General features: G+C 50.9%; 11 protein-coding genes across 25 annotated transcripts; 6 read left to right on the top strand and 5 right to left on the bottom strand.

The window, feature by feature from the left end:
- Nucleotides 1-51,742: 51,742 nt before the first annotated feature.
- On the bottom strand, nt 51,743-61,789 carry LOC104327279 (butyrophilin subfamily 3 member A2). The gene is made up of 9 exons (XM_075445864.1): nt 61,717-61,789; nt 59,724-60,080; nt 58,707-58,991; nt 57,628-57,726; nt 57,082-57,108; nt 53,580-53,606; nt 52,973-52,993; nt 52,771-52,797; nt 51,743-52,281 (listed from the first exon to the last, which is right to left on the bottom strand). The coding sequence occupies exons 1-9, from the start codon at nt 61,787-61,789 to the stop codon at nt 51,743-51,745; spliced, it is 1,455 nt and encodes a 484-aa protein (XP_075301979.1).
- A 7,189-nt stretch (nt 61,790-68,978) lies between these two features.
- Nucleotides 68,979-79,318, top strand: LOC104327278 (butyrophilin subfamily 2 member A1). Its single transcript, XM_075445863.1, has 11 exons — nt 68,979-69,051; nt 71,072-71,422; nt 72,361-72,645; nt 73,979-74,077; nt 74,479-74,505; nt 75,634-75,660; nt 76,628-76,654; nt 77,796-77,822; nt 78,065-78,085; nt 78,264-78,290; nt 78,780-79,318. Exons 1-11 carry the CDS (start codon nt 68,979-68,981, stop codon nt 79,316-79,318), a joined length of 1,503 nt encoding a protein of 500 aa, XP_075301978.1.
- Nucleotides 79,319-87,643: 8,325 nt separating this feature from the next.
- On the top strand, nt 87,644-99,612 carry LOC104327277 (uncharacterized). Its single transcript, XM_075445862.1, has 15 exons — nt 87,644-87,794; nt 89,212-89,553; nt 90,939-91,202; nt 91,652-91,912; nt 93,390-93,443; nt 93,558-93,631; nt 93,843-93,946; nt 94,300-94,367; nt 95,969-96,139; nt 96,441-96,458; nt 96,700-96,832; nt 97,075-97,148; nt 97,710-97,730; nt 98,726-98,752; nt 99,086-99,612. Exons 1-15 carry the CDS (start codon nt 87,644-87,646, stop codon nt 99,610-99,612), a joined length of 2,289 nt encoding a protein of 762 aa, XP_075301977.1.
- Nucleotides 99,613-130,838: 31,226 nt separating this feature from the next.
- On the top strand, nt 130,839-255,827 carry LOC104327274 (uncharacterized). Its single transcript, XM_075445861.1, is given in 22 exon segments — nt 130,839-130,887; nt 131,104-131,427; nt 133,652-133,975; nt 135,176-135,499; nt 136,760-137,098; nt 137,478-137,840; nt 138,195-138,557; nt 140,522-140,860; nt 141,635-141,943; nt 144,234-144,557; nt 242,410-242,724; nt 242,800-242,907; nt 243,745-244,059; nt 246,268-246,420; nt 246,673-249,426; nt 250,580-252,295; nt 252,546-252,762; nt 252,979-253,229; nt 253,607-253,636; nt 254,798-255,112; nt 255,195-255,520; nt 255,610-255,827. Coding segments are annotated over 22 exon segments (9,567 nt in total). The 3' UTR covers nt 255,619-255,827.
- LOC142365229 (scavenger receptor cysteine-rich domain-containing group B protein-like) lies at nt 146,522-153,236 on the bottom strand. The gene is made up of 7 exons (XM_075445885.1): nt 153,128-153,236; nt 151,505-151,531; nt 150,083-150,412; nt 149,349-149,678; nt 148,605-148,934; nt 147,748-148,077; nt 146,522-146,824 (listed from the first exon to the last, which is right to left on the bottom strand). The coding sequence occupies exons 1-7, from the start codon at nt 153,156-153,158 to the stop codon at nt 146,790-146,792; spliced, it is 1,413 nt and encodes a 470-aa protein (XP_075302000.1). The 5' UTR covers nt 153,159-153,236; the 3' UTR covers nt 146,522-146,789.
- On the bottom strand, nt 158,712-163,673 carry SULT2B1 (sulfotransferase family 2B member 1). 4 transcript variants are annotated; one of them, XR_012766403.1, is made up of 8 exons: nt 163,501-163,673; nt 163,010-163,190; nt 162,502-162,710; nt 161,992-162,118; nt 161,368-161,462; nt 161,100-161,280; nt 160,508-160,683; nt 158,712-160,277 (listed from the first exon to the last, which is right to left on the bottom strand). XR_012766403.1 is itself a non-coding variant. In XM_075445886.1 (7 exons), exons 2-7 carry the CDS (start codon nt 163,143-163,145, stop codon nt 160,568-160,570), a joined length of 864 nt encoding a protein of 287 aa, XP_075302001.1. In that variant the 5' UTR covers nt 163,146-163,190; nt 163,501-163,673; the 3' UTR covers nt 158,712-160,567. The 4 variants fall into 4 exon arrangements, 3 of the variants coding, with proteins under 3 accessions (XP_075302001.1, XP_075302003.1, XP_075302002.1); XM_075445886.1 differs by having other exon boundaries at nt 158,712-160,683; XM_075445888.1 differs by having other exon boundaries at nt 158,712-160,683; nt 163,010-163,150.
- LOC142365240 (uncharacterized) lies at nt 169,915-179,455 on the top strand. The gene is made up of 5 exons (XM_075445898.1): nt 169,915-170,041; nt 172,202-172,389; nt 173,603-173,813; nt 174,112-174,177; nt 176,687-179,455. Exons 1-5 carry the CDS (start codon nt 169,915-169,917, stop codon nt 178,357-178,359), a joined length of 2,265 nt encoding a protein of 754 aa, XP_075302013.1. The 3' UTR covers nt 178,360-179,455.
- Nucleotides 181,886-208,809, bottom strand: LOC104327273 (scavenger receptor cysteine-rich domain-containing protein DMBT1). Of its 6 annotated transcripts, XM_075445874.1 has the most exons (22): nt 208,629-208,809; nt 207,181-207,510; nt 205,285-205,632; nt 204,138-204,467; nt 203,147-203,476; nt 198,694-198,714; nt 196,147-196,455; nt 195,701-196,030; nt 194,700-195,029; nt 193,978-194,301; nt 193,120-193,449; nt 192,058-192,387; nt 190,585-190,923; nt 189,639-189,962; nt 188,440-188,769; nt 186,876-187,202; nt 186,347-186,676; nt 185,252-185,581; nt 183,978-184,307; nt 183,400-183,723; nt 182,543-182,659; nt 181,886-182,402 (listed from the first exon to the last, which is right to left on the bottom strand). In XM_075445874.1, the coding sequence occupies exons 1-22, from the start codon at nt 208,720-208,722 to the stop codon at nt 182,269-182,271; spliced, it is 6,291 nt and encodes a 2,096-aa protein (XP_075301989.1). In that variant the 5' UTR covers nt 208,723-208,809; the 3' UTR covers nt 181,886-182,268. The 6 variants fall into 6 exon arrangements, with proteins under 6 accessions (XP_075301989.1, XP_075301984.1, XP_075301986.1 ...); XM_075445869.1 differs by lacking the exons at nt 198,694-198,714; nt 203,147-203,476; nt 204,138-204,467; ... (1 more) ...; nt 207,181-207,510; nt 208,629-208,809 and adding an exon at nt 198,085-198,299 and having other exon boundaries at nt 186,876-187,199; nt 196,147-196,479; XM_075445871.1 differs by lacking the exons at nt 198,694-198,714; nt 203,147-203,476; nt 204,138-204,467; ... (1 more) ...; nt 207,181-207,510; nt 208,629-208,809 and adding an exon at nt 198,085-198,297 and having other exon boundaries at nt 196,147-196,479.
- LOC142365228 (scavenger receptor cysteine-rich domain-containing protein DMBT1-like) lies at nt 218,144-228,819 on the bottom strand. 4 transcript variants are annotated; one of them, XM_075445878.1, is made up of 9 exons: nt 228,716-228,819; nt 225,789-228,156; nt 224,089-224,409; nt 223,154-223,483; nt 222,417-222,731; nt 221,145-221,459; nt 220,423-220,737; nt 219,614-219,987; nt 218,144-218,528 (listed from the first exon to the last, which is right to left on the bottom strand). In XM_075445878.1, exons 2-9 carry the CDS (start codon nt 225,859-225,861, stop codon nt 218,397-218,399), a joined length of 2,175 nt encoding a protein of 724 aa, XP_075301993.1. In that variant the 5' UTR covers nt 225,862-228,156; nt 228,716-228,819; the 3' UTR covers nt 218,144-218,396. The 4 variants fall into 4 exon arrangements, with proteins under 4 accessions (XP_075301993.1, XP_075301994.1, XP_075301991.1 ...); XM_075445879.1 differs by having other exon boundaries at nt 219,673-219,987; XM_075445876.1 differs by lacking the exon at nt 218,144-218,528 and having other exon boundaries at nt 218,538-219,987.
- On the top strand, nt 228,908-234,199 carry LOC142365227 (uncharacterized). The gene is made up of 2 exons (XM_075445875.1): nt 228,908-228,986; nt 229,389-234,199. The coding sequence occupies exon 2, from the start codon at nt 229,399-229,401 to the stop codon at nt 233,920-233,922; it is 4,524 nt and encodes a 1,507-aa protein (XP_075301990.1). The 5' UTR covers nt 228,908-228,986; nt 229,389-229,398; the 3' UTR covers nt 233,923-234,199.
- A 1,320-nt stretch (nt 255,828-257,147) lies between the features above and the next one.
- On the top strand, nt 257,148-265,519 carry LOC104327271 (putative serine/threonine-protein kinase SBK3). Of its 4 annotated transcripts, none has more exons than XM_075445883.1 (4): nt 257,148-257,222; nt 262,023-262,199; nt 262,413-262,615; nt 263,567-265,519. In XM_075445883.1, exons 2-4 carry the CDS (start codon nt 262,028-262,030, stop codon nt 264,251-264,253), a joined length of 1,062 nt encoding a protein of 353 aa, XP_075301998.1. In that variant the 5' UTR covers nt 257,148-257,222; nt 262,023-262,027; the 3' UTR covers nt 264,254-265,519. The 4 variants fall into 4 exon arrangements, with proteins under 4 accessions (XP_075301998.1, XP_075301999.1, XP_075301996.1 ...); XM_075445884.1 differs by lacking the exon at nt 257,148-257,222 and adding an exon at nt 258,189-258,212; XM_075445881.1 differs by lacking the exon at nt 257,148-257,222 and adding an exon at nt 260,601-260,977.
- Nucleotides 265,520-278,626: the final 13,107 nt, after the last annotated feature.

The following is a 278,626-nucleotide window of genomic DNA, read 5'->3' as shown; positions in this document are numbered from 1 at the left end:
AGCTCTTTGCTCCCATAGTCATAATGGTTAATTTTTGAACCCGTCTGTTTTTCAATTGGTTCTGAGGCCAGGATAGGTGCAAAGATGAAGGTCACTGAAGTAAAGATAGGATGGGAAGGGGAGGGGTATTTTTTGGAGTGAAGCCGTGTTTTGCTGAGTAGAAATGGCTTTGGACAGCCATACAGGTTTCTGGGAAGGAAAGAAGGATGTTATTGCTTATTGAGCTGTTTCTTCTTGCAGCATGATATCACAGGGACATACAAGGAGTAGCAGCAACCTCCATTTTTTCTCTCCTCTCCTTCGTAACCACAATTAAGCCATGGTTCATTCAAAAAAATCCCAAAAATTAAAAAGGGTAAGCATTGCCATTCAAGGATTAGTTCGACCTGTTATGTAGCATCAGTGCCCAGCCTTTGGGGAAGTGGGATGTACCTTTCTGCCCAGGCTCAACCCTTAGCAGAAGGAAAGGCAGGTTCTGATGTATAAGTGGTCGCTAGTAAAACAGCAGCTTAATTTGGACATGTGGAATCTGGAGAAGATTTGCTAAACTTCCTGGTTCTCAGCTGATTTTCCCACCTCTCAACTATGCATCAATTCACTTACTGAAGACCAAGTTTACTCAAGAAAGAAAACTTCCACAAGGTAGAGAAAGAGGTGAAGATAATTTTTTTTAAGTCCTAGCTTCTGTTTCTGCCTTTTGCAATAGCACATGCCTCACGGAGTGAAATCTGCCTGGGGAGCAACCCTGGATTCGGGATACTGCTGATCATGTGACATGAACTTGCTTCCTCAAAGCACTGTTCTCTCTTTGTTACATTCTGGACATTCCTGCAATCCATACCTTTTTTGCACATTATAATATTTCTCTCTTTTTCATGGAAATGTCTCTCAGACACTATTTTAAAATCCTTCCGAAATCTTCAGTTGCCCAACTCAGACAGTTTTCAGCTTACTCAGATTTAACTTAATGTCACCTCATGGTGCTTGCTTTCTTGTGAAGGCTAAGGCGTGTGCTTCTTTGCTGTCCTTCCAAAGGAGAAGCGTGAAGCAGTAAAGAGTAGGAAAGGACGCTAGGGACTGTGACTGCAGAATGTCAGTCCTGCTGTAAACTGCACTTACTCATTGCTGTTTCTGTTGAATGATTAGCTATTCACCTGAAGGCAATGTTAGGTTTTCCAAGAATTAGAGTGAATGACGGAAGAACAAAAAGGATTAAAAACTGCAGCAAAGCTACAGAGCCTTGTTCGGCTTGCATTTGATTTATTTCTGCTTTACGTTCCACTAAATCAAGGAAAAGTCTCTCATACACTGGCAAAAATATTATTTATTTGAACAGGAAAGACAGGAAATAAATGCCAAAGATTTGCACCATAGACCTGGTGGAAAATTTAGCTAAAGATTTATAGCTTGCACACACATGAATGTAAAAACTTTCTACTCTTTCCAGACACCATGTGTCCTTAGATACTAGCCCCATCAGATACTTGCCAATCAAGGAGCAGAGATTTGATACCCACACACTTTTGTGTTGGCAAAGGAAGGATACACACCTGGGAGGCACTACTGGGAAGTAAAGTATTGGGCCCATACAGATCCTTGAAGCCATTTGATTTGAATTGGAAGCTGCAAAGGATTGGGATCTTCCTGGACATCTCAGCCAAGCAGCTGTCATTTTACAACGCCCATAAGAAGCCAGCTCTGTACACTGTTACTGTTGCTGATGGCAGCAGCCAGGAGGGGAAAGTCCTTCCCTTCTGCTCAACATGCCTTGCTGCTGCAAAGCCTGGCACTGAGCCTCTGAAAATAGGACAGTGTTTTGATGGAGATGACTCGTTCACTCGATGTTGTGAAGGTCTATAATATACAGCTAGGGATCACACTGCAGTGTTATCAGGCTGCTCCCTAGTTCATGTCTCTTGAATGAAGCTAAAGCACAGAGAGGACAGATCTATCATAGCGGCCAGCTCCGAAATTGTTTAAACTATGCATCAGCATGAAGCAGCTTTTGAAGGAAATTTCAGGTGCTCAAGAAAATCAAGCGATCTTTCATGGACTAAACACTTCTGATGGAAAGTGAGTTTCCAAAAAATTACTATCCTTTTCCTGATATTCTGTGATCTGGGGTTTTATTGGGGACGGAGAATGATAAAGCGGCTTGGCAGCCATCTGGTGGGTGGCCAAGGTCAACCCAGCACACATGTCCACACAGCTTTTGAATATCTCCAAGGACAGAGACTCCACAGCCTCTCTGCGCAACAAGTATCTCTGCTTCGTCACCTTCACAGCCACAAAGCTTTTCCTGATGTTCAGAAGGAACAACCTGTGTTTCAGCTGTGCCCATTGCCTTGTGTCCGGTCAATGGCACCATGGAGAAGAGCCTGGCTCTGTCCTCTTTGCACCCTCCCTTCGGGAACTGATACACATTCGTAAGATCCCCCTCAAGTCTTCTCTTCTCTAGGCTGCAGAGTCCCCCCTCTCTTAGCCTTTCTTCATGTGAGAGATGCTTCTATTCCTTCACCATCTGTGTGGCCCTTCCCTGTACTCTCCCCAGTATGTCCACGTCTCTTGCGTACTGGGGAGCCCAGGACAGCAGGTGTGGCCTCTTGAGTTCTGAGGAGAGGGGAAGGATCACCTCCTTTGACCTGAAGTCACCACTCCTCCCAATGCATCCAAAGGCACCTTTAGCCCTCTTTGTCGCGGAGGTGTATTGGTGGCTCCTGTTTGACCTGGTGTCCACCAGGACCCCAAGGTCTCCTTCTGCTGAGCTGCTTTGCAGCTGGGTGGCACCCAGTGTGTGTTGACGCCTGAGGCTGTTCCTCCTCAGGGCAGCGCTTTTGCACTACTCCTTGTTGAACTTCAAGAGGTTCCTGTCAGGCCATTTTTCCAGCCTGTTGTGGTCCCTCTGGATAGCAGCATGACGTTCTATGACCATGGTGTATAAGTCAGACCTCCCAGTTTGGAGTTCTCAGCAAAGTTGCTGAGGGTGCAGTCTGCCCCATCATTGAGATCATTAATGAAGATTTTGAACAGGACTGGATGCAGCATTGACCCCTGGGATACACTGCTGGATACTTGCCTCCAAGTAGAATTTGTGCCACTGATCAGCATCCCCTGGGACTGGCTGTTCAGGCACGTATCAGTCGTGGATACTGTCTGCTCACCCACCCTGCAGCAGGCCTTTTTTCCAGTAGTATTTTTTTACTTGTCTTCTCCTGAGTATCAATTAATTCAGTATCTAAAATTGGACTTCACATTGAATTTATTGCTTGAATAACATGGATTATTTCAGTCTAACTGTCGTGGAACTGAATCAATGCACAGATATTTGCATGGTGTGTTGGACTGAGCCCAGCCAGCAGCTAAGCCCCCACACAGTTGCTCCTTCATCCATTCTCCCAGCAGGATGAGAGAGAGAATCAGAAGGGAAAAAGTGAGAGAAAGCATGTGGATTGAGACAAAACCATCTTAATAAGGGAAGCATAGCTTTATGTGTGAGTATAAATTCATTCCCTACTTCCCATCAGCAGGCAGATGTCTGTCCAACTCCTGGCATCAGGGTCTCAGCATATGTTAATGGAGACTTGGGAAGACAAATGTCGTAACCCTGAAAGCTCCCCCTTCCTCCTTTGCCTGAGTTTTTGCGGATGAACACGACATCCTATGGGATGGAATATCCCTTTGGTCAATTCAGGTCAGGTGTCCAGGTTGTGTGCCCTCCCAACTTCTTGCCCTTGTCAGACTTATTTGCTGGGGGGACAAGCTGGAGGGGGCAAGGGTCGGGGGGAGGGAAGAAACCTCAGTGCTGTGCAACCAGTACTCAGCAATAGCCAAGGCGCTGGTGTGTTATCCATAAAATTTCAATCACAAATGCAAAACACAGCACCATAAGGGCTTCTGTGAAGAAAATTAGTGCCATCCCAGCTAGACCCAACAAATGTGGTCAAGACACATTGTTTGCTTTTGAAAGATACTGAGAGATTCCTCTGATATCCTTGTTGGTAAATCAATTGCATTTTTAGAATGCATAGAAAGATTTAACCTAATCACAATGGCGGTTTGTGAAATGTGTACAATAAATATTTCTGTGAAAGCTGGGAAGATAGCTGACATGCTGACAGAGAAGGTAGAACCGCTCTGCACACCAATGCCTTTGTGAGATTGTACTTCTTCGTTACAAGGTCACATCTCTTGAGTTCAGAAGAGCCTTGCCTCTAGATCTTAGGGTAGGGTTCAGCACACAAACTGAGGCAACTTGATTTTAGAGTAGAGGTCCATTGTTTCTCATCACTTTGAATCAGTTTGTGTGACACATCTGTCAGCCTCACACAGATGTTATCCCAGAGTGTATTGGGTAAGGGGATGGAAACTCTGGCCCATCAGAACCTGCACTCTGGTGAGGTTCACTGAGGTCAGTGGATGTGGCCACTGCTCCTCTTTCTCACCTGCACTAGACTTGCAGTAAAGCTGAGTCCTTCACCCACTTTAAACAAAAATTATAAAAGTAATAAAAAAGGAGAGAAATCCATCTCTTAAGAAAAAGAGGCCATATTTATTTCTACTTAAAATCCTGCTTACATGGCTTACGTACCAAAATAATTTCAGTTGGATTTGTACAATAGCAAACTCTGAAAGAAGAAAAAGACATAGTGCTTAGTCTAGTGCCTTTGCACTGCAGTTTCCCATCTGCTTATAGATTCATCGAATCATAGAATCAATTCAGCTGGAAAAGACATTTAAGATTATCGAATCCAAACATACATCATCCCGTCCAACCATAATGCCATTGTTAGCTAGCCAGAGAATACTTCAGGCTGAAAATTCCTTGAATCAAAAGTTAAAGTGTTTGTTACCACTTGCAAAAGCCTTGCCAATCAAATTAGCTTTCCTTGACACTATTTCCTATTTATGAAGTTTACCATAATTTTCAATCCAATGCTTCCTGAAGTCCATATTGCAGATGACTTTGGTTCCTTGCTTGCTCTCATAGCTGTGCGAGTCTTCTTCTCTTTGATCCTGACTGGAAAATTAACTTTCATAACAGTAGGCGTTTATTCCAAACATGGTTTTTCCATGTCACGGAACTAGTGGGATTTGGAATGGTTAGTAAGAGAGGTGATTTCTGGCCACTTTGTCATCACTACATGCCAGGAGCTGGAGGTGCACACAAGGGTTCTCCAGTATCATGGGAAGTGTTGTTTAAGGTCATCAGACAGCTTTCCATCTTTGAAGAGTGACCTACTTTTGCACAAGCGAATGTTTCCTGGGCTCTTCAGTGACTGCCATGGGAAATATTTTCAAGCTCATCTTGACAAATGTCCTGATTTTTGGCTGGGATAGAATGAATTTTCTTCCAAGTAGCTGCTGTGCTTTGGACATAGCACAAGGAGAACGTTGAGAACACTGATGTTTTTCAGGGAGCATAGCCAGGCAGCTAGCCCAAGGCTGCCAATGAAAATATTTCATGCTATAGACTTCATGCTCAGTTGTGAACGGATGTTGGGCGGGGGGCAGGAATCCTTCTTTCTAGTTTCCATGAGTTCAAATCATCTCTTGTCCAGGAGTTTGAAATTTTGGGGAATTTTGTGAAATTTGGGATTTCCGGGTACCGTGATGGCTGATTGTGGACTGAGGGTGACTTGGTCATCCAGTGTTGAGAAAACCGTGTTCTATATAGTTTATTTTGCATATTCATAATTATAATTATTATCAGTATTAGTATTTTGTTGTTGTCTTATTAAACTGTCTTTATCTCAATGCATGGGTTTTACCTTTTGTCCACTACTCCTCCCCATCCTGCTGAGCGGCTGTTAGATCTAGTTGACTGCTGCCAGATTAAACCACAGGTCACTACATGCAATCTTCTGTACCCAAAACCCACGACAGTTTCCAGTTAATGTGTTGAGGATCCATTCCACTCTTTGAGTGCTTAGAAGAACTGAGGGTCCTCTCAGTGACTAATGGGCCTGAAGTCTAGGACTTCCTCTTTTTCACTGGCTCGCAGAAGGATTAGCAAGCAATGGTGCAAAAGCTTCTTCTATGAAAGAATTCTTCAACTTTGATTTAGTGACACAAACCAGGCGTCTGACAAGAATGCAGTGTCATCTCAGGCTCTGTGTTTCAGTCAGACATTAAGCATGCATTCTCTATTCATCCATTCACTCATCATCCTGATCAAACATCAGCGCTATTCTTAGAGGCTCATCATCAGGGTTGGCAGTAGCAGGACCTGTGGAGAAGAAAGGAAAAAGCTTCTCTTTCTGGCTGCTGTCACCTCCCAAGGTGAAAGTGTACAGAGTTGTTTTCTTATGGACATTGTAAAATGACAGCTGCTTGGCTGAGATGTGCAGGAAGATCCCAATCCTTTGCAGCTTCCCACTCACACTCAAGCGGGTCCAAGGATCTGTGTAGGCCCAATACTCTCTCCCATCTGCAAATCCTATGACCCAGAAGCCATTCTTAGGGGACAGCGTCAATGTCCCTTTGCGAGTGACAGATTCCCGGGCAACACCCAAGGCCCAGCTTCTTCTCTTTCCGACATCCACTTCCCAGTAGTGTCTTCCAGATGTGAATCCTTCCTTTGCCAGCACAAAAATGTGGGAATCAAATCTCTTCTCGTTGCTGGGCACCTTTCTGATGTTGCCAGTATCTTTCACACTCTTCCCATCATCAGAGATTTCCAGTCTGGGGTGAGCCGTGTCAGCATCCAGGGTGAAATCAACTGCAATGATGAAGTAGTTAATGTAGTGGAAAGCATAAAGGCTGCTGCTGTGAAAGGTTCTATTACATGTGCCCCCACATTGGTTCCCTTGTCATCCCTTGTTCTCCACTCTGACACATCCTAGGCAGCCTCTTTGCTCAGGATACCTCTAGCTTCTGCTCTCTCACATCTCCCATATGCCTTTGTCTCTCAGCTAAGCCATGCTGAGGGAGTGGTTAGCATGCACCAAATACAAAGCAACTCAAAGACACTTCTTTGAAGTTGCCCTGTAACTTCAGGGAGGAATGAAAGGCGATTAACAGCCTTCATCGTGGCAACCATGTAGAGGTGACCAGAGGATAAGAACCCATGCCTTGGCATACAGTTCCACTTCGTGCAAAACCAGAATCACAGAATTTGCTTGCATGAGAGTACGGGGAGAAATTCCATTGACCAAGACCGTACCACACAAGCACACCAGATATGTGTACATGCAGCAGTAGAAATGCTCCAAAACCACCCTGAAATGAGCCTCTTCTTGCTAAAACCTACGCTTTCCTTCTAAGAATCAAAAATGCTACTTTAAACCTCTGAGACTCTGGCACTGACTTGTGAAGTTTCTTGGGCAGCAAATGAATAAGAGAAGGATTCAAAATGAGTTCTTGCTGTTAAGAAGCCATCAGAACCATTCCTTGGGACGAGAGAATGTATTTTCCAGAGCTGCATTCAGGCTGCAAGAGATGGGATACAGCATGGGTTCTTTTCTTACCTTTGTGTCGCTGTGTCTGCAGAAACTCTGTAGGCAAACAAATAAAGGGAATATTGAGTGGTTTTAACAAGGAGACCATGGGTCCAGAGAGTTTACACAAAGTCTATGATGCTGCCAGATGAGCATGCTTTTCTGCAGTAGCATGTCTTTTCTATATAGGTCAGAAACATGTCACAAGCCCATCTTGTCCTCCAAAGAGGAAAGGCCAGAGGGCACCTCACATGATTTGTCTTGCAGAATGTTTTTAAACACACTATGAATATAGAGAGGAAAAAGCACACAATCCCTGGTAAGAAAGTGAGCAGAGTGGTAGAAAGGCCAAAGACCTCATGCCTGCAGAGGTGTCTCGCAGCAGTTATGAAGGGGAAATGCCAGAGCCTTCCAGACACTTGACAATACCTCATTGCAATCCTGCTTCCTTATCCCATTCCCCCTATTTCTTGGAGTCCAGCTTTAATCCCATGTGAATCTTTTGCCTAATTCCTCCTGCTGCCCAAAGGCTTTCCTTAGCATTACATGATGTTTCCCAAGAAAAACTGAGTGAGGTGAGAGCACTTTGCTGAGCTGAGCAGGTTTTCAAAGGACATCTCAGCAGTTGTGTGTTTCCTATGGAGCATCAGAAAGCAGATGTCACTTACTGTTCTCTCTCTCCAGTTGGTCTGTAATGACAAAGTGAAGAGTAATCAAACACAGAAGCATGAATATTTAGAATCATAGAATCATAGAATTGTCAGAGTTGAAAGGGACCTTAAAGATCATCTCGTTCCAACCCCCCTGCCATGACCAAGGACATTTTCCACTAGACCAGTTTTCTCAAAGACCCTCCAACCTGGCCTTGAACACTTCCAGGGAGGGGGCATCCACAGCTTCTCTGGGCAACCTGTTCCAGTGTTTCACCACCATCATGGTGAAGAATTTTTCCCTAGTATCTAACCTAAATCTGCCGTCTTTTGGTTTACAGCCATTCCCCCTTGTCCTATCACTACACACCCTTATGAAAAGCCCCTCTCCATCCTTCCTGTAAGTCCCCTTCAGGTACTGGAAGGCTGCTCTAAGGTCTCCCCTCAGCCTTCTCTTCTCCAGGATGAACAGCCACAACTCCCTCAGCCTGTCCTCATAGGAGAGGTACTGCAGCCCTTGGATGATCTTCGTGGCCCTCCTCTGGACCCACTCCAACACATCCATGTCATTCTTATGTTGGGGGCTCCAGAGCTGGATGCAGTACTCCATGTGGGGTCTCATGAGAGCGGAGTAAAGGGGCAGAATCACCTCCCTGGATGTTCTGGCCATGCTTCTCTTGATGCAGCCCAGGGTATGGTTTGCTTTCTGGGCTGCAAGCGCACATTGCTGGCTCATGTTGAGCTTCTCATGCACCAGTACCCCCAAGTCCTTCTCCTCATAATTTCTACAAGAACCCTTTGAGAAGTAAGGATGCTCTTCCACTGTCTCTTGAAATAAGGACCATGGATCCCAAAGACTTCTCCTCACCAGCTACTACACATCAAGCCTTGTGGGTGCTGATACCTTGCATCAGAAGAAAAGCAATGGCCAAAGCCACCCAGAATTTAATGACCTCACAACAGGTGACGTCTGTCCACACTGAAAATCATAATCTTCTACCTACATGTATTTACTTCCTTCTCTCCTTCCCTCTCTCTCTGTTATTCCAATCCTTTTCCCTCCTTCCCACAGGAGCTTTTTTCAAGGGCAAGCTCTTTGTGCGGACTCCAGCCACACATGAAGGGCTCAGCTGGTGGTACAACCAGGGCGACCTGTTGCAGGATTTAGAAGAAAGCTTTGCTGCTGTGCAGGATGGTGGAGGACCTGCTGTGAAGCTACATATATGGGGAAAGCACTCCTCAGCATTGGTGGACCCTCAGTTTGAAGGACAGGACCCCTTAACACAGCCCATGACATCCCCCCTGTCTGTTCTTCCTGAAGTCACTGTGCCAGAGCAGCAGTGCCAGCTCAAGGAAGTATGGCACTGTGCAGAGAGGGAGGCAAGCAACAGGCTCTGTTGTATGCTGGTAGGAGGAAGGCTGGGGCCAGGGACACAGAATGCTCCCCATTCCCATGCCGTGCTCTAGGGACAAGCAGCATCCCATATGCCAGGCAGCGCTCACCTATCTTCCCTTGAATTTGTCCTGCAACAGAGAGAAGAAAGGCAGTTACAGAAATTGGAGGATGCATTGCATGAAGCCCCATGGAAGGGGTTTGCTAGAGTTGGGATCCTCCCAAGAAGTCCAGTGCATTCATGGACAAGCGCAAGTTTGTGCTAAGGCCAAGTCCTGCCCCTGGCAACCTTGAGGGTGCTGGTGCCTCGCCGCAGCACAAAGGCAGCTTGCCATGGCCATGCAGCCAGACTTCAAAGACATAAAAGGTAAATTCTGTCCACACTGAAAAATGAATTCTTCTACCCCACCAGAATTTCCTTCCTTCCTTACCTCCTTCCCTCAGACTCTTAGTCATTCCTTCCCTCTTCCCTCCTTCCCAAATAAGCTTTTCTCAGGGGCAAGCCATATACTAAGATTCCAGACACACCTGAAGGCCCGAGATGGTGTGCCTGAACATGGGGACCTGATTAAGAATCACAAGGACAGAGCATTCATGGCCAAAATGGAGAGACCTTTGTCCCACAGACACTGGTATGTCTCACTTTGCAGGAGTCCCTTCCTCCCAAACAAAAACATCCCAGACAGAAGACATAACTTACCCTTCTCCTTCTGTACCTGGGCTACAAAAAGAAGGGCAAAGACAGTTAGCAAAGAGAAATCGTTGGGCTCAGTCCTCACTTGGGCTCCTGATGTCAGTGTTTAACTGTCTCTGTCTTTCCTTTGCAAGAGATGATTGTTACTGGGGTGAAAGAGATCTAAAAGAATGGGGACCCGGTGGCATTGGGCCCAGCATGGAGCCTGGAGGCTCTGCAGATTTATTACCAACCATGGGCTCTCAGAAGCTGCAAGGCGTGATGCTGACTGAGCTTCTAGAAGCATGGCCAGTTGATGCATGGATAGAGGCTGGGCAGGCCGCAGTGGGCATCAAGTGATCGGCTGTGGGCTGCTGAGTTCAAAGGAGATAGGGAGAAGCTGAAGAGGTTTTAGCAGAGATCTCTCCAGCTGTGCAGGACTGTGGACTTCCTGCCATGTCTGGACTGCAAAGTGATGCCACAAACACCGTACATGCATCCAAGAAGAGATGAGATACACTGTCTTAAAGGAACCTGTAGCTGCAGGAAGGGCATTGCCCTAGAGGATGGTGAGAAGCATGGGTAGGTAGGGCTAGACACTTTCAGAAGGGAGACAATGGGAGCTGGGGAGTGTGACACTAGATATATGGGGGATGTGCCCCTGGGCAAGGCTGGGCTCCCACTTTGAAGAATGGGATCTCTTAACAAAGCTCATGACTTTCCCCTGTGCATTCCTGTTGAAGCCACCGTGCAAGAGCAGTGGTACCAGCTGTGGGAAGGAGGGCACTGTGCAGAGAGAGATTCGGTTGAACTCAGCATTTTACAAGCATGCATAGAAGGTCATTCTGACTTTGTTCTTTAGCTAGAATATGTACTGTAGGATTAAAGGAAGGCCAAGGTGTTGACAAGAGTGGCTGATACAGGAATGAGTCCTCAGGGAATATGCTTCCTTGAGAATGAAATATATCTTGGAAAAATATGTAAGGTAATTAAGAAGTTTTTGAGGAATTTGGAACTATCAGCAGAAGAATGGTAAAAAAAACCCTTAATCAATTAACCTCATTATAATACTAAAAAAGAAACCTCTTCAGCTGAAGTCCACAGAAAAAGCAGTGACCCGTACTCACTGAGCATGCGTAGTAAATTTTAGAAGGACTGCATCTTTAAACCCAAAAGGGAAGAGAACTAACCGGTCATAGTAAGGATGCTATGGCTAATAAGCAGCACCAACATTTTTAACGGTATAAATATGCAACATGATTGCAACCAGGTGTGCTAGCTTTGTGGAAATCCAGCTAGCACCTGAGTTTGCACAAAACCTGAAACAGACTTATATCTCAGCTCAGTGTACGTGTTCGGTGTATCCAGCAGGTAACAAACTCAGTTTTTGTTTGTGAGACAACAGTCAGAACCCAGGGACACAGAACTCTCCCCATTCCCACTCTGTACTCTAAACACAAGCAACCTCCCACATGCCAGGCAGCACTCACCTATCTTCTCTTGAAGTTGTCCTGCAAAGGAGAGAAGAAAGGCAGTCACAGAGAGCACAGGACGCATTGCAGGATGCCCCAGGGAATCGGCTGGCTAGAGCTGGGATCCTCGCAAGAACTCAAGTGCATTCATGGACTAGTGCAGAAGTGTGCTGAGACCAAGTCCTACCCCTGGCAATCTTGAGGGTGCTGGTGCTTCACAGCAGAAGGACGGCACCTTGCCAAGGGCACCCAGCTGGACTTAGAAGACCTCACAGAAAGTGACTACTCCCACACTGAAAACCACATTCCTCCACCCCACAAGAGTTTCCTTCCTTCATGCTCTCCTTCCCTCCCTCTCTTAGTCATTCCTTCCCTCTTCCCTCCTTCCTACATGAAGTTCTCTCAGGGCCAAGCCATTTACATAGATTCTAGGGACATGTGAAGGTTTCGCATGAGTTACGTGAACATGGCTAAGTGCTGCAGGGACCCCAAGGACACCATGCCCGTGGCTCACATGGATACACCCCTCTCTCTTAGAAACCAGCATGTACCTCTGCCAAGGAGCCTCTCCCTCTAGATCAGTAACACCTCAGACAGCAGACAACACTTACCCTTCTCTTCTTGTAAGTGGGCTACAAAACGAAGGGGAAATGCCATTAGCAAAGAGACAGCACTGCGCTCAGTCCCTATGTTGGATACAGTGATGAGCATTTCTCTAGGTCTGCCTTTAGACCACCCTTGTTGACGGTTGCTGAGGGGAAAGGGATCTGAAATAATTGCAAGCTGTTGGCATGGACAGAGAATGGAGTCTGGAGGCTCTACAGGAGAAGAGGCAACCCTGGGCTCTCAGCAGCTGCAAGGCAAGAGGCTGCCTGAGCTTCTGGAAGCATGGCCATGTAATACATGAAGGGAGGCATGGAAGGCCACAGGTGGCATTGAGTGATCAGCTGTGGGCTGCTGAGTTCAAAGGAGATAGGGAGAAGCTGGAGAGGTTTTAGCAGTGCACTCCCCAGCTGTGCAGGATGGTGGCCTTCCTGCCAGGCCTGGACTGCCAGGTGACATCACATGCACTGTACATGGTTCCAAGTGGAGATGAAGGGCCCCGTCGTCATGGAGCCTGTAGTTCCAGGAAAGATATTGCCCAAGAGAATGGTGAGACACATGGGTAAGTACGGCTGGACTCATTTAGCAGAGACACATTGCCATGCATTGGAGCTGGGACGGTGATGCTAGACATATGGGGAACTTTCCCTTTTGGCAATGGTGGACTCCCACTCTGAAGGACAGGACCCCGTAACAATGCTCATGACTTTCCCCTGTGCATTCCAGTTGAAGCCACCATGGCAGAGCCGTGGTGCCAGGTTTGGGAAGGAGGGCACTGTGCAGAGAGGGAGCAAGTAGCAGGCTCTGCTCCTTGATGGCAGGGAAGAGGGCTTCTGGTTGTTTGAACTCAGCATTGTACAGGCATGGATAGAAGGTGATTCTGACCTAATTCTTTAGCTAGAATATGTACTGTAGGGTTAACGGCAGGCCAGGGTGTTGACAAGAGTGGCTGATACAGGAATGCCTCATTAGGATATATTCTTCCTTGGGAAGGGACATAGCATGGAAAAATATGTAAGCTAAGATATTTTTGAGCAGTTTGAAACTGTCAGCAGATGAATGATAAAGGGCACCTTTAAATGAGCTATCCTCATTATAATACTAAAAATGACACCCACTGAGCTGTAGTCCCTAGCCCAAGCAGCGACCTGTACTCACTGAACAAGTGTAGTATATTTTAGGAGGGCAGGATCTTCAAACCAAGGTGAGAAGAGAACTAACCAATCATAGTAAGGATGGTATGGCTAATGGGCATCACTGACATTTTTAACTGTATAAATATGGAAGGTGGTTGCAACCAGGTGTGCTACCTCTGTGGCAATCCAGCTAGCAGCTGAAATCGTGCAAAACCTGAAACAGACCTATATGTCATCTCTGTGTACATATGTGGAGTTGCAGAGCAGATAACGAAGTCTGTTTGTGAGACGACAGGCTGAGGCCAGGGACACCGAGCTCTCCCCATTCCCCCTCTGCACTCTGGGGCCGAGCAACATCCCGCATGCCAGGCAGCACTCACCTATCTGCTCTTGAAGTTGTCCTGCAAGAGAGAGAAGAAAGGCAGTTTCAGAGAGTGCAGGATGCATTGCAGGATGCCCCAGGGAATCAGTTGTCTGGAGCTGGGATCCTCGCAAGAAGGCAAGTGCATTCATGGACTAGTGCAGAAGTGTGCTGAGACCAAGTCCTGCCCCTGGCATTCTTGAGGGTGCTGTTGCCTCACAGCAGAACAAGGGCACCTTGCCAAGGGCACCCAGCTGGACTTAGAAGACCTCACAGAAGGTGACTTCTGCCCACACTGAAAATCCTAGTCCTCAATCCTACTGGTATTTCCTTCATTCCTTCCTTCCTTCTTTCCTTTCCATCTCCCTTCATCATGCCTTCGGTCTTCCAATTTCTACTGAGTTGAAAAGTCCTGCCAGGCCTGGACTGTTAGGGGAGGTCACGTGAAACATCTGTGTAACCAAAAGAAAATGAAGGGAACTATATGCAAGGAACCTGTAGATCCAGGAAGTGCATTGCCCAAGAGGATGGGTGAGAAGCATGGACAGAAATACACAGGCTCTTTAGAAGGGACACTTTGCCATGAAGCGGAGCTGCAGAGATCTAGGCTAGACGTGCGGGGAATGTTCCCTATGGCAATGGTGGAATTTGACTTTGATGGATGGGACCCACTGGGAAAACCTTATGACTTTCTGCCTTCGTGTTCCTGTTGAAGACGACATGCAAGGGCAGTGGCGCCAGGTGAAGAAAAAAGGACAAATAGGCAGAAAGGGAAACAAGCAGCAGGCTCTGAAGCTTGCTGGGAAGGAGGAAGGGCTGGGGCCAGGGACACAGAGCTTTCCCCATTCCCACTGTGCACTCAAGGGACAAGCAGCTTCCCGTATACCAGGCAGCACTCACCTGTAGTCTCTTGAAGGTGTCCTGCAAAGGAAACGAGAAAGGCATTTGTAGGCCTTGAAGGATAAATTGCAAGATGCACCAGGGAAGGGGATTGACATGGTTGGCATCCTCCCGAGAAGTCGAGTGCATTCATGGACAAGTGCCAGTTTGTGCTAAGGCCAAGTCCTGCCCCTTGGCAACCTTGCGGGTGCTGGTGTCTCACCACAGCACAAAGGCAACTCGAATAGGCCATGCAGCCGGACTTAAAAGACATCAGACAACATGACTTCTGCCCACAATGAAAACCATATTCCTCCACCCCACAAGAGTTTCCTTCCTTCCTACTTTCCTTCTATCCCTCTCCCTGTCATTCTTTCCCTCTCCCCTCCTACCCATATGAGGTTCTCTCAGGACCAAGCCATTTACACAGATTCCAGACACACCTGAATGTTTCGGATGAGTTACCTGAACATGTCTAATTGCTGCAGGTACCCCAAGGACACCATACATTTGGCCCACATGGGGACACCCTTGTCCCTCAGAAACTAGCATGTCCCTCTGCCAAGGAGCATCTCCCTCTAGAACGGTAACACCTCGGACAGCAGAGAAGACTTACCCTTCTCGTCTTGAATGTGGGCTAGAAAAGGAAGGGGAAAGGCAGTTAGTAAAGAGAGATGGCCGGGCTCAGTCCCCACTTTGGATGCAGACATGGGTGTTTCTATAGGTCTGCCTTTCCGTTGCCCTAGGGGATGGTTACTGAGGTGAAAGGGATCAGAAATAATTGCAAGCCATTGGCATGGAGTGAGCCTGGAGCCTGGAAAATCTGCAGGAGCAGAGGCAACCCTGGGGTCTCAGCAGGTGCAAGGCAAGATGCTGCCTGAGGTTCTGGAAGCATGGCCAAGTGATGCATGATGTGAGCCTTGGAAGGCCACAGGTGGCATTGATTGATAAGCTGTGAGCACCTGAGTTCAGAAGACATAGGGAAGGGTTATGGAGGCCTCAGTAGAGATCTCCTTAGCTGTGCAGGATGGTGGAGGAGGTGCCATGACTGGCCTGCCAAGGGAGGCCAAGGAATCCTTCCATGTGGCCAAGAGGAGATTCAGGGGAAGCATCTGTAAGGAACCTGTAGCTCCAGGAAGGGCATTGCCGAAAAGGATGAGTAGAAGCATGGATAGGTGGGGATGATTATTTATGAGGGAGTCATGTCCATAAAATGGCGCTGGGGAGGGTGAGGTTAGGCATACGGGGAACGTTCTCCTTGGCAAGGGTGGACTGCCACTTTGATGGGTAGTGGTGACTGACAAAAGCCCATGACACTTGCTCTGGGCATTTCTGTTGATGTTGTTGTGCCAGATCAGTGGTACCATGTGATGAAAAGGGAGCAAGGGGCAGAGAAGAAGGCAAGCGGCAGGCTCTGTTTGCATCTGGAAGGGAAGACAGCTGGGTCCAGAGACACAGAGCGCTCCCCATTCCCACCATCACCTGTAGGGACAAGCAGACTCCCACACGGCGGGCAGCACTCACCTATCTTTCCTTCATATTGTCCTGCAAAGGTGAGGAGAAAGGCTGTTACAGTCAGTGGAGAATGTGTTGCATGAAGCCCCAGGGAAGGGTTTTGCTGCTAGTTGGGATCCTCCCAAGAAGTTGAGTTCATTCTTTGGAATAGTGCATGTGTGTTCTGAGGCCATGTCCTGCCCCTGGCAACCTTAAATATGCTGGTGCCTCTCAGCAGAACAAAGACACATGGCCAACGCCACCCAGCTGGACATGAAAGCCCTCACACAGGTTAAAATCTATGCCCACTGACAATGATATTCCTCCAGCCACTGCTATTTCTTTCCTTTCTTCCTTTAATCCTTCCTTCTGTCTCTTTGGCATTGCTTGTCCCTTTGCTCCTTCATACATGAGGTTTTTTCAGGGGCAAGGCATTTACAGCAGTTTCCAGCCACCCCAGAAGGTGCCATGTGGGCTGCCGCAACATGAGTACCTGCCGTATGGAACCCCAAGGACATTGCGCTTGTGGCCACAAGGACAGCCTCTTATCCTGCAGACAACAGCATGTTCTTCTGCGAAGAAGCCTCTCCCCTCAGAACATCAACACCCCAGACAGCAGAGACCACCTAATCATAACCTCTTTCACTTGGACTCCAAAAGGAAGGGGAAAGGCCATTCGGCAAGAGAGATGGCGGGTCTCAGACACAATGTGGGCTCCCAACGTGGGCATTTTGCTGAGTCTGCCTTTCTTTGCCAGAGTTCATGTTTCCTGGGGGAAGGGGACCTGCAAAAAATGAAACCCAATAGCCATGCCCATAATCAAGCCTGGAGGCTTTGCAGGAGAGCAGCTACCCATGGTCTCCCAGCAGCTGCAAGGCATGATGCTGACTGAGCTTCTAGAAGTATGGCCAAGTGATGCATGGAGAGAGGCTGGGAAGGCCACAGCTGGCAATGAGTGATCAGCTGTGGGCTGCTGAGTTCAAAGGAGATAGGGAGAAGCTGGAGAGGCTATATCAGAGAGCTTCCCAACTGTGCAGGACTGTGGCCTTCCTGTCAGGCCTGGACTGCTAGGTGATGCCACATGCACTGTACGTGATTCCAAGCAGAGACGTGGGGCCACGTCTTCAAGGAACCTGTAGTTCCAGGAAGGACATTGCCCAAGAGGATGGTGAGACACATGGGGAGGTACGGCTGGACTCATTTAGCAGAGACACATTGCCATGCATTGGAACTGGCAGGGTGATGATAGACGTATGGGGAACTTTCCTTTTTGGCAATGGTGGACTCTCACTCTGAAGGAAGGGAGCCCATAACAAAGCTCATGACTTTCCCCTGTGCATTCCTGTTGAAGCCACCATGGCAGAGCTGTGGTGCCAGGTTTGGAAAGGAGGGCACTGTGCAGAGAGGGAGCAAGTAGCAGGCTCTGCTCCTTGCTGGAAGGGAAGAGGGCTTCTTGTCAGTTGAACTCAGCATTGTACAGGCATGGATAGAAGGTGATTCTGACCTAATTCTTTAGCTAGAATATGTACTGTAGGGTTAACGGAAGGCCAGGGTGTTGACAAGAGTGGCTGATACAGGAATGCCTCATCAGGAAATACCCTTCCTTGTGAAGGGACATAGCGTGGAAAAATATGTAAGCTAACCAAGATATTTTTGAGCAGTTTGAAACTGTCAGCAGATGAATGGTAAAGGGCACCTTTAAATGAGCTATCCTCATTAGAAGACTAAAAATGATACCTGCTGAGCTCTAGTCCCCAGCCCAAGCAGCGACTCGTACTCACTGGACAAGTGTAGTATATTTTAGGAGGGCAGGATCTTCAAACCAAAGTGAGAAGAGAACTAACCAATCATAGTAAGGGCGGTATGGCTAATGGGCATCGCTGCCATTTTTAACTCTATAAATATGGAATGTGGTTGCAACCAGGTGTGCTACCTCTGTGGCAATCCAGCTAGCAGCTGAAATTGTGCAAAACCTGAAACAGACCTATATGTCATCTCTGTGTACATATATGGTGTTGCAGAGCAGATAAAGAAGTCTGTGAGACGACAGGCTGAGGCCAGGGACACCGAGCTCTCCCCATTCCCCCTCTGCACTCTGCGGACAAGCAGCATCCCTCTTGTCAGGCAGCACTCACCTATCTTCTCTTGAAGTTGTCCTGCAAGAGAGAGAAGAAAAGCAGTTTCAGAGAGCGCAGGATGCATTGCAGGATGCCCCAGGGAATTAGTTGGCTAGAGTTGGGATCCTCGCAAGAAGTTCAAGTGTGTTGATGGAATAATGCAGAAGTGTACTGACTCTCAGTCGTGCCTGTGGAAATCTTGAGGGTGCTGGTGCTTCACAGTAGAAGGACGGCAGCTTGCCAAGGCCACCCAGCTGGACTTAGAAGATCTCACAGAAGGTGTCTTCTACCCACACTGATAATCCTACGCCTCAACCCTTTCCTTCCTTCCTTCCTTCTCTCCTTCCCTCCCTCTCTTTGTCATGCCTTCCATCTTCCCTGTTTCCTACATAAAATTTTATCAGAGGCATGACATTCGTGGGGATTCCACCCACGCGTGAAAGCGTCAGCAGCGCATCCTGTACATGGGGACCTGCTGTCAAGAACCCAAGCATAATTTCTTCAGGACTTGCATGGACAAATCTTGTCTCACAGACAGAAACATGTCTATCTTAGAAGGCCTCTCTCCTTCAACAAGGGCAACATCCGAGACAGAAGAGACTACTTACCCATCATATCTCTCACTTGGGCTACAAAAGGAAGGGGAAAGAAAGTTAGCAAAGTGAAATCACTGGGCTCAGTCAGCACTGGGTTCCCAAGGTGGGCATTTGGCTGTCTCTGCCTTTCCTTTGCTTCACTGCATGACTACTGAGAGGAAAGGGAATTGCAGGAATGGTTGTCAAGCAAACCATGGCATCTCAGCAGCTGCAAGGCACCATGCTCCATGAGCTGCAAGGAGCATGGCTAACTGATGCATGGAGAGATGCTCAGGAGGCCACAGTTGGCAGGGAGTGCTCAGCTGTGGGCTAATGAGTTCACAAGAGGTAGGGAGAAGCATGAGAGGCTTAAGTGGAGAGCTGCCCAACTGTGTGGGAGGGTAGGAGTCCTGCCAGGCCTGGACTGTCAGTGGAGGCCACAGACTCCTTCCGTATAGCTAAAAGGAGATGAAGGGAACAATCTGCAAGGAGCCTGTAGCTGCAGGAAGGGCATTGTCCAAGAGGACAGTGAGAAGCATGGATAGGAAGAGGCAGGCTCTTTAGGAGGAACACTTTGCCATGAAACAGAGCTGGGGAGGGTGAGACCAGCCGTATGGGGAATGTTCCCTGTGACAATGGTGGACTGAATTTGATGGATGGGAGCCACTGGGAAAAGCCCATGACTTTCTGCCTGTGTGTTCCCATTGAAGATGTCGTGCAAGAGTATTGATGTTATGAGTGGGAAAGAGGGAAAAAGGGAAGAGAGGGAAACAAGCAGCAAGATCTGGTGCTTTCTGGCATGGAGGAAGGGCTGTTCCAGGGACACAAATCTTTCCCCGTTCCCATCCTGCACGCAAGGGACAAGCAGCCTCCCATATGCCAGGCAGCACTCACCTGTCGTCTCTTGAAGGTGTCCTGCAAGGGAGAGGAGAAAGGCAGTTACAGGCATTGCAGGATGCATTGCAAGTATCTTGGGGAAGGGGTTTGCCAAGGCTGGTGTCCTGCCCGAATTCAAGTGCATTCATGGACAAGTGCCAGTTTGTGCTAAGGCCAAGTCCTGCCCCTGGCAACCTTGCAGGTACTGGTGCCTCACAGCAGCACAAAGGCCATGCAGCCGGACTTAAAAGACCTCAGACAAGGTGACTTCTGCCCACAATGAAAACCATATCCCTCCACCCCACCAGAGTTTCCTTCCTTCCTGCTTTGCTTCCCTCCTTCTCTTAGACATTCCTTCCCTCTTCCCTCCTTCCCACATGAGGTTCTCTCAGGGCCAAGCCATTTACACAGATTTCAGACACACCTGAAGGTTTCGGATGAGTTACCTGAACATGGCTAAGTGCTGCAGGGTCCTTAAAGACACCGTGCTCATGGCCCACATGGGGACACCCTTGTGCCTCAGAAACCAACATGTCCCTTTGCCAGTGAGCCTCTCCCTCTACAATGGCAACACCTCAGACAGCAGAGAAGACTTACCCTTCTCGTCTTGGACGTGGGCTAGAAAAGGAAGTGGAAAGGCAGTAAGCAAAGAGAGATGACCGGGCTCAGTGCTCACTTTGGATGCAGACATCGGTGTTTCTCTAAGTCTGCATTTGCATTGCCCTAGGTGATGGTTACTGAGGGGAAAGGGATCAGAAATAATTGCAAGCTGTTGGCATGGGGTGAGCCTGAAGCCTGGAGGCTCTGCAGGAGCAGAGGCAACCCTGGGCTCTCAGCAGGTGCAAGGCAAGATGCTGCCTGAGGTTCTGGAAGCATGGCCAAGTGATGTATGGAGAGAGGCTTGGAAGGCCACAGGTGGCATTGAGTGATCATCTGTGGGCTGCTGAGTTCACGGGAGATAGGGAGGGACTGTGGAGGCCTCAGCAGAGATCTCCTTAGCTGTGCAGGATGGTGGAGGAGGTGGCACGACTGGCCTGGCAGAGGATGCCAAGGAATCCCTCCATGTGGCCAAGAGGAGAATCAGGGAAAACATCTGCAAGGAGGCCGTAGGTCCAGGAAGGACATTGCTGAAGTAGACAGTGAGAATCAAGAGTAGGTAGGGGATGACTGTTTAGCAGGGAGATATCTGCATGGAACACAAATGGGGAGGGTGTGGCTAGACATAGAGAGAACATTCCCCTGGCAATGGTGGACTGGCACTCTGATGGATAGGACCGATTGACAAAAGCCCACGAGTGTCACCCTGGACATTTCTGTGGAAGCCACTGTGCCAGAGCAGTGGTGCTCTGTGAGGGAAGAAGAGCAAGGGGTAGAGAGGGAGGCAAGTTGCAGGCTCTGTTTGCATCTCGCAGGAATGAGGTATGGGCATGGGATACAGGGCGGTCCGTGTTCAACCATCACCTACAGGGACAAGCAGTCTCCAACACTCCATGCAACACTCACCTGTCATCACTTGAAGGTGTCCTGTGAAGGAGAGCAGAAAGACTATGTACAACCTTTGGAAGATGCATTGCATGAAGCCAAGGGAATAGATTTTCTGGAGCTGGGATCCTCCCAAGAAATGGAGTGACACCATGGCCTAGTGCATGTGTGTGCTGAGGCCATGTCCTGTCTCAAGCAACCTTGAGGGTACTGCTGGTTCTGAACAGAATGAAGGCAATTTGCGAAGGCCACGCAGCTGGTCTTAAAAGACTGCACAAGAATCTGACTTCTGTCCATACTGATAATGCTATCCTTCAACCCTACCGATGTTTCCCACCTTGCTTCTCTCCTTCCCTCGTTCTCTTTGTCATGCCTTCCATTTTCCCAATTTCCTACATGAGCTTTTTTCAGAGACATGTTATTCCTGATGATTCCACCCACACACGAAAGCCTCAGCAGCGTATCCCAAATATGGGCACCTGCTATAGCGATCCCAGTGACACCGTGTTCATGGTTAGTATGGAGAAATCTTGTCTCACAGATACAAGCACGTCCCTCTTAGAAGGCTTCTCTCCTTCCAGAATGGCAACATCCCAGACAGCACAGACTACTCACCCATCATCTCTCTCACTTGGGCTACAAAAGCAAGAGGAGAGAAAGTTAGCAAAGAGAAATCGCTGGGCTCAGTCCCCACCTGTGGGCTCCCAAAGTGGGCATTTGGCTGTCTTAGTTTCATTTGCTTCACTTCATGACTATGGAGAGGAAGGGGATCTGCAGGAATGAGGTCCCGGTGGCATGGGCCAGGCATGGAGGCTGGAGGCTCTACTGGTTTATCAAGAACCATGGGCTCTCAGCAGCTGCAAGGCATGATGCTGCATGAGCTGCTAGAAGCATGGCCAGGTAATACATGGAAAGAGGCTTGGAAGGTGACAGCTGGCAGTGAGTGATCAGCTGTGGGCTCCTGAGATTCCAGGAAACCATCTGCAAGGAGCCTGTAGCTCCAGGAAGGGCATTGCCCAAGTAGAAGGTGAGAAGCATGAATAGATGGGAATGATTATTTATGAGGGAGACACGGCCGTGAAATGGAGCTGGGGAGTGTGGGGCTAGACATACGGAGAACATTCCCCTGGCAATGGTGGACTGGCACTCTGATGGATAGGACCGATTGACAAAAGCCCATGAATGTCACCCTGGACATTTCTGTGGATGCCGCTGTGCCAGAGCAGTGGTGCTCTGTGAGGGAAGGAGAGCAAGGGGCAGAGAGGGAGGCAAGTTGCAGGCTCTGTTTGCATCTCGCAGGAATGAGATATGGGCCCTGGGACACAGGGCGGTCTGCATTCCACTATCACCTACAGGAACATGCAGCCCCCAAGACGCCACGCAGCGCTCACCTGTCATCTCTTGATGTTGTCCTGCAAAAGGAAGCAGAAAGAGTGTTTAGAAACATTGGAGCACGCATTGCATAAAGCCAAGGGAATGGCTTTTCTGGAGCTGGGATCCTCCCAAGCAGTGTTGCCAGGTGCAGGAAAGAGGACAAATGGGCAGAGAGGGAGGCAAGCAGCAGGCTCTTCTCCTTGCTGGCAAGTGGGAGTGCTAGGGCCATCTACAAAGCGTGCCCCCCTTTCCCACTCTGCACTCAAGGGACAAGCAACCTCCCATATGCCAGGCAGCACTCACCTGTTGTCTCTTGAAGGTGTCCTGCAAGGGAGAGGAGAAAGGCAGTTACAGGCATTGAAGGATGCATTGCAGGAAGCCCCGGGAATGGGGTTTGCTGTAGTTGGATTCCTCCCGAGAAGCTGAGTTCATTCATGGACAAGCGCAAGTTTGTGCTAAGGCCAAGTCCTGCCCCTGGCAACCTTGTAGGTACTGGTGCCTCACAGCAGAACAAATGCAACTTGCCAAGGCCATGCAGCTGAACTTAAAAGACCTCAGACAAGGTGACTTCTGCTCACACTGAAAACCATCTTCCTCCACCCCACCAGAGTTTCCTTCCTTCCATCTCTCCTTCCCTCCCTCACTTTCTCATTTGTTCCCTCTTTCCTGCTTCCCACATGAGGTTCTCTCAGGGCCAAGCCATTTACACAGATTTCAGACACACCTGAAGGTTTTGGATGAGTTACCTGAACATGGCTAAGTGCTGCAGGGTCCTTAAAGACAACATGCATTTGGCCCACATGGGGACACCTTTGTCGCTCAAAAGCCAGCATGTCCCTCTGCCAAGGACCCTCTCCCTCTACAATGGCAACACTCATGAGAGCAGAGAAGACTTACCCTTCTCTTCTTGGACGTGGGCTATAAAAGGAAGGGGAAAGGCAGTTAGCAAAGAGAGATGGCCAGGCTCAGTCCTCACTTTGGGTGCAGACGTGGGTGTTTCTCTAGGTCTGCCTTTCCATTGCCCCTGGTGATGGTTACTGAGGGGAAAGGGATCAGAAATAATTGCAAGCCATTGGCATGGGGCAAGCCTGAAGCCTGGAGGCTCTGCAGGAGAAGAGGCTAGGGTCTCAGCAGGTGCAAGGCAAGATGCTGCCTGAGCTTCTGGAAGCATGGCCAAGTGATGTATGGAGAGAGGCTTGGAAGGCCACAGGTGGCATTGAGTGATCATCTGTGGGCTGCTGAGTTCACAGGAGATAGGGAGGGACTGTGGAGGCCTCAGCAGAGATCTCCTTAGCTGTGCAGGATGGTGGAGGAGGTGGCATGACTGGCCTGGCAGAGGATGCCAAGGAATCCCTCCATGTGGCCAAGAGGAGATTCAGGGGAAGCACCTGCAAGGAGGCCGTAGGTCCAGGAAGGACATTGCTGAAGTAGACAGTGAGAATCAAGAGTAGGTGGGGGATGACTGTTTAGCAGGGAGATATCTGCATGGAACACAAATGGGGAGGGTGTGGCTAGACATAGAGAGAACATTCCCCTGGCAATGGTGGACTGGCACTCTGGTGGATAGGACCGATTGACAAAAGCCCACGAGTGTCATCCTGGACATTTCTGTGGAAGCCACTGTGCCAGAGCAGTGGTGATCTGTGAAGGAAGGAGAGCAAGGAGCAGAGAGGGAGGCAAGTTGCAGGCTCTGTTTGCATCTCGCAGGAATGAGGTATGGGCCGTGGGATACAGGGTGGTCCATGTTCCACCGTCACTACAGCGACAAGCAGCCTCCAACACGCCATGCAACACTCACCTGTCATCACTTGAAGGTGTCCTGTGAAGGAGAGCAGAAAGACTATGTACAACCTTTGGAAGATGCATTGCATGAAGCCGAGGGAATGTATTTTCTGGAGCTGGGATCCTCCCAAGAAATGGAGTGACACCATGGCCTAGTGCATGTGTGTGCTGAGGCCATGTCCTGCCTCAAGCAATCTTGAGGGTGCTGCTGATTGTGGACAGAATGAAGGCAATTTGCGAAGGCCATGCAGCTGGTCTTAAAAGACTTCACATGAAGGTGACTTCACTCCACACTGATAATCCTACGCCTCAACCCTACTGGTGTTTGCAGCCTTCCTTCTCTCCTTCCCTCGTTCTCTTTGTCATGCCTTCCATTTTCCCAATTTCCTACATGAGCTTTTTTCAGAGACATGTTATTCCTGATGATTCCACCCACACACGAAAGCCTCAGCAGCGTATCCCAAATATGGGCACCTGCTATAGGGATCCCAGTGACACTGTGTTCATGGTTCGTATGGAGAAATCTTGTCTCACAGATACAAGCACGTCCCTCTTAGAAGGCTTCTCTCCTTCCAGAATGGCAACATCCCAGACAGCACAGACTACTCACCCATCATCTCTCTCACTTGGGCTACAAAAGCAAGAGGAGAGAAAGTTAGCAAAGAGAAATCACTGGGCTCAGTCCCCACCTGGGCTCCCAAAGTGGGCATTTGGCTGTCTTAATTTCATTTGCTTCACTTCATGACTATGGAGAGGAAGGGGATCTGCAGGAATGAGGTCCCGGTGGCATGGGCCAGGCATGGAGGCTGGAGGCTCTGCTGGTTTGTCAAGAACCATGGGCTCTCAGCAGCTGCAAGGCATGATGCTGCATGAGCTGCTAGAAGCATGGCCAGGTAATGCATGGAAAGAGGCTTGGAAGGTGACAGCTGGCAGTGAGTGATCAGCTGTGGGCTCCTGAGATTCCAGGAAACCATCTGCAAGGAGCCTGTAGCTCCAGGAAGGGCATTGCCCAAGTAGAAGGTGAGAAGCATGAATAGATGGGAATGATTATTTATGAGGGAGACACAGCCGTGAAATGGAGCTGGGGAGTGTGGGGCTAGACATACGGAGAACATTCCCCTTGACAATGGTGGACTGGCACTCTGATGGATAGGACCGATTGACAAAAGCCCATGAATGTCACCCTGGACATTTCTGTGGATGCCGCTGTGCCAGAGCAGTGGTGCTCTGTGAGGGAAGGAGAGCAAGGGGCAGAGAGGGAGGCAAGTTGCAGGCTCTGTTTGCATCTCGCAGGAATGAGATATGGGCCCTGGGACACAGGGCGGTCCGCATTCCACCATCACCTACAGGAACATGCAGCCCCCAAGACGCCACGCAGCGCTCACCTGTCATCTCTTGATGTTGTCCTGCAAAAGGAAGCAGAAAGAGTGTTTAGAAACACTGGAGCATGCATTGCATAAAGCCAAGGGAATGGCTTTTCTGGAGCTGAGATCCTCCCAAGAAATCAAGTGACACCATGGCCTAGTGCATGTGTGTGCTGAGGCCATGTCCTGTCTCAAGCAACCTTGAGGGTGCTGCTGGTTTGCAACAAAAAAAAGGCAACTTGCCAAGGCCATACATCTGGACTTACAAGACTTCACAAGAAGCTGACTTCTCTCCACACAGATAACCATGCTGCTCAACCCTATCAGTATTTCCTTGTTTACTTCCTTCTCCGCTTCCCTCCCTCTCGTTGTCATGCCTTCCATCTTCCCTGTCTCCCACATAAACTTTTCTCACAGACACTATATTTGTGGTGATTCCACCCACATGTGAAAGCCTCAGCAGCGTATCCCAAATATGGGCACCTGCTATATGGATCCCAGTGACACTGTGTTCATGGTTCACAAGGAGAGATCTTGTCTCACAGATACAAGCACGTCCCTCTTAGAAGGCAACTCTCCTTCCAGAATGGCAACATCCCAGACAGCAGAGACTACTCACCCATCATCTCTCTCACTTGGGCTACAAAAGAAAGGGGAAAGTCAGTTAGCAAAGAGAAATCGCTGGGCTCAGTCCCCGCCTGGACTCCAAGCCTGAGAGTTTGGCTGGTTCTGCCTTTCCTTTGCTTCACTTCATGGCTCCTGTTGGGAGCCATCTGCAGGAATGGGGACCCGGTGGAATGGGCCAAGCATGGAGCCTGGACTCTTTGCAGGAGTAGAGCCAACCATGGGCTCTCAGCAGCTACAAGGCACAGTGCTGCATGAGCTTCTAGAAACATGGCCAGCTGATGCATGGAGAGAGGCTGGGCAGGCCACAGCTGGCAGCGAGTGCTCAGCTGTGGGCTAATGAGTTCACAAGAGATAGGGAGGAGCATGAGAGTCTTAAGTGGAGAACTGCCCAGATGTGTGGGAGGGTAGGAGACTTGCCATGCCTGGACTGTTAGCAGAGGCCACAGACTTCTTCCGAGTAGGCAAAAGGAGATGATGGGAACGGTCTGCAAGGAGCCTGTAGGTGCAGGAAGGGCATTGCTCAAGAGGGTTGTGAGAAGCATGGATAGGAAGAGGCAGGCTCTTTAGGAGGGAGACACTGCTGTACGACGGAGATGGGGAGGGTGAGTTTAGACATATGGGGAATGTTTCCTATGGCAATGGTGAACGGTGAATTTGATGGAAGAGAGCCATTGGGAAAAGCCCATGACTTTCCAACTTTGTGCTCCCATTGAAGACGTTCCAGAGTAATGGTGCCACGTGCGTGAAAGAGGGCAAATGGGCACAGAGGGAGGCAAGAAGCAGGCTCTGTTCCTTGCTGGCAAGAAGGAGTGCTGGGGCCATGCAAACCGAGTGCTCCCCATTCCACCCTGAAGTGTACGGACAAGCAGCCTCTCATATGCCAGGCAGCACTCACCTGTCGTCTCTTGAAGGTGTCCTGCAAGGGAGAGGAGAAAGGCAGTTATAACCACTGGAGGATGCATTGCATGAAGCCATGGGAAGGGGTTTGCCATGACTGGCATCCTCCCGAGAAGTCGAGTGCATTCATGGACAAGTGCGTGTTTGTGCTAAGGCCAAGTCCTGCCCCTGGCAACCTTGAGGGTGCTGGTCCCTCATAGCAGCACAAAGGCAACTTGTCAAGGCCATGCAGCTGGACTTAAAAGACCTCAGACAAGGTGACTTCTGCCCACAATGAAGACCATCTTCCTTCACCCCACCAGAGTTTCCTTCCTTCCATCTCTCTTTCCAACCTTCTCATAGTCATTCCTTCCCTCTTCCCTCCTTCCCACATGAGGTTCTCTCAGGGCCAAGCCATTTACACAGATTGCAGGCATATGTGAAGGTGTCGGCTGGGTTGTCTGAACATGGCTAAGTGCTGCAGGGATCTGAAGGACAGCACACTCATAGCGCACATGGGGACACCCTTGTCCCTCAGAAATAAAGCATGTTCCTCTGCCAACGAGCCTCTCCCTCTACAATGGCAACACTCATGAGAGCAGAGAAGACTTACCCTTCTCTTCTTGGACGTGGGCTAGAAAAGGAAGGGGAAAGGCAGTTAGCAAAGAGAGATGACCGGGCTCAGTCCCACTTTGGATGCAGACATGGGTGTTTCTCTAGGTCTGCCTTTGCATTGCCCTAGGTGATGGTTACTGAGGGGAAAGGGATCAGAAATAATTGCAAGCTGTTGGCATGGGGCAAGCCTGGTGCCTGGAGGCTCTGCAGGAGCAGAGGCAACCCTGGGCCCTCAGCAGCTGCAAGGCATGATGCTGCCTGAGCTTCTGGAAGCATGGCCAAGAGATGCGTGAGGCTTGGAAGGCCACAGGTGGCATTGAGTGATCAGCTGTGGGCTCCTGAGTGCTAAGGAGATATGGAGAGGCTGTGGAGGCCTTAGTGCAGACCGGCCTTGCTGTGCAGGATGGTGGAGGAGGTGCTGTTACGGGCTGGTAGGGGAGGCCAAGGAATACTTCCATGTGGCCAAGAGGAGATTCAGGGGAAGAATCTGCAAGGAGCCTGTAGCTCCAGGAAAGTCATTGCCCAAGTTGACGGTAAGAAGTGAGGATCGGTGGGGGATGACTTTTTAGCAGGGAGACATCTGCATGGAACGCAGATGGGGAGAATGAGGCCAGACATATAGAGAGCATTGCCCTAGCAATGGTGGACTGCCACTTTGATGGGTAGGACCAGTTGACAAAAGCCCATGACTGTCACCCTGGGCATTTCTGTGGAAGCCTGTGTGCCATTGCAGTGGTGCTCTGTGAGGGAAGGAGAGCAAGGGACAGAGAAGGAGGCAAGCAGCAGGCTCTGTTTGTGTCTCGCGGAATGAGGTATGGGCCCAGGGACACAGGGCACTCCCCATTCCACCATCACCTATAGGGACAAGCAGCCTCCAACATGCCACACAACACTCACCTGTCATCCTTTGGAGTTGTCCTGTGAAAGAGAGCACAAAAACTGTGTACAACATTGGGAGGATGCATTGCATGAAGCCAAGGGAATGGTTTTGCTGGAGCTGGGATCCTCCCAAGAAATCAAGTGACACCATGGACTAGTGCATGTGTGTGCTGAGGCCATGTCCTGTCTCAAGCAACCTTGAAGGAGCTGCTGGTTTGCAACAGAAAAAAGGCAACTTGCCAAGGCCATGCAGCTGGTCTTAAAAGACTGCACAAGAAGGTGACTTCTCTCCACACTGATAATGAAATTGCTCTACCCTGTTAGTATTACCTTGCTTATGTCCTTCTCTTCTTCACTCCTTCCCTTTGTCAAGCCTTCCATCTTCCCTGTCTCCTACATGAACTTTTTTCAGAGACATGTTATTCCTGGTGATTCCACCCACACATGAAAGCCTCAGCAGCGTATCCCAAATATGGGCACCTGCTATAGGGATCCCAGTGACACTGTGTTCATGGTTCGTATGGAGAAATCTTGTCTCTCAGATACAAGCACACCCCTCTTAGAAGGCATCTCTCCTTCCAGAATACAACATCCCAGACAGCAGAGACTACTCACCCATCATCTCTCTCACTTGGGCTACAAAAGGAAGAGGAGAGAAAGTTAGCAAAGAGAAATCACTGGGCTCAGTCCCCACCTGAGCTCCAACATGGGCATTTGGCTGTCTCTGCCTTTCCTTTTGTTTCACTTTGTGGCTCCTGTGGTGAAAGGGATCTGCAGGAATGGGGGGGACCCGGTGGCATGGGCCAAGCACGGAGCCTGGAGGCTCTGCACATGTCAAGCCAACCATGAGTTCTCAGCAGCTGCAAGGCACGAAGCTGCATGAGCTTCTAGAAGCATGGCCAAGTGATGCATGGAGAGAGGCTGGGAAGGCCATAGCTGGCAGCGAGTGCTCAGCTGTGGTCTAATGAGTTCACAAGAGGTAGGGAGAAGCATGAGAGGCTTAAGTGGAGAGCTGCCCAACTGTGTGGGAGGGTAGGAGTCCTGCCAGGCATGGACTGTCAGCAGAGACCACAGACTCCTTCTGAGTAGGCAAAAGGACATAAAGGGAATGATCTGCAAAGAGCCTGTAGCTGCAGGAAGAGCATTGCCCAAGAGGGTTGTGAGAAGTATGGATAGGAAGAGGCAGGCTCTTTAGGAGGGAGACACTGCCGTGAGACGGAGCTGGGGAGGGTGAGGCCAGACATATGGGGAATGTTCCCTATGGCAATGTTGGGATCCATATTTCATGGATGGGAGTCATTGGGAAAAACCCATGACTTTCTGCCTGCTTGTCCCGGTTGAAGATGCTGTGCAACATTAGTGATATTATGAGCGGGAAAGAGGGCAAATGGGCAGAGAGGGAGGCAAGCAGCAGGCTCTGTTCCTTGCTGGCACGAAGGAAGGGCTGTGCCAGGGACACTGAGCTTTCCTGATTCCCACCCTGCACTCTAGGGACAAGAAGCCTCCCATATGCCAGGCAGCACTCACCTGTCACTTCTTGAAGGTGTCCTGCAAGGGAGTGGAGAAAGGGAGTTACAGGCATTGGAGGATGCATTGCACGAAGCCCCAGGGAAGGGGTTTGCCATGGTTGGCATCCACCCGCGAATTCGAGTGCATTCATGGACAAGTACCAGTTTGTGCTAAGGCCAAGTCCTGCCTCTGGCAACCTTGCAGGTACTGGTGCCTCATAGCAGCACAAAGGCAACTTGTCAAGGCCATGCAGCTGAACTTAAAAGACCTCAAACAAGGTGACTTCTGCCCACAATGAAAACCATCTTCCTCCACCCCACCAGAGTTTCCTTCCTTCCATCTCTCCTTCCCTCCCTTCTTAGTCATTCCTTCCCTCTTCCCTCCTTCCCACATGAGGTTCTCTCAGGGCCAAGCCATTTACACAGATTCCAGACACACCTGAAGGTTTCGGATGAGTTGCCTGAACATGGCTAAGTGCTGCAGGGATGCAAAGGACACCACGCTTGTGGCCCACATGGGACACCCTTGTCCCTCAGAAACCAGCATGTACCTCTGCCAACGAGCCTCTCCCTCTACAATGGCAACACCTCAGACAGCAGAGAAGACTTACCCTTCTCTTCTTGGACGTGGGCTAGAAAAGGAAGGGGAAAGGCAGTTAGCAAAGAGAGATGGCCGGGCTCAGTCCTCACTTTAGATGCAGACATGGGTGTTTCTCTAGGTCTGCCTTTGCATTGCCCTGGTGATGGTTACTGAGGGGAAAGGGATCTGAAATAATTGCAAGCCATTGGCATGGGGCGAGCCTGGAGGCTCTGCAGGAGAAGTGGCAAACCTGGGCTCTCAGCAGCTGCAAGGCAAGATGTTACCTGAGCTTCTGGAAGCATGGCCAAGTGATGCATAGAGAGAGGCTTGGAAGGCCACAGGTGGCATTGAGTGATCAGATGTGGGCTCCTGTGTTCACAAGAGATAGTGAGGGGTTATAGAGGCCTTAGCAGAGATCTCCTCAGCTGCTGAGGATGGTGGAGGAGTTGCCATGACTGGCCTGGCAGCTAAGACCATGGCCACTTTCCATGTGACCAAGAGGAGATTCAGGGGAAGCATCTGCAAGGAGCCTGTAGCTCCAGGAAAGGCATTGTCCAAAAGTTAGGGTAGAAGCATGAATAGGTGGAGACGATTATTTATGAGGGAGACATGTCCATGAAATGGCACTGGGGACGGTGAGGTTAGCCATATGGGGTACTTTCTCCTTGGCAAGGTTGGACGCCCACTTTGATGGGTAGGACCAATTGACAAAAGCCCATGATTGTCACCCTGGGCATTTCTGTTGATGTTGTTGTGCCAGATCAGTGGTACCATGTGAGGGAAAGAGAGCAAGAAGCAGAGAAGGAGGCAAGCGGCAGGGTCTATTTGCATCTGTAAGGGATGATGGCTGGGCCCAGGGACACAGAATGCTCCCCATTCCCACCATCACCTGTAGAGACAAGCAGACTCCCACACGGCGGGCAGCACTCACCTATCATTCCTTCATATTGTCCTGCAAAGGTGAGGAGAAAGGCTGTTACAGTCAGTGGAGAATGTGTTGCATGAAGCCCCAGGGAAGGGTTTTGCTGCTAGTTGGGATCCTCCCAAGAAGTTGAGTTCATTCTTTGGAATAGTGCATGTGTGTTCTGAGGCCATGAATATGCTGACAACCTTGAATATGCTGGTGCCTCTCAGCAGAACAAAGACACATGGCCAACACCACCCAGCTGGACATGAAAGCCCTCACACAGGTTAAAATCTATGCCCACTGACAATGATATTCCTCCAGCCACTGCCATTTCTTTCCTTTCTTCCTTTAATCCTTCCTTCTGTCTCTTTGGCATTGCTTGCCCCTTTGCTTCTTCATACATGAGGTTTTTTCAGGGGCAAGGCATTTACAGCAGTTTCCAGCCACCCCAGAAGGTGCCATGTGGGCTGCCGCAACATGAGTACCTGCCGTATGGAACCCCAAGGACATTGCGCTTGTGGCCACAAGGACAGCCTCTTATCCTGCAGACAACAGCATGTTCTTCTGCGAAGGAGCCTCTCCCCTCAGAACATCAACACCCCAGACAGCAGAGACCACTTAATCATAACCTCTTTCACTTGGACTACAAAAGGAAGGGGAAAGGCCATTCGGCAAGAGAGATGACAGGGCTCAGACAAAATGTGGGCTTCCAACGTGGGCATTTTGCTGAGTCTGCCTTTCTTTGCCAGAGTTCATGTTTCCTGGGGGAAGGGGACCTGCAAGAAATGAAACCCAACAGCCATGCCCATAATCAAGCCTGGAGGCTTTGCAGGAGAGCAGCTACCCATGGTCTCCCAGCAGCTGCAAGGCATGATGCTGACTGAGCTTCTAGGAGCATGGCCAAGTGATGCATGGAGAGAGGCTGGGAAGGCCACAGCTGGCAATGAGTGATCAGCTGTGGGCTGCTGAGTTCAAAGGAGACAGGGAGAAGCTGGAGAGGCTATAGCAGAGAGCTTCCCAACTGTGCAGGACCGTGGCCTTCCTGTCAGGCCTGGACTGCCAGGTGATGCCACATGCGCTGTACGTGATTCCAAGCAGAGACGTGGGGCCACGTCTTCAAGGAACCTGTAGTTCCAGGAAGGACATTGCCCAAGAGGATGGTGAGACACATGGGGAGGTACGGCTGGACTCATTTAGCAGAGACATATTGCCATGCATTGGAACTGGCAGGGTGATGCTAGACATATGGGGAACTTTCCCTTTTGGCAATGGTGGACTCCCACTCTGAAGGACAGGAGCCCATAACAAAGCTCATGACTTTCCCCTGTGCATTCCTGTTGAAGCCACCATGGCAGAGCCGTGGTGCCAGGTTTGGGAAGGAGGGCACTGTGCAGAGAGGGAGCAAGTAGCAGGCTCTGCTCCTTGCTGGCAGGGAGGAGGGCTTCTGGTCGGTTGAACTCAGCATTGTAGAGATATGCATAGAAGGTGATTCTGACCTAATTCTTTAGCTAGAATACGTACTGTAGGGTTAACGGCAGGCCAGGGTGTTGACAAGAGTGGCTGATACAGGAATGCCTCATCAGGAAATACCCTTCCTTGCGAAGAGACATAGCTTGTAAAAATACGTAAGCTAAGATGTTTTTGAGCAGTTTGGAACTGTCAGCAGATGAATGATAAAGGGCACTCTTAAATGAGCTATCCTCATTAGAATACTGAAAGTGACACCCACTGAGCTGTAGTCCCCAGCCCAAGCAGCGACTCGTACTCACTGGACAAGTGTAGTATATTTTAGGAGGGCGGGATCTTCAAACCAAAGTGAGAAGAGAACTAACCAATCATAGTAAGGATGGTATGGCTAATGGGCATCACTGACATTTTTAACTGTATAAATACGGAAGGTGGTTGCAACCAGGTGTGCTACCTCTGTGGCAATCCAGCTAGCAGCTGAAATTGTGCAAAACCTGAAACAGACCTATATGTCATCTCTGTGTACATATATGGTGTTGCAGAGCAGATAAAGAAGTCTGTTTGTGAGACGACAGGCTGAGGCCAGGGACACCGAGCTCTCCCCATTCCCCCTCTGCACTCTGGGGCCGAGCAACATCCCGCATGCCAGGCAGCACTCACCTATCTGCTCTTGAAGTTGTCCTGCAAGAGAGAGAAGAAAGGCAGTTTCAGAGAGCGCAGAACGCATTGCAGGATGCCCCAGGGAATTAGTTGGCTAGAGTTGGGATCCTCGCAAAAGGCAAGTGCATTCATGGACTAGTGCAGAAGTGTGCTGAGACCAAGTCGTGGCCCTTGCAATCTTCAGTGTGCTGTTGCCGCACAGCAGAACAAGGGCACCTTGCCAAGGACACCCAGCTGGACTTAGAAGACCTCACAGAAGTTGACTTCCACCCACACTGATAATCCTACGCCTCAACCCTATGGGTCTTTCCTTCCTTGATTCTTTCCTTCCTTCTCTCCTTCCCTCCCTCTCTTTGTCATGCCTTCCATATTCCCTGATTCCTATATGAGCTTTTTTCATAGGCATGACACTTGTGGGCATTCCACCACACGTGCAAGCCTCAGCATCGCAACCTGATCATTGGGACTGCTGTCGAAGAACACAGGAATAATTTCTTCAGGACTCACATGAAGAAAATTTGTCTCTCAGATATACACATGTCTCTCTTAGAAGGCCTCTTTCTTTCCAGAACAGTAGCATCCCAGACAACAGAGACTACTTACCGATCATCTCTCTCACTTGGGCTACAAAAGCAAGAGGAGAGAAAGTTAGCAAAGAGAAATCACTGGCCTCAGTCGCCATCTGTGCTCCCAATGTGGGCATACGGCTGTGTCTGCCTTTCCTTTTGTTTCACTTCATGGCTACTGTGGGGAAAGGGATCTGCAGGAATGAGGACCCAGTGACATGAGCCAGGCATGGAGCCTGGAGACTCTGCAGGTTTATGAAGAACCATAGGCTCTCAGCAGCTGCAAGGCACGATGCTGCATGAGCTTCTAGAAGCATGGCCAAGTGATGCATGGAGAGAGGCAGGGCTGGCCACAGTTGGCAGTGAGCCATCAGGTGTGTGTTGCCAAGTTCACAAGAGACAGGGAGAAGCATGAGAGGCTGCAGTGGAGAGCTCCCCAGCTGTGTGGAAGCGTAGGAGTCCTGCCATACCTGGACTGTCAGCATAAGCCTTAGACTCCTTCAGTATAACAAACAGCAGAAGAAGGGAACAATCTGCAAGGAGTCTATAGGTCCAGGAAATGCATTGCCCAAGAGGATGGTGAGAAGCATGGATAAGAAGAGGCAGGCTTTTTAGGAGGGACACTTTGCCATGAATTGGAGTTGGGGAGGGTGAGGCCAGACATATGGGGAATGTTCCCTATGGCAATGGTGGGCTCTGAATTTGATGGACGGGAGCCATTGGGAAAAGCCCATGACTTTCCACCTGGGTGTTCCCGCTGAAGACACCATTCCAGAGTATTGGTGCCACGTGCGATAAAGAGGGCAGAAGGGCAGAGAGGGAGGCAAGCAGCAGGTTCTGTTGCTTGCTGGCAAGGAGGAAGGGCTAGGGCCATGCACACAGAGTACTCCCCATTCCCACCCTGCACTCAAGGGACAAGCAGCCTCCCATATGCCAGGCAGCACTCACCTGTCGTCTCTTGAAGGTGCCCTGCAAGGGAGAGGAGAAAGGCAGTTACAGGCATTGGAGGATGCATTGCACGAAGCCCCAGGGAAGGGGTTTGCCATGGTTGGCATCCACTCGCGAATTCGAGTGCATTCATGGACAAGCGCAAGTTTGTGCTAAGGCAAAGTCCTGCCTCTGGCAACCTTGTAGGTACTGGTGCCTCATAGCAGAAAAAAGGCAACTTGCCAAGGCCATGCAGCTGAACTTAAAGGACCTCAGACAAGGTGACTTCTGCCCACAATGAATACCATCTTCCTCCACCCTACCCGAGTGTCCTTCCTTCCCGCTCTCCTTCCATCCCTGTCCTTGTCATTCGTTCCCTCTTCCCTCCTTCCCAAAAGAGGTTGTCTCAGGGCCAAGCCATTTACATAAATGCCAGACATGTGAAGGTTTCAGATGAGTTGCCTGAACATGGCTAAGTGCTGCAGGGATGCAAAGGACACCACGCTTATGGCCTACATGGGGACACCTTTGTCGCTCAAAAGCCAGCGTGTCCCTCTGCCAAGGAGCCTCTCCCTCTACAATGGCAACACTCACGAGAGCAGAGAAGACTTACCCTTCTCTTCTTGGACGTGGGCTATAAAAGGAAGGGGAAAGGCAGTTAGAAAAGAGAGATGGCCGGGCTCAGTCCTCACTTTGGATGCAGACATGGGTGTTTCTCTAGGTGTGCCTTTGCATTGCCCTAGGTGATGGTTACTGAGGGGAAAGGGATCTGAAATAATTGCAAGCCATTGGCATGGGGTGAGCCTGAAGCCTGGAGGCTCTGCAGGAGCAGAGGCAACCCTAGGCTCTCAGCAGTTGCAAGGCAAGATGCTGCCTGAGGTTCTGGAAGCATGGCCAAGTGATGTATGGAGAGAGGCTGGAGAGGCCACAGGTGGCATTGAGTGATCATCTGTGGGCTAATGAGTTCACAAGAGATAGGGAGGGACTGTGGATTCCTTAGCAGAGATCTCCATAGCTGTGCAGGATGGTGGTGGAGGTGCTATGATGGGCTGGTAGGGAAGGCCAAGGAATACTTCCATGTGGCCAAGAGGAGATTCAGGGGAAGCATCTGCAAGGAGCCTGTACCTCCAGGAAAGACATTGCCCAAGTGTATGTTAAGAAGCGAGGATAGGTGGGGGATGACTGTTTAGCAGGGAATCATCTGCATGGAACACAGATAGGGAGGATGAGGCTAGACATATAGAGAACATTCCCCCTGGCAATGGTGGACTGCCACTTTGATGGGTAGGACCAGTTGACAAAAGCCCATGACTGTCACCCTAGGCATTTCTGTGGATTCCACCATGCCAGAGCAGTGTTGTTATGTCAGGGCAGGAGAGCAAGGGGCATAGGGGAAGGCAAACAGCAGGCTCTGTTTGCATCTCTCAGGAATGAGGTATGGGCCCAGGAACACAGGGTGCTCCCCATTCCATCATCACCTATAGGGACAAGCAGCCCCCAACATGCCACGCAACACTCACCTGTCATCCGTTGGAGTTGTCCTGCGAAGGAGAGCAGAAAGACTCTGCACAAACTTGTGAGGATCAGTGCATGAAGCCAAGGGAATGGTTTTGCTGGAGCTGGATCCTCCCAAGAAATGGAGTGACACCATGGCCTAGTGCATGTGTGTGCTGAGGCCATGTCCTGTCTCAAGCAACCTTGACGGTGCTGCTGGTTCTGGACAGAATGAAGGCAACTTGCCAAGGCCATGCAGCTGGTCTTAAAAGACCTCACAAGAGGGTGACTTCCCTCCACACTGATAACCATACTGCTCAACCCTATCAGTATTTCCTTGTTTACTTCCTTCTCTACTTCCCTCCCTCTGTTTGTCGTGCCTTCCATCTTCCCTGTCTCCTACATGAACTTTTTTCAGAGACATGATAGTCCTGATGATTTCACTGACACGTGAACGCCTCAGCAGCATATCCCAAATATGGGCACCTGCTATAGGGATCCCAGTGACACTGTGTTCATGGTTGGTATGGAGAAATCTTGTCTCACAGATACAAGCATGTCCCTCTTAGAAGGCATCTCTCCTTCCAGAATGGCAACATCCCAGACAGCAGAGACTACTCACCCATCATCTCTCTCACTTGGGCTACAAAAGGAAGGGGAAAGTCAGTTAGCAAAGAGAAATCACTGGGCTCAGTCCCCACCTGGGCTCCAAATGTGGTCCTTTGGCTGTCTCTGCTTTTTGTTTGCCTTATCTCATGGCTCCTGTGGTGAAAGGGATCTTCAGGAATGGGGACCCCATGGCATGCGTCAAGCACGGAGCCTGGAGGCTCTGCAGGTTTATTACCAACCATGGGCTCTCAGCAGCTGCAAGGCACTATACATCCTTAGGTTCTAGAACTGATGCATTTGCCATGCAGCACTCACCTGCTATATGTTGAAATTGTCCTACAATAGGGAGTTGGAGGACTGTTACAGTCACTGCAGAATGTATTGCATGAAGCTATGGAAAGCATTATGCTAGAGTTGGCATCCTTCCGAGAAGTCGAGTATATTCATGGACAAGTGCGAGTTTGTACTAAGCCCAAATCCTGTCCCTTGCAACCTTGAGGGTGCTGGTGTCTCGCTGCTGCTCCAAAGGCAACTTGCCATGGCCATGGCCATGCAGCTGCACTTAAAAGACGTCAGACAAGAAGACTTCTGTCCACACTGAAATCCATATTCCTCCACCCCACCAGAGTTTCCTTCCTTCCATCTCTCCTTCCCTCCCTCTCTTTGTCATTCCTTCCCTTTTTCCTCCTTCCCACATGAGGTTCTCTCAGGGCCAAGTCTTTCACGCAACTTGCAGCCACACCTGAATGCCTCAGCTGGGTTGACTTAATATGGGCACCTTTTGCTGGACTGCAAGATCACTGCCCTTTTGGGCTGCATGGAGAGCCGCTCTGCAAGGGTAGAACGCCACTTTCGTGGATGGACCTACAAACTGTATCTCTTGTCCACTTATGTTACTGTCCTTGGCACAGGTGACCATCAGCAGTGCAGTCGTAGGTGCCATGGACACTCATCTGAGATAAGGAAATCTCAGAGAAGAGGTCAACAAGCAATACTTATGCCTTCACTTGAGGTACTCATAGCATCTCTGAATGAAGTGTTGGGAGTCTTTAGGAGATGCTTAAAATATCTCATTTGCATGAACCAATGCCCTCTGCTCCCACAAAAAATTATGGGAAATAAGCCACACTAAAGTTGGGGCAGGGTGATAGCTCCTTACAGATATTCCCCCCCAGATTTAAAGGCCTGTACAAAGGGAGGAGATGTGAGGAGAAATGAGCACTTACCTTCACCTAACAAGAGGTGCCCTGCAAAATAAAAGGTATTTAAAAAAATTGATTGTTGTGTCTTTAAATTGAAAAATAAGTAGATTTAGCTACCACATAGGAAGAACTCGGGCAACATCTGTGGCGCAGCAGAGTCTTCTCAATGCCAGCCTGCACGTAGATGGGCTCTGGGCACCCATACAGCTCCCTCCCACACACCTCCATCCATGTGGCCATTACTTCCTGATGCCTGTGTGCGCTATCTGGCATGACACACCTCATCCCTCACGGTTCTCCTGCCAAGAGGGCCAAATACAATGGCAGGATGGTGGACAAAGACACATGACAAACATGTAAGCTGGGAACTAAGATTTTTCAGCTGGAGTGATTCTGCTGCATGAGAAGCACCGTCCTTGAGGACGAACTGTGTGAGACAAGTAGTTTCCCACTGACTCTGGCCATGCAAAAATGTCAACAGTGTAGCTGGGAACAGCAGAGTGGCATCTTTCCCATCTAAAGCTCAGTGCCATCTAAGTTTAAATATTGCAAATAGCTTTTTCCCTTCTACCTGTAGCAGAAGTCTGACCTGCAAAAGCCGTCAGTTTTACATGTCAGCCTTTGCCTTTTATTTCTTTAACAAATGTTCTGAATACTTATTTAGTATAGATTACCTTCCTCATTAAGTCTGGAGTCATCTGGAAGAGAGAACAAAGCAGAACAGATCAGAAAGGATGACTCCCTTTTCTGAGGCTGTACTCACAAATGCCTAAGCATTATTAAACAGAGGAATGTTTAGTTGCTGCTCTGGGTTATGGGCTAGATGACTGAAAAGGATTATGCAAGTCAAAGCGTGGAAATCCTTTAAACACAGAAGAAAATTTTGCTATTCACAGCATAGGACTGGGACAGGGTGCTGGGGGGAATTTATGCCAAGCTTGTGTTTGCTCTGGTACAAAACCAAAAGTGGAGGTGTCTTGTAATGCAGCCAGTCAAAGAAAATACTGGTGATTTCCCAAATATTGGTGAGGCTACTTGTGAAAAAGCCGACATGTCAAAGCAAGAGGAAGCAATGTACAGAACAGTTTAATGGAGGACACTTTACACAGCAGAGTGGGCAGAGCCCATCGTCTGGCTCTTATCATGGGTTCTGCTTACTCATATAGAGGCTAAAGTATTGTGCTTTGCCTCCAGCTCGTGTACCAGAAGGGCACAAGACTCCTGACAGCCCTTTGCAATGTCTGCCGTGGATGGCTTTGACGCTTGAGGGCATGGGCCTACCTGACTCTGATTAATGACTGAATTCTTGTTTGATATGAAGGAACTAAGAAAGAAAGAGGATTCCACTAATATCTTACCTTTCTTTTTCTGCTTACAGTGACTCCAGAGTAATGCAAAGATCAAGATGTTGCTTAAGACTGCCAGAACTGTTAGTGAAATGGATGGTGGAGACCAACCTGTGTTATTTTAAAAGAACTCTATTTAGTATTTTATTAGTATTTCATGGAACTAGAATTAGTGGACCATCCAGTCTCTTTCGTGGCTTGACAGAACTTCTTTTTTGGAATGTGCTAATGAAGTGCTGTCTTTATACAAAAGGACCCCACACATCAGGAGACTACAGGCATATATAGCATTCTGATTCTGAAAATGACACAGATGAAAGGAAGAACAATCATAGGAGCTTTGTTTTAGCTTCTAAGATGAATGTGGAAAACAGAGCAGTGGAAAGCATATTCCACGTGAAGTTTTCTAAAGAAGAGAAAGGACGTAGAAGTGAAGGAGATGAAGGACTTGTGGTCAGCCTCTTCAGTGGGGAATCAGAGGTCCTTTGAGAGTGCCCAAAGTAGACTTGGATTGGTAAGCTTCTCTGCCCAGTGATCTAGGGTAGCGTTTAAATGTATGTATTTAAATGTATATTTATACATATTGACAGAAACCACCAACCCTGGCTTCCAACAGAGAAGCATCCCTCATCCTACTAGACCCTTCCTTTGGCTCTGTGCCATGTCCACAACTCTTCTTAATGGAGGGTTTCACCACAGGGCAGGGGAGAAGTAACCAGATGATAAGGTGACAGAAGGCACCTCATCAGAGGTAGGAGACTGGGAAAACTGTGCCAGTTACTCTTCAGAGCAGGTGTTGTCTCTTACCTTGTTTGACCATGTTGTTCAACTCTCCTGCCACCCCTTTAACAGAAGTATTTTTTGTTAGACCATTTTACTTCTCTACTTGCAGGTAGGAATAAAGATCTCTCTAAGCACCTGAAAGTTGAGCTGTATGCCTGGATCAGAGCCAGGATTGCTCCTTTCACCGATGACGCTCACGTCCCAATGGAAAGTTGAGGAGTAGGAAAGATGACAGCTAGCAAGAGGATGTGGTTGCAAACCCAGCAGCTGCCTTTCCCACCCCTTCGCATCCCACCACTTCACCTAGGGAAGTACATGAGGAAGGAAGCAGGCAGACCCTTGCTCGTTTGAGCAAGAAGGGAAGTGGCAGATCCCAAGTCTTCCTTCGCTTCCATATGGTGTGGATGGCATTTATCCTGCCTCCCCAAGAACGTCTGTCTGCAAAAATGCTTTCCTCTCCTTCCTCAGCAGGCCCATTCACAGAGAGGAACGTCAAGGTAGCCTGCGCTTCTCTCCATGCAGCCGTGGCTGCCTCCAGGCCACATTGCTCACCTATTCCAACAGGGCTTTGTGGGTTCCCACTAGGTTTGTTGTGCAAATGGCCAAGCACTCATTGGGTGGCTCGGTTGGTTTGCTCTGCTGTGGCTTTGGGTGACATAAAGGCATCATGTCTCTCTAGCCTGGAAAATGTCAGGGAGCCTGTTGAAAGAGGATTTCTTACCTGCTGAAGAAAGGAACATGCAAAATATGGAAAGGAGGAGGGAACAAAATATTCCTGTTCTTCTTTTCCGGAGCCTGATCATCATCATTTCTGATGTGCTGCAATGGAAGAGATAGTGGAAGGTGAAGCCAAATACCACATCTTTCCTCTCTCCTTTAAACATTGTCATCCCAGGTCATGTTAAAGGAAAGCCGTGCCCCAGCTGATCACCTGTGCAGCACAGAAGGCTTCTCATATCTGCTGTGAAACTTAGGCCTTGACACAGAATATACTCTGAGGAATCGAATTGCTCATAATACAACTCTTCTTAGCTGCTGCCCCTGAATATTCAGAATAAGACTGTTCCTGACATCTCAAACGGCATTATTCTGAGTCACATTGGGGAAATTAATCTTGGTACTAATGACGATGCAGACTGTGTGAACTGGTCCTGCGCTACTTGAGAGTGTCACCTGCCAAAGGATGATACGGAGTTGCTGGTAGATGTAGCTTTCACACCGAACACTACAGGTTCATCAGCCAGCAAATGTTAAGGTAGCATTTGGATACCTGCTACTGGAAGAGACAACTTTGGCATGACTTCCTACTGGTTCACCTGCACTGCTCGCAACAGCACTTCTGATTTTTACAAAAAGGTCACTGCTAAGGCAGCATTTGGTTTGAGATTTCTGCAGGCTTCTATATTCTGCCCACCCTTCTCAGTCATTTCTGCTCTTCATAGACTTGCTTTTTCACCAGCATGATGAGGCCCTGACGTTGCACTTTTTTTGCTGCAGAAGAAGGCAGTCAAAAAAAAAAAAGTCCATGTAAGGAAAGGTGCATGTATTTGCGATTTTCAGTCAGTGCAAACTGTCAGAATAAACCAGGCAGAATAAACATGCTTTTGGCAAGAGCAAATGAAAAAACTGGGCTGGAACAGAGATTCTTCTTCCCCAGCAGGTTCACAGACAGTACCAAAATTATTGTCCTTCCCAGTGCTTCCTAACAATTAGTACAGAGGCAACTAAAAGGCTAAGTGCTTGGTGTTGGCCACCATCCTTTCAAGCCTTTATGGCTGCATCCATGAGAGGGAGCTGGAGTGCCGTTTCAGAGCAACACAGAAGGTCCAAGGGGGCAGCCTCCTGTCTCCACCCTCCTCTTCCTTGCCTAGCCACAGCAGGTGAAGGAGACAGCAGGTACCCATTTCAGAAAGCTGAGTCCAGATTACAATTAACCCAGCCCTGAACACTTTCATCTCCAGCAGATCAGCTTCCTAAAGTAGCTTAGAGCCTGAATGCATGATCGGCAATTGTTGCTGGCAATCGCTACCTCCTGATGGGACTTGGACTGGTCCATCCGAGTGGCAGGGAGTGTTGCAAAGAAAGCTGGTATAAAGGGATGGTGTGATGTGGCCAGCATTTAATGAGTGGCCAAAAGGAACTAAAAATGCTCTTCTGAAGAATGATATTTTTTCTAGTATTTTATTCTCTTAGAACTTGGGTGTAGCAAGCCTAATTTCGTGAAAACATGTCACAAAAGGTTTATTTGACGTGAACATCACAGAATCTCAGAACAAAGTGGAAGGAAATATGAATGCTTTCCCTGGTATCTGGGAATGTTCAATGAAAAAGGGATGCCAGGCAGTTTCTGAAGCTCATTGGTTTTTCTCTGGCTTCCTATAACTTTTTTCTTAGTACGTTTTGTATTGTACTGTCTCTAGAACTGGTAGATAACATGGGCCCACAATTTATCTCATATTCCAACAGACAGATCAAGCTTCTTTTGGCTGCTTTCTCAACCTGGACACTTCACCTGCTAGCCCATAGCCACAGTAAACACGTGGTTCACAAGTGACTTTGTGCAGGTACACTAACCAAAACTACAGGAAAACTTCACGGCTGCATAGAGTTGTATACACCAACGAGTAAGAGGGCAAAAACATAACAAGGAAAGTTCTCCTACCTTATAAAATAGTATAGCTTCCTCTATATCTTGCTGAGGGTGCAACGTTTCACTTCTCTGCTGCAGTAAAAGAGAAAGAAAGTATGGAGCAGTTGCAGACTTTGCTGAAATCACTGAGCTGTAAACAGCAAGGAAGGGAAGGAGTATCATGGGCGAAACTCACCGAGGCTGCTGTTCCTCCACCTCAGGAAGGCAAGAGAGTCATGGAAGGATGGAAAGAGGAGAAAGGGCTGGCAGTCACAGGGTGAGGGAGCACTGCAGACAGGAGACACGTCCCTGGAGCACAGGTGAAAGCAAGCTCTTTGCTCCCATAGTCATAATGGTTAATTTTTGAACCCGTCAGTTTTTCAATTGGTCCTGAGGCCAGGTAGGTGCAAAGATGAGGGTCACTGAAGTGAAGATAGGCAGGGAAGGAGAGGGTGTTTTTTGCTGACTGAAGCCATGTTTAGTTGAGTAGAATTGGTTTTGGACAGCGATGCAGGTTTCTGAGAAGGAAAGAGGAGTAGTATTGCTCATTGTGCTGAACTCTTTCTCACAGGGAAATAGAAGGAGTAGGAGCAACCTCCATTTTTTCTCTCCTCTACTTCATAACCGTCATTAAGTCATCGGTCATTCAAAAAAAAATCATAAAGGGTAAGCATTGCCATTTGAGGATTAGTTCAACATGTTATATGGCATCAGTGCCCAGCCTTTGGGGAAGTGGGAAGTACCTTTCTGCTGAGGCTCAACCATTACCAACAAAAGGCAGGTTCTGATGTAAAGGTGTCACTATGGTTCCAACCTCTCAGCTATGCATCAGTTCACTTACTGAAGACGAAGGTTACTAAAGGAAGAAAACTTTCACATGGTAAAGAAAGAGGAGGAGATAATTTTTTTAAATCCTAACCACCACTTTTGCCTTGTGCGATCGCACATACCTCACTGAGTCAAATCTCTCTGGGAAGCAATCCTGGATTCAGGATGCTGCTGATCATGTGACATGAACTTTGTTCCTCAAAGGACTGTCCTCTCTCTGTTACATTCTGTACATTCCTGCAATCCAGATGTTTTTTGCACATTACAATATTTCTCTCTTTTTCATGGAAATGTCTCTCACACATTGTTTTAAAATCCCTCCCAAATCTTCAGTCACTTCATGGGACTAAGCCTTTACGTTGCTCATGTCAAGGAGCAGCAAACATAGACTGATCTGTAAGGGTACGTCGGCCAAGAGCCGAGGGTGATGGCAAAGCAGGCATGTGGCTGTGTGGACACCAGCAAAGACCTCAGTTGCAGTGGAGGAGGTCCAGTGATGGGAACCAGTCAGCCGAGAGTTATGACCAGGCAGATCTTTAGGGATGAAGTAGGTGGAATATCAAGCACCACAGTCAGAGTATGGATCAGCGGAGTAGGTGACCAGGCATGTGCAGGGCTGTAATATAGCTCAGGCAGGGACTGAGGACAAGAGCCTGAGCTTGAGTAGTGCTCCTGAGAGAAGTGGGGGGAGGGTCTGCTAAGGTTTCTCAAACAGCTGTCTCAAGCAACTTCAAGTCAGTTCAGTCCATGGACTCTGCGTTCAAGGGACTGTAGATCATAAAATAATACAATCATAGAAGCATTAATATTGGAAAAGACCCCTAAGATCATCAAGTCCAACTGTCAACATAGCATTACCATGCCTACTAAACCATGTCCCGAGTCGCCATGTCTACATGTTTTCTGAACACCTCTAGGCATGGTGACTCCACCACTTCCCTGGGTAGCCTGTTCCAATGTTTGACCACTCTTTCAGTCAAGAAACTTTTCCTAATTTCCAAACTAAACCTCCTCTGCCACAACTTCCGGCTTTTTCGACTTGTCCTGTGGCTATTTACTTGGGAGAAGAGACCAACACCCACCTCACTGCAACCTCCTTTCAGGCAGTTGTAGAGAGTCATGAGGTCCCCTCTCAGCCTCCTCTGATCCAGACTAAACTGTCCCAGTTCCCTCAGCTGCTCCACATAAGACTTGTTCTCTAGACCCTTCACCGACCTTGTTGCTCTTCTCTGGACACGCTCCAGCACCTCAATGTGCTTCCTGTAGTGAGGGGCCCAAAACTGAACACCGTGTTCAAGGTGCGGCCTCACCAGTGCCCAGTACAGGGGGACCACCACTTCCCTACTCCTGGTAGCCACACTATTCCTGACACAAGCCAGGATGCTGTTGGCCTTCTTGGCCACCTAGGCACAGTGCTGGCTCATGTTCAGCCAGCTGTCAACCAGCACCCCCATGTCCTTTTCTGCTGGGCAGCTTTCTAGCCACTCCTCCCCAAGCCTGTAGCGTTGCATGGGGTTGTTGTGACCCAAGTGCAGGACCCGACGCTTGAACCCTTATTGAACCTTTGTTGAACCTCATACAATTAGCCTTGGCCCATCGATCCAGCCTGTCCAGATCCCTCTGCAGAGCTTTCCTACCTTCAAGCAGATCGATGCTCCTGCCTAATTGGGTGTCAGCTGCAAACTTACTGAGGGAGCACTCAATCCGCTCATCCAGATCGTTGATAAAGATGTTAAACAAGACTGGCCCCAAAACTGAGCCCTGGGGAACACTTGTGACCGGCTGCCTGCCAGATTTAACTCAATTCACCATAACCCTCTGGGCTCAGCCACCAAGCCAGTGCTTTACCCAGCAAAGAGTACACCTGTCTAAGCCATGAGCCACCAGCTTCTCAAGGAGAATGCTGTGGGAGACAGTATCAAAGGCTTTACTATAGTCCAGGTAAATAACATCCACAGCCTTTGCCTCATCCACTAGGTGGATCACCTGGTCATAGCAGGAGATCCGGTTGGTCAAGCAGGAGCTGCCCTTCATGAACCCATCCTGACTGGGCCTGAATCTCTGGTTTTCCTGCACATGTCTGATGAGCACACTCAAGATGAACCACTCCATAATTATGGCGACCACCAAGGTCAGGCTGACAGACCTGTAGTTCCTGGGATCCTCCTTCCAGACCTTCTTGTAGATGGGCATCACGTGGATATCTTCTGCAGGTGGATGTCTGCTCCAATGTGGACCTCCATGGATTTCAGAAGGGACAGCCTGCCTCACCATTGTCTTCTTCACAGGCTGCAGAGGAATCTCTGCTCCGGCACCTGGAGCATCTCCTCCCCCTCAGTCTTCCCTAACCTTGGTACCTGCAAAGCTGTTTCTCTCACACGGTCTCATTCCTCTCTCTCAGCTGACGTTCCACAGCAAGTTTTTCTCTGGGATGTGTTATCCCAGAGGCACTACCACTGTTGATGATTGGCTTAACCTTGGCCAGCAGTGGGTCCGTCTTAGAGCTGGCTGGCACTGGCTCTATCAGACATGAGGGAAGCTTCTCACAGCTTCTCACAGAAGCCACCCCCTTGTTAGCCCACCTGCTACCAAAACCTTGCCACGCAAACCCACAACATGGTCCTTCTTGTAGAAGGGCATCATATTGGCAAGACTCTAGTCGTCTGGGATGTCCCCTGTTAACCAGGACTACTGATAGATGATGGAGAGTGGCTTGGCAAGCTCCTCTGCTAGCTCCCTCAGTACTCTTGGGTGGATCCCATCAGGTCCCATAGACTTGTGAGTGTCCAGGTGGTGTAGCTGGTTGTTAACTGCTTCCTCCTGAATTATGGTGGGTTTATTCTGCTCTCCGTCCCTGTCTTCCAGCTCAGGGGGATGAATACCCTGGGAATACCTGGTATGACTACTAAAGACTGAGGCAAAGAAGGCATTGAGTATCTTAGCCTTTTTCTCATCCCCAATGAAAATGTTCCCCGGTCCGCATCCAATAAGGGAGGGAGATTCTCCTTGGCTTTCTTTTTGTTGTTAATACATTTGTGGAAACATTTTTTGTTATTGCTTACAGCAGTGGCCAGCCTGAGTTCTAGCTGGGCTTTTGTCTTTCTCATCTTCTCTCTGCGTGATCTAACAAGATCCCTGTACTCTTCCTGAGTTGCCTGCCCTTTTTTTCCTAAGTCCCAGCAAAAGCTCCCTGTTCAGCCAGGCTGGTCGTCTACCCCTCCGGTTCATCTTACACCACATGGGGACAGCCTGCTCCTGTGTCTTGAAGATTTTATGCTTGAAGAATGGTCAGTCTTCCTAGACTCCTTTGCTCTTCAGGACTGTCACCCAAAGGACTGTCTCAATCAGCTTCCTGAACAGGCCAAAGTCTGGCCTCCGGAAGTCTGTGGTAGAGGTTTTGCTGAACCCCCTCTTTACTTCACCAAGAGTCGGCAACTCTATCATTTCATGGTTGCTAAGCCCAACACAGCCTCTGACCACCACATCTCCCACCAGTCCTTCTCTGTTTGTAAATAGCAGGTCAAGTGAGGCACCTCCCCTGGTAGGCTCACTTACCAGCTCTGTCACAGAATCACAGAATAGTAGGGGTTGGAAGGGACCTCTGTGGGTCATCTAGTCCAACCCTCCTGCCGAAGCAGGGTCACCTACAGCAGGCTGCACAGGACCTTGTCCAGGCAGGTCTTGAATATCTCCAGGGAAGGAGAGTCTACAGCCTCCCTGGGCAGCCTGTGCCAGTGCTCCGTCACCCTCAGAGGGAAGAAGTTTTTCCTCATGTTCAGACGGAACTTCCTGTGCCTCAGTTTGTGCCCATTGTCCCTTGTCCTGTCACTGGGCACCACTGAAAAGAGCTTGGCCTCATCCTCCTGACCCCCACCCTTCAGATATTTGTAGGCATTTCTAAGGTCCCCTCGCAGCCTTCTCTTCTTCAGGCTGAACAAGCCCAGCTCCCTCAGCCTCTCCTCGTAGGGGAGATGTTCCAGTCCCCTCATCATCTTTGTAGCCCTCCGCTGGACTCTCTCCAGTAGCTCTTCATCTTTCTTGAACTGGGGAGCCCAGAACTGGACAGAATACTCCAGATGAGGCCTCACCAGGGCAGTGTAGAGGGGAAAAAGAACCTCCCTCGCCCTGCTGGCCACACTCTTCTTGATGCACCCCAGGATTCCATTGGCTTTCTTGGCAGCCAGGGCACACTGCTGGCTCATGGTTAACCTGTCGTCCACCAGGACACCCAGGTCCCTCTCCAAAGAGCTGCTCTCCAGCAGGTCCACCCCAAGCCTGTACTGATGCATGAGGTTGCTCCTCCCCAGGTGCAGGACCCTGCATTTGCCTTTGTTGAACCTCATCAGGTTCCTCTCTGCCCAGCTTTTCAGCCTGTCCAGGTCACGCTGAATGGCAGCACAGCCTTCTGGTGTGTCTACCACACCTCCCAGTTTGGTGTCATCAGCAAACTTGCTGAGGGTACATTCTAACTCTTCATCCAGGTCATTGATGAAGAAGTTAAACAAGACTGGGCCCAGTACTGACCCCTGGGGGACACCACTTGTCACCAGCCTCCAACTAGACTCAGCGCCGCTGATGACAACCCTCTGAGTTCTGCCATTCAGCCAGTTCTCTATCCACTTCACCGACCACTCATCCAGCCCACACTTCCTCAGCTTCCCTAGGAGGATATCATGGGAGACTGTGTCTAAAGCGTTGCTGAAGTCAAGGTAGACAACATCCACGGCTCTCCCTTCATCTACCCAGCCAGTCATGTCATCGTAGAAAGCTATTAGATTGGTCAGGCATGATTTCCCCTTGGTGAATCCATGCTGACTACTCCTGACAACCTTCTTCCACTTGCTTGATAATGGTCTCCAGGATAAGCTGCTCCATCACCTTTCCCGGGATGGAGGTGAGGCTGACCGGCCTGTAGTTCCCTGGGCCCTCCTTCTTGCCTGTCAGAAAGTTATCTTCCACACACTCCAGGAACCTCCTGGGGGAGGCTTCTGAACATGGGCATCACGGTTTCTGGGCATGCTAGCACCCATTCCATGCCTGACAGGATCAGCATCTACTCTGTCCTTTCCGGGAGGAACATCCATCACAACTCAAGGAGGAGACCCCAAGCTGCCCCTCAAACTGGTCACATTGCACCTCTGCTCATTGTTTTTTTTGTGAGCCTGAGCTAAAGGTTGCACCAGTTCCAGAGACCTAAACTGACATTTATGATTTTCAGAAAGTTGACTGAGAACAACAGCAGAGGACAGGAAGAGGCACAGCTCAAGCCCGCTTACAAATAAATCCCCTATGTGTTATGATTAATAAGCAGGAGTATCGTGAACCGACATTGCGCTGCTGAGATAACGCACAGACACAACTGCAGGGTGCTTCCTCTGCCTCCTGTTCTGGGTTATCAGTTGGCTTCCAGCTGAGAGTTCATTCCCAGCCACAAATACGGTCCTTGTTGGCCAAGTTCACTAACTGCCCAAAAGCTATGAGGGTATTTTTGAAAGTGCTGGCCCACAGTTAGTCACTGGTCCTTGCCATTCTTTTCAGTGCAACTGGAGCATCTATGGGAAGCAAACCAAACACTTTTCATATTCAGTACTTTTGCAAGAGGACTGTGATACATTCCCTGTGCCATTCTTGCAAAGGCAGCTGCTTTTCATAACTCTTGACGGACCAGCTTGACCTTAAATGTGCTATAGAAACTTCGCATGGACTTGGCCAAGTGCAGAAAGCTGTTTCCATTTTTTTAATGGCTGTGGTTATACTGGGTGTAGGTTTTGGTAGTGGGTGGTGGGGGCTGCAAGGGTGACCTCCATGGGAAGAGGTCCAGGGCTGACCCGTGCTGGACACGGTTCCAGCCAGCTCCACTATGGACCCACCGCACACCAAAGCTGAACCAGTCAGAGGAGTTTGTGACATCTCAGCAAAAACATATTTGTGAAAGGGCAGAAAATGCCAGAAAGAGGAGGGAACAGAATGAGAAACAAGAGAAAGTTGGAGGAGGAGGTGCTCCATGAGCAAGGACCCCGCTGAAGGGATTGCAGCCAGTGCATAAGCCTACACTGGAACAGGTACATCTCTGAAGGGAATGCAGCCCATGGAGGGCCCACACTGGAGCACGGGAAAAGAGTGAGAAGGAAGGAGTGGCAAAGAGAAACCACCATCTCCTGATCCCAACCCCCTGCACTGTTTATTGTCTCACTGGAGTTACTGAGTGTAGCTGTTGGTGACAGAAACGTGGGGGGAGAGGTGTCTGGAGTGGAGTTGAGCCTGAGTGTGAACCTGAGCCTGGGAAAGGGTGAAGGGTGATTGAAAGCTTTGTCTTTTTTTTGTTTTCCGATACCCGAACCAGTAATTGAATATTTCTCCCAATTACCAGTAAATTAAGTTAAATTCCCAAAGTCTAATCTCTTTTGTCCATGAGAGCAATTGGTAGGTGATTTCTTGGTCTTTATCTTCACCGATGAGTCTCCCTCCAGATCCTTCTCTTTTCCCCCCCGTCCTGATGGAGGAAGGGGGAGCGAGAATCTGTGTTGGTGCTTGGCTGGTAGCCAGGATCAACTAACCACAGCGATGCAGAGAAATGAGGTGTGCTCAGTACCTAGCCAAATTTAGGCACATTCTTGGAAAACACAACCTCTCTTTTAACTCTTTTTCCTACAATAAATTTTCCAATAAGCTTAAAGTTTAAAAGAAAAAATTTCAAAACAACACTCTTTTCCTTCAAAATACATTTATTTCATTTCTTGATACAAGAATGTTAGATCTGGCTTGCCTAACTTTAGGAATGGCATTCAACCTAACATAAATAGAGAACATTGAGTACAAGTCACATTGCCTAGAGAAGAAAGAGAGACAGGCTATATAACATCACCTGAATTACAATTCTATCTTCATGCAGCTGAAACTGTTGCTGTACTGATAAGATTTTAATGACCTGTAATGGGAACTCAGACTCTTGCCTAGGGTTTTCTGAAACTGATCCCGATGTTCTTTCAACTAGCTGATTCTTTTTTCCTTTCTTGATTTTTTTTCATGTTTCAGCCTCAGGTTTCAGTCTGGAGCCTCTCTCTTAGGAGGAAAGGCTGAGGGTGCTCGACTGGTTTAGCCCGAAGCAAAGAAGACTGAGAGGGGATCTCATAAATGCTTAAAAATATCCTATGGGTGGCTGTCAAGAGGACGGGGCCAGACTCTTTTCAGTGGTGCCCAGTGACAGGACAAGGGGCAATGGGTACAAACTGAAGCAGAGGAAGTTCTATCTGAACACGAGGAAGAACTTCTTTACTTTGAAGGTGACAGAGCATTGGAACAGGCTGCCCAGAGAGGTTGTGGAGTCTCCTTCTCTGGACATATTCACAACACACCTGGACGCAGTCCTCTGCAACCTGCTTTAGGTGACCCTGCTTTAGCAGGGGGATTGGAGTAGATGATCTCCAGAGGTGCCATGCAACCGCTACCACTCTGTGTGTCTGTGTGATTCTTCTTATTTAATTTCACATTACTGATGTCTGAGATTTAACTTCTCCCTTCTTCTTTCTACCAAAACTTCTTTTCCTAATTAGTTAGATCTCACACTTCTATTTAATGAAGCTTTAAAGGGACAGGGATTAAGACTGGGTGGATAGCAGGTGTGTGCTCCCCTTCCTTTTTGGATAGAAATGGGTAAAACTTTTCTGCAGGGTCCTTTCCAAGCCTTAGAGGCATGCTCACCATGATGCCCATCTGCTTTGCTTCATAAAAGCTCACTTGCCCTTCCTCCAAGTCCACATGCACACCAATCACTGAATCACTCATCTGCCGCTTCGCAATCTGGTGGTCTCCTTCGCTAGAGAAAATGTCTCCCTGGGATCTGTGCAGAGCCCAGTAGTGCTCCCCAGGAAGGAACCCTTCCTCCTTCGGTCTCCCTGTCTTCCTCAGCACCCCCAGCACCCAGTCCTGCTGCTGGCCCACCTCCACCTCCCAGTAGTGTTTCCCAGCTGAGAACCCTTCCTTCCCCACCAGGACAGGAACCGTGGAGGCAGCATTCAGGACAGCAGGTTCAGACATGTTGCTCCCCACATCTGGAGCCCCTGGCACCTGGAGCTCCAGGACTTGGCAGTCAGCATTCACAGTAATGGGAACTGGAGGGGAAAATGAGAATCATCCAATCAGCAGAGTGGCTCAAGGACCTCTCTCCACACAGGGCTATGGGATGAAGTGTTCCAGGGTCTGAACAGTCCTGGTGCAATTCCACAAGGAATTTCAAAATTCCCCAGAACAGGGCATGCAATCACTGATGAACTGAGAGGCCCCTGGGAGCTCTCACAGCCATGTCCTCTCTGGGGGTGCAAGTCCACACACTTTACCACAAATCTCTCTTTTCCATACCACCATCTGTCCTCTCCAGAATTGTGTCCCCATCCCACCCCAGACTTGGAACACCTTTCAGCAACTTCTTTTCTTGGTCTTCCCAACAGCCACATCCCAGTCTCATTTCCCGCTAACCAAGCCAGGCGTATTCCTGTGACTCCAGTTTAGTCGGTATATCTCTAAAATCATGGTGTTGTCATTTCAGGGTAGCTTGGACAGGTGGCCACTGCATTTTCACACGCTTCCTCCTGCCAACTTACCTGCATGGCTTCTGGCTTCCCAGAAATCTACAGAAAGGAAAGAGAGAGTAGCGTTTTATGATTCTATCGGGCTCTTAGATGCTAGTCAACATACAACATTTCTGTCTACCTATGTGCAATTACTGTCATTACTGTGATTCTGTTGACTTTACTTCATACACCAATACTTCTATCAATAAAATAAGACTTTGAAACCACTTACCCTGTTCAGCTTTGAGTCGCTCTGAAAGGGAAGGATGTTCTTGTTATTAACACTTACTTTGTGAGGGGTTTTTCAAAGTCAGACAATCCCAAACAACAGGAGATCAAGCAATATCATGGGTCAGTATGAGGGGTTTTTTTTAATCGATTTGATTTAAATTTTTGAGTCTCTGTTGCAAGGTGAGGGCACAAACTCGGGCTCTACAGAAGTTCTGGATTTGTTTACACTTAATAAGCATTTTAGAGGACATGAAATCAGCCAGCTGGGCTGTGTGGAGGAAATTAATTTATTGGCTGTCACTTTAATGGTTCAGTTGGACATGATTTGTAAGGAAAAAACCAAACCATGATGCAGCATAGGTGTCTGTAGCTTTGATATAGCTTTTAGGTAAGAAAAGTTTCCAACAAGGAGGAATATTCATAGTCCAGAGAGGTATTATAGCAAGCCGTGTGACAAATCTCTTGAAGGAGAAAATTGAACCTCACTCTGAGGAGATATTATCATTGGCTTCAGCCTCATGGATGACAGAGCCAGGCTTTTCTGAACACTTGCTTTATTTTTTATGATGTTTCTAAAAATCTGAGATTTAGACAAGATGCTTTCTCACCAAGGTGATCTCTGCTTTCAGAAGTTGCTGTAAAAGAAGAACTTTACTCAGTGAAATCAAAACTCGAGGAGATAACAATTAAGAGGTGAGAGCTGAATAAAACAGTTCTATCACTGTGCAAATACTGAAATTATATTTTCCTTTAAAATTTGCCATGTGAAAACTTAAATTCTTAAAAGCATACGTTATGGATAAAAGTCAGGTGTAAATTAATGCAACCATACTGTACTGTTTCTATGCTCTAGAGTTAAGGCACTTATCTTTTTCTTTTTCTTACCCTTTTCCCTTAGTTGTACACCTCTAGTGCTGTCTGAAATGCTGTGCCCTGGGCAGGAAACCTCATGGCATCTCAGCAGAATCCACATATAAACAGCTGAATTTCAACCCAAAATGAACATAGTCAAAACAATTTGATATGCAGGCTCAGGTGATAAAATGCAGATATCTATTTTTGAGTTCTCTAGGTGCAATTAGTAATATTGGTGATCAATATCGATGGCTCTGATAGTATGGTCCTTTTTGCACAGAAGTCATCTAATGTTATTTGTCTACTGTATACTCATAGGCACAGGCTGTCTCATGTTATGCGAGATGCCCTAAGATGCATGGCATTCAGAAGGCCTACTCATTCAAAAGGAGTTGACCTGCAGAAGGGTCTTTGCTGTACGTGACCTTTCCAGGTGGGTACGTCCGTTGAGGGATGAAGCAGGAAGAGAGGGGGAAGCATGACATGGCATTTTCCTTAATACTTACTTTGTATGGAGCTAAACATCCAAGGCAATATTTCTCAAGATACAGAGTCTGAGCCGTACATATTTGGCTTTGTGATGCTAGTTACAGCTTTTGAATAATTTGACCAGAAAGTGAAAAAGAGCAGGAGTGGCAGGTCAGAGCTTCGAGAAATCTCAGCACAGTCAGCAAGACTCCAGGCAGAGAGATTATGTAGAAGCAGATAAGCATTGTAAGCCTCTTAGAAACAGAGACACACTAAATAACATATTTTAGCAGTGACTAAGAATGAAACAGAAGTAACAATCACTTGAATAAAGGCAAGCTGCTATGCTATTTTATGAAGTAGCTTATTTTCATTCTCTCTTATATTCCTACCTGTAAGATTTGATTAACATTGTCTTAATTGTAGAATTGTATTTACCTCCTTTGTTTGTTTTCTTCTGTGATTCTAAGTTGATCAAGAAACAAAACAAAAAAATGAAAGAAAAAACGCACATTACTGGCTGGCCAGTTGGTTCAATTCAGAAGTTAAAAATTATGAGATGAGCTTTTAAATTATTTATTTGTCCTCAATTACTAAAGCTCCAACAAGTTATTGGAAGTGGATCATTTTTCAAATTCATAATCAAACACAAAAACAGGTCGTGAAAATGTTTGTTGAAGGGAACAGACACATCCAGAAGTACTTCATATAAAAATCTATATCTCATTTACTCTTTTGGGGATGTAAATAGCATACACCCTAGAAGTAATAAAAGAAACAGGAAAACTGTGTCCTTACCTAGTTGTGCCTTCAAACGTCCTTTATCTGAAAGAAATGATACAAGATTATTAATGTATAAATTTCAATATCAAATTTTAAAAGTTTAATTACAATATTTTCTTGAACAGTTTTGTTTTCTTCTTCGTCAACAATATATTAACATAGGACCACCCATGATCAACTTAATCTATTTGGTGAGGTAAAGGAGGTTGATTGCACAGAGAATTGTGAAGTCAAATAAACGAACAGGTGAATTAGCATACGAATTTGGAGGACCTCCGAAGTGGCTAGAGAGATTTGATGAACTTCATCTGACCTCTTTCAGGTATCTACATGACAAATGTCTCTTCTCTCATTTAGTTGCTTTGTAGGTCCCTTATATTCATTGTAGGAAGTCCCTCCCCCATCTCCCAGGTCTTCTTCCCAATAATAGCTTTCTCAGACTGTTTGAATCTGATCTCACTCTGAATGTTCCTGTTTCTTTTAGCAGATGACAAAGACAAGACTCTCAGGAAGACCGTGAGACTTCTTCTGTTTTAGAAGCTTAAATAAAATGAAGCTCACTGCTAAGTTAGCAGGACAAAATGAGATAACTGAGATCCTCTAGACTATGTCTGGCCCTAACTTCTTTACTGTTATCATTATTTGGCAAGAAATATATGCTGACAACACACAGAATTTGCAGAAATTGCAGCAGGAATTGTTACTTGTTTCTTCAGGCTAGACTGTCTGGATGAGAAGATCAGAGTCAAAGCCATTGGGTGTAATTTAGCAGTAAACAGTTCAAGGCTTGTTACTTAATGTTACTGTTTCCTATAATCTTGGGAATTATTATCAGGTTGAAACAGAGGAGGCAAAAGATCAGAATACATGGATAACTGTAATCCAGCCATGCAATAAATGGAGCATGGATCTGGCATAGAACAATGGCATTTTCAGAGCAATTACAGCATCAGTAAGTTATACCTTGAGAAATCAGTGCAATCATGCTACATCATGGTGTATCAGTCTGGTCACCATCTTGCAAGCATCAGAGGATTACCCTGAGTGATTTACTCTACTTCAGGAGGAGTCACTACTTTTTAACTACAAACAACAATACGACCAATTGTCATTGGATCCTTTATGCTGAGAATGGCTGCTACTTTTGAGAATCATCTTCAAGAAATAAAATACCCTAGAAGAGCATCTTTTATTTGATGTTTTCAAGATATCTTCACAGTTTTCAAGGAACATTTACCTGATACCATGTTCTGCCTCATTCTTACTGGAAAAAAAGAGCGCAATATTAATTATTCTGTATCTCAAAACAATAAAAAATCAGTTATACCAGTCAAAGGATTTGGAATGCTAGTTGAAAGCTGAATCCCTCAGTTTTGTAGAAAAATTAAGTCATTTTAACAGAGAGTTATTTCAGTACCAAAAGACCTTAGAAATACCCGAAGAAAAATGAGGTACTGGGTTACTGGAAGAGCAACACTGTCACGCGTTTACTGAAGAAGCTCCTCTATAACCTCACATCTGGAGAAATGCTGGAGAACTTCCACATGCAAGTAGGCAGATAGATTAAAAAAAAAAATTGTGTTGGATTCATCAGCTGATATTGACATTTCAGCATGTGTGTATATATATATATTTATTCTTGTCTTGAGGAACAATTGAGCGAGCTCTGGAGCAACAGAAGCCATTGACTGTATTGTTGTGTTGGAGTCTATACAGCAGGAGAGTACTCCAAGTTTGTCTTTGCTGACAACGAGATTAGCCTATGAGTGAAAGAAGCAAAACTCCCTGGCTAAGCAGCAGTGGCAGTACTCAGAGCTGAGCTGTGTCCAAATACCCCCACTTCACCTTGGTGCTCTGCAAAACTGAAATACTTAAACACTGGTCATGCCTGCACTACTATCACACCTATAAAACTGCTTCTGAGGGTGTTGCTGGCTCAGAAACAGAAACTTCTCTCCTAAAATATGTTTGTGTGCGTTTACATTTATCTTCTTCACTACTCACCTGCTTTACGGGATTGTGTAAAACTGCCTGGAAAAACAAAAAGAAACTTTTTGAATCTTGTTATTTTTTAAACAAGATGTCTATTGAGAATATTGAAATATAATTTCAAACTTTCTTGTTTCAAAAAGAGAAATTTTTAAAAAATCCACTCTTCTAAAAGATAAAATAATATTCTATGCCTGTAAATATCTGTGGTCATAAAAATTGGCATCCCATAGTAATGACATCCCTTCAGAATATTCTCTGTGTGTTCACACACATGCACCCCCACACCCATATTCTACTTTTGACTATACATTGGTTATTTTTTTTCTCTCCCCCTGTCATTACCATATGTTTCTTTCTGAATGGACATGGTTTAGTAGGTTTAGTAGGCATGATGGTATGGTGTTACGGTTGGACTTGATGATCTTAGAGGTCTTTTCCAACCTTAATGATTCTATGATTCTATGAATCTGATGTTAAAATGTTATTTCTGTTTTCATTTACTGTTTTGCATTGTAGATGAAAACTTCCATATCAACTATTGTAGGTGCAAATACTTACTGTTTAGTTTATAACCTACAGCAGCAATAACAGCTATGTTAAGACATAAAATTACAAGGCAGGCCGTCATCCAAGGTGAAGTGGAAGGAAAGAAGACATCTGTAAAATACAAATTATGTTACTTTCACTGAATGCTTGTGAAACAGTTATGACAGGCCTCAGTGCCCAAAGCACATGAGTCTAGTGCCATTTTATTTGTGATATTAGCTATGTGTCTAGTGCCATTTATTTGCTATTTATTTGTTTTTACGTGTAATATATCCTTTGCAGCCTCCTCCTGTCACTCCTAAAGATTGCAGGTCTTCCCTAAATCCCAAAACTTCCATGTGCTGCACTGCCAGCTCAGGCCATCAGAGATAGTACTAGATGCCTATGTGCAGGCAATCGAACTGTACTTCTACTTTGCATACACCCATACTCATTCAAACTCGGACTGCCACGGGTAGAGGCATGTTTGGAGAATCTACCTCTTTATGAGGGAGATGTGCTGAGCAGTCCATCTCTGACACCGGTATCAGCGCTGTTGAACCACAAGATGAAGTTCTCAGCAAAGGAGAACTGTCTTTAGCGGCATTTCAGATGGAAAAAATAGGATCCCCCTCTTTCTCATTCGAAATAAAATTGCCTGCTTTCCAGACTAGGAATCCATCTAGAGGGAGGCGCACGCTGAACCTCACAGTAATCATGGTGGTGCCAGGGAGAGAGAAGGGGATGGGAGCAGACATTCAGCATTTCCTATTGGCCTACTCCATTTGTCTCAGGTCATTATACTGGGAACCCTGGCAGAGTTGTAGGGCCTTTTTTCTCCTCATTGGCACTTCTAAATCCTTCCCTCTTCAAACTGGCACTGTGCTCTCAGGTAACGAGAACTCTTGCATTACTATTTATAGCTAAGACGTATCTTGAATGTAACAAGTAATCTAACACATAAAGATGGACTTGTTAGCATGTTATCCATCTAAAAACCAGTCATTTGTGCATGGGCTGGGTGTCCAGGATCACTCCAGGGTCAATGGATAGACAATGGACAGCAACCTACCAACTGGTCCTGACAGCGATTGATTCTGGAGGTCACTCACCTGAAATCAGGACTCGGGATTCACACATGGCGTTGAGTAGGTTATTGACTACTCTGCAGGAGACCTCCTTGTCAGATCCTGGCTCGAGAGTCATAGAACTTACAACATCAAAAACACCCGAAGAAGTCTTCATGGCCTGGGTGGTCACTTTTTCCTTCCGTGTCTGTCCTGTGCTGTTCAGCCAAACTATTTGGGGCTCTGGAAACCATCCCTGTGATTTGCAGGTGAGGCTGATGCCCTGACCCACATGACCATCCAGGAAAACTGAAGACTCATCACTTTTAGCTAGAGAACAGCAAACAAACAAGCTCCAACAAACAGGAAACAAGATATTCTCTCACCAAACAGTATGTTTGGAAGGTCTTTCCCCGATTTAGCTATAAACACAGTATGTAAACTTATCAGATTTGAAATTTTACTTCTCATTAGAATCCTGGTAAATAGCTCTTCCCATGTTACAAGAAAATCAGACATTTTTGTACATAATTTCCCTTTTAAAGTCCTGATAGAGACACCTCTTTGGACAGATTTTTGTTATCTCCATGAACAACTGGAATTAAAATTAAGTAGCATAGCACTGACTGGAAATTTGCTGGTAAAACAAAGTTGGACGGCATCACAAATAGATGAAAATCGGAATACTGAACAGAAAATAAGATGATGTGTAGGGCAAGAGTGCAAGTAATGGGTTGCACTACCAAATGCAGTTTCAGTCAGGCTTCAGTCACTTCACCTCTGAATAAACAGGCTTGTTTTACCATAGGATTCATCTCTTTCCTATTTTTAAATGTTTTAAAGCTAAGGTGTTGCCTATGCTTCCTCTGTAAGACTTGGTAAAAAGACATCTATGACTATTCAGAATCTGCTGGCAGTAGAGGAAGCCTAACATATAGCAGAGGCTGGTCTTTCACACGCCTAAAAGCAAGTAAGATGAATCCAGCCCGTTGGTACTAGACCTTTCTGATGTTATACAACTGGACTAAGGAAGAAGTAGCAAATGTCTGCCATTCCACTCACCTGCCACATGCAGGTCAACCACCACCTCGTCATACCAATTCTCATAAAAGACACTGCAGGTGTATTTCCCTTTGTCCGAGAGCACGACATTTTTCAGGTGAAGAGACAAGTTTCCCTTCTTAAATTCAGACTGAAAAAAATTTGTCCTCCCCTGGTATGCGTAATCCTCACGAACTGGATTGTATGTGTTTTTTCCGTCATAAGTGGTAACGTCAATTTTTGGGGAGTCACCAGTAAATATCCACTGAACGGAAAGTCTCTCAGGGATTATATTAACTTTCAGCTGACAGGGCAAGATGACTCCTTTTCCAATGACTCCAATGACAGGGTTGTCAGGAGAAATAATTTTATACTGGCCTGCAAGAAGATATAGACGTACATATTATCTGTCACAGAATCATAAAGTCATTGAATCATAGAATCATAGAATTGTAGAATAATTTTCATTGGAAGGGACCTTTAAAGGTCATCTACAGCAACCCCCCTGCAATGAACAGGGACATCTTCAACTACATCAAGTTGCTCAGAGCCCTGTCCAACCTGATCTTGAATGTTACCAGGGATGAGACATCTACCACCTCTCTGGGCAACCTATTCCACTGTTTTACCACCCTCAGCATAAGCAATTTCTTCCTCACATCTAGTCTAAATCTACCCTCTTTTAGTTCAAAGCCATTACCCCCTGTTCTATTGGCACAGGCCCTGCTAAAAGTCCCTCTCCAGCTTTCTTGTAGGCCCCCATTAAGTACTGAAAGGTTGCAAGAAGGTGTTCCTGCAGCCTTCTCTTCTGCTGGCTTAACAACCCCAAGTCTTTTTGCCTTTCTTCATAGGAAAGGTGTTCCATCCCTCTGATCATTTTTGTGGCCCTTGTCTGGCCTCGCTCCAGCAAGCCCATGTCTTTCCCGCAGTAAGGACTCCAGAGGTGGACACAGTACTGTCACATACGTTTTCAGTGGCACTTCCCATAGGAAATTGGATTACATACAGGTATGTGAATGCAAGAAAAAGGAGCTATTCTGCTCTGGCAAAAATCAATAAATCAGAAAATCCTCTGGACCAGTATGGTATCTCAAGAGCAAGTTCCATAATCCCCCACTGTGAAGGCTAGCTTACCAGGCAGAGACTGCTGGGATAAGAGGACTGGAGAGGAAGATCGCCTGTGACAGTAATCAGATTATATCTCTGTAGGTCCATATGAGCATATACAATCACATTTCTGTAACTGAAGGCCCCTGCTATGCTCTGCCATGCTTCACCACCACCACCACTTATCAGAGGTAGAAATGGCATGTCTATCATGCAGAAAAACTAGTTCATTTTGTAAAGCTGGAACTCACAAAGGTAGGCTTTGCCTACCTAATTTCAAATGTCCATAATCTTTTCACTAGAATGGCTGTGTTTGGTGATGAAACACTCCATAGTAAGCACATTTCATTTCAAATGCAGGCTACTTGTTGCAGAATGGTTGTTGGTGAAAAAGGACAAGCTCAGTGTTGAGATTTAACAGCAAAAACACTAGTGGCCCTTTACAGAGCTTACTTTCCCATTCAGTTCACTACTCTAAAGTGGGAGATACAGCCAAGCTCAAAAATTTCTCCAAAAAGAGAAAGGAAGCTCTCTGAAAAACAGTTGGGGGCAGGGGGTGGGGAAGGCTGTGAATCTGTTTACAATCCTATGTTGAAAGTTTAGTGGAGTCTTTAGTATAGCCTAGGCCTTGTACCAGCTGCACGATTGAAGTGTATTAAGATTTCATATAATGCTGCTGTTTGCTTCTGGCTTCAGCAAATGAATGGAGGGAATGTTGAGTGTCTTATAGATATAAAACCAGATATTGTTACAAATATTTTGCAGATAAAAAATGCATTTCCATCCCCCCACCCCTACAAATCTATTTTGAATTTAGTTAATTATTTATTTTTAGATCTAGCCATGAACTCCGGAAATTAAATAGCTTTTCAAATAACATTGTGATTCGAACAGAACTTAGATTTACCTGTGACCAAATGAATTACCAGTAGGAAAATAATGATGTGAAGAGTTGTTGCCTGTTGATATCTGGAACCCATCGCCCTGCAGTTTTGCAAGACATTAATAAATAGAACTTCCAGGACAAATCTTACCAGATTCCTGAAATCTTTTCAAGCACAGAACAGAAAATCAGAAGAGTGAATCAAACTAGAGCCATATGTTTCTCTATACATCACTGCATGTGGAGTGACACAAGGACAAATTGTCAGAGGTGTTTAGGTACTTTTGAGTGATATTCGGAAAATGACAGAATAAGCTGCTTTTAATGGAATTCAACCAATTAAGTTGTGATTCTAAGACTTACTCTTGGCCACCAGAGAAAAGAGAGTTATTTTTGAGTGTTCGGGAAACTTCTAGCCAGGACAGCAGCATTTTTTCAGATGACTTGGGGCTAAATCTAAACCAAATAGGATGCATCTACCTGCAGGCAGGTGAGACCATGAGGCAGACAGAAGTCCTGCTAGACAACATGTACTGTGCACTGAAACTCCATATGTTGTTTCTCTTACTCATACTTGCTAGGTTAAAACTTCTGTTGTCATTGTTAATTGGAAGAATACTCTAGGATTTTTAGAAAGGATCTTCAAAAATGCCAGAAGAGAAAAAATAAATTTCTGCATCATTCCTGTTTTAAATAAAAAATTTACACACTTCTAAGACTAGCAGAAGCGTGTGCAATTTGAAACCATGGATTCAACTTGGGAAATTCCTGACCTTGGCTTGCAAACTATTGTTCCAGGCCTACATAGTCAGTAAAAGCAGCAATGGGTGGAATTCACCTGCTGTATATGAGTTAAGTATGTATGTTTGGATCCTTGGAGGGTAATACATAGGTAGAGATGAAGCAACCTATAAATTGCTGTAAAGAAAGTCAGAGGATACACTGGCATGCAGATTCTAGGGGCATAAATTTAGGTGCACAGAATCTCACCCGATGTTTCAGTAGCTATTTTACTATAAAATGTACTTTCCTCCACTTAGTTTTTCATGTAAACTCTGAAAAAAATTAGACCAACCTAGACTACTTGTATCACCAAAGTCAACATGGGAAGGGATCGATTTCCTTAGAGCCCAAAAGCATTTCTCTTTCTATGCAAGGTGTTCACTTCGTTGTGAAGGCTAAGCCATGTGCACGTTTCCTTTCCTAACAAAGGAGAAACGTGAAGCAGTAAAGAGTTGAAAAGGAAGCTAGGGACTGTGACTGCAGAATGCCAGGGCTGTTATTGTAATCTACACTCATTCATTGCTATTTCTCTTGAATGATTAACTATTCACCAGAAGGCATTATTAGGTTTTCCAAGATGTAGAGGGAATGATGGAAGAATAAAAAGGATTAAAAACTGCAGCAAAGCTACAGAACCGTGTCCAGCTTGTGTTAGATTTATTTCTGCTTTACATTCCTCAAAATCAAGCAAAAGTCTCTCAGACATGGGACAAATGTTTTTTTTAAAAACAGGAAAGACAGAAAATAAATGGCAAAAATTTGCACCATAGACCGGGTCCAAAATTTAGCTAAAGATTTATTGCTTGCACACACATGAAGGTAAAAAACATCGTACTTCTCTTTCCAGACACCATGCGTCCTTGGATACTGGCACCATCTGATACGTGCCAATCAAGGAGCAGAGGTTTGATTCCCATACACTTTTGTGTTGGCAAAGGAAGAATACACACCTGGGAGACAATACTGGGAAATAAAGTATTGGGCTCACACAGATCCTTGGACCCATTTAGTTTGAGTGGGAAGCTGGAAAAGATTGGGATCTTTCTGGACATCTCAGCCAAGCAGCTGCCATTTTACAATGTGCGTAAGAAACCAGCTCTGTACAATTTTACCATTTACCATTACACTCTCCAAAACAAGCTAAAGGCTCTCAGACACAAGCCATTTATTATTTTTTAAAAAGGAAAGACAAAATAAATGCCACAGATTTGTACCATTTACCAGCTGGAAAATTTAGCTATCTTTCATTGCTTGCACACACATGAATGTAAAAATCCGTATATGTTATATGGATCATCTGCAGAATACATTTATACCTGAGTATAAATCATCATCATTATCATTAATCAAGATTATCTGTGTCATGGTATATATAATAAGTCTCATTGGTATATACCTACCAGACAAATAAATAACAAGTCTATACTTCTGAACACAAAAAGAGCAAATAAATTTTCTTTCATAAGTGGAAATCTATTTCAGAATCAGCACGTTGCCATCCTCAGACCAACCCCATCCACCGCAACAGTTTCAGCAAACTATCTCTTTTGAGCAACGTAGCAAATAACAATTAGCATTGTGGTGGCAAATCTCTTTAAGGTTGCTAGGAGGTAGAATCTGATTCAAAAATCAAAATCATAGATCAGATTTAGGTATTATATACTCATAAGTAAGAGGAGTCTTTTATTCATTACATTAAGGCAATAAATAAAAAGAAACTCAAATGATCTTTAACAAGTTCTTTAAAACGGCACCCACAAACATAACACATTCCCACTGACCCAGGCAAGAAGGAAGCCTTTTCAGTACCAAACTGGAATCATTTCCTGGGGGCTGTAAATAGCAAACCACCAGCTCAAATATTCACGCAAACCCCTCCAAAAACCTAATCATGTGCAACTCTGTTTCAGTCAGACTTTAATTCCTTACCTGAATAACAAGATCTGAAGTATCCATTTTAACTTCAGCATGGTTTATGGAGGTGAGGAACCTTTGGCTTGTATTACCTGAGCAGAAGTACTTTCTCTTTCCATATCTATAGAGAACACAGACTTCACTAATTTCCTCACTAAAGCTTACAAGTATTAAAACCTGAACTTTAACCACAAATGATTTTTCTTGCCCTTGGGTGCAATACTCCAGCCAATACGTGCAGATAGCAACAACCTATAGTAGGAGATATCCAAAGGCTTGATTTGCCTACACACCTCGTTCTAAAGTACAGTGAGAGGATTATGTTTCAAATCCTTTTGTACCTGTGCAGTGCAACTCATTTTCTAGCATGGCTTTCCAACAATTCTATAAAACTGAGAAAATGGCATGAATGGGAGGTAGAGAAACCAAAATGATGTGTTGCATGAGCCCATTACCCACTAGGATGATTTGAAATTATACAAGACAGAGATCAGCTGGGAAAACAGAGCAATTTAGAAACTGCACAGTTTAGAACTTTAAAATGCAAGACCTTATGATTCAATTACATCAGCCTTATTTCTATACTAGAGAGAGAGAGGAAGTTAAGATCTGTAGTGAGCAGAAAAACAACTCGATTGGCAAGACTCAGACCCTTCACAGAGAAAAAGACTAATGAACATCTATCTGGGGTTCAATTTCCCTTCACTTAAAGGTGGGATGGATTCTGCGTACAAAGATGTTGCAGGCATGAGGCCACACCTAGACTGAAAACTCTGGGGGTTTTTGTGGCCCCCAGGCAGGATCCATCCTGTTGTAGAGCTGCCTGTCCCTCCTTTGACTGGAGAGGGACAATAAATCCAGCTGAAACCTGAAACCTTGTCTTCAAACAGCCAAGGTCACAGCAGCTTAATTGGAATCCAGGGCTGTGATTGCTTTAATAAAATACAGTGGTTTATCATATCATGAGATGAATCATAACTAAAACTCCATTGTCTTTCACAATCTCAGGAAAACAAGTGTTTGTTTCACTTGAAGATTATCTCTGAAAATGAAGGCACCTCTCTCCAGACACAGCATTGAGGACCGTCCTGATAAATAAATGGAAAGCTAAATCCTGACACATGGAGGAGGGCTCCTTTTATCAAACTTTTGACCAAAAATTGGAGGTTTATGATCATTTGCATTTGTTCCCTCGCACACTACATCCTCAAAAATGTGTCAAAAATATTTTCAAAGTTACGTGTACTCTCTATGCAATACAGAGATAGGAACTTGGAAGTATTACTTTCACTGGGTGTACTGTAAAAAAAGCTGTAAATGGTAGCTTTTTTTCCTAAAGAGTAATGCCTCTGCTGTGGAAAACTTAGTACTGTCCTTCTGCCTCATTAAGGGAATAAATTGGTTATTTCCCTATTACGCCTTCCATATCCAGTTGCAGTTCTCTTACAAAACCAGCCAGCTCTTAATTTCAGAATCACAGCTAGATTAGATGATACCAAAATAGCACTTTGTTATATAGCTTCTGATGAGTGACATTAAAATCTTCTTGGGAAGTTACATGATAATTAGGCAGGAAAGACCTGCTGTCAATACTTCTTCCTGCTAAGTCCAAACATGACTTGCTTTGGTGACACCTCCCTTTGTTTGCAAATTTTTACACTTGTTTTCTAATAATTTGCAATGAAAATAGAGAGTGCAGTAGAAGTATTAGGGTTAGAAATAAACAAGCTAATTTTCTCAAGAATCTATAATGACATTATAATGAAGTATTTACATTATTGCAGCTTCAATTTGTTCTCTGCTATTCAGCTAAACAAATTCTAGCAGAGATCCCAGACATTCCCATTTTGTGTCTTTATGAAGCATGTCTTTTTTTTTTCCCTGATAAACAAAAAAGTGGCTAAAAGCTTTCTGTACAACAGGTTGCCTTTCATATATCATGTTTCTCACAATGCAAGTCATGTATACTAGAAGAATTTGTCAGACCTAAAATATTCCTACCTTATTTTCTTCAAAGCTGTACCAAATTCAGCAGAATCAAGGAGCTGTGCCTAAAAGGTGTATGGACTTTGATCTGGGCCATTAAAAACATCCCAGGCAGAATATTGCATTCCTGGGCATTGATGGCATCATCCAAATGCAGATGAAACGGGGAGTCCAGTTATGAAATTCAACCCTTACTGCTATGGTGTTTCTATGCAAACAACAAGATTCACATGAGAGAGCATCACATTTCACATTTTTGATGTCATCGTAGGCTCCGTCATTCAGCAGGTTCATTTTCGAGCAGTCTTCTCCATGCTTCCAGCAGCTTTGTCTCTGGAAATATTATTTTGCAAAACTGTTTGATGCTCATTCCAAAGTCTCTTTTGCTACGTGATTGTAGGATTTAACACAAATGCACCAGTATCCAATGTCCTAGTGTAAAGAGAAGACAAAATCTGTTTTTCTTTTGTTATCTTGGAGGGTGTCTGAGAGTAGGTCCAACTGACTGTTGAGAAAAAGCCAGCCTTGAGTGATGGGGAGACTCTTTCTCTTTGTATCAAATGTGGCGGCGTGGGGTGCTAGGAGGTTATTTTATTTCACTTTATTTTATTTTGTTTTATTTTTCCAGACAGCACTTCAGCTAGCTCATGAACTCCAGCTATGCAGTTATTGCAGGGAAATAGATTATGACTGTAGCCCTATTACATAGATTAATTCCCTTGGAATAGCACAAATACTTGCCTTTCCCTAGAAGAATATGCAAATCTTTTTGCAGAACTTACAGAAAATTCATAGCTCTGAGAAACTCCACTGTTCAATCAAATTTGGACAAAATTGATCAAACGAGCCTCAAAAATTTGAAATATGAAAGAGATGGGTACAGTTTGCCTTGTAGCCTTTGTTTCCACAGTCATGCTTTTGTTTCAAGAAGTAAAAAAAAATCCACCAAAACACCTACTCAGTAGGTATTGAATTTCAATGACAAGAAGAAAGAAAACCAGGACAAAAGACACTACCCCCAGAAAAAAAACCAACCCCCCCATACAAAAAATAACCTCAAACCAAAGCATATTATCATACTGCCTCACATAAAACCTCCGGGACATCCCTTTTTCAAGAATCTTCGGTACAATCTGGATATATAAAGAGAGACAGTAGTCTCCTGAGGGCACTGAATGCTTGTTCAAAGGATGTCCAGGAGGCAGAAGAACTGACGGATACAAGTAAGATGAAAGTTGACTGAAATTGTTCGCTGATCATCAACAGGACGTAATAAGAACAATATGGAAAAAAATCCCAACACTACCTAGATCCAGATGCAAACAGAAACACTTCAACTTGCGGTAGAAAAGAAGCTCCCTGCTAAGTTGTTCATGACACACTTTTAAGTCGTACTGCAGTGCCTTCTGGCTAAATGGTGGTTGAATATAGAATAGTTTTGCACAGGAGGATGAGAAGGAACTTCCCTACCTTGTTCCACCTAGGAGTATAGAGAGACAAACTGGGAGACAAGAAGATATGTCGGTCTTGCAATATGAATCTTGGCAGCTGCCTTTCCCCCCGATCATACTGCCCAGTCCTCTCTAGCCCTATTGGATGTGGAAAATGCAGTCATAACCTTCATAGGTGATAAAGATAGGAGGACAAAGGTTCGCCACAACCATATCCTGTAGAGAAGTCTTAAGGTTCTTGCAATTCAGGTAAGAAAATGTACTTTTGCTAAATCCATGAAGAAAACCCATTGCATTTACTTGAATTAGCTGGTGTGGATTTAATCAGATGCACTGACAGGAATGAACCTGCTTGCTGTAGATGCATTATTGCCATTTTCAGATGGGAATACCTCTCTCTGACAGCACTCGATTTCATCAGTGACTGGAGATGTGAGAAAAAACACAGAAAGCTGGAAGAAATCAGGAGCTGTTATATCTATAATTAAGATGTGTTGTGCCCTTTCAGCTCACTAACTGGTTTGAGTTACCTATCTTTACTCTGAGTATGCTGTGAGTATGGGTTAGGTCAGCAGTGAGTTGAAAGCAAAGACCTTGGGAGGAAGTTGAAGAAAGTCACATTTGTTAAAACACAAGTTTCTCTTTAAAATGCTGATGTAACTCAATGGGTAGATCAATGTGGTAACATTGCTCCCGGGAATTTAGCCATCAGGTGGTTTGGGGTTTCTTAGTATAAGAAAGGAAAAGAAAAAAAAGAGCAGTCTGATGACATAAAAAGACAAGACGAAATGCTTTAAACTCCTCACTGAGAGGAAAAAATTCCCAGTGAATGTAATAAAGCGTTTGTGGAAGACAAAGGTAAATATGGACAGCTGAGTAGAGGAGGCAAAAGGTATATTTCCTGTGCACCATTTGTGTAGTTAAATTTGGCAGGGAGATGAGGAAAGAAAAGATGTCCTGCAATCTGCTTCGTCTTTGGCAGCATCAAAATCATTATGTGTAAGTTCATGCATATTTTTCTCTATTATTTTATCTCTGCAATTATGTGTCGTGTTTTGCATTGAACAAGTGAAGAGACTGAAGGAGTCACACAGATTTTTCCTCTGGAAGCTTTGTTTTGGTCCTGTGGATGAGTAGGAAGCCTGGATATTGATGGGTTCCCCCTTTTGGTGGCTGACAGCTGTTCACATACTGACTTTTCAATGCAGATCATGCCTGATTACAGGTAAAGACAGTTCCATTTTGAATATATTTTAATGAAACAGCTTATTGATGCCTAGGTTCACAAAAATGTGAAAGTTAAAAACAATGAGTACATATCTTTCTCCTTTTTGACTTGGATGACATAAAACATAAAATGAACACCAAAGGCAGCCATGGGGCAGTTGGATATGTGTTAAGCTACCTGAAACGTCTGCTTAGGCTGGATGATAGCGCTGCAGGAGACTTGTAACCCTCTAGACTGGTGACTGGAGGCCATTCAGGAACCTCCAGGGTAGCTCAGCACTAGATACCTAGGTGTAGCCACCTGAATTGTGCCCAAGGTTTTGGATTTGGCTCACAGATTTAGCTGCCTACGTTTAGCTTCCTACAAGTAGGTGTCTGCATGCAAGCTCAGCATCTAGGATACAATTCAGTGGCTCATCCATTGGCATCTACCACTATTTTAGATAGTGTAAGATCATCTTGTTTCTTCTTGATATTCCAAAAGAGAATAGACCTATCAGGTAGCCTGTGTCACGTTTGCCAATCCTGTGTCACATTTGCCAATCCTGTGTCTAGAGTACCTCGGAGCATCATAGCTGGGTGTTCAAGGAACTCTGTCCCATCCAATGAACAGACACTGCCTACTGTAGAATGAATAGAACAGACTATTGGCTAGATCCCCCTTAACTGCAGTAGGGATGTGCTAAAGTCAATGGTTGAACTGGAAGTGGCAGGTCAGTGGCAGGTCTCTCCCCGTTTAATTAGAGATGAAAGTTTTGCTTTTAGTTCTTGTTGCGGTCCTAAATCACCCATTAGTGACAGTCCTCACGATGATTAGGAAGCCTGGTCATCGAAACCCGGATGTCTCTTTTCAGGTTCCCAGTTCTGAACCTTAATCCTACTTCCCGAGTTATTCAAGTGCTTAACCACAGATGCCTAGCGCCATTGTAAATGCTTTAGTGTATCTGAGATTTCCTGTTAAATGGAGCTAGCAGATGTGAGAGAAGATTAGCATTGACTGGAGCACTTTGGGCTTGAGCAGATGCATTCCCATATGAAGTGACATTATATTTAATATTAAATATTTCGTTGATGTTTCATGGTAGATTTTTAACTTGCCATAGAATAAAGCCATGTTACTGTGATATGAGTTCCTTGCAAATCCATGTTAGTTACTATTTATTTTGTTATTTCCAAGACCTTTTATTCCATTCAGCTATTTTCCTGAAGACGAAAATGAGAATGACTTCTATAAAACATCCTGGTTTTCCCTGTTTCTCCCTTTCAAATACATATGTTGTGGGCGAGATTCATCTCATGTATCTTTAGAAATATGAAAGCTGCACATCTAAGATTCGTATAGTGACCCTAGAGTTCACCATTTGAAGAAAAAGTCTGGAACAGAGAGCCATTGCCCCTTTAACAAAGGCTGACCTCAGAAGCTGCCTATTTCTCCCCATTCATTGCAAAGGAAAGCTAGGACATCTAGCTCAAAGGTAGATGACCGAATCATTGTACATGTGATTCAGGTGCCAACATGCAAATGTCTAGTCCTTCTAGGCACTGCTGCATTCTGGTCTGTTCTCCAGCTTCTCCTTCGCATGAGTGCAGACCTGTTGGAGGTAGTATGCTACATATGCCAGCACCACAGCGATATCTTCAATACCCTACGACATTTCAAATGGTACTAGGTACTGGCATTTGGACATTTGAATCCCATCTTTACTTTTTTGCTAGATAGATCCTACATCATGTATTTGACCTTTTGCAGACTTCTCAGTGCTCACCCATTTTCCGTGATCTCTCAATAGCGATCATTTAATTGCATAAGTCTGTGTTCAAAGTACTAAGAATAAATGACATGAGCCTCACATAATGTGAACATTACCCATCTAAGTAATCTGCCATGTTACGTTATTAGTTTTCTTCTGGATTCCTCTGCTGTTAACAGTGACATTGGTTCTACTGGTTGCCTGATGCAGTGCCACAAAAATGTGATGTGGACAAACAGAAACAACTACCATTTTACCTTCACACAGGTCAATTTATTAGCGCTCCTCCTAATAGTTCCATCACTGGAGTCATTGGAGAAGGGGTACTTCTGCCCTGCCACGTGGTAGCAGATGAAATTCCTGAGGAATTCTCTGTCCAGTGGATATTTCATGAACAGTCTCAAAAAACAATTGTGAGCAGATATGATGGAAAGAATAAAAAGGAGAAACAAGATGAGAGATATCAAGGCAGAACAGAATTCTTCTACAGTGAATTTAGAGCTGGCAATATGTCTCTGCGCTTGAAGAATGTCAGGAGCTCTGACAAAGGGTCATACACTTGTGTGGTCTCTTTCAAAGACACCTACCATGATGTGTTGATTGAACTGCAAGTGGCAGGTCAGTGGCAATTCTCTCTCTTTTTACTCAAAGATGTAGCTGAACAGAAACATGTATCTGTCACTGACTGAGGGAATTATAATATAAAAGTAATGTGATTAGACACGTAAAATATCTTCATGGGGGTATGTGTTTGATTTGAATTATTTTTCTCTAAATTAATGGCTATATCGATTATTTGAGGTAAGTTTTAGTTCTAGTTTGAGGTACCTGTATTTAGGTACCTGAACACATGCAGCTGTATCATAGAATTGTAGAATAATTTTCAGTGGAAGGGACCTTTAAAGGTCATCTACACCAACCCCCCTGCAATGAACAGGGACATCTTCAACTACACCAGGTTGCTCAGAGCCCTGTCCAACCTGACCTTGAATGTTACCAGGGATGGGACATCTACCACCTCTCTCGGCAACCTATTCCAGTGTTTTACCACCCTCATCATAAGCAATTTCTTCCTCACATCTAGTCTAAATCTACCCTCTTTTAGTTCAAAGCCATTACCCCTTGTTCTATTGGCACAGGCCCTGCTAATAGTCCCTCTCCAGCTTTCTTGTAGGCCACCTTTAAGTATTGAAAGGCTGCAAGAAAGTGTCCCTGCAGCCTTCTCTTCTGCTGGCTTAACAACCCCAACTCTCTTTGCCTTTCTTCATAGGAGAGGTGTTCCACCCCTCTGATCATTTTTGTGGCCCTTGTCTGGCCTCGCTCCAGCAAGCCCATGTCTTTCCGATGCTGAGGACAGTATTTCATAGACTCCGAATTGATGACCATTAAAAAACTTTCAGGGCCCAAGTCTCTGTCACAATTTAAAGTCAGAAAATTCTTTCTATGTACTTCCATACAAATATACGTATAAAAAAGAAGTGTTGAATTCAAATAAACCAGAAAATTTCCTGTTCTCTGTACTGGATGAAATGGATAATACATATACTTTTTCTTAGCTAAAGGTGGTGTGCCTTCCATTTTCCTGAGGAGTCACGTGAAGCAAGGCATTGGCCTCACCTGCCATGCAGCTGGATGGTTTCCTAAACCTGAGGTGATTTGGCTAGATGGCCAAGGACAGGTCCGGAAGGAACTACCAACTACAGAGATGACAATGATGCCTGCAGGCCTGTACAGTGTCATAACTTCCATAAGCCTAAACCCAGGATCTGACATGGAAGTCTCCTGCAGGATAGTCAACAATGCTCTAAATACAATCAGCGAGTCTAGAGTCCTGATCTCAGGTGGGTGATCTCTGTAGTCACCTCCTTGTAAGATCAAAAAGACAGACTGCCTAAATGGCATGGGTCCCCTTTTGATGTCATGTGCTGGCCTGAAGATGTACTCCTAGAATCAGTGTTGGAAAAAAGTTCATGAGAGCTGCAGTCTTCTTCCATCTTTATTTCTAGTTGACTGCACAGCCTTTGACAGTACCTAGTGAATCAGTTTCTCTTTTTAAAAAGGGGTCAGGTAGTATCAAGACTTTCTGTGTTCCCTGCTCCAAATTTAAGGCAGTCAACTTGTTTGAGCTGAATTAAAATGGATTAAGAATACAACTGTATGCACATACAAAAATGACATAATTCCTTAGCGAAGGCCGAGCACTCTAGAAGTTTTCATCATCCAGAAATAGGTTACGAGGACTTTTAATAAGATGTGCATTGGTGGGTTTCACAGAGCGTAGCTGAAAACAATGGTTGTGGTCACAAGAGTTAAACTGAAGATTTCAACATCTCAAAAATGCTTTTAGTCTATGTTTTTATTTTCCCTCTTTTTAATATGTAAAATATTGTGTAATCATGTAATCATGGTGTGGATAATGTCATGCCTCCCCGTACACAGTAGAAATTTACTCATTTCTCTTTGCTGGGTATATAGACAAGTATTACGTAGTCTGCACCAAGCTTTACAAGGCTGGACCCCAAAAAGAACTTCAGCAGCACAAAGCCAGTTTCTAGGTCTGGAACGCGAACTAGAGTAAGAGCAGTGTAAAGCTCTTGACGAAGTGTGTGAGGGAAGTCCCTTTCAGGGTGGCATCAAGAAATCCCAGAAAATTGCATGCGGAGGTTCCTGGAAGGAGAAAATAGGAAACAGTGAACACGAGGAATGTCTTAAATCTTATTTTCCTTATGGGCTTATGGACCATTCTCAGCAGGGTGAATCAGACATTCATTGAATCAAAATAAGCAAGAGGGAATGTGTCTCTTTTCCCAGTGGTGATGGTTTCTTCCTTCATTCCATCATCTGCTTTAAGGTTAGTTTAGTATGAAAAGCAACAGATCCGTGAAAAAAACTGAGCCACTCTTGCTGCTTTTTTCATGTCTCATGAAATGTGGAAACCTGTCTACTTATCTCAGACATCTCTTTCATAATTCTGAATCTGATACCCAGAGAAAGGGTCTCCCTGGATTAGTCCTGCTGGGGAGGGCTAGATCTCTTCCACAGCAACATCACCAGGAAATTTCAAGTAAAATACAAACTCACCACCTCCTCAAACATAATGACTGCATCCTAAGTTATAAATGTTTTTATGTTTTAATCAATGGTAGAATATAACTCCTTTTGGTATTTTTACAGATGTTTTCTTTCCCTCCATTTCAAACTGGCTGATTATCTTCCTGGTAATTTTATGTCTTAGCATGGTCCTAATTTCCACTGTATTTTCCAAGCTGAGAAGTAAGTACTTCTTTGTATGTTATCTCAGTCAACATATAGAAATATCACAACAGTTCATACTGAAATCCATGGCTGTAACAAAAGCTCACAAGCAGAATCACCAGTGATTGTTTAATGAGAAAGTTCAGGAAATGGAACAAAAAAAGGGATGGGAAAATACATGGCCTAAACAAGGAGGAATGCAGATTGTATGACCTTACCTCAGATGGCTCTAGGTCGGACAAGAGGAGCTCTGTGAGCTGGACTACTTGTGTAGTTCCCTTTCTATAATCATTGGGGAGATAACTCCAGAGTGCTGCCAATGACACTAGAGTCTAAATGGCAAATCAGAGAGCTGATTTCTGTCAGTATTACTCTACAAAAACACGCAAAAAAAGGTTTTTTTTTCTTTTTTTAACCAGGTAATTACAAGAAAACAGTTAGCTCAGGTAAGTAATGAGGAAGCTGAACATGAAGATTACGAAAATTTGTAAGCTGGAATGTCTGTTTATATAAAATTACAGAACTAATTAGCAGTTGTAATTGCATCCAAATGTTTTGTATTTTTTAATTTTATTTTTGCATCACACAATATAATAAGTTCCTGTATGAGTGTTCTTCATTTGTGCTTTACAGACAGAGTCTGTTTCTTTCTTTCATTAAGGTCTAGTCATTATCATACGCTGACATCCTCTACCATGTCATACATGTTCAAGCTTTGTTTGTAATTGTTTAAGAGTTAACTAATTGATCAGAAGCATTCCTCAGATTCTTTAGAAGAGGAGGAACTAAATGAATTAACCAAACCATCAAGAGCAATTCAAGGATCCAACCCAAGGCCATCGCAAGACTCTGAAAGCAACTTCTTTGAATACATCTGTTTGGTACTCACCACCTGTGTCTGTACTTGAAAATAAAACGGACCAGTTGGCATAGAATCATAGAATAGTTTGGGTTGGAAAGGACCTTTAAAGATCTTCTAGGCTGGCCCCACTGCCATGGGGTAGGGAAGCATGGCATAGCTTATGTGGATTGTGTTGAACTTTCCTGCTCACAGAGTATCCACAGTCAAACCATCAATTTATAATGACCCTTGGCCCATGTTGTCACCTAGATGATACCTGCTTATTGTTTGGGAGAGTACTAATTGATCCATGCCATAACTATAGCAGGGACAAATGAATTGCATGAAGTATTTTATTCCCTGAGGCACAACAGTTCTGTTCCCTGACCAGGTTGGGCAACTGAGGATACACATGTCCATGGAACAGCAAGGATTTATTGCTAGTCTCTGAACCCCAGTTAGGCTATGGCTGGGACGAGACTCGCCTAGGAAGGACTGGGTGACTCAGAAGGCTACCTCATTTTTAGTGAACCCCATTAGAAATGAGACACGTCCTAGTATAAAAAAATAAGAATTCTTTGGACTAACAGGAAGCTTTGGGAAGTTTATTAGGTTAAATTAAATCAAAGTTTTAACCCCACTTATTCCTGTTCATACATAAATCACACTGTTGTATGACAAGGGAATTTTACAAAAATAATTAACACTATGATCAATTTTCTCTGTTTTTCAGTAAAAGTGAAGATTGACATGGAAGAAGGTAAAACTCCTTTGCATTTGAAATGATGCTCAGATGTTCAGAGATCTCAAAGACATAAATTCAGGGAAACAATTTTCAAATGTTGATTTTCAATATAGTAATTGCAGGAGTGGCAGCCCTTTTCAATATTAAGGAAAGAATGACAACCACACATCATAACCCACAAGAAGTCTATTCTCTAGTGAAGACTGCAGATGTTTACAAGGAAGTAATGAGGACCAGCAGTGACCTTTTTGAAAACTCAAACTAAATCCCTGCTGTTGGATGGAAATCTCTTAGCAAGTTTGTAGCACTCCTCTTCCTGGTGACCATGCTTCTGCCTCTTCCAAGATTACTCAGAAATATCTTTAGTTAGCTGAGTGGCCCTGTAAACCCTGTGAACTTTATTTATGGATCACCCCTGGGAGCTTGGATGCCTATGGCTCAATCTACTTGTGCACATACAGGTGCCTTGAATCATTTGTCATGTCCTTGGTCATCACACTTACCTCCTAGCTGCTACCCTGGAAGGCAGCAGATACCTCATTAATCTTTGATTGTATCTGACAGATATTATGTGAACTAACAGAGCTTATAGGAGATGAGAGATCTTCTAGAGGAACACCTACACGCCGCTTGGGGTACCTCAGAGCATCTCAAATGCATTGGGCATCTATGCATCTTAAATGTGGTCAGTTAAGACATGATCTAAACAGGCTTTGAGAGAAGACCTCCAGCAATAATACAAATAAGTCTTGTTCCCTCTCTGCTTAACAAGTTTTTATCTAAATACAATGAAGCTGAAATAGTGTGATACATTCATGGGTTAAATTGTTGAACTGGATTTACATGTACTTCAAGCACTCACCAGTGTAATCCAAGGATGCACTTGCTAGATGGTTATACAGTTCATACCTTGGTATTGGTGAGTGGATTAAGCCACTCTGTCAAAGAGTTTACACTGATATCTGTGTGCTGTTTTTTCTAGAAAAAAAAGAACTGAAGTCAATGTTAGGTAAGATGCTTTTGTTGTTCATTGTGTTTAATTGTCTTTGTGCTAAAGTTATGCCCACATGGGGTTTTTTCTGGGTTGCTTTTCTTTGTTTGTTTGGTTGGTTGGTTGGTCTGGTCTGGTTGCTGGATTTGATCGCACTGTTTGGTTTGGTTAAGCACTTAAAATGAAACGCAAGGTTCAGCTGAAGAGAACCATTTTCATGTGAAAAACTCCAGGCACAGTCTGAGATATTCACTTTACTTTTTTTTTTTTCCCCCCAGAAAAGGAAGTATTGAAGTATTGTAGAATTTTTGTGTGTGTGCTTAGCTGTAAAAAAACCTAACAGAATGTGTGTTGGAATTACGTATTTCCCATAGAAGTGACACAAGTTTAAGGTTTTGTGAAATGCAGTGCCAAAGTCCACTAAGTGACTTTTAACTTCCACTTTATATCTGACAAGTACTCCGTTAATGTTATTTCTTTTACCCTATGTGCTGAATTTTCAGAAGGGGAGAAAACCAAAAATCGAGCAGGTATATCTGATTTTCTTAAAATACTCCTTGAAAATGGATGCTGTCTGGCCTCAGAGAAAATAAACTACTTTGTTTAATTAGCTCACTTCTATTTAAAATGACTTCTCAGAAATGTTAATAGAGGTGACTACGTAGCAAAGACGCCAATGTTATTTACTTCTCTACCTACATGTGCAGAATGCATTATGCCTTGGACCTTGATTATGGTCCACCTACACCTCTTAGGCCTCTACATTAGGTTTCTTCTGTCCCTTGTGGTTTAATACAATCATGTAGGTTGGAGAAGACCCTAACAATCATTGAGTCCAAGCGTTAACCTAAGTCTACCAAGTCCACCACTAAACCACATCCCTAAGCACCACATTTCGCCTGGACACAACCACAAATTTCACAAAACCCAAACTCTCAGCTCAGCTTTCTCATTCTGTCCTTTCCCTCCTTTCACATTACTAAGAAAAACCTGTAACAGTTTTTATCTTGCAAATTTGATGACAGAAATCTCCCACATCAGTGTACACACTGTTCCCGTAAGGAACAACCGGGGATGCCATTCTAATGTCTTTCTCAGAAATGCGTTATTATTTTTGCTTTGAGTTTTTATGTCACTCCTTTCTGCAATTCCTTTTCAGCAAAATCCAAACTCAAAAAACGCATTGGTAAGAAAACGCATTTTATGTAAATGTGACACTCTTGTCAAGTTTACAAACGATAAGACAAGTCTTCAGGTGAGTATGTCTTTGTTATCCCTGGATTTGAAGCCAAGTAATATGGTGAAATATCAACCTAGGGAGAGGAATACTCTCCTATTCCATGCTTTGGGGTTCTCCTATTTTGAAAAACTGGAACAAAAAAAAAAAAGCAACCAAGTGTTAGTGACTGGACTGTCTTTCCCTTTCAGGTCGACTGAAAACAGAGCTGGGTAAGTGGTTTAAAAATGCTAGTAATTAGAAGTATTGGTGGGTTAAGAGGAGGAATGCCATCACTGATGCAAAATCACAATAATGACAAAAATCGCACATTAGTAGTATTCTCAGACTGAGAAGTATCTAACTTCCCAGTAGATTGATAAAAAGCTACTCTCTCTTTCCTTTCTGTAGATTTCTGGGAAGCCAGAAGCCATGCAGGTAAGTTGGCAGGAGGAAGCGTGTGAAAATGCAGTGGCCACCTGTCCAAGCTACCCTGAAATGACAACACCATGATTTTAGAGATATACCGACTAAACTGGAGTCACAGGAATATGCCTGGCTTGGTTAGCGGGAAATGAGACTGGGATGTGGCTGTTGGGAAGACCAAGAAAAGAAGTTGCTGAAAGGTGTTCCAAGTCTGGGGTGGGATGGGGACACAGTTCTGGAGAGGACAGATGGTGGTATGGAAAAGAGAGATTTCTGGTAAAGTGTGTGGACTTGCACCCCCAGAGAGGACATGGCTGTGAGAGCTCCCAGGGGCCTCTCAGTTCATCAGTGATTGCATGCCCTGTTCTGGGGAATGTTGAAATTCCTTGTGGAATTGCACCAGGACTGTTCAGACCCTGGAACACTTCATCCCATAGCCCTGTGTGGAGAGAGGTCCTTGAGCCACTCTGCTGATTGGATGATTCTCATTTTCCCCTCCAGTTCCCATTACTGTGAATGCTGACTGCCAAGTCCTGGAGCTCCAGGTGCCAGGGGCTCCAGATGTGGGGAGCAACACGTCTGAACCTGCTGTCTCGAATGCTGCCTCCACGGTTCCTGTCCTGGTGGGGAAGGAAGGGTTCTCAGCTGGGAAACACTACTGGGAGGTGGAGGTGGGCCAGCAGCAGGACTGGGTGCTGGGGGTGCTGAGGAAGACAGGGAGACCGAAGGAGGAAGGGTTCCTTCCTGGAGAGCACTACTGGGCTCTGCACAGATCCCAGGGAGACATTTTCTCTAGCGAAGGAGACCACCGGATTGCGAAGCAGCAGATGAGTGATTCAGTGATTGGTGTGCATGTGGACTTGGAGGAAGGGCAAGTGAGCTTTTATGAAGCAAAGCAGATGGGCATCATGGTGAGCATGCCTCTAAGGCTTGGAAAGGACCCTGCGGAAATGTTTTACCCATTTCTATCCAAAAAGGAAGGGGAGCACACACCTGCTATCCACCCAGTCTTAATCCCTGTCCCTTTGGAGACACTGTAAAAGGAAATTCTGAATGAAATGGGTTTTAGAATCAAAGATCTTTGCCAAGAGGTCAGGCTTAAGAGGAGGAGAGACTAGAATGGCTTGGTACATCTGTAAATATAAAATAAAGATATTAGGACTGAGGAACAAAACACGAAAAGTTGAAAAAAATGGAGGAGTAATGAGAGAAAATTGGAGTGTCTCAAAACAAAAAAAAAAAAGCACTTTGAAGCAAAAGAATTTCTTAATATTATTTGTTCTCAAAGAAGAGAACAGAGAAACTCTCTAATGATTGCTTTTGGTTTGAGAATATTCTCAAAGCTCTGTGTGAATTCCAAGACATGCATAAACCATCACAAATAAATGCACTCATGTAAGTCAGTCCAGGACAAAGATAAAATTTCCTTAACTGTTTTTTCTGAATGATCTAAGAAGAATGGGTATGAAGAAAGTCAATGCTTGGAGTAAGAAAAGGATCGTTGGAAGTGTTTCACTATTTAGTTAATCTATTCATATCATCATGGTTATTAGGGATTTTAGTCTTCTGCCCTTGTAGAGGCTCAGATGTATTCGCTGTTATCTCTTTAACTGAAACATGGTTGGGTGACAAGGATTTTTTTTTCCCATTTCAATGTGGTATTTACTCCTCATCTATGCAGCTTTGAGCTTTTGTGGGAACTGGATAGACATAACAACACCCTGGTCCAGTAGCTGCTACCCCAAGGAAAGATTGTTACCGGTACAGTTAAAAAAGGAGTTATGGCTCCCCCCTCTACGATATTAGATTTCTGTGTTTCACTTTGCATTTAAACAGCATTTGTCAAGTGTTCTATTCTCCAGGAGCCTGAAAGTGTAATATAACTTTCTGAGTGGACTTTAAACCAAAGCATTTTATTGGATAGCCATCCACCTTGAATTTGAACCTGATCATTTTTACTACCAGTAAGTCCTGGCAGAAGTAACACTCAAAGCTGGATCTAAAAGAAACACATAGAGTTTTACTTCGAGTTTCATGTGTTTCCCACATAAACTCCAGCTAGTTTAGAGACTTGATGAATCAAAAGCAGCTAAGCTAATTGTCTGTGGAAAAAATCTGCCATGGAGAATAACAGAAAAACATGTGACTAAATGCCTGAATGTCTCCTTATACATGGGAATGTTACACAAAGCCTTTATAATAAATTGTACATAAACTGATCTTAATACCTTCGGCACTTTCTTTTCATTTTATTTTGTGTTTTCACACCTGTCTTGATAAATTTTGGCAAGCTGAGAGGAGAATATAACTTTTTTTCAGACTCTGAACTATGCATCGGTACAGGCTCGGGGTGGACCTGCTGGAGAGCAGCTCTGCGGAGAGGGACCTGGGTGTCCTGCTGGACGACAGGTTAACCATGAGCCAGCAGTGTGCCCTGGCTGCCAAGAAGGCCAGTGGCATCCTGGGGTGCATCAAGAGGAGTGTGGCCAGCAGGTCGAGGGAGGTTCTCCTTCCCCTCTACATTGCCCTGGTGAGGCCTCATCTGGAGTACTGTGTCCAGTTCTGGGCTCCCCACTTCAAGAAAGATGAGGAGCTACTGGAGAGAGTCCAGCGGAGGGCTACGAGGATAGTGAGGGGACTGGAGCATCTCTCCTACGAGGAAAGGCTGAGGGAGATGGGCTTGTTCAGCCTGGAGAAGAGAAGGCTGAGAGGGGACCTAATATATACTTACAAATATCTGAAGGGTGGGTGTCAGGAGGATGAGGCCAAGCTCTTTTCAGTAGTGCCCAGTGACAGGACAAGTGGCAATGGGCACAATCTGAAGCATAGGAAGTTCCGTCTGAACATGAGGAAGAACTTCTTCCCTCTGAGGGTGACGGAGCACTGGCACAGGCTGCCCAGGGAGGTTGTGGAGTCTCCTTCTCTGGAGATATTCAAGACCCACCTGGACAAGGTCCTCTACAGTCTACTGTAGGTGACCCTGCTTCAGCAGGGGGGTTGGAGTAGATGACCCACAGAGGTCCCTTCCAACCCCTACTATTCTGTCTGTGATCCTGTGATTCTATTTGTTGTGAAAAATATTCAGAGCTGCTTGTGTCAAGATGGTCAAATTCCGGTTAGAAATTGTATTGGGTTTACATGGCAACACTTTGGTAGCTGGGGGCATGGAGACTGCAGAGGTGGGCTCTGTGAGAAGACGATTCTGGCTCCAGAGCAGAGACTTGCCTGTAGCCCATGAAAATTTTGGAAGCATCCTTGATGGAGCAGGTATTTCCCTGCAGTGTGTGAAGACATCATGCTGTAGCAGGTATTCATGCTGCAGTCCATGGAGAACCCAGCCCTGGAGCATGTGGATATTCCCCAAAGGAGCTGTGGTACATGGAGAGCCCACGGTGGAGCAGGTCGATACTGAAGGACTTCCGCTTGTGGGGACCCCACCCTGGAGTAGGTACTCATGGCAGAAACTGCAGCCCATGGAGGACCCATGCTAGAGCAGATTGATCCTGAAGGACCGTAGCCCATGGAGAGTACCCATGCTGGAACAGGGGACAAGTGTGAGGAGGAAGAAGCAGCAGAGCAGAAAGGTTATGAACTTTTCAGAAGACCAAAAGGAGTCGTTGTACACATGAAACGATACTGTACAGAATGTGGACTGATACAGAGTTGCTTCAGTTTAAGTGCCCTCAACTTAAGCTTTATTCAGTGTAAATGTCTGTCCAGTAGAAATCTCCAGCTGAGATGGCTACCTTAAGGTTATCACTTTTGCACAATGCATCCTGATTTTCCAGTGTGTGCATCCTGTGGAGTGGGACAGCAAGGAGCCTGTCCAATGGGATGCAGGCATCCAATGGATGTGTTCCCTCCTGGTGTATCAGGCATAAGGTTGGGCCAAGAACAGAAAGATGATGAACAGGTTTAAACAGTGAGAGGTGCTTAGAGAATGTAGAGTGGTTTTAATACATCGCATACCATGTCATTATCAGTGTGATGGCAGGACGTAGACAAACTTTTGCATGATTGGGAAGACCAGACATATGATTACGACAAAAGGGCAGCCTGTAGTGCATAGCGAAACCCTTATACCCCACAAACTCCTTGATGTGGGTCGATGGCATGGAGCAGGCTCGTGGAAGACAGTAATGGGATGCCTCCCACAATGCATGGGTCTTTACACATTTGCTAGTCAAAGAAGTCTCAAAAATCCATGGAAGAACCTGCCTCCTGGTCTCTTTCATCTCTTCAGAGTCTTTCTCCAGATGGACAAGTCTGATACCACCATGAGAAAAACAGACCTAACTTGGGGAAAATTAATTTAATTTACTGCTAGTTAGAATCACAGAAGGATTTAGGTTGCAAGGGACCTTAATGATCATCTAGTTCCTATCTCCCTGCAGGGACACCTTCCACTAGACCAGGTGGCTCAAAGTCACATTCAACCCAAGCCTTGAACACTTCCAGGGCTGGGACATCCACAACTTCTCTGGACAACTTGTTCAAGTGCCTCACCACCCTCCTAGTGTAGTTTGTTGAACCCAGCTTTATTCAAGTATGCATAAAAGGTGAGTCTGACCAAATTATTTACCTAGAATATGTACTCTAGGGTTAACAGAAGGCCAAGATTTTGACAAGGGCGGCTGATACAGGAAAGTCTAATTGGGAACGAAGTATATATTGGAAAAATATGTAAGTTAATTAAGATCTTTTGGAACAATTTGGAACTAACAGCAGAAGGATGATAAAGAGTTCCCTTAAATGAACTAACCTCATTACAATACTAAAAGTCACACCCCTTGAGTTGGAGACTCCAGCCCGAGCAGACACCCTTACTCTCTGAGCATACGTAGTAAATTTTAGGAGGACTGGATCTTTAAACTCAAGTGAGAAGAGAACTAACCAATCATAGTAAGGAGGGTATGGCTAATAGGCGGAACTAACATTTTAAACTGTAGAAATATGCTATGTGATTGCAACCAGGTGTGCTAGCTCTGTGGAGTTACCAGCTACCACCCATCTCCGTGCAGACATGAAATAAACTATTATCTCAGCTCTGTGTGCATGCTGGATGTTGCACACCAGGTAACAAACTCAGTTTGTGAGAAAACACTAGTAAACAATTTCTTCCTTTTATCTTCTCTAAATCCACCCTCTTTCAGTTTAAATTCATTATTCCTTGTGCTATCCCTACATGCCCTTGTAAAATGTCCTTCTCCAGCTTTCTTGCAGGCCCTTTCAGGTACAGAAAGGCTGAAAGAAGGTCTCCAGTCGCAACTCTCTCAGCCTTCCCTCACAGGAGAGATGTTCCAGCCCTCGGATCATTTTTGTGGTCCTCGTCTGGACCTGCTCCAACAGGGTGCATGTCTTTCCTGTGCTGAGGGCTCCAGAGCTGGACGTAGGACTCCAGGTGGGGTCTAACCAGAGCAGAGCAGAGGGGCAGAGTCACCTCCCTCAACCTGCTGGACATGCTACTTGTGATGCAGCCCAGGAAATGGGTTTGGATAGTCAGAAACGGAGACAAAAATCTAAAACACCTTCCCCCCATGCTCCTGTTTCCCAGGCTTGACTTCGTTATTCCTCTACCTTCTCCTGCCCCAAGTGGTGCAGTGGCATGGAAAACTGGGGTGTCGTGGTCAGCCCATGAGAGTTCCTCCCTGCCAGACCTTCCTCCTCACACTTCTCCCCCGCTCCAGCATGGGCTTTCTGTGGGCCGCAGTCCTTCAGGATAAATCTGCTCCCCCATGACCTCTCCATGCACTGCAGTTTCTTTCCAGGAATGCTCACCTGCTACGATATACAGACCTCCAGGGGCTGCAGTGTGAGTACCTTCTCCACCATGGTCCTCTCCCCAGGCTACAGGTGAATTTCTGCTCTGGCACCTGGAGCACTTCCACCCCCTCCTCCTTCTCTGACCTTGGTGTCGGCAGGGTTGTTTTACACATTTTTTCCTTACTGTTGTGCTGTATTTTGCCCCATCATAAACATGTCTTCTCAGAGGTACCACCAGCTTCACTAATTGGCTCAGCTTTGGCCTGGGGTAGGTTAATTTTGCAGCCAGCTTGGATCAGCTGTGTCCACAATAGGAGCAGGACCTTACTTTTTGCCAAAGATGCCACCCTTGCAACCCTCCTGCTATCAAAACCTAGCAACAGACACCCAATATACCCAGAAAATAAGTTTCTTTTATTTACCTCTCATCTTATACCAGACTTCTTGTTTTTATTTTTCACCAACAGGTGAAAGGCATTTCTTATCATTATCCCATTAGTGCAGAATTGCTCCTCCTACTTCAGTGGTAACTTGAGTCATCATGTTTCTTCCTGTATTTTTTAAAATCTCTAACCAAGACACTCCTTCCAACAGGTAAGAGCACAAGACTTTTTTAAAACTAGAAAGGACACACAATGAAAGTAGCAAAATGATATATTCTAGATGTCTTTTCGGGCAGGTGCATTCTACTTTAAAATTCACAAGTGATACCTGAGGATTATCGAATGAGAAAGAATAAAGTGAAGCGTATCTTAGCATTGTATCTTAGCATTAGTAAGGAAGAAGTATTTTATTAATTAAACTTATGAGTATTTTTGTTAGTTAATCAGGTACTGTTCTGAGATTTGTACTGTAGTTTTAGTTACTTTACGTCATTGAACTAATGATTTGTTGATACGTAACGTTCCTCCAATGTTGTTGGTTGAAAATGTAACATCCTCTGCTTTGGCATGGCAAATATCTATTAATCTGATCTTTGTAATATAGGTACAGATATTTAGCATAGCAGGGAATCAAGGCTTGTGGAAGAACACAAACACATAAAAGTGATAGCTAGATACAAGTTTTGATATTTTCATTCATTCAAAATGTTTAATTGTTGAGACAGAAATGTTAATACTCTGTCCTTTAAATAGACTATTTTGAAAAGATGCTGTAAATGCCAGCTAGTGGAATGTGAGCAAGTGTGCATTTACATACGTAGCTCAGCTTTTGTGCCAAGCAGCTCAGCGTGACTCTGGGATTCAGCAAAGCAAAGGGAGGGGGCTTCCTTGGGGATGCCTTATTGTCCCCTAACCTGCCTTTCAGGTGATTAATATGACGCGGGGCGCTTTCCTGCACTGTGCTTGCATTGCCTCCCTCTTATACCCTATGCATTTAAAATAAATGCTAGACCCTTTCAAGTCATCTTTCACTCCCCAGGTGCTTCCTTACAGCACTAACTTTTCCTGGGTTTTATTGCCCTACCCAACAACTCTTTCTCTGCCCTTTAGCAGTTCACCAAGGTTTACTACTAAGAGAGGACAAGAGTACAAGTTTGTTGGGAGTTAAGCTAGATTGCAGGTGCAAGATAACACAGCCGTAGAGATAGGGAATGGGGTGTGCTGATTGATTTAGTCAGTCCAAGTAAGTTTGAAGCCACATGTTCTTGTGCCCAAGAATAAGGGCTGTCAAGGCACAAGAACGGGCAGATTTCCCTCAGAGAAGGCAGCCAGGAGCTGTCAGTGACCCCACCAACACAATGCAATCCTTCAGAATATGAACACAGCAGGCAGGACCACGTGCTGTCTTTGTGTTTCTGCCTTTATCAAGATTCATTCCCTTCTGTTTCACTCCTCTCGTGAATTCTTTCTCATTTTTATAGTGCATCATCCAGTTCCCAGGGGAATAGAAGGAATTTGGCTTGACCCTCATGACATGTTTGTGCTCAGAAAGAAAGCTTGTACTAGTCCTGTTCTTTGTTCTTCCAACATGTGTTTTAATTGGAAAGTGGCTTACAGGTAAGAAACTCGCTACTGTATCCAGCTAGCCAATTGTCCTAAGATATCATGCCTGCACTTCAGTTCAAAGTCCCTAAAGAAACAAAGGCATTGTAGATCCTATGTGGTGTCTGACACCTCCAAGTCCCAGTCTGGGATAACTTCGGCCATTCTGATGATGTGAGACACCCCAGTCCTGCTCTGGGGCATCAGCTATTTCAGGGAAGCAGAGTAGGTGCAGCAATTATCTTACTACACACGTGAGGGAGCCATGTTCAGTCTGTCCTGTGTCACAGACCCAGGCACTGTGGAGAGCAAGAGCCTGTGCAGATTGCTTTGCAGGTTGTAAATCTGCTGCAAGTGCAGATCATTTCACTGATCCTTTCACATCCTTGCATATCCTGTGTGGTAACTTGCTCTTAGCTCAGTGAGCTTTGGTTTGCAGTCCATGCACCAGCATGCCTATTGTCTTTCTGAGTAAATCGCTGCCCACAATACCTGTAAGTAACACAACTGACTTTTGTAGAACCAGGAAATTTGATAACCATAAAGCATGTCTGGAAACGTTGCTAGCAATGACTCTAGACCCTGTCCTCACTCTTGTAAAGGACTATGAGACTCTAGCCTAGAGCTCAGCTTTCTGTTTTGGATTCAGCTAACACATGTAGCTTTCTTCCCTCTATGGAAAGATGACACTCGTGGGGAAAACCAGTGCATTTGATGAGGGACTTCAACCACCCCAACATCTGCTGGAAAAGTAGCATGGGGAGCTGTAGGCAATCCAGGAGATTCCTAGAATGCATTGAGAATAACTTTTTAAGCCAGTTAATTGACACCCCTACCCGAGGGGTGCAATACTGGACCTGATGCTCACCAATGCAAGTGAGCTCATTGGTGGCGTCAAGGCTGGAGGCAACCTGGGCTGCAATGGTCATGCATTGGTGGAGTTCACAGTCCTGAGGGATACGGGAAAGGTGAGGAGTATAGTCAGGACCCTAAATTTTAGGAAAGCGAAATTCCAGCTCTTCAAGGAGTTAGTCAGTAGGACTCCCTGGGAAATGGTCCTCTGGGACAGGAGGGCAGAACAGAGCTGGCAGATCTTTAAGGACACTTTCCAGAGAGCACAGAGCTCTCGGTCCCCAGGTATAAGAAGTCAGGAAAGGAAGGGAAGAGACCAGCAAGGCTGGGTTGATACCTGCTGGTCAAACTATAGGGCAAGAGGGAACTAGATAGGCAGTGGAAGCAGGGACAGGTATCTTCGGAAGAGTATAGGGATGCTGCCCGGTTGTGTAGGGGTGAAGGCAGGAGGGCCAAGGCGCAACTGGAGCTGAACTTGGGAAGGGACGCAAAGAATAACAAGAAGGGCTTCTACAGATATGTCAACCAGAAAAGGAAGGTTGAAGAAAGCGTACTCCCTCTGATAAACCAGAATGGCAAGCTCGTATCAATAGACGAGGAGAAGGCTGAGGTACTCAACAATGCCTCAGTCTTCACTGGCAACCTCTCTCCTTGCCCCCCCCAGCTGATGGACTGCAAGATAGGGACCAAAGGGCCAAAGCCCCTCCCACTGTAAGGGAAGATCAGCTTTGGGACTACCTGAGGAACCTGAATGTACATAAGTCTATGGGACCTGAGGAGACGCATCCCAGAGTCCAGAGGGAATTGGCTGATCTCATTGCCAAGCCGCTCTCCATGATATTTGAAAGGTCATGGCAGTCAGACAAAGCCCCTAGTGACTGGAGGAAGGGAAAAATTGTGCTCATTTCTAAAAAGAGTGGGGAGGAGGACCTTGGGAACTACCAACTTTTCAGCCTCACCTCTATGCCTGGGAAGATCATGGAACACATCCTCCTAGAAGCTATGCTAAGGCACATGGAGGACAGGGACGTGATTTGAGACAGCCAGCATGGCTTCACCAAGGGCAAGTCCTGCCTGGCCAACTTAGTGACTTTCTATGATGATGTGACTAGATCAGTGGAAAAGGGAAGAGCTATGGATGTGATCTATCTGGACTTCTGTAAAGCCTGCGACACAGTCTCTCACAACATTCTTCTCTCTAATTTGGAGAAATATGAATTTGATGTGTGGCCTGTTCAGTGGCTAAGGAATTGGTTGGAAGGTCACAGGCAGAGAGTAGTCTTCAACAGCTCAATGTCCAAATGGACGCTGGTGACAAGTGGTGTCCCTCAGGGGTCCGTACTGGGACCAGTGCTGTTTAACATTTTCATCAATGACTTACACAGCGAGATCGAGTGCACCCTCAGCAAGTTTGCAAACGACACCAAGCTGAGTGGTGCAGTTGACACAACAGAAGGACGGGATGCCATCCAAAGGGACCTGGACAAGCTTGAGAAGTGGGCCCGTGTGAACTTCATGAGGTTCAACAAGGCCAAGTGCAACCTCCTGCATGTGGGTCAGGGAAACTTCCACTATCAGTACAGGCTGGAGGATGAAGGGATTGAGAGCAGCCCTGCTGAGAAGGGCTTGGGCGTACTGACAGATGAAAAGCTAGACATAAGCCACCAATGTGCGCTCCCAGCCCAGAAGGCCAAACGTATCCTGGGCTGCACCAAGTGAAGCGTGGCCAGCAAGTCGAGGGAGGTGATTCTGCCACTTTGCTCCACTCTGGTGAGACCCCACTTGGAGTACTGCGTCCAGCTCTGGAGCCCCCAGCACAAGAAGGACATGGAGCTGTTCAAGCGGGTCCAGAGGAGGCCACAAAGATGGTCCAAGGGCTGGAGCACCTCTCCTCTGAGGAAAGGTTGTGAAAGTTGGGGTTGTTCAGTCTGGAGAAGAGAAGGCTGCGGGGAGACCTTATGGCAGCCTTTCAGTATCTGAAGGGGGCCTGTAGGAAAGATGGGGAAAATCTTTTCAGCAGAGCTTGTTGCGACAGGACAAGGAGCAATGGCTTTAAACTAAGGGAGGGTAGATTTAGACTAGATATAAGGAAGAAATTGCTTATGATGAGGGTGGTGAAACACTGGAACAGATTGCCCAGAGAGGTAGTGGAGGCCCCATCCCTGGAACCATTCAAGGCCAGGTTGCATGGGGCTCTGAGCAACCTAGTCTAGTTGAAGATGTCCCTGCTCACTGCACGGGGGTTGGGCTAGATGACCGCTAAAGGTCCCTTTCAACTCAAAGCATTCTATGATTTTATGATTCTATAATTTGCTTCCACCTCTTCCTTGCAGGTGAAGTGCCTATTACCATCACCATCGAACCATCTGTTGTCCTTGTTGAAGAACAAGTGACTCTGTCCTGCCAGCTGACAGACAGCGTCCCCTCTGACACAAGTGTGCTTTGGTACAAAATGGAAAAGGGGAGGGATGCCCCACTGTGCTCTTCCTCCAGCCTTGGTGGGATGGTGGAGCAGTGCCAGGTTGAAGAGCAGTGTAGGATTGCGGGATACTGGCAGAAAAGAGCGCTTCTTCTGGTTATCCGGCAAGTGCAAGTAGCCGACGAGGGCACATATGTTTGTGCAGTGAATGGCAGTGCTGTCACACAGGAGGCTATGACTCATCTTAACATTACAGGTAAGCAGGGAGATATTCTCAGTGAAATGCAACCTGCTATGACCACGCTGTGTTTAGATCCCATTGTGGTTCTGTGGCTCTACCTATTACTTGCTGCATAGCTGAGACCTTGTCATGGTTTAACCCCAGTAGGCAGCTCAGCATCACACAGCTGCTTGTTCAGCACAGCAGCGTCACTCCCTGCACCGGTGGGATGGAGGAGAGCATCAGAAGGGCAGAAATATGTAACTCATGAGTTAAGATAATGAGAGTTTAACAGGTAAAGCAAAAGCTGTGCACACAATCAAAGGAAAATGAGGAATTCATTCACTACTTCCCATCAGTGGGCAGGTGTTTAGCCATCTCCAGGAATGCAGGACTCCATCACGCTTAACGGTTGCTTAGAGAAACTGGGGAATAAGCAAAGATGTGGGAAGTAGGTGGAAAGACTTGCTTCAGTCCTGAATATTCAAAAGCTGGGCTCTGAGGGGGATAGGGCACGTGGGAAAATAGTGCTATGGGGAACTGCATGAAGATGCTGAATATCCCTGTATAAATCCCTATATAGATGCTGAATATATTAAGATGCTGAATAACCCTATATAAACAATCAATAATTGTTTTCTCTTCTGGTATTATGAATGCTCAGCCTCTCTGGTTAGGGCTGGTTTAGTTTGCAAAATGAAAAAACAATTACTCAGAGCTATTAGGGAGGGTATTCACTGATGTGCAGTACACATAAATGGTAAGGTAAAGGCCTCTTTTCCCTCCTCGTTAGAAATCTCCCATCTCAGAAGACCTGGCCAAAATGCCAGCCTTAAAGCACTTCACTGAAGCACCTTACCAGATCTGACCTGTTGGACAAGTCACACTCTGGAGCTTAGTCTGAGGGCATAGAAACACCTAGTATCCAGAAATCTGGCATCAGTTTATTCGGCAGATCAATGGCATGTTTGAAGGCCCTTTTCATTTGTTTTTTTTTTGAATCTACCATATGCTAGGCTGACTTGATGCCTCCTGTTTTGGTGTTGGACAAGACAGGGAACAATTTCTTGCTCTTCTTCCTCTCCACCCCCTTCCTTTTTTATGGACCTGTGTCACATCCCCCTCAGTCCTGTGGAGAGTGCTCATCTATTTTGCAAAATGTTAGATGCTCTTCCTGACCTTTGATCATCCAAGCTCACTGAAGTTCACTGCTTCTCTGTGGTAAGATGCCCTAGAGCTCACCATGGTTGGAGTCCGGGTAAAATGGCTCCTTTGATCTGACCAGGGATGGTTTTTTTTAGGAGCTACAAATTTTTAGAGCAACATAATGAGGCTTTATGAGTTTTGCCGGTTTATTTTGTTGTTGTTGTTTTGCAGTAACTCTAACTCGATTTCAGACTCATTGATTTACTCTGTTACAGCTATTGGATATAAGCCAACTTTAGACAGGAATCTGCAAGAGGAGAATATGTGTCGCTACACGTGTAAGTCAAAAAAATGGTACCCAAAGCCTGAAGTCATTTGGATGAACTATGGAGGGGACACAGTATATGTGGAGGCCAAGACCAATGTAACCTGGAGTGAGAGAGACCATTTCACAGTGCAAAGCATCATCACAGTGCCTTGTGAGAACGTAGATGTGGTGTGTGTAGTCAAACTCATCAAATCCGAGATAAGCCGATCAGGTAGGTCACATTTTTACACCTGCATCTTCTTTCCTGAGGGAATCAGACCCCTCTGTTATTTCTAGAAGAGCTGAAATTGGACAGGTCTCGGCACCTTCCCTGAAGCCCCAGGCATCCTGCAGAATCATACCCTTCAGGAGAAATCTTTGCTGTTGGGCAAAGGATGTTTGGGTTGGCCTTGTGTCATCTTCGGGGAAACAACATGAAACCATGACCCAGGAAAGTGCTGAGAGCGATCTCGCTGTTCTGCCTCTTTGGGCCAAGTTCAGTCATAGCTTAAGGGGCTCATACCTTTCCCTTATTTTTAACAGTTTGAACCTGAGTACTGTTATCTCTTTAGCATCACTTCTGTTTTTAACCTTCTCACCTGAAGTGAGATCTCTTTCATGGTGTACTTGGTATTTCTCTGTTGTGCCAGATGCGGTGGTGTTCACTTGTCTCTGTTACAGGTTCCATGAATGAAATTCTTGCACCACACTCAAGCACTTGTACATACAAAGGCAAAATAAGAGGCACCTACGAAAAGCCCAAAGTGATGTGGGTTAATCACGAAGGAGAAGATCTATCTTCACTGGCCCAGACGAGCATTCTACAGGAGATGGACAATGTATTTGCAATAGAAAGCTCCATTGAGCTACCCTGTGGAGAGCCGCCACCTTTTTTTGTGACCACTGATAGGGAACACAGTCCACAAATTGCTCAACAGTCAGGTATGCAGCAACTAAGACTTACATCATGTGTTCTGGCTTTCTCCAAGCAAGCAAAGCGACTGTCCTTTCACTCAGATACTGCATCGTCCACTACTAATGAGAAGGCTGGGCCTAATGCTGTGAATTATTTCACACAGTTTCCCACAGCACTCAATAGTTGAATCCCTTTGGGAGTGTCACAAAAATTCGTGACTGGCCCATGCTGACCAAGGAGAGAAGCTAGAATGCACAATATAGAATTGCAAGACTAATTTTCTTATTCATGTGCATGAGGTGTCCCAGTCAAATTGGGAAACCTGAATGTGGTTTTACAGATGGTTTGTACACCTTTCAAGTGTTCAGTTACAACATGATTTGACTAATTGCTACTTAACACACACATACACACACACACTAGTGTTTGAAAAGCAGTGATAAATCCCCGGTGTCATCATCCACCTGCTTCTTTATCAATCTAGATGGCCCTGGAGTCAGTCTCACTACAGTTATCTATGACACCAGATACTGGGGGGGTTTCACAGAGGTGTTAGAGGGACCGGGATGCTTGTGTTATCTCAGTAGTCCAGGGGTATCCTTTATCCTTCATGGACAGGTTTAAGATTTTGAGAAAAAAATGTCCTCATCTCCAGGTGCAGCTGTCCTCCTCCTTCCAGTGAGCTTGGTTCCTATTCCTATGAATACAATTTCATGCTGTAAAGACTAATGGGTACAATAGTTAGGGAATGAGATGTTGCCTAAGAGGAGTCTACTGCTCAATACTTTGAGGAAGTCAATGAGTCTGCAGTCATGGCATCCCACTATCAGAACTGTGTCTGAAATGGGAAGAACATCTTCTGACTCCAGGGAGGCCAAGAAGACAGTGGACTCCAGAGCTAAGTGCACATTAGCCTGTTTCTCAGCATGAACCTCTATTTTTTGATGCTGGCAGAGAAGTTTTTCTGGCCGATCTTTGGACTGTCAGCTGCTGAGATTTGTACTATTAAGGAAAGACTTTGGCATTAGGCTGTTAGAGGGTTATTCTGCCTGAAAGGTGGTGTTTAGCAGAAAGGCTCAGGCTAAACTTTCCTCTGAAATTTCTTCTTATTCAAAGCTTTGAAGGTCAGCATGTCTTAAGCTAAAGTATTTTTATGGCATCACTTAGAACAAAATTGCTCGCTTCAGAGTCCAATTGCAAGACTAAAAATAATTAACCACTTCTCAAAGAAAAAAAAATCATACTTCCCAGTTTAACTCAAATCTGGTTTTCAGTGCATGTACGTGGAAAATACCTGGACACAAGGCAGTGAATTTAAAATGCAGCTATCAGTGTCTCATTTCAGCTTTCATGTTTCCAGATGAATGATTTTACTGAAAGTGGTTCTCTGGTAACCGTGTCCAAATATTGCAGATTGTGTGATGCCATGGCCACTCTGTGTATGTGCGGGCTAGACAAGAAAATTCATGTCATTTTTTTAATCTCTTTTTCTCCATTTTTCAGAAAACAGGAACTTGTCCTGGATTATCTGCCTCCTTGTTGTCATTATTTTACCAGGTAAGCTATTTCCTTGTCCCAAAGATCTCATTATCCAGTTCATATTGACAGTGAAGAATCAACCACACAGCCAGTTGTGGGGTGGCTTTTGACTTTTTTTTTTTTTTTGTGAAGTGTCTCCCAATAGCAACTATGGACTTACTATTTATGGTGCCTTTGCTTTTCAGCACCCTTTCAGAGGAAGATTGGTAAGTGTGGATGTTTGGGGTTTAGTGTCCTTGCGTGCCCATGGTGCTAACTCATTAGTGGAGACTTGACAGTGCCAGGATAGTCCTATTTCTGAGCCTTTGGCTGTGCTCCTGGCCCAACATGCACTCATTAGGGCAGGCTGGATGTTCTCGCGATGGAGGAACACTGTTGCTGACTGGGCTTTGTTGTGAAGGCTCTGTATACTTGCAGCTGAATCAAGGGCAGAAGTGGTGGCCCAAGAGAGAGAATCCTCAGCACCTGACATGCCAAAGGATGCTAGTGGAGGCAGCAGCCATGCAAGGCGTCTGTGCCAGGCAGGTGCATTGACATGAGGTGTAGGGAGCAGGTGGGAAGATAGTGGGTCTTAACAACTGTGGATGCTGGATGCTGCTGTTCCCAGAACATAGTAAGTCCCCGTCTCCACTGCTGGTAGCAGGTCCTGCCTGGGCAGCCCTGATTGCTCCTGCTGCTTTCTCCCTACCCTTCATTTGTAGAGGAGCTCCAGTCACAACACAGAGCAGCAAGGGACGCTGAGAAGGGTGACTGCATGAAGTGTGCTGCCACCATAGCTATGTGCCTGGGGGAGCTCTGGCTGGGGGTGGGTTTGGAGGAGAATGAATCTACTTTGCTGAAGAATGCCTGGGCATAACCGCTGTCTTCCTTGGAGTCAAGACACTAAACAATGTGTCCTCCCTTCATCCTCTATTCTTGCAGAGAACAAGAAGAAAGAAATCGGTGAGTATCACTGACTCCCTGGGGGCTGTGTGTGTGAGTGGATCCTAGGATGCAGTGCCAGGGTGGGTCAGTGGAGGGAAAGTCACCTCTGACACCACGAGATAGCCAGGAGGGTTTGCAGTCTGAGCTTGACTGGTGTCAAGAATGCTGAGAGACAGCTGGGTTGAAGGTAACCTCTCCCTGCTTTCCCTCTGCTTTCTTCCACCAAATGTCCCCAGGGAAAGGACCTGTAGGTGCAGCCACGGCCCTTGCAACTAGTGAGATTTGGGGTTGCTGTGGCAGGTGGCTGGTGGTGTCCAGGCTGGTGGAGGCTTTGGTGCAGATAGGAGTATGAGGGAAGTAGATAATTGATGGAAAGCTGCAGTGTGGCTGATGGGGTGGAGAGCCTAGGTCTCTGACTAGCCCTGGGTCCTGGTAGGGATGTGGGTGTTTGTGGTTGGTGGAAAAAAATCCCAGTCAGAGACACATGATGGGTAGCTCCAAGGAGCATGAGCCATCCACTGTGCCAGAGGAGTTTTTCATCCCTCCCTGTGATGGACGATCCCTGAGTGGACTGGCTTGCAAGGACCTTGTGGGTCTTGCTCTGACTTGACGTCTTCTTCTTGTACGGCCATGGTGACCTGGCAGAGGAACTTCGTGCAAAGAATGGTGAGTCTTTCTACTTGCCCTAATGCCTTCCCCAATGAGACAGAGCCCTTGGGGTGGGTGAGGAGGGACGCTCCAGCAGTGCCAATAGCTTCCTGAGTGCCACACTGAGAGGGCCTGCCAGCACCCCAAGGCTCAAAATGGCAGAGGTGCTCCCTGGCTTGAGCTTTACCAAAACAGTGCCCCATGGCCAGTAGTGGGCTGGTTTCTGACTCTTCCTTTCTGCGGGGTTTCCCGATAGCTGGTGTGGAGGTACTATTTATGGTGCCTTTGCCTTTCAGCACACTTTTGGAGGCAGAACGCTAAGTGTGGACATCTGAGGTTTAGTGTCCTTGCCTGCCCATGGTGCAAGCTGACTAGTGAAGAGTTCAGTGTGCCAGAGTGGCCTTATTCCCACGGTCCTTGGCTGTTTTCCTGGCCCAATGTGCACTCATTAGGGCTGGTGGGATGTTCTCGAGATGGGGGGACACTATTGCTGACTGGGCTTTGTGGTGAAGGCTCCGTGTTCTTTGCTGTTCAGTGAAGGAAGAAGTGATGGCCTAAGAGAGAGAATCCATCCCCAGTGAAAGGGATCACTGTTTCCTGGGAAGTAGGGAACTGCCAGACTAAATTCCCTGTATGAGCCAGAAAGAAGGGACAGGGAGCTTGTGGTGGAGGAACTCCAGCTTCTTGCTTGCTGGGTGCTGATTGAGGGGTGGTGTCGCGTCCCTCAGTACCTGACATGCCAAGCGAGGACATGTGGCTGTGATGCTGGTGGAGGCAGCAGCCATGCAGGGCATCTGTGCCAGGCAGGTGCATTGACTTGAGGTGCAGGGAGCAGATGGGAAGGTCTCAGGCAGCGTAGCTGCTGGATGCTCTGTGCCCAGAGCTGAGAGAGCCCTCGTCTCTGCTGTTGGCAGTGGCTCCTGCCTGGGCAGCCCTGATTGCTCTCCTTTCTCCCTAACCTTCATTTGTAGAGGAGCTCCAGTCGCAATACAGGGCAGCACGTGATGCAGAGAAGGGTGAGTGCAAGCAGCGCATTGCCACCGTGGCTCAGTTCCCAGGGGAGCCGTGGCTTGGGGTGGGTGTTCGCAGAGGTCAAATCTGCCTTGCTGAGGTCTTCACATGTTGTTCCAAGAATGGCCACGGTGGGAGTTATGCAGCATGGGCAGCCAGGCAGGAAGCACAGGCTAAGCCTGGCTCCAAAGAGTGCCTGGAGGCCAGCATGCATGCTCTCTGAAAGAGGGATGTGCTGTGCCCCTGTCCTCCCTGGTTCCTGGTTGAGGACTCATGGGGCAAGACTTCCTTGCAGATCCCAATGGCAGTGGTGCTATGAGACATGAGTCTCTGCTCCTGTCACTCCCATGGTCCCCGGAGGTTGATTTTCCCTGATTCCTTGGAGTCGGGGTGCTAAGCAAGGTGTTCATTCTTCCCCTTCTTTTCTTACAGAAAACCAGAAGGAAATTGGTGAGTATCACTAACGCCCTGGGGGAGACCAAGGTGGGGTAGCAACGGGTGCCAAGAAGGGTGACTGCATGCAGTGCACTGCCACCATGGCTCTGTGTTTGAGTGAGCCCTGGCTGGGGACGGGTGTTGGCAGACGCCTTCCTCCTGCTTGACGAATAAGACCTAGGCTTTTCCCCATCTTCCTTGGACTCACAATGAGGATCTAAGCAATTTGTCCTCCCTTCCTCCCCTCTTCTTGCAGAGAACCTGAAGAAGGAGATTGGTGAGTGTTGTTGTCTCCCTGGAGGTCGTGTGAGCCAGCTAGTTGTGAGGTTTGGGGGTCTTCATAGTGTCTTGCTTGTGGCGTTCTGGCTGGTGGAGGCCTTGGCAGGAGAGTGAGAGTAGGATCTGTTGAGAGAAGGACATAACAGGGCTGATGTGACTGGAGAGCCTGGGCCACCAACTACACCTGGAGCCTGGTGGGAAAGTGGGTGGTGACTGGCTACTGAAGAAATCCCTGCTAGAGTCAGAAGCTTGTGAGATGCAGCTCCAAGGAGTCTGAGCCACCTACCATACCAGGTTTTTTGTCACTTCCTTCGGCAAAACGTCCTACAGTGGACCTCTTTGTAAGTTGCAGTTCTTGTCATGACTTAGTGTCTTCTTCTCTTGCTGCCCACGGTGACTTGGCAGAGAAACTGCATGCAAAGAATGGTGAGTCTTTCTGGTTTCCTACATGATTTTGTGTTTATTGCCAGTGAAAGTTGTATATATTTGCTCTCCGAGTTTCTTGGAAATACGTCACCTGAATCTCCAGGAAGCTGTTTCCATTTATGAAGCCAAACCTAATCCATGGGAATAACCCACAGTAGCTTAAATGGGCTGATTTGTAGATGCTGTATCCTTCCATTGTCCTTTAGTTACCTCCAGCTTTAATGACCTGGCTATACTTCTGTGTCTGTTGCCCTCTGATGTGCAAAAGATTACCTCATATCACTTGTACCTATTAGCCTTTCTAGTTGGAAAAGGCCCTCCTTGTACGCATAGGAAGAACAAGAGCCCACTTAGGAATGACTGTGAATCTCATGTGGAGCTGACTGCATGGAAACCTACAGTGACTCCAGAAATAGTGGTTTAAAATATGGCATTTCAGGATATGGCTGAACTTTGGCATAAATAGAATTATCTCTGTCCAGAGTCATCCTGTAGTGTTACCAAGTATTGATGTCTAATCCATAGTAACATTTTCTTTCTGTATGTTTATCTTGTTTGCAGTGGATCAGAGGAAAGAAATTGGTAAGTCATTATTGTCCCTTAAGTCCCACCAAGTGAAAGGGAAAGTCTGAGGAGAGGAAGGGATGGTTCTTGTTTTACAGAACATTGAATTTAGAGCTCATAACTTGAACTCCTGGGGCTTCAAAGCCTTCCCTGCACACAGTTCCAGGTGCACATCGCACACTTGTCTGTTCACATGCTCTGACATTCATCTAAAACTTGATGTTTTTAACATGCAAATGCCTGCCTTTGAGCTATTTCTTTAAGCTGACATCTCAGGACTTCATGATCTTACCCTGTCAGGTCATCTTTTCATCTCTTACACTTGAAAGCACAAGCTCAGCTGATTCTGACCTGGCAAATATTTACTTGTCTGGTTTGACTTCTCAGCAGCTTGTTTTTCTATAATAGACTCTGCCTGCCACCTCTTCTTCACTATCCTTCCCTGCCTAGCTGCTATTGCGCAAAGCTGTCACGGTTGCACGGACCCAGAAACTGATCAGCAAGCACACTCCTCCCCCCAGAGGATTAGGGAAAATGCACCCAAACTGTTCCTTTGTATCCACCCCTACGTGAGATATTCATGAAATTTGGCTGAAATTTATTTCCATGAATGTCACTAAGGGGACTCTCTTTCTGCATCTCCGGAAATGTTGGGATGCTGACCACGAATCTCACATGGTTTGAAATGTGGAGTGTGGCTGGTGGGGCATTCATGTAAAATGCTGGCAAGGCGGCAAATTGGGACCTGAGAGAGAAAGTAGTTCCCAAGTAGGAAACTCATCCCAGCTTCAGATCCTTCTTCAGACCCTGCAGGTAATCACAGGGCTTGAGAGAGCACAAGGAAATTTGAGCATCTGTTGACCCGCATAGTTTAATCCTAGATTCAGTCTGAGATTCCCCAGCTTTGAATTGGGACAGCTTTTCAGCCAATGTTTGGAGTTTGGTTTTTCTTACCTTTTCTTTTCTCCCTCCCCGCTCCTCATCCCACCTCCCCACCCCTTATGTGCTTTCAGAATTCAGAAAGGCTCGTGGCAATGCAGGTAAAATAATGTATTTACTTATGTCTGTACTAAATGGCTTGAAATCTGTGAATACCACAGAAGCAATGATGAACATGGACTGGATTGTCAGTCCACGAATGCCTTTTATTCCAGTGATACGGATACATTTCACTTGGCAGTGAAATATTTGGAAGTTAAAGTGCAATTCATATGTCTGAGTGCAGTCCTTCTTTATTCATGGCTTAGAGGTCTTTCTAGACTAGTTGTAGGGAGATTTTCAGAAAGAAATGCAGTACAGTATATTTTCCTTCTCTTCTTGTATATTTGCTTTAGAGGAGTGTTAATAAAGCCCCAAATATCTGTTTGTTGTAGATGACATCAAGGTTGATGGCGACACAGCCCATCCAAATTTGTCTGTTGCTGTGGACAAGAAGAGTTTTATGCATAGATCACAGGCCCAGAAAGTGACTCAAAATGAAGGGAGTTTTGATTCATCTGTCTGTGTGCTGGGCTCAGAAGGTTTCTCCTCTGGGAAGCATTACTGGGAGGTGGACGTTGAAAAAAGCAATGACTGGGACCTGGGAGTAGCCAGAAAATCTGCCCCGAGGAAAGGAGTAATGTCTCTGTCACCTAAAGAAGGATTCTGGGCCCTGGGCTTATGTTTCAAAGGTTACTGGGCAAGAACGGATCCATGGACACGGTTAGTAGTGCAGAAAAATCCCAAGAAAGTTGGAGTCTACCTTGATTGTGAAGAGAAAAGCTTGACTTTCTTCAATGTGACTGACATGTCTGTGCTATTCACTTTCAAAGACTGTGCATTCTCAGAAGAATTGTATCCCTTCTTTAAAAACTCACACAAAGAATCATCCATGAGAATCTGTTCAGTTAAAGAGGAATAATTTTTTTTAAATATCGTAATTTTGCTGATGTGAAAGATCATATCATTTTCTTAGACAAATTTAATGCTTAATTGCAATCTTTGTGTTATACTTGCTTGATCACATTCTGTATTGTGCACAGTTTCATATCTTGGCTTAAAATATTTTCCTTTCTCCCAGCCTTTTCTGTATGCATTTTGTCCATTCCTCGCAGATTGTGTGCAAAGTGAGCTGCTCCGTGACGCAACCTGGTAAATGATAGGTTTATCTTAGGAACAAAGATGTAGCAAGGAAGGATGGCATCTTCTCCAACAGCTTGGATGACAACTTTGTTAGGGGAATGGACTGTAAACTGACCTGAGAAAAACAGTTATGCACATAGTATGATTTATTGCTGACTTAATGTGGGAACTGGTTTCAAAAGAGAAGCATTTTTTTAACAGAGCTTCTTCCACTGTTTCTTCAGTGAACTCCTTAGAAAAAGGGCCAGAGCATGTACTTTGTGATATACCCAGGACAGTGGCACATGAACTGTTCACCAGATAGATGCATGCACTTAGGTGAGATTACCTCCAAATTCAGACATGTGAGCTTGGGTGTCTGTATGTAGGGGGCTACTTGCGCACTAGCAGCTGGAACAGATGTCCTAAACTTAGGCATTTGGTATCACTGGAGGCACACTAGTAGAACCACAACATTGACATGGAGCTGCAGGAGATGACACAGCACAAATGGGAGACCTTCCATAGAACTACATGGAGACCAGACTGGGTACCTTATGCCATTTTAAGTGGCAAGAGATATCTCCCTTTGGATAATGGAGTAAGACCCTAAACATCTACATTAGCGCAATGTAAATAGATCTTTATTCATGAATCACAGAATACCAGGTTGGAAGGGACATCAAGGATGATCGGGTCCAACCTTTCCTGGCAAAAGCACAGTCTAGACAAGATAGCTCAGTTCCCTGTCCAGCTGAAATAACTTCTCCAATGACATATTACTCCTATGGGGAGTGTCTGAATATACTGGGTTTGTCCAGTTTGGAGAAACGGTGACTGAGCCGTGACCTCATTGCTCTCTACAGCTTCCTGAGGAGGACAAGTGCAGAGGGAGGTACTGATCTCTTGTCCATGGTATCCGGTGGCAGGACACATGAGGGTGGTTCAAATCTGCCTCAAGGGAGATTCAGACTCGACATTGGGCAACATTTCTTTACTGAGAGGTGGCAAACACTGGAAAGGGATTCCTAGAGAGGTGGTTGATGCCCTAAGCCTGTCAGTGTTTAAGAGGCTTTTGGACAATGCCCTTCACAGTAAGCTTTATCTTTCGGTCAACCCTGAAGTGGTCAGGCAGTTGGACTACATGATTGTTGTAGGTTCCTGCGAAATGGAACTACTCAAGTCTAGTCTAGTGTAGCCTAGTCTACATCTTTTCTATTCTATTCCATTCTATTCCACTCTACTCTTTTCTTTTGTGTGGCAAGGTTGGGGGAGTGGGGGGTCTACAAGGACGGCTTTTGTGAGAAGATGATAGAAGGTTCCCCTGTGTCCAACACAGCCAGTTCCAGCAGGCTCCAAGATGGACCTGCTGCTGACCAAGGCAGAGCCAGTCAGTGATGGTGGTAGTGCCTCCGTGATAACATATTTAAGAAGGGGAAAAAACTGCTGTGCAACAGCACCTGGGAGAAAGAGTGACAATGTGTGACAGAAGCTACTCTGCAGACACCAAAGTCAGTGAAGAAGAATGGGGAGGAGGTGCTCCAGGCAGATCTCCACCTGCAGCCAGGGCAGGTGGATGCCCGAAGACATCTCTGACCCCCTGGAAAGGCCACACTGGAGCAGGCTTCTGGCAGGATCTGTGACCTTGTGAAGAGAAGACCACTCTGAAGCACGTTTGCTGGCAGGACCTGTGATTCCACAGGGGACCCACACTTGAGCAGTCTGTTCCTAAAGGACTGCACCGTGTGGAAAGGGCACATGCTGGAGCAGTTCATGAAGAACTGTAGCCCATGGGAAGGAGAAAGACTGGCAGTGGAGAGGCCCTTGGAGGACTGTCTCCCGTGTATAGCAGGGAAAGAGTGTGAGGAGTCCTCCCCCTGAGGAGGAAGGAGCAGCAGAAAAAAAGTATGATGAACTGACTGCAACCCCCATTCTCTATCCCTCTGTGCTTCTTGGGTTGAGGAGGTAGAGAAACCAGTAGTCTGGGAAAAAGGGAAGGGTGGGGGGAAGGTGATTTAAGATTTGGTTTTATTTCCCATTATCCTACTATGATTTTATTAGTAATAAATTAAATTAATTCCCCAAGTCGAGTCTGTTTTGCCCATGACGGTAATTAGTGAGTAATCTCTTCCAGTCCTCATCTCAGCCCACGAGCCTTTTGTCAAATTTTTCTCCCTTCTCTGTCCACCTGAGGTGGTGGAGTGATGCTTTGGTGGGCACCAGGCATCCATCCAGGGTCAACCCACCGCACCCATTCTATGTTATGCTGCGCTATGCTATGACATTCTAATTCTATTCCATTCCATTCTATTCCATTCTGTACTGGCCTGGATTTGGATAAAACAGAACCAATTCTCTTTTAGTGAATCTTCCTTAACAGCTAAGTTCATCTAAGTAACTGCATTTTTCTGAATTTGGCTGCATATTTTGCGGACACTGTCAGCTCCAAAGCTGGTAACACCTAATGTTTATAGTTTTACTGAGCTAATGGTAGGAATGGAACGCAGAAAAAGGCCTCTGTTTATAACTATTACTATAGCAGCCAAGGTTACTGATAGTCCTCTTAGGTCCTGCGAGTGAGGAGTCATAAAGGGTCGCACTTTCAGTGAGGGGCAAACCGAAGAGGTGATCTGATACAGTCTGCCGAGTTTCAGCACCCGTGAAAGGACGGGAACGACTCTTACACGCGTTGATACGATGCACAGTCAGATTCTTTATTATCCTGCTTGTGTGGTTATATACATTTTCCATATCTGTATACGCGATTATGCTTATTCGGCTAGGCTACAGACATAAATCACACGCTGTTTACACGCCTCACATTCCCTTATAATTGGTAACTATGCACTAAAGCCAATAGCAACAGACTGCCTCCACGTCCTTGAACACATCTCGTTTTTGCTAACCCACACCATGTGCACTATCAGAACTTTCTCAATGGTTATTCTTAGCTGTCTTTTCCAGCAGCCTGTTCAGTTACGCTGTTTTGCTTAAGCGGCCTAGTCGTGCTAATTCTCAAGCTACATCGACCCCAACAACTGACGAACTAGGTATTCCGCACCATACACGTCATACTCAGTCTAAAGTTGGGGCATCACAAGGGTCTTGCTCTCTTCATCCATGGCCGGCTTCTGAAGACGACTCTGCTCGTTGTTCTGCCTGTGATCCTGATCCAAATTCTGATCCATGCATTCCTGAGTCCAGTTCCTGTCTACTGCTGAGGCCACTTTGGGACTTCCTGGTGCCCCCCGGCAGCTGCTGGCGGGATGACAGCACCTCTGCCACCCAGCTCCTGGAATCTCAACATCACAGAATCACAGAATGGTTGGGATTGGAAGGGACCTCTGTGGGTCATCTAATCCAACCCCCCCTGCCGAAGCAGGGTCACCTACAGCAGGCTGCACAGGACCTTGTCCAGGTGGGTCTTGAATATCTCCAGAGAAGGAGACTCTACAGCCTCTCTGGGCAACCTGTTCCAGTGCTCCATCACCCTCAGGGTGAAGAAGTTCTTCCTCATGTTCAGACGGAACTTCCTCCGCTTCAGTTTGTGCCCATTGCCCCTTGTCCTGTCACTGGGCACCACTGAAAAGAGTCTGGCCCCATCCTCCTGACACCCACTCTCTTAATGAACACACATTTTTCTTGCCCAGTGGCAGTTACCTATGAAATACAGAACACCTTGGGTCTTCTCAATTAACAGAGGGAGTATCACCACTGCAAATGAGCCATTACGGATTATGCCATGACTTGGAAGGATCTAGTGTTTGCTCTCAATGCATAGAGTACAAGAGGGAGGCAATATAAGCCTAGTACTGAAAAGCGCTACACTCCTCAAATGCAGGTTAGAAGATAACATGTTCAGGTTGATCCCCTCCCTTTGCTGTAATGTATCTCTCCCATTTCATGGTTGGTCATTTTTCGAGGAATTGGTCACTGTGAGTAACTGACACATCTCATGCCACTGAACCAGTGCCCTGTGTGCTGATTTTGGCTGGGGTAGAGTTAGTTTTCTTCATAGTAGCTAGTATGAGGCTGTGTTTTGGATTTGTGCTGAAAACTGGGTGGATAATACAAGGATGTTTTAGTTGTTGCTGAGCAGTGCTTACAGTACTTACAGAGCACAAAGGCCTTTTCTGCTTCTCACACCACCACACCAGTGAGTAGGCCAAGGGTGCACAAGAAGTTTGGAGGGTATAAAGCTGGGACAGATGACTCCAGCTGACCAAAGAGATATTCCATGCCATATGACATCATTCTCAGCATATAAAGCCAGAGGAAGAAGAAGGAAGAGGAGGGACATTCAGAGTGTTGGCTTTTGTCCTCCCAAGAAACTGTTAGGCATGATGGAGCCCTGCTTTGCTGGAGATGGCTGAACACCTGCCTGCTGATGGGAAGTAGTGAATGAATTCCTTATTTTGCTTCGCTTGTGTGTGGAGCTTTTGCTTTACATATTAAACTGTCTTTCTCTCAACCCACAAGTTTTCTCACATTTACCCTTCTGATTCTCCCCCCATCCCAGCCGGGGAGAGTGAGCAAGTTGCTGTCTGGTGCTTAGCTGCCATCTGGGGTTAAACCACACCACCCTGATTGTCCTTTTAGTTATTTAAGAAATTTTTATCCATGAGAGTTTTAAACTCAGCCAAAGTGGTGGGATTCAGCTAACTTCGTTATTAATGGTGGCTTCAGCTCACCATGAATTACAGGTGATACTCAACTTTCAAATTAAGTCACTTAAATCTAGGTGCCCGTATTGGGTTTATGTGGCAAGGTTTTGATAGTGGAATGGTTTACAGGGGTAGCTTCTGTGAGAAGATGCCAGAAACTGCTCCCATGTCCAACAGAGGAAGCTCCAGCCAGCTCCTAAATGGACTCATCACTGGCTAAAGCTGAGCCCATCAGTGACATTGGTAGCACGTCTGTGATAACATATTTAAGAAAGTTTAAAAGAAGTGCTGTGCAACAGCAGCTGGGAGAGAGAGTGAGAAAATGTGAAAAACAACCCTGCAGACACCAAGGTCAGTGAAGAAGGAGTAGGAGGAGATGCTCCTCGTGCTGAAGAAAAAATTCCCCTGCATCCTGTAGAGAAGTTCATGGTGAAGCAGGCTGTCCCTCTGCAGCCCATGGACGTCCACCATGGAGCAAGAGGTCTGCCGTGGAGCAAGATGTCTGCCATGGAGTAGAGGTCCACCCTGCAGCCCATGGAGGAACCTATGCCAGAGCCGGTGGATGCGCTTGAAGGAGGCTGTGACCCTGTGGAGAGCCCATGCTGGTGCAGGTTCTTGGCAGGACCTGTCACCTCCTGTAGGAAAGCCCACCCTGGAGGAGGTCTTCTGGCAGGACCTGCGGCCCCACAGAGGACCCATGCTGGAGCAGTCTGTTCCTGAAGGACTGCACCCCATGGAATGGAAACAAGCTGGAGCAGTTCATGAAGCACTGCAGCACGTGGGAAGGAGCTATGCTGGAGGAGTTCGTGGAAGACTGTCTCCCATGGGAGGGACCACATACTGGAGCAGGGGAAGAATGTGAGGAGGAAGAAGTGGCAGAGACAACACATTATGAACTGACCGCAACACCCATTCCCCATCCCCTGTGCTGCTCAGGGGAAGGAGGTAGAGAAGTCAGGAGTGAAGTTGAGCCTGAGAAGAAGGATGGGGTGGGGGGAAGGTGTGTTCTAAGATCTGGTTTTATTTCTTATCATCCTACTCTGATTTGACTGGCAACAAAGGAAATTAATTTCCCCAAGTTGAGTCTGTTTTGCCTGCGACAGTAATTGCTGAGTGATCTCCCTGTCCTTATCTCAGCCGACAAGCTTCTTGTCATATTTTCTTCCCCTGTCCAGCTGAGGAGGGAGAGTGATAGGCGGTGTTGGTGGGCACCTGGTGACCAGGTCAACCTGCCACAATGCCGACATGTGAGCATGAGCTTTACTCTCCAGTTACAGACAGTAGAGAACAGAATGTCATTCACTTGCCTTAAGACAGACATCTCATCTTCAGCTGTTGCTTCAGGAGGGTCGCAGTATCCCATAAACCCCATGCTTTGGTAGCCCTGTGGGAGCTCAAATTGCATTAAGGCATTTGGGCAGCTGAATCTAACTCTTGACTCCCACTTCTTAAGTCAAACTAGCTTAACCAGCTGCTTACTTATAAGCAATTGTTCCCAAGTTTGATCACATCCAGTATGTGATCTGCGTATTTCACCCTTCTCACTTAATATCTCTTCTAAGCAGACGTCCAAAAAGACTGTATGCATATCATAGTTCACAATTTGATTGTTATTAGCAGTTTACTAACTTTGTATAAAATTAGAAATTTGCATTCATACTCTTCCTGGTAAACTGTTCTGATGGGTTTATTAGTTAAAAATGAATACACAAAAAATGCAACAAATACTAAAATAAATCCATGTTTCTTTCGTCCAGGTAGAATGAAATAAAATTACAATATCTGGCAGGTCTCGGTTTTTACAAAACTAGTTCTTAGTACAAGACGAATCCCTAGGAAGTGTTTCAGAGATTATTTCTTTCTTGACTATAGTTTCAAAAGCTGATATTACTTTTTTTCCTTCCTCTCTGCTTGCACATCCTCTGAAATTCACAACATTACTAATTTATTAATCTCCTTCTGGCCCTGTGGAAGGATGTCACAGAGAGGGTACTGTGTTTTACATGTTTACAGGGCGTACTCCCAACCACTTGCCATCAGAGCCTGGACTGAAGAACGGGTACAGAATCCCAGAAAACTCAAAAGAGAGAGACTCAAGAAGGCACTTTTCTTCAACATCAAAGAACGAAAGTGCCTGAAGTTCCTGATCCAGGAAAACACCTACCACACTGCAGGGTTTGCAAGTTCTTACAGTCACCTCACCAGTTAAGCTGTATTCTCCCTGAGAAAATTGCAGACTGAGTAAATACCCCTTCGGGAAAGTATTCATTGAGTTGCTCCTCAGTGCATTTCGAATTTCCTCACACACCACACCTAGTGCCCACTCGGGTTTGTCCCCCACCTCCACTTCCCAGTAATGTTTCTTTTCTGAAAACCCTTCATTCGCTACCACCATTGCTTTGGGCGGGATCTCTTTCTGGGTGGATGACATGACTCTGTTTTTCTCCTTAATGGTGAGGCTGGGATGTTTGCACTTCTCATCCAGAGTGATATTAACTTGAGAAAGAAATAAAAGGAAAAAAATGCAAAGCACCAAGTTATATCTGATTTTCAGGAAAACAAACAGTAATCTCAAAGGAACTGAATAAAGGAGAAACAAAAAAAATGAAATGAAATGAAATGAAATGAAATGAAATGAAATAAAATAAAATAAAATAAAATAAAATAAAATAAAATAAAATAAAATAAAATAAAATACCCCAGGAATATACAGTGTGCTTTTATCAGACAAAAACTCAATAGCAGAAAGAATATTCAGCAGGGTATGCCTGTTCTCTGGCTTCACTGTGCCTTTATTAATTTACCTTTACCTTGACTGAGGGGATTCAGGTTCTTTGCTCAGACCCATCTGGCAGCTTGATTTTTTTGAGTAAAAACACAAAGCTGAATCTCTCAAAGCTACAGAACATGTAAAAAGTCCTAGTTGATACAGAAACGACTCACCCCAACTTGTGATACTGAGAACTGTGCAGATGGGAGATGCCTAAGAAAACCTAGATACCTGTTTCAACCAATAGGCTTCAAAATTTTCCCAAATTCTTACGGTCTGTGAGTTTTTCATAACACAAGGGATAGGCTCTGGTTGTGCATGAAAGAACATGAGGTTCATGGCAGGCAAGTCTTGGCTTACCTGCATTGCTACGAGCTCGCCTGAAATCTGCAAGCAAATAAATGAATGACGGATTAAAATTACTGAAGAATATTAATATACCTAATTTTAGTACATTATGGGGTTAGATTTGAAAAAACTATTTTTCAGCTTTCAACTCACCCAGTTCCTTCTGGACTTCTTCTGCAAAGGACAGAAAATTTCATTATCCACATGCGTGGCAAGGCTCTTCTGTAGGGTATCTGTGCTAATAAGAGTATTTATTTCCAATACTACCTTACTTAAGAATGACCTGGCCTAGGATTTAGGAAAGGATGCTAGCTTAATTTTGGAGGGCTAGAGGTTATCTAAACCCAAGCTGATCACCTGGGCACTGTGCAGAGTCAGGAGAAAGAGAAGTGGTACATCAGAAAGTCTTTCTTCTTTGCTGTTTCAACTGCCTGTCTGAAACTACTCTTGGATGCCTCCGTCTCTCTATGCAGGAGCCAAAAATGTTGCGTTAGCCTCAATGCCCAAAATTTAGATAACTAGTTAGGTGATCTGAATCATCTGCGGGTATATACAGGACCTGTGGCCATGCTTCCAAACCCTGTCAGATGACAAGAGCTTCACATAGTCAACAGTTAAAATGCATATAAAGCTACATCTTTTTTTCCTTGCTTTCAAAAATACAATTTTGTTAGTAGGAAGGAAAATCTGTTTTCTACTCAGCTACAGCAAAAATAAAACCCTTAAAGGATGGAAATTTTGATCCCTTGTTATGGAAACAGACATTCTAGAGTCCAAGATTGTGACAGATAAACACCTTAGGGACAAGTAAGTCTCAGTGTGGAAGAGAATGCAATGCTGTGACAGCCCTCAAATGGAGGCACAGTTCAGTTCCAAAATGGTATTGCTAATCACAGATAACTTAAATTACTTTTAAGTACCAAAGTTAACTTGATGTCCTTACCAATTTTCCTGAGTAAATCCTGATTTTCTACAAAGAATCAAAATTAAATTAAAAGTTAGGATGACTAAAGCAGATAAATTATCATACACTCAGGATGCATTTTGGAATACTGATATATAGATTATCTATATATATAGGATTAAACTGTTTATTGATCTCTAAATATCTGATCATATATATTAATATATATATGTAGGATTCATCTGTTTACTTTTGTAGGATAACAGACATGAAGTATATGACTTTTCTCTGGTATCAAATAATGTGTTGCACAAATACTCCTTAACACCAGATATGACCAAACAAATACAAGAAGATCTCAGAAACCATCAGGGAGTGATTCAGAACAAATAGCTCCCAAGGATATTTACAGTTCACAGAGAACCATGAGAGGGCAAGCTTGAGATTATATTTGTCTCGTACACAAATAAAACCTAATATTATCTTCTTATGGTTCTTAGTTTCACTGAGGACACCACTTGTCATAGGTGCTTTTTGAGAACCCTTTTATTCTCAGTGGACAACAGGAATTACATTGGGTTTTTTCCCTTTACATTCTTTTTAATGTTGTGATCACATGCTTCAGTCATTACTTTGTTCTGACATGCAATAAATATAATGTACCATTTATATATTATCTAGTAGTGGAAAAATAACTTTTATATATATAGAGAGACAGATAAATATCTATAGACAGTCTCTAACTATAGATACATCAGTAAAAAGAGGGAAACTGTGTGTACACATACACAAAACAACTTTTCGATTATCTTTGGTTGGAATAGAGAAGTTAATCTTGCAAATGTGAAGTTCTGAGAGCGTTTTCCAACTCTAGTACTGAAAATTGCATAAAACACCACTATTTTGTTAGAATGGTTACCTGCAAAGCATCTTGCAGAGTATGGTTAAAAGAATAGCATGTGGTACTAAACACAGAGCAGAAAAAAAATGTTATTTTACCCTTATGGTAGCTGCTCTGCTCCTCAGCTGAAAAACAAAGCAACAAACTGAGAAACAGAAGAGAATGAGAAGAGAATATTTCAAGACAAAAAATTCACAAAATGTAACTAAGAATTTCAGTGTTAAAGAATGTACTCATTTAGGGAACTGTAGCTTGGCATTAAGTTCAGAATATAATTTCAAAATAGGCAAGGGATAAATTGTTCTTTGGAGATACCTATCCTGTAGAAGAAGTCTAGATGATTGGCTTAGACTAGAAATATAAAATCCACTGGCTGAAAACAGGTGACATGGAAGATAATAATACCAGATATCATTAATTTAATGGAAAACCCCAACTTTAGAATAGAAGGACATTTTCATTATGGCTTCTCTTTCATGATGTTATAACTTTTTAAATATAGAGGATTCTTCTAACCAAAGTATCCTCAAAACCAGCATAACAAAGAAGTCAAAATATGCTCTTACCCAGTTCTTCGTTGAGTTGATCTATCTCTGAAAGAGATTATGTTTAAATATTAAACCCCATTTCCTGTCTTTAAAAAAAAAAAACAAACACAAATACATGGCATTTTCTATCTGTTCCCCTGTGTTTTGCATTGAAATAGCTAAGATAAAATGAAATGATCTGAGCTTCACAAAAACAACCAGATGTTCACCTGCTGTAAGGCAGGGTTACTATCTTCATTATGCTGGTACCTTCCCTTAAGGTGGGACCAAAAAGACTGGGCAAGAAATTCACCCTGGTAAAATGAAGTACTTCAGATGAATGAACTAACAGGGAAAAAACAAATGAATGCTTCAATGAGGGTGTGATTGAATGGCATTAGCTTGTTATTGAATGGTATTAGCACGTCCATCTGCAGATGACTCTTAGTACTTCTGTTGAAACAACTGAACCGTGTCCATATAATCGTAAACATGGCTTTATGAAAGCTGTCATTGATGTTTCTCCATGGTACTGTGAGGACTACTAAAAAGTTTCAAAAAAGTTTACTGGAATTACTTCATCCCTGGCATACTTTGCATACCCGGCTCACTTGCTCTTCACAGTAAAAGCAATCTTCTTATTCTACTTTTGTGCAATGCAGTCCTAACCAGTCTTTATCAAAAGATCGGAAAACTACTTCTTTTATTTTTCAGATTCTAGAGCTTAATTCTTTCTTTCCTTGCAGACTGAAATTCAGCACAAACCACTATCCCAAATTAAGAACACATTAACCTACCCAAACCAACCAACAGAACAATTTGGAAGCTCAAATACTGAGCAAAAAATACCAGCCATAGATCAACGTTCTCCATGGAATTAGTTGTCATCTTTGCAGTAGGAATTAATTATCATTAAATGGTCAGTATAAAAGGTATTGCAATGATTTTTTGAATTTTATTTTGCAAAATCAAAACAGTCACTAATATTTCCTGAGCTCAGCTTTTATCTGATTCTAAAGGATTAGAGAGATTTATAGGAAGAAATCACTGAGAAAAAGCTGTTACGCTTACCTTTTTGAATATCCATTTGTGCATTTTCTGTGAACACGGAAATAATTTTATATCCCAAAAATAATTCTTCAAGCACTTAACATTCAGCTTTAAAGACTATACAGAAGTGATTAAGTCACAACAATGTATAGTCGTATGTATATATTTGTATGTATATATACATACTCATACTTGTTTGCATGCAAATTTCTGGTTTTAGATCCTGGGCAGCAGTTCACTCCCTCAGTTATGGCGAAGGGGTATTTTCTTTCCTTTAGCGTTACCATCAGTATAAAATAGCCCCTAGATACATTCTGCTTTTCTTCCGCAAGTCAGAATTCCCACCCCCCAAAAAATAAAATCTCATCCTGAGGATTACAATGCTCAGAAATGATGTAAATATTCAGAAAAACAATCAGATTTTCATTTTTGATAATGAAAATAACTTCCTAGCATGTAGTATTCTTCAAGCAGAGTATGTTGGATTGTCCAGAAGTTTACAATGGCCAGGAAGCCTAATTTTTTAAAACCTTTACTGTAGTTACTAGAGTGTACTCCATGTACAATTCAGAGGAGTAAGCTGGGTTCCTGCTCTGAACTACATCCTAATTTTCTTCATTGCTGGCGAGAGAAGAAAGATGCAAGCTATCTAAAAGAAGCTACATATCTTTTTTTCTTTTTCCTAAGACTTAAAATGAAATAAAAAAATTCAGAAAAAAAAAAACCCCACAAAACATTTTTAAGTGCCTCCAGTTTTCACTTGAAATGAAATTCTGTATGGAAAATTTTGCATCTACTAAAAGGTGGATTGGGTCTTGGCAGGGAAAAACTGTTCTGTGGACACATCTTCTGGCCAGAACACACTGTCACTTCTGTGCCCTGCTCAGTCACATCCATGTGGCAGTTTTAAACACACTCTAACATCGTATTTGGAGTGTCCAAAGAGTCATTCTATCAAGTTTTTGCGTAATGGCACTAGAAAATGCTCTACTGCTTTAAGGAGCCTGGACATGACAGCTTGGAGAACTATCAAAAAGTAATTTCTCTGGAAATCTTAAATTTTCAGATAGATAGTGGGTCAGGGGAAAGAAAACCTGTCAAAGTTTTTGCACAGAAGGTGACTCATACCAAAAGCTTTCTATCACTTCTTTCAACATTTGGAGGCAGAAAATCAGAGGTTAAATGGGCAGCAAATCTGAGGTTAAATGCAAGAATTTCCTCACTTCATATCAGGAACAGGAATCAGCAGTGGGCCATTCTTTCTGTGCTGGCTACGCATAAGGTGACTTGCTTCCCAATTCACCCTAGCTGGAGCCTACAGGTAGAGAGGGTCAACCAAAGTCCTGACCTTTTGAAGTGTCTGTCATAAAACACCTTTAAGAATACAACTAATTAGCCCCATGGTTTATACCATTGACCAACATTTATACTGTTGCACATATCTTTCAAGATGTTCATGATGAAGTATTGTATTAATACGACTTCTAAATATGGTATTAATATCACTTACTTTCACGAGTAGTTGTCTTATTGTTCTCTGAGAGAGAGAGAGAAGAGAGGCAGGGAGAAGGAAAATGTTATTTTACTTTCTTCTTGCTTCGAGGTTTTCAAATAAACTTTTCATATTTCACGGTGGTCATATTCGGTAAGGAATATACTTAATTTCAAAATATCTTGGTTTGCATACACTTGTATCTTCCATTAAAATAACGAGAACTCATCCAGAATGTAATGAATAAAACTAGCCATGCTGAACGCAGAAGAAAATGCAGACTTGGCAACAGATTTGTGCCATAGAACTGTCTTAGTTAGAAAATAGCTTATAAAGCAATAAAATGACTTGCAAATAAATTAAGCTGGTTGATACATTTGGGTACACTAACTTTTCAGTTATTCACAAGAACGGCTTTATTTCAATAACGAGATTAAGTTGCACCAATAATTTCACTATAGTAATACATAAATTCATACTGGCAAATGTGATTGTCCAGGTTTAAATGTTAAACTCGTTAAGAGATGCTTAAAAATGAATATGCAAGGAAAGCAAAAATACAGCAAAAAGCGATGGTTGAAGAATCATAAGGGTGATTGTTTATTATTCTGTGCCCTCCTCCCCACATAATTCTGGACAGGATGATGTTGTCTTTCAACTGGATTGTATGAAGCATTCATCACTTTAGCATTAAGGGTGGAACTTACTTCTGAGTTTATAAATTGCAGCGATAACAAGGAATATGCTCAAGAGCAGGATCACAACGAAAGCCGCCAGCCAAGGAGAGGTGGCAGGAAAGAAGGCATCTGCAAATTATTTCAGTTGATCAGTGATAACTTTCCTTGAAGAAACAACTTTATATTTTGATTATGAGCCTAAAGTGAAAGAAAACAAATTTCGAGCTAAATTTCATTCTTGGACACCTGTAGGAGCAGTTCACTAGGACTTTTACATTCCTAGACTATTTCATAAAGCACCATCAGAGATCTGATTAAATCACTGTGTGAGGAGAGGAGAGGAGAGGAGAGGAGGGGAGGGGAGGGGAGGGGAGGGGAGGGGAGGGGAGGGGAGGGGAGGGCAGAGCAGGGCAGGGAAGGGAAGGGAAGGGAAAGGAAGGGAAGGGAAGGGAAGGGAAGGGAAGGGAAGGGAAGGGAAGGGAAGAGAAGGGAAGGGAAGGGAAGGGAAGGGAAGGGAAGGGAAGGGAAGGGAAGGGAAGGGAAGGGAAGGGAAGGGAAGGGAAGGGAAGGGAAGGGAAGGGAAGGGAAGGGAAGGGAAGGGAAGGGAAGGGAAGGGAAGGGAAGGGAAGGGAAGGGAAGGGAAGGGAAGGGAAGGGAAGGGAAGGGAAGGGAAGGGAAGGGAAGGGAAGGGAAGGGAAGGGAATATTAGGCATTATAGTAATAGAAATAGAAGTGGAAGAAAATGAGAGAGAGAGATAGAAAGAGAGAGATACATGGAACAGCATCCTCCATCCTTGCAAGTGAGAACTGGCAGCACCTGATAACAAGATTTTATTCCCCTCAGATGGCATCAAATCCATGGAAGGGTGTTTTTAATATTGATATTTTGACAACGTTTGGGAGTTGCCCATGGAAAGTAGTGGTGGTTCAGTGCAAAGAACAAGAAATATCAGAGAAGATTTCTGTGAAAATTGATTATTCTGCTCCACTAGAAATTTAGGGTCCTGGGGCAATCTGCTCTGTATGCATCAGCTCACGGTTTTTCCTCCCAGGCCACAAGGACACAAGCTCATACTCACCTGCAATGACAACTGAAGATTCTGTTGATGTTTTCAGCAGTTTATCAATTACTTTGCAGGACACAGAGTTTCCAGACCCTGGTTTAAGAATGATGGAGCTGCTGGCATTAGCAGTGATAGTGCCAGTGGTCAGAGGAGTCCCAGTGACATTGTTTCCTCTACCATCTGTCCACAACACCTGAACTTCAGAAAGCAACCTCTTCGAGAAACATTTGAGTTGAATACCATTACCCTCATAACCATCCAAGACAAGCTGCGGGTCATGGCCACCACCTACAGAAGTGAGATAAATGGATGAGCTGTGCTCAGCAATCACAGTGGTTTTAAAGGTTAAGGGAGAAGAAGTCTGTGAGAAGTTTTGCATTTATGATGCCCTGCAAAGGTTTTCCCCACTGAAACTGCAGCCCTTATCCTATGGCATATCTCACAGCTCTGATCAGGAGCAGCAGCTGGCAGTCTGAGCAGGAGAAAAAGCACATAGATGCATTTAAAACACAAGGCCATCCATTTCAAATTACAAGCATCCTGTGCTGTCATGCATCTTGCAAGTCAAAACTACCTATCACCTCCCTTCGTAGTGTTGACTACATTAGGTTGTCTAGGTATGTTCATCGCTCCAAATTTTAGCCACATAAAAGATAAGTGTCTCGTTGAGGTAATCAACTTGTAGAGAAACCATGGAGAAACTGCATTCCCTACAGGGTGATTCATTCCCTGGGAAGACAGGAATCTGAGATAAAAGAGTTACGTTATGCTCTGGGAGCTCCCACCTGCTCCTATCGACTGTACGCGTACCTTAGACAAATAGCTCTCAGATACTCAATTTCAATGCCTACTGCTGAGCGCACTGAATCCCAGAACATACATCTGTGTTCACTTGAAATTCAAAGAAATCACCTAAATCTGGACCTCCTTCAGTGGAGAAGAAATTCCTAGGGGGCACCAGTGCAAGTCGATTCATAGTCTCTGAAATGGACTTAGTACAGAGCGAAATTAATCCATCACAGAGCAAAATTACCTGCAGTGGGATGGTGTGTAGATACCAATACCAAGATGAAGACGACTGATGTCAGCTGGACCAAAAACCTCATACCTATGCGGAAGACAAAAGTCTATGTTTGAATGCAAAATACATGACATGGGGATCTGCACAGTTGAGTTACATCATACCCAGGTTCACTCTAACATCTTGTTGCCTGCTTATGTGCACTACCCACATGCTTAGCTGCATCCCATATGAACCCGGGGAGTGATTCAGCAATGAGAGAAGTCTTACGGTTGTTCTTACAGTCTGTATGGAGACACTCCAACACCGATAATTGTCACTGGTTATGAAGTGAGCAATTCATGACCTAGGCAGACATGTGTCTCATTAGTAGTAGGAGCAGCAGGACTTGTGATGGCTCCTTGGAGTTAAAAGGCAAAGACAACATGGATACAAAAGCCAAGAGCATAAATTCTACCTTAAAAAAAATTTTGAAAATAAGGACACATTCATATTTTCTAAATTAAATATTTCACTTTGGAAGTATTACAAATATTTTTTCCCCAAATATTTTTAATGAAAGTAGAAATAAAAGTTTCTAAATTGATCAGGATTTTAAAGAGGAAATTTCCAAGATTTGTACAACCAAACCCACTTTTTTTCTCTCTATATATACATATAGATATAAAAACCATACATAAATATATCTATTACACTATAATATATAGTATAAATAATATATGTTATATATAATATATGTATTTTATATATATAGTATATAACTCAAATAGAAATAAAAAGGAAGCTCTTCATTTGACTTCGACCCAGCAAAACATAGTAAGCTCTGCTTTGAAGAGCACCACATGTCCAGGTAGGTCATGGATTTGCTTCTCTCCTCCCTACCACACACTTTTTTGCAATACAGAATGGAACCTCTCATTAGTTATGGTCCATCCAAACTTGCCTAAGAATTTTCAGAGTTTTCACTGATCATAACTAAGACAACTAATAATTTCTCAGCACACACTTTTACAGGAGAAGAAAATATATCATGATCCGGATGTGGCTGTTTTTCTTCACTGCTAGTAAAGGGAGCTCAGGAAACTAAATTATGTTAGAAGCCTAACACAGCTAGCTAATGATACCTAGTACGCACCCTACTTCTTTTATCGTGTTGAGGCACAATGTAGTCCATTTCTAGCCATTAAGAAAGTGAGATTTTGACACATTTTTAATTTGCTTTTGTAATTTCCTCTTTTTTGAGCCTTCGCACACCACCTTCAGGTCTTCCTCTGCTGGCAAGACGACCAGAGAAATTATTTCACTTTGGTTTTGTATCATAGCTGACCCTGATAGAGCTCCAGGAACTGAGGTACTTGGGATTTAAGGAAATAAGAAAGGAAAAATTAGAGTAGAATAGAATAGAATAGAATAGAATAGAATAGAATAGAATAGAATAGAATAGAATAGAATAGAATAGAATAGGCATGACATATTGCAAAACACATGGAAAAAAAAGCCATGAAAACAAACAGCAAGGCTTGAAGTGCCTGCCAGGTACTCTTTTGAGACAAAAATGCCAACACTGTGCGGAGACTGCAACAAACACACTGAACAGGAGGAAACATGCTGTACGCTGAGCACAGCAGCTACAAGCAGGCACAAAGAGAAGAGTGAACAACAAAAATGAAAGTAATTCATTACCTCATCAGGAAAAAATAAAAAAAGGAGAAGTTGAGTAAGGGATCTGTGCCCATTACATGCTATCAATGCTCATCTGGAGCTTTCCAACGGGTCTGTACATCCCCATCTCACTCTCAGGGTGTGAATTTCTCCCCAATAAACCTGACCTTACTTGGCTCCAAAGACAAATCTAACAGTAAGCATGGCTTTAGGATAGATAGATATGAAGGTATATTTTGGGGCTTTCTCTCACACCCAAGCAGCAGTTCCCCATGCAAAAATACACACAAAGCAGAGCTCAGCAGAGATAATCCCCAGATCTTTCGGGACAGCACGCAAACTGCCTGGCAACCAACACAACACAACACAACACAACACAACACAACACAACACAACACAACACAACACAACACAACACAAAGCCTGCAGGAAACAGAGGGCTAAGAAAACATCCAGAGCTTCTCCCTAGAGAAGCAGCCAGATAAACCATTGCTTCATCAGAGAGAAACACAAACCTGCTTTTCTGTAACACCACCCTGGATTTCCAGAAACACGGCTGCTCCTTAAAGGAACCTGCATGTGGGCGCTTGCATCTGTTGGAGATACTCAGAAGGCTGCTGGTACCTTTGGACCATCAGCCACCGCAATCCTGACCATAAAACTAACTCTTACATTTCCAAAGGTTACGTATTAACCTTTGCAAGATAGTGCAGTGAGAGTGAAAGAAAATAAAAATGGGTGGGGTTGGAGAGTTTTACTATTTGTGGTCAAATACCCTACGATAGGTAAAAAGAAGTGTAAAGAGCCCTTAGAAAACTTCAGACAGCAGAAGCTTTCTATAATGATGTGGAAAATGGACCCCCCCAAAAATAGTAGGGCTGGTCAATAAATTAATCTAAAAACAGAACAATCACTGGAAAAATGAATTACTGTTATTGATTGGGTTGTAAAAAAACCCATTGTTTTACCATCATAGTAATTACCTGATGTTGGCCTTAGCCCTGCTCCAAAGTGCTTGTGCAGGACAGGTTTAGAAGACCTGGAGGCAAAGCAGGGGGGTGCACTGTCTCCAATCCTGAACTACTTTTAACAGAAGGAAGAAGCAGGATGAGGAAGGAGGAGACAGGGGACAGGGGGATAGTAGGCTGTGCTAGGTGACAATGAGAGTTTGACATTGGATGTGCTGGAGGAGGTGTCTTTGAGGAGAAAAACGCCTTCCTATTTGCAGTCTGGCATCTATGTCCTCACTTGCTTTGATATTAGAAGATAAAATACACGCCCTCCCCAAACTGACAGCATTCTCTGTCTATGTATAAATCAATGTATTTTGCATAAATGCACAAATATTTTGCATAAAACCTCCCCCCTCTGGAAGTCTTGCATTCTTCTGAGGCTATTTTTATGAACCAAAAAAAAAACCCAAACCCAAACCCTTCAATGAAAACTTGTGCAGAGGGGGAGTTTCAGCGAGTGAAAAGGCATGGGGAAGCGAAGTCAAGAAGAATAAACTCATACTCTTGTGTCTGACAAAATACCCCATGCAAAGACAGCGTCATCCCACCAGAGGGAGCTGTGACCTCGGCAGAGCTGCCTGGGGTTTGGTGTGAGCCAAAAGGGAAGCTCTGTTTCTTCCAATACTTCTGCTTTTTGCGGATTTGGAAACCAGGAAGGTCCTCCCTTTCCTTCTACAAGTCACGAGAAGCTTTTGGATTATCTGTGAGAAATGGCTTTTTTTCCCTAGAGAAGTGCAGGTCCCTTTATGAATTGTTCACTTTCATCCCCCAGTTGCTACAACTGCACATCCCTGATGACCAAGACAGTAAATATTATTCTCTATAAAGTATGAATTGTGCACAGTGTCTATTGCTCTGTGACCAAATGTGCTTTTGGAATTACGTTACCAGCCCCAAAAAAGCCCTTAGTACCAAAAATTATGACACCATTAAGTGTCTCACCACTAATTTCTTTTTTTTTTTTTTTTTTTTTTAATGCTACAAAACACATACACATGTAAATATGTTGACAGGGGAAGTTGGAAAAATGAGCTGTACCTGGACATCTGTCAAAATACCTGGTGATGGTATATGGTGAAGTGACGGTCCAGAACTTGAACATCCCCAGGTCTCTGATCCAACAGGATTTGGAGCTTGTGTTTGCAGTTTTTTGCACCGTGGTACTTCTAGGCTGTGGTGGGCTATCTGCAAGCAGGATTTTTGCAGGATGAGCGTGGATGAGCATCGCAGGAGCTTCTTGCTCTTCAGCTGGAAGAAACTCTTTGGATTCTTTTCAGGGCAAAACCTCTGTGTGAAGGACTCTGTTGATTTTGCATAGAAGACAGCCTAATCACATATTCCCATTCCCATAGAAAATGGTCTGTCAAGACACAGGTAACTCCTAGAAAGTCTCTGCAGCCTCAGAAAAGCTCACCTCATCCACAACCAGGCTAGATACACATACGTGCACCAAAGACCTTGCCTTTGGGTGATTCATCAGCCAAGATTTGGAGCACTCTGCCCTCCATCTCCCCTATCCTGCAACTTAGCCTCTTGTGTGCCTACTGTGACCCTCTCCCATGTTTTTGGATGTCAGTCCAGTTGTGCCACCCAGAGAGGAGAGGTATCAGAAGCTGACACAGAAGAAGAGGCAGAGACCTACTAATGGAGTCTGGGAATTAATGAGCTGGTGGATAACAAAAACACAGTGTTGATGTGATGGATGGTCTGGACACACCCCACCCAAACATTATCCCTCACTGTTTGTCCAAGGCCTTTCTTCAGTGCTGGCAAAAGGTTTCACCCCACCCCAGTACCAACCTACCTTCCTGCTATCATCCTCATCACAAACTGAGAATGGGCTGTTTTTGCTGAGACACGTTTCTACAGGTTTGGCAAGAATTTAACGGATGTCTCCTCTCCCATCCCTTTTCCAGCTTGCAGATCTCGCAGGTGAGTCCTTGCTGTCACCATCTACACATAGACGTCATCCATGAGGCAAAACATGGCATAATAGCTACAATACAGAGCATCCCATTGCTGGTCTAGTGAAGGACAATGGAGATGGAAGTCACACCATGCTGGTCACGATGGATGTCCAGGTGCTCAGAGGTAAAAAAAAAATAATTAAGCAGGTTGTGTGGGTACAATTATGTCCTTGAACAGCTCCTTACTGTCAATTTTCTACTTCATGATGATTAATCTTTGGCCTCTATTTGCTATCATCTGAATACACCCCCAGGAAAAGGCTGACTATAAATGCACACCAGTTATTCCTTTGAGAATTAAACCACTCTGAGCAGAAAAGGAGGGACGTTTTGCTGTCACTGCTGGAGGCCTGAGCAACAGGAACCCCAGAGCCTCACTCAAAGCAAGATGCACATGGAAAGGATGTGGCACTGTTCTGCTTCAGGAATGGGGAACCCATCTTGTTTGTGCAGAGCTGTTCTGTAAGTGACAAAGATTTGTTTTCCTTTACTCGTTAGTTGGAAGCTTTCCAAGAGCTGTACTGAATAATGGCAGGCCTGTCTCCACAGAGAAAGCCTGAGGCACCTCACCAGTCTGATGCTGGGAGAATGGGAATGAATCCACATGATATTCACCCTGACAAAGAAAATATTTACCTCTCTGAGAAGCTGAAATGACCCTCTCCACTGCAGTTCTACTCTCAGGAACTTACAGCAGCTGGAAGATACCTCAAGCATATCAAGAATAGGAAAGGCCATATCATCCAAAAGAATGATGAGCTCTTGGGTAAATGTGTGAGTATTTCTTTAAAGGGAACATAGGTGAGGTAGAGACATTTAAAGCAAATTCAGTAGCAGAACTAGTGGGAAAATTAAACAAAAGAATACACTAAAAGGTGTTAATGCTTCAGGAATTGGAGTTAACAGCTGAAGAAATTAAAAATTATGTATTTGACATGAGAACTAAAATCATTAATGGAAATTAGTAACTTACACTAGAGACCTTTCTAAAAAAGACGAGCAATTTGTTCAATACGTAACTTCCTCAAGCAGAATAAACGATTAAATATTAACACAATATTTGCCTGCATAGTAATCTATTGCATTATTTTGTATGTAAGAAGATGACTGCACCTGAACTTAGAAGAAAGATGTCAGTCATCAAAACCTGGCCACAAATACCACTAAAGAAATGTTTACAACTGAAAAAGCAAATGAACTTTACAGCCCTAAAAAAAAAAAGTCATAACTATTGATACCAAACTTAAGTCATAAGACTTGGGCCATTGTTAGCTCTTGGCAGACTTGTACAGTTGCCTTATCTGAGTCAGCAATTAGACAGCCTCATGAAAATCTAGTCATACAATCATAGAATCATAGAATGGTTTGGGTTGGAAGGGACCTTAAAGATGATCTGGTTCCAACCCCCCTGCCATCAGCAGGGACAACTTCCACCAGACCAGGGTGCTCAGAGCTCCATCCAATCTGGCCTTGAACACTGCCAGGGAGGGGGCAGCCACAGCTTCTCTGGGCAACCTGTGCCAGTGTTTCACCACCCTCATAGGGAAGAATTTCTTCCTAATATCTAATCTAAATCTGCCCTCTTTTAGTTTAGAGGCATTCCCCATTGTCCTGTCACTCCACACCCTTGTGAAAAGTCCCTCTCCATCCTTCCTATAGGCCCCTTCAGGCACTGGCAGCTGCTCTAAGGTCACCCCAGAGCCTTCTCTTCTCCAGGCTGAACAGTCGCAACTCCCTCAGCCTGTCCTCGGAGGAGAGGTGCTCCAGCCCTCGGATCATCTTTGTGGCCCTCCTCTGGACCCACTCCAACACATCCATGTCTTTCTTATGTTGGGGGCTCCAGAGGTGGATGCAGTACTCCATGTGGGGTCTCACAAGAGCGGAGTAAAGAGGCAGAATCCCCTCCCTTGCCCTGCTGCCCATGCTTCTCCTGATGCAGCCCAGGATATGGTTGGCTTTCTGGGCTGCCAGCACACATTGTCGGCTCATGTTGAGCTTCTCATCTACCAGCACCCCCAAGTCCTCCTCCTCAGGGCTGCTCTCGAGTCACTCTCTGCCCAGCCTGTACTTGTGTTTGGGATTGCCCTGACCCACGTGCAGGACCTTGCACTTGACCTTGTTGAACTTCATGCAGTTCATGCAGGCCCACGTCTCCAGCCTGTCAAGGTCACTCTGGATGGCATCCCTGCCCTCCAGCGTGTCAACCACACCACACAGCTTGGTGTCGTTGGCAAACTTGCTGAGGCTGCACTCAGTCCCACCATCCATGTCGCTGACAAAGATGTTAAACAGCACCGGCCCCAGTACTGGCCCCTGAGGCACCCCACTCGTCACTGGTCTCCGCCTGGACATCGAGTCACTGACTGCAACTCTTTGAGTGCGTCCGTCGAGCCAGTTCCTTATCCAGCCAGTGGTCCATCTGTCAAATCCATCAGCAAACAGAACATACCCCCAACAGTCACAACTTTTGATAATCAGTTCCTGCGCCCTTCATCACACTTACAAAATGCTGTCTATAGAGAATATCCTTTCTTGCTTTGCTTGAGGGATATAGTGTTTGCAATGACTGATGTCAAACAAAAATGTGCATGCATTAGGACATGATGTTTTAATATGAAGGATCAAGCATTTTGCACTCATCAAAACTGTTGCTGTGTGCAAAGCCAAGTTTTGTAAACATACTAATGTCTATTTAAAGCTACTTTCGAAATTACACTATAGGACTCAACTCTTTCATGAATTATTTAATGACTCAAACTGCCAAAGTTGCAGAACAAGTAAAAGTCTTGACTATAACACAGCATGCCCAATTTAAAGTAGCTAAAGCCTTCAATGAAATAAATTTAGAGCCATTTGTTCCTAACGAAAAGGACTTTTGGGGAGGTTTGGGGTGTTTGGTTTTTTATAAACAGTCCCAGAAGCTGCCATGATTTTTTCACTCAGTGCTCCAGTTTGACACAGGTCAAACATCACTATTGTTAACGGTTGTACCATACACCTTTCCTCTACACGCGACAGAAAAATATTTCAGCTTGAGACTTTTGATACACAGTTTTGTGTGACTGTCTCTCTTGCATAAGAGCATCGCTGAGCTGCCAGACAGCTCACAAATGAAAGCCAAGCAAGAGAAGAAAAGGCAAAAGCAGACAGATGCAGAATTGTTGAGACAAGAATTATTTGACTTAGCAAGACCCCACTTCAGGATTTCATGGCATTACTATCTCTTTAGCTCAATGACTCACTTTCAAACATATTCTCTGAGGGTGCTAAAATCAATCATAAGTATTTCTGGATGATTTGGCCCTGTATTACACTACGCACAATCATCAGGCCTGAGAAACAAAGATCATTTCTTTTTCTTTAAAATACAGGCAGGTACGAATGCAATATTCGCACGATTTTTGTGAACTATTATTGCATCTAATTGCCTTCTTTCTTATGGGCAAACAAGGACAACATACCTTATATAGAGAGCCAAGAATTTACTGTTAGCTTAAATCCTGTTTTAACAGTCCAAAGATTATTGGCAACAATTACTGACCTAGTCAATAATTGGCAAAAAATATAGACCAGCAAATACCGGTTTAATTGCAATTGTATTAACACTTATAGCCCTAATTATATGATTATTACAGAAAAAAAAAAAGTTACAAGTGGTCTACATAAACTTCACAACATGTGCACATATTCAGCACCAATAAAGTACACAGTAGCTCCTCAGCCTCAATGAAAATACAGTGTTACATATTTCTCAAAAGGTGTTTGATTGGGATTTTAGGGCTTTTTTAATGCGTTACCTATTTGCTTATAGCTTAGCTGCACAAATACCACTAGACAAACATTAAGTGAGCATTATACAATCACTGTCACAGCTAAAACAAGCTAAAATCAGCTCATATCAAGGCAAGTCCTGTGCCCTGCATTGGTGAATTAATAAAAAAGCTACAGTGCAAAGGGCTATCTACTGCATCGACTACGTTGCAGTGTGCAAATATCAGAGCTGGGTGAACCATACAGACACAGCAAGTGTTTCCAGTCTCCCTGCTTCAGATGCTGAGCTTCTTGCAGAGCCCTCATACTTGGGTGAGCCAGCGAGAGCGGGCAGGCTGAGCCCTGCCTGCCACAGCGTCCCTCTGGCAAATGTCCCTGCCAGCCTGTGACTATAAAGCAATGCATTAAATCAGCTAAAGCCACAAAGAGGCTGAATTTATACAAACAAGAAGTATTTCAGCAAAAGGTCAGGGTGGCCTCAGCAAGAGAAAAGCAGCCTAAGCCAAGCCTGGGCAGTCACCTCAAAAAAAAAAAAATTACCCTGCAGGTTTGGGATTCCCAAGGAGACAAGAGGGACAGCCAAAATGGGAAGGGGTGGGCAAGGGTTTCTGAATGCTCCGGTCACCTTGAACTGTGCCACAGGCAGCCATGCATGGAGGGACAGTCTAGGAGCTTGTCTAGCAAGAGGGGTTTAGAGGAGAGGCAGAAGAGATCTCATGTAACCTTGACAGCACTCCCAGGTGGGTGCAAGGGAGCTCAGACCACCAGAACAAGCAGAAGAGATCACGAACCTCTAGGAACAGCAGCTGTCAGAGAAGCTCCTTACAGATTCCACCAAAAAAAAAAGCAGATAGGATAACTCAGACAATAAAAATCAATGGTGTTGTATCCCTCTAAGCTCAAGTGCCTAGGTGTCTTTATTTTTTATAAAAAAAAGAAAGAGATGCTCTCTCCTTTGATGGTGAAGAATACTATAAAAAAAAGATATGATTAAAAAAGCCTCCTGCAGTCACAAAGCTACAAAAAAACTCCTTACTCCTCCCTGCAAAACACAAATACCCACTGGTATGACTGCTAGTGCTACTGGAATATCCCCTCCACTTTCCAAAGCCATTTATTTGCACCCTTCCTCCTTGGGATAGCTTTTTCTCCTGGGTTGTGCCTCTCCTCTCTGTCCCATCCCTCGTCCCTTTCTCCCCTGAGGCAGGCTCTAGGGTCTCCCAGGGTAGGACCCAACTCCCTGCTCTCCAACACATGCCTCTTCTGCAGGCAGAGGAGAGTAGCACAAGCCTGAGAGCATGCAGATGAAACACGTCCTGCCTGTCACATCCGCTGGCCAAGGCATCTTGACTGGGAGCTTCAACCATGTTCTCTTGGGGCTGCCCATCAAAGAGGAGAGCAGCAGGGAAAACAGGGAGGACCACTTGAAGGCAGTGGTGTTTCGAGTGTGCTGCTGGTGCCAGCACAAATGGTGAGACAGATAATACTAAAATGTGAGCAAAAGCAGGGCCGTCTGGCTGCCAGACCCTGGGGACCTGGAAGCCCAGTCCGTCCCTTTGCACGGGATCGGTTGAACAGCAGGGTGGCAAAATATCCCCTCCACCTTCCAAGCCAAGAATGCGAACTCTTCAAATGTGTAGGACGAGTCCAAGATGCACATGTATGATCCGCTCTAGGGCCAGGGGTGCTGTACAAGAGCTTAGGAAAGGGTGTGCAGACAAGGCAGCGTTGTCATTGCACCTCTTTTGATTCAGCCTGACTGAGCTTAAACCAGCTGATGGGTTTCAATGAAGCAAGGCTGATTGTGCAAAACAGCTGTGGTGGGATTCAGAAGCACAGCTTAGTCCTTGTGCTGCAAGAGGTGTAGTGCAGGATGGGATCTCCCTGGGGACCACAGCCAAAAGCATCCCAGATAATCAGACTTCTACAAGCTTTGGGTGATTGTTCCCACAGAGAGGCTTTGGGGAATCAAAGCAGGCAAAGGATCTTCTTGGACTTTGGTTTGTGTACCCCTGAGCCGGCAAGGAAGCCCAGCTCCTTGTAGTGGTGCAGCTGCCAATACTGCTTGTAATTAATGACAGCCTTACTTCCTGATAGAGGCAGCCAGAGACATCAGGGGATGGCTCCAGGCTTGGCAAGACTCTGTCCGGAGAAGGAACGTTGGCAGCAATGCCTTCCCTCCTTGTCAGTGGGGTTGACACTTCCATGTTGAAGTCTTCAGCAATGTCACAGCCAGAAGATGACTTCACTTAAAGAAAGTCTACAAGCCCTGTGAGCTGTGAAGGCTGGGCCACCTTTATTGTGCGTACACTCATCGTCAGCATGTTCTGCCTCACAATTACCAGGTCAGGAGCTAATACATAAAGAAAGAGATACAAAACTCAGAGGTAAGACCACCAAAATCAGAACCATTTTTTTCCCACTTTTATTGTCAGGATGCTGAGTGCATTAATAGGCCGTAATTGCTCTGAGCCTGGAGCCTACATCTACGCTACACCCACACCCTGTGGCCAGGGTCTCCTTTTAAGCTCAGGGTTGGAAATCCAATCCTTAACTGAGCTCTGATGTGGCTGTGCCTGTTCCCAGCCTTGTTCTGACTTGTTGCTTGGGTTTACTGCATTGACCTTGGTGCTGGCTCAATATCTTTTCTCCACCTGATGATCATTGCACTATTGGCAGGTCTCAATGCTCTCATTATCATTCCCTGCTCTCCTGGTGCTGTGAGACTGTTCCCTGTGGGTGAGGTCATTGGTTTGCCTGTGAGGTGGCTGCCCTTAGCTCCTGTCATTTCTTCCTTTAGAGAACAGCTCTGTTCTTATATACCGTATTCAGATACCTTCACTCACGTGTTGTGCTCCAAATGTCTGTGTGCCCTGTTCAAAGACTTGCATTCAAGCCACATGTGGTTCATCCTGCGCCTAGCACAATATTCCTTTCGTTCCCATCCTATCAATGCTGCAGATTTACATCAATGCTGCATCATGGCTTTGCATGAATAAATTATGTTACGAGCTCCCGAGAAGACTTCAGGAAAGAGCAATGCAGAAGATTCCCCTCCTTCGAATACAGGGAGCCAAGGCAGGATGCTTTCCAAAGCAGAGGAAGTTGTAGGAGCTGAGGAATGCAGAGCTGCTTCACTGCTTGGCCAAAGGCCTATTATTTCCAGTAAGTGGGGACAAAGAAGATATATAGGGCTCTGTTGAAGGTCAATAGAAATAGCATTGAAGGGTAAACAAGGAATTACAAAGCCAGTTGAAGTTGAAACAAATAATAAATGGTAGACTCAGAACACAAGCTGAAGGAACAATGGCTACTTGAGAAAGACATGTCTTGATTGAAAACATGAAATACTAAGGCAGAGTAGGGAGACTAACTGGCACCTCTGACAATGATCTGGGCATGAGGACTCAGTGGCTCGCTTCAGAGACATTGAAGGTTTCGCTGATATTTTGTCCACAGCAGATAAGCTTTATTCATAGTTACTCTGATATTTCATGGGATCACTCCTCTTGGCTTACAGTCTCTGTCCCTCTTACAGCCTGCTCTGTTCCAAGCCTTCCTTTCTAGTTGCCAGCTCATCTATTCAATTTTCTTCATGTCGTGTGATTGAGTAAGATCCACTTCTTGACACTTCCGGTGTAAATATGACTCAAAATGTGCTTCCTCTCCATCTAGGAGTCTTCCACAATCCCACAATGTAGAGAGGGGAAAAAAGGGAAATACCAAATAAACTGAACTACCTGAATATATGCTATAATCCAAAGAGTTTCTGCATTCAGTCTTAGTCTGTGCCATGGTTTGGCTCAAAGCTAAGACCTACCAAGACAGCCAGGGACCTAGAGCACATGATCATTAAGGAGAAGCCGAAAGAGTTGGGTTTGTTTCTTCTGAAGAAGAGAAAGCAAGGATGATTAAAAAGCAGCTTAGGATCACTTCAAGGTCAGCAGTAAATATGACAGAGACAAAAGTTTATTGACAGGGGCAGGACAGATAACAAGGCAATCAGACAGGCCCTGCACCTTGTATTGTTCCTTGTGCCTCCGAATGTTCATCCTGGACATCTTGTAGAGTCAAGGCCAATCATACCATCATAGATGCCCAAATATTCAGCCACGCACAGTCTGCGTCCATTAAAATAACCAGGCCACAGCATCTTCAACAGGCTGAATCTGAAGCAGTGACTGTGAGCTCGGCTCTGTAAGTCTCAGGAAGTCAGCTTTCCACAGGAGTGCACGAGTGAAAAACACTTCTCTAAGTGAAGACTTATTCCTGAAAATAAATGAACTGCAGACTAACTTGAAGTTTTTTCTGAAAACAAACATTATTTTAATCACCAGTATTAAATACCAGACATGTAGGTACACAAGTGTTATTTATTCAAGCCGATCTTAAGCAGAATCCTTGCAAGCCAAATCTCTCCAGAGATCATGTTAATCTTCTGCTCCCTGCTTCAACCTCTTACTTGCACATGCTTTGTCCGTGTCCTGGGACAATGTCTTGCACTGGACTCTCTGATCCTGAAGTTCTCATTATCGCAAGTAGTTTACAGTGACTTCATTAATGCGGTCCCATCCAGTTCCCAAGAGTACCTTCCCCACCACCACTATACTGAGACTGTGTTTCACTGTGCCCCAGTTCAGGCAGGAGTTAATCCACAGATTCGCTGAGGTAGGAAGCGACCTCTTCCTCCTCATCTAGTCCAGCCCCCTGCTCAAACAGGGTCAGCTAGAGCAGGTTGTCACAGACAATATCAAGTTAGGTTTTTGATATCTCCAAGGATGTGGACTCTACAGCTTCTGTGGGCAGCCCGTTCATGTGTCTGACCATCCTCACATTAAAAAAAGTGTTGTCCTGTTTTCCGTATTCTCCCCGTTCCTAGGCAGCATTTCAGAGTCAGAGGAACAAGCAGACACAAAGGTCTTTCTTGTCTTCTCCAAGAAGTCTTCCTAGGGTGCTGCCTGTTCACAAGCTAGCCAAGCCAGGAGAATGGCAGTTTCAGAAGTGCGAGAAACCGTTTGCTTTTTGCCAAAACAACAACAGAGGAGAAAAGATTCAGTGCTTTCTAGCAGGGGTGATTTTCCCTTAATATGTTGATGAACAGAAGAGCATGGGAGGAGGGAGGCAGCATAGGAAGATTCAAGGAACAGGAAGGAGGGGGTCAGCACTGGCAGGTGAAAGAGGAGAGGCCAGTTAAGGGGAGGAGTCAGGGCAAGGAATATTTGTCCTCTACCTCCAGTCTTGGTCCTTGCTGTCTTCTCTCCTCCTTGCCCAGCCAGTCACTGACTCTTTGCCTCTCCTACAAGGACAATCTTCCTGTTCTACCCTGCCAACCAGGCCCTGAGGAGCTGGACTGTATAAGGTCTCTGCTGCTATCATGGGACCACCAGGAAATCTTCTCCCATCCAGAGATGTCTGCAGTGGAAGCCTGGCTGCCTTCACTGCAACCAGGATGGAAACTATGCTCTTCCTCTTGGCATGTCTTTGTGGTAAGTTTTCTTCTTTACTGCTGGAGACCCAGGTTCTAGATACGGCCTAATAAATGGGGCTTACTATGGATTGACCCCTCTTGTATCCCCCATCTTGGCAAGGAAATGAGTTTCACAGCTGGAATAAAGGACTGAAGATCCAGAAAGCTTGGGTTTTAACTCCTGGCACTGGAAAAGTGCTTGACATTTCTGAGACAAGAGAAGACTGTAGTAGAGATAATCATTTGGCTTCTGAAGGACATCGAGAGATTTTGAGGCATTAATAATGCAAACATATAGAGACAAACCCTGGGAACAAACAAATGCAAGCATAAAGACAGAGCTTCCTTTGACTGATCTGTGCAATCTAGAGTGTAGTCCCGGATTTTTGCCTCCACCCTAGAGACACAGTTTGTGTTGAAGCCAGGACCTAAGAGTGAATAATCATAGCAGACCTCTGTTGCCTCCCTATCAGAGTCAGTGCTTTATGCAGCTGCATTTACGTCCTGCAAATCAGCATAACCCAATAATTTCAACCAAAAAGCAGTAATAAAATTAGATAATTATTATCCTGAGACAGTGATGTTGGCTTTTAACAAAACCTGGTACAAGTTGAGGCTGTTTCAGGGGCTAGGATGAAGTAAAGGCAGTGACAGATCTGCAAATGATCAAGCAGGATGATCTGGGAGTATAAAGTTTGCTGGAAAAATATCCATGCTTTCCACCAGCATAGAAGAGTGGACCTGGTGAGTCTTAGCTGGCAAGCCTTGCTCTAAAGCCTCTGATATAATTGTATGAAGACCATGCAGAGCAGCATCCAGGACCAAAGATGTAGTCACAGTTTAAGCATCTGACAGGGCCTTTCTGAATAAGGAGGGATCTTCGTCATCTTCTGCCAGGTTTAGATCCCAATAGTAGCCTGTATTTTCCTTATACCCATAAAGAGAAAGAGGTCCTTCTCTAGCTCAAGTCTTCCTCCCTTACGGATGGAGGTTGATTGGAAATATCTCTTTTCTGCATTGTATGGGAGTCCAGTTGTTTAGTATGGACAACACTGCAGCTGTCAGCAGCTGGGAGGTGAATCCTACCCTGAGCACTGTAGGCAGTTGCCTTAATCTAAGTGTCTACAGCAATTTGAGTTGCCCTAGTTTCTCAATCCTGGACTTCAACTACTGCTCTGGAGGACTGCAAATGGCACCAGAAACCTCCCTTTAGGTGAACAAACTGTGCTCCACATGGCACCAGGCGAACAAACTATGGATTACAAAGTTTTGACCAGCATTTTCAGAAAGGAAGTGGATATCCTAATTTCTACCCAGGGAAGTGACCTGAAAGCTTCCTTTGATAACTTGCACAAAACAGGGAGAGTGGCAGATTTCAGGAGGAACATTCGCAGTCTTGTGCATGGAGCAGGGAGCTGCACAATGAGGGTGGGAAGGGATGATCTGAAACCCATGGTGCTATAGCAGTTCAAGTTGTGTGGAGACACTTACTCTGGGATGTCCATCTTCCTAAGGACCGTAATCTGAGGTTTACCTCTCATCTTCCTGAGTGTGTGCAGGGTACAGTCTAGGGTTTCTGTGATGTGGAGCTGTCACATACCACGTCAGACAGTGTGTTGGGACTGTTCCATGGCTGGAAATGACTGATTTTCACCCAAGCTTTTGAATATCTGGCATGTGTCTGGGAGGAACATATTTGTGGGACTCCCATGATCAGAACTGTCCTAGATGGCTAAGATTTTGCAGCTGTATATAGAGATGCAGAGATGTGTTAGAGGTCCTAACACCATCTGTGCAAGAAATGTACACAACTAATTAGCCAGCAAGCTTTTCTTATAATGTTCCTTCTAGAAAAAAAGTGGTATTTCAGCAATCCTTTTCCAGACAGATCCAAAATGACATTATTCCTGCAAGAGCAAGATGTTACACTCTCCACTATCACCCAAAACTTGCCTCATGCCCATTTTCCACCTTGGCTTGTTTTGGGATTCAGGTGTTGCCAACTCAGCTCCCATCAGACTTGTGAGTGGCCCCAGCCGCTGCGCGGGGCGGCTCGAGGTGCTTTGGAAACAGCAGTGGGGAACCGTGTGCGATGATAGCTGGGACCTGTCCGATGCCATGGTCGCATGCAGGCAGTTGGACTGTGGGGAAGCACTGTCAGCCCCTGGCTCGGCTCACTTTGGTCAAGGAACTGGTCATATCTGGCTGGACGACATGAACTGCACCGGTACAGAAGCTGACCTTTCTGCCTGCAGGACCAGACCCTGGGGAGAGCATAACTGCAATCATGAAGAAGATGCAGGCGTTGTGTGCTCAGGTAACTCACATTTACATCTCTCCCCATGTGACTCCAAGGGGGCTGTGCTGCGTAGAGGGACGTTTTAAGCCTGTTTGCAAAATTGTATTTCTCCATCGGTTCTACCCTTAGGGCTCAGGATGGGGATGACTGCTTCAGGCATTGACCTGTACTATTGCAAGGACAACATTATCCAGCTCACAGAATCACAGAAAGGTTGGGATTGGAAGGGACCTCTGTGGGTCATTTAGTCCAACCCCCCCGCCGAAGCAGGGTCACCTACAGCAGGCTGCACAGGACCGCGTCCAGGCGGGTCTTGAATATCTCCAGAGAAGGAGACTCCACAACCTCCCTGGGCAGCCTGCGCCAGGGCTCTGTCACCCTCAGAGTGAAGAAGTTCTTCCTCATGTTCAGATGAAACTTCCTCTGCTTCAGTTTGTGCCTGTTGCCCCTTGTCCTGTCGCTGGGCACCACTGAAAAGAGTTTGGCCCCATCCTCCTGACATCCGCCCTTAAGATATTTATCAGCATTTCTAAGGTCCCCTCGCAGCCTTCTCTTCTCCAGGCTAATCAAGCCCAGCTCCCTCAACCCTTCCTCGTAGGAGAGATGCTCCAGTCCCCTCATCATCCTCGTAGCCCTCTTCTGGACTCTCTCCAGTAGCTCCTCATCTTTCTTGAAGTGGGGAGCCCAGAACTGGACACAGCACTCCAGATGGGGCCTCCCTAGGGCAGTGTAGAGGGGAAGGAGAACCTCCCTCACCCTGCTGGCCGCACTCTTCTTAATGCATCCCAGGTTACCATTGGCCTTCTTGGCAACAAGGGCACACTGCTGGCTCATGGTCAACTTCTTGTCCACCAGCATTCCCAGTCCATCTCTGCAGAGCTGCTCTCCATCAGGTCAGCCCCCAGCCTGTACCGGTGCCTGGGGTTGTTCCTCTCCAGATGCAGGACCCTGCACTTGCCCTTGTTGAACTTCATCAGGTTCCTCATTTCTACCAGTTAAACAATGTGGGGTGGTGGTATTTGTGCTTGTTCTGTTACTGAGGCAGAACAGAGATCATGGTTTATTTTCCCTGATTCACATTACTCTTGCCTCTTATGCCATCACCATGAAGTTAATGGGCAAGGCGACTGAAGGATCCCCATCTGGATGCACATACTCTCCATGCACATATTTCATGGCTGAAATATGCAGGGAAGTTGAGCGTCTATGTGGCCTCTTTCCATTCATATTTTGTCACAATACTCTCTCCTGGAAGATGTGTTTTCTCCAGATTTGACATGGGATGATGAATTCAATTGTAGGTCACTTGTCTGTGAGTCAGTCCTAACATGGATGTCACAGCACAATACTAATGAACGCTAAGCTCCAGGAACTGGGTGGGGAAGGCTTGAAGGTGTGCCCTACCTCTCTATATCATGGTTAACAGGGGAGTAAATCTTCATGAAGTGGGCCACGAATCCCAGCAGGTAGAAAGGGGATTGGGATGTTGACAGGCTGCCCACTGCCCTCTTTCAAGTCAGCCCCGAACAACAAACCAAATTTCCAATTTCACATCTCCCTAGCTGGATCTGGAATGGGATGCAGCTCCCTGTTAAGACCCAGAGATATATATGTCTAAATGCAGGTGTCACCACTTGGGCTGGGTCTTCCTGTTGCAAGCACTGGAGAGCTAGAGTGGAGTCAGGTCCCTACACAGAGCTGCTAAGTGCAATTAGAGATGCTCTGGGGCATTTGACCCAACCTGGCAGATGAGACACAGGCCCTAAGGGAGACCCTACAGAACAGGAGTCTGGGGGAATACCTATGGCATTGCATGTGCTGCTGAGTGCTTATTTGGGAAATTGAATCAAATACCAATATTTGGCCAGATGAGCAGCTCCACAGACGTCATTGACTAACAAGAATTTCAGCACCCACCTCACATGAACACAGCAACAGATGTATAAGACATGTGGGTGTCTTCATCTGTAGCCATTTCCCACTCCTGGGGTAACATCACAGGGGGAATTGCATAGTCTTGTTTCAGAAGTGATTCCCAATCCATGTTATTTATCTCTCTGATTCTGAGCTCTGAAACCCCAGAGGAAGATACAGAACTTGATACTCATCAGCCTTCACCTTGACAAGTGCCGGACAGTGCTAGTGGAGACCTGTCCTTGCTTTTGACCTCTAGGTATTCTTTCCATGTGCAATCTCTGATACTGTTTTTGTTGTTGTTGTTGTTTTTCTTTTCTTAATACAGAAATTAAAAAAACAGTTAAGCTGCGATTAGTGAATGGTTCAAATCGATGCGCAGGGAGAGTGCAGGTGCTTTATGGCCAGCAATGGGGAACCGTCTGTGATGACAACTGGGATATAATTGATGCTGAAGTTGTATGCCAGCAGCTGGGTTGTGGGACTGCTTTATCTGCTCCTTCCTCAGCTTACTTTGGGGAAGGTCCTGACCCCATTTGGCTCGATGATGTCATCTGCAAAGGAACTGAAGCTGCCCTCTCTGAATGCAGTGAAAAACCTTGGGGAAGCCATAACTGTGTGCACAGAGAGGATGCCGGTGTTGTGTGCTCAGGTAAATCCCCCTCTGCACGACATGAGTGGGGTTTGTGGGATGTGGAGACATGCTGGAAGTGCTGTTCCCTTTGGAGCAGCACTGACACCAACACCCAAGAGAACTATGAGATAGAAAGTGATTCATACTGTTAAGCCCTAAAGTTGTCTTGCCTCTTCTCCTTTATTAAAATGCACCACCACATGAGCCACTGACAGAAGACAGTAGTGCTGCAGGAATTATTTGTAGGGCTCCCCATGCACATGGCCAGTGGATGCCTTGGTAGAGCATCCTCTCTCAGTGCAGAGAGAAGTGGCTTTGGCAGCCCCGCCACCCCACCCTCATGCCAGTAGACATAGCTCCTTCTGAAGTTGCCCAAAAATCTTTCCACTGAATAAGGTTCTGCCCATGGCCCGCATTGTCCCTCCCAGTGTATTCGTATCGGGAGCCTCCTATGTAACTAGAGCCCCAGGGTTACACCTCCGAGTCTTCTTTCGTGATTCCCAAAGCCACCCACTCCTTCCTAGTTCATCAGCTGTCAGGTCAAGCAAGAGACAGCATATGCCACAGCTGGTTTACCATCAGGCATTTGCTGGTGGTCCAGTTGTGAACATTCTGATTGCTTGGACAGCACTGGGAGAAGAAGAGCTGGTTTCTGCCTGCCTTTCTTGTAATGAGGTGCTAATTAGTGTCTTTCCTCTGTAACCACATACAGAGTTTTGCAAAGTTTGTAGGGTCTTAACACATTGAGAAATCCACATTTTGTTCATTGACTTGTGGGTAAAAGTGGCATTAACATGGCACTGAAGAGACAGACAGTATGAGGGTGATTCTGGCACCTCTAGGTATCTAGCACCTTCTGGTGCGTATTAAGGTACCTGGGACATCTATAAGGGGCTGGCAGCAAGACACACAGCATACCTGAAACCCCTTGCAATGGCAGAGAGGGGCTAGAGTGTCTTAAAAGCACTGGACATCCACACTTAAGCAAGACTGGGGTTTGCCCTCTGACATCGCAAGTACATTTTGGTTTGTAAGATCCATTGCCGAGCAGCTAACACTGTGGTGGTGGAGGAAGTGCTTGTGTTGCCTCTTTAAGCAATGTTTACCCATGCAAAACTGTGCGAGCTGCTATGTTCATTGCCAGGTAGAGGACAGATACACCAGATTCTGCACCAGATACTTTCCTGATATAGTTTTTTCTTTTTTTTTTTCCTGTAGGCTTTGCAGAACCTGCTCCACTTCGATTAGTGGATGGATTGACCCACTGCTCTGGGAGAGTCGAGGTGTTTTATGGCCAGCGCTGGGGAACTGTGTGTGATGATGACTGGGACTTGGTCGAGGCAGAAGTGGTGTGCAGGCAGCTGGGCTGTGGGAAGGCCTTGTCAGCTACACATGGGGCTTACTTTGGAGAAGGATCTGGCCCTGTTTGGCTTGATGACGTCAACTGCACAGGCTCGGAAGCTGCTCTCTCCCAATGCAAAGCCAATCCTTGGGGAAGGCATAACTGTGTGCATGGAGAAGACGCTAGTGTGGTTTGTACAGGTATCCATCACTCACGGCATGTCGCAGGGGAAGCTGTTTGTGGGCAATCCTTTCAGACAGATTCTGAGGCCCAGGTCCTTCAGCACAAATAAGTCTTCCAAAGAACATGACACAGAGTGCTTCAAAAGTGCTTTGGAAAAAGATGTGTCTAAACCTGTAGACAATTCTGGCCTCTCTTTCCTCGTTTAGATTTTTTTATGGATTGCTTCTGGAGGGTAGTTTGCTACAGCAGACTGAGGAAACATTCATTTTGGGGTATTTTCCAGGCCTTGGGGAGACCACAACTGTAACCACGGAGAGGATGCTAGTGTGGAGTGCTCAGGTACCACTAATGCACGTCAGCTCAGCTACTCTTCAACACAATAATTTTGCACTTCTTACACTGCAACAGAGAAGAGCATGTGGAGTAGAAGGGATCTTGCTGATTAAGTCAGCTACTGCCCAGGCCTTCCATGGCTGACAGCACTGGGTCTCAAATGCTGCCCTTCTTCTTTCTCCTTCACACAGATTCACAAAAATTCATCTGTCAGAGATACCTGTCGCTCTTCCAGTATACCGCTCTGCCCAGCCAGTCCTGAGCAGTTCCCATCAGTAGCTGTGTAGTCTGAGGATGAGGCATATGTCTCAGATATCCAAAAAATGTAGATGTTAAGTCTAACAGTGTGGTTTGACTTCACTTCTGTGAAGAGAATGGGCACCTCCAGGGAGATTTGTCTGGCCTATCTCATCGTTCCCAGCATCAGATACCTGATGTTCACCAACACCTGAGCTAGAAAACTTTAGCATCTGGTACCAGCAGTCCTCAATCAACTATTTCTTCTTTACCAAAATTCTGATCCCAGATGCTAAAATTCTTTAAGACAGCCTAGACCATAAGGCAACCCGGTGCTCCTGGAGCAGTGTTAGTCCACAGGTCCCTGCCCCTTCCCAGCTCAACTGGCCAGCCCGTTGCTATTCCCCCTAGTCTGGGCCACCACAGTAATCGGCTGCAGGCATAAACGTCATCTTCTGATGAGATAAGGGTTCAAACAGAGCTGGCTGATTTTAGTAGGGACTAGTCAGCAAGAAAGGCCAGTTGGAGACCACTGCTCTAAGGGACTGAAATTGCTGCAAGGGTCTGTCAAGATGATATGAAAAAACAAGCAATGTTTGCCTATGCCAGATGGATGCAATCCGGGAATGAGTAGCCCAGTTCTATACCCTGTCAGCAGAGACCAAAATGCTACAGAGAACTGAGGTCTTCACTATTTCTCAACACAGGATTTGCTGAGCTGCTTCCTGTCCGACTGGTGAACGGTTCGAGCAACTGCTCTGGGAGAGTCGAGGTGTTTCATGGCCAGCAGTGGGGAACCGTCTGTGATGACAGCTGGGATTTAACAGATGCTCAAGTGGTGTGCAGGCAGCTGGGATGTGGGGCAGCAGTCTCAGCCCCCAGCTCTGCTCGGTTTGGACAAGGAACTGGCCAAATTTGGCTGGATGATGTGAACTGTGCAGGAGCTGAAACTGCCCTCTCTGATTGCCGGGCCAGGCCTTGGGGAGACCACAACTGTAACCACGGAGAGGATGCTAGTGTGGAGTGCTCAGGTACCACTAATGCACGTCACGAAATGTGGGGTACGAGGGACGGCCTGTATTTGTAGGAATTTGTAGAGGGTCATGACTGGGGACTCAGAACTCTCAAAGGCATTGTTCCCCCCAGTGGTCTGTTCCCTCCTCCCCATTTCAGTGTTCTTCTGTTAGGGAAGTAACCTGGGGGCTCAGCTATGGTCATTCTGCAGGTGAGTAATTTATTGCAAAAGCTCCAACCAAAGATGTGGGATCAAGCTGTGAGGCCATAGGCGTCTAGTGCCACTTTACACACCATGAAGCCAAGCCCTGTTGGCTTCCAGCCTCCTACAAGGAGGGGCTTTTGCCCTCTCCACAGAACTCTGAGGCATGCAAAGCTCCTCAAATACTTTGCATTTGTGTTTTTGTCCAGGGGTTGTGGAACCAGCTCCTGTTCGGCTTGTGAACGGTCCAAATTGTTGCGCTGGGAGAGTCGAGGTGTTTCATGAGCAGCAGTGGGGAACCGTGTGTAATCACGACTGGGATACAGATGAAGCCAGCGTTGTGTGCAGGCAGCTGGGCTGTGGGGCAGCACTGTCAGCCCCTGGTTCAGCTCATTTTGGGCAAGGGCGTGACCGCATCTGGCTGGATGATGTGAACTGCACAGGGAACGAAGCAGCCTTCTCTGAGTGTAGGGCCCAGTCTTGGGGGTCCCATAACTGCAAGCATGGAGAAGATGCTGGTGTGGTGTGCTCAGGTAACCCCTCTCTGTGTCCCAGTCTGTATGACGGGAGAGGTCTTCTGTTACCAAGAGGAGTATTTATGTACGACTTCATCAGCAAGCTTTATCTTGAACTGTCCTGAAACTGGGTTGTGAGCTCTCTGTCATGGTACTGGAGATCTGTTCCAAATTCCTCCCTCTTTTTTTTGGCATGTGTGTAGCTGTTCCTGTAAACAGAAGCTGTGTGCTTTCCTTGACTTGGATTTCTAATTTATATACTGCAGAATATGGTACACAGTCTGTTGTTCCCTTAGCTCTGAATACAAGAACTGGAGAAGATATCCCTACATCAGGGAACTGGATAAATGTATTCTGGATGTCATTATTCTCATATGCATTTTGTCTTATTTATAAACAAGCAAATGGCAGCTTAATGTATATCTCCCTTGCCCTTGTATTTTTCTTCAGATATACCAAGAATGGCTCCACTGAGGCTAATGAACGGACCAAATCCTTGCAGTGGGAGAGTTGAAGTTTTTTATGGCCAGGAGTGGGGAACAGTATGTGATGACAGCTGGGATATAAGTGATGCTGAAGTTGTTTGCCGACAGCTAGGCTGTGGGAGAGCACTATCCATTCCGATCTCTGCTCATTTTGGGGAAGGATCTGGCCCTATCTGGCTGGACGACGTGAACTGCACAGGGACTGAAACTTCCCTCTCCCAGTGTGAGACCACTCTATGGGGAGTCCATAACTGTAGGCACAGAGAAGATGCTGGTGTCGTGTGCGTAGGTAAGTCTCATCTGTGTCACCATCTGCTTGACTCATGGGGTATAATAGAATCATAGAATATCTCAAGTTGGAAGGAACCCATAAGGAAGGATGCTTGAAAGGCCACAGGGTACACTCTTCCTCTCTTATGATTCTAAAACCATAGTACTGCACAGAGAAAGTGTTTTAAACAGGGATGTGGGTAAATCCATCTGTGTACCCCTCTCCTTCCCACTCAAAATCTAATTCTAACACTGTGGTGCTGCAGTCCAGCCTGCTGCTTGTTGTGCAGAAGAATCTAAATTTGGGACTCTTTCCCACAGGAGCTACCAGTAAACCTGGTGGCATTGCAGGACTGGTGTGAATCACAGTGATACAGAAGGTATAGAGTCACCTGAACTCTTTCACTGCCGTCAGTGACAACCGCGATGACCATACCACACTTGAAAAATCAAGATAAACTCTCCATTTTTCTCTCTCTTTCCGCTTCCAGCCAAGAATACTAAAAAAACTTGCAGAAACCCACTTAATTTACCTCTCCTCCTCCCTCACTTGGCAGAATGACCTTCATAAAATCTTTTCTCACCCATGTTTTTACAGTGTCTTCTCTGAAATCTCCATAGCTGAGACAAATTTCCTCAAAGTGGTGCAGCACTGCACTTTGCCACCAGAAGGAAACTCTGAGATGACTAGCATTACCTGGAACTTATTCTACAGCCTCTCGTCTCTTTCCAGTGCACGTTATTACCATTTATTCTTTGCATCTACTTCTTTTTAAGACGGTTCTGTCCCTTTTTTCCTTTTCTGTTTCCTCAGTCTCTTCCCATTTCCCTCTTGAGACAAATTTTTAAGCTTTTTCTCATTCCTGTCACTCTTCTCTTGTTTCTCCTTAACTGTTGGGCGTACTTCTTTCATTTTGCTATGCTAGCTGAGTATTTGCCAGTGCTGAGTAGCTCCAAAGGCTTGGTTTGCACAACATACTCAGCACTCCCATTTCTACGCGTCTGCGTCTTTCTCAGAACAGCATGACGTTGTAGAATGTCAGTCTCAGTCCTTTATATCCCTTAAACCCCTTTGTGAAGAATTGTCACTTAATTCTTTCTGCTTCGTCCTTTCTGGGATCTTTTTACCTCCCAGAAGTGGTGAACTTTTGCCTTGCCATTGCAGGAGACTAACTGCTTTCCTCTGGTTACTTGCCCACATCTTGAAAACACCCTGTGGATTCACTGACTAAACACAGATGCCTGTCTCTGAATTAAACATTCTGCTGCCCTTTTGCAGCAAGTGAGGACTGAGCCAGTGCAGTCAATGGCAGGATTTGGCCCATGCTGATGCAGATGCCAAAAGCAGATTAAGGAAGTTGCAACCCAACAGTGCTGATTTCCTGCCATTGACTGTAAAGGGTATCAAGAGTCCTCACCAGAATTGTAAAAGTGGGACTCAGCTGCCTAAACACGGGTGTCTAGTGTCACCTGAGATGTCCCACTAGATCCTACCCAGTCTTTAAGTGCAAATCCAGACGGGCACCTATCTCCCTTGAGTCCTGCATCAGGTCTGCTAACTCCATTGTGTTGTCTGGGATTCCCTGGGCATCGCAGAAGGCACCAGGTACGAATGCTCAGGAAAGCCAGTCAGCCCCTGGAAGTTTATGCTTAAGGGCTCCAAGTCTAGCTGAGATGAATCATACCTCGGTTTTCTCCTGAAGTGTTCTTTCTTGCTGAAGTCCTTTCCCTTGGTCAGTAAAGTTACCTGCATTTGCTATCTGGACACAGGTATCTTTCTAGTCAAAGAAAGAGAGGGAACAGCACCTTTCCTTCACTTTTGGGATAAGAGGAGGGAGAACCACTGCTTTGGACTTTCTTTCTCCATGCTGCTTGTCCTTGTTGGTCGTACTAAGCCAAAAGGTACATGCTGCATTCGCTGATGTGGCTAGCAGGAACATGTTTGCCAAAATAAAACATAACCGCTCTTACCTTTTGGTTCAGGTGTTCCAGAACCAGCCCCAATCCGACTGGTGAGCGGTTTGAATTTCTGCTCTGGGAGAGTCGAGGTGTTTCACGGCCAGCAGTGGGGAACCGTCTGTGATGACAGCTGGGATTTAACAGATGCTCAAGTGGTGTGCAGGCAGCTGGGATGCAGGGCAGCAGTCTCAGCCCCCGGCTCTGCTCGGTTTGGACAAGGAACTGGCCAAATTTGGCTGGATGATGTGAACTGCACAGGGGCTGAAACTGCCCTCTCTGATTGCCGGGCATGGTCTTGGGGAGACCACAGCTGTAACCATGAAGAAGATGCTGGTGTGGTCTGCTCAGGTACTGTTATGCCATGTAATGTGGGGTGCAGTGGGGGCTATGTTTCAGCAGGAGTTCTCTGTGGTCCTGAGAGACACGTTTTACTGTGATGTTGCTCTTAGATGAGAAACAGAAGGAATTAATCCAGTGTTATTTCAGATTTCTTAGCTGATCCAAGACACCTGCATGGTACTGGGGAATATGACAGAGGACCTGGTGATCCTCTAGAGTTGTTGCTGGAAACGAGGCAGAATAAATTTGCTCCCAAAACAGGCATGTGTATTTAGATATATAAAATCCCATCTGCAGTATGGGCCAAGCAGAAAGAAGGCAAGCCCAGGTGCTGAAGGGTGATGTGCAGGAGGGTTGTGTTGAGTAAGGAGATAAAGGGCACTCTCCACTCTAAATCACAGTGGCACACCATTATTACAGAGAGACCTGTGCCACAGTGACTGGGGAATATTCCTGAGCAGGTCCTGTGGGGAGGAAAACCAAGGTGGTCAGGCTGCCCTGGCCATCCTTGACCTCTGAAGAAAATGGGAGTGCTCTGTAGCCAGTGATGGCACTGGCAGTATCTGCAGTTTACCCTGGGGCTCTGAGCCAAGAGTTCAGCTGCTTGAAGCCCTTTCCAGTAGCAAGCTGCTGCAGGTACAAATTGGCTCTGAGACAGTGCCATCTCATCCAGGTAGTAAAGCTCACATGCTCTGGTGAAACACATCCATATCCAGAAATTTGTTTGGCGCGAGACCCCTCTGAAGAGCACCTCAAACACTTTGCATCTGTGTTTTGGCCCAGGGGTTGTGGAACCAGCTCCTGTTCGGCTTGTGAACGGTCCAAATCGTTGCGCTGGGAGAGTCGAGGTGTTTCATGAGCAGCAGTGGGGAACCGTGTGTGATCACGACTGGGATACAGCTGAAGCCAGCGTTGTGTGCAGGCAGCTGGGCTGTGGGGCAGCACTGTCAGCCCCTGGTTCAGCTCATTTTGGGCAAGGGCGTGACCGCATCTGGCTGGATGATGTGAACTGCACAGGGAACGAAGCAGCCCTCTCTGAGTGTAGGGTCCAGTCTTGGGGGTCCCATAACTGCAAGCATGGAGAAGATGCTGGTGTGGTGTGCTCAGGTAACCCCTCTCTGTGTCTCAGTCTCAATGGTGTTGGGAAACATGGAGGAAAGTTTTTCACCCTTGATGGAAGGTCTCCTCTGAGCTCATGCTGCTCATAGTGTGTGCTATTAATCATAAACACATTCTTGTCTAATTTATGCAATGCTCATGGCCCTGGTCATGGTCACCAGTCACCACTGGAAGCTGATCCAGAATTATGGAGTTACCATCAGCAAGACTCCAGCCGACAGCTGTATCAAGGTTTGTATCTCATATCTCAGCTCCCGAAGGCTCCAAGACATTCCCAGGCTGGACAGATCCCAGAAATGTCCTGTTCCTGCTGAGCTATGGGCTTGCGGTGTCATATAGACAGAGCCACCTCCAAGACCACACTTTTACATGAAGATCACACGTAAACCTAAGCAGCATTGCAAGTCTTGGTCTCTGGCTGATTGGGAAGTCTGTTTCACTTTATCATGAGAAGGAATAAAACGTCCCAATTCAGGATTCATAGAGAGCTTTAGAAACCTGAAACCACTGAATGTGTCTTTACAGCACTTGTATCTCAGTGCTTTTTCAGTTTTCTCTCCAGTGTCTCTTGCATCTGCCGTCCTGAAGAAACCTCTTCCTTTGTTAAAGCAATTGGGAGGCTCGTAGGATAATTCAGGTTGAAGCAACCACAGGAAGTCTCTACACCAGTCCCCTGCTCAAAGTGAGCTCAGCTATGAGGTCAGACCAGCAGGTCTTTATCCAGGCTCAAAAACCTAGTCTAATAGTCTTTCTGGCCAATCCTAAACAATCCCAATATTTTCTTTAAAAACAGACATCCTGTTTTCTCAGCTTTCAGCCATTCTTTTCTACATTTCTGGAGTGTCAGTGTGAGAAACTAGCAGAGCTTTCCTGGAGTTCCTCATTCCTTCCATGAAGAGCTTTGAGAAACTTCAGGAAAACTCAGTGCTCTCTCAAGAGGAGTCATCTCCCTTACCATGAACATCGCAAAGTACACGCCTGCAGCTGAGCTGGTTGAAATGCTGTCACACCCTGCTGGGTTCTCAGCCATGGACAGGACAAACCCTTTGTTAAAAACCTTATTTTAGCCTCCCCTTTTGAGTAATTTTATTTGGCACACTTCTTCAGTTCAGGAAAGGGTTGGTTGATGCTTTTTAAGACCTTTTGTTGTCCAATTCAGCTGGCTTTACCAGGCATGAGAGTTTCCAAGGAAGACTAAGTGTCTATTAATACACATCACCATAATCTGCTTTCTCCTAGAAAATTATCCAGAACACATTTTGTGGATATTGCAGTAACTGAAGTAAAATGTGTAAGGCCAAAACAAAGCTTCAGGCATATGGACATTGGCCAGTCTGTTCACGGACAGGCATTCTGAAGCTTCACCTATGTGGCTCAGCTTATTTGGGCATGCATCATGTTCCTGTGCACAGGCACCTATTGCTACGCAAGACACCTTACAGTATGCAGACATCTCGATAGGGCTAATTGATATGACCCTGGAGCTATGAGACCCACATCCTTCCAACGTGACAGCTGGAGGATGGCAAGGATGCCCCAACGCATCTCAAATGGGAAAATACACTCATTGGAGGCTCCTGAATTGCTCCCTTTGCACAGGTTTTGTCTGTCAGTAACATTAGTTATTTATTTCAGAGCTCAGCCCAGCAAATTGCTATTTATACAGAGCAGGCTCAGGGTCCCATGTCACCATGGCATTGGCAGCGACTCAAACAAACCATCTGAAAGGGATGCATTAGCATATCTTAGAATCATAGAATCATAGAATGGTTTGGGTTGGAAGGGACCTTAAAGATCATCTGGTTCCAACCCCCCTGCCATCAGCAGGGACACCTTCCACCAGACCAGGGTGCTCAGAGTTCCATCCAACCTGGCCTTGAACACTGCCAGGGAGGGGGCAGCCACAGCTTCTCTGGGCAACCTGTGCCAGTGTTTCACCACCCTCATGGTTAAGAATTTCTTCCTAATATTTAATCTAAATCTGCCCTCTTTCAGTTTACAGCCATTGCCCTTTGCCCTATCACTACACAGTCTTACTGGCTGGGAGACCGAAATACCACTCCCAGTCTTAACTGGGACATTTCTGCCCATCTGTGGGCAGTTCAGAGCCAAACAGACTTTGGGGTAACCCTGAATGGATACAGAAAACATACTCTTTAGCCATCCGTTTTTCACCCATGGGACACCCTGCTTGGCGCTCGTCCCCTGCAATGTGTCAGCAGGGTTCAGGTGCAGTGTATTTGTGCACATTTATCCTTCTCCGTTGCTTTTTGTGCAGGTACTCCAGAAGTGCCTCCTCTCCGCCTGGTCAATGGCCCCACTCGTTGTGCTGGGAGAGTTGAGGTGCTTCATAGCCAGCAGTGGGGGACGATCTGTGATGACAGCTGGGACTTGAGTGATGCTGCAGTGGTGTGCCAGCAGCTGGGCTGTGGGACAGCCATGTCTGCCCCTGGTTCAGCTTATTTTGGGCAAGGTTTTGGCCGTATCTGGTTGGATGATGTGAATTGCTCTGGTACAGAAGCAGCCGTCTCCGAGTGTGTGACGAGGTCTTGGGGAGTCCATGACTGCAATCACGGAGAAGATGCGGGCATTATATGCTCAGGTAACCTTCATCCATCTCCTGTGCTAACAGGCATTAGTCAATACTAAGCTTCTAGGCTGGATGTTGCGGTTGGTGGCTCTTTGTCTTTTGCCAGTCTAATGTTCTTGTCTTAGACAAGTACCACTGGGTGATGTTGGAAGTGTGGAGTTGGAGCTTAGTGTTTTGAGGGATGATTGCCATCTCTCCATGTGGCAGCACATATTTCTCCATGTGGCAGCACATATTTCCTACTTGCATTTTTTTAATATCACTAAATATTATATGCACACTAGCAACTTTCAGTGGCTTGTCAGGCTAAAGCAAGCTGCTTTTACAGATCTGGATTGCATACATTTCCTTCCAGGTGGGATCTAAACCTCACAGATGTTCCAGAGTAGAGAGGAGAGATGATATTACCAGCCAGCATGAGTACGACATTGATCTAACCCAAACAAAAGTGATTTCTGAAGGCCAAAGAGCATGCAGTACAGAAGCAAACAGCTGAGACTCAGATCTATCACACTCAAATGGCAGCACCCAACTGATGTTCCCAAATCAGGGGCATCGTTTCCCTGGGGTTCTATTCAGTTAATCAAGAGAGAGAGGGGCACTTGCATCGGGCAAGACAGCCCAGTTACCCTCTGAATCACCTCAGCTGGCTCTCACTCCCCTGGCTGTAGAAGGACCTTTGGGTGATATTGGGTCTAATTTGGGTGCCTCTGTGGATGCCTGCACATGGTCTCACTGGCCACCATTCCTGCCACAAGACAAGCTTCCAGACATCTTCTCTCCAGGGTGGAGACAATATTTGGAGAACACTGTTGGGCACTTGAAGTCAACACGAATCCTTGCAACGTCTCACATTAGCACACGTTCCCTGCCCAGTCAGTCATACAGTTCCCTTGCCAGTTCATCCTCTCCTCCTGATATTGCCTCTAATCCATAAAAACTGTCTTATGCTGATGGTAGAGTTATATTATATAAGCATTTGGCTCTCACTGTATGGGCTTGACAGGCTTGAGTAGCCAGTATGCTCCCCTGAGAAGTGTTCAGTTGCTGCAGTGAAGTCCACACATAGCTTGCCCTCTCATAAGTAAGACAAACTGAGCCTCATTGCCCTCTGAGAAGTTCCCTCAGCCTTAAAACATTTCTACACCTCGTATCACTTTTTGTTAAAAAAAAGTAATGTAGACGTGTACCTAAACTTCCTGTTCCCGTGAGTGTGTGATGCTCTGTGTCGTGGTCAGATCACCTCTGGCTTCACCTCATTTCTGCCCTCTCCAGATCCACACTGAACTAGCACACCTCCCAAAAGCATGATGGTATCAGCTGCTTTAGGTCTGCTTTGGAATGGGGTGAACTAGTCTGAGGGGAGGTGGGGGAGAAGACCCAGTTATCTGTCCTTCCCATAAAACTAGACTGAGTTGGCCAACTAACTTGGAGACACCCAGTGCCAATATTGAACTAAAGACCCTTGCTCTCCGCTTCATTGGGATTAAAGTATTTGTGTGGTGCTGACAGGCACGAAGCACATTGCTTTTTGGAAAGCAACAAATCACTGAAAAAATTCTGTGTTGGAGGCTAAGTCTTGATTGGACATCCTTGAAATGGGAAATTATCCACCTGTAAAGTGCAGCTTTAGTCTGTGGAAAGAGTGATGGAGGAAAAGGGGTGAATTGTTCCCTGTGGGGGCAGCTCCCCTTGGTCCCTTCTAAGGCAGGACAGACAAACCTTCAGAGTTAAGCTGGTGTTGTGCGATGTTCACATCCCAAGTATCTTATGGCTGCCCTTGTTACTGACCTGAATGTCAGTGAGGCAAATGTTTCTCTGCAGACCTGGGAAATGGTATGCTGTCCTACCATTGGTATAAATATTCATCGTATTCAATCATCACATAAATATTCACCATGTTGGACAAACAGCTCATTGCCAGGTATGCGTTCAGACAGTAGAAGTCCACCAGCAATTTATGAGACAGCTAGATGTTCAGTTTTAGGGGAACTTTATTGATACTTTGTGATGTTTGCCTTTCAGTGGGAATAATATGTTGAGCTGGGTTTTCCACCAGTGCAGTTATAACCAAGTTTGTAGATCCTTCAAAGGATGAGAGAGAATGATTTTGCCAAACTCTGGATCCCGTTATGGCACACTGATGGTTCTGAAACACCTCTGCCCTTCACTACCTCAGCTGAATCTTGCTGGCCCATCTTCCTGTGGCAAGATGAGCACAGTCCAGTGGGGCCAGTCTGGCACTTATGATGCTTCTGACTCCTCCAGGTTCTTGTTAACTGCAGAGAAAAGGAACAAGGTAAAGAAAAATCTACTCCCAGGAACTCTGTCACACCAGAATTCCCTTCTAGAAGTGACAAGGACTCAAAGAAGGTCTGTGGCTTGGGTTATACCCTTATATTTGGGGCAGTTACGAACTCAGCATCTGAGCTTTGGACAGGGCCTTGTGGGAGCCAGGACAGGACTGCATGAAGAGCAGACTCTAGCCCTGATGCACAATGCACTGCTTGATCCAGAGGACTGCAGCACATGGTCCTGACAGCATGACTCTGTGCAGCACCCAGCTGAAATCCAAGCCCCTACAGCCCTGCTCCTTCATAATGACACCAGCCAAAGACCCCCAGGGATTCCTCCCTTGACCCACGCAGGGCCTGTGCAAGCTTGTCTCCCAAGAAACAGGGCAGGAAAAGTCAGGAACTCAGCTCCCAAGAGCTTCAGAGAGTCGAACTCAGACATTTATTGAGTACTGATGATGTACCAATACAGAGGCATCTCTTCCCACACACCGTTCCAACTGTCCTCCCCTCACTTCCCATGGATGTTCGTTGTTACCTCCTGCCCTAAAAACTGCCCTACCTTCCCTCTTTGTGCCCATTAGGAGCCTTGCCCTATACAAAAGTTCCTTGCCAGCATCTCCTCAGCAGGATCCATCCCATAGTCAGACTGACACTGGCGTGTTTGCCTCTGCTCTGCTGTTGCCCCTCTCCCACCAGCTGGTCCCACCACACCCATCCCAACCAGATGCTCTACAGCTCCCTGCTGTATCCATTTCCCTGCCTCCACCAGCATTATCCTGAGCTTGGGAGAGCCTTCCCGCCCTGTGATTCCCATTTTGTACCCTGAAGCCCAGCCTGCTGGCTCTGCTAGAAGTGTTTGACGCTGTCCCCACATCACTTCAGATGCCACAGTGATGGGTAGTTACCTGCACAAACAACACTAGCATCCTCTCCGTGATAGCAGTTGTGTTCACCCCATGGCCTAGCCTGACAGTCAGAGATGCTCTCTTCTGTCCCATCGCATTCAACATCGTCCAGCCAGATGATGTCTGGTCCTCGACCATAGCGAGCATCTCCCGGCGCCGACAGCGGTGACCCACAGCCCACCTGCTTGCACACCACCTTGGCGTCCTTCATGTCCCATTGGTCATCACACACACTGCCCCATCGGCTCTCATGGAGCACCTCGACTCTCCCAGCACACTTGTTCGGGCCATCCACGAGCCGGATCGGCCCATCATCAGGAATGTCCACATCTGCACCAATGCCCGGAAAAAAAATGTTAAGGGAGCATCCCATAGATCCCACCACCTGTGGAAAGCTTGACTGCTCAGCAGAGGCTCAGGTGTCTCTGAGTACACAAAAGATCTGGCAAGGGCTGAGCTTCTCTGGTGTGGGAAGGAAGACAGAAAACCCAGGGAGAGGGGCTGCGGGAATAGGGCAGGGGGAAGAATTTCTTGTCTTCTTGGATGGTTGCAGGTTTGATTGTGTGTCTGCTTCAAGGAGTCTGCTGATGCTAATCACCCTGAAGCCCAAAGGTGGGAGAAGACCAGAGCAGTCTCAGGTAGAAGAGAATTTAATGCTGCCCCTGTGTCAGCTGCATCCACAGGTCCTCCCTGGGTCATTGGGCAAGCACCGCACCCAGTGATGCGATGAATTAATCAGCTGCTTCCCTCTCCTCTTCCCACCAGCAGACCTGATTCAGGCAGGGGGCATGAGTGTGGTGGGATCTGCCCATCCTACCAGCCAGTATGCGCAGGATGAGGGATGGAGGAAGGGTTACCTGAGCACTCCACGCTGGCATCTTCCACATGGTTGCAGATGTTGTCTCCCCATGGCTTTGCCTCGCATTCAGTGAGGGACGCTTCTGTCCCTGTGCAGTTCACGTCGCTCAGCCAGATCTGGCCCTTCCCTTCCCCATATTTTGACTCTGGAAGGGCTGACACTGCCGTTCCACAGCCCAGCTGCCTGCACACAACCTTTGCCTCCCGTAAATCCCACTGGTCATCACAGACGGTCCCCCAGACATCCTTGTGAAGCACCTCAACTCTCCCAGAGCAGCGGTTGGGGCCACCAACCAGGCGGACCGAAGTAGAGACGGTGATCCCTGAGTCTGCAGGAATATCCAGAGAGGGCATGCTCAGGCTGTGCATTGGTGTGTGTCCTCCCACTTCCCCAAGCATCCCCACCCTGCCCTGCACACAGTAGCCTCTTCTCCATAGCTTTCTCCACACATAACATGCAACTGTCCAAGCAAAAAGCACAATGGCAGTCTTCACCTCAGGTCTGAGTTGAAGAAAAATGGCCACAGAGCACCCCAGTGAGCAGGGAGGAGTGAACTTCCTAGACTGAAGCCCTCTTCAGTGGTGTAAGAACCCCAGGCCACCAGCAGGACTATTAGGTTAGCATCAACTCAGAAGGAGAGTGCGCCGTATGAAACCCTTGCTCCTGTCAAAGTTTGGGCCCACATTGACTGTGAGGAGACCCTAACGCATGGCTGGCAAAAGTGGGAGAACAGAAGGTTTACCTGCACAAATTGCACTGGCATCTTCCTTGTGGTAACAATTGTGGTCTCCCCATGGCCTCGCCGGGCACTCAGAGAGCGCAGCTTCCGTCCCTGTGCAGTTCACATCATCCAGCCAGATGGTGTCTGACCCTTGTCCAAACGTGGCTTTAGTGGGGGCCAGTACCGCATCCCCACAGCCCAGTTGCTTGCAGACAACTTGAGCGTCGTTCAGATCCCAGCTGTCATGGCACACGCTGCCCCACTGTTCTTCATGAAGCACCTCAACCCTCCCAGCACATCGATTCGGGCCTCCCACCAGCCGGATTGGCCCTGGCTCAGGTATTTCTGTTCCTGCCAAAAACAAACAAGGGATAAATTTTGACACAAGCCCCATGTCACCTGGAGAAAGCAGAATCTCCCATAATGCACCATACTGCCTCTGCTCATCACAAACGCCTGTCAAAGGCTCCCTTCCTAACTTCTGGCTTGAGACAAAAAGTTGAATGGAAAATACTATTAGCATGGAGGTCGTCAGGGGAGGGAGGGTGTCCTGTGTCCTCTCCCAGCTCTGCAGGTTGCTCGAGGTCCAGAAGTTGTGATGCAACTTCTCTGAGTCAAGTGGGGTGGGAAGCTGGAGCTGAACAAAGTCATTCTGCATCCCTGACCTCCTAACTGGATGAGTCAGAAATTGCACCCTGGCTTATTTGAGGCAGAAGGCCAAAAGTGACATGAAGTAGAAAACACCTGGGGTTTACCTGAGCACTCCACGCTGGCATCTTCCACATGGTTGCAGATGTTGTCTCCCCATGGCTTTGCCCTGCATTCAGCCAGGGACGCTTCTGTCCCTGTGCAGTTCACGTCGCTCAGCCAGATCTGGCCCTTCCCTTCCCCGTATTTAGAATTCCAAGGGGCCGATACAGCCGTCCCACAGCCCAGCTGCCTGCACACAACCCTTGCCTCCCGTAAATCCCACAGGTCATCACAGACGGTCCCCCAGACGTCCTTGTGAAGCACCTCGACTCTCCCGGAGCAGCGGTTGGGGCCATCCACCAGGCGGATCTCCAGTTTCGCTGTGTCTACATCTTCTGGAGAGAGCAAAGATCCCAGGGTGAATGCAGGGAATGAGAAAGAGTGCTCTTCCTCCCCAGTGAGGCTGTCTTTATTGTCAAACCAGGAGGAAGAAAAGCCCAGGGTATTCCAACATCTCAAATCTTTGGTGTTTGAAAACTGGGTTTTGAGCTGGGAATGGCCAATAGCCACAGGTGTTTGTGGGACCATAAGTCTGTTATGAGATACAAATCACAGGGTTCGTTTTCAGATGTAAAGGGGTAAGTGTAGCTCCCCCAAAACCCACTCCAGCATTCAGGTTCTGGGAGAGCTTCCCCAGTGTCTTCCAGCAAATGCTGCTACAAGGACTGGGAGCAGGTAGGAGAGAATTGAGACATTTCTACCCTTTCCCCAAAGGAATGGTTGAGTTTCCTCAGCTATCAGCAGTGATTGCTGAGTGCTGTTGTGGACATACAGGCAGTCAGCACTCAGGAGTGGAAAGGACCTACTCAGTCCTGTTCCTGCTGTTGAAACCACCAGGACACACAATCCCTCTCAAAACCTGGCTCGAGTTGCCAAACCTCCAATCACAATGCTTTTGCCACCCTAATACCAAGAACCAAATCTCTCTGTATAGCGTTATCCCTTTGCATGGACCTGGGGTTCTGTAGTGGGAGAAATTCAGGGACTCAAATGTGCCAGGGTCTGAAAGCCTGAAGCACCTCCACATTGGCTCATGGAGCCAAGGGGACACCAGGCATTCCTCCTTCTCATGGAGATCAGACCTTAGCATCAAGGACATCCTGACTTCTGGTTTAACTTTGCTAAAATGAGCAGCTGTTTTGTCAATGCTTTGGATCACTACTTCTCCTTTCACCCAGCGATCTCCAGCAGACAGCAACTGCACCTTGCAGAGCACACAGGAGGTAGAGTCAGGCCGGAGTTGGAATCAGGACAATGTGGTTTACAGAAAGAAGATCACTGGTCACAGAAATAGGTTTCAGACCAAGGTCTCTTGGCCCCGAGCAGCATATTCAAATGTCCAGATCAGACATGGCCACATTCTGCATGACATTTTACGATAGCTGTGTGTGGAGACTCATGCTCCACTCTCTACTACAAATACTGACCTGCCAGAAGGACTCCGGCAAAGGAAGCTGAAACAGAAGAAATACAGGATGTTAGTCTCATGAGCTCTGCAAAGTACAGAGATTCAGGACAGCAAAATACCATGCAAGAGACTCTGTGATCTCTGCTAGAGCCCATCATTGCTCTCCATCTCCCAAACCCAGCTGACAATGGGCTTTGCCCAGTGCATGTCCATGAGACTTTCTTGATAAAGAGATCAGATAAGGAGAGAAAACTTTTTTAAAAAAATAGTCTACTGGAAAAAAAGTATTGGTTTGGGCAGATAATGTGGAAACGCCGTAACAGAGCACTCAGGATTCCTCTTGACCACATTGAATCACCTGAAAGTCAGTGTCCAGACAGATTAGATTAGACTAGATTAGATTATCTAGGCTCCTAGGTGCCAGTCCTGCAGACATTAATGCAATGAAATGCAACGGGAACAGCTATGGGTCTGCTAATGGGGTTGTGCATGGAAGTGTCATCAAGGTGAAATGCATCCGGAAACTTGTGCAAAGAGGTTATTCCCATTTAGAAGATTTCCCTGAGGATTAACTAGAGGTTGAGGCAAACCCTGGGAGGGAAAGCCTGAGGAAAACCTTGCCAGCACCTGTTTTTTCCTGGAAACTCAGCAGAAGAGGACTTTGTGCTCACTGTAGAAGGTCAACAGCAAAGAAGAGCTCAACACAAACAACAACTTCTGCTCCTACATGCAGCGGCCTGGCAAGATCCCAAGCATTGACCAATAGCTTCAGGCAAGGGCAGAACTGCTGACGCTAGGGCAAGCATTAGTTATTGCCCATGTCAGCCTTTTCCATCTGTCCCTTTTTTTTAGCTATTTTTAAGGTTTATGGGCTGAGATGCCTCATGGTTATCCCCTTCTCTCTAAATTCAAGTTGCCTTCAGACAACATATCATCTTGGGAGCCTGAAGTGCCTACCCACCCACGTACTGTAGCCACCGCGCACGGTCAGTGCCTCTGCCTGTTGTCACCAGCTCTGGTCTCATCCCTGATGCACGGGAACAAAGGAAGATATAAGGAAGAAATTTTTTACAATGAGGATGGTGAAACACTGGTACAGGTTGCCCAGAGAGGTTGCAGATGCCCCATCCCTGGAAATATTCAAGGTCAGGTTGGACGGGGCTCTGAGCAACCTGATCTAGTGGAAGATATCCCTGATTATTGCAGGGGAGGGTTGGACCAGATGACCTTCAAAGGTGCCTTCCAACCCAAACCATTCTATAAGTCTATGAACACACACAAGTTATGAACCCACAGCAGAGAAACAGAGGCAGGGAACCCCACTTTGTGTGCTACTGTCTTTGCTCATGTGGGCTGGGATTCAGTTCCCAAACAAGACATTTCTCAAGGTGTCTAGGTATTGGTGTCAAAGTGGGGCAGCATCCAGCTGTCCACCTGTGGCTGTCTCGTGACACCTCAGGGGATCTGAATGTCCACACTCAGATATAGATCAAATACCACCAACCGCATTTCAGTTTCTCACAACGTCCCATTTGTTTTGTGCTGTGGGCTGTAGAAGAAGCAATAGTGGAAGAGGAGAACCACAGGCAAAGAAGAGATACAAAGCCAAAAGCAAAGAGAAAAAAAATCCCATCTCACTTACCCCAAAGACTTGCCAGGAGGACAAGCCTCATGTTGGTAGCAAAGATACTGCGTGCTCGTTGTCTTCGCGGGAGACCAGGGCAGGGAGAAGGCACGACATGCACCCAAGGGACTGGCTATTTGAGAAGTCCCCGTTGTCATGGCTCCTCCCCTCCACCCCAAAAACCTCCCTCTGTGCGCCATGGCAGGTGCTCAGCAAGTACGAAAAACCAAGCCGCTGCCGGGAAGCAACTCTTGTGCCATGAGCATCACGTAAGTTGCAGGATTGTGAAACTGGGCTGTTTCGGGAATCTGCTAAGCAAACAAGTCGTCTCAGGACAGCTGGTTCTGGACCATCAGTGGCAGAGATGAGGCGAGACAGGGTTTTGCAAGTTGCCTTCCAGGAATGGCTTCAGGCAGCTGCAGGAATAGGGCATCGGTGCCCAGGCTTAGCTGGGAAATAGGCATGATCACATGCCGCTAACGCAGCACAAGCAGATGTAAGAAACCTCTTCCCACTGCTGAAAGCAGCATCTTCCAGAAGTGGAAGTTTTTTCCAGTTTTTCTGCCATGTTTGTTCCGAGAGACAGGACCTCTTCCTGAAATTTGGTTGCAATGCTTTTGTGTGTTCACCATCCAGCTATTTCTTTGGTTGGTCTGAGACCTCTTCCCAGTCTTGACAAATCCAGATGTGCAGGTTACAAGATGTTCTGTACCTGGATGGGACAGTCAGGCTCCCAGGTCCTCTACGACGCTGAATCACCAGATAGTCACATGACTGAGCAGAGATTTGATGCTGCTGCTGTCATGGGTGGGAGCTACCTCGTGCCAACTTCTCTATCTGGAAAATTCATTTAGATACCTTGTACGCTCAGTAGACATCACCAAGCACTCCAGGAGGCAGTTACGGTCAGGTGTCAGGCTCAGACACCCATACTGGAGATGTCTAAGGATGAAGATGCCCCAGGGTTGGCTGAGGAGGTGGATATCCTGAAGGAAAGGTGATGTGATGTTAGGAGAATTGCACTGCACCCTCCACCATTTAGCAAAATCTTCGACCCTCGCTTTGCATTTGCATTGGGCAAGGTTGGCCCACAGGACCATTGCTCAGCATTGTCTCTAGAAAGCTCAGGGGCGGGTGCAAAATAGCTCGGCTGAACACACAGCAAATACGCTTTACCACCGAAGACACACAGGAATATCTTTGATCCCAGAGAGTGCGTGCTGGACAGACAAGAGTCTGTGCAGGTCTGAGGTACTCCTCTGCTTAGACTGCACAACCCAGAGACTACTTGCAACACCTCTTTCGTCTTCGCGATGTCAAAAAAAGAGTGTTTGGAGATGGACAAGGACAAGGAGAGAACATCCCTGGCATAAATGGAGGGTAGGAGTGGGTGACAGCTCACAGGGAAGGTGAATGAGAGTAGGGGTAGGAAGTTTTCTCTTTGCAACAGCTGGTCCTGCAGATGAAAGGTGAAGGTCATGGGCCAGAAAAGCAGGCCTGAATCAATACAAATCTCAGGCTACCGAGGACCATGGCCTTCTCAAAGACATGTGTCAGTCCAAGTTTAAGTCAGGTCTATATTAAATTCAGTATCAAAGCTGTGTGTGGTGGAGGAGAGCATTGCATCCAATTCAGAGCACATGAATCATAGAATAGTTTGGGGTGGAAGGGACCTTTAAAGGTCATGCAGTTCAACTCCCCTGCAATGAGCAAGGACATCTTTAACTAGATCAGGTTGCTCAGAGCCCCATCCAACCTGACCTTGAATATTTCCAGGGATGGGGCATCTACATCCTCTCTGGACAACATGTTCCAGTGTTTCACCACCCTTATAGTAAAAAACTTCTTCCTTATATCTAGTCTGAATCTACCCTCTTTTAGTTTAAAACCATTACTTCTTGTCCTATTGGTACAGGTCCTACTAAAAAGTTTGTCCCTGTCTTTTTTATAAGCCCAATTAAAGTGCTGAAAGGCCACAACAAGGTCTCCCCTTTAGCCTTCTCTTCTCCAGGCTGAACCAACCCACCTTTCTCAGTCTTTCTTCATAGAAGAGCATACAGATGAGTTCTGTATCTTAGCATTTGAAGGCTGTTCTCATCTATTTGCTTAGTTTTCAGTTTTACTCATTGAGGACATTTTGAATCTCTCCATCTCTGTCCTCTTTTCTGTGGTTAGATAGCTGTTACTGCCTCCTTTCTGGCCAGCCTCCAGCAGCCCAACAGTTGGCCAACACCCTTCTTGAAAGCTGATGCACACATCCAGCCGCCGATGTGCAGCAGAGACCTCAGCACTCCTCGGAAAAGACGACGGTCACACAGACACCTCGTACCTGCGAGGACTCCCTGTTCCAGAAGTCTCAGGTGAGGTTTGCTTTTTTCGCAATACCCATAGGTTGTTGAGCTTTGATAATGATCCTTTGATTCTTCCCACTTGTGGGGCGTCTGGCCAGTAATTCCTGGCTTTTATTTGTACAGTCGATTACTTGCTTGATAATTAATCCCAACAAACCTGTGTTCGTTCATAACACTTTACATGCTATCTTCTAGGTGGCTACAAATCACAGAATCACAGAATCACAGAATCACAGAATGGTAGGGGTTGGAAGGGACCTCTGTGGGTCATCTAGGCCAACCCTCCTGCTGAAGCAGGGTCACCTACAGTAGGCTGTAGAGGACCTTGTCCAGGCGGGTCTTGAATATCTCCAGAGAAGGAGACTCCACAACCTCCCTGGGCAGCCTGTGCCAGTGCTCCGTCACCCTCAGAGGGAAGAAATTCTTCCTCACGTTCAGACGGAACAGTGTTGGCTTTGTGCTCACTGTTATTCCAGGAAGTGAATTTAGACTGAATCTTCTAAAATTCACTGGAGATTTTTCCTTCCCCTCTCCCTTCCTCCCTCCCTCCCTCTTTCTCTCTTCCTTCCTCTTTTCCTTCCTTCCCTCTTCCTCTCTTTCTTGATCTGTTCCATTTTCATTCATTTATATGTTCATTTCTCTTAAGATCCAAGTGGATCAAAGGGTAATTTTGACTACGTAGGAAGGCTTCGCACAACTGACTGCGTGAGGGTCCTTGCATGGAGTGGCATCCCTTGTACTATATGACATCCTCTGTGGTTTTCTAGAAATGTTGTGGAGTTTCCCAGCATCTTTTACTTGGAGTACCCAAAAATTCAAAAATAAATTCCTCTCTTCTCCCTCCTGACCTGTCGAAAACACAGTCCAGCGAAGCTCTGATAGCTCTCCTCAGGACACTGTGAAGCTAACCCAAATTTCCTGATTTTTCTTCAGCCATACACAGGTCACGTGCATGCACATCAGGGAAGGCAGTGACTCTGGCTGCTTCAGCGTCATCACTGTCAGTCAGTTAACAACATGGAGCAGCAATGACCTGCTGTTTATTTAACCAGGCCCCCCATCTCTTCCAAGAAAGCAGTGCCCTTGCTGTCTTTCAGTAACATCATCACTTTCTCAGGCAGGCTGGGATCAAACTTCAATATCATCTGCATTCTTAGGGTGAAAACTCAACCATTTGTCCTTTTGTCATCAGACTTGCTGCACTGAAGGCAGTTCTGCAGACCACTCCATGCAGCCAAGGCATGAACCATCTCACATTCACACCCCTGACAGTTAGCACCACACAGAGGTGATTGGCAACAGCCAGCATGGTTACACTAAGGGCAAATTGTGCCTGACAAATTTGGTGGCCTTCTATGATGGGGTTACAGCATTGGTGGATGAGGGAAGAGCAACTGACATCATCTACCTGGAATTGTGCAAAGCATTTGACGCTGTCCTGCACGACATCCTTGTCTTTAAATTGCTGAGGGATGGATTTGACGGATGGGCCACTTGGTGGATAAGGAATTGGCTAGATGGTCGCACTCAAAGAGTTGCGGTCACCAGCTCAATGTCCATGTCAAAACCAGTGATGAGTGGCGTTCCTCAGGTACCAGTATTGGGACCAGTGCTATTTAACATCCTTGTCAGTGACATGGACAGTGGGATTGAATGCATCTCAGCAAGTTTGCTGATGACACCAAGCTGAGTGGTGCGGTCGACATGCTGGAGGGAAGGGATGCCATTCAGAGGGACCTGGACAAGCTTCAGAGGTGGGCCTGTGAGAACCTCATGAAGTTCAACAAGGCCAAGTGCAAGGTCCTGCACATGGGTTGGGGCAATCTCAAGCACAAATGCAGGCTGGGCGGAGGATGGATTGAGAGCAGCCCTGAGGAGAAGGACTTGGGGGGTGCTGGTTGACCAGAAGCTCAACGTGACCCTGCAATGTGCTCTCACAGCCCAGAAAGCCAACCATATCCTGGGCTGCATCCCCAGTAGCCTGGCCAGTAGGGAGAGGGAGGGGATTCTATCTCTCTGCTCCACTCTGGTGAGACCCCACCTGGGAGTCCTGCGTCCAGCTCTGGAGCCCCCAGCACAGAAAAGAAATCGACTTGTTGGAGCGGGTCCAGAGGAGGCCACAGCAATGATCAGAGGGCTGGAACACCTTTCCCATGAGGAAAGGCTGAGAGAGTTGGGGTTGTTCATCCTGGAGAAGAGGAGGCTCTGGGGAGACCTTATAGCAGCCTTCCAGTACCTGAAGGGGCCTACAAGAAAGCTGGAGACGGACTTTTTACGAGGGCATGTAGGGACAGAACAAGGGGTGATGGCTTTAAACTGAAAAAGGGTAGATTTAGACTGAAAGAGGGTAGATTTAGATTAGATATACGGAAGAAATTCTTTACTGTGAGGGTGGTGAGGCCCTGGGACAGGCTTCCCAGAGAAGCAGTGGATGCCCCCTCCCCGGAAATGTTTAAGGCCAGGTTGGATGGGGCTTTGAGCAACGTGGTCTATTGGAAGGTTTCCCTGCCAGTGGCGGGAGGGTTGGAACCAGATGATCTTTAAGGTCCCTTCCAACCCAAACCATTCTATGATTCTATGAAAGCCTAGTGGCAAGATAAAGTTTATAATTGCAGCTGGCTGATTCGAGGTGAGAAGGTGTAAGCATGTAAAAATGGGAAGGATGCTCTCCACAGATCTGAAGAGACGCATCTGAAGAGAACTGAAGCATGCTCTGTCTGCATTCTGCCCCAGGAGGCCATCAAAACATGTACCCTGAGCACAGCAAATATTTTCTATGGTGTAACAAGGGCTCTACATTTAAAAGCGAGATAGGAGGAGAAAGGCTGATCACGAACTGAACTCTTTTTTGCTAGAACAGCTGTACTTGCTGTATTTTCTTTGGACTCTTCTGCTGAAAAGGAGTTTGAGTAACTCTGGACCTACAAGGCACATTGTTTCCCACAGCCAGCAAAGTCCTTTAGTGGTCTCATCTTTGATGGAAAGCCTTTGCACACACGATAGCACATCCCACCTGGCCTCTATCCGATACCCTGATGTCTCTACAGGCAAGATGGGTGGGATACGTTCATTGAGTGAAGCTGGAGTCACCACGTAGTATCTAAGACATCTTCACCAGGTTATAAATATGGCACAAGAACAGAGAAAGACTAGAAATTTTCTGTAGTGGATGACTGCCTACCTTTAGACAAATGAGCCCTTTCTTGGGTGTCTGCAGTGTCGGCACCTGTATCTGATTAGTAGACATTAAGTGTTTCTTTCATAATTACTGTTGATTTAATCAATACACATAGTTGAAAGCAGTATTTTGGCCTCTGCAAGACACTGAATATGGCCCAGCCCTTTTCAAAAAGTCCTGTGCAAGGGTCCCTGGGGACCTGAGAGCTCTCCATGTCCATTCCCACATCCCACTCTCCTCTAACCTTGGCTTTTTCCCCTCCCCATACTTCGGAGTTTGGAGGAGGTTGTCACACCAAGTCTCCATGGTATTTGCTCTTCCAAAGCCTTGCTGAAGCAATGACCCAAACCTCAAATTTTAACAGGATCAGGGAGGGGGGAGAGAAATGTCATGCTAGGTGTAGAATGAGTCAAATACAGCTTGAAGGTAAACATCTGGAGCATAACACATACGTGGGGTCATTTGAGTGTACTTTATATAAGAGGAAACAATTCTGACTGTGGTTTTGGGGGGCACTTTTCAACACACCCTTTCTCATTATTTCTCAGCTCCCGACCTGGTGCTCATTGGGCAGAACGTGTTGGCCATGAGTGAGTGTGCAATAAAGGTAGCCTGGTCTTCATTGCCAACAGGGCTAGAAGGGTTTCTTTAAGTCAGGTCATCTTCTGTCCGGGAAGACCTCAACGTGGACATGCCAGCCATGGCACTGCTCACTGTCCCTGGAGCAATTTTCCTTCTCTGGACAGTGTCTTGCCAAGCCTGGAGCCATCCCCTGATGTCTCTGGCTGCCTCTATCAGGAAGTAAGGCTGTCATTAATTACAAGCAGAGCTTTGTCAGCTGAAGGATTCTATGATTTAATGAAGGAGCTGGTCTTCTCTGTGAGCTCCGTGCAACACAAACCACAGAGTGATCTTTTGGCCAAAGTCCAAGAAGATCCTTCGTCCCAAAGCCTCTCTGTGGGAACAAGCACCCAAAGCTTGTAGAAGTCTGATTATCTGGGATGTTTTTGGCTGTGGTCCCCAGGGAGATCCCATCCTGCACTACACCTCTTGCAGCACAAGGACTAAGCTGTGCTTCTGAATCCCACCACAGCTGTTTTGCACAATCAGCCTTGCTTCATTGAAACCCATCAGCTGGTTTAAGCTCAGTCAGGCTGAATCAAAAGAGGTGCAATGGCAACGCTGCCTTGTCTGCACACCCTTTCCTGAACCCTTGTACAGCACCCCTGGCCCTAGAGCGGATCATACATGTCCATCTTGGACTCGTCCTACACATTTGAAGAGTTCGCATTCTTGGCTTGGAAGGTGGAGGGGATATTTTGCCAGCCTGCTGCTCAACCGATCCCGTGCAAAGGGACGGACTGGGCTTCCAGGTCCCCAGGGTCTGGCAGCCAGACGGCCCTGCTTTTGCTCACATTTTAGTATTATCTATCTCACCATTTGTGCTGGCACCAGCAGCACACTCGAAACACCACTGCCTTCAAGTGGTCCTCCCTGTTTTCCCTGCTGCTCTCCTCTTTGATGGGTAGCCCCAAGAGAACATGGTTGAAGCTCCCAGTCAAGATGCCTTGGCCAGCGGATGTGACAGGCAGGACGTGTTTCATCTGCGTGCTCTCAGGCTTGTGCTACTCTCCTCTGCCTGCAGAAGAGGCATGTGTTGGAGGGCAGGGAGCTGGGTCCTACCCTGGGAGACCCTAGAGCCTGCCTCAGGGGAGAAAGGGACGAGGGATGGGACAGAGAGGAGAGGCACAACCCAGGAGAAAAAGCTATCCCAAGGAGAAAGGGTGACAATCAATGGCTTGCATGCTGAGGTTCAGTATCATTTTCAGCCCTGGGTACAACCTCCTCTGTCCAAGAGCAGCCAGTTACCCCAGTTGTCGGTGGCTGGTTTGAACGCAGTGCTCAGCTGGCTTCAGACAGGGACAAATCCTAATGCCTGTCCCAAGGAAAGGTCACGTTCAGGCCCTTCATCCTGTCCTGGTAGATCCTGTCGAAGTTCTCGCTCTGTGCCACTGTGAAGTGGTTCTCCCAGTCCCCGCAGATGCCTGAGGAAGGGAAGAAGTGTTTTGGGCTCAGAGCCCACCCCAGCACGCAGTCCCCCTCTCTGCTCTGTAGGCACGAGTGGCTCAGCTCTTGGGTCCAGCTACCACCCAGAGAGGGTTGTCCAAAATGAGAGACCATCCCCACCCCTAGAAACATTCAAGGTCAGGTTGGACAGGGCTCTGAGCAACCTGATTTAGTTGAAGATGTCCTGGCTCATTGCAGGGGGGTTGGACTAAGTGACCTTTAAAGGTCCCTTCCAAGCCAAACTATTTTATGATTCTTTCAACCCTGTTCTTCAGACCCAATTGCACTGTGATATGGTTCTCCAAGACACCCTCACTCTGGCTGTCCTCATGGGGGAGGACACCTCACAGGGGGTTCTCCTTGAGGTGGTGTGATGGGGCTCCTCTCTGCTCACCCTTCCTCAGGAACTGGCCCTTCGTCTGGTCCATAATGTCTGCAGGGAGCAGGATGGAGCTGCACATCGGGTTCTTCCGCATGGCCGTGAAGGAGGCATTTTGCACCACTGAGGAGATGGCCTTGTCATCCAAATCCTGTCCCAGGAACCGGTAGAGACGTCTCACGCTGCCATGCAAGTCCTGGAGGGACAGACAGAGCCTGTTACCACCAAGTGGCTTGCGACACAGCAGCACGTTTGGAGCTGGAGGGTCTGCCTAGGTGTCTACCTGCTTCAGCTCTTCATAGGTGATGAAGAAGAAATTCTCCATGTCCTTTAACTCCATCCAGCCTCGGACATGTGCGAACCAGGAGCCATGGGGCACTGATGTGAGGCAAAAGGAAGTAGGGCAGGGCAGGGCATGTGCAAGGCTGAGGATGCTTTGCACAGTGTTGGGAGCAGGGCAGCCACGATGCAGGACCGAGCAAAGGTGTCCAGGGAGCAGGTGGGACTGGGAGGTTCAACTGCAACTGCAGCTGAGCAATGGGTTCTTCTCCAGTCACCTCCACGGTGGGAAGAGGCTGAGGCTAGAGGTGTGCAAGGCTCATGGGTAAGATTCCGCCAGGGCTTTATAAGGTTTTTTGGCCAAGACTTCCTGAAGACATTTGAATACTGCATGAGAAGGCAGAGGATCTACTTTCCATCTGCTTCAAAGCACAACAGGGCTTTGTGGACCTGTGTGTCTCTCCAGAAGGGCTTTGCTTTCCTCCTGAGCCATTCACCTTTCTCCTGTGGGAAGTGTGGCTTCTCAGCCATCATCAGTGGACAGTAGAAAAAGACCTTTGAGTCATGGTTGATGGAAGACACCATCCACTCACCCCCGTGCCTTGAGTTAGCCCCAAACCATACTCACGATCTCCATTCAGAAAGTCCCTCAGGAACTGCTCAAAAGACGTGGGATCCTCATAGCTGCTGCACATCTTGCAGAAGTAGTAGTAGGAGACGACAACATCTCGAGGATCCCGCAGGGTGTAAATAACCTGGGGTAGAGTGTGTATAGGAGTGATATGCTCCCGGTAAGGGAAGGGGAGTTGCAGGCACTGGCACCGAGGTAGATCTGAAAAAGGTTTGCCACACAAGGACCAACTCTGGGCTAGACTCCGTCACACAGACCTTGGGTGGGGGTCTCCATGACCACTCAAGTTGCCTAGAGCCATTGGAGACTCTCCAAAATATCCAAGAGGGGAAGGATGTGAGATGGGGCTCGTGATATTTCCATATGGAGGGCATGGAGGACACTTGCCACTCTCCTAGCCCAACACTAAGGTCCTCTCCCAACATCTCTCACTCCAAGGTTCCCCAGGCAATAGCCTTCCCAGCCCCCCTGTTCCCGCTTGAAGCTCTGCCTGGGTGCCTGTCCCACCTTGGCACTGGAATGGGAGAAGGACTTGGGGAAGATGTGCCTGGGGAGGTGGCAGGTCAGCAGGCAAGGTGGAGGGTAGCTGAGGGCTGACTCCAGACCCAGACGTGTTGAGAACCAGGGCATGCGGTCAGAATTGAGGACAGTTCGGTTCCAGCTGGGGCAGCCGTGGTTGCGAATGAGGCTCAGGATCTCGGTCATCCACACGGTGCCTGCCAGGGAAAGCAGAGATGCAGGGCAGGGGACCTTGCCTGGGGGGTCAGGATGGGAGGACTTCACTGTGCCACAGCTCCATGGTCAGCAGCATCCTCAGCACTGAGTCTGTAACCAGTCAAGCGATGGTGCTGCCCTGCCCATGCACAACCACTGCGGTAACCCCCCCAAAAAATTCCTGTTGCCCACCACAAGGGAAGATTCACCCTCTGAACAACATCTGGAGATGTTTCCAAAGCCCTTGCCCCTCTCCTGCCCTTCTCCACCCTTGGCCAGCCCTGCTGTCCACCCCTCATACCAGACTTGGGGTAGGTGACGTTGAAGATGTCATCATCCCGCACCAGGAACTCATTGTGGGCGAAACTCAAGCTGTGCTCAGAGTTGTAGGCAGGGGGGAACTTCATGCCTTCGTACGTCACATACTGGACCGGCATCGTGCCTGCGTGGGGACGCGGATGAGGCACTGCAGCTCTGCGCCGCTACGATGGGGAGGGAGAGAGACCGGCTGACTCCAAGGCAAGAAATGTCTCCCCCCCGTAGCGGGTCCCAAACAGGAACACGGCCATCCCACATTCCCAACACGAGGGGATGTTTGGGATATGGGATGTGTTTTATGGGATAACCCACCCGGATACTCTCCGGTCCTTCCTCATGGGGACCCTACCTCAACAGCAGGTTGTGCAGGTGGGGGCCTGCTGGCTCACAGGCGATTTAAGGAGCTCTTAGGGCTAAATTGCTGCTGCTGGACCAACCTCCCCCCTCCCTGCCCTTGCTGCGCCACGTGTTTACCTGCCCTCACACCTCGGAGGGGTGTCAAGCAGCCATCGTTGCAGGATCTCTGGCCAACTAGGTGGACAGGAGGAAGACAGGAACCCTATCTGGTACCCAAACCCCAGCTTTGCTCTGCTCCAGGAGCTACTGGTCCTCAGTGTTGCCAGGAACTGGAGGGAGAATAAAAAGGGGAGGGAAAAATTTTCTGCCCTTGGGCCACCATTCTGGAGCAATGATTAACAAGCTCCAAAGTCCAGTGGACATCCCTTTCCTGAGGCGGGGTGGGTGGGCTGGGGCATGGGTGGCACACCAGCGTAGGTCCTTTTGGGAGCACGGTGAGGGGGAAAGCTGGTGTCCTGTGTCCTGAACCCCAAGAACCCCACGCCCCAACCCTCCCCCTCTTCCTCCAAATACACCATTTCCCTGTACTGAAGAGCCTTTCCCAGTAAATCCCAGTAAGATTAACAAATGCATTAAAAAATGGATTATTAAAATGGCTCATTAAAAAGAAAAAAAAAAGCCCTTCCAGGAAAGGCAGAGATGCTGCTACAGCAACAAGCAGTGGGCTAGATCTTCTTTTTCATTAAAAACCTTCCTGATTGTACTATAGGGAGAGGAAGAGGAGAAATTCTTCCTCCATTGGGGCCCTATATGGTCTGCTGTGGATCCAAGGACAGGGTTTTTTAACGCCGCTTATAAGAAGCAACCATGGGAGAGTTGGGCTTTTTTTTAAAGACAACCAACCAAAGCTTTGTTTTCCAAGCAAACAGGAGAGAAAATGGGATTAAGAAATGTTTAAACACTTCAAAGCAGAACGCTGACCCTCCTCTCCGGGTAGGAGGTTAACAGTGGAAGTGGGGAATTAAATTAACCCATCGTTTTCCCTGCTTCGGGTTAAGAAAGAAGTGATGCAAAACTAAAAACGATGGGGAAACCTCGAAGTATTACCGAGTATTTTTTTTTTCTTTACAATCTGAGCAGGTATCTACATTTGCCAGAATGGAAAATCTACCTGATGTTTTATAATAATTAGTTAATAACTCACTGTAGGCTTGCCTACCTCCAAAAAGTAAGTATACTAGCCTAAATAATTATTAAAAATTAGATCACAAACATATTTGTAAACTCCTTGGTGTGGATGAGTTGCTAAGAGAAAAAATTGCATAATCTGTATTTTAGAAATACATATATCACTGTATTTAAAAGGAATGGTGGATACACTGGCAGGCTGTGCTGCCATCCAATGAGACCTGGACAGCCTGGAGAGTTGGACAGAGAGGAACCTGATGAGGTTCAACAAGGGCAAGGGCAGAGTCCTGCACCTGGGGAGGAACAACCCCAGGCACCAGTACAGGCTGGGACGGACCTGCTGGAGAGCAGCTCTGTGGAGAGGGACCTGGGTGTCCTGGTGGATGACAAGCTGACCATGAGCCAGCAGTGTGCCCTGGCTGCCAAGAAGGCCAATGAGATCCTGGGGTGCATCAAGAGGAGTGTGGCCAACAGGTCCAGGGAGGTTCTCTTCCCCCTCTACAGTGCCCCAGGGAGGCCCCATCTGCAGTGCTGTGTCCAGTTCTGGGCTCCCCAGTTCAAGAAAGATGAGGAGCTACTGGAGAGAGTCCAGAGGAGGGTTACGAGGATGAGGAGGGGACTGGAGCATCTCTGCTACGAGGAGAGGCTGAGGGAGCTGGGCTTGTTCAGCCTGGAGAAGAGAAGGCTGAGAGGGGACCTTAGAAATGCCTACAAATATCTGCAGGGTGGGGGTCAGGAGGACGGGGCCAGACTCTGTCCAGTGGTGCCCAGCGACAGGACAAGGGGCAACGGGCACAAACTGGAGCAGAGGAAGCTCCAGCTGAACACGAGGAAGAACTTCTTCCCTCTGAGGGTGACGGAGCCCTGGCCCAGGCTGCCCAGGGAGGCTGTGGAGTCTCCTTCTCTGGAGATATTCAAGACCCACCTGGACGCGGTGCTGTGCCCCCTGCTCTGGGTGACCCTGCTTGGGCAGGTGGTTGGGCTGGGTGACCCCCAGAGGTCCCTGCCAACCCCTACCATTGATTCTGTGATTCTGTGTTTGGTTAGTTCAGATCTAGAGAAAAACCAGAATGAATATATTACATTGTTGATTTTTTTAAGTTTTCTTACTAAGAAAAACCATCCCTGCTACTGGGGGGGGGAAAAAAAAGCAAAGAAAGGATTTTAAACCGCAGCCGGGGCATGTAAGTTAAACTTTAAGGAAAAGTCTGTAATTAGAAAGGTCGTCAAGTATTAAAATCATTAAGATGCAGCCATTCCAAATCAAACTCCTCACGTCAGAATTAGCAGCAGTTAATATTGAAGAGCTCAGAACAGACGAATGCACGCGAGCCTTTACAGACCTCGTGTGAGGTATGAACAGAATAAATTCTTCAGCCCTAAGGTTTTAGAAAGAAACCCCAAACTTGCCCAAACCGGAACACACAGCGATTTAGAAAGAATTCAAATTCGTTCATTAATTAAAGCTCTCACTTTAAAGTTAATTAGAGTAGTAAACAGAGGAGTGAAGTCTCATTAAAGAGAACCCATTTGTGCCGAAGCGGGGCAGAAATCAAACACATCCCCCTTCCCAGGAGCCCGCGCGATTCCTGCAGGTCCCACGGGACGTTGTCCCCATTCGGGTGGAAAAATTTGAATAAAAAAATAAACGAAGCGGCAAGAATCCTCGTGGCGGCTGTCGGCCGGGTGGGAAGCCCTGGTTAGGAACGCTGGGTAGGCAACGGGTGGCTCGTCGGAGGTGGAGATGGCAAAAGGTGGCTTGTTTCAGGGTGACTCGAGCTGTGGGTCTTCTCTGGAGGCATCCGGTGGTGCTCATCGATGGTGGGGAGCAGCGAGAGGTCCAGCCATGTCCCCGCATTGAACATGCATGTCCCCACGTGCACAAACGTGTCCCTGGGTACATGGACATGCTCCAGGCACATCCCTGTATTGCACACATGTGTCCCCATGCCCACACACGTGCTCCAGGCACATCCCTGTATTGCACACGCGTGTCCCCATGCCCACACACGTGCTCCAGGCACATCCCTGTATTGCACACGCGTGTCCCCATGCCCACACACGTGATCCAGGCACATCCCTGTATTGCACACGCGTGTCCCCATGCCCACACACGTGCTCCAGGCACATCCCTGTAGTGCACACGCGTGTCCCCATGCCCACACATGTGCTCCAGGCACATCCCTGTATTGCACACGCGTGTCCCCATGCCCACACACGTGATCCAGGCACATCCCTCTATTGCACACGCGTGTCCCCATGCCCACACATGTGCTCCAGGCACATCCCTGTATTGCACACACGTGTCCCCATGTGCACAAACGTGTCCCTGGGTACATGGACATGCTCCAGGCACATCCCTGTAGTGCACACGCGTGTCCCCATGCCCACACACGTGCTCCAGGCACATCCCTGTAGTGCACACGTGTGTCCCCATGCCCACACACGTGCTCCAGGCACATCCCTGTAGTGCACACGCGTGTCCCCATGCCCACACACGTGCTCCAGGCACATCCCTGTATTGCACACGCGTGTCCCCATGCCCACACACATGCTCCAGGCACATCCTTGTATTGCACACGCGTGTCCCCATGCCCACACACGTGTCGCTATGCACACACAGGTGCGCCAGGCACGTGCCCGCATTGCACACGTGTGTCCCCACATGCACACCCATGCCCTGTGCCCACACACGCCCTCCAGGCACATCACTGAATAGCACACACATGTTCCCATGTGCACACGTGTGTCCCCATGCCCACCCATGAGCTCCAGACACGTCCCCGCATTGCACACGTTTCCCCATGTACACACACATGTCCCTATGCACACACACGTGCTCCAAGCACATCCCTGCATTGCACACATCTGCCCACACATGCAAGCACACGCATGTCCCCATGTGCACACACATGTCCCTATGCACACACGTGTCCCTATGCACACACACATGCTCCAGGCATGTCTCTGCAGTGCACACGTGTGCCCCCACACCCACTCATGTGCTCCAGGCAGGTGCCTGCATTGCACACACATGTCCCCACATGAACACACGTGTCCCTATGCCCACACACGTGCTCCAGGCACATCCCTGTATTGCACACGCGTGTCCCCATGCCCACACACCTGCTCCAGGCACATCCCTGTATTGCACACGCGTGTCCCCATGCCCACACACGTGCTCCAGGCACATCCCTGTATTGGACACACATGCCCCCATGTGCACACGTGTGTCCCCATGCCCACCTATGAGCTCCAGGCACATCCCTGCATTGAACGCACACGCATGTCCCCACGTGGACACGTGTGTCCCTATGCGCACAGACGTGCTCCAGGCATGTCCCCACACTGCACACGCATGTCCCCATGCGCACACACTTGTCCCTATGCACACACACATGATCCAGGCGCATCCCTGCATTGGACACACATGTCCCCACGTGCACACGTGTCTCCCTGTGCACACAAATGTGCTCCAGGCATGTCCCCACATTGCACACGCATGTCCCCACGTGCACACGCGTGTCCCCATGCACACAGACGTGCTCCAGGCATGTCCCCACACTGCACACGCATGTCCCCATGTGCACACACTTGTCCCTATGCACACACACATGATCCAGGTGCATCCCTGCATTGGACACGCATGTCCCCACGTGCACACGTGTGTCCCCATGCACACAGACGTGCTCCAGGCATGTCCCCACATTGCACACGCATGTCCCCACGTGCACACGCGTGTCCCCATGCACACAGACGTGCTCCAGGCATGTCCCCACACTGCACACGCATGTCCCCATGTGCACACACTTGTCCCTATGCACACACACATGATCCAGGTGCATCCCTGCATTGGACACGCATGTCCCCACGTGCACACGTGTGTCCCCATGCACACAGACGTGCTCCAGGCATGTCCCCACATTGCACACGCATGTCCCCATGCGCACACACTTGTCCCTATGCACACACACATGATCCAGGCGCATCCCCGCATTGGACACACATGTCCCCACGTGCACACGTGTGTCCCTGTGCACACAAATGTGCTCCAGGCATGTCCCCACACTGCACACACATGTCCCCATGCGCACACACTTGTCCCTATGCACACACACATGATCCAGGTGCATCCCTGCATTGGACACGCATGTCCCCACATGCACACGTGTGTCCCTGTGCACACAAATGTGCTCCAGGCATGTCCCCACATTGCACACGCATGTCCCCACGTGCACACGTGTGTCCCCATGCACACAGACGTGCTCCAGGCATGTCCCCACATTGCACACGCATGTCCCCATGTGCACACACTTGTCCCTATGCACACACACATGATCCAGGCGCATCCCTGCATTGGACACGCATGTCCCCATGTGCACACGTGTGTCCCCATGCACACAGACGTGCTCCAGGCATGTCCCCACACTGCACACGCATGTCCCCACGTGCACACGTGTGTCCCTGTGCACACAAATGTGCTCCAGGCATGTCCCCACATTGCACACGCATGTCCCCACGTGCACACGTGTGTCCCCATGCACACAGACGTGCTCCAGACATGTCCCCACACTGCACACGCATGTCCCCACGTGCACACGTGTGTCCCCATGCACACAGACGTGATCCAGGCATGTCCCCACACTGTACACGCATGTCCCCACGTGCACACGTGTGTCCCCGTGCACACAGACGTGCTCCAGACATGTCCCCACACTGCACACGCATGTCCCCACGTGCACACGTGTGTCCCCATGCACACAGACGTGATCCAGGCATGTCCCCACACTGCACACGCATGTCCCCATGTGCACACACTTGTCCCTATGCACACACACATGATCCAGGCGCATCCCTGCATTGGACACGCATGTTGCCACGCGCACACGTGTGTCCCCATGCACACAGACATGCTCCAGGCATGTCCCCACATTGCACACGCATGTCCCCATGCACACACACTTGTCCCTATGCACACACACATGATCCAGGTGCATCCCTGCATTGGACACGCATGTCGCCACGCGCACACGCGTGTCCCCATGCCCACCTATGAGCTCCAGGCACATCCCCGCATTGCACATGCGTGTGCCCATGCAGACACATGTATCCCTGTGCACGCACACATGATCCAGGCACGCCACCGCATTGCACACGCGTGTCCCCACGCGCGCACGCGTGTCCCCACGTGCACACATACACACTCCAGGTGTGTCCCTGCCCTGCACACGCATGCCCCGTGCACACACGCGTGCTCCAGTCACGTCCCTGCAGCGCACACAGGTGTGTCCCCCCTCCCCGCACACACGTGTCCCCCCCACGCCCACGCGCGTCCGCGCACCCGCCCCACGCTGCAGCCCCGCGCATGCGCGCACCGCGCCGCGCCTCACCGCTGCTCCGCGCATGCGCGCTCCGCCCTCCCGCCTTCCCTCCTCCGCCCCGCCCCCGGAAGTGGCGTCGCCGCGCAACGCGCGCGAGCGCGGCCGGAAGCGGCGCCGGGGGAGGCGTTGGGCTGCGGCACCGGGCCGGGGTGAGCGGTGGGGCCCGGTGGGCCTGAGGGGCCCGAGCCGGCGGGACCGGAGGGAAGGAGAAGGGCTGGGGGGGGTCGGTGATAGCGGGGAGGGTCTGCTTGGTACTGGGAGGGAGCTGGGGCGTACTGGGAGGGGCTGGTTGCAATGGGGGAGAGGGATTGGATGAGGTGAGGGGGTCTGGGTGCTACTGGGAGGGACTGGGGCGTATTGGGAGGGTCTGGTTGTAAGGGGGACGGGGAAGGGCAGTGAGATGAGAGGGTCTGGTTGATACTGGGAGGGATTGGGGCGTACTGGGAGGAGCTGGTTGTAATGGGGGAGAGGGATGGGGTGAGATGAGGGGGTCTGGTTGATACTGGGAGGGACTGGGGCGTACTGGGGGGGGAGTCGGGTTGTAAGGGGCATGGGGAAGGGCAGTGCGATGACAGGGTCTGGTTGATACTGGGAGGGAACCAGGGCGTGCTGGGAGGGGCTGGTTGTTACTGGGGAGAGGGAGTGGATGACATGAGGGGGTCTGGTTGATACTGGGAGGGACTGGGGTGTACTGGGGGAGTCTGTAGTGGGGAGGAGGGAAGGGGTGAACTGGGAGACTCGGGTTGATACTGGGGAGGACTGGGGAATACTGGGGGTCTGTTTGTAACGGCGACGGGGAGGGCAGTGAGATGAGAGCATCTGGTTGATACTGGGGGGTACTGGGATATACTGGGGGGTCTGTTTGTAACGGCGATGGGGAGGGCAGTGAGATGAGAGGGTCTGGTTGATACTGGGATGGAACCGGGGTGTGCTGGGAGGGGCTGGATGTAATGGGGGAGAGGGAGGGAGTGAGATGAGGGGGTCTGGTTGATACTGGGAGGGACTGGGGCGTACTGGGGCGGTCTGGTTGTAATGGGGGTGGGGAAAGGCAATGAGATGAGAGGGTCTGGTTGATACTGGGACAGAACTGGGGCGTGCTGGGAGGGGCTGGTTGTTATTGGGGAGAGGGACTGGATGAGATGAGGGGGTCTGGTTGACACTGGGAAGGACTGGGGCTTACTGGGGGCATCTGGTTGTAATGGGGGAGAGGGATGGGATGAGATGAGAGGGTCTGGTTGATACTGGGAGGGACTAGGGCGTACTGGGAGGGGGGCATCTGGTTGTAATGAGGATGGGGAAGGGCAATGAAATGAGAGGGTCTGGTTGATACTGGGACGGAACCGGGGCATGCTGGGAGGGGCTGGTTGTTAGTGGGGAGAGGGAGTGGATGAGATGAGGGGGTCTGGTTGATACTGGGAGGGACTGGGGCATACTGGGGGAGTCTGTAGTGGGGAGGAGGGAAGGGATGAACTGGGAGACTCGGTTGATACTGGGGAGTACTGGGGGTCTGTTTGTAACGGCGACGGGGAGGGCAGTGAGATGAGAGCGTCTGGTTGATACTGGGGGGGACTGGGATATACTGGAGGGTCTGGTTGTAATGGAGTTGAAGGAGGAAATGAGATGGGAGGGCCTGTGATGATACTATGGGGGACTGGGGTGTACTGGGAGGGTGTGGTTGTAATGGCAGGGGGGAGTGCATTGAGTTGAGAAGGTCTGGTTGATACTGGGGAGGACTGGGGCGTGCTGGAGATGTCTGGCTGAACTTAGGGAAGGAGAGGTCAGGGAAATTAGGGGTTCTGGTTGATACTGGGAGGGATTAGGGCATACTGGGAGGGTCTGGTTGGAATGGGGAAGGGGAGGGCAGTGAGATGAGGGGGTCTGGTTGATACTGGGGGGGGACTGGGCTGTGTTGGGAGCATCTGGATATAACGGTGAGGCGGGAGGGCAGTGAGATGAGATGGTCTGGTTATACTGGGGGGGAAGGATCTGGCTGTAATGGGGAATGGGGATGAGATGAAAGGGTCTGGTACATCCTGGAGGGGACTGGGGCATACTGGGGGAGTCTGGATATAGTGGGTTTTGAGAGGGGGCTGTGATGGGAAGGTCTGGGTGATACCAGAGGAGACTGGGACGTGCTGGGAGGCCTTGTGGTGTTCTTGGCAGGGGGATATCAAGACATGCAGGGAGGATCCTTGTTGATACTGGGGGGTAAACTGGGCCATGCTGGGAGTATCTGGGGCTGCTGGGTGGGCTGGGGGTGCTGCTGACGCTACGAGGGGGGTGAAAAAAATCCTGTATTTTTGGCCCAGTTGCTCCTACGCGGCTGCGGTTGGAGCCTTTTCCGCTGCTGCGAATTCCTCCGCCGCTGCTTGCTGCGTCTCAGCTCCCACGCCGGCCCCGGCCCTCCGCTGAGACGAGGAGCAGTCAGCATGGATTCGCCGAGGGGAAATCATGCCTGACCAATCTGATAGCTTTCTACGATGGCGTGACTGGCTGGGTAGATGAGGGGAGAGCCGTGGGTGTTGTCTACGTCGACTTCAGCAAGGCTTTGGACACGGTCTCCCATCACATCCTCCTAGGGGAGCTCAGGAAGGGTGGGCTGGGCGAGTGGTCGGTGAGGTGGACTGAGAACTGGCTGAATGGCAGAGCTCAGAGGGTGACATCAGCGGCGCTGAGTCTGGTTGGAGACCGGTAACCAGTGGTGTGCCCCAGGGGTCAGTACTGGGCCCAGTCTTGTTTAACTTCTTCATCAGTGACCTGGATGAAGAGCTAGAATGTACCCTCAGCAAGTTTGCTGATGACACCAAACTGGGAGGTGTGGTGGGCACACCGGCAGGCTGTGCTGCCATTCAGCGAGACCTGGACAAGCTGGAGAGCTGGGCAGAGAGGAACCTGATGAGGTTCAACAGGGCAAGGGCAGGGTCCTGCACCTGGGGAGGAACAACCCCATGCACCAGTACAGGCTTGGGGCGGCCCTGCTGGAGAGCAGCTCTATGGAGAGAGACCTGGGTGTCCTGGTGGACGACAGGGTGACCATGAGCCAGCAGCGTGCCCTGGCTGCCAAGAAGGCCAATGGGATCCTGGGGTGCACCAAGAGGAGTGTGGCCAGCAGGACGAGGGAGGTTCTCCTCCCCCTCTCCACTGCCCTAGTGAGGCCCCATCTGCAGTGCTGTGTCCAGTTCTGGGCTCCCCAGTTCAAGAAAGATGAGGAGCTACTGGAGAGAGTCCAGAGGAGGGCTACGAGGATGGTGAGGGGACTGGAGCATCTCTGCTGGGAGGAGAGGCTGAGGGAGCTGGGCTTGTTCAGCCTGGAGAAGAGAAGGCTGAGAGGGGACCTTATAAATGCTTACAAATATCTGCAGGGTGGGTGCCAGGAGGACGGGGCCAGACTCTGTTCAGTGGTGCCCAGCGACAGGACAAGGGGCAACGGGCACAAACTGAAGCAGAGGAAGCTCCAGCTGAACCCGAGGAAGAACTTCTTCCCTCTGAGGGTGACGGAGCCCTGGCCCAGGCTGCCCAGGGAGGCTGTGGAGTCTCCTTCTCTGGAGATATTCAAGACCCGCCTGGACGTACAGCCTGCTCTGGGTGACCCTGCTTCGGTGGGAGGGTTGGACTAGATGACCCACCGAGGTCCTTTCCAACCCCTACCATTCTGTCATTCTGTGATTCTTTTTTCCTTCCCGACGTTATTTTTTTTCGCTTTTATTTAGAGCCTGCAGGCCGTAATTCCTTCGCAGCGACGCTCCATACCCCCAGCTCTTGCTCCGCGGGTGGGACCGGTCGCTCCGATCAGTCCCGTGACTCTCCGAAATGGCAACTCGCTGTCGCCCCGTCCTCGCCAAAGCCATTTTCACCGGGGTTCGGCTCAGCCGCGGCCGTGCCCACCCGGGGAATACCTCTCCAGCTGCGTTTTAGGAGGACGTAAGCTTTGTTGGGATCCTTTGTGGTCGCCTGTCTTGTGTTGAACCTCCCAAATCTCTGCTTTGGCCTGTAGAAGCTCCAGTTTTTTGCCCAAATACGTTGCCTTGCCATCCTTTTGCTTTCCTTGCTTCGCCCCTTTTTGTTCCTCTGGCTCTCGGGGTCTGCGGGCGCTGCCTGTCCACTTTGATCCTTTCCCCAAGAGCAGGCCCTTGCGAAACCCCTCAGTTTAAACCAGCCCCTGGTGGTGGATCCCTCCTGGCCCTCAGTAAGTCCAGCGTCTTGTTCACTCCCCTCCCAGTTAACATCCTCACACCATGGCAAGCCTCCATGGACTCCCACGTGGCCGTACCCAGTGCTGCAGCAGGTAGGAAAACCCTAAAACCCTTTGATGACTTCCCTGTGGCCGTCGCGTGGTGCCAGAAAACACCAGATTTATCTTCCTGCCTGCCTTCACGGTGACGAGTCAGCGGGGATGTGCCGGATGTCCGGACGGCGGCAAAGGCAGCCCTAACATTTGGCTTTTTCGGAGGCGGGGAAGGATGTTTCCAACTGAAGGCTGGGCACGGGGCTCCTCACCACCTTCTCACGCAGGTCTCCTCCTCTGCGTCCCCCGTGAGCGGTGTCCCACTCTGTGCCGTCCCTTTCCGCCCATGCAGGCGATTCCCTCTTGACACGTGGATGTGGCAGCGGGTTCGTTCTCCCCTCTGCTTGCAGGGGGCTTTCTGATCGCCCCCCGCCCCGGCCCAGCGTCACCCTGATGTCTCAATGCAGCCTCCGGGTGAGAAATGGTGAAATCCATCCCAGAAAGGCGAGCGTGCCCTGGGAGAGGGTCATCCTGAGCCCTCTTCTTCGCGTCGCTCATGCAGTAAAGACTCAGGGCCGGGCCATTTAAACACCAACGGGAGCGTCTCGTGAGTCCCTGCCTCAGCAGGTGGCGAAAGTGTTCGTCTCAGTTTGGCTAAATAAGGATTTCTGATGGGTTTTTTTTGTTGTTGTTGGCTTTTTCTACTTCTAGCTCTCTCATTTATTCAATTTGCTGTCCCCTTCGCCTTTTTTGTAATATATTCGACTGTCGCCTTCATCTCCTCCCTTTTCAACGTGGGATTCCTCGGCTTTGCTTTTCCCGGGTGTCCCATCCCGGTGCTCCGAAAGGCCTTTGGGTGGATGGTGCTGGCGCCTGGAAACCCTCTCGCTTTGGCTGTGAATTCCCTTCTCCGTGCCTTGAGACCCAGCTGGGGCTGGGAGACTCGGATGAGGAGCAGTGCTTCTTGGAGCACATTTTACTTGTTAAGCTTTAATGGGATCAAAGTTATTAATAGCATTAAGCTCGTTCAATCATCGCTCACCCCCTCGCTTTCCCTTGCAGTTGCCTGGTTGAAGCTCCATCCCCAGCTGCGGCGGGCTCCTGCTGATATCGGGGTGCTGGGGGGGTTCAGAAAATCCCTTGGAACGACCTCGTTGTGTTGCTGACTATCTGTAATCTCAGGAAGTCCCATCTGTGCATCGCGGCCGCTGATTTATACCAAATTACAACCCCTGTCACGAATGCCAACGCGGGCTGGTGGCCTCGGGTGGGCTCGGTGGGGTCTTTGTGCCCAGAGTTTTATCGGTTCTTGCAGGTCCAGCTGCACGTTTCCAGCAGTTAGTGGTCCTTGGGAGGCTGTGGCACGCTGCCTTGCTGTTCCTCCCTTCTGCTTTTTGTTCTCTGGCAGCCGTTTCCCTGCTCATACCCGTGGGAGCCGCTTCACAGGCACCTTTAGGGCAGTTTTATGTCTGGCTTTGGGGTGGCTTCCTTGTCAGGTCGATGGCAGCACGCTCCTCTGTGCAACATGGGGCTTGGAGGCTCCTGAAGCCTCTGCTGTTCCTGACCTCCCTCCCACCCCGCTGCCTCTCACCGGGATGTCTCCGGACGTGGAAGGTGAGACTGAACCACCCGAATTTAGCCGCTGGCGACGAAGAACTCCTTAGTTCAGCTGGTCGCTCTCGCCTGTGCATCAGGCCCTTGCGGGGTGTGATTTCTCGTGGGGTTTCAGGATTGTGCTGTAGCCTTCTTCCCCTCTCTTGGCTATACTGATCCACGCACGATGTCCCGAATCGGGACAGCAGGTCCAGCCCAGGGGATCTCCGAGGTGGATATCCGAGCCCGGTGTCTCTTGCTGAGCTGTGCAACCGCTGGACGGGTTCTGGAGTTATCAGCGGGCTTGGATGGAGCTTGGGAAAATGCCAGCCTAGGAGAGGAGCGTTTTGCTGAGAGGCTGATCTGAAAAACCACCCTGATACGCTCCAGAGCAGAGAGTTGAATCCCCAGGAGCTGGGAACTGAATCCCTTTGTGCGTCCCGCCTGTGCCCGAAGGAGGGCTGACAGCGCACGCACCCGGGGACACCAAGCACCCTCCAAGGAGCTTTTCACACCCCTGCCTGGAAGCTGCCACGGTACGGCCCACGATGGCTGGGGACACAACTGAGCCCCGTCCTTCGGTTATTGCTCTGACCAGGTAAGTATGAGCAGGCCCTGGGAGGAAGCAAATCGCTCCCCGTTGTGCGTAGTGGCTGGTTTTGGGTGCTAGCAACAGGTCACGGGTGAAAAGTCTGGAAAAGTGCTGCTGTGGGCTGTTTCTCTGGCACTAAGACTGCCTGCCACCTCGATCGCCCGAAGAGGAAAGGGATTGGCGCTGCTGGGGTTTACAAACTCTCTGTAGTGGCTGTGTCTCCTCCTTTTCTTCCTCTCTGGAGTCTCCCTCCCCTCCTATATATCTGTATCTCTCTCCGACTTCGCTCTGCGCTGCTGACACCCGTGTCTTTGTGCCTCCTCCCTCCCCGTCTTGCTCTCGCCTGTTGCTCTTCTCACACCATCTCCTTTCTCATTTTTGCAGGGGCTGCCATGGAAGGCCAGCCGGGCCCTCCGGCCTGTGAGCTCCCCTTTTCCCAGAGCCTCTCCCCCCTTTCTGAAGGAGATGGGCCTGAAGGTGAAGAAGAACCGGAGGAGGACGCAGCTGGGGCGCAGCCGGGAGAAGAGGCGGGGGAAGGCTCCCTGGCGCAGCTGGGGCGAGCTTCTCCGTGCCGCCCGGGATGGTGCTGCATTGGGCAGGGCTCTCTCACCCCTCGGGGTGCAAGCAGGCCTGGTCAGAAGACTGGTGAGGATGAGGAGGCTTTCCCATGCCAGCAGGCACCAGAGGAGCTGCGGCTGTGCCGACGGAAGCACCGGTTGTGTCTGAAGCCTGAGACAAGCCGGGCTCCCACATCTCCGGGACTGGGGGAGAGCGCTGAAGAGCCGGGACCTTCCCGAGGGAAGAGGCTGCGGTTGATCTGGGGCCGGACGGGTGACTTCAGACCGAGGGCGATGGAGAACGGGCTGGAGGAGGTGCCGCGGAGCAGCGAGGAAGAGGAGGAGAGACGGTCTCGGTCCTGCTCACCTGAGCTGCCCTTTTCCGATGATGCCCGTCCCAAGCCGGACTTTGTGCAGCTGATCGACGAGCGCGGCATCTACTCCACTGCCAAGCTGGTGCTGGGGAGCACGGTGGGCGAGCTGGAGGAGGCGGCGGTGGGGCTGCCGGCCCACCCAAAGCGGGGAGCGAGCGGCATCGGCGAGCTGGAGATCCGAGAGGTGATCGTAGACGAGAAGCCCTTCCAGTGCGGTGTCTGCGAGAAGGCCTTCAAGCGGGCCTGGGAGCTCTTCAGCCATGAGGTGGTACACAACGAGGAGCGTCCCTTTCGCTGCGACCTCTGCCAGGCCTCCTTCAAGCGCCACTCGGACTTCAAAAGCCACCGGCTGGTCCACACGGAGGAACGACCCTTCCGCTGCGAGCTCTGTGGCAAGCGCTTCAAGCGTTCCTCCAACCTCCAAGAGCACCGGCGCATCCACAGCGGCGAGCGTCCCTTCCGCTGCCCTCGCTGCGCCAAGAGCTTCAAGACCCCCTACGAGCTGCAGCGCCACGCGCTCACCCACTGCGCCGAGAAACCCTTCAAGTGTGCCGACTGCGGGAAGGACTTCCCCACCTCCAACGCCCTCCTCCTCCACCAGCGCCAGCACTGCGACGACAAACCCCACGTCTGCGGGGTCTGCGGGAAGAAGTTCACCTACGGCCACAGCCTGAAGGTCCACGAGCGGGTGCACACGGGTGACCGCCCCTTCGTCTGCCCGCTCTGCGGCAAGGGGTTCAAGCAGTCCAACGCCCTCTCCTCCCACGAGCGGGTGCACACCGGGGAGCGTCCCTTCGTCTGCAAAACCTGCGGGAAAGCCTTCAAGCAGTCGTCCTACCTGGTGATCCACGAGCGGGCACACACGGGGGAACGCCCTTACAAGTGCGAGGTGTGCGGGAAGGCCTTCGCCCGGCCCTCCTTGCTCCTCCAGCACCACCGCGTCCACAGCCAGGAGCGGCCCTACAAGTGCAGCTTCTGCCACAAGTTCTTCAAGGACCTGGCCTACCTGGCCGTGCACGAGAAGGTGCACACGGGCGAGACCCCCTACAAGTGCAGTGTCTGCGACAAGGGCTTCGCCCACCCCTCCAACCTGCTGCAACACCAGCGCGTGCACCGCGACGGCTGAGCCCCGGCGCGGTGGCCGTGGCTCCGGTGTTGCCAAGCTGCGGTGGCCGTAAGCGCGCTGCCAACACGCCACCACCGACAACAGACTGGTGGACCTCGTACGGCGTGGACCCCCGAAAAGCTGCGGCGTTTCTCCAGAGTCCCAGCCCTTTTGCCGAACGTGGACCTGCGCCGTGCCTCCCTCCGTGGGGGGTGATGCCAGCAGGACCCTCCCCGAGCCCGTGGGCCGAGGTGGCTGCAAGCTCCTGGCTGGTGGCCCACAGCTGGTGAACAGGCAGGAGCCCTCTTCTTTGCCCTCGTGTGGGGAGGAGGGCTGAGCCCCTCCTAAGTCATCCCAAGATCCCCCTCCCCAGTCATCCCAGTGAGCGTGGCTCAGTCTGGGCGGGGGGCTCCCAGGGGCGTGCTGGTGCCTGCACGAGGGGACAGACCTCCCTGGGAGGTCTTCTGGGAGGGAAGATACGACAACGGTACGGGCGGTGGAAAGGATCATGAGGAAGAGCGAGGAGCAGGCACTTCCCTTTCCCCCTGAAGCCTTTTTGAGGTTCAGGTGTCCCGTCCATATCTCATGCTGCTGCTAATGACTTGGTTAATTGCCCCCTATTTTTTCCGCCGCAGGGCGCTGGTGGGACTGGTAGGGAGCAGAAGAAGGAAGGGTGGGGGACACACACGCTGCTGCTGTCCACTTTGGGAGCCTCAGCAAGTGACACTCGGAGCTGTAAGTTCTTCTCCAGCTGCTCCTGGGACTTTCAAGGCAGGAATCTGGATGGGGTACGGGCAAGGAAGACACAACCAGTCCTCTGCATCGTCCTCCTCTCTCGTTTCCTGGAGCTACCCCCGGAGCCTGGATGTGTCCCATCTTGGCTGGTGGCTGCTGGGCAGAGGGTGACACGGGGACCTTTGCTCACAAGGGTGAGACAGGAGCCCTGTCCTTAGCCATGCTGGTGCCCTTGTGCCGTCCCTCGGACTCCTAGAGATCCCAGGTTCCCCCCAGTCCCCCCCTTTTCATATGATCCCTGTAGCACTGGGAACGGGGAGGGGGTGGGACGTGCAGGCTCTTCAGCGTTCTGCACTCTAATTACAGGATGGTTATTTAACGACGGCTCTGCCTCATCGCCTCCTCCAGCTTGCTTCTGTGTCTGCCTGGGGGTTTTTGGTGTTGGTACAGTCCTTGGTGATCTCACCTCCTTCCCACCCGGCACCTTCTCCTGGGGTCCTTTAGATGTGGGTGGGAGGTCACCTGGCACATGTTGCCAGCAGCTGCAGTCAGGAGAGACTGGCCATATCCCACGTGCGGAGTGGATCTCACTCGGCACAGCCAAGCCTGTGCCCTGCAAGATGGGCCAGCAAGCTGTAGTTGGGATTTGGGCTGGTGGTTTCCCCTGTGAGGAGTGTTGTGGGCCTCCTGGTTGTGCTGGCCTCCTCCCCTGCTTCACAACTTCCCAGCTTCCTCCCATTTCAGCCCTTGAGACAGCACTGGGGCAGCTCTGGCTTCTTCCAAACTCTGTTTCTGGCTGTGGGTCGTGAGGTTGTGATTTGATTTTGGGTTGAGCCTGTTCCTGAACCTCCTCTGTAGCTCAGCTGGTGGTGGACACATCTCAGCAGGTTCCCATGCTGGGATCTGCTGTGTCCATGTGTCTCCTGAGAAGTGGGGTTGCACCTGAAGCCTTGGGAATAGACTGCCTGTATGGTGGTGGTCCTTCACCCTTCAAGGCTTGGTGAGATGCTGGAGGTGTTGTATTGACCATGAAGCACCTACATGATGTGTGTTGTAATGGTGGAGACGCCTTCACCCCAACCCAAGAGCAGAAGTAGCACTCGTTAGGCCGTATCCCCCCACAGCTCACCCTCCTTTAACTCATGGTCCTGAGCAGAGGGGGAGATTCTCATAAAAGAGGAAAAATGTGGGGACATGGGATGTGAAAGACACTTGATGGCACTGGTGGCAGGAGGTAGCTGCTGACGTAGTGTCATTTATATCACTCCAGGTCTCTTCCATGTCACATTTTTGCCTCTGTGGGTGTCTCGCACACCTGAAGGCACCTCCAGTGATACATGTTGCCTGTGTAGGAGCAGCCCAGTCAAGTGCTCCAAAATGGTTGATGAAGATCTGGGGTTGTATTCAACTGCTGAGGCCATCAGAGATGATCTGGGGTACCCAGCTGGCCTTCAGCTCCTCTTGCAGGAGAGCTTGTATCTCTTACAGGCACTATGTCCTATACGCCATCCCCACTATGAGTATTTGGAGTGATTGAGGGCATCTCAGGTGGCACCAGGTAGGTGGTAGCTACACTCTGTGCTCTTGTGGTTGGACAGGGCCCCTGTGGGATCTCCAGCCTTTGGCATCCTGGAGGCCAAAGGCTGGTTTACCTTCCTGATCTGCCTCATTTCAGATGAGGGGAGAGGACCATCTCTGGTGGTTCAAGCCCCTGGGTGGCTGCTCCCAGAGATGCCCGTCATGGAATTAAGGCTTTTCTCACGTGCTGGGATCATGCATTGCATGATCAGCAAGCAATGGTGGTCAGCAAGCGATGGATAAGGTCACCAAGTGATTATCTTATGGCCAACACCAGCCTGGTAGTTGGCAAGGAAAGGGATGGCCTCACTGCTGGAGGAAATTATTTCAGGTTTTGTGCCGCTCGGATGTCCTGCAGACCCCCTGCGCCTCTCAGCTGTGGCTTGGGGGGATGATTTCGTGGTGGAGCTGCCCAGCTTTTCCAATCCATCTTGAGATGTTTCCTCCAGCACCTGGTGAGCTCCTGGAGCTTCCCAGGCAGGATCTAGGGGACAGATTCACCTGGGGTGAGGAACACTGGGGTTCATGTGGAGGGCTTTCAGTTTATTTCTGAATATGGTGGACCCCAAGCAACCTTGACTCTGATTTTGCTCCTAATTTTGGAACCTTTCTCTCCAGCCCCTCTTAAGTGTCACAGGAAAAATGAGAAACGTGGAGAAACCTTTGGTTCTGCACCTTTCCCAGGTTTGTGATGTCTTTTGTCTCAGGGGAAGGTGGAGAGAAGTATCCATATTTCCTTCTGGCAAGCAAGGCATCATTGCCTTGGCAGATGTTGTCTACTGCTGTTGGGACCTCTGCTTGTTGGGTCTCCTGGCCTCCCTCCCATCACCCCAGGTGCTTTGGGAGCACAGCCCTCAGTTTGTGAGCCTGACAGACCCCGAGCCAAGGCTGAGAGGGGGATCCCTCTGCACTGGGGTGCTTTTAGGCATGGGGAGCCAGCGGAGAACCATGAGCTACCAGGCAAGAGCCCATCTTGTGCCCCTATGAACCTTGGCAGGGAGGTTCCTCACGGTTGGCTCCCCAAGGGATGGTCGCAGGTTGGGGGCGTGGGGCAAGGGAGGTGGGGCTCTGTGGCTGCCCCAAAACGTATCCGGGGAGGACGGTTGAATATTTGGGGTTGTGGAGAAAAGCACTTTGCAGCTCTGGTGCCTGGGATGGTCAAGAAATGGAGGGTCTTGCTGGTCAAGAAATGGAGGGTCTTGCCTCCATCCAAGGTCTGGGGGAAGCCATGGCAGAGGAGACAAAAGCAGTTCGTGTTGTCCCAACTAGTACTTACACCCATCACGCCTGGAGGGTTGGGGATCCCCTTTTAATTAATTTGCACCCCTCCTTCTGCTTCTCTGCTCTCACTGGCCACGAGGTTCATCGGTTCCTCCTGAGCTGCAGGGGCTGCCCGGACGGTGCCAAGATGGGTTAAATAAATGTCACCAGACTGGGAGACCCCTCTTGACTGACCATTTTGGGGCTTCTGATCTAAGTCATTGGTACCAGCTGGTTTTGAAATGTGCTGCCCGTCAGCTGCTGCTTTGCAGTCTTCAGGAAGAGTGGATTAGGGAGACGGTGGGGCAGGGGGAGCCCGGTGCGATCCCCGGGGAACGAGGTTGGGGTGGGCTGGCATCATGGGGCAGCGTCTTCCTTCATGAGCTGCGTCATCTCGGTGTCGTTGTCCTCGGGGGCTTCTGCCTTGGTGGGGAGGTAGATGGCCCCCACGGGCTGGGAGGATGTTGCTGAAGCGCTCTGGTCCCGGCGGGCTGTGAGATGGAGAGGACACCGGGCTGTCACCGGGCTGAGCTGATCCCCGTCTCCGCATCCCTCTGGGTTTTGGGGGTTGCCAGAGCGGGGACCATGAGTTGGAGGGGGGGAGGGGTACGTGTAGGGATGGGATTGTCACCTCCAGCCTGGGCTGCTGCAATGCATCTCCTCTTGAGGCTGAGCCACAGCAGGACCCCGCTCAGCAGCATCGCCAGGGCCAGCAGCACTATCAGCGCTGAGCAGGATGGTGAAGCGCCTGGGGTTGGGGGGAGAACAGACTCGGGATCCCATTTCCAGCCAAAACCAGTAACAATGTGCAAGACAACCTAACACCGAACGCGACCTGACCTCCCCCAGCAGCTCAGCTGGTGGTGGAGATGGGCTTTCCTTAATTTGGCTTCGTGTGAAGACCCATTTCCCTGGGTGGATGCTGGGATGGGGGGGAGGGGATCAGAGCAACCTTCCACATTCCTGCTGCTCTTACAACCTCCGTCAGCTCTCTGGTCTGTTGTTCCACTTCAGATTTGGGGTGCTACATCTCACATATAGGCTTATTTCTGACCCTCCTCCATCCTTCAAAAGTCGTCTCAGCTTTGCAGCCTATCTGAGAAATGGGGACTGGTCTTGGAGGGAGCCCGGAAGGCTTAAGGGGGGAGGGGGATAAGGAAATTTGGGCTCCAAGAAATCACAGAATGTTCGGGGTTAGAAGGGACCTCTATGGGTCATCTAGTCCAACCCCCCTGCCGAAGCAGGATCAGCTACAGCAGGCTGCACAGGACCTTGTCCAGGCAGGTCTTGAGTATCTCCAGAGAAGGAGACTGAGTGGGGAAAGCCTCTCTGATGCTCCCAAGGGTGATGAGAAATGAGGAGCATCCCCCAGGAAAGGCCCTCAAGAGCTTGCTGAGATGAGCGTGCAACACCTTTTCCCCTTTCTTCTTGCCTTGGGACATTTTCCCCCCACCTGGTGCGGACACCATGGAGGATTCCGGTGCTCACCCTTGGGTTTTGTGCACACCACGCTGGCTGCCGAGCCCTGCCTGCACGGCCCCGGACCCATCTCTCTCTGCTGGCACTCCAGGAGCAACGACTCGGCCCCCCGGCAGCTCAGCCCCTCCAGCAAGGCACGGCCGTTCCCATGGCTGAGGTGGGCTCCAACGGACAGGGCTGGCCCGCAGCCCAGCTGCCTGCAGACCACCTCGGCTTCCAGCAAGCTCCAGCCGCTGCTGCAAACCCCGTACCAGGTAGCGTTGTAGAGCACCTCAACCATCCCTGCGCAGGGACTGGAGCCGTCCTGCACCCGTAGCTGCAAGGGGTTTGTGCCTGTGAGGGAGAGCAAAGGGGGTGAGACGGCCCCTCCGACCCCGCGAGCAGACGGAGAGGGGCATGGAAGGCGCCCACGTGTGCAAGGATGGGCGTGCATGCCATGTGCCACCTGCACCTCCTGCACCCTTGCCCCCTCCCCAGCTCCCTTGCAAGGTCATTCCCATCACTGATGTCCCACCAGCGGTGCCCACCTCCCAGTCCTGGATAAAACCCTTTTTTTGGGACATTGGAGCGTTCCCCCCAGGGACCACCTGAGCACACGACTCCCGCGTCTTCCTCATGGTTGCAGTTATGGACTTCCCAGCCACTAAGGCTGCACTGGGAGATGGTGGTCTCCATGCCAGTGCACTCCACGTCATCCAGCCATGTGGGATCCAAGCCTTGCCCGAAGTGAGAATGTCCAGGGGCCGCCACGGCTGTCCCACAGCCCAGCTGCCGGCAGACCACCTTGGCATCCCTCAAATCCCAGCCATCATCACAGATGGTCCCCCACCGCTGCTGGTGAAGCACCTCCACTCTCCCGGCGCAGCGGTTCGGGCCGTCAACCAAACGGACCTGCGTCTCCTCTGTGACATTGGCATCTGCCAGGAGAAACCAGGTTAGGAAAGATGAACAGGGCACCCATCACCACCTCGCCAAAAAATAATCCCCAAACCAGAAGCAAGAGGGCAAATACAGTGTCCTTACAGTGTCCCTCCCCAGTAAGGGATGCAACCCCCCCGAAACCTTTCAGGGGAGCCTGGCCATAGGGATCGGCTTCAGTTGCACCTTCATACCCTAAAATGGTGGTGTCTTCTCCATGCAAGTGTGTGGACCAGATGATAGAGACCAGGCTGGGAATTTGGGGTCGCGTGGTCCCCTCAAGACTTGGCTCACTTAGGTTGGAAGGGACCTTAAAGATCATCTGGTTCCAACCCCCCTGCTACAAGCAGGGACATCTTCCACCAGACCAGGTTGCTCAGAGCTCCATCCAGCTGGCCTGGAACACTTCCAGGGAGGGGGCAGCCACAGCTTCTCTGGGCAACCTGGGCCAGTGTTCCACCACCCTCATGGGGAAGAATTTCTTCCTAATATCTAATCTAAATCTGCCCTCTTTTAGTTTAGAGGCATTCCCCCTTGTCCTGTCACTCCACACCCTTGTGAAAAGTCCCTCTCCATTCTTCCTGTAGGCCCCTTCAGGTACTGGCAGCTGCTCTAAGGTCACCCCAGAGCCTTCTCTGTTCCAGGCTGAACAGCCCCAACTCCCTCAGCCTGTCCTCGTAGGAGAGGTGCTCCAGCCCTCTGATCCTCTTCATGGCAACTTAGTGCCACGAGGCGGGGGATGAACGTTTCAATGAGATGTTGGTTATGAATGGGGTGGGAACCTGTTGCTGGGTTGGGGACAAGCCTGGCCAAAAGGAGGCTACGCCCCTTCGCCAGCACCCCCCTCCCCAAAACCCATGCCTTTCCAGGGCTAGCATCAACCCAGAGGCAGACAGATGTGTCCACCCCCACCAGATGTCCTGTGTCACAGGATGGCATGTACCTGAGCACACCACGCCAGCGTCTTCTCCATGGTTGCAGTTACTCTGTCCCCAGGGACGGGCTCGGCACTGGGCAATGTTGTCCTCACTCCCGATGCAGCTCAAGTCATCCAGCCAGATGTGCCCCATCCCCTGCCCGAAGCGAGCCCGGTTGTGGGCTGCCATGGCCCTGCCGCAGCCCAGCTGCCTGCACACCACAGCAGCGTCGTTCAGGTCCCAGCCGTCGTCGCAGACCGTTCCCCACTGCCCGTTGTGGAGCACCTCCACCCTCCCACTGCAGCGATTCGGTCCTTCTGCCAGGCGGACCTCTGCCACCTCTGCCCTGGCCAGGTCTGCGGGCAGAGAAGCAGACGATGCAGCGTTGAGGACAAGAGGACAAGAGGGGGGGCTTTCTGGTGGCAATGGCTGGAGTGCAAACCTAGGGGAGATGCCCAGCCACGGTAGGACGGGAGGACAGATCCTGGCCTGAGCCCTGCCTGCGGAGACGTGCAGGCAGGCATGGCCCTTGGGGCTCCGTAAGCACCACCAGGCACCTACATTTGGCCTTCTGACTCAGTCCCTAATGGGGAAGGGGAGAAATTGGAGGGCTCGTCCCTGGAAATGGAGGCCCCATCCCTGGAAATGGAGGTCCCATCCCTGGAAACATTCAAAGCCAGGATGAATGGGGCTCTGAGCAACCTGGTCTAGTTAAAGATGTCCCTGTTCACTGCAAGGGGGTTGGGCTAGGTGACCTCTAAAGGTCCCTTCCAACTCAAAGCATTCCATGATTCTATGAAATAAATCCCCTTTCTCGGAGCCTTGCTGGGACCCAGCAGAGTCTTGGTGCAGCCCACATCCCAAAGGATGTCAACATCCTTTTTCTCCCCTTCCTTGCTCAGCTGTGTCAAGGGCAGTTGGATCGGGGTAGCTCCACGGGCTGTTGGGCTGTGGGACGAGGGCCAGGACCATCTGCCAAGGGGACAAGCCTGCGTGCCTTTGAAATCTCCTTCCTGCAGCCAGTGCTCCTCGGGCCGGGTTGGAGAGGAGAAGGCTTTTTTTGCAGGGGGGAGAGGCAGCTCCAATCTGTGCTTTTAGGACCCTGCAGGAATGAGCATCACCTGAGCAGACCACGCCGGCATCCTCTTCGTGGGTGCAGCTGTTGATTCCCCAGGGCCTGGCTCGACAGTCCACGAGGGTGTTCTCCACGCCAAGGCAGGCAACCTTGTCCAGCCAGATGGGATCCAGCCCTCGCCCGAACGAAGCCTGTGCTGGGGCCGCGATGGCCGCCCCGCAGCCCAGCTGCCGGCAGACCACCACTGCATCGTTCAGGTCCCAGCCGTCATCGCAGACTGTTCCCCATTGTTGGTTGTGAAAGACCTCCACCCTCCCGGCACAGCGATGTGGGCCATCCACGAGCCGGACAATCGATGTGTTGTTTGCGCCGGCGTCTGGAAGCAGTGTTGAAACGTCACAGTGAGTTGGGGACACACACGGTGCCAGTGGCAATGCCCAGGACTGGGGTGAAAGGACCCCCAGCCCTGGAAGGGCTTGACCATCCTGCTGCAGCATCACCCCGGAGGCAGCGAGATGCAGGATGGACCCACTTTGCCACCCCGGGACACCCCGTGTTGCAGGACTGGGACATACCTGAGCACACCACGCCGGCGTCTTCTCCATGGTTGCAGTTACTCTGTCCCCAGGGACGGGCTCGGCACTGGGAAAGGGCGTCCTCACTCCCGATGCAGCCCACATCATCCAGCCAGATGTGCCCCGTCCCCTGCCCGAAGCGAGCCCGGCTGTGGGCTGCCATGGCCGTGCCGCAGCCCAGCTGCCTGCACACCACAGCAGCGTCGTTCACGTCCCAGCCATCGTCGCAGACCGTTCCCCAGTGCCCAGTGTGGAACACCTCCACCCTCCCGGCACAACGGTGTGGCCCATCCACCAGCCGCAGGTCGCTCGAGCTGGAGTTGCCTGCTTTTATGGAGAGGAGAATAGGTGGACACGTGGTTGCAGGGCACCTCCACATCCCTGGACCACCCCCTGCCTGCAGCATCCCACGGGCCTCCAGGGAGGAGCCGGACATTGAGTACAAAAGGCATTGACATGGTCAGGCGCTGCCGTTTTAATGGGGGGACAAAACCCTGGGCGTGATGCCTGGCTGCAGGGTTCAGGTTGGAAAGGACCTTTAAATACCATCTAGTCCAGCTCCGCTTCTGTGGGCAGCAACATCTTCCACTAGATCAGGCTGCTCAAAGTCCTATCCAGCCAGACTGGGAATACTCCCAGTATAGACTCATAGAACAGTTTGGGTTGGAAGGGACCTTTAAAGACCACCTAGTCCAACTCCCCTACAATGATCAGGGTCATCTTTCACGAGAACAGGTTGCTCAAAGCCACATTCAACTTGGCCTTGAATGCTTCCAGTGATGGGGCATCCACAACTTCTCTGGGCAACCTGTTCCAGTGTCTCACCACCCTCAGAGTAAAGAATTTCTTCTTTTTGTCCAATGTAAATTTACACTCTTTCAGTTTAAAACCCTTGCCCCTTGTCCTGTCACTACAGGCCTTGGTAAAAAGTCTCTCTCTGTCTTTCTTACAAGCCCCCTTTAAGTACTGAAAGGCTGCAATACGGTCTCCCTGGAGCCTTCTCTTCTCCAGGATGAACAACCCCAGCTCTCTCAGCCTTTCCTCATGGGAGAGGTGCTCCAGCCCTCGGATCATCTTTGTGGCCTCCTCTGGACCCGCTCCAACAGGTCCATGTCTGTCCTGTGCTGAGGGCTGCAGAGCTGGACGCAGGACTCCTGGCGGGGTCTGACCAGAGTGGAGCAGAGGGGCAGAACCCCCTCCCTCGCCCTGCTGGCCACTCTGCTGAGGGTGCAGCCCAGGGTACGGTTGACTTTGTGGGCTGCGAGTGCACATTGCCAGCTCATGTCTGATTTGTCACCCAGCCAGCACCCCCAAGCCCTTCTCCTCAGGGCTGCTCACAACCCCTTCATCCCCAGCCCGTATCGATAGTGGGGATTGTCTCGACCCATGTGCAGGACCTTGCACTTTGCCTTGAGGTGAAGATGCAGGAGACACACATGGGTGAGAGCTGCAAGAGGCTCCTCCACCAGCCCTGCACGCTGAATCTCCTCGGAAGGGAGCCAGCTGCCTGCCCCTGGGTACCGGCAGGAGCTCTGCCTCCGGCCAGCCCCATCCCAGCTCTCACCTGCGCACACCACACCGGCGTCCTCTCCGTGGTGGCAGTTGTGGATGCCCCATGCCTTGGCTTGGCACTCGGAGAGGTTGGTTTCCCTCCCTGTGCAGCTCACGTCGTCCAGCCAGATGGGGCCGGCTCCCCACCCAAACCGAGACGAGCCGGGGGCCGAGACGGCCGCCCCGCAGCCCAGCTGCCGGCAGACCACCGCCGCGTTGCTCATGTCCCAGCTGTCGTCGCAGACCGTCCCCCACTCGTTGTTATAAAACACCTCGACCCTCCCAGCGCACTCACTCAGACCACCCGCGAGGCGAAGCCTGGGGATGCTGGCAATCCCCGAGCCTGAAAAATACCCAAAAACGAGCATTATTAGGGATATGCTTTTGCGTCTTAACACCTGCTGGGTTGGAGAAGGCAGGACGTCCTCGCAGCGGTTCTGGATGTTGTTGCTGCAGTGAGCTTCTGTGTCCCTTGCACTTTATCAGGGACTTGCAGCAAAGTGAGCACAGGGGTTTTTGCAGGGTGGACAGAGCTGCAGAAGATCCCTTCCACCGGTTGCAGCCTGAGGGTGGTTGCACCCTGGTTCAGGGGTCAGAACGGGAGAAAGCGCTCGTGTCTCCACGTGAGGGGCACTGTACTGGGAAGAAGGGATGCACGAGGTCCCTCCCAATGTTTCTCCATGCTTTCCTTCCCCCTTGCCTGGAAGGTGAATCACCTAGGTTCACCTGACTCTACCCACTTTTTGTCCTAGAGGAAATGGCAAAGGATCTTTTTCTGGTTGTCCCTGTCCTAACTGTTTCTGACTGCCACATTGATCTCTCCATGGAGGTTGATCTTCTAAGGCCAAGGCTAGACTGGTAGCAGCTAGCTCAAAAGTGCTGTATTGCATGAGAGCAACTGGTTCCAGGGCATCTTTCTGCATCTATCTGCAGCACAAGTTGCTCTCCCTGCTCTTGATCTGGGGCAGGGCGCAGTCACATCTGTGCGAACATCTTGGACACCTCCAGTGGTACCAGATAGTCACGCACGTCTTAATACATGCTGCTTTTTCCCAGCGTATCGTATTTTTCCATGTCTCTGAACAGTGTAATTTTAACAAGGTTTCTACCAGTCTGGGAAATCTGTTGGCCAGCTTGTTCGCAAACCGTTCCCAGCATGCAGAAGTACGGGGTTTGGTCCATCTTACAGTGAAAACATGTGGTGAAGATTACCTGAGCACACAACGCTGGCGTCTTCCACGTGGTTACATGCATGGTGTCCCCAAGGCTTGACCACGCATTCAGCAAGGGTGGCTTCCGTCCCACGACAACGCACCCCATCTAGCCAGATGGGGCCAGATCCTTGCCCAAACCCAGATAAACCTGGGGCTGACATGGCCGTCCCGCAGCCCAGCTGCCGACACACCACGGCCGCGTCTTTCAGATCCCAGCCGTCATCGCAGATGGTCCCCCACTGCTGGTTGTGAAAGACCTCCACCCTCCCGGCACAGCGGTGCGGGCCGTTCACCAGCCGCAGGGCTTCTGAGCTCCCTGAGTCTAAAAACAGAAACAGAGGACAATAAATCCTGACCAGAAATGCCTGCCTGTCCAGTGACTGGCAACATGGTGGACCTCTCCTTGCAAGGGGTCTTGCAAGGTCTCCACCAGCATGTAGCATTTCTGCTGCTGCTGTACCCTGGGCGTGCATGCATGAGCACTTTTTGGGACAAGCCTGCTAGGACCGTGCCCAGTAGATTGAGAACCTGGCCAAGTTACTGACGAGCTCCTGTGATGTGAGTATCCTCATGGGGACAAGGAGGCAAGGAGGCACCATGTGCATCGTGCACCTGAGCAAGGAGTATCTTGGTGAAGAGAAGGGACTTCCCGAGGACTAGAGGTTGTGCAGTAGCACAGATCAAAAAAACCCCACAGGGGCAGCTGAAACCCTGGTGTGCCAGGACTCATGGAACATCTTAGAGGCTTGGGATTTCCAAGCACTTTGCCTGAGGGAAGCCAAGGACTGGTAGACCTTGAAACGGAAAACACCTTGTGCTCCCTGGTGGGACCACAGGAACAAGGGGTGGTTGGGCCAGGACAAGGAGGAGTTGGATGGGCAAATTTGGTCAGACTGCATGGCCTCCCCCAAGGGAGGACTGATCCCCGACTCACCGCCACTGACCTGTGGCCGCAGAGCACACGACGCCTGCGTGGCCCCTCGACTTGCAGCTCTCGGTGCCCCAGAACTTGACCTTGCATTCAAAGAGGGCCCCCTCCGTCCCGGCGCACTCCATGGCATCCACCCAGATCAGGCCATCTCCTGTTCCAAACTGGGTAGACCCTGCGGCCGACTGTGCCGTCCCGCAGCCCACCTGCCGACACACCACCTGGGCTTCAGCCAAGTCCCAGCCGTCGGTGCAGATGCCCCCCCAGCGCTGATCATGAAACACTTCGACTCTCCCGGAGCATGGGTCTGAGCCGTTGACCAAGCGGAGGCTTACGAGGTCGGAAATGCCCGATCCTACAACACCAGAGAGCGTACACATGTTAAGAAACAAACTTCTGTCCCGTGAAACGTCCGGCTGCCATCAACGGGTTTATACCAGAGCCTGAGCAGCCGTGGGGGTTAAGGTTGCTCTTGTGGCAACACATGGTGGGTCAAGGATGCTCTTGCGATGACAGAGAGGGCAGACATTTGAGGTGTGATGTGAACTGGCCCAGCTGGTGCCCAAGGCTTGATTAGCGTGGGCTTGACCATATTGTAGTCAATGAACCTTATATAGCTTGCCGTCCTGAAGCAGACACATAGGGCAGGGTCCAGTCGCCAAGAAGAAGGCGTCCTTGTGTCCTTTGGGACTCCCGGGATACCTCACCTACCCTCCAACTGCTGCTCCTGGAGGGCACAGGTTTTCCTGTAGGATCTCATAAGTAGGGTGAGATGCTACATTCCCGTGCTGAAGCGACTGAATTCGATGCTGGCTGTTTCAGTCAGTGACACCCAGACATTATGCAAAGTGCATCCTGATAGTAAGCAACCTGGTTGCAACCCCGTGGCCCCAGCTTCTTAACAGTCACTAAAATGGGCTGCGGGGCTCTTCTGACAGAAAATCAGAGCTGGAGAGGAGAGAGAGTGATGGGAGATGATAGACTCTCACAGGCTCATGCAGCTCTGAGCATCGCAGGGTACATCTACCGTGGGTCAACTAAAGCTGTTGGAGACTTCTCCCTGACCAGGAGGCCAGCTGTAATGGGAGAAGACCCATTCATACTTCGGTTTGCCCTGCCGTGAAGAAGTAGGTGGCTGTGTTGCAGTTTGCCTGATGGGAATGGTCTCTGGCCCGTGCTAACTGCCAGGATTTGTGATAAATAACATCAGCCAAAGGCATGCCAGAGACCGTATTTTTAGTGATAGCAGTGCAAATGGGCAAGGAGTTTGTCTTTCTTGGACTTTAATGTCTGTGTACAGCTGCCTTCTTCCACCAGGATGGACCACGACGGGCTGATTTCAAAGCAAAGGGTCTCCAGGCTGGCTGCAAACTGTTCCTGGGTTGCAAGCCCTTGCATTCGTAGGGGAAAGGAGAGTCAAACCCCAGTGCAGGAGGACCACGGCACGGTTTGCCACAGTGCTCCCAGTGCCGTGACACGTGGCGGTTACCTGAGCACACCACACCAGCGTCTTCTCTGTGGTCGCATCCCTGGATGCCCCAGCTCTTGGCCCTGCATTCAGAGAGGGCAGCCTCCGTCCCCGTGCAGCGCACGTCGTCCAGCCAGATGGGTCCCTGTCCTTGCCCGAAGTGAGCCCGCCGCGGAGCTGACACCGCCGTCCCGCAGTCCAGCTGCCGGCACACCACTTTGGCATCCGCGAAGTCCCAGCTGTCGTCGCACACCGTCCCCCATTTCTCACTGTGAAACAACTCGACCCTCCCAGCGCAGCGACCTGGGCCATCCACCAGCCGGACTGGGGTGAAGCTGGAAACAGCTGAGCCTGCAAACAGGCAGGGAGATGCTCAGAGCATCCAGCCCCCTCTGTGGGAACAGGAAGGACCCTGCTTTTTGACTCTTAGCCCGTGCTGCATGGTCATGTTGCCTCTGAACCCACAGCATCTCATCTCCACCCCATGGAGACACTTCTCGAAGGGCTTGGGGGGTACTTGACCCAGCGGCAAGTACTGGAGAGAGTCCAGCGGAGGTCCACGAGGATGGTGAGGGGACTGGAGCATCTCCCCTACGAGGAGAGGTTAAGGGAACTGGGCTTGTTCAGCCTGAAGAAGAGAAGGCTGCGAGGGGACCTTATAAATGCCTACAAATATCTGAAGGGTGGGTGTCAGGAGGATGGGGCCAAGCTCTTTTCAGTGGTGCCCAGCGACAGGACAAGGGGCAATGGGTACAAACTGAGGCACAGGAAGTTCCATCTGAACATGAGGAAGAACTTCTTCCCTCTGAGGGTGACGGAGCACTGGCACAGGCTGCCCAGGGAGGTTGTGGAGTCTCCTTCTCTGGAGATATTCAAGACCCGCCTGGACAAGGTCCTGTGCAGCCTGCTGTAGGTGACCCTGCTTCGGCAGGAGGGTTGGACTAGATGACCCACAGAGGTCCCTTCCAACCCCTACTATTCTGTGATTCTGTGATTCTGTAAAGCTGGCTCCTTGCTCCCAGCTGGGATGGGGGAGATTACCAGTGTGTCCTCACTCACTGCTGATGCCGGCGTGAAACCCACCTGAGCACACCACGCTGGCATGCTTTCCGTGGCTGCAGCTGCTCTCTCCCCATGGGCTCGCCTGGCATTTCGTAAGGGTCAGCTCCGTCCCCTGGCAGTTCACGTTGTCCAGCCAGACACGCTGTGGCCCGGTGCCGAAGTCCGTCCCATCCAATGCCGGGAGCGCCATCCCGCAGCCCAGCTGCCGGCACACGACCTCAGCGTCCTGCTTATCCCAGCCGCGGTCACAGACGGCTCCCCACTCCTCCTGGTGAAGCACCTCGACTCTGCCAGCGCAGCGGTGCGAGCCGTTTGCCAGCCGGAGGTGAGCTGGCTCGGGGATGATCGCGTCTGCAAACACCCGAGAGAGTTATTAATGCCTTCAGACAGTCACCAGTTTCCCTCCATGCTTATCCTATTGCAGTTAAGCTCCCAGGCCCTCTTCAAGCTGCCAGAAGGCACAGAGGAGGGGAGAACAGGAGGGGTGAAACCCAAAACTCCTCCCAGGAACACCCTGCACCAGAGCATCTCCCTGCAGAGGTTGGTCCACGCTGGTCCTGCACCTTCCTCGGCCCCAGCCCCACTCCCTGCAAGAATTGCTTGCCAGGCAGGTTGCTTTCGATGTGCTTCCCCGCAATTTGATCCTGTTGTTGGAGCGGAAGGGTTCCCAGAGGGGAGGGAAATAGGGAGGATCCCTGTAGGAATGGCTCCCGCTGCCTTAAATAAACACCATGGGATGGGAATAGCAACCCTCTGATGGGAACATCAGGTGCAGGGAGGGTCCGGGACAACCCCACTGGCTGCTGATGCTGACCCCCAGAGACATGCTATCCTCCCCATCCATGTTGCGTGGAGCAACGCCAAAGAAGCATTGGTCACCTGAGCAAACCACACCAGCATCTTCCCCGTGGTAGCAATTATTGTTGCCCCACGGCCGGGCCCGGCAGGCAGACAGCGTGGTCTCCATCCCTGTACAGTTCGCCTCGTCCATCCAGATGATGCCTTCCCCGTGCCCGAACTGACCCCCCCCCGGAGCTGACAGCGCTCGCCCGCAGTCCAGCTGCCGGCAGACGACCTCGGCGTCCAGCAAGTCCCAGTTGTCATCGCACACGGTCCCCCACTGCTTGTTATGGAAGACCTCAACCCTGCCAGCACAGCGGCTGCCATAGTTCACCAGCCGGACCTGGTCGCCCTCCGAGTTACCTAAAAGAGGGAAATATGGGGAAGAGCTGGCAGGCTGCGACTCCTGGGTAAGGAAAACTGCCCTGCCACCTTCTCAGGTCGCTGAGTGCTGCACCAAGTGCTGCAGGCTCAGCTAACCTCCATGAAAAGGTGCTGGCTGATCACCGTGCCTGCTGGCTAAGGGGCAAGAGGCTGCAAGCTGCACCGTGGCAGCATCCCACCCACTGGAATTGGCACTGACCCCTCCAGAAGGACAACCAAAATTTCTCCAGCTCCCTCAAGACACCTCATGACACCCCGTGATGGAAACACCCACGAAGGGGGGCACATTGTCCAGGGCTGCTTGTGGAGGTGGAAAATCAAGGTGATGGACCTAGACCCCCGTACTTCTTGTGCTGTGTCTCTCCTGAGGGGGTTACCTGCGCACACCACGCCAGCTTCTCTCCCATGGTGACAAGTGCTGTTGTCCCGGGGCTTCGCCTTGCATGCAGAGAGGGCAGTCTCCGTGCCCACGCAGCTCATGCTGTCAGGCCACATTTTCCCAGGTCCTTGCCCAAAATGCGATCCGCCGGGTGCTGACAGCGCTGTCCCACAGCCCAGCTGCCTGCACGCCACTCGAGCTTCAGCCAGACCCCAGCCCTCATCACACAGGGCTGCCCAGGTGCCATTGTGGGTGACCTCCACCCTGCCGTTGCAACGCGTTGAACCGTTGGCCAGGCGGACCTCGGTAGTCACCGACATCTCCGAAGCTGCCAATGGCACGCAAGAGTAAGTTCACAGGGAAAGCCATCGCTGCTTCTGCTCCAGGCTGAGCATCCTCCATGCATGGTAAGTGCCCAAAGTGAAGACCAAGTGCCTGCAATGCTCAGCATCCTCTTAAAAGTGAATTTTGAGGAGTGGCTTTGCAAAGAGGCTTTACTGCAAAGTCACCTTGTTGCAAGGGTACTTCACTGCAAAGGCACCTTATTGGAAAGGCACTTTCTTGCTCCCTGCTGTGAAGCTCAGATAAAAAAGCTGATCTACACACTCCATGAAAAGCCCTGAAGCATGGGTCGTGGGCAAGACAGACCTGGCCTGGTTGGATGGGCAGGAACTTGGGAGGGTGAGTTATGGCTGCGGAAAGCTTTGCATGGTACAACCTAGTTGCCCCCAGGGCAAACCAGATTTTGGGGTAGGTCCCTGGTAACTCGTGCATAATTGGCTGTTCCTGCAGCTTAGCACTGGATTCACAGCAGCAGGAGGTGGGTGAAGGATTTGCAGGGTGACTTGCCCACCTGCGTGCTGCAGGTTCTCCCTAGTGCTGCAAAGGGGGTGCCGCGGGTGAGCACCCTTGGAGGGGATGCAGGAGCTGTCCCACGACCCCTTAGGAAACCCCGAAAGTCTGATGTTGACCCTTCTTGCACCTTGAGGTGAGCGTTACCTGAACATATCACTCCAGCATCCTCCCCGTGGAAGCAGTTGTTGACCCCCCACGCACTGGCCCGGCAGTCAGAAAGGGTGTCCTCAGTGCCGGTGCAGTTCACCTCGTCCAACCAGATGGGATCGTGGCCCCTACCAAAGCGAGCTCCTCTGGTGGCTGACAGCGCCGTGCCACAGCCAAGTTGCCGGCACACCACCGCCGCATCCGTCAGGTCCCAGCCGTCGTCGCAGATCGTCCCCCACATGTGGTTGTGGAGCACCTCCACCCTCCCGGCGCAGCGGTTGGGGCCGTTGACCAGCTGGAGGGTGCCCAGGGCTGTGATGCTGGAGTCTGCAAGTACCCCAAAGGGAACAGCTGGAGAACGGTTGTGCATCACCGCTGGTACAGCAGGGAGGGATCCAGGGGTGGAGGGGATGCACAGCTGGATTGCCGCCATCCCAAGCTACCTGAGCACTCAACGCTGGCGTCCTCCACATGGTGACAGTTGTGTTCTCCCCACGGCCTGGCTCGGCATTCGGAGAGGTCCCTTTCCTCCCCGGTGCAGTTGACCTCATCCAACCAGATCTGACCTGTCCCTTCTCCGTAGCGAGTTCCCGGTGCCACCGACAGCAACGTACCACACTCCAGCTGCCGGCACACAACCCGGCCCTCGGGGGAGCCCCAGCCATCGTCACACACTGTCCCCCACGTCCCATTGTGGAACACCTCTACCCGCCCGGCGCAGCGGCCAGGGCCTCCTGCCAGACGAAGGAACCCTCCTGGGCTCTCAGCGGCTGTGCCTGCAAAGCCGGGAGGGGAAAGAGGAGGAGAGGTGAAATCCTGGGGGTGCACGGGGCTCAGCTACTCACACGTTTGAAATGTCTCCTGCCCCCCAAAAAGGGTTTACGAGGTGGTGTTGACCATCCCACACCTGCTTTGGCCTTCTCAGATGGCCCTGGGCATCTGTTTGTAGGTAACTGAGCTCCATCTCTGCATCTAAATGCCTGAACTTAACTTCAGTGTGGATCCCACACCCTAGGAGCCCTTTTCTTGCTCATGCAATAGGCAGAAAAAATGGATATTTGAGCTTATGCATGTTTTTGTACAAGCGGCCAGCAGCAAAGATGTAGCTTCACCATCAAGAGCGGGTAATGCCTTGGGGTCCAGCTGTGTGGCAAGCTTGCAAGAACGAGTGGAAAAGTGCTTGAACTTAGAGTCTTGGCAGCTTGCAAGACCCATGGGGTGAGATTGCCCCTGGTGCCAGAGGCACGCTTTTGCAAGAGCACTAACTGAAGGGAGACCACGCAGAAAGGAGCCGTAACTGGACATTAGTCACACGGAAAGCTCAACGGGGTCAGCAGAAAAAAAAAGTTCAGGAGGGATATGATTGCGTTGTGTAAATAAGCTTTTTGACCGTGGATAACGATTTCCGAAGTGCCGAGGTACTGATCTGTGTGTGGTCTGACTACCAGCAAGCAAGCGGCCAGACGTAGCACTTGGGAAGTCAGCGGGACCAGAAAGCGGATGAAACGGGTTAAAAATCCAATCCCCTAGTCATTCAAACACGAGCAGCATCTGGACAGCTGTGGCAGACTGGGTGCAGGCATGCGTAGCTCAGCTCTTTTATTCGGGCTGCGCAGCGGGGAGCGGGAAAGCATCTTTGCCATAAAGTGTCTTTCTTTGCAAGAAAGCGCTTTTGCGAAGCCGCCCCTCAGAATTCACTTCTACGAGGAGGCTGAACCGGATGCATTGAGGGCACTTGGTCTCCAGTTTGCAAGCTGTCCCCGGGCTAAAAGCACAGTCCTGAAGATGGCTGGCTCTTCTGTCTTGTCCTTTCCCTACTTTCCCCATGCGCTTTTTGCTCTGCTTCCTTATTTTTACTGGGACCAGTGAGGCTACCCTGTGATAAACAGTAAATCAGCTCTGCAGCTGAGACTTAGCAGAGCTGGTATATTCCTTGGCATGTTTCTTGCAAGCACTGCCCAGCTGCGTGTGCATTGACCATGGACAAGTCCCAGCCCAGATGTCTGCAGCCAGCCAGGAGATACTGACTGTTGAAGCGGCAAGCACCATACTGAAATTTCCAGGAGCAGGATTTAAAAGCCTTTAATTATGGGGCACAAGCCTTTGATTATGGGGTGAAACCACGTGTGCAAAGGTAGACCTGCAATGCATGGCTTTTGGAGCGTAGCAGAGATAGATGAGCTCCCAGCTTCACATAAAAAAAACTTTCACCCGCCTCCAAAGCCATCACAAGCCATTCCCCCCCCTGCCCCAGACCCCCGAGTGAAACTCAGGACCGCTGGCCAGCCTCTGCTGTGCTCCACAAAGTGCTAGCTGAGCAGGCTGGAGGAGCAGATGTGGCTGATGGGCTCCCTGCGGTCAGTGAGGCGAATGCCACTCACCCCAAAGGCACGCCATCAGGAGGAGGGTCCCCACGCTCTTGGCCCCACGGTGAGTGGGTTGGTTTCTGTCCCTGGGACAGCTGGATGAGGGATGGAGACTGCCTGGTATCCCCATGTTCACAGCCTGGCCACACGCTGGAGGCTGGAGTGGACTGTCCTTGTGAGAGATACCAGCTGAGCCCGGTGTCCCACTGGCCAACTGGGAGGGCAAACTGGGATTTCTGCAGTGATCCCTCCTCTTCCTCCGCCCTGCTCCCCTCTGGGAGGTTCACCTCCTGTGAAGCTCTGCCAGGAGGTGACCTGCTGCCCCTTGCAGCCGCCAGTCTTGTCATCGGCTTGCGAAACAGCAAGCTGTTCCACGAAAACATGGAGCAAACAAAACCCTCTCGACACTCAGGTCCTGTCTCGTACGTGCCAGCCCCTGCAGGCACCTCGGCTGCCACGACGCATTCTGGTACAAGATATTCACTTTTGACAAGCTAAATCAAGCCTTTAGGCACAGAACTGGGGAAACACAGCTTCATTACAAAGTGTCTGGTTGGGTTTTGTGGGGGTGAGGGACCACCTGCTGCAAGAAAATAGGTTACTGAAGGCTGGAGATGGCTTAACTGTGGATGCTGGAGCCAGTGCCTGCACTGTAGCCATTTGCCATTGGGCGAGCCTGGACACTATCCGTGATGAGAAAATGTCTCACACCCAGCTCATGATGCTTTGAATGGCTTCGTTGGGTTTGGAAAACAAGGGGAAACTGTGATTTTTGTTACCCTGCTGTGGCTGCACTTGCAAGACCCCAAGGGTCCCTTTTGGATTAGCAGTTTGCTTCCCGACTGCTGTTATGCAGATAATACTCCAGGCATGGCCCTTGCAAATCACTGCCAAGAGATGCCAAGAGGAAGGATGGGAGATTTTGCTCTCCTCCTATGCCTTTGTGGTGGCATGCTGAAGTTGTGCAAGGAGAGGGCTCGTAACCAGAGCAACATGCCGCTGGCAAAAAAAGGGTCATCAAATCAACATCACTCATCGCTGTGAGTGGGAGGGTTCAGACAAAGTTGGGTGTTGTGCTGGTGGTGCATTGAAGATGGGGCTTGCATTGGGCAAGGGTGTGACCCCTGCCAGAAACAGGGCGGAAGGTTCTGCCCGTGTCTGTGCGAAAATAAGAAGCAAAACTGGAGCATGTAATGGACAGCGTGGCCAGGAAGGTCTCAGGCTGAGTTTAACCTGTTCACCCTGGCAAAACCTGAGATGTAGTAGTGTGGAGAGTAGATTGCTGCCTATAGGAAGATCAAACAGGTGAAACCCAGGCCCCAGAGGCTTGCAGAGCTAGGGCTGAAGAGCAAAAGGAAAAAAAGGTGTAGTAAACAAAGGTGCAAGAATGAGCAGGTGAAAATTAGGCTAGAAATGAGTCAAAACTCATCTCATAAAAGGTAGAGCAGTGGGGAAAGGTGAGTATCTTCATTTGTACCAAGGCTCAGTGAGCCAAGGACTTTGTTCCTCTTCTTTGCAAACAAACAGACCAGCAGCAAAGAGATTCCTGACACTGACCGGCACAGAAGTGCCGTGAACTGTCGTAGCCCGACGTGACCAATGCAGCTCTGGGCAAGGGTGTTGCTGCTGGGGCTGTTTTCATAGTTTGGACAAACAGCCGCTCTGGAAGTGAGCCATGTCCTACGTCCCTTCTGCTCCTTTTGAACTTGAGTGTTGTGTCTGTCTGGGAAGTCTGAAAAAAACCCGTCTTGGGAAACCGCAGTCCCTGCAAAGTAACCCATGGCCTGAGCTGGGATCTAGCAGGTGCTGGTCCTGCATGTTGGAGCCATAAAGAGCTCCAGCTCATCCCAGCCTTATCACAAAGACCTTCTCCAAAAGGTGTATGTACTTTATTGCATAAAACTGGGTCCACGCTCATGTTTTCCCCTATTCTGAGGACACTCTACCCAGAGCTAGAAGGAGCCCTGGGCCTTTGATGTAAACTTTGGGGCAGGCAAGGCTGGAGGACCAGGTCTGCTAGGGCAGCCAGCAGGAAAATGAGAAGACTTGAGTGCTAGCAGGAGGATGAGAAACCCTGAAGTCCCAGGAGTGATGGATGTCCATGGAAGAGCAGAAGATGACCTTATGGCTGTGCGTTGACAAGAGATACCCAGCCAGGGAGGCTGTATGGCTTAGGAGAAGTAGCAAGATGCAAAGTGGTCACAGCTGCCAGCCGCTCTCTGGGAAGGAAGGAGAGGTGGGAGGCTGGACTTGAAGGGCGTTGAAATACATGCCCTGACTCTTTCATCATGCACGTCTTCTTCCTGTTGCCTCTTGCCTTGACTCTCTTCTTCCATGCCCTTGTGTGGAGATTAGCTCGGTTCACAAGGCACACCCAACCTGGTCAAGCTTTGGTCCCTTCATTCCTTCCACATGGCACTGGGTCATTCCTCTGACCATGGCCACTCCTGGCTTCACCGAAGCAGTGGACGGTTTGGGGCTCAGACCTGACTCCATGGGTTGCTCCATTAGGAACGTGACCCTTCCTTGTTGGTAGCCAGGACAATATCTCACCCAGCGTTAGCAACCTTGAGTCTGCTGTATCCAACCCGATCATCTACAATGCCTCGATAACCCAGAGGCCTCTTCTTCCACCACTTCCACCTCGCCGAGTCCCTCCGTATCCCTCAGTCTGTATAATGCTGCATTCTCGTTCATTTGGGTTTTAAGGTTTTTACTGGTATTCAAAAGTGGATACAATAAATACAATAGGTGAGGGACTTCTCACCCCGTTGTGGATGGGCTTTTAAGTGCACCCCTCATTTTGCAAAGGTGGTTGTGTAGAGCACAGGAGAGCGCCCTGCTTGCTTGCCCCTGGATCAGGAAGTAATCCTCACTTCCATGGGGAAAATGTATAAACCCCTTGGGAATGCGGTGAGGGTGGTGGCATTGGGTGCCACGGCAGATGACTCTGCAGGGCGTTATTGGGATGATAGGGGGCTATAGGGCTGGGAATGGGGATTATAGCAGTTATAGGGCTGCGAATAAGAGAATTCTGTGCAGATTGGGTTAGGATGCTGGAGCCTATCCGGAGGACCAAGACAGGGCTTATTCTGAGAAGATCTTGCTTGGACACTGAGGGACTTTGTGATGCTGCATGGAGGAACTGGGACCCACAGAGGCTCAGTGCAGTGAGGTGGGGCTATGGGGCACACAGGGAAGGGGTCTCTGCTCTGCCAGAGGGGGTCCTCTCTGCTGACCATTGCAGCGGCTGCTCCGCTTGTCTGGCTCCACACAACGGGGTCTTCTGGGGTCCTGAGGGAGCCTTGCCTTCGACACCAGGAGCGTGGCCGCCTAAGCCTCGGATGACGTCCCATCATCCTCTGTCTTCTTTATAAGTGGCTTGTCTGCAAAATGAAGGAGCAGGGTGATGTAGGGAAGGTGCAATCCCCAGCCCCAAGTTGGCATGCATCCATGCCAGCCAGGGGTGCAGCCAGCTCCACAAGCAGTCCAGTTGCACCACGTGCTGTGGTCCTGCTCTTACCCGGGAAGTGTCCAGCCCGTCTTCCATACCTCGTGCACAGGTACAGGACCAACAGGGTCCCGCAGAGCATTGCCGCCGTGCCAAGCAGGCCTGCCAGCACCGAGCAGGACTGTACGTGGTCTGTGGGAAGAGTGAAGCTCAGAGGGGGTTGGTTGGATGGCCTGACCCTCTCTGCCCCTCTCACCCTTCTCTTCTGCTGCATGTTTTTGGGGACTTGCAACATACTCCCTCACTGTCCTCCTGGGTGCTGGGGCTGATCCTCATCAGCAGGAGTGACAGCTCACCCTCTGCTTCGGGAAGATGGGTTCATGGACACCCCCCATTGGGCTAATGCAAACAGAGAGTGTCCACCAGGGATGCTCAGATCCCCGTGTCCGCCGAGATGCCTTCACTGAGTTGGTCCCACTCCACTGCCTTACAGCCGCTGCCTTCAGGTGCCTCTGTCCTTCCCACCTAAACTATCCTGGCAAAAAGGTTTATGACAACGCTGCTGCCTGCCTGGGAGGAGGCCAAGACTGGGATGGAGATAGGAACCTTTACCCAACCATATGTCTGCACCAGGTTGGCCCCAAGGCAGACAAAGCAGATGATGGGGGATCCTGGCACTCACCTTCCTTCTCTGTGCACACCACGCTGGCTGCTGAGCCCTGACTGCACGGCCCTGGACCCATCTCTCTCTGCTGGCACTCCAGGAGCAGATTCTCGGTTCCCCGGCAGCTCAGCCCCTCCAGCAAGGCACGGCCGTTCCCATGGCTGAGATGGGCTCCGATGGGTGCTGACTGGGCTGGCCCACAGCCCAGCTGCCTGCAGACCACCCCTGCTTCCAGCAAGCTCCAGCCGCTGCTGCACACCCCGTACCAGGTTGCGTTGTAGAGCACCTCCACCCTCCCTGCACAGGGACCAGGACCATCTTTCAACCGCAGCTGCAAGGGGTTTGTGCCTGCAAGGAAGAGCGCAAGGCGATGAGTTGGGCCCTCTGACCCCATACAGTGATGAGAGCTTCTGACTTGTTCCCAGGCATTTTTTTCTGGTGTGTTGCTGAAGGCAAGATACCAGCACCCACAACCAGCTACAAGGCACGGATTGCCTTACTCCATCCCCTTGTACAAGATGCCTTAATAAGCAACGTCACTACAGGGCCGGTACCCGTGAGATGGGGCTCACTGGAGACCCACACCCACCTCCCCGGTGGCAGTGGGCTGCTGTGTCTAGGAAAGGTGCATCTGGATTATTTTATTTTTAAACAAGGCTTTGCCCATTACAGGATGCTGTCATTGATGAGCTGGAGGGACACAGTCTAGATTAAATCAATATTAGTTACGTGCACAATTCCTATCCAAGGCAGGGTGGCATTTTTGCTCAACTCCAAGCCAAGTGGCTGGGTGAAAGCTGATTTCTGCTCTGATGCTGGGGATGGGAAAGAATGAGCAGAAAGGAAGAAAGCCTAGCACAGCCCTGGTGTAGAACAGCAGCTCCAGCATCCATCAAGGCCGCCCTTGGATGGACACCAACCACCCTGGCTCACCCGCCCCAGTCCCTGCAGCCTGGTGCTACCTGAGCACACCACACCAGCATCCTCGCTGTGGCCGCAGTTGTGCTCTCCCCAGTTGCTCAGCTCACACTCAGTGAGGGAGGACTCGGTCCCCGTGCAGTGAACACCGTCCAGCCAGATGGGATCCAACCCTGGTCCGAAATGAGCCGAGCTCGGTGCTGTCAGCGCTATCCCACAGCCCAGCTGCCTGCACACGACAGCAGCGTCGTTGAGGTCCCAGGTGTCGTCACACACGGTCCCCCACTTCTGGTCGTGAAGGACCTCGACTCTCCCTAGGCAGCTGCTTGAGCCGTTCACCAGCCGCAGCAGGCGCTGCCCCGAAGTGTCCGCGTCTGTGAAGGGAGCAAGGACCATGTTCACGCCTGACCGTCATCCACGGCTCCAGCTGGACTTTGCAACATGCTAAGCTGTGGGAAAATCAGAGCATCCTTTGGTGCGTGCAGCCTCTGGCTGCCTGGGAAATGTGCTACACCATCAGGGCTGGCTTGGGATTTGCTTTGGAGGTTGTAGCTCCAGAGCTTGGGGCTTGGAGCTTGGGATTTGCTTTGGAGGTTGTAGCTCCAGAGCTTGGGGCTTGGAGCTTGGGATTTGATTTGGAGGTTTTAGCTCCAGAGCTTGGGACTTGGAGCCTGACAAAGGGTCCTGGGGTCAACAGTGACTATGGGAGGGTCCTGGGGTCAGTAGTGACTATGGGAGCTGGTAGGAGCACTGCCTGATGAATTTGTGTAGCTAGAGCTATTGGAAAGGGGGGAAGTAGGAGAAGGGCTTGGTCTTCCTACACAAAATCATCCTAACAGCACACTGGCATCTCAGCCTGCGCTGACCCAGGGAAGAGCATCACCCACTGTGGCATTCATACCCTTCTCTCAATTTAATATTATTTTTTTAAAACCAGGGTGGGGTGAAGGCGCCCATCTCTGGGTACCTGGGATGTGATTGAGCTGATCCTGCACCCCAACCCACATGGTACTAATCCTGATTAACGTGGATCACCTGAGCAAACCACGCCAGCATCTGCCCGGTGGTCACAGCTGTTGGATCCCCATGGCCTGGCCTGGCATTCGGAGAGGGCGTCTTCTGTCCCCGTGCAGTTCACGTTATCCAGCCAGATGCGACCGGACCCTTGCCCGAAGTGAGCCGAGCCCGGGGCTGAGACGGCCGTCCCGCAGCCCAGCTGCCGGCAGACCACCGCCGCTTCGGCCATGCTCCAGCTGTTGTCGCACACCGTCCCCCACTGATGGTGGTGGAGCACCTCCACGCGCCCCGCGCAGCGGCCAGGGCCGTTCTCCAGGCGCAGACGAGCTGGTGTGTTGGTGGCTGTGCCTGATCATGACAGAAGACACGAGGGGACCATCAGACCAGGTCTGACGTCTGAGGTCCCCCAAGGTGCCTCTTCTTGCCACCATGGTGACACCCACGCTGAAGGATGCTCCCCTGTGTTTTGCACAGGGAGGTTCCTGTGCCCACACAGAGCTGTTGAGGAATATCTCAAGATTGGGGCTGGTTCCTGTGCCCACACAGAGCTGTTGAGGAATATCTCAAGACTGGGGCTAAGCATCTCAGGTGTGGGCAAAGCCAGCTGTGCAACCTCAGAGCCTGTGCATGTTGAACGTGAGCACAAGCAAACCATAAATGGCTGCAATGTTTATTTCATTCCTCCTGGGCGGCCGTTCATGAACCCTTCACATGGCCCCAGCAGCCCCTGAAGGGAGAGACTTTCTGCAGACCCCTGTTGCCACGGCCCCTGCTTCAAAAAGGGTTCAGCCCCCCCGACCCTGTCTTTGTACAGCCTGTGGGCTACTGGTCCCCATAGTGTGGTGGGTTGGGACTTTGCTAGGAGCATCTAGCACCCAGTCCGGTGCTTCCCCTCTCTCCTTGGTGCCCATGCGAGTGCACTTTTTGCATGTTGCCCAAAGGGCATCGTTCCCTTCCTATTATCCCTCTTGCTCCTCCTTTCATGGACCTGTGTGCTAAAGAGTGCCAGCATGGCATGTTGTAGGAGATGAGACAAAGGCGGCAAGGTGACCCAGCGAGGTGTCTGCTGCCCAGCCCTTGGCTGCAACTGTGGAACTGCTACAAATTCCCAAAACAGAGCATCCTCCACTGAACTTCTGGTTGTGGTCCGCAAGCACGATGTTACCTGTGCACACGACGCTGGCGTCCTCTGCATGGTCGCAGTTGTTGACACCCCAAGGTCTGGCCAGGCATTCGGAGAGAGCAGCTTCAGTCCCACTGCACTGAACGTTGTCCAGCCAAATGGGGCCTGATCCCTGGCCAAAGTGAGCTGCGCTGTAGGCTGAGACCGCTGTCCCACAGCCCAGCTGCCGGCACACCACACTGGCATCGGGGAAGCTCCAGTCATCGTCGCACACGGTTCCCCACTGGTGGTCGTGCATCACCTCTACTCTTCCAGAGCAGCGGTTTGGGCCATTCACCAGGCGAAGCTCTGCAGGACTGGTGTGGCTGGCCATAGGGTGACTGGATGAGTCTACGGAGGGCACGAGAGGTGGACCATGAAAGCCCCCTTGCCTCTCATTTCTGCAGGACCATTCTGCACTCCACCAAGGTTGCTGGCTGTGCCCAGTCACTACCAACATGCAGCCACCTCAGGACTTGGATGGGGGTGACATGACATAGTCCCAGCAACCCATGGTCTTTCCAGCTGTGGCTGGAGATCCTGAGGATGCTGGGACAGGAGGAGGAGAGAAGCTTTTTTTCCTGGTGTTCATGGGACACCACATCCCCTTTGCAGGTGACAACCGAGGGGGGTCAGCACACCCGTGTGCCAATGTCCGTTGGGACAATTCTGGCAGAGGTGTCTCCAGCATCTACCAATTGCCATGAGCACCTGCAGCTCGATCAGCCACCAAAGCTCCAAGCTTTTGGAGCTCCAAGCTTTTGGAGCCCCACAGTTTGTGGCCATAAAACAGTGTTCTCTAGCTGATCAGGGGCCAGATCTGTGGCTCGCCAGAGGCAAGTGCATGGAAACCATTCTGTCCCTCATGTTGGTGATGGGGAGGAGGAATCTGGGTGTCTCCTCCTGGCCCCTCTCTCCCCTGCCTAAGGCTGTGTCTTACGGTGCCTGCCTGCAAAACACAACCAGTCTCTAGCCATGCCTGTGTCCCTAAAACATGCAGCCAAAGCAAGGCATGTGGGGTCCGGCTCACCACAGAGGTATGTGATGTGCAAGGGGTCCCTACGCCTTCCCCACAGGTGGTTCAGCATCTCAGGAAGCTGGAGTTAGCGCAGGTAGCATTTCCAAGCCTGCTTCCCAAATTGGTGGCCAGCAGGACGAGGGAGGTTCTCCTTCCCCTCTACACTGCCCTGGTGAGGCCTCATCTGGAGTACTCTGTCCAGTTCTGGGCTCCTCAGTTCAAGAAAGATGAAGAGCTACTGGAGAGAGTCCAGCGGAGGGCTACAAGGATGATGAGGGGACTGGAGCATCTCTCCTACGAGGAGAGGCTGAGGGAGCTGGGCTTGTTCAGCCTGAAGAGGAGAAGGCTGAGAGGGGACCTAATAAATGCTTATAAATATCTGAAGGGTGGGTGTCAGGAGGATGGGGCCAAGCTCTTTTCAGTGGTGCCCAGTGACAGGACAAGGGGCAATGGGCACAAACTGAAGCAGAGGAAGTTCCGTCTGAACATGAGGAAGAACTTCTTCCCTCTGAGGGTGACGGAGCCCTGGAACAGGCTGCCCAGGGAGGTTGTGGAGTCTCCTTCTCTGGAGATATTCAAGACCCGCCTGGACAAGGTCCTCTACAGCCTGCTGTAGGTGACCCTGCTTCAGCAGGAGGGTTGGACTAGATGACCCACAGAGGTCCCTTCCAACCCCTACCATTCTGTGATTCTGTGATTCTGTAATTTCTCCCTAGCCTGCAGTCCCTTGTATGGGACAAACCACAGAACCATCCCTTGCTGGAGCCATGGGTGCTCTGTGCCACAGGGAGCTCTGGGAAAATTGGCGGGGACAACATTCCTTGCGAGGGAATTGCTTTGTCATCGTGTCCCCTCACCCCGTAATTTCTGCAGGGCATTACCTGAGCACACCACGCCGGCATCTTCACCGTGATGGCAGTTGTTCTTCCCCCAGCCCTTCGCCGTGCAGTGAGACAGGGCGACCTCCGTCCCCGTGCAGTTGACGTCGTCCAGCCAGATGGGACCGGACCCTGCACTGAAATGCCCGGCTCCAGGGGCTAACACCGCCGTGCCGCAGCCCAGCTGCCGACACACCACGCCAGCATCCTCCAGGTCCCAGTTGTCGTCGCACACCGTTCCCCACTGGTTCTGATAGAAGACCTCGACCCTGCCGGTGCAGCGGTGCAGGCCGTCTGACAGGCGGATGGGAACCCACTGGCAAGCAACCAGGTCTGCAACAGGGATACAGAGAGGGTCCAGTGCAGAAGAGCAGCACCAGGAAAGGCTGCGTCGCTTGCACAAGCTTCATGGAGCCTCTGCAAACGGCAGTGGCTTATGTGAACCATGGATGTGCTTCTCCTTTGGCTCAAAGACTAACCACCCCCCCCCAAAAAAAATCCAAGTCCAGGAAAAAAAATGCTCAGCAAACCCCCTTTTTGGAAGATAATTATCTTTAAAGGGGCTTTAGATATTTTTTTTGCTTAGTATTTGCAATCAATTAAAGGGAAAGCACTGCCAGCTGGATTGAAAACTCGGGGAAACTGTAAGTAGGGAGTAGCTGCCAGCTGTCTGACGTAAAGGGGGGTCTGTCTGTGTGCAAGCTGGTGCTTTAATTAGCGATTTGCATGAGGTGATAGGGAGCCTGCACAGCAAATTGGCCCATGGCCCCTAGCCAAGTAGAGCTGCATCTTAGAGGAAGGCATTACACGGGCTGAAACGGGCAAGAAAGCTAAAGATGAGGTGTTTAATCACTGTGGCAGTAAGCGCTGGAGCGGCCAAGCCGCGGTGGGATGCCTGGGTTAGGGTCTGGGTAAAGGCTGAGCATCTCCTCGAGAAGGGGATGCAAAAGGAGGCAGGCAGAGGCAGGAAAAAATAACAACAGCACCTTGGCATCCCACTGGCAGCACAGTTGGTCACCTCCGGGAAAGCCTTCATGTCTGCAGGGCGCAGAGCAGAATAAATGCTCCTGTTTGCACTGGCAGGGGGGGGGAAGAGGACTTTGTGCCCTTTGCAAACGAACTGGCCGGCCCTGAAGAGGTGGCCAACACAAATACAGAATTTCTGGTCTTGTGGGTTGTTACCGGCTCTCTCTTCGAATCGACTGTCACTGGTTGGTAAGGCTCCAAGTATTTCCCAACCGTCTGTGCAAGGGCAGCAGCACAGAGGCCAGGATAATTACCCAGTTAAAGAGATCTCCTTCCCCATCCACAAATTTCTCTTCCTTTTAAAGGCTGGTGGGTCAAAGGAGCCTTTGCCCCATCCATCTGCAAGCCCAGTCCCCTCCGTTCCTGCAGATCTCCGGCCCCTTCTTTCTCCTAGGATGCTCCTTCCCCACGTAAGAGCCACTCACCGCAGAGGCACGCCAGGTAGATGAGGAGCCCTGCTCCAGCGAAGCCAGCCAGGTTGCTGTGCAGGGACAGGAGGCAACGTCCTGAAACCCCCATGCCCGTTGCATATGCCTTAGGACAGGTGACTGTCCCAGTGCGAGCTGCAAGCTGAGCTGGCTGTCGTGGGTGGCGAGAGCAGGTTTGTCCCCTCCTCTGCAGTGACGTGCCCTGTGTTTGCCCAGTGCTCATCCCTCCTCCTGCAGTGTCCACTCCTCCCTGCTGTCCCTGGGATTCTGCCCTCTGGTTTTGAGTGGTTAAGTGGCCCCCCAGCACACGAGTCATATCTGCTAGGAGGCTCCCCCCGTTCCCAGCTGCGTCTGCCCCATTTCATCCCCAGCTCCTGGTCCCTAGACAGCTCCGGGCTGTGGATCTGGCAGCAGGAGGGTTTGCAATGCCCACCTACGGAGCTTTGCACCTTTGCGAAAAGCCAAGCTTCATCTTTCAGGTATCCAAGGGTGAACCCCCTCCCCTACAGAGATACCCGCAGGGTGCTTGCAGAGAGCAAGAAGCCTCCTATCCCTTGCTGAAACAAGGAATTTCGAGGGGTCGTGTACATTGAATAGCTTGCTCTGACTGAAGTCTGTCCAAAAGTCACATTGCTGAAGATATTATGTGTATAAAATGCACAGCCTGTGTTCTGGCATTACCACATCATACAAAGGAAGAGGGGAGGGTGGTCCAGACACCATGCTGTAGCTGCTGAGATTAAGCTGCAAACACACTCAGGTTTGTCTAGTTGGAGGCTGGTAACAAGTTGTGTCCCCCAGGGTCAGTGCTGGGCCCAGTCTTGTTTAACTTCTTCATCAACGACCTGGATGAAGAGTTAGAATGTACCCTCAGCAAGTTTGCTGACGACACCAAACTGGGAGGTGTGGTGGATACACCAGCAGGCTGTGCTGCCATTCAGCGAGACCTGGATAGGCTGGAAAGCTGGGCAGAGAGGAACCTGATGAGGTTCAACAAAGGCAAATGCAGGGTCCTGCACCTGGGGAGGAACAACCCCATGCACCAGTACAGGCTTGGGGTGGACCTGCTGGAGAGCAGCTCTGCGGAGAGGGACCTGGGTGTCCTGGTGGACGACAGGTTAACCATGAGCCAGCAGTGTGCCCTGGCTGCCAAGAAGGCCAATGGGATCCTGGGGTGCATCAAGAAGAGTGTGGCCAGCAGGGCGAGGGAGGTTCTCCTTCCCCTCTACACTGCCCTAGTGAGGCCCCATCTGAAGTGCTGTGTCCAGTTCTGGGCTCCCCAGTTCAAGAAAGATGAAGAGCTACTGGAGAGAGTCCAGCGGAGGGCTACGAGGATGGTGAGGGGACTGGAGCATCTCCCCTACGAGGAGAGGTTGAGGGAACTGGGCTTGTTCAGCCTGAAGAAGAGAAGGCTGAGAGGGGACCTTATAAATGCCTACAAATATCTGAAGGGTGGGTGTCAGGAGGATGGGGCCAAGCTCTTTTCAGTGGTGCCCAGTGACAGGACAAGGGGCAATGGGCACAATCTGAAGCAGAGGAAGTTCCGTCTGAACATGAGGAAGAACTTCTTCCCTCTGAGGGTGACGGAGCACTGGAACAGGCTGCCCAGGGAGGTTGTGGAGTCTCCTTCTCTGGAGATATTCAAAACCCGCCTGGACAAGGTCTTGTGCAGCCTGCTGTAGGTGACCCTGCTTCGGCAGGGGGGTTGGACTAGATGACCCACAGAGGTCCCTTCCAACCCCTACTATTCTGTGATTCTGTGATTCTGTTTCTTACATCCCTGCTGCATTGATTCTCATCCTGAGTTTAAGGGGATTTGGGGAATTTACAGTCCGACCTCTGAGTTGGGTAATGGGTTTGTGCTAAACATCCCCATGCTTGTAACATAATTCGAGTTTTCAGTGAATAGTTCTTCCACCTGCCAGCAGCAGGATGAGGTGTCACAGGGACTCTGGCATGACTTGCGGGCTTTTGTATCCCAAGAGTGGGGTTGGAGGCATGGCTATGGGGCAAGGAGTCTTCCCACACCCTGAGGCTGGTGCAAGGAGAGCACAGCATTGCCAAGCCCTGGGACTACGACACTAGACAAAGAGGGCTAGTGGCCGTACCATCATATCATAGACTCGCAGAATGGTTTGGGTTGGAAGGGACCTTAAAGATCATCTGGTTCCAACCCCCCTGCCGTGAGCAGGGACACCTTCCACTAGACCAGGTTGCTCAAAGCCCCATCCAACCTGGCCTTAAACACTTCTGGGGAGGGGGCATCCACAGCTTCTCTGGGCAACCTGTGCCAGGGCCTCTCCACCCTCACAGTAAAGAATTTCTTCTATATATCTAATCTAAATCTACCCTCTTTCAAAGCCATCACCCCTTGTTCTATCACTACGTGCCCTCGTAAAAAGTCCCTCTCCAGCTCTCTTGCAGGGCCCTTCATGTACTGGAAGGCTGCTATAAGGTCTCCCTGGAGCCTTCTCTTCTCCAGGATGAACAACCCCAACTCTCTCAGCCTTTCCTCATGGGAAAGGTGTTCCAGCCCTCTGATCATTGCTGTGGCCTCCTCTGGACCCACTCCAACAGGTCAATTTCTTTCCTGTGCTGAGGGCTCCAGAGCTGGACACAGGACTCCAGGTGGGGTCTCACCAGAGCGGAGTAGAGGGGCAGAATCCCCTCCCTCGACCTGCTGGCCACTCTTCTCTTGATGCAGCCCAGGATATGGTTGACTTTCCAGCCTGTGAGAGCACATGGCCAGGTCATGTTGAGCTTCTGGTCACCCAGCACTCCCAAGTCCTTCTCCCCAGGGCTGTTCTCTGCCCAGTGTGCATTTGTGCTTGAGATTGCCCCAACCCATGTGCAGGACCTTGCACTTGGCCTTGTTGAACTTCATGAGGTTCTCACAAGCCCACCTCTCAAGCTTGTCAAGGTCCCTCTGGATGGCATCCCTTACCTCTAGCATGTCGACCGCACCACTCAGCTTGGTGTCATCAGCAAACTTGCTGAGGGTGCACTCAATCCCACTGTCCATGTGGCCAACAAAGATGTCGGAGACGATGGAGCTGGGCACACGCATGCCTGGCAGAGGGAGCAAAGGGGGGATTTCAACACTTCCCCACGCCGCAGTCAAGGACCCTGCAGCTCCTTTCTCTTCTTAGTTTCTGGCCAGGGAGGAAGGTCACCCATCGTCCAGGGACGAGTCCTCTCTTCAAACCCCCTCCCTGGGCTGTCTCCACTCAAATCCAGCTTACAGCCCCTGTGACACCAGGCGCAATGGACCACAGGCATCAAGATTTCTGAGATGACCCCATGGGGCACAACCTCCCTCTTTACAAATGTGAGATGGGAAACAGCTATGTCCCATTCAGTCTACTGGGCTGCCAGGTCCCCAGAGCCATGGGCTCCCACGGCTGTACAATAAGAACCGAAACCAAATATAAAGAGTCTCAGCAAAAAAACAGCAGTCCTGAAAGGATGCTCCGTGCTGTTCCCAGCAGCGAACGTGGCCTGGGGAAGGGCTGGCTGAGCACACAGCACTGGCATCTTCCCTGCTGTGGCAGACGCCTGCACCGCAGGGCTGAGCTGGGCACTTGGAGAGGGAGGTTTCTGGCCCCATGCAGTCCATGTTGTTCAGAGGGATACATCCCAGCCCCTATAAAATCCTTACTGCTTTGCAGTGGAAGATGACCATTAATTTTCAACCTTCTGTGACTGCAAAGTTTAAGCCTTTCCAAAGAGAGCTCCCTTATCTTTGCAATTCGCTGCTCATACCAAGAAGAGGAGCCCCAGTGCTCACTTCCAGCTCCCTGTAGTCTGAACATCATCTTGGGGGTTGCAGGAAAGTTTGTTACTCCTCCTCCCCAAGTAATTAAGGTTCAGCCTTGGCATGACGCAGCAGGGAGGCACGACATCTTGCCCCTGTGATTTGCTTGCACAGCTACTAGCACCCTTCAAGATGGAAACACGAGCCTGGATGGTCTGACATCTGCTTCTGAAGCCATGCAAGCATGGTGCGAGAACTGTGAAGCCAGAAGAACAGAGTGAGTTTGCATCCCTGCGGGGGCTGGGTTGTGAAGTCTTGCAACGTGTGAGATGCATGATGCTCATGAAATCACTGATGTCCGGGGTAAACAAATCAGTTTTGGTAAGTAGGACAGCACACAGAGGGGTAAAAAAAGCCCCAAACCATGCTCCGCTTTCAGCACTGCTATCCCAGCAGCTTCATTTTGAAACCCAACCCTCACTGCATTTGTATGGTGCAAGTGAAAAGAGATTCGTGCGTCCATGCTTTCGGTGGTGGGAGGGTGCAAGAGCTTTTCAAACATCACAGCTTGGAGAGACTTGGACTGCAAGCCCTGCTGACATCCCTCACAGACCCATTTTAAGGGTTCTGTGACACAGAGACACAGAAGCAAGTCTGGGGTTGAGGGATGCCCATTTTGACTAAGTATTTGACCAATTTTAATTTCATTCCTAAGTAAGAGCTAAAAGTAAGTTATACAATATATATGGGTCTGAGAAGTGTTCAATCCAACCCAATCCATAAGTGGCACAGGAAATGGGGTCAACATGTAAACCAGGCCACTTTTGATGGCCTCCAGCCTCCCAGCATCTAGACTTCGTGCGTTAAGCATGTTCCCTTTAGCGTCTGCTTTTAGACACATTGTTCACAATTTTGCCTAATTTCTCTTTGAACTAGCTGACAGCGTCAGCCCCTACAACCCTCCCTAGGGCAGCAGCTTCCAGAAACTCCCATTTCTTTGTGCAGTTTCCGGACCCGCTCTAGTTGCAGTAAACTCTTCCTGAGACATGGTGACACACACTACAAAAGACATGGAAGAACTAGAATTGCGTATTGCAGCAAAATCATACACCCTGTCTTCTCCTCAGTGCTCTTCTTAGGGTATGCAATGTTTTGTTGGGGTTTTGTTGCAGCACATGGAGATGGAGGTTTCAGAGAACTCGTTTGCAGCTGCCTACTGGAAAAGGAAAAGCCAGACATGGTGCACCATGAATTTCATTGCATTGCATTGCATGGATGCATAGCTAGATGGCAGAAAATCACCTTATTACTCAAGGACAAGCAGCTGGAAACACTATCCTGCCACTGCCTTGCAGTCTCCAAACTTGCTGGCACCTTCCAGGGTGTGCAAAGAGATCATGTATGTGCCAAGAGCTGAGCGTTGTGAACTGTTCTCTGCAAGGTGGGGATGCAAGATGGAAGAAGCCATCAGGGTCCTCTTGTGTGGCTCATTTTTCTCTGCTGACTGTTCTCGATGACTGTAATGGCAGCCCAGCACAGACAACTGCACTTGAGCACGCAGGATCTTTGCGAATGACTGAGGCCTGCACGTGCCAGCATCTCCATGCTTCAGCCCACCACAGCTGATGCACTGCGGACTCGTCTTGTGCTACCCCTTGGCCTTCGCATCTCAGCGTCTTCTGCTGATCTGAAGCATCTGAAAACTCTCATCCTCCCCTTCAATAATGAATGAATCTATTGCAAACTCTGTCTAGATAAAGAAGAGATAGCAAGGAATAACTCGATCTGGGGAAAATCCATCAGCTGGAACACAGATGGAAGAAGCTCACAGTTTGAAAATTTTAGTATAAATTGCCTGATACTGGCAATTACATTATTTTCTCCAACACAACTGATGCCCCTCACCCCTCATCATCCCTGTACATTTGGGTTGCTGCATGCCCCGGCAGCCTTTCGGATCCACCCCAAATCCACTGAGGATCCTTGTGGTTCTGGATCTGGCAGTCAAGCAGCTCCAGCTGCTCTCGCAGACTCTCCGGGGACTGAGTCCAGCTCCACCAGGGCTGGGAGGGAGCACGAGATAGTAACTGGGGAGGGACTTATGCTGTGCTCGGTGTCATGGTTGCAACTGAGGAGCAGGGGGGGAGGATACAAAGCAAATCGCTGCCTGCCCAGACACTGACTCCTACCCCTTCATCTGCCCATCCCTTGGTGCCCTCCACAGTGAACCTCCCCCAAGGGCCTGCCAAAGGAGCTTCCTCCCATGGTATCATCACCACAGTGATACTCAGGAGACACAAAAATGGATAGTCCCGTGGAGAATTATCTCTATTAGCAAGGGCTGTTGCCTTATTTATCACCCTATGGGAAGGCAGCGTGACTGATGGGTCAGAAATGTCCGTGTTCTGGGGCATCAAGGCATGGACCGGAGTTACCCCCAGGGCCCATTTGCAGAGGGCACTGAAAGGGACTGCAGGAGCAGGCTGGAAAATGCACATAGCATCTGCACACCCCAACCCTGGATGTTTCAGAGACCTGCGTGTGGGTTTCAATTCCTTTTTGCAATGTGCCCTTATGTCCCTCAGTGCCATTAGACACATGCAGTCAACTATCGGATTCCATTTCTACCCTTAAAAAGAGCTTTACCCCTCTCCCAACCCTTTCTTGCCATCTCCATGGGCCTTAAATACAACCTCAAGGATGTGCAGGTTGTAGAGTCATAGTGCCCAAGGAGATGTTGGGTGATGGGTGGACTGCCCGTCCCACCACATCGGTGGCTGGATCTCCTGTCTCACCTCCCAGCCCTCTGCAAAAAGCCATATGAACATCCCTGGTCAAATATCCAGGTTGCATCAAACTGGAGAAACCCAGGCACGTGTCCAGAATGGCTCATCCGCAGAGGAGGTGAAGGAGTGGGAGGCTCTGCAGCAGCCTGAGATGACCACCCAGCTGTGCAAAGGAGGATCCTGGAGCTGAACTCCTCTAAACCGTGCCGGGAAAAGGCTGAAAAGGGAACTGTGCTTTCTAGGGGTGGACGTAGGTAGAGCATAACCCTGGGCCACAGCTTTAGGAACAAGAAGAAAGAAAAGCTAACTTTGCAAAGCCTGCTGCGTGCATCTCGATTACTCTCATTAGGGTCATTAGGGGAATGACCGTTACCCTGCTTATTAGCAGAAAGCAGGACCAAGGCAGCCAGGGGTCAGCACAGGATGTCCTTGCAGCCTATGGCAGAACTATTAATTCTGATGTATGTTTTCATCCCAAAGTGCCTGAAATAAGGTGTGTTTCAGCTGATAAGGAGTGTTTCTGCAGCATGAAAGGGACCAAGTGTTGCATACCGCAGGTCATGGTGCCAGGATCTGGGTGTCCAGGGAGACAAGACTGGCTGAGATGGCTTTGGGACATGGGATAAGGAGTGAAGGATCCAGCCCTGCTGCAGTCCCTGCCATCCTCCAGAAGCAGCCCATGGAGTGCAGGACAGCTAAGGGTGTCCTGGGGCTCTCAAACCCAGGGAGAAACATGAAGCTGGTGTTACAGCAGAAGCCTTGAGAAGTGGAAAAACACAAGTCGGTGTAGAGGATAGGCATGGGGTGATAAGTGATGGGGCACACTGGAAAGCCTAAGGCTATCAGCAGTTCACTGATAGTCAGCTTGCAGGCCTGAATTTGGACAGAAACAGTTTTAGGGGTAACATAGAACAAATACCCAACACAGAGAAAAAGCCCCATATATAGTTAGTTTGGGTGCAATATTGATTTGTGGGCAGATAAAGGAAGAACAAAGTGTGAAGGTATGTCAGAAAACATGTAATTCCAAAAATGGAAGGAGGTGAGGAGGAAAAAGAAACCCCATCAATATCACACCTCTCCCCAGAAAAAGCTTGGGCCCCTGATGACCCGCTGCCAAGCCCCCTTCCATGGGGAAGACTGGGGCCCTTGACATTCAGATTGAGGGAACAGCAGAAAAGTGAGCATAGGACCTGGAAAAGTGGCAGAAACCAGGGAGCGTGTGCCCTGAGCAACTCCTTTTTAGTGTAACAGAGCCCAGGACCAACCCATATCCATGCAGGTATTAACTGAAAATTCCCAACATCACCATCAATTGAATTATGAACTGTTCACGCAAGGCTTACTAGAAGTTTAACACAAAGAGTTAACTCGGAGAAGCACTTCCACAAGCCTTAAGCACTCCTCCATATATACCACAGCCATAGACTTGGCCATAGTCTTGTCCGAGTCGCCTTTGCAAGCGCCCTGCGTACTGTAGGATCATCTTTTACTCATTAGCTCTCCAAGCTTTTGGCCCATTTGGGCTCCTTATGCACGCCTCATTTCCCTTGACAGATGATTTCCACACATTGTGCAAGCTATCTTCTGTTGTCCACCTTGGTCAGTCACAGAATCACAGAATCACAGAATGGTCGGGATTGGAAGGGACCTCTGTGGGTCACCCAGTCCAACCCTCCTGCCAAAGCAGGGTCATCCAGAGCAGGCTGCAGAGGACCGCGTCCAGGTGGGTCTTGAATATCTCCAGAGAAGGAGACTCCACAACCTCCCTGGGCAGCCTGTTCCAGTGCTCCGTCACCCTCAGAGGGAAGAAGTTCTTCCTCATGTTCAGACGGAACTTCCTGTGCCTCAGTTTGTGCCCATTGCCCCTTGTCCTGTTGCTGGGCATCACTGAAAAGAGTTTGGCCTCATCCTCCTGACACCCACCCTGAAGATATTTATTAGGTCCCCTCTCAGCCTTTGCTTCTTCAGGCTAAACAAGCCCATCTCCCTCAGCCTCTCCTCGTAGGAGAGATGCTCCAGTCCCCTCATCATTCTCATAGACCTCCGCTAGACTCTCTCCAGTAGCTCCTCATCTTTCTTGAACTGGGGAGCCCAGAAGTGGACACAGTACTCCAGATGGGGCCTCACTAGGGCAGAGTAGAGGGGGAGGAGAACCTCCCTCAACCTGATGACCGCACTCCTCTTGATGCACCCCAGAATGCCATTGGCCTTCTTGGCAACCAGGGCACACTGCTGGCTCATGGTCAACTTGTCATCCACCAGCACTCCCAGGTCCCTCTCCGCAGAGCTGCTCTCCAGCAGGTCCACCCCAAGCCTGTACTGGTGCATGGAGTTGTTCCTCCCCAGGTGCAGGACCCTGCACTTGCCCTTATTGAACCTCATCAGGTTCCTCTCTGCCCAACTCTCCAGCCTGTCCAGGTCTCGCTGAATGGCAGCACAGCCTTCCCGTGTATCCACCACTCCTCCCAGTTTTATGTCATCAGCAAACAGTCCTCTCAGGGCACTCCAAGCCTTCATCTTCTAAGCCCCTGCAACCCAGCGCGCATCCCCCGTTTCCTCTCTTCCCCTGCCTTGAAGATGTTCATGCTTTTACCCCACCATAGCAACCGTATTGATCACATCACTGGTTGGCTGCTAACCCAGTTTCTTGGTTCTTCGTGAGCAGGACTTTCCTGCCAATACACGGTAGGGTGATTGCATGGGATCCTGCTCAGCTGCTCGTAGTCCCAAACCACTTGGGTTGGCCTACTTCTGGAAATACCTGCGTGAAGCCTAAACTGAGCTTTCAGGTGGAGTTTGCTAAACTCTTCAACTTACCCTGCTGTAGCAAGCCCCTGGCATATACTTCAGGGTAAACTTTTCAGCCTCCACTGACTGGCTATGAAAAAACAAAAAAAGAAGAAAAACCCTCCAAGAGTAAAACACCACTTGAGTCTCAGAGAATGTTTTTATTTTCACAAATGCTTCAAAAAAATATCGAAAGAGAAATTTGAAAAAAATTAATTTTACATTTCTGTGCATCACATCTCTTCTACGTGCAGACCATCGGTACCACGTGGTGTGCGTCATGTCTTGTATCGCTCGGGGTAACTGACCGAGGTGGGCATGGAGATGGGTGGTGCATCTCGTGACGTAGCTCTGTAAAGATTAGGTGGTACAGAGCCCTTGGAAAAAGAGCTGTATGTTGGTACGGAGCTTCATCACTGGAGTTTTAGGTCTGGGCTAGTCACAGGCTGTGCTGGACTGTCTTGTTGTTGGCATCCTCAGCAGGAGCCACCTTGGCTGCTGCTTGCTCTTCTCCAGATGTTGAGATAGATGAGTCAGAGACAACCAGCTCCTCCATGTGCACAAAACCTGCAAAGCATGGTGACTCAGTTGATGGTTTGTTCCATGCAGCCTGAATTTTCCCGTTTTTAATAAGACCAACTGAAGATGCTTTCTTCGGTGGAGACAGCACAAATCACTTTGGCTTGGTCAACAACAGTGGCAGCACAGAGCATACCACTATCGCCCATCCCAGCACTCAGACATGAAGACTGCTTTGCAGAAACCAACCTTGATCCATCATTTGGTCCACACTTCATCAACGTGATGGACATTCAACAAGACAACATGGGGACGTTCAACACAGGCAACACCAACTGCTCAACCCCACTTTCCAAGAATCTCCACCACAGCCCTAAAACTTCAGGAACAGACACAATTATTGGACCCAAGGTAGAGGGGAGCTTCAATGGGCTTGATGGCACGGTGATCACCTGTGTCACGTTAGAACCGTGCATGTATGAAAAAGGAAAGGATGCTCCTAGCAGAAGAGTCGAGGGACCAGCTGAAGGCTTCTAGGGGAGAGCAAGGTGGTGCCTGGGGATGGACACTTGTTGTCCGGGGAGAAAGTCCTCACGGTGACCAGGGGAGCTGCTGCTCTCAGACAACCTGAAATTGGTTCCTCTACAGAGGCGAGAGACTTAACGTCAGCAGAGCGGAGGTCTTTCTCCACTGACTTCGAGGATCATTAAGGTTGGAAAAGACCTCTAAGATCATGCAGTCCAATCATCAACCCATCACCACCATGCCTGCTAAACCATGTCCTCAAGTGCCACGTCTGCACGTGTTTTGAACACCTCCAGGGATGGGGACTCCACCAGCTCCCTGGGCAGCCTGTTCCAATGCCTGACCGCTCTTTCAGTCAAGAAATATTTCCAAACAGCCAATCTAACCCTCCCCTGGCGCAACTTGAGGCCATTGCCTCTCGTCCTATCGCCAGTTACTTGGGAGAAGAGACCAACACCCGCCTCACTACAACCTCCGTTCAGGTAGTTGTAGAGAGCGATAAGGTCTCCCCTCACCCTCCTCTTCTCCACACGAAACAATCCCAGTTCCCTCAGCCGCTCCTCTGAAGACTTGTTCTCCACACACTTCAACAGCTTCGTTGCCCTTACCCACGTGCCAGCCTTGCTCTTTACAGCGCTGCACCACGATGGGCTCTGAGGTGGCTTACCCAGGCACACCACGCTGGCATCTTCTTGGTGGTTGCAGTTACTTTCTCCCCAGGGTCTGGCCCTGCACGCGGAGAGGGCAGCCTCGCTGCCCGTGCAGTTCACATCGTCCAGCCAGATGGGCTCGGGCCCCATCCCAAAATGAGCTCTGGGTGGAGCGGCGACGGCCGTCCCACAGCCCAGCTGCCGGCACACCACTTCTGCGTCGTCCAGGTCCCAGCCGTCGTTGCACACACTTCCCCATCGCTGGCTCTGCAGCACCTCAACTCTCCCAGAGCAGCGACTGGAGCCGTTCACCAGCCGCACCTCGGCAGGCTCTGAAATGGACAGACAGACAGGAGTCGCCTTGTGCTGCTGCACCGACTGACGCAGGCAGCAAGTGTTGGGTGTGAGACGGAGGAGGAGGAAGCCCCACAGGCTCAGCATTTGCCTCGCCTCGCACTTACAATCCTAGAACGGTTTGGGTTGCAAGGGACCTTACCGATCATCTAGCTCCAACCCCCCTGCCACGGGCAGGGACACCTTCCAGCACAGCAGCTTGCTCAAAGCCCCACCCAACCTGGCCTCAAACACTTCCAGGGCGGGGGCAGCCACAGCTTCCCTGCGCAACCTGTGCCAGGGCCTCTCCACCCTCAGAGATAGGAGGATTCCCACGGGGAAAGAACACCCTCGGAGAGAAGCAAGGAAAACTGGTCCCAGAGCTCCTGCAGTGTTGGTACCCAGGAGCTCACCAGCAGAGGAAGAGCAGCTACCTGAGCACACTGCACCAGCATCTTCTCCATGGTAGCAATTGGGGTCTCCTTTGGGCTTGGCCCCACATTCGGAGAGGGCGGACTCGCTCCCCGTGCAGTTCACCTCGTCCAGCCAGATGGGATCACGTCCCCGGCCAAAGTGAGCCGAGCCTGGGGCTTCCATCGCCGCCCCGCAGCCCGTCTCCCGGCACACCACCTCGGCATCGCGCAGGTCCCACTCATCGTCACACACCGTCCCCCACTGCTGCTGGTGAAACACCTCGACCCTCCCGGAGCAGCGGCTTGGTCCGTCTACCAACCGAATTTCCATCGGGTCTAGAAAAATAAGGACACCAACAACCCTTCAGAAAGTTCTGTTGGAGATCGTCCTGGACATGCAATCTCACACAGGACCATGCCCCCCTCTTTTCTTGTCTCCCTGACATGACACCTTTACAAAACAAGGATTCCCGTGGGACCCAGCTTGGTCATTCACAGCATGGAGATTATCAGTGGTTATCCACTTGGTCTAAAAATGAGCTAGGGATGGTGGAAGAAGCAGCAGTGTTGGGATCGCCCTCGCACCCCTTGTCATTACTGCAGTTACTACCACTATTAGCATTGTTTTTATTACTGTCAAAGGAATTGTCACTCCCTTGCCCTCTGGAGCAAAGGGATCTATGGCTTGGTGGTGGCACAGCTCTTTCTACGGACACAGAGGAGGAATGTGGTGAGAGAGTCACCTGAGCACACCACGCTGGCGTCTTCCCCATGGTGGCAGTTGTGGATGCCCCACACCTGGGTTCCGCACTCGGTAAGGGCAGTCTCTGTCCCTTTGCAGCTGACTGTCTCCAGCCAGATGGGATCATAGCCCCTGCCAAACCTAGCCCAGCCTGGAGCAGATATCGGAGCGCCGCAGCCCAGCTGTCGGCACACCACTTTGGCATCCTTCATGTCCCAGCCGTTGTCACACACAGACCCCCACTGCTGGTTGTGAAGCACCTCGAGGCGCCCAGCACAGCGATTCGGGCCATTCACCAGCCGTAGCTCCTTGGGGTCTAAAGGGGGAATGACAAAAATGAATAAAGGGAGATATTGGTGTACCTCGGCCCTCTGAACTAGATGCCCTGCTGGTGCTGGCGACGATGTGCAACCATACAAGGTACAAGTGCATAATCGTGCTTCCCCCATCCACATCAGCATCTTCAGTTGGAAACAACAGAAAGACCTGATTGTACTTAGGAGAAGGTAGAAACACTGTGGGATGCCTCACAGAGAGCGTTTCCCTTGGGCAATGCCAAGAAGACTCTGGGATACCCACGTCCAAACTATGAGTGTGATTCAAAGGTCTGCTAGGGTGACTACTCCCTCGGAGAACACATCTGAAGAGGAAAGACTTTAAAAACCTGCCTTTATTTACTCTAGTCATATTATGGCCGACTGGCTTGGCTCTGACAAGGAGGAGAGTCTTTCCATAATGCTCCTCTGCCTGCTCTGCTCTACTGCAGCTCCTTGCAAATATTCCCTGAAGTCACCCAGCTTTTCTCTTCTGGTAAGACAGGGCTGGCATCCCATTACAAGCTGGAGAGATGAGGAGGGATGTCTTTCCACCTTGGACTACCTCTAGAGATCCAGAAGAAGCTTGAGACATAGATATGGAGAAGCCTGCAGCCATGCATGGCAAGCATCGATGGCCAAATGCCTCCTCTGACAACAGGCACTTCAACATCCAAAGCAGGGGTGCATGATGGGCGTAACAAGCCACTTGAGAACCAACATTTTAAGGCGTGATAGAAGATTACCACAAATGCACAGGATTGCATCCAGATAGTCCATTGATATGATGCCTACAGAAGCAGAGATACCTCACCTCCCAAGCATTTTTGACAGTTGCTTGCAGTGGAGTTATACCCAAAGGAACACACCGTGCGCAGAGAGGGAAGCAAACTGAAATTAGACACAAGTGTACCTACAGAAAAACTTCTCCCTGAAGCCATGACCTGGACCAGGCTTACCTGAGCACACGACACCTGCATTTTCACCATGGTGGCAGTTATGGGCTCCCCAGGGCTTGAAGCTGCATTCAGTGATGGCACCCTCCGTCCCTGTGCAGTTCACCTCGTCCAGCCAGATGGGACCGTGTCCTTGCCCAAATGGAGCCCTGCCAGGGGCTGACACAGCCAGCCCGCAGCCCAACTGCCAGCACACCACCTCGGCATCGCTCAGGTCCCAGTTGTCATCGCACACTGTCCCCCACTTCTGGTTGTGGTGGACCTCGACTCGCCCTGAGCAGCGGCTGGAGCCATTCACCAGACGGACCTGTGTCGGTTCTGAGAAGAGACAATCACCAAAACCATCTGGATGTCCCAGGTGAGATGACAGGGCTGGAGCTGCTCGGTCCTTCAATCATCCCAGAATCTCACGGCTGGAGGGCGAGGAGATTGTCCACCCAAAATGAGAAGAGGAGGCTCCCCTCAGGAGCTCACCACCTCCCCAGACTCATCTCTCGCCCTGGCAGGTGGCATCTGGATGGACATCACCTCTGAGGCTCCCTCTTCCCTTCCCCAGCACACACCCACCCATCAGGGGATTCTTCCTGCCTTCATTGGCAGGGCTGCAATGGAGACACCTACATCCAGGACCATTTCAAAGGTCTTCTCCTCTTTTCTCCACCCCTCCCTCAAAAAAAAAAAAAAAAAGAGACTATGAGAGCCTGGGTGCCAGCCCTGGTTGGGCAGGAGTCAAGAGTTACCTGTGCATTCAACGCCAGCATCTTCTCCGTGGTTGCAGTTATGGCTTCCCCAGGACCTGGCTCGACACAGAGAAAGGGCAGCCTCCGTCCCAGCACAGCTTACTTCATCCAGCCAGATGGGTCCTGACCCCTGCCCGAAGGCAGCCCTGAACAGAGCTGACAGTGCTTGGCCGCAGCCCACCTCCCTGCACACCACTTCGGCGTCCATCAAGCTCCAGTTGTCATCGCACACGGTGCCCCATTTGCCATTGTGGAGGACTTCAACTCTGCCGGAGCAGAAACTTGAGCCGTTCACCAGCCTGATAGGGGTTGAACCTGGAGCAGGTGCCCCTGCAAACAGCCCCAGGGAGCAAATGGTCAGAGATTTTGCTGGGCATGCCATCACTGGCAATACTTAGGAGCAGAGTCTCCTGCCCAGCAAGCCTGGGTGGCATCCAACAGGCTGTGCCCATGAAGGGATTCAACCCCGTGAAGCCAGGAGGCTCCTGGGCTGAGAAATGGCCAGGGAGCTGCAGCCTCGATGCCAGGAGATGTGGAGAGCTTTGGAAGGTCAGAACAGCATTTGGAAGTTGCCTGAAGCAACGGCGTGAAGAGGCTAATTCTTCACAAAATTAGGTAGGAAGTGAGTAATTCTGCCTACCTACAGGGGCAACATCCAGCTCAAAATTAAGGGTCCTACCTGCCATTGGCCATAGGTACATGTCTGTCTGTGAGCTGGTTGCCTACACTCACTGTACCATCAGAGGACACGCAGTCAACAACAAAGGGCAACCAGTAAACAGCAAGAGGCAACTAGTCAACAAGAAGAGGCGACCAGTCAACAAGGAGTGGCGACCAGTCAACAGCAAGGGGCGAGATGGTTGTCCTGCGTGCTGTTTAACCCTTTGGTTGTCCACAGCAGCTGATGCAAGCCACGGTGGGTACATGTTCCTCACCCGCGCACACGACGCTGGCATCTTCCCCGTGCTTGCAGTTGTGGGCTCCCCAGGGCTGTGCCCAGCACTCGGAAAGGGTGGCCTCCGTCCCGGCGCAGCGTACATTGTCCAGCCAGATGGGGTCTACTCCTTGCCCATAGCGAGCCCCGCCAACGGCCGACAGTGCCATCCCGCAGCCCAGCTGCCGGCAGACCACGCGGGCTCCGTCGAGGTCCCAGTGGTCATCACACACTGTCCCCCAGGTGCCGTTGTACAACACCTCCAGCTGGCCCGTGCAGGAGTCAGGGCCATTCACCAGCCTTATGTCAGCAGGACCTGACACTGGTGACAATGGAGAGCAAAGGGAAGGAGATGTCAATGAGAAGTCATGCCAAAGAAGAGGCCAGGCAGCAGCTGGGAAAGCATCTTGACACTTTTTGGCCAAAAGGAATGGGAAAGAACCAGCAAGAGACAGAGAAAGACACAATTATAATTTTATTGTGTTTTCAGGAGGACGCATGGCACCCGGCCTTTGAGCAAGCTCCAGGCTCCTCCAGCTGAGAATACAGTCCTTCAGAACCAGGAAGGCCAAAATACATGAAGACATTTTGCTAATTGCTTTTTAAGTGCACTGCTAATTGCTTTTCAATTGCCTGGCTCTGCACAGGTTGCAGGATGAACTCCCCAAGCGCAACAGCAGCATGAGTAACTGAGTCGCAGACTTTTTGTGGGAGGGATTTTGAGCAAGACTCTGCAGCCAGAGCACAAGGCACCAGGGACTCTGCACCCACGGCTCTAACCTGGCTCTGCTGGATGAACAGCCTTGACCCCAGGGTAAGGAATGGAGCCGAGCAAAGGGCTTCCTTATTTTCTGCAAGCACCCATCCTGCCTCCTCAGATCAGCCTGACCCAAGCGCATCAGCACCATGATACTTCCTTCCCCGTCACAGGGCAGGTAAAAGCCCATTCCTCGGTTTTTGGCCATTCAAGCTCCATAGCCCATCATCAGCACTACTGAAATGGCAGCGACATGCTCAGTGCCCTGGGTTTCTACACCTTTCCCACTTTTCACTGCTTATTCATAATGTGCTGTGCGACTCTACCGCCGTAAAAATTTCTCCGCACCTCGTGGCACGCACCTTCTAGAAGATACTGGCACTTTTGAGGGAGCCTCAAGACTTCTGCAGCCATCAGCTGGAGGAAGGCTGCTTGTTGCAGCTGGGCTTGGCAGGTCTGCATCTACCCTACTTGCAGAAGCACCCATGAAACCATGTGCGTTGCTCTACACGAGCACCTTACGAAGTCATGAAACTGTGGGTGTTGGTCTACACATGCACCTTAAGAAACCATGAACCATCAGTGCTGGTCTATGCAAGAACCCTAAGAAACCATGAAACCACGGGTATTGGTCTACATGAGAAACCTAAGAAACCATGAAACCACAGGTGTTGGTCTACGCAAGAACCATAAGAAACCATGAAACCGCGGGTGCTGGTCTACACGAGAACCCTAAGAAACCGTGAAACCACGGGTTGGTATACATGTGCACTTTAACCATGAAACCATGGGTGTTGCTCTAAGCGTGCACATTACAAATTTGCAGCAACCACAATCAAACCACCCAGAAATGAAGAGGAGTGGCAGCACTGTGGCATGCCAAAATGCGGCATGCAACCAGCACTGGGGAGGGGGAAAAGCAGGGGAAATGAGAGAGCACTCACCACACAGCCCTGCTAGGACAAGGAAGATCTCTATGGCCCCAAGCCCAGCGTGGGTGGACAGTCTGTCGTCCATAGGGTGTCCAGCTGACAGCACAGGACTTTTGGGGAAGCTGCTCCTAGCCTGGCAGGGGTGCAGGAAGAGCTAGGCTTGGCAGAGGCTGAGATCAGGTCCACCATCACCAGCTGGAGAAGAAATATGCTGAAGACCTGATGAAGGCAGCTGGGAGAGGATGCTTTCCCTGCTGCTCTGTCCCCTGGCTTCCCAGTGGCTCTTGCATCACATGGAGTCCAGTAGATGAAGGGGAACTGAATCTTTTGCTTTCAGTTTGATGTTTGGTGACCAGCAAACAACCTCTGGACACAGCTGCTGTGGGTGACATACCATGGGTCCACTGCACAAAAGGACATCAGAAAGGGGATGGGGAGGGCTGGAGGAGTTGCAGGGCTTGGATGTAGGGTCTTAGCTTCGCCCCAGCGAGTGTGTCTGCTTATACACGATGTGGACTCCATAGCCAACAGCCAGGAAGATGGATGAGCATCAGATGGCCTGTCGACTTGATGAGAAGCAGACTCAGGTCTCGCCCCACCGAGGGGGCTGAGACCAGATCAGCCGTGGGCACCAGCATGGCAACCCTTCAGGAGCATCTCAGAGGCTTGGGACAGGCAGCAAGTGCTCTTGGCAGGGCAGGAGAGCAGCCTCTTCCAATTTCAGCCACTTTCTCGTTCAGATCTAAAGCAGGAATTCGGCCCCAACCTACTGAGGCCATATGCAAGAGGTCGTTTTCTCTGTCCCCACAGGCAAACGTGGGCAGTGAGGCTGCAGACATGCCCATGGGACCACAACCAGCAGCAGGTCAGTCAAGGATCTCCCAACTATTAATTGCTGAGCAGAGGACGCCAGAGGCCACATCCTCCTGTCTAGCTCTTGTTCTTTGTTGCTTGGCTTAAGCTCCTGTCTTCCTCATGACTCTTCCCTCCTCCTTGGCTCACCTAGGTCGGGGATTGGGTCTCCATGGTTGACCCAAGGACTTCAACTGTGTCTCGGTCAAAAACAGCTGGGGCAGGCATTGACTTGGGGTCGTTTTTAGGATTCAACCTCAGGAACAAACCGTGGGTTCACCCCAATAAAGCTCTGACTGAGGTACAAATTCAGTTTTGGGCTTCACTGAAGGTGAGCTGGAGCCCACAGCCAGGTGATGGACATTGGTGATGGCTGCTTGGTGTCAACCACCCCCAGAAACGCTTGCCTCATGGTAAACGTTTGGGGAGATCTTTGTATGGAGGGTGGTAGGCAAAGCAAGCTCCTTTTGCCAATTATTTATTTTCCCCAGGTTGTTTAAATAAAATAAAACAAACTTGAATAAGGTGGAAATGGCCACCAAGGTAGGAAGAAATCAAGTCATAGCTTGCTGTACCCCCTTTATCTGGGTTTCAAGTCATTTCCCACACTGCTCCTCGGGCCGGGGCGCTGATTTTGGGGGAGCATTCTCTTGCAAACATTGCCACGAGAGCAGTAGTCACCATCAGAGGCAGGGAACACCTCGTTGGGAGGGGAATAGTCTTGTCTGATGCCTCTGATCCTTGGAGAAGCCTCCTGCTCCAGAGAAGGTGGCACCAGAAGACATGGAGGAGCAGGGGTAAGAGCAAGAGTTTCAGTTGTCCCACTGGTGCAGCCAATGCCATGTGTACACAGGCAGGGAAACGTGTGGTGGAGCACCTCCAGGGTCATCTCCAGCATCATCTCATCTCCAGCATCATCTCCAGCGTCACCTCCAGCATCGCAGGCGGGGCAGGTGTTTCGCATCCTGCATGAGGTCCCCAAGGGTGCGGATGGAGATGGCTGGAGGACAGGGACACCTGACATGCTCCACGTGCGCAGGGAAGGTGGGTCAGAAGCACGTTCTGATCCACAGGTCTGGCCAGGTGAAGGACTTCACTGTCTACCTGGGCTCCTCCTCAGCCGCGATGAGATCCAGGCTGCCGGGAAGAGAAGACTGAGGCTGCTGGAGGGGCTTCTCAGGGATCTATAGGGCACAGCCGGGGACACTCGCTGCTACCAAAGCCAGAGGGTGCGTGAAGCCGGACGGCGTGAAGCTGGACGATGTAAGGACCGCACAAGGACGGACAATGTAAGGACGGAGAAGGTGCAGGTGGCCATGGAGCGGCAGGTGACGTGGGGCAGGGAGAGGTGCGGGAGCAAAGGGGGAGATGTGGGGCAGCCCCCCCTGCATTGGTGGCCCAGGAGAGCAGCTGCAGGAGGGTCCCCTGCCCCATGCCCAGCTCCAGCGTCCCTGGGCGGTTATGGGGGGCAGCGGGGACCCCCCAGCCACTGCCACCAGGGTGGCCGCTGTCCACCTCCGGGGGTAGCCTGCGGGAGAGGGGACATCACTGGGGGGGGGTTCTGGGGGGGACTGGGGACAAGGGGGACAGGGCAATCCTGCCTGTTCCCATCCCCACCCCAGGTACCAGTGGCACTGGGTCCTCCGGGAGGTCCCAGGGGACCCCCCCCAAGTCGTTCCCAGCCCCCCAATTCCCCCCAACCCCCATGGCCCCCCTAAGCCCTCTGATCTCCCCAAACCCTCATCAGCCCCCCCAACCTCCTGCCCCCCCAGTTCCCCCAACCCCCTCGGAGCCCCCCAAATCCCCATCAGCCCCCCAACCTCCTGCCCCCCCAGTTCCCCCAACCCCCTCGGAGCCCCCCAAATCCCCATCAGCCCCCCAACCTCCTGCCCCCTCAGTTCTCCCAACCCCCCTGAGCCCCCCAACCCCTCTGAGCCCCCCAAATCCCCATCAGCCCCCCCAACCTCCTGATCCCCCCCCATTCCCCCAACCCCTCCCAGCCCCCCGAACCCTCCCAGGCCCCCGTCCCTCCAACTCCCCGCGGACCTCCACCCCCGGGTCCTCTCAGCCCGCTGTGGGCCCCTCACCTCCCTCCCTCCCCGCTCCAAGATGGCGCCGCCGCCGCGGACTCCATTTCCCAGGAGCCCCCGCGCGAGCCCGGCCCGGCCACCGGGTGCGCGCGGCGCGGCGGGGGGGGGTGGGCGTGGCTCGGCGCGCGGCGCGGCCCAGTCGGAGCGCGGCGGCGGCGGGGGCGGGCAGGCGTGAGGCGGCGGGCGGGCGGCCGGAGCGGAGCGGGCCCTGCCCTGCCGCGCCCGGCCCCGCCGCGGCGGCGCCTCCCCCCCGCGCCCTTCCCGGCAGGTGAGCGGGCACCGGGGGGCGGCGGGGCCGGGGCGGCGGCGGCGGCGCCTGCGCGGGGAGGGCGGGGCCTGGAGGGGGGGGGGGCTTGAGGGGAGGTGAGAGGCGGGGCCTGGCGGGAAGAGCGGGCCGGAGGGGGGCGTGGCCTGGAGGGGAAGCCTGGCTGATGTGGGCGGGGCTTCGGCGGGGTGGCTCCGCCCTCGCGGGCAGGGCCACGCCCCCGCAGTGCTGTTAACGCGCCGGGGGCGGTTCCTCCCGCCGCGGTGAGGCCACGCCCCCGCGCAGAGGCCACGCCCCCTCCCCTCGGCCGGGCCTGGTCCCTCTGACTGGGGGGGGGGGGGGGGGCGCGATGGCAATGTCGCACCCTGCCCAGCCCCCCCCCCCCGCCATGTCCCCCCCACCCAGGGCTGTCACCATGGCGGGAGTGACTCCACCGGCGGGGTCCCGGGCCGGGGGTGCGGGTGCAGCCGACCAGCCCTACGCCTGCCGGGAGTGCGGGAAGGCCTTCCGCTGGTCGTCGCGCCTGGCCCACCACCAGCGCAGCCACACCGGCGAGAGGCCCTACAAGTGCCCCGAGTGCCCCAAGGCCTTCAAAGGCTCCTCCGCCCTCCTCTACCACCAGCGAGGCCACACCGGCGAGCGGCCCTACGCCTGCCGCGAGTGCGGCAAGGCCTTCAAGCGATCCTCCCTGCTGCAGACCCACCAGCGGGTCCACACGGGGCTGCGGGCCTTCGAGTGCGCCCAGTGCGGTCTCACCTTCAAGTGGGCCTCCCACTACCAGTACCACCTCCGGCAGCACACAGGCGAGCGGCCCTACCGCTGCCCGGCTTGCCCCAAGGCCTTCAAGAACTCTTCCAGCCTCCGCCGGCACCGGCACACCCACACCGGCGAGCGGCCCCACGCCTGCCCCGTCTGCGGCAAAGCCTTTGCCCAAGCCACCAACCTCCGGCAACACCAGCGGGTCCACACCGGCGAGCGGCCCTACGCCTGCCCGCAGTGCGGCAAGACCTTCACCCACTCCTCCAACCTCCTCCTCCACCGCCGGACCCACGCCGGCGCCCGGCCCCACGAGTGCCCGACCTGCGCCAAGGCATTCGTCTCCGACGCTTGCCTGCAGAAGCACCTCCAGAGCCACGCCGGCCATGCCGCCGTGCCACCCCTCCTCCCGGCGCCCGCCGCGGCACCGGAGACCGTCTGGAGATGTTCCGTCTGCCCGCTGAGCTTCGCCAGCGAGGAGGAGCTGCTGGGCCACCAAGGCAGCCACTCGGTGACAGTGGTGACCCCTCCGGCCTCCCCCCACCGCTGTCCCACCTGCGGCAAGACCTTCAAGAACAGCTCGGGGTTGGCCCGGCACCGGCACGGCCACACTGCCGAGCGGCCCTTCAAGTGCGCCGTCTGCCCCAAGACCTTCACCCAGTTGGCTGGGCTGTTGGGCCACCAACGCAGCCACCCTGCCGCCGTCCCACCGCGTCCCCCTCCCGAGGCTCCTCACCCCCCCGCCGCACCCCAGCCCGCCCCGGAGCGCCCTTACCAATGCACTGAGTGCGGCAAAGCCTTCAAGGGCTCCTCGGGGCTGCGTTACCACATGCGGGACCACACGGGCGAGCGGCCCTACGCCTGCCGCGAGTGCGGCAAGGCCTTCAAGCGTTCCTCCCTCCTCCAGATCCACCAGCGGGTCCACACGGGGCTGCGGGCCTTCGAGTGCGCCCAGTGTGGTCTCACCTTCAAGTGGGCCTCCCACTACCAGTACCACCTCCGGCAGCACACCGGCGAGCGGCCCTACCGCTGCCCCGACTGCCCTAAAGCCTTCAAGAACACCTCCTGCCTCCGCCGCCATCGCCAGCTCCACACCGGCGAGCGGCCCCACGCCTGCCCCGTCTGCGGCAAAGCCTTCGCCCAGACCTCCAACCTCCGGCAACACCAGCGGGTCCACACCGGCGAGCGGCCCTACGCCTGCCCGCAGTGCGGCAAGACCTTCACCCACTCCTCCAACCTCCAGCTCCACCGTCGCACCCACTCCGCTGCCCGTCCCTACCGTTGCCCGCTCTGCCCCAAGGCATTCGTCATGGCCTCCTACCTCCAGCGTCACCTCCGCACCCACGCCCCCGGGCCCCGTGGGACCCCGCGCTGCCCTCCTGCGTCCCCCTCTGAACCCCAGACCTTCCTGCTGGTGCAGACCCCCCAGGGCCTGCAGCTCATCCCCAGCCCCCCGGCACCCCCACGGAAGCTCCTGCTGCTGCCCAGCGCCCCGGCCGAGCCCCCTGCCTTCACCCTCCTGCCCGCCGAGGGTCCCCTGTCCCAGGCAGGGAAGGGTCCCCGGGCATCAGGACCTCCCGCCGCCGGGCAGAGCATCCTGTTGGTACCTGGCACGGGGCAGGCGCTGCCTGGTGTCCAGCTCCAGGCGGTGGCGGGGACCCCGCCGGGGCCCAGCGTCATCGTCCTGAGGGGTGGCATCAGCGGCGTCCTCCCTCCGCGGGGGCCGCAGTCCCCTGAGGTCACCGGTGTCCAGCTGCAAGCAGCCGAGGTATCCAACGTCCAGCTCCAAGCCCTGCCACAACCCTTGGAGGTCACCAATATCCAGCTCCAAGCTGCCGAGGTGACCAATGTCCAGCTCCAAGCCACGGAGTTGACAAGTGTCCAGCTTCAAGCCCTGCCGCAGCCCTTGGATGTCACCAACATCCAGCTCCAAGCTGCCGAGGTGACAAATGTCCAGCTCCAAGCTCTGCCACAACCCTCCAAGGTGACCAACATCCAGCTGCAGGCCAGTGAGGTGACCAATGTCCAGCTCCAAGCCCTGCCGCAGCCCTTGGACGTCACCAACATCCATCTCCAAGCTGCCGAGGTGACAAATGTCCAGTTTCAAGCCCTGCCGCAGCCCTTGGATGTCACTAACATCCAGCTCCAAGCCAGTGAGGTGACAAATGTCCAGCTCCAAACACTGCCACAGCCTTCCAAGGTGGCCAACATCCAGCTCCAAGCTCTGCCACAACCCTCAGACGTCACCAACATCCAACTGCAGGCCGCAGAGGTGACAAACGTCCAGCTGCAAGCCCTGCCACAACCCTTGGATGTCACCAACATCCAACTCCAAGCCCTGCCACAACCCTCGGACGTCACCAGCATCCAGCTGCAAGCCACCGAGGTGACAAATGTCCAGCTGCAGGCCCTACCACAGCCCTCTGAGATCACCAACATCCAGCTCCAAGCCCTGCCACAGCCCTCAGAGGTGCCTGGCATCCATCTCCAGGCCACGGAGGTGGCGGATGTCCATCTCCAGGCCACGGAGGTACCCAGCGTCCAGCTGCAGACCACAGAGGAGACAAATGTTCATCTGCAAACCACCAAGGTACCTGACATCCATCTCCAAACCACTGAGGTCCCCGACATCCATCTCCAAACCACTGAGGTCCCCAGTGTCCATCTCGAGGCCACAGAGGTGGCTGATGTCCACCTCCAGGCCATGGAGGTGTCCAACATCCAGCTGCAGACCACAGAGGTGCCCAGTGTCCATCTTGAAACCACTGAGGTTCCTGATGTCCATCTCAAAACCACTGAGGTGCCCAACATCCACCTCCAAGCCACAGAGGTGCCCAGCGTCCATCTCCAGACAACGAAGGTGCCCAGTGTCCACCTGCAGGCCACCGAGGTGACCAGTGTCCATCATCAAACCATGGAGGTGCCCAGCGTCCATCTCCAGGCCGCAGAGGTGCCCAGCGTCCATCTCCAGGATGCAGAGGTGACCACTGTCCAGCTGCAAGCCACTGAGGTGCCCAGCATCCATCCCCAAACCACAGAGGTGACAAATGTCCATCTCCAAGTCACAGAGGTGCCCAGTGTCCATCTCCAGGCCACAGAGATGACCAGTGTCCATCTCCAAGACACCAAGGTGTCCAATGTTCATCACCAAATGGTGGAGGTGCCCAACATCCATCTCAAGATCACAGAGGTGCCCAACATCCAGTTGGAGACGATGGAGGTGACAAATGTCCATCTCCAGGCCACTGAGGTGCCCAACACCTGTCACCAAATGATGGAGGTGCCTAGTGTCCAACTCGAGACCACGGAGGTGTCTAACATGCATCTCAAGACCACAGAGGTGTCTGACATCCAACTCAAGACCACGGAAGAGGTGCCCAACATCCAACTGCAGACTGTGGAGTTACCCAACATCCAGCTCAAGACCATGGAGGTGCCCAACGTCCAGCTGAAGGCCGTGGAGGTGCCCAGCATCCAACTCAAGACCATGGAGGTGCCCAAAATCCAACTGAAGACCGTGGAGGTGCCCAGCGTCCAACTGAAGGCCATGGAGGTGCCCAACATCCAACTGAAGACCGTGGAGGTGCCCAACGTCCAACTGAAGACCGTGGAGTTACCCAACATCCAACTGAAGGCCATGGAGGTGCCCAACGTCCAACTGAAGACCGTGGAGGTACCCAATGTCCAACTGAAGACCGTGGAGGTACCCAACATCCAACTGAAGGCCGTGGAGGTGCCCAACGTCCAACTCAAGACTGTGGAGGTGCCCAACATCCAACTCAAGTCCACAGAGGTGACAAATGTCCACCTCCAGGCTGCAGAGGTGCCCAATGTCCAGCCGCAGCCCCCCGAGGTTCTTGTGGCTGGGGGCTGCCCGTCCCCCTCCCCGTCCCCACGGCTGGCGGTGGTGGGGGCGGCCGAGGGGCTGCCCCCCGTGCTGCTGCTGCGGGGGGCCGGGGGAGGACCTGCCCGCCTCTGCCTGCAGGCGCTGGCCCAGCTGCCCCCCCCCGGCCCCCCCCGCATCCTCTTGGTCCGGGGCGAGCCGGTACCGGGGGGCAGCGATGGGGGGCAGCCCCCTACTCCGACCCGAGGGGTGGCCGGGGGTGGCAGTGGGGGGACGACGACAGGGACGGGACCCCCCACCTCAGAGCTGCCCAGTGTACCCCTGGTTCACACCTTCTGAGGGGGGGGACACACACTCAAACCCCCCCAGGACCCCCCAGGACCCCCCCTTGCGGAGCCCGGCCTCAGCCCCGGGGTCCCATCGATGCACATCTTTTGGGGGGGGGGGGGGCCGGACCCCCATGATCCCCGGAAACCCCAGGATGCCCCAGGGCCCCCGAAGGGCATCCCAGAATCCACGTAGCCCCCCTCCCAGCCACCCCTGGGGAGCCGCAGCTGCAGGGGGGGTGGGGTCTTAGCCCTGGAGTCCCGAGGGGGGGGGGGGGGGGGGCGGTCCGGGCCCCCGGACGCCTGGGTCCGCTGTGGGCGTGGTCAATAAACGGTGCCCGCCCCCTCCCCGTGCTGCGTGGCTCTTCCTTCCCGGCGGGGGGGAAGGCGGGGCTGTCGCTAGGGGCGTGGCCCTCGCTAGGGGCGGGACCGTCTCTAGGGGCGTGGCCGTCCCTAGGGGAGGGCCCTCGCTAGGGGCGGTGCTGTCGCTAGGGGCGGGGCCGTCGCTAGGGGAAGGCCTGTCGCCAGAGGAGTGGCTGTTGCTAGGGGCGGGGCCAGTTGCTAAGGGAGCGGCTGTTGCTTAGGGTGGGGTGACCGCCCAGCGGCCGTGTGGAAGGGGCGTGGCCACGGGCGGCGCTTGCGCGGTGCAGCGTGGCCTGGGCGGGTCCATGGGCCGGGGGAGGTGGGGGGGACGCGGGAGGGACCATGATTAGTGCGGGCGGGTGGCCGGGGGGTTACTGGGAGCACTTGGAGGGGGGAATGGGGGGCACTGGGAGGCGAGGCAGGGTGGGCACACGGCTCTGGGGGACATTGTTGGGGGGCCTGTGACACCCCCCCTCCCAGTACAGCCCAACCGACTCCCAGTATGGCCCCAATGGCCCCAGTATCCCCCCCAGTATGGCTCTGCTGGTCCCCAGTACGGCCCCAGTATCCCCTGCACTGTGGCACTGTGACACCGCCTGCCTTGTATGGGCACCTTGTGTGGGCCCACTGACTTCCAGTGTGGCCCCCCAGTATCCCCCAGTATCCCTCTTCAGTGTTGCTCAACAGAGCCCCAGTATGGCCCCAGTATCTGCCCCTTCCCGCCCCATTATGGCCCCACTGACTCCTGGTATGGCCTCCAGATCCCCCCCAGTATGGCCCCACTAACTCCCAGTATGGCCCAGTATCTGCCCCCCCCCCCCCCCCGCCCCACTGTGGCCCCACTAACTCCCAGTATGGCCCCAGTATCTGACTCCACTGCCCCAGTATGGACCCACTAACTCCCAATATGACCCCAGTATCTGCCCCCCCACCCCACTACGGCGGCACTAACTCCCAGTCTGGCCCCAGTATCTGGCCCTGCTGCCCCAGTATGGCCCCACTGACTCCCAGTATGGCCCCACTATCTGCCCCCCCCGCCCCAGTATGGCCCCACTGACTCCCAGCATGGCTCTGCCGTCCCCCCAGTTTGGCACTGCTGTGTGATGGGGCCGTGCATGTGCGCGTGTGCACGTGTCTGTGAGCGTGTGCATGTGCACATGCGTGTGCATGTCTGTGTGCACGAGTGTGCGTGCATGCCTGCGACATATGGGCACGCGTGCAGGTGTGTGTGCATGTGTGTACATGTGTGTGCATGTACACAGGCGGGCATGCAGGTGCATGCATGAGTGTGCACGTGTTTGCATGTGTGTGCATGTATGTGCGTGTTTGCATGTGCACATGTGTCCATGCGTGTTTCATGAGTCTGCACATGTGTGCATGTGTGTGCGTACATGTATGCATGCATGCCTGCGCGTGTGCATGAGTCTGTGTCTACATGTGTGTGCGTATGTGTCCACGCGTGTGCCCCTCCCTGCGCACGCGCGTGGGCGTGCAGCAGCCGTGCGTGCCCCGCGTGCTGCTGCAGCAGGCCCCGTGCCCACGCATGTCGGGGCGGCGGGCGGCCACGTGCCCACGCGTGCCGGGGCGGCGGGCCACGTGCGCACGCGTGGGCGCCGCACGTGTGTCCCCGGGGCGCCGCGTGGCTCCGTCCTTAACCCCCCCCGTGCCCTGGCCCAAGCCCCGCTGGGGTGGGGGGGCACAACAAGGGGGACACCCTGCGCTCCCCCCCTCCTCCTCCCCCAGCTCACGGGGTCCCAGGGCCTCCCCTGCCCCCCCCACCCCAGCCCCCGTGGACCGAGGGACGGACGGACGGACTGAGTCATCCTTGGCCCGGCACCCCGGTCTCGTCCTCCCCGCCTGCCGGCCGCCCCCACCGCCACCATCGCCCGCCATGGCCCTCGCCCTCCTGCTCCTGGGTGAGCCCGGCGGCACCGCCTGCGCTGCGCGGGCACTGCACGGGCACTGCACTGGCACTGCACTGGCACTGCGTGGGCACTGCACAGGGTGGGCGTGTGCGTGGCACGGCTGCGGCACGGGTGTGCTGTGGGTGCTGGGACGGGGTTGGATGCAGCACCGGGCACTGCATGGGCACTGCATGAGCACAGGCACTGCGTGGGCACTGCACTGGCACTGCATGGGCACTGCACGGGGTTGGTGTCCGTATGGCACAGCTACGGTGTGGGTATGGTGTGAGTGCTGGGGGGGGCTTGAATATGGCGTGGGGCACTGCACGAGCACTGGCACTGCATGGGCACTGCGTGGGCGCTGGCACTGCGTGGGCAGTGCATGAGGTTGGTGTACGTATGGCACGGGTGTGGTGTGGGTGCTGGGAGGGGGGTGGATACAGTGCTGGGCACTGCGCGGGCACTGCACGGGCACTGGCACTGCATGGGCACTGCATGGGCACTGCGTGGGGTTGGCATGTGTGTGGCATGGCTGCAGCATGGGTATGGTAGGGATGCTGGGACAGGGCTTGGATACAGCACCAGGCACTGCACGGGCACTGCACGAGCACTGCGCAGACACTGGCACTGCATGTGCACTGCGTGGGCACTGCACGGGGTTGGCGTGCGTATGGCACAGGTACGGTGTGGGTGCTGGGAGGGGGGTTGGATATGGCACTAGGCACTGCACGGGCACTGCATGGGCACTGCACGGGCACTGCACTGCACGGGCACTGCGTGGGCACTGCGTGGGCACTGCATGGGGTTGGTGTGTGTATGGCATGGGCATGGTGCTGGGAGGGGGTTGGATACGGCACGGGGCACTGCACGGGCACTGCAGTGGGCACTGCACAGGCACTGCACGGGCACTGCACTGCACTGGCACTGCGTGGGTACTGCGTGGGCACTGCACGGGGTTGGCGTGCATATGGCACAGGTACGGTGTGGGTGCTGGGAGGGGGGATGGATATGGCACTGGGCACTGCACGGGCACTGCATGGGCACTGCACGGGCACTGCACTGCACGGGCATTGCGTGGGCACTGCGTGGGCACTGCGTGGGCACTGCACGGGGTTGGTGTGCGTATGGCATGGGCATGGTGCTGGGAGGGGGTTGGATACGGCATGGGGCACTGCACGGGCACTGCAGTGGGCACTGCACGGGGGGGCCAGGGCACTGCACTGGGCACTGGAAGGGAAGGGCACTGGACAGGGGGGCACTGGGCAGGGCACTGCAGAGGGGCTGGGCGCTGCAGGGGCACTGCAAAGGGGCTGGACATGGCACTGGGCACTGCTGCACCCAGTTGGGGCTGTAGGACACTGGGGGGCTGGGATGGGCACTGGGCACTGGGCACCATGGGCTGCGCTGGGCACTGGGCACTGTGGGCTGTACTGGGCACTGGGCAGGGCATGTGGCACCGAGAACTGGGCATTGGGCACTGGGAACTGGGAACTAGGCACTGGGAAAGGCACTGGACACTGTGGGCTGTGCTGGGCACTGGGAACTGGACACTGGGCACTGGGAAGGGCACTGGGAATTCCACTGGGCAGGGTGGGCTGTAGTGGGCGCTGGGCAGCGCATGGAGCACTGAGAACTGGGCAGTGGGCACTGGGAATTGTGCTGAGTGCCATGGGCTGTGCTGGACACTGGGCAGGACATGGGGCACTGGGGACAGGGCACTGGGAATTGCACTGGGTGCTGTGGGCTGTGCTGGGAACTGGGCACTGGTACTGGTTGCTGGGCATGGGGCACTGGGAGCTGGGAAGGCACTGGTCATGGGGCACTGATCGCTGGTCACAGGGCACTGGGCACTAGGAACTGGGAAGGGACAGTGGGCACTGGTCGATGATGGTCATGGGGAACTGGGAATGGGACTGGTAATGGGGCACTGGGCATTGAGCACTGGGAAGGGAGCTGGGAACGGGGCCCTGAGAAGAGGGAACTTGGAAGGGCACTGGGGAGAGCACTGGGCATGGGGCACTGGGCACTGGCTGTGGGGCACCAGGCACTGGGAAAGGCACTGATCACTGGTCACAGGGCATCGGGCACTGGGAAGGGCGCTGCTAACTGGTCACAGGGCACTGGGACTGGCACTGGGCATGGGGAACTGGGCACTGGGAAGGGCACTGGGCACTGGGAAGGGCACTGCACCCTGTTCATAGACACTGGGAAGGGCACTGGGCACTGGGAAGGACACTGGGCGCTGGCCATGGCACACCAGACACTGGGAGAGGCACTGGGCACTGGTCACAGAGCACTGGGCACTGGGGAGGGCACTGGGCATGGGGAACTGGGCACTCAGAAGGGCACTGGGTGCTGGTCAGTGGGAGGGGAACTGGGTAGGGTGGGCTGTGATGGGCAGTGGGGAGGGCACCGGGCAGTGGGCATGAGGGGCACTGGGAACTGGGCACTGGGCATGGGGAACTGGGCACGCAGAAAGGCACTGGTCACTGGTCACGGATACTGGGAAGCGAGCTGGGCACTGAGCATGTGGAACTGGGCACTGGTCGCTGCTGCTGGGTGCCCCAGGGACCCCCGGGGATCCCAGGACGAAGTTGGGGTGCCCGGATGCCTGGGTCCCCCCACTCATCTTCTCCACTTGGTCTCCAGTGGGGCTGCTGGGACCCCGCAGCACAGGTACTCGGGGGGGGATTGGGGGGGGGTAGTGGGGCTGGGGAAGGGCTGGCCCAGTGGCTCCCAGTGAGTCCCAGTGAGCGGGGGAGCTCCCAGGGGGTCCCAGTGAGTACAAATGATCCCAGTAGGTCCCATCAGGTCCCAGTTTGTTTAAAGGATCCCAGTGGGTGCAGAAGCTCCCAGTGGGTCCCAGCTGGTCCCAGTGAGTGCAGGGTTCCCAGTAGGTCCCATCAGGTCCCAGTTTGTTTAAAGGATCCCAGTGGGTGTAGAAGCTCCAGTGGGTCCCAGCTGGTCCCAGTGAGTGCAGGGTTCCCAGTAGGTCCCATCAGGTCCCAGTTTGTTTAAAGGATCCCAGTGGGTGCAGAAGCTCCCAGTGGGACTCAGCAGTTCCCAGCGTGTGGAGGGCTACCAGTAGATCCCAGCAGGTCCCAGTGCGTGTGAAGTAGCCCAGTGGGTCCCAGTGGGTGCAGGGATCCCAGAAGGTCCCAGCAGATCCCAGTAGGACCCAGCAGGACCCAGTAGGTGCAGAAACTCCTGGTGGGTCCCAGCAAGTCCCAGTGGGTGCTGGGGTCCCAAAAGGTCCCAGCAGGTCCCAGTGGATCCCAGCTGGTCCCAGTGGGTGCAGGGGTTCCAGTGGGTGCAGGGTTCCCAGTAGATCCCAGCAGGACCCAGTGTGTACAAAGGAACCCAGCAGGTCCCAGTGGGTGCAGGGGTCCCAGAAAGTCCCAGCAGGTCCAAGTGGGTGCAGAGGTCCCAGTAGGTGCAGGGGTCCCAGAAGGTCCAAGCAGGTCCCAGTAGGACCCAGCAGGACCCAGTGGGTGTAGAAGCTCCCAGTGGGTTCCAGCAGGTCCCAGTGGGTGCAGGGGTCCCAGAAGGTCCCAGCAGGTCCCAGTACGAGCCAGCAGGACCCAGTGGGTGCAGAAGCTCCCAGTGGGTCCCAGCTGGTCCCAGTGAGTGCAGGGTTCCCAGTAGGTCCCATCAGGTCCCAGTTTGTTTAAAGGATCCCAGTGGGTGCAGAAGCTCCCAGTGGGACTCAGCAGTTCCCAGTGTGTGGAGGGCTACCAGTAGATGCCAGCACGTCCCAGTGCGTGTGAAGTAGCCCAGTGGGTCCCAGTGGGTGCAGGGCTCCCAGTAGGTGCCAGCAGGACCCAGCAGGACCCAGTGGGTGCAGAAACACCTGGTGGGTCCCAGCAGGTCCCAGTGGGTGCAGGGATCCCAGAAGGTCCCAGCAGGTCCCAGTAGGACCCAGCAGGACCCAGTGGGTGCAGAAACTCCTGGTGGGTCCCAGCAGGTCCCAGTGGGTGCAGGGTTCCAGTGGGAGCAGGGTTCCCAGTAGATCCCAGCAGGACCCAGTGTGTACAAAGGAACCCAGCAGGTCCCAGTGGGTGCAGGGGTCCCAGAAAGTCCCAGCAGGTCCCAGTGGGTGCAGAGGTCCCAGCAGGTCCCAGCAGGTCCCAGTAGGTGCAGGGGTCCCAGAAGGTCTCAGCAGGTCCCAGTAGGACCCAGTAGGACCCAGCAGGACCCAGTGGGTGTAGAAGCTCCCAGTGGGTTCCAGCAGGTCCCAGTGGGTGCAGGGGTCACAGAAGGTCTCAGCAGGTCCCAGTAGGACCCAGCAGGACCCAGTGGGTGTAGAAGCTCCCAGTGGGTCCCAGCTGGTCCCAGTGAGTGCAGGGTTCCCAGTAGGTCCCATCAGGTCCCAGTTTGTTTAAAGGATCCCAGTGGGTGCAGAAGCTCCCAGTGGGACTCAGCAGTTCCCAGTGTGTGGAGGGCTACCAGTAGATGCCAGCACGTCCCAGTGCGTGTGAAGTAGCCCAGTGGGTCCCAGTGGGTGCAGGGCTCCCAGTAGGTGCCAGCAGGACCCAGCAGGACCCAGTGGGTGCAGAAACACCTGGTGGGTCCCAGCAGGTCCCAGTGGGTGCAGGGATCCCAGAAGGTCCCAGCAGGTCCCAGTAGGACCCAGCAGGACCCAGTGGGTGCAGAAACTCCTGGTGGGTCCCAGCAGGTCCCAGTGGGTGCAGGGTTCCAGTGGGAGCAGGGTTCCCAGTAGATCCCAGCAGGACCCAGTGTGTACAAAGGAACCCAGCAGGTCCCAGTGGGTGCAGGGGTCCCAGAAAGTCCCAGCAGGTCCCAGTGGGTGCAGAGGACCCAGAAGGTCTCAGCAGGTCCCAGTAGGACCCAGCAGGACCCAGTGGGTGTAGAAGCTCCCAGTGGGTCCCAGCTGGTCCCAGTGAGTGCAGGGTTCCCAGTAGGTCCCATCAGGTCCCAGTTTGTTTAAAGGATCCCAGTGGGTGCAGAAGCTCCCAGTGGGACTCAGCAGTTCCCAGCGTGTGGAGGGCTACCAGTAGATGCCAGCAGGTCCCAGTGCATGCGAAGTAGCCCAGTGGGTCCTAGTGGGTGCAGGGCTCCCAGTAGGTGCCAGCAGGACCCAGCAGGTACCAGTGGGTGCTGAAACTCCCAGTGGGTCCCAGCTGGTCCCAGTGGGTGCAGGGGTTCCAGTGGGTGCTGGGTTCCCAGTAGATCCCAGCAGGACCCAGTGTGTACAAAGGAACCCAGCAGGTCCCAGTGGGTGCAGGGGTCCCAGAAAGTCCCAGCATGTCCCAGTGGGTGCAGAGGACCCAGCAGGTCCCAGCAGGTCCCAGTAGGTGCAGGTGTCCCAGAAGGTCTCAGCAGGTCCCAGTAGGACCCAGCAGGACCCAGTAGGTGCAGAAACTCCTGGTGGGTCCCAGCAGGTCCCAGTGGGTGCTGGGGTCCCAAAAGTTCCCAGCAGGTCCCAGTGGGACCCAGCAGGTCCCAGTGGGTGCAGAAGGTCCCAGTGGATCCCAGCTGGTCCCAGTGGGTGCAGGGGTTCCAGTGGGTGCAGGGTTCCCAGTAGATCCCAGCAGGACCCAGTGTGTACAAAGGAACCCAGCAGGTCCCAGTGGGTGCAGGGGTCCCAGAAAGTCCCAGCAGGTCCCAGCAGGTCCCAGTAGGTGCTGGGGTCCCAAAAGGTCCCGGCAGGTCCCAGTGGGACCCAGCAGGTCCCAGTGGGTGCAGAAGCTCCCAATGGATCCCAGCAGGTCCCAGTGGGTGCAGGGGTTCCAGAAGGTCCCAGCAGGTCCCAGTACGAGCCAGCAGGACCCAGTGGGTGTAGAAGCTCCCAGTGGGTCCCAGCTGGTCCCAGTGAGTGCAGGGTTCCCAGTAGGTCCCATCAGGTCCCAGTTTGTTTAAAGGATCCCAGTGGGTGCAGAAGCTCCCAGTGGGACTCAGCAGTTCCCAGCGTGTGGAGGGCTACCAGTAGATGCCAGCAGGTCCCAGTGCGTGCGAAGTAGCCCAGTGGGTCCCAGTGGGTGCAGGGCTCCCAGTAGGTGCCAGCAGGACCCAGCAGGACCCAGTGGGTGCAGAAACACCTGGTGGGTCCCAGCAGGTCCCAGTGGGACCCAGCAGGACCCAGTGGGTGCAGAAGCTCCCAGTGGGTCCCAGCTGGTCCCAGTGAGTGCAGGGCTCCCAGCAGGTCCCAGTGGGTCCTAGAGGGTGTTGATGGGTGCCGTTGGCCGTGGTGCCTGAGGGTGGACTGTCCCCAGGGCCATTCCCGGTGCGGCTGGCCGGGGGTCCTGGGCGCTGTGCCGGGCGCGTGGAGGTGCAGCGCGACGGGCACTGGGGCACCGTCTGCGACGACGACTGGGGGCTGCCGGACGCGGCGGTGGTCTGCAGGCAGCTGGGCTGTGGGACTGCTCTGGCCGCCCCGCCGGGAGCCTGGTTCGGAGAGGGCTCGGGTCCCATCTGGCTCAACGGGTTGCGGTGCCGGGGCACTGAGGAGCGCCTGGCCCTGTGCCGGCACCGAGGTTGGCGGCCGCACGTCTGCGCCCACGAAGAGGACGCCAGCGCCGTCTGCTCAGGTGGGCTTCGGCGGGGCGGGTGGGCGAGCGGGGGGCCGGGCTGCGGACCCCTTGCCTGACCGCTGCTCCCCACAGCTCACCGCTTCCAGCCCCTCGGCACCACCGAGCCCCCATGGACCTCCCTGCCGCTGCCCACGGTCACCCAGCCGCCTGCGACGGCGTGCGCGGGTGCAGCGGGCGCAGGTACGGTGCGCGTGGGTAGAGCCAGCGCAGCGAGCGTGTGCGCAAGGGGAGCGTGCCCGGGGTACAGCGTGCATGCGTACAGCGTGAACGGGTACAGTGTGCACGGGTACAGCATGCACGGGTACAGTGTGCACGGGTGTGCGGTGCAAAGCTACAGCACGCGCAGAGAATGCGTGTGCAAGTACAGCGTGCCCAGGGTACAGCGTGCATGGGTACAGTGTGCACGGGCAGGGTGTGCATGGGCAGGGTGTGTATGGGCAGGGTGTGCATGGGCAGGGTGTGCATGGGTACGGTGTGCAGGGGCAGGGTGTGCACAGGTAGGGTGTGCACGGGCAGGGTGTGCACGGGCAGGGTGTGCATGGGCAGGGTGTGCACGGGCAGGGTGTGCATGGGCAGGGTGTGTACAGGCAGGGTGTGCATGGGCAGGGTGTGTACGGGCAGGGTGTGCATGGGCAGGGTGTGCATGGGCAGGGTGTGCACGGGCAGGGTGTGCATGGGCAGGGTGTGCACGGGCAGGGTGTGTACAGGCAGGGTGTGCATGGGCAGGGTGTGTATGGGCAGGGTGTGTATGGGCAGGGTGTGCACGGGCAGGGTGTGCACAGGCAGGGTGTGTATGAGCAAGGTGTGCACAGGCACAGCATGCACGGCCATGGTAGGCACAGGTACGGTGTGCATGGGCGATGTCTGCACAGGCACAGCACTCACAGTAGCGGTCTGCACAGTGGTAGTGTGCACAGGCATGGCATGCATGGGTAGGGTGTGCACAGGCATGGGGTGCACAGGTCCCCCCCACTCACGGGTCCCCAGGGCCCGCGCTGACCTCAGCCTCTCTCACAGGGGTTCCCGCTGTGCGGCTGGCTGGTGGTCCTGGGCGCTGCGCCGGCCGGCTGGAGGTCTTCCACGCCGGGCACTGGGGCACCGTTTGCGACGACCTGTGGGGACTGCCGGATGCGGCGGTGGTCTGCCGGCAGCTGGGCTGCGGGGCCGCCCTCGACGCACCCCGGGCAGCTTTTTTTGGTGAGGGCATGGGGCCCATCTGGCTGGATGATGTGCGGTGCCAAGGGAACGAGTCGTCCCTCCTGGGGTGCCTGACGTCCCCCTGGGGTGTCACCAACTGCCAGCACCGTGAAGATGCCGCCGTTGTCTGCGCAGGTACCCGTGATGCGGGGGTCTGAGTGCCGTGCCCCCACAAGCTGGGGTGATGCAGTGGGCTTGCAGTCCCCGTACCCATGCAGTGGTCCCGGGGCAGTGGGTGGGCACGGGGACATCGTGACTGAAGTGCAAACGTGATGGATGCTCACTCCGCGGGGTGCAGCGTGGCTGTGCTGCAAGTGGCAGCAGTGAGGGTGCAGTGCATGTGCAGCGCGTGTGTGCAGTGCGTGTGGACACTGAGTCTGTGGAGTGTGTGCGTGTGCAGTGCCTGCACGTGTGCTGTGCAGGAGTGGGCAGGGCAGTGCATAGAATCATAGAATCGTAGAATCATTAAGGTGGGAAAAGACCTCTAAGATCATCCAGTCCAACCGTCAAGCCATCACCACCATGCCTGCTAAACCATGTCCTGAAGTGCCACGTCTGCATGTTTTCTGAACACCTCCAGGGATGGGGACTTCGCCACCTCCCTGGGCAGCCTGGTCCAGTGCCTGACCGCTCTTTCAGTCAAGAAACTTTTCCAAACAGCCAATCTAAAACTCCCCTGATGCAACTTGAGGCCATTTCCTCTCATCCTGTCACTAGTTACTTGGGAGAAAAGACCAACACCCCCTCACTACACCCTCCTGTCAGGGAGCTGTAGAGAGTGAGAAGGTCTCCCCTCAGCCTCCTCTTCTCCAGACTGAACAGCCCCAGCTCCCTCAGCCGCTTCCTCAGAAGACTTGTTCTCTAGACCCCTCACCAGCCTCATTGCCCTTCTCTGGACACGCTCCAGCCCCTCAATGTCCTGCTTGGAGTGAGGGGGCCAAAGCTGAACACAGCACTCGAGGCGCTGCCTCGCCAGTGCTCAGTACAGGGATACGATCACTTCCCATGTGTGCATGCACAGGGACACGGAGTCTGCGCGCTGTGTGTGTGGGCAGGGTGCAGCGCGTGTGTGCACTGCGCAGGGATGCCAAGCTGTGCACTGCACGTGTGGGCAGGGCACTGTGTGTGTGTGCAGTGCACGGGGACACCGAGTCTGTGCGGTGCGTGTGCGTGCATGGCGCAGTACGTGTGTGCAGTGCACAGGGATACAGAGCCTGTGCAGTGTCTGTGTGTATGCATGGCACAGTGTGTGTGTGCAGTGCACGGGGACACCGAGTCTGTGCAGTGTCTGTGTGTATGCATGGCACAGTGTGTGTGTGCAGTGCACGGGGATACAGACTCTGTGCAGTGTCTGTGTGTATGCATGGCGCAGTGTGTGTGTGCAGTGCACGGGGACACCGAGTTTGTGCAGTGCGTGTGTGGGCAGGGCTCAGTGTGCGTGTGCAGTGCATGCGGGCACCAGCTCCGTGTGGAGCACACGTGGGCAGGGTGCAGTGCATGTGTGCAGTGCACATGTGGGCAGGGTGCAGTGCATGTGTGCAGTGCACGTGTGGGCAGGGTGCAGTGCAGCTGTGCAGTGCATGCGTGGGCAGGATGCAGTGTATGTGTGCACTGCATGTGCGCACTGCACAGCGGCATGGAGTCTGTGCAGCGCATGTGTGGGCAGATGCATTGTGTGTGTGCAGTGCATGAAGACACTGAGTCCATGCAGTGCATCTGCATGCATGGTGCAGTGCGTGTGTGCAGTGCACGGGGACAACGAGACCTTGCAGTGTGTGTGCATGCATGGTGCAGTGCATGTGTACAGTGCGTGCATGGGCTGGATGCAGTGTGTGTGTGCATGGCGCAGTGCATGTGTGCAGTGCATGAGGACAACGAGACCATGCAGTGTGTGTGTGCATGCATGGTGCAGTGCATGTGTGCAGTGCGTGCATGGGCTGGATGCAGTGTGTGTGCATGCATGGCGCAGTGCACGTGTGCAGTGCACGGGGACAATGAGTCCATGCAGTGTGTGTGCATGCATGGTGCAGTGCATGTGTACAGTGCATGGGGACACTGTGTCCATGCAGCGCATGTGTGCAGTGCATGGGGACAACGAGACCTTGCAGTGTGTGTGCATGCATGGCGCAGTGCATGTGTGCAGTGCGTGCATGGGCTGGATGCAGTGTGTGTGTGCATGGCGCAGTGCACGTGTGCAGTGCACGAGGACACTGAGTCCATGCAGTGTGTGTGTGCGTGGAGCCGTGAGTGTGTGCAGTGCATGCATGGGCTGGATGCAGCGTGCATGCAGCGCACACGCAGTGCACGCACTGCAGGGCTGACGCTGGTCTCCTCTGCCCGCAGATGAGCTGGCCACCCTGGATGTCCGCCCTGCAGAGCCCACTCCCCACCAGACACGGATGAAGCCTGTCCGGGTGCCCCCCTCCACACAGCCCCGCGTCCCCGGCTCTCCCCGGAGCACCGCAGCCAGCCAGCCTGCGAGGACAACCCCCAAGGGTAGGAGGAGTGGGGTTGGGGTTCCCCGTGCCCCCCGTGCAAGGAGCCAGCTGCAACGTGGGACCCTGTGTTTTGCCACCCTGGCCCAGCTATGGGGTTGGGGACCAGAGCAGATCTGGGGGTCACGCCCATAACCCCCCCCATGCTGGGGTCCCTCCCCATGTCCCAGATCCCTGTCCCCAAGGGATGCCCCTGCCTTCGGACCTGGGTGCCCACCCTGACCTGGGCTGAGTGACCCTCTCATTGCTACAGGGCAAGGGGACCTCCTGTCACCGACAAGGACCTCTCCGCCGGCCAGCAGCACCCAGCACCCTGCAGGACAGGGCCTGACCAGCAGCACCCCTGGCACCCAGCACCCCACACAATGGGATGCTACTGGTGCCACCCCCACCACCCATCACCCCACACGATGGGGTGCAACTGGTTCCACCCCTGGCATCCAGCACCCCGCACGATGGAGTGCGACTGGTGCCACCCCCGGCACCCAGCACCCCACACGATGGAGTGCGACTGGTGCCATCCCCGGCACCCAGCGCCCCACAGGACAGGGTCGAGTTGGGACCACCCAAACCAAAGCGGGACGAGATCCCATTCGTATCATCAGGATCAGCCGACTCAAAGCAGAACAGGATCCAGCTGGCATCATCCAGAGCACCAAGCCCAAGGCAGGACAGGATCCAGCTGGTGCCACCAGGTCTAAAGTGGGACGGGATCCAGCTGGTGCCACCAGGTCCAAGGCAGGATGGCATCCAGCTGGCACCAATAGGTCAAAGACAGGATGGCATCCAGCTGGCACCAACAGGTCCAAGGATGGAAGGTATCCAGTGGGAGCCAACAGGTCCAAAGCAGGATGGGATCCAGCTGGCACCAACAGGTCCAAGGAAGGATGGCATCCAGCTGGCACCAACAGGTCCAAGGACGGAAGGTATCCAGTGGGAACCAACAGGTCCAAAGCAGGATGGAATCCAGCTGGCACCAACAGGTCCAAGGAAGGATGGCATCCAGCTGGCACCAACAGGTCCAAGGATGGAAGGTATCCAGTGGGAACCAACAGGTCCAAAGCAGGATGGGATCCAGCCGGTACCAACAGGTCCAAAGCAGGATGGAATCCAGCTGGCACCAACAGGTCCAAGGAAGGATGGCATCCAGCTGGCACCAACAGGTCCAAGGACGGAAGAAATCCAGTGGGAACCAACAGGTCCAAAGCAGGATGGGATCCAGCTGGTACCAACAGGTCCAAAGCAGGATGGGATCCAGCTGGCACCAACAGGTCCAAGACAGGACGGGATCCAGTCCTTACCATCCGTGTCACCCGGCCTAAAGCAGGGCGGGATCCAACCAGTACTGTACGGATCACCCGGCCCAAAGCTGGACAGATTCTGGCAGGTGCCAACCAAGCCACCAGGAAACCACCAGGGCGGGGTTTGGCTGGGACTGTGCAAGGTACCAAGCCCAAGGCAGAGCGGGATCCAGTCGGTGCCGCTGAACCGCGAACAGGGCAAGATGTGGCAGCTGCCATCCAGCTCACCCAAAGGCCAGCAGGACAGGACACTGTTGATGCCACTCAGGCCAAAGTGGGGCAGGATCTGGTTAGTACAACAGAAGGCACCAGGCCCAAAGCAAGGCAGGAGTTGGCCCCCAGTGTGGCGGTCCCAGCAGGTGATACCTGGAGTAACCAGAACCTGGGAGAGCCTGGTCCTGAAGGTGCCATGAAGAGCACACATTCTCCAGCAGAACTGGATGCAGATGATACCAAATGGACAACACGTTCTTCAGCAGATTTTGGTCTAGATGATAGGCTGAGGAGCACACATCCCGCAGCAGAACCAGGTCCTGAAGGTACCATGCAGAGAACACATCCTCCAGCAGAACGAAGTCCTGAAGGTACCATGAGTAGTACACGTCCTGCAGCAGAACCAGATCTAGAAGGTACTACGGTGAGCACATATCCTGCAGCAGAACCAAGTCCTGAAGGTAACATGAGTAGTAAACGTCCTTCAGTGGAACTGGTTCCAGGTGGTACCGCATGGAGCACACGTCCTGCAGCAGAACCAGGTTCAGACGGTACCATGAGGAGCACACGTCCTGCAGCAGAACTGGGTCCAGATGGTACCATGTGGAGCACCGATCCTGCAGCAGAATCAGGTCCAGAAGGTACCATGAGGAGCACACGTCCTCCAGTGGAACTAGTTCCAGACGGTACCATGTGGAGAACACGTCTTTCAGTGGAACCAGATTCAGATGGTACCACATGGAGCACAAGTCCTGCAGCAGAACTAGGTCCAGACGGTACCATGTGGAGCACCAGTCCTGCAGCAGAACTAGGTCCAGACAGTACCATGTGGAGCACCAATCCTGCAGCAGAACCAGGTCCAGAAGGTACCATGAGGAGCACACGTCCTCCAGTGGAACTAGTTCCAGATGGTACCATGTGGAGCACACATCCTTCAGTGGAACCAGATTCAGAAGGTACCACAAGGAACACACGTCCTGCAACAGAACCAGGTCCAGAAGGTACCACGAGGAGCGCACATCCTACAACAGAACCAGGTCCTGAAGGTACCATGAGGAGCACACATCCTGCAGTGAAACTGGATCCAGATGGTATGATGCGGAGCACACATTCTTCAGCAGAAATGGGTCTGGATGATACCATGTGGGGTGCACATCCCACAACAGAACCTGGTCCCAGTGGTGCCACACTGTATGCACGTCCTTCAGGAGAACTGGATGCAGATGGTACCACATGGAGCACAAGTTCTTTAGCAGATTTTGATCTAGAGGATACCCTGAGCAGCACACGTCCTGCAGCAGAACCGGGTCCAGCTGGTATCATGATGAGCACACGTTCTGCAGCAGAACTGGGTCCAGATGGTACCATGAGGAGCACGCATTCTCCAGCAGAACCAAATCCAGATGTTACCACATGGAGCACACATCCTGAAGCTAATCCTGGTCCAGAAGCTACCATGAGGAGCACATGCCCTCCAGCACATTTAGATTCAGGTGGTACTAAGCAAGGAATTTATTGGAAGAAATGTTTGGGAAAAGGATGAAAAGTTGGAGGCCTGGGATGGGTGGAAAGACAGTAGGGAGTTGGCTTAGATAGACCAAGAGGGGAAGGGGCAACTGAATGGACAGAAAGGTGGAGGGAGGGAAGGACAGAAAGTCAGGAGAAATGGTAGGTGGATTGCTGGATGGATGGCAAGGAAGGATTTGTGGGAGACTGGATGCAGGGATGGTAAGGAAAGAGGAATGGATGGGTGGGTGGGTGGACAGACGGATGAATGGATGGATGGGTGGATGGATGGATGAATGGATGGATGGATGCATGGATGCATGGATGCATGGATGGGATGATGGATGGGTTAGTGGGTCAGTGGATGGTTGGATTCGTGGATGGATGGATGGATGCATGCATGGATGGATGCATGGATGGATGCATGGATGCATGGATGCATGGATGGATGGGTTAGTGGGTCAGTGGATGGATGGATGGATGGATGGATGGATGGATGGATGCATGGATGCATGGATGCATGGATGCATGGATGGATGGGTTAGTGGGTCAGTGGATGGATGGATGGATGGATGGATGGATGCGTGGATGGATGGATGGATGGATGCATGCATGGATGGATGCATGGATGCATGGATGCATGGATGGATGGATGCATGGATGGATGGATGGATGGGTTAGTGGGTCAGTGGATGGATGGATGCGTGGATGGATGGATGGATGGATGGATGGATGGATGGATGGATGGATGGATGGATGGATACGTGGATGGATGGATGGATGGATGGATGGGGTGCGTGGATGGATGGATGGATGGATGGATGGATGGATGGATGCATGGATGCATGGATGCATGGGTGGGTGGATGGATGGATGGATGCATGGATGGATGGATGCATGGATGGATGGATGCATGGATGCATGGATGGATGGATGGGGTGTGTGGATGGATGGATGGATGCATGGATGGATGGATGGATGGATGGGGTGTGTGGATGGATGGATGGATGTGTGGATGGATGGATGGATGGGGTGTGTGGATGGATGGATGGGGTGTTCTTCACCCAGAACTCAGGGTGAGGGGGCCTGGAGATGGCGGTGCAGGGGCCTCACAGACCTCTGTGTCCCTTCCCTCCCCAGGTTTAGACCCAGACCCAAGCCCTGCTGGGGTCTCTTCTTCCCCCACAGAGCCCTCGTCACCCCCTCCATTGCAGAACCCCACCCTGATGCCAGCAGCCCCTCCTGTCCTTGCAGTCCAACTGGGTCTGGGCTCCAGCATCCCCTCCCAGCGCCCTCCAGAGCTCCCAAGCACCCAGAGCCCCCCAGGATCCACCCAGTGGTCCAAGGAGAACCTCAGTGCACAGACCCTCCCAGCACCCATTCAGCAACCCATGGAGACATTAAGCACCCATAAGCCCCCAACACATCTCCTGCAAGCCATGGAGACTCCCAGCACCCAGATATCTCCAGCTCTCCCTCAGCATCCCATGGAGACCCTCAGCACCCAGACCCCCCCAGCACCCCCTCAGCACCCTACAGAGAGCCTCAGTGCCCAGATTCCTCCAGCACCCAAGCAGCATCCCATGGAACTTGCAAGCATGCAGACCCCCCCAGCACCCCCCCAGCACCTACTGGAGACCCCCAGCTCCCAGACAGACTCAGCACTCTCTCAGAACCTCATGGAGACTCTCAACACCTCGACCTCCCCAGAATCCTCCCAGAACCTCATGGAGATCCTCAGCATGCAGATGCCCCCAACACCCTCCTCGCAACCTATAGACACCCTCAGCACCCAGGGTGCCCCAACACCTCAGGAACACCTCATGTTGCACATAGTCACCCAGACCCCCCTTGCACCTCCTCAGTACCCCACAGAGACCCTTGTCACCCAGATGCCCACAGCTCACCCCCAGGACCACTTGGAAACTCTCAGCACCCAGACCCCTTCAGCACCACCCAAGCACCCCATGGAGCCCCTCAGCATCCAGACTCCTCCAGCACCCCCCCAGCAACCCATGGAGCCCCTCAGCACCCAGACCCGCCCAGCATCCTCTCAGCCCCCTGTGGAGCCCCTCAGCACCCAGACCTCTCCAGCATCTCCCCAGCACCCCATGGAGTCCCTCAGCACCCAGAAACCCCCAGCACATTCCCAGCACCCTACGGAGCACCCTATGGAGCCCCTCAACACCCAGACCCCCCCAGCACCCCCCCAGAAATCCATGGAGCCCCTCAGCACCCAGACACCCCCAGCACCCTCTCAGCACCCTACGGAGCCCCTCAGCACCCAGACCCCCCCAGCATCCTCTCAGCACCCCCTGGAGTCCCTCAGCACCCAGACCTCTCCAGCATCTCCCCAGCATCCCACAGATACTCTCAGCACCCAGACCCCCCCAGCATCGTCTCAACCTCCCCTGGAGCCTTTCAGCACCCAGACTCCCCCAGCACCCCCCCAGCACCCCACGGAGGCCGTCAGCACCCAGACCCCTCCAACACCCCCAAAACATCTTATGCAGTCCCTCAGCACCTATATCCCCCCAGCATCCTCTCAACCCCTCATGGAGCCCCTCAGCACCCAGACCCCCCCAACATCCCCTCAGCACCCCATAGAGACTGTCAGCACCCAGACACCCCCAGCATCGTCTCAACCTCCCCTGGAGCCTTTCAGCACCCAGACCCCCCCAGCATCCCCCCCAGCATCTTCCCAGCACCCCATGGAGCCCCTCAGCTCCCAGAACCCCACAGAGCCTTTCAGCACGCAGTCCCCCCCAACATCCCCGGAGCACCCCATGGAGCGCCTCGGCACCCATCCTGCCTGCACCCCAACTGACCCCATGCTCCCTGCAGCATCAGGCACAGGTAAGCCTGGGGTGGGGGGCACAGTGGCAGGGAGTTGTCCTGCCAGTGGACCCCCAATTCCTGAGGTGACACCCCCTGGGACCCCAGGGCTCTGGGATGGTATGGGGGTGGCTGCTGGTGGGGGCAGGGAGAGGATGTAGGGCCCCCTCTGCACCCTAAATTTTGGGGTTTTTTTGGGGGGAACACACATTTGGAGGGGGGGCATCTCTCCTGGCTGCGCTTTAGGGGGTCTCTCCATCTCACTCCACAGGTCCGGCTCCACCAGCAGCACCGCCGCCAGCCCACCCCAGGGCTGGGGGGCAGTCGGGAGGGGGGTCTGGCAGCTGCCACCCCTGCCCGGCTCCCCAACTCCAGGCCTTGCTGCATGAGGTTCGGGGGCTGCGAGGGGACCTGCGGGCTCTGACCTTGACCCTCCAGCACCTCCTGGGGGGCTTTTCAGGACCCCCCCATCCTACCAGCTCTCGGCTGTGATGGGGTTGTGACCCTCCAGCTGGGTGACTCTGGGTCAGATATCAGATGAAATAAAATGGGGCTGGACCCCCGCCCCACTCCCCCAATCCTGGAGCATCTTGGGGGTTGTGGGGTGGTGGGATGGAGAGCATCATTTTGGGGGGGGGGGGGTAGGGGGATCAGCCCCACCTCGGGCCTGTCCTTGGGCGGGGGGGGTGACTTGGGTGGTGCAGCCAGCAGAGACCCTTCTTTGCGGTGGGAGGGGGCCTGATCCTGCTCTCCATCACACGCCCCGACCAGCGCCGGGCTGGCTGCCTCAGTGCTTCCCCATGGTGCTTTCGCTTCCTTCCCCCTGATCCCCCCCCTGCAACTGCCCCCCAAGGCCCTTCCTGGGAGGGAGCTTTAAAAGGGGGGGGGGCCTTGGGAGGGGGAATCCCAGCGAACTGCGGCATGGGGGGGCTGACTGGCCTCGGGCTGTGCCTCGGTGAGGGACTGGGGGTCATGGAGGGGTGGGGGTATGGTGTAGGGGCTTGGGGGGGTGCAGAGAACTGAGCGTGCACATGGGGTGGCAGAGATTTGTGGGTGCGCTCGAGACACCGAGCTGGGGGTGCACATGGGGGGGGGGGAGCAGATCTGAGGGTGCACATGGTGGGGGGAGCAGGTCTGGGGGTACACGCGGGGGTGTGTAGGGGGTTTTACTGGGCTATGCAGGGTGTGGGGTGTCTGTCGAGTGTGTTGGGGGGTCAGTGGGGTGTGTGGGTGTCGGTCGGATGTGAGTTGGGGGGGTCAGTGGGGTGTGGGGGGGTGTCTGTGGGGCGAGGGCTGGTTCCCCACTCTCAGCCATCCCCTCTCTTTCCCCAGCTCTGTGCTGCGGCATCGTGGCCGGATCGGGTACGTTGGGGGTCCCCTGGGTGTCCCCTGGTGACCCCTGTGCCCCCCCGGGGATATCTGGGGGCCGTGGGGTCAGGGACCATGGGATGTGGCAGGCACTGGGGCATGGACCACATGTAGGAGGGCTTGTACTGGGCAGACTGGGTTTGTGCTGGGCAGACTGGGTCTGTGCTGGTCAGAGTGGGGCTGTGGTGCGCAAACTGGGGCTGTGCTGTGCAGACTGGGGCTCTGTGCTGGTCAGACTGGGCTTGTACTGGGCAGACTGGGGCTGTGTGGGACAGACTGGGTGTGAACTGGACAGACTGAGGCTTGTACTGGGTAGACTGGGGATGGGTTGGGCAGACTGGGGCTGTACTGGACAGACTGTGGCTGAGCTGGGCAGGCTGGGACTTTGCTGGATAGGCTGGATTTTTGCTGGATAGACTGGGGCAGTGCTGGGCAGACTGGACTTATGCTGGGCAGACTGTAGCTGTGTGGGACAGACTGGGGCTTTGCTGGGTAGGCTGGGTTTGTGCTGGGCAGACTAAGGCTTGTGCTGGGTAGAATGGGGCTGTGCTGGGCAGACTGGAGCCATGCTGGGCAGGCTGAGGCTGGGCTGGGCAGGCTGGGCTTGTGCTGGGCAGACTGGAGCTGTGCTGGGCAGACTGGAGCCATGCTGGGCAGACTGGGGCTGTGCTGGGCAGACTGGGGCTCTGTGCTGGGAAGACTGAAGCCGTGCTGTGTGGACTGGGCTTGTGCTGGGCATACTGGAGCCATGCTGGGCAGACTGGGGCTCTGTGCTGGGCAGACTGAAGCCATGCTAGGCGGACTGGGCTTGTGCTGGGCATACTGGAGCCATGCTGGGCAGGCTGGGGCTGAGCTGGGCAGGCTGGGCTTGTGCTGGGCTGACTGGAGCCGTGCTGGGCAGCCTGGAATAATGCTTAGGCATACTGGAGCCATGCTGGGCAGACTGGGGCTGGATTGGACAGACTGGGCTTGTGCTGGGCAGACTAGGGCTATGCTGGGCAGTCTGGCATTGTACTGAGCAGACTGGGGACGTGCTGGTCAGACTGGGGCTTGTACTGAGCAAACTGGGGCTGAGCTGGACAGACAGAGGCTTTGCTGGGTAGACTGGGGCTGTACTGGTTGTACTGGCAGCACACGCCTTCCCCTTCCCTGCAGAGGTGCCAGCCCGGCTGTTGGGTGGTCGCTCACGCTGTGCTGGGCGCCTGGAACTCCTCTTTGCTGGCACCTGGGGCTCTGTCTGCGCCGAGGGCTGGGACCTGGCAGCCGCCCGGGTCCTTTGCCGACAGCTCGGCTGCGGTCGCCCGCGCCTCATCCCGGCACCCTGCAGCCCCGCGGCAGCCGGCGCGTCGCCAGCGGTGCTGCGACAAGTGCAGTGCACCGGGCAGGAGCTGACCATGGAGCATTGCGTCCTCCAGCCGGGGCCCGCGTCATCCTGCCCCGTGGATCGGGTGGCTGCCGTTGAGTGCGAGGGTGAGCGTGCAGCGGGGTGGGGTGATGCCACCCGAGATGCTGGGGGTCCCGTGGGGCTGGCGTCACACCGGTCTCCCTGCAGAGCCCTTCCAGATGCGGTTGGCGGGTGGCCCCAGCCGCTGCGCTGGGCGGTTGGAGGTGAGCCGCGACGGGCAGTGGGGCACGGTCTGCGATGACGGCTGGAGCGGACGCAACGCGGACGTGGTCTGCCGGGAGTTGGGCTGCGGAACGGCGGAGGCGGTCGGTGACCTCCCCCGGGAACGACCCCGCTTTGGCCCCGGTGCTGGGCGCATCTGGCTGGATGACGTCCGCTGCCGGGGTCAGGAGGGGACCTTGCGGGACTGCGCCCACCGCGCCTGGGGACGCCACGACTGCACCCACCGGGAGGACGTCGGCGTGGTCTGCCAGGTCTGGGACGTCCCCTCCTGCCGCCATGGGACACATGGGCTGGCCTGGCAGAGCAGGATCAAGCCGCTGTCATCCTTTTGTCCTTGCAGGATGACTGAGCAGCAGAGCTCTGCCCCACAGACAGCCCCCGATCTCAGCAGCCACCACGTCCCTCTGTGGACCATCCCTTCTGCACCTCTCCCTGGGCATCCCCTGGTCCCATGGGGGACCTCATGCACAACACCCCACAGGAGGCTGTGGGTGGCAGCAGGGGGTCCTGCCCCAGCCCCTTGTCCCCCGTGCCCAGTCATTAAATGTGGAGAACTGAGGAGCTCTCTGTGCTGTGCCTGTGCCTGGGGATGTTGGCACCCAGCCCCACGGGGCACCATGGGGGCCTGTGGCTGTGCCGTGGGGCAGCAGTGGGGTGAGCTCAGGGACCCGGCTGTCCCAGGTGTGGGGCTGAGCCGAGCCTGGCTCCCTGCCCATGCTCCCCCCGTGGCCTCTCGACCTCGTTATGAAACATCTCGTTAGCGCTAATCCTGCAGCCACCTGTCCCGCTCCCAGCACCCTGCCTGCCTGGGGGAGGGGATCTGCCCGCAGCTCTGCCCCGGGTCATGGGGCAGGAGCAGCAGGGCAGGAAGCGGGGCAATGGGGTTTGGAGGGCAGAGGGGCAGGATGTGGGGCAGTGGGACTTAGGGGTGTAGAGGGCCAGAGAGGGGGGCAATGGGGTTGGGGGGCAGAGGGTCAGTGCAGGGGGCGATGGGGACCAGGGCTTGCACAGGGGCAGGGCATGGGTCAATGAGACCTATGGGTGCAGAAGGTATGGGTGCAGTGGGGCCAGGGGCTGCAGAAGGGCAGGGCATGGGGCAATGGGGGCTAAGGGGGCAGCGGGGCAGAGAGTGGAGCAATAGGGGCCAAGGGTGCAGGGTGTGGGGCACTGGAGGTCACGGACTGCAGAAGGGGCAGGGTGTGGGGCAGTGGGGGCTAGGGATGCAGACAGTATGGGTGCAGTGGGGCCAGGGGCTGCAGAAGGGCAGGGCGTGGGGCAATGGGGGCTAAGGGGGCAGCGGAGCAGAGAGTGGAGCAATAGGGGCCAAGGGTGCAGGGTGTGGGGCACTGGAGGTCACGGACCGCAGAGGGGCAGGGCGTGGGGCGATGGGACCTACGGGCGCAGAGGGTGTGGGTGCAGTGGGGCCAGGGGCTGAAGGGGGGCAGGTCGTGGGGCAATGGGACACCAAGGGCGCATATTCCCCCCCTGCAATGACAGAAGGGGGACAGGGGGACACAGTCAGGGGCAACAAGCACGGGAGCAGTGGGGCGGTGGCTGGTGGGGCTCAGCACAGGGCTGTGCCCCCCCCTCCAGCCCTGGGGACGGGGACAAGCTGTTGCCACCTGGCCCGGCTGCCCGACGGCTATTTCGGTGCCCCCGCAGCTGTCCATCCCTCCGCCCCCGCCGCCCTGCCACCGCGCTCCCTCCCATGCTCCTGGGCTGCCGGCCAGCCACGGGCCCCCCTCCCGGGGAAGGGGGGCACACACAGACAGGGACAGTGACAGGCACTCGCATCCTCCGCATGCCGCCGAGGCCAGAGATGTGCCGGTGGGGCTGGATGGCCCGACCCCGGGGATGGTCCCCAGTGAGGCAGGGGGGGTCACAGCCTCCTGATTTCTGCCCCATGGGGAAGGCTGGGGGCAGACACCCCTGGGAGCAGTCCCCGGTCCCCAGGTGGGTGACAGGGGGATGCGAGCTTCCCCCCCCGGCTGCCTGCCAAGCGGGTCCTGCTAATGTGCTGTCAAGTATTAATTACCTTCCAGCCGGACCGGGGTCAGGGCCCTGTGAGCAGATGGGATCGGGGGAAAGAGCAGGTGGGGAGGGAGAGGGAGAGGGAGGGGATGCAGCCGTGGGAAATGGGGGGAGAGGGAGGTGGCCGTGGGAAATGGGGAGAGGGACGGGTGTTATTGTGGGAAATGGGGGGAGAGAGATGGTTGTGGGGAAAGGGGAGAGGGAGGGAGATGGTTGTAGGAGCTGGGGAGATGGAGGGGTGATGGTCACGGGAAGTGGGGAGAAGGAGGGAGAGGGTCGCGGGAACAGAGAGAGGAAGATGGCTATGGGAAATGGGGAGAGGGATGGGTATTACTGGGGGAAATGGGGAGAGAGATGGTTGTGGGGAAAGGGGAGAGGGAGGGAGATGGTTGCAGGAGCTGGGGAGATGAAGGGGTTATGCTCATGGGAACTGGGGATAAGGATGGGTATTACTGCGGGAAGTGGGGAGAGGGAGGGGTGATGGTCATGGGAAGTGGGGAGAGGGAGGGAGACCACTGTGGGAACTGGAGAAAGGGAGGGAGATGACTGTGAGAAGTGGGGAGCTGGAAGGGTATGGCCCTGAGAACTGGGAGAGAGCGAGGGATCCAATCTGGGAACCGGGGTGGAGGGAAGGTGCTGGGGCAGGTGCAGCCCCAGGGTGCAGGCAGAGCAGGGTGCCCCAACCTCCGTGTGCTGTTGTCCCCCCACTGCAGCCCGGGGAGACTCCCCCCCCAGAAGCCCCAGCCCCATGCATACCCCCCAGGCTGTGCTCCCATGGCTGACCACCACGTTTCGGCACGGCCGGTGCTTCCTTGGCAGGACACCGTGCGCGTGTGCTGCCAGCCGAGCTCTGCCAGCCCCATCCCAAAATAGACCCCCCCAGGGAACGCGCCCTGCCGAGAGGGCCCAGATGTGAGTCAGAGCTGGGGAGGGGGGGGAATGGTGGGGACACAGGGCGGTGGTGGTGTGGCTGGGGCTGGGGACACTGGGGATGGTGACGGAGGGGGGGTCGATGTGGGGATGACATCTCCCAGGGTTGGTGCCAGCCCCATGGGACAATGCCTTGGTCCTGGGGATCGCTGCAGCCCAGCAGTTGGGGCTGGGGGGTGTGTGTGTCCCCACCCCGTACCAAAACCATCCTGGCCCACATCTGGGGGAGTCTGGCATCCACTGCTTGCTCCCAGTCCCTGCCCCACACCCCCGTGGGAGCCAGTTGGCATGCATGTGGATGAAGTTAGAGCTGTGAGATGCTGCATGGCTGGGGGGGCTAAGTGACAAAACAGATCCCTCCCCCATCCCAGTTCAAGAAAGATGAGGAGCTACTGGAGAGAGTCCAGAGGAGGGCTACGAGGATGGTGAGGGGACTGGAGCATCTCTCCTACGAGGAGAGGCTGAGGAAGCTGGGCTTGACCAGCCTGAAGAAGAGAAGGCTGAGAGGGGACCTAATAAATGCTTATAAATATCTGAAGGGTGGGTGTCAGGAGGACGGGGCCAAACTCTTTTCAGTGGTGCCCACCGACAGGACAAGGGGCAATGGGCACAAACTGAAGCAGAGCAAGTTCCATCTGAACATGAGGAAGAACTTCTTCCCTCTGAGGGTGACGGAGCCCTGGCCCAGGCTGCCCAGGGAGGCTGTGGAGTCTCCTTCTCTGGAGATATTCAAGGCCCACCTGGACAAGGTCCTGTGCAGCCTGCTGTAGGTGACCCTGCTTCGGCAGGGGAGCTGGGCTGGGTGACCACAGAGGTCCCTTTCAACACCAAACATTCTGTGATTCTGTGATTCTGTGATCCCCTCAGGGACGTGGCACAGGGGAGGGGAAACTGTGGCTGGTGGAGGGATGCCTGTGAAGTGCTGTGTCCTTCTGGGATGCCACCACAGTGGGATGAGCAGTCGTGGCCAGCCTGGGGCTGTGCTGCGATGTGGTGGTGGTGGTGGTGGGGCTGTGGCAATGGCGGGGGCAGGTGGCGTGTGGTTGTGGTATGGCTGGGCTATGTCCTGGCATTGCTGGGCTATGTTGTGGCATGACCAGGCTGTGTTGGGCATGACCAGGCTGTGCTGGGCATGACCAGGCTGTGTTGGGCATGACCAAGATTTGTCGTGGCATTGCTGGGCTGTGTCGTGGCACTACTGTCAGCACTGCTCAGCCCTCATGGCATGACGAGGCTGTGTCATCGCATGAGCGATGGACCATTGCATTGCTGGGCTGTGTTGGGCATGGTTGGGCTGTGTCGTGGCATCACCAGTCTGTGTCATGACATGGCTGGGCTGTGTTGTGGCATGACCTGGCTGTTCTGGGCATGACCAGGTTGTGTCATGGCATTGCTAGGCTGTGTCGTGGCATTACTGGTCCACGTCATGGCATGACAAGGCTGTGTCATTGCATGAATGAGCTGTGTCATGGCATTTCTGGGATGTGTTGGGCATGGTTGGGCTGCGTCATGGCATCACCAGTCTGTGTCATGACATGGCTGGGCTGTGCCGTAGCATGGGTAGGGTTGTGTTGTGGGATGACATCGTGATGGCATTGCATGGGGGACGGGCAGACAGGATAGGCTGGCCATGGGAGGACAGACTGGGCATTGCACATTGGGACAGACAGACAGATGTCAAGGAGCATGGCTGGGTGAAACCAAGCAGATTGGTCTGATGGAGAGGCAGTACTGTGAGGAAGGATGGATGGACAGGATGGAGCATTGCAAGGGGGGACAAACAGAGGTGGCACAGGGCAGCTGTCACAGAGGACTATGGATATGGACAGACAGATGTCATGATGCATGGCATGGGGAGATGGACAGAACAGCACACAGATGGATGGACAGACAGCACAGGCAGGGACAGCCAAGATAAGAAGCAAGGCGTGTGGGGACAGATGGACCAAGCTCTGCGTGGGATGCATGGATGGATGGATGGATGGATGGATGGATGGATGGATGGATGGACAGACAGTGTGGAGGACAGCTTGCAGGGATGGACGGATGGACAGAGCATGGTGCTGGGGACAGACCCCCTCTCTGGGTGAACAAGCAGCACAGGGACAGACGGTGCAGAGCAGCATGCTGAGGGACAGCCAAGAGGCCTGCACCCTGCTTCTGGACCACACATTGGGTGCACTGAGCCTGCCAGGCTCAGCACTGCTCAGCCCCCATCCCCAGCTCCACCTTGTCTGTCTGTCCCTCATGCAACACCCTGTCTGTCCCCCCACACTCAGCTCCACCCTGTCTATCTGACCCCCATCCCCCAGCTCCATCCTGTCCATCTGTCCCCCTAGGTAATGCCCTGTCTGACCCCTATGCCCATCCCTACCCTGTCTGTCTATCCTCCTATGCAATGCCTTGTCTGTGCCCCATCCCCAGCTCCACTCTGTCTGTCTGTCCCCCTATACTCAGGTCTACCCTGTCTGTCTGTCCCCCATCTCCAACTCCATCCTGTCTGTCTGTCCCCCATGCAATGCCCTGCCTGTCCTGCCTCCTGCCTATCTTTGGCCCTCGGCACGCGTTGGGGCTGACACATGTTCCCTGCGCGCGAGTGACAGAGATTAGCGCGGGCCGGCGGCATGGGAGCGGGCAGGAAAGTCTGAGTCACAGCTCCTGGTGCCGGGGGTGGCTGTGGGGCTGGGGGCACCCAACCGTGCCCTGGGAGCACCCGACCCTGTTGGGACACACGGCGGGGGACACAGGTGAGGTACGCACTGCTCCTGGGCTTCTCGACTTTCCCCGTACAACCTTGAGGGACGCTCGACCCTGCCTTCTGCTTCTGGCTTGCTTGCATGACCCTCTTGGCTCAGCCCCACGGCAGTGGGTGTGTATGGACCCCCCGACAGGCTGGTGGTCTCAGCCTTGCACACCTGGAGGTGCTGGTGGTGGTGGTGACCTCACTGCTGTTGTGCCGGAGCAGATGGCTGCAGGTGGTGGGATGGGAGAAGGATCTGGGGTCCTGCTTCAGGGATGGGGGTGGAGGAGCAAAGAGTCATCCCTGACTCCCTACAATGGGGGGATATGGGGAGGGAGAAAGCTAGTTCTGACCCTGTGCAATGGCGGGGCAGGGGGGGGGAAGTATGGTGGAGAGAGGGAGCCCTGACTGCTGCCACGGGGTGATGTGGGGTGTGATGTACCTGTCCCTTCTCTGGGAGGTTATAGGGCTCACTGCCTCTCCTCTGGGGTGTTCTGTGGGGCTGACCTTTCCTCCTACATAGGGACAAGGGGGCTTAATGGAGCAAGTGTCCTGGCCCCCTGAGCTCCCATTGCAGGTGCTTGGCCCCACTGGAAAGCGACATTTTTGGGTCCCCATCACCTCTTGGCATGGGGCTGCACCTTCTCACCAGCTGGGACCCCCATGTCTGCACAATGTCTGCGGCAGAGGGACAGGGCTTGATCCTGGCTGGGGACACCGTAGGGAGAGACCCTGGGGTGGACTGGGCTGTACTGGGCTTGACTGTGCTGGGCTGCATTGGGCTGGGCTGGCTAAACTGGGCTGGGATGGGCTGCTTAGGACTGAACTGGGCTGGAGAAGATTGGACCAGGCTTGTCCGAGCTTCTCTAGTCTGGGCAGGGATGGACTGGATTGGGCTTGGGTGGGTTGGACTGGACTGAACTGGGTTAGACTGGGCTGCACTGGACTGTTCTGACTAGGTGCCCTGAGGGTGGTGCTGTCACCACCTCCCCATGCAAGGGGCTGGGGAAGGTGGGTTTTTGCAGCAGCGCGGGGGAATTGGCTCTCCCCAGGGCCCATGGAGGAGTCGGACGAGGACGGGGAGGACAACGAGGAGTTCCTGGAACGGCTGATGATGCAGACGGGACAGGAGGTGCCGCAGCGGGAGCTGGAGGAGGACTATGCCGTGTTGGAGGAGCTGGGCAGTGGGACCTACGGCCGCGTGGTGCTGACGGAGCCCCGGGATGGTGGTGAGGGGCACTGGGGGGACAGGGGATGGGGAGGGCAACCCCATTGCTGTCTGTGGGAACCTACTCCCCAGATGTGCACAGATGTGCACAGCCCAACTGCTGCAGCCAACCCACCCCAGCCAAACCCCATCCCTTCCCAAACCACCCCATGCCAGGCCCTCTCTCTGCCCTGGTTGGTGCTGAAGCCCCTTCGGCTCCCCCATCATTTTCCAGGCTCGCCGGTGGTCCTCAAGCTGATGCTGAAGGAGCAGACAGAGCGACGGGCGTTCCTGCGGGAGTACTGCATTGCCCTGTGCCTCTCCAGCCACGCTGCCTGCCTCCGCGCCCTGCCCATCGCCTTTGAGAGTGCCACGCACTTCGCTTTTGGGCAGGAGCTCGCTCCCGCCGGGGACCTGTGTGCCCTCCTCAACCCAGGGGTGTGTGCTGCCCCATGGCTCTGCGGCGACAGGGACCGGGACGGGTGGGAGGATGGAGGAGAAGGTGCTGGGACGGGTTTGCAGTGGGTGCAGTGACGCAGTGTGTGAGGACAGCGTTTGCAGGGAGAACCCACTGACTCTGTGTGGGCAGACCGTTTGCCATGGGGTTCGTGCCCACACTGTGCATGGAGAGAGACTCTTCGCAGTGGGTGCAGTGGCACTGAGCATGAGGACACCCTTTGCAGTGGGTTGCATGGTGATGCTTTTGGTGGGAAGACCCTTTGCAGTGGGTGAAGTGGCACTGAGCATGAGGACACCCTTCGCAGTGGGTTGCATGGTGATGCTTTTGGTGGGAAGACCCTTTGCAGTGGGTGAAGTGACACTGAGCATGAGGACACCCTTTGCAGTGGGTTGCATGGTGATGCTTTTGGTGGGAAGACCCTTTGCAGTGGGTGAAGTGGCACTGAGCATGAGGACACCCTTCGCAGTGGGTTGCATGGTCGTGCTTTTGGTGGGGAGACCCTTTGCAGTGGGTGAAGTGACACTGAGCATGAGGACACCCTTCACAGTGGGTTGCATGGTGATGCTTTTGGTGGGAAGACCCTTTGCAGTGGGGTGCATGCCCACACTGCTCATGGGAGGAGACCCTTCGCAGTGTGTGCAGTGACACTGCGTGTGGGGACACCCTCTGCAGTGAGGTACATGGTCATGCTTTTGGTGGGGACATGCTTTGCAGTGGGGTGCAGTGATACGGTGCATGGGAAGAGACCCTTTGCGGTGAGACGCGTGCTCATGCTGTGCATGGGGTGAACCTTTGCAGTGCAGTCATGGGGCTACATGCTGCTGTGGGTCAAAGCATGTATTGGAGGTGCTGGGCATGGGGCTGGGTGATGCAGCAGCCCCTTTGGGGAGGGGTCTATGTGATGGGCGATGGTACCACCATCCCTGCAGGAGGGCCTGGCAGAGGAACTGGTGAAGCGCTGTGCATCCCAGCTGGCCGAGGCACTGGACTTCATGCACAGCCGTGCCCTGGTGCACCGGGATGTCAAGCTGGACAACGTGCTGCTCTTCGACCGCGAGTGCCGGCGGGTGAAGCTGGGAGACTTCGGGCTCACCCGCATGCAGGGCTCAGCAGTGGGTGCCATGTCCGGCACCCTGCCCTACGCCCCGCCGGAGCTCTGCCTGCTCGAGGGCTCCGACACACTGGAGCTGGACTCCAGCCTGGACGTCTGGGCCTTTGCTGTCCTGCTTTTCTGCCTCTGCACCGGCTGCTTCCCTTGGGCTGTGGCTGCCAGCTCCGATCCCCAGTTCGAGGACTTCTGCATCTGGCAGAGTGGCACGGAGGGGCATGGGGTGCCTGCGTCCTGGCGAATTTTTGGCTCTGGTGTGCTGGAGATGTTCCGGCGCTTGCTGACATTGGACCCTGACCGCCGGAGCCCGGCCATCGAAGTGCAGAAATACCTGTCCCTGCCCTGGGTGATGGCTCCCAGTGCCAGGGAGTCGGCACCGAGCAGCTCCCAGTCCCCCCTTACCGGCAGCACGGGGGAGAGCCTGGGGGGCACCGGGGGACGGGAGGCTGCTGGTGGGGGAGATGGGATTCCCGTGCCCTCTGCTAATGCCCTGGCCCCGTGCCGGTAGCCAGCACCTCCCCTCCATCCCGGGGCTGGTATCGTGGCGGGCATTCCCCAGGGGTCTGGGCTCCCTGTCTGATGCCCGAGGCTTGCGGGACTAGAAATGGGCTGCAAGCATGGGAAGGAGAAGCGATGCCTCAGGCAGCACCTGGAGACCCCAGCCCTGCAGCTGGACGCCTGGCACCTTGCAAACCGACATCACTTGGCAGTGGTGACAACAGTCCGCCTGAGCAACGGTTGCACAGCTCTGAGATGCACAACGGAAAGCCAGGGCAGAAGAAGCCCGTGGGATGAAAGAAAGAAATAGGAGAGAAATTAAGTAGAAATTTAACCTGTTAAGGCCAATGCAAGACCTTGGCAGAGACACATGGTGAGACTGCTCAGCAGAGGAACACAGAAATACATCTGACCTTGACCTCCTTCCTGCACCTCAGGAGTGAGGAGGAGGTTAAGGGCTGCTGTTAATTAGAGAAGATGCTAAACAGCCTCCTAGGGGTTAAGGAGCTGGGGAAACTGGTGTAAGCCCTCAAGGCATCCAGCTGAAATGGGGTGTGATGGGGCTTGGAGGAGCTGCTAGGTGGATCTCTAGGACTTGAGTTAAAGCCAGACAAGCCTGGGATGCAGCTCTGTCTGAACAATGCAATGGGGAGAATGATTTGCAACGTTAAGGGCTGGACGTGGGTCGGTCGATAGTGCAAGAGGGTAAAGAGACACAGCAAGAGAGCAAATTGGAATGGCTCTGGGTGCCCAGGAGGGGACACACATGAAAAATGGCTTTGACAGCCGCAAATGTTCTCCATCTCCAGCACGGGAGGGACAGAACAGACTCCGGAGGGGAGTTTGTGGGGTGAGTTCATGGTTTGGAGGCTGGACAAACACCTGCCCAGGCTCAACCAGCCATCTGGTCCCCGCTGGCTTTCCCACCGAGGCTGCTGGCAGCCGGGAGGAGAGCAGCGGGGTCCCACAGGCTTTAGCACCTAACCTTGGTGCCACTCCACGTGTGGGTAGGTCTCTGCCTGCCTGCTGGGAAGCACCGTTATGGGGGTCTCCTGCACCCCTTTGAGCAGTCTGCACCTCTGTTTTGGGGCACAGGGCTCCTGCAGCCTCTGCCTGGGACCCCTCCATGCTCTGCCTGGGGACCCCATTCCCACCCTTCCCCAGGGACCCCCAACAGGGTGGGGGATGCTGTGCTCTGCCATCGGCAGAGGCTCCGTCTCCTGCACCAGCAACCCTGGTGGAAAGTGGAAGGGAAGGGGGGAAATTATCTGAGATGCTGAAGCTTAATAAAATTCTCTGTTGTTTTGCCTTTTTTTTTTTTTTTTACTGTTTTGTCCCATGAACCCACTGCTTGAGCTCTAAATCCTGCTTTTTCTGCATCTTGGGGCAGGCAGGCTGTGAGCAAATGGGGTCCAGTCCCCCCAGCCCTCTGTTGTAGTGGGAAGTCTCGGGAGAGGATAGGGCACATGGGCAGGTGGGAGGCATGCCGAGTGCCTGGATTTAGCAACTTGGAGGCTTTTGCTTTGTAGCTGCCTCCCCTCCCCCACCCTGCCCCAACCTGCAGCCTGGGGATGCTCGACCCAGGGGTGGTGATGCCGGGCTGGACAGTGGTGCTCCCTGCAGCTGGGGGTGGAAAACTCCCCCATCCTGGAGGAATTGTCTCACAGGTGGGGGTCCTGCATCCTGTTGCTGGATTTCTCCTGAGCCACGTGGTTTTCCAGGCGAGAAAATCCTCCCCAGCACAGCACCAGCATGCATGCCATGAAGCTTTCTCCTAAGGAGATAAAGCTCCATGGAAAATGCATTGAGTAATGCTTGCAACAAGCAGCTTGTAAACACATTTGCAGAGTGAGTCATTCCACCATCCACACAGATACATGGCCCTAGCCCTCACTCAAGCTTCCCAGTAGCTGGGGAGAGCTGGACCTGTAAAGCTGTGCAGGGTGGTCCTGAGATGCTGCTGGCTGAACAGCAAGGGGGGCAATCATGTGAGGGACAGCCAACCCCCCTGGGTGATTTAAAGGAAGGTCTTGGGGACCTTATGGGGCAGTGCTACCTTGCAACAGCCCCTTGCTATCAGCTACAAAGCAGTGCAGTTGGACCTGCAATGGAAAAAGCAATGGCTGCATCTATGGGGCCAGGATGGGAGAAACCTCCTGGTCTGAGTCCACCAATCTCATCTGTAGTGTACCAGGAAGGAGAAATTTCTTGGGGTCTCAAGATCTGCAGGATTTAGCTACTCCTTAACAGGCAAACACTCCCATCTCCGGCCTCCAGTATCACGGTGAGGGGGGCTGTGGGGAGACGTGCTGCCAAAACCCCAGGCTAGTAGCTAGCAGAACAGTTTACTGAGATATCCAGAAATAATATGTGTGGGCACGTACCTGTTCAAATGTGTTGCACCCGGGTGTATCCAGCAGAGGCACCAAAAGCAAACCCAAAGACCGCTGTTGAGGGTTGGCCCCCAAATCAAGGTGAAGCATCATCCCATCACCTCTATCCTCTTCCTTCCCAGACAGGACTTAATTTGGATACAAAACATTAGAGCACATTGGAGGCTTAACTCGTCAGCCCTGCTGAAGAACAGGATTGCTCCTAATTCCTCTTTCGATATGGAATTTAATGGGAAAGACAGGCAGGCCACATTGGGAGACAGTGGCACTGGTGGAGAGCTGCAGCTGTCAGGCTCCTGCCATTGCCAGGACAGGCATGAAGCAACCTGAGAACAAAGCATCTCAACTGCTGGTGTAGTCAACAGAGTTTGCAGCGGGCTCTTGGATGATCTCAGGGACCCATCCATGGCTTGTATCGACCTAGAAGTCTTGTGCAGGTCAACCTTGCATCACCTGCCCTGCTCTGAAGCTGGCGCAGCACTTCGCAGCTGGAAGACCAGATGGAAGGGGAAATGCTTAGGACAGACCGCTTGTTTCCAGGTTTTGGGAGATTAGAAAACCCTCATCGCTGTTTGCAGTCTTTAAAACTTACTGAAAATGGGGGGGTTTGCACTCAGAAGAGCTTGCAGAAATCCCAGCTCTGCAAATGCTCGATTGATGGTCCAGATCTGCTGGCATCGCCGCCAGGGAGTCTTCCTGGAAACTGCTCAAAATCCAGTGACAAATGGCCAAAGCTGGCTTTTGGCTGCTTTTCAGGTTTTTTGGTGTGTATGTGGGTGTTTCGGTTTTGGTTTTGGTTTTCAAACTCTACTTTTCTGAGGAGTGGAAATTACCTGCAAGGTTTGCCATTGTGGGCAGATCCAGGGTTGCAGAGCTGTGTTTTTAACCTCTAGAATTTATTCAGTGAGAAAAAATATAGGTTATGGTCAGGGCCAGTGATTTAGTCTCATTTCTCTTTATTAGTTTCGATCACTTGGTATTTCTCCTCAGCTGCCTCCCTCCTCAAACGATTACACAAGTGGTGGAGAAAAAATAACATAACGCTTTCTGTAAGTTGGAGATTTTTCTTCAGAATCCTAGCAGGTTAGATCAAAATGCTAAAATTATGTTAAGGATCCGGCAGTTCAGGACTTTCGGATCACTTTATGGGAAACAACTGCTTGTTGCGTTGAAACCAACCCTGCTTTGACAGTCGTGCTAGTGGTTTTCAAATTCTCAAAAACTGCTTTCAACTCAGTTTTGAGCCCACCCTGCATTTAAAGCGAAGCACCTGCATATCCTCAATGACCGTCAGGAATGAATTTATTTTTAATTTAAATATTTATTAAAATATTCATCAGAATATTTATTTTAATATTAATTTTTAATCACTCAACGGTTGTTGGATGAAGGTAGTGTCCTTTCACACTGCTTCCCTCCAAGAAAGGCTCCTCCAAGAAACGATGTTCCAAGGAGTGTTCAGAAAAGGACCTGCTTTGCTGCTGAACACCCCCGTCTTTTGCTGTAATTTTGTTTAGTAAATTTGCAAATTGCAAAGGCCAGCGCACTTACCTTACAGCCGCACTCTCCACCAGGTACGGTTGTCTTCCTTTCACCTCTACGCAAGACCTCAACCCGTGACCGGCACTTCATGGGCTTTCTTCTGGTTCAGAACAGGTTGATTCCTGTTTTTCCTGGGCGTCTTTCCTTCGGAAGGGTTGTATGCCCTCCAGGATCCTTTATGGGTGCACAGCTTGGACCTCCATCCCTGGTTGCAACAACCTCAGCCAGCTCACGTGCTATGCTTGGCTCTGCTCTCCATGATGTGAAGCAGGTGCTGGTTTTTGGGGGCAAGAGGAAATGTCCCTGGAGTGTGGGAGGAGGGTGGGGCAGCCCCCAAAACCTCCCATTGCAGCTCCATGCCCAGTGTGGGGACAAACCTCACTGGGACTCTTCCGTAACAACTTGAGTGCAGTTACCATTTTATTTTATTTTTATTTTTAAACCAGAAAAACCATCCCCGCATTCCATATTGACATACAGATGTGCAATGGACCAGTTTCTCCATAAATCTAGAGAAATAGTCTAGCTTTGGCTGGTAAAGGTGTTCAGCACTTGCTGGGGTTTCTGGGCTCATCACTCACAGAGTGGAGCAGGCAAACAGCCGGAGACATTCCCAGGGGTTTATCCCAATTATTGCACACTCGTTTGGTGATTTCTAGCTGAAAGATGGGACTCACCCTCTCTGTTTTTCGCTTGACCATGTGTTTTCTTAGGGAGTAAATGGAGAAAAAATATCCAGATGACCTGGAGTTTGGAGCATGGTGAAGTGCTCCGTTGTACCCCACTGCAAACTGCCTGGGTCAAAGGACTGCGCCCATGATCACAGAAACCCTCGTTCAGCTTTCCCACTGGAAAAAATAAATGCTCTTGAATGTCCCTGCTCTCCTCCTCTGTCAGAGTAAGTGGACTGAGGGCTTTCTGTCCTTCAAAAGAAAATCATAGACTGGAAAAAACTCATTTCTGGTTGCTCACAGACCTGCTCTTAGCCTGTCCAGGAATGTTGTACAGGTTCACAGGCTCAAATGTGCAGCAGTGAAAGCTCCTGGTGAGAGAAGCAATGAAAATCCTCACTTGCCCTTGCGTGCAGATGTAAGAGAACAACCTTAGCTTAATAAATCGGTCACTGCAGTCATCCCACATGGCTGACATCCTCCCTTCCTGTCTCTGTGCTGAAGGAACCAGGGCCGTGTGCTTGGCACATCCCTTAGCAGAGCAATTTGAGCGTGGTCACTGCAGGAGCCATACCAGTTAGACAGGACACTTCTTCAGCAACAGATCACATTTGAGTCTGCTCAACCTTTCTGCAAACTACAGCTGTTGTGAGAATAATTTTGCTGTTTTCCAGGTGTTGCACAAATTGTTCCATTTCTTGCTCAAAGCTTCTGCTCTGCAGAAGCTAGCATGGAGTTACATGAAGGCATCCATGCTCTTTTTTCTCTAACGTCACAGAGAGCAGGCGAGAGACCAACTTTATGTCCAAGTGTATTTGCATTGATGATGTGTGAGGGAAAGAAATGACCAACCAGATTTTACAAAAACCGTTCTTGAATCTCTGGATGAGTCTGGAAAGAACCATAGAATCGTAGGTTGGAAAAGACCTCTAAGATCATCAAGTCCAACCATCCACCCAACAACACCATGCCTACTAAACCATGTCCTGAAGTGCCACATCTACACTTTTTTTGAACCCCTACAGGGATGGTGACTCAACCACCTCCCTGGACAACCTATTCCAATGCCTGACTACTCTTTAAGTAAAGACATTTTTCTGAATATTCAATTTAAACCTCCCCTGATGCAACTCGAGGCCATTTCCTCTCATCCTGTCGCTGACAGATCTTATTACTGGAAGTTTATAATTCTCCCAGTGCTACTTAGAGAGACTGAGCCCTTGCTGAGACCACTCTCCCTGTTGTTGCCAGCCACCAGAAACCCAGGCCTCTGGTGTGCTTGCCTCTATTGACTTTTTCTTCCAACAGCAGCCATTCCCAGGCTAGGCTGTTGGCTCTTCTCCTTGCAAAAAGGCTGACAATATTCTCAGCCCTGGCAGATTCATTTGAGCTGAGGTGAGAGCACTTGGTGGGAGGTTTGCTGAAAAGCAACCCATCCTCAGAGCTATAGCAAGGCCATTTGTGAGCATCGAGACCATTTCCTTGGCGTCACACCAGGTGTGCCTGGTTGCAGTGTCCATGGACGAAGGGTTTGTCATGCCAAGCAAATAAGCACTTCCTCTGATCCCCTCTTGCTGTCCACCTTTTCCCACAGTGACTGCATTTGTTTCTGCAGCCATTCTCTGATCAAGCCAGGATCCGCTCAGCCCAAGTTCAGTAGCAGTGTCTCCTTTTGGAAGCTGTGGACTTTCACGTTCTAATATTTTTATGACCCCTACGTTAATGTAAATCACAGATGGGATAGTCTACCCTTTCTTCAATCTACTGTCATCTTCCTTTTTTTTCAGGCTCTGGGCTCTGAGAGCACATGAAAAATCAGCTGACAAATTTCCCCCAGAAACTGGGGCATCTTCTTCCCCCAAAGAAGAGAAGAAACCACAAGTATGGACTGAAGTAACCAGAAAGGTCACAAAACTGCTGATTTTTGTACCTTTCCCTTTTTTCATTGTTGGTGGGTGCTTGAAGCCCAGGCAGCAGTGAAATGCCTGGGACAGCAGGCTGTACCTTTAGTGCAAATCTCAAGGGAGTCCTTTTTGAATGGGATACCAGGAGCTCTGAGCACCACCCAGTGCAGTGGACGGTGCTAAGCTGCATTTTGCTCCACTAGTGCACTCTCTGGAGTATAACACTTCAATTTTATGAGCTTGGCTGTAACAGAAGGCAGTAAAATTTATGGGAGTCCATCAGCACTGTGAATAACACTCTGCTTTGGGTTGTGGGAGACGAGGTTTTGGCTTATCTCTTGGACAGTGTCATAAATCATTGAGAAAAGTCCCATAGAGGACAACTGTATAAAGGTTGCCAAGTTGTGCTGAAACCTCATTCCTGTTTTACAGCTGGGAAATCTGAGTCCTCTTTCTCAATTCCTCATGAGCACCACGGTTATAATGTGTTCAATTTGAGTGCACTATGGTCAGAAAATTAGGTATGCAAAGCTGGCATAGAGATCCAGGAATCTGCTCCCGAGAAGGTGACTATTCATAAGCTAAGGGCTGGGTGAGACATGGTGATACCAGATCTCCAACAAAATATATCTCTAAGGCAATCACAGTGAAGCCTCAGATAGCTTACACTGTGAGGGAGCAGACCTGCCCACCACTGCTTTTAGACCTGCCATAGATGGTGCTGTGAGGGTTTCTCCGGTTCCATGTTTGCACGGTCTCCTCCCTCCACCTGCCTTCTGCTGCAATAGAAGATCTCTTCCAGGGGATCAATGGTTGCCGAGACAAATGAAGAAACTGAGGAAAAGTCCAAGGGGAAGGAGTCCCTTGGCTCCTGGAGGACAATATTAGTACAATCACATGGTTCTGTGCTAGTCTGATGTTTTGTCCCATAGGTCCTTGTGGGAAATACACCACAGGACCTGGTGAGTCTCCTAAATTGTCTTTGTTTCTCTCCTGATTGATTCGAGGGTCGAGATCCTCTTGTTAGCCAGCAGATGAGGTCAAACCACAAGCAAAGGGCTGGAGATGGCTAAATGGGAGGATCACTCTTCTCACTCCACCTTTGCCTCTGCTCCTGATTTTCCATCACAGAATTCATAGAACCGTAGAATGATTCGGAAGGGACCTTTGAAGATCATCCAGTCCAACTCCCCTTCCATGGGCAGGGACATCTTCCACTAGATAGGGTCACACAAAGCCCCGTCCAGCCTGGCCTTCAACACTTCCAGGGAGGAGGCATCCACAACTTCTCTGGGCAACCTGTGCCAGTGCCTCACCACCCTCATCGTAAGACATTTCTTACGTATGTCCAATCTAAACGTATTCTCTTTCAGTTTAAAACCCTTGCCCCTTGTCTTGTCACTACAGGCCCTGGTGAAAAGTCTCTCCTCACCTTTCTTATAAGCTCCCTTTGTATATTGAAAGGCTGCAACAAGGTCTCCCTGGAGCCTTCTTTTCTCCAGGCTGTGCAACCCCAACTCTCTCAGCCTTTCTTCACAGGAGAGGTCTTCCAACCCGCTGACCATTTCTGCGGCCTCCTCTGGACTTGCTCCAACAGGTCCATGTCTTTCTTATGGTGGGGACTTCAGAGATGAACACTGTACTCTAGGTGGGATCTCACCAGAGTGGACTAGAGGGGGAGCCATCACCTCCCTTGTCCTTCTGGTCACAATTATTTTGATGCAGCCCAGCATATGCTTGGCCATCTGAGCTGCAAGAGCACATTGCCAGCTCATGTCCCACTGTGTTTTCTTTCCCCCCCCTCCAATCTTTGGGACTGTTTCACAGCTAGTGACGCAACGGCCAGGAGAGGGATTCTGTCTCTTGATGGGAAGATGTGAAGAGGCCTTGTTCTTCTGCAGGAGCACATTCTACTTCAGAAGCTCGTGATCTGTGTGTGAGCACAGGACAGGGAAGAAACTGCTCCTGAACTCCTGTGCCCTGGTGCATATTTGTAGGTGGCTCCCACCATGCTCAAGCAGCTCTCCCAAGCAGAAGGATGAAGGCAAAGATGAGTACAACCTTGCTTAGCCAGGTTGCACACCCACAATGGAAAGATTACAAAATCTCTGACACAGGAATGTAATTATTGTGTCACATTAGATGTAGGAAAACATACCTATAGGGATACTGATTCTGCAAAGATTTCTTACTGAGCGTTCCTTTTAACATTAAATTGTTTCTTTTGAATCTTAAAGATGCAAATTACTCTGTATTTTGACTGATGAATGTGTAGAGTCTCATAAAGCACATAAGAACATTTTGCATGTTCACCTGTTATCCTAGAAGTATCTCTGTCATCTGAATGTACCTGTTTAAAGGGTTTGATAATAGACATTTTCTTAATAGCTCATTGATGTGACAGGTGCTTGGTCATAAAAGGCTTTCTGCTTGTGTTTGTAATGACTCTGGAGCAAAACACTCTGACAGAAACCCTCCAGACAAGGGGAAGACAAGGGGGTGAGGGGGCACTGTTTGAACTAGAAAGGGATGAGGGCAACAGGGCATGCTGCTTCACTGCTGTGCAGGAACAGTGCTGCAGATGTTTGCAGTGGGATGAAAGAAATGACCAGACATCCTTGGCTGAAGAGAGGAGAAGTCGCTGATGCCTCCAGAAAGTGGGGCAGGTGGCTGTTGTTTTCATAAGAAAGCATAACTTTGAAAATCTGATTTTCAACTGAATTACATGGACTTAGTGCTCTGGGCATGGCAGTGCAATCACTAGATATTTTCCAGTCTACTCAGGGCTATTCGTGCTGCTCATACCATGAGCCACTAGACTTTATATGTATTTTCCTTGCACAGCAGGTTGAAACGTTTGGTAAACACTCTAAATCAATAAAAAAAAGTTTGCTTTTAATATGGAGACTCCTGAGAAGAATAGAAGGGCTGCTGAAGAGAGCACAGAGCACTTGGTAGGAGGGTGCTTGCTGATCCCCGGAGCTGGGCTGTCTGTTGTTGGGGAAGCAGCAAGCACTGATGTTCAGGGCAAAATCTGAACTCAGAAGTGAATCGTTCATTTGGGAACAAGCTCCATATGTCTGCAGCAGCCTTTGAGAAGGATGTCTCTTTCCTTGCAGAGATCCTACATTACTGAGAACAAGTTTCCCAGTCTCCATGTGTTTGCCAGCCCAACAGCCGAGCCTCCGAAAAATCCAAGAGAGCTGGGAGAAAAATCTGCAAAATATGAAAAGCACAGAACCTGGAGATAAAGGTCTAAAGATGGGCCAAGTGAAGAGATCTGCTCTCCTACTGGAGCTCTGGGGCTTTCAAACCTTGTCCTGCAGCATTTGCTGTCACCATCGTTAGATTTATTTGGTGATATCCCTGTGCCTCCAGTGCTTATGGCTTTGTTTTTTTTGTTTTTAATGCTACCTCTTGCAGACATACAATGGATGCTGCCAGCCTCCTCTAATGTCCAGTAAATGCCTGCAAGCGAGGAAGTTTGGGTGCAAGAAGAAACCCATGGGTGGCCCTTTGCTGGGGGCAGATGCTTCAGGACAGCACAGCTCAGCAGCTGCCAATAAGAGATGGAGACTACCCAACCGAGCTGCAACAAGGGTGGGAACGGCGAGGATGTAGAACAGGGGGTGAAGTCATGCTTGACCCCCTCAAAGTCCCTGGTCTCAGCAGTGCTCGGGGTTACAGTGCTCATGCTACAGCACACAACCCAGGGGTCTGCCAAAGAAGCTTGAGCAGGAGCATTAATGCACAGCTTGCTCTGCAGAGCAGGTAATAATTAAGAGCATAAAGTCATTACAGTCAGAATCAGTGGGGAAGGAGTTAACTAGGGTGGGCAGTTTATTGTGGTGGTGGTTGGGGGTGTAATGAGGGTGGTAAAAGATAAAAATACACGCATAGAAGAAATAGGGTAAACAGGAACATGGGGGAAGAAAAACTCGTGAGTGAGCACCATGGCTTGAGCAGGTCAGCAAGCAGCAAACTGGTGGTCACCCTGGTCCTACTGCAGGATCCTGCTCCACGTTCAGGAGGAGTGCAGACAACCTCCTCAATGACAGTGAGGACCAGGAGCAGGCATAGGGGGAGTGGCTCTTCTCAAAGACACTGCGTGCATCAGAGGCAAAGGCATGGGAGAAAGGGGTGCAGTGAGGGGAGAATATGGGCACAGGGGATTCAGACCCACGGGGATCAGACTTGTGGGTGTCACAGGTGATGGGAGACTTGGGGAGAGAGGAGCGTGAAGGTGGTGGTCATGGAGACACACTGCCGTTGAAGGAGGTTTCCTAGTGGAAAGATCAGGTATATCTGCAGCAAAAGGAAGACCTGCTGGAAATATGGACCTGTTTCCAGAGAAGGCAAGAGACCTAGTGACAGGGGAAAAGGTACAAGAATGAGGTATTGAATGCTTTCACTGCCTTAGTCTTTACTGACAAGATCAGCCTCCAGGAATCCTAGGACCCAGAGACCAGAGGGAAAGCCTGGAGCAAGGAAGATTTAGCCTCGGTGGAGGGAGGAGCAGGTTAGGCAGCACTTCAACAAACTGAACATACCCAAGTCCATGGGCTCTGATAGGGTGCACCCATGAGTGCTGACACAATGCCGTTGTGAAACCACTGTCAATTATTTATCTTTGAAAGGTCACAGTGATCGCGATAGGTGTCTGAGGGTTTGGAGGAAGAGTCACTCCTATCTTCAAGAAAGGCAAGAAGGAGGAAACAACAGGCCGTCCAGCCCCACCTTTAACAGCTCCAGGGTGTCTTTGTGTTGTGGGGTCCACCCCCAACATGCGTTTCTCTCTAATAAGTTATAGAATGGTTGAGTTGTGATACTATATCTCGGAATATGTACCTCCAAACCCCTAAAGTCTCTAATATAGGACATAACTGCTTTTTTGATGTTTGTGGATGGGCAACTGCTGGATTTCCTGTGGCACCACAGCAAGGGCCATTTTTCTCCCACCTTTCCATCTGATACCCCAAAAGCTTCCATCCTGAATGGGTCTGTACTTCTTTTCCTCCAGTACCTCAAACCCAACAGGCTGTAGGTGTGTGATAATCTTGACCGCAACCTGTGTCACAGGTTCTGCAGCATCAGGTTCTGCAGCATCATCCATCTGCTGCACAGCAGTGACCTCCTCTGGTAATTTTAATATTGCGAACTCTTTACCCATAACAGCGTGAGGCCATGCAGGAGAACTGTGGGTGGGATGAGAGTTGGCAGTGCTGATAAAACTGGATCTCTGCCTGGGATCACATGCCTAACACCATTAGGCTCTCAAGTCACTACTTTCTAAAATCACCCAGCATTACCCCCATAACCCGATACAGATCCCACAGGGCTATCATGAGGAGTTACTGAGGGAAACCCAGCCAGCTGCTTTAAAACCAGAGTTGGCAGCCTATCTAAGTAAGTCAGAAAGGCACATTTACGTAAACACATTTTTCCACCATATCTTAGGCTCAGCGGTGTCTGAGGGCGTTCCCTGATTTCTTCATTTTGCATGGAGACAGGCTCACTCTTTCCCATTGCATTTCCTCCAGCTGAGGTTTTCCCCTTGTTCTCATCTTCTGGAGAGAGTCCAGCGGAGGGCTATGAGGATGATGAGGGGACTGGAGCATCGCTCCTATGAGGAAAGGCTGAGGGAGCTGGGCTTGTTCAGCCTGAAGAAGAGAAGGCTGAGAGGGGACCTAATAAATGCTTATAAATGTCTCAAGGGTGGGTGTCAGGAGGATGGGGCCAAACTTTTCAGTGGTGCCCAGCGACAGGACAAGGGGCAACGGGCACAAACGGAAGCAGAGGAAATTCCAGCTGAACATGAGGAAGAACTTCTTCCCTCTGAGGGTGATGGAGCACTGGAACAGGCTGCCCAGGGAGGCTGTGAAGTCTTCTCTGGAGATATTCAAGACCCGCCTGGACGCGGTGCTGTGCAGCCTGCTGTGGGTGACCCTGCTTGGGCAGGGGGTTGGACTGGGTGACCCACAGAGGTCCCTTCCAACTCCGACCACTCTGTGATTCTGTGATTCTGTGATCTTTGCCAATGTGTAGTGGTAAATCTGCTAGCAGGCATTGGAGGACCTAGTGGAAAATAATGATATTTAAGAATCAGGACTGTCCCAAAAGGCGGCAGTGATCCCCCAGAGCCTGCCCGAGACACCTTAACATATCTGACTGGGAGGTACCTGATGAGTCAGGAGCTCAGAGCAGAGCTTTGGCAGAAGCCTGATGTCCAGTGCTATCACCCCTAACACCTCCAACCCATTCTTTTCCCACCCAGGGAGGCTGCTCGGTTGCATTTGGCAGCTCCCCAGGCTCACAGCGATGCCCGCACAGCTCTGGGTACAACAGTGTGGCCGGCTGCATGGCCAGGCACAGTCAATCCTTGCAATAAAGTGGTTCTAATGCAATCAAGAGTGCTGCAACATTAATTAGACTTCATTAGACTCCTCAGAGAAGGGTGTGTTGTTTTGGTTGCTGATAAATCTTTGGTCCAAGCATGCGTCGTGCAATGCTAAAGGATTAAAAAGACAGAAATACTGCAGCTCTGTTTCAGTTCATGAATTAATGGAGCTGCTGCTGAAGTTCAGCGGCTTTTCTGGTCTTCTACGGACCCCTTGTGTCTAAAACCAGGAACTTCTGCAGTTTTCATAGTTCAGTTGGAAGGGATTTACAGTGATCATGTAGTCTAACTGCCTAACCTGTCCAACCGTAAACCTCAGTTAAGAAGTGAGAAAATGAACTGTGAGCTGTGCTAGATCTACAGAGTTAAGGCGGGGTGGGGGGGGGGGAAATTGCAGCAGAACTATTTGAATTAACCAGGGCTGCATGCATGGATCTGAATACGCACAGGGAGCAGGTCTTTTGAGTAAGGTGGTGGCATTTTTATATGCTGACAAGTAATAACACATTCTGATAATATTTAATAGGACTTGATTGTGAGAGACAGAATTAGTTTGGAAACTTTGCCTTTTGAAGACCATGGCAACCACCAGAAAGGTGAAATAGAGTCTCCCTGGGTCATTTCTGTGGAGGGTTTCTGACAGTAGCTTGGCTGGTGTCCACTTCTCTGCATGGCAGCAGAATTACTGACTTTGCTGGGAACAGCCAAGACTGCTTGCTTAATACCAAATTATGACAAATCACTGTAAATTCTGGTGCTGGCTAAAATTGCATTAAAATCTTTATTTGAGATTTTAAGGACAGACAAAAGTTTTAGAGGACCAAAGTCCAAGTTGGCCCCTGTTCACCAGTTTCTCTGTTAATTCCACATGGGTGCCTTGGTTCTTGGACCTCTAATTTCTCTAAGCAAAAGTCTGTGAAGGCCTGATACAAGCTATCTGACAGCTGTTAAATGTGCTTCAGTGACAGCAAATCACCTCAGTCTATTCTGAGTGGCACTTCAACAATCTGGATCTCTGTGTGGCAGGGTCTGAGACCATAGGACAAATGAGTACTGAACCACAGGGGAAAGCCTCCTGACTAAGACTTTCCTTGAGAGGAACAGCAGACTCTCTGCTTTAACAGAGGAGGGTGAAGTAGCTCATTATTCCATTAATCTCGAGCCATATAATGCTTTTCTTTTCTGGATTTAGATGTCATTCTTAGATCTTGCACCAGTCCACGCTTGGGGTGGACCTGCTGCAGAGCAGCTCTGCGGAGAGAGAACTGGGTGTCCTGGGGGATGACAGGTTGACCATGAGCCAGCAGTGTGCCCTGGTTGCCAAGAAGGCCAATGGGATCCTGGGATGCATTAAGAGGATTGTGGCCAGCAGGTCGAGGGAGGTTCTCCTTCCCCTCTAGTCTGCCCTAGTGAGGCCTCACCTGGAGTACTCTGTCCAGTTCTGGGCTCCCCAGTTCAAGAAAGATGAGGAGCTAC

The sequence above is a fragment of the Opisthocomus hoazin genome, chromosome 33 (genome assembly GCF_030867145.1).
Source record: "Opisthocomus hoazin isolate bOpiHoa1 chromosome 33, bOpiHoa1.hap1, whole genome shotgun sequence".
Classification (NCBI taxonomy): Eukaryota; Metazoa; Chordata; class Aves; order Opisthocomiformes; family Opisthocomidae; genus Opisthocomus; species Opisthocomus hoazin.
The sequence above is the reverse complement of the archived record's forward strand: the minus strand, read 5'-3'. Positions and strand labels throughout refer to the sequence as shown.

What these genes read in the sequence shown, in the direction of transcription:
- LOC104327279 (XM_075445864.1), bottom strand. Translation starts at nt 61,789, where the DNA reads ATGGGTTCCAGATATCAACAGGCAACAACTCTTCACATCATTATTTTC. An exon ending in TGTAGGTTATAAACTAAACA is followed by an intron (nt 57,109 to 57,627) that starts GTAAGTATTTGC and finishes TTGTTTTTCCAG; the next exon opens with GCAGTTTTACACAATCCCGT. An exon ending in TACACAATCCCGTAAAGCAG is followed by an intron (nt 53,607 to 57,081) that starts GTGAGTAGTGAA and finishes CTTCTTTTACAG; the next exon opens with CAACTTCTGAAAGCAGAGAT.
- LOC104327278 (XM_075445863.1), top strand. Translation starts at nt 68,979, where the DNA reads ATGGGTTCCCCCTTTTGGTGGCTGACAGCTGTTCACATACTGACTTTT. An exon ending in CAGATCATGCCTGATTACAG is followed by an intron (nt 69,052 to 71,071) that starts GTAAAGACAGTT and finishes ACCTTCACACAG; the next exon opens with GTCAATTTATTAGCGCTCCT. An exon ending in AGAACTGAAGTCAATGTTAG is followed by an intron (nt 76,655 to 77,795) that starts GTAAGATGCTTT and finishes ATTCCTTTTCAG; the next exon opens with CAAAATCCAAACTCAAAAAA.
- LOC104327277 (XM_075445862.1), top strand. Translation starts at nt 87,644, where the DNA reads ATGGGACCTGAGGAGACGCATCCCAGAGTCCAGAGGGAATTGGCTGAT. An exon ending in TGTGCTCATTTCTAAAAAGA is followed by an intron (nt 87,795 to 89,211) that starts GTGGGGAGGAGG and finishes TCTTCCTTGCAG; the next exon opens with GTGAAGTGCCTATTACCATC. An exon ending in ACAAATTGCTCAACAGTCAG is followed by an intron (nt 91,913 to 93,389) that starts GTATGCAGCAAC and finishes TCCATTTTTCAG; the next exon opens with AAAACAGGAACTTGTCCTGG.
- LOC142365229 (XM_075445885.1), bottom strand. Translation starts at nt 153,158, where the DNA reads ATGAGGCTTGTCCTCCTGGCAAGTCTTTGGG. An exon ending in CCTCCTGGCAAGTCTTTGGG is followed by an intron (nt 151,532 to 153,127) that starts GTAAGTGAGATG and finishes CTTCTGTTTCAG; the next exon opens with CTTCCTTTGCCGGAGTCCTT. An exon ending in TGCCAGTGCAATTTGTGCAG is followed by an intron (nt 148,935 to 149,348) that starts GTAAACCTTCTG and finishes ATATTCCTGCAG; the next exon opens with ACTCAGGGATCACCGTCTCT.
- SULT2B1 (XM_075445886.1), bottom strand. Translation starts at nt 163,145, where the DNA reads ATGCCGGTCCAGTATGTGACGTACGAAGGCATGAAGTTCCCCCCTGCC. An exon ending in CGTCACCTACCCCAAGTCTG is followed by an intron (nt 162,711 to 163,009) that starts GTATGAGGGGTG and finishes TTTCCCTGGCAG; the next exon opens with GCACCGTGTGGATGACCGAG. An exon ending in CCTATGAAGAGCTGAAGCAG is followed by an intron (nt 161,281 to 161,367) that starts GTAGACACCTAG and finishes CTGTCCCTCCAG; the next exon opens with GACTTGCATGGCAGCGTGAG.
- LOC142365240 (XM_075445898.1), top strand. Translation starts at nt 169,915, where the DNA reads ATGCGCGCTCCGCCCTCCCGCCTTCCCTCCTCCGCCCCGCCCCCGGAA. An exon ending in ACGATGGCGTGACTGGCTGG is followed by an intron (nt 172,390 to 173,602) that starts GTAGATGAGGGG and finishes GCTTTTATTTAG; the next exon opens with AGCCTGCAGGCCGTAATTCC. An exon ending in CGTACCCAGTGCTGCAGCAG is followed by an intron (nt 174,178 to 176,686) that starts GTAGGAAAACCC and finishes TCATTTTTGCAG; the next exon opens with GGGCTGCCATGGAAGGCCAG.
- LOC104327273 (XM_075445874.1), bottom strand. Translation starts at nt 208,722, where the DNA reads ATGGGGGTTTCAGGACGTTGCCTCCTGTCCCTGCACAGCAACCTGGCT. An exon ending in TGCTGGCGTGGTTTGCTCAG is followed by an intron (nt 203,477 to 204,137) that starts GTGATCCACGTT and finishes CTCCCTTCACAG; the next exon opens with ACGCGGACACTTCGGGGCAG. An exon ending in CGCGGGAGTCGTGTGCTCAG is followed by an intron (nt 183,724 to 183,977) that starts GTGGTCCCTGGG and finishes TCTCCCTCACAG; the next exon opens with GCACAAACCCCTTGCAGCTA.
- LOC142365228 (XM_075445876.1), bottom strand. Translation starts at nt 225,861, where the DNA reads ATGGACGACAGACTGTCCACCCACGCTGGGCTTGGGGCCATAGAGATC. An exon ending in TGCAGGTGTCGTGTGCTCAG is followed by an intron (nt 221,460 to 222,416) that starts GTAAGCCTGGTC and finishes TTCCCCCTTTAG; the next exon opens with ACCCCAAGGAGCTACGGCTG. An exon ending in TGCTGGTGCAGTGTGCTCAG is followed by an intron (nt 219,988 to 220,422) that starts GTAGCTGCTCTT and finishes TGTCCATTTCAG; the next exon opens with AGCCTGCCGAGGTGCGGCTG.
- LOC142365227 (XM_075445875.1), top strand. Translation starts at nt 229,399, where the DNA reads ATGGCGGGAGTGACTCCACCGGCGGGGTCCCGGGCCGGGGGTGCGGGT.
- LOC104327271 (XM_075445881.1), top strand. Translation starts at nt 260,629, where the DNA reads ATGCCTTGTCTGTGCCCCATCCCCAGCTCCACTCTGTCTGTCTGTCCC. An exon ending in GACGGAGCCCCGGGATGGTG is followed by an intron (nt 262,200 to 262,412) that starts GTGAGGGGCACT and finishes ATCATTTTCCAG; the next exon opens with GCTCGCCGGTGGTCCTCAAG. An exon ending in GTGCCCTCCTCAACCCAGGG is followed by an intron (nt 262,616 to 263,566) that starts GTGTGTGCTGCC and finishes CCATCCCTGCAG; the next exon opens with GAGGGCCTGGCAGAGGAACT.